Source organism: Leopardus geoffroyi, chromosome A1 (genome assembly GCF_018350155.1).
Source record: "Leopardus geoffroyi isolate Oge1 chromosome A1, O.geoffroyi_Oge1_pat1.0, whole genome shotgun sequence".
Lineage (NCBI taxonomy): Eukaryota > Metazoa > Chordata > Mammalia > Carnivora > Felidae > Leopardus > Leopardus geoffroyi.
The window spans coordinates 147,837,276-148,125,633 of NC_059326.1; the positions used below are offsets into that span (position 1 = coordinate 147,837,276).

The 288,358-nt window shown below is 34.2% G+C and overlaps 2 long non-coding RNA genes and 1 other non-coding gene across 4 annotated transcripts; all 3 read right to left on the reverse strand.

The window, feature by feature from the left end:
* Positions 1-28,587: 28,587 nt before the first annotated feature.
* Positions 28,588-37,381, reverse strand: LOC123603066. The gene is made up of 4 exons (XR_006714729.1): positions 37,245-37,381; positions 31,695-31,743; positions 30,656-30,779; positions 28,588-28,694 (listed from the first exon to the last, which is right to left on the reverse strand). It is a non-coding gene; the product is annotated as an uncharacterized LOC123603066 (long non-coding RNA).
* A 493-nt stretch (positions 37,382-37,874) lies between these two features.
* LOC123607990 lies at positions 37,875-221,921 on the reverse strand. 2 transcript variants are annotated; one of them, XR_006717026.1, is made up of 9 exons: positions 221,819-221,921; positions 188,954-189,190; positions 187,737-187,878; positions 173,262-173,320; positions 134,335-134,428; positions 63,433-63,616; positions 60,438-60,557; positions 41,233-41,307; positions 37,875-38,438 (listed from the first exon to the last, which is right to left on the reverse strand). It is a non-coding gene; the product is annotated as an uncharacterized LOC123607990 (long non-coding RNA). The 2 variants fall into 2 exon arrangements; XR_006717025.1 differs by lacking the exon at positions 134,335-134,428 and having other exon boundaries at positions 37,879-38,438.
* LOC123581907 lies at positions 156,905-157,007 on the reverse strand. The gene has a single exon (XR_006704081.1). It is a non-coding gene; the product is annotated as a U6 spliceosomal RNA (small nuclear RNA).
* Positions 221,922-288,358: the final 66,437 nt, after the last annotated feature.

The following is a 288,358-nucleotide window of genomic DNA, read 5'->3' on the forward strand; positions in this document are numbered from 1 at the left end:
CTTGTAAAGATCCTATGTGATTAGATTGGCGGTTCACAAACTTGGAGTTCTGGGGTGAAATCCAAAACTGGTTCCCATAACAGAGAGCAAGAAGAAACTGAAGAAAGAGTCAGGACAATCCAGACTGGGAGTGGCAGTTTTAATAAGCAAGGGAACTTACATCTGAGGTTTGTCTTGGGCAGTCAAAAGACAAAATAAATCTTTCCACCCATCTGCCAGAAACTTAGAGGTTTATATAGAGGCTTATACTAGGTTCAGCACATATAATGTCCAGATAGATTCAATAACAACTTAACTTTTCCAAAGCTAAATTCTTGAATCATCTCCCAGTGTGGGAATGGTGGGCAGAATGTAAATTCCAAAGACAGAGGAGGGGCCAGAAGCCTCTGATTGCCCAAGCACAGCTCCTGGGTCAATCAGCGGTCATGTCCTCTTGATGACCTTCTCCTACAGTTGAGCCCACCTGGATAACCCATAGCAGCTACGCATCTCAATCTCTCTTTTTTATTTTTAATGTTTATTTATTTATTTTGAGATGGGGGAAGAGAAACAGAGAAAGAGAGAGAATCCCAAGCAGTCTCCTCACTGTCAGTGCAGAACCTGACTCAGGGCTCTAAACCATGAACTGCGAGATCATGACCAGAGCCAGAATCGAGTTGGAAGCTCAACCCACTGAGCCACCCACTCGCCCCACCCCCACCTCCATCCCCATGTCAATTTTAAACACAACGCCTTATGTCAGGGTAGGTAGCATACCCACAGGTTCCAAGGAGTAGGGTATAGACATATGGGAGGTCATCCTGCCACCCACAGTAACATAGGAGGCAAGCTAGGTAATAAGCATTTGTTTTGCTGCCACAGTAGCAGTTATACGAGCATGGCTTTGTAGTCGGTAATCATAAACGGCAGCTCTTTAACCCTGGCATAGAAAGTGTAGTTCTGTTTATAGCTTTGGTAAAAGTGGCTTCCTCTTTCAGTAGTTTCCTGATTATGGCTGAGCTACTTGTCCCTAGAAGTTCAGCCCCAAGTCTGCTCCACTAGGCAATTTATCAGTTGGGTATACAATCTAAAATACTGTGTAATAAATCTATTTCTACAAAAATTAGCAACATTGGATTATATTGTCTGAAACTGAACTGTGGCAAGTTTGACATCTCTATTACTAAGCAGAGAACTTCCTGAGAAACAATGCCCACTGACCTGATGGGTATCTACTTTTGGGAAATCTTTAGGGATTTCAAAAAACAGCATACAAAACCTAAATTCATAATTTTATCCTCATATTTGGACCTCTTTCTTGTTCCCTGATCTGAATTCCCAGTTTAAGCCTTGGGAATCATCCAATAATAAACTACCTTTTTAAATCTCTAATATTCACTTAAGAATAAAATAGTATTACATCTCCTCAAATTCATACCTGCCTATTTTTCCCTACTCTTCATACTTCATCAACTCTTAACAAGTTACTATGAACACCTGTTAACCAATATCTCAATCACTAAAGGCTCTTTTTTCCCCCAGCTTTATTGAGATACAATTGACAAATAACATTGTGTAAGTTTAAGATGTACAGCACAATGATTTGATATACATATATACTGCAGAATGATTACCATAATAAGAATAGTTAGACATCCATTAATCCATAACCTCACACTGTTACTTTGTGTGTGAAGGGGGAAGTGAGGACTTTAAACATCTTTTAAAACATTTTTTTAATTTTCTTTACTTGGACAGAGAGACAGAGACAGAGAGACAGAGAGAGAGAGCATGAGTAGGGTAGGGGCAGATAGAGAGAGAAGAGACAAAATCCCAAGCAAGCTCTGCACTGTCAGCTCAGAGCCCCGATGCGGGGCTCGAAATCCAGGAACCATGACATCATTACCTGAATTGAAAACCAAGAGTCAGACACTTACCTGACTGAGCCATCTAGGCACCTGATTACCACAATAAGGGCAGTTAGACATTCATCAATCTATCGCCTCATATACTTTGTGTGTGTGTGTGTGTGTGTGTGTGTGTGTGTGTGTGTGCCTGTGTGTGTGTGTGTCTATATGTGTATATGTATTGGTGAGAATTTTTAACATCTATTCTCTTAGCAACTTTCAAGTATATAATACAGTACTGCTCAATATAGTTACCATCTGTACATTACACCCCCAGAACTTAACTCATCTTATAATTGGAAGTTTGTACTCTGACCAACTTTACTGATTTCCCTCACTCCTTACCCACCCTCCAAACTACCGATTTACTGTTTCTATGAGTTCAGTTTTAGATTCCACACAGAAAGTGAGATCATACAGTATTTATCTTTCTCTGCTTGATGTATTTCACTTAGCATAATGCCCTCAAGATCTATCCACATTGTTACAAATGGCAGAATTATTTTTTACATGGATGAATAATATTCATATATACGTATATACATATATGCACACACACACATTTTCTTTATTCATTCATCTGTTGATGGACACTTAGTTTTTTCCCATAATTTGGCTATTTTAAATAATGCTGCAATGAGTATGGGGGTGCAGATATCTTTTTGAGATAAAGATTTTGTTTCCTTCAGATACTTAACCAGAAGTACCATATTATAGTATGTAGTTTTATTTTTAACTTCTTGAGGACACTCCATACTGTTTTCCATAGTGACTGTACCAATTTACATTTTCACCAACAGTGCACAAGGGTTTCCTTTTCTCCATATCCTCTCCTACACTTGTTTTCTCTTGTCTTTTTAATAATAGCCATTCTAACAGGTATGAAGTGATATCACATTGTGGTTTTGATTTGCATTCTCCTGATGACTAGTGAAGTTGAGCACCTTTTCATGTAACCTGTTGACCATTTGTATGTCTTGTTTGAAAAAAATGTCTATTCAGGTACTTTGTCCATTTTTAAATCAGATAATTTGTTTCTTTGTGCTATTCATTTGTAGGAGTTCCTTATGTATTTTGGATATTAACCTCTTACCAGATAGATGGTTTGCAAACATTTCCATGGGGATATTTGTTTCATGGCTGTACAGAAGATTTTTTAGTTTAATATAGTCCCAATTGTTGGCTTTTTGCTCTAGTTGCTTGTGATTTTGGTGTCATATCCCAAAAATTACCGCCAAGAGGTAATTGTCAAGGAGCTTTTCCTCTGTATTTTCTTCACTGCCCTCACCAAGGCTCTTTCTGAAATGTATATTGGATCATATGACTACTTTGTTAGAAATCTCAAAGACTCCGTATCTTTTTGTCTACATTAACATATTCACCTGAGCATACTATTTCACTTCTGCTGACTTCCACACTTTCATTTTTCATCACGATTCTAAATGCCACCCATGCTTAAGCACCCTAAAACACCCCTGGCTTCCTGAAATACTATACTCCCTCTTTTAATGAAATGCTATCATTTTTAGACATGCTATTGCCTTTATTTGAACCTCTGTCTACACATACGTGTTCCAGCTACCTAACTCGAACCTCAGCTTCAAATTTTTAGCCTTTGATGAACATCGGAATCTTTGAGTTTTTCGTCTTGTTTTATTTTGTATTGTTTTGTATTGTTTTGTTTTAGAGTAGGGGCTAGCTTGTTTTGTTTTTAGTTATCTTGAGTCAAGGCATAATCCCTGGAATTTTCCACTCAATTGGCTTATGCCCAGGAAATTACTGAACGCCTAAGAAATATTCCCAAAATTGTTCTGATGCTCAGTTATACAGAGAATTAATGTTATGGTGGTTAAACAGATCAGATTTCAGAGCTAGACAGGCTTTAGGTCTAATATAATTTCTGCCATTTCCTAATTGTATGATTGTGGACAAGTCACTTCACTGTCAAAAGTTCAGTTCATATAATAATAATAATAATTAGACTTTCTAAATTGTGAGTTTTTTAAAAAACTTTTTTAGAACAGTTGTAGATTTACAGAAAAATTGAAAATGTAGGATAAAGCATTCCTAAGTACTCTGCACCCAGTTTACCTTATTATTAATGTCTTATATTAGTATGGTACTTTAGTTACAATTAATTATTGCTAACTGATGTAGTATGAATAACTAAAGTTCATAATTTATTCATATTTTCTTAGGTTTTACATATTGTCCTTTCTCTGTACAGGATCCTATCTAAGATACCCCATTACATTTTGTTTTCATGTCTCTCTAGGCTACTTTTAGCTATGACAGTTTCTCAGACTTTTCTTGGTTTTGGTGACCTTGACAATTTTGAGGAGTACTGCTCAGATATTGTGTAGAATGTGCTTCAAATTAGGATTTTTTCTGGTGTTTTTGTCATGCTTAGACTGAGATGATGGTTTTTTGAGAAAAAGAATAGAGATATAAAGTACCATTCTCATCACATCATATCAAGGATACCTGTTAACATGTCATTACTGTTACACTGACTTGATCCCCAGGACAAGGTAGTACTTGTTATATTTCTCCATTGTAAAGTTGGTCATTTTTCCTTGCTTCCATACTGTGCTCTTGGGAAGGAAGTTACTACATGCGGGCTTTACTAAAGGAGTAGGGAGCTATGCCCTCTTTCTTGAGGGCATGGTAGTGATGTATATTATTTGAAATTCTTCTACATAGAGATTTATCTCTTCTCCTTCATTATTTATGTATTCAAATCGCAAATAAATATTGGTATGTACTCATAGATATTTATTTCATATATTAGGCCATAGTTCAATAGTAATTTTGTTATCCAAATTATTCGAGCTTTAGCTCTTGGGAGCTCTGTCATTTGGATCCTATGTCCCTTTGACATACCTCCAACAACATAGTTTTGTTTTGTTTTTTCATTGATTCCTTTCTTTCTGACACTGCAAAACACTCAAAGTTCATCCTTTATATTTTTTGCCCTAGTCCTACAATCAGCCATTTATCCCAAAAAGTTCAGGTTCTTTTTATTGTAGGATGGTAGTAGAAATCAAGTTTGGGGTGCTATGAATGCTAACTGATACTGGGGTGATAATACTTCTAGGTTCTCTCAGCTGTCAGAGCAAGGGAATATATATGTGTGTATAAATATATGTACTTCAAACCATATTTCTGTACATATTTCTATATGTACCTATCTGTATCTATATTATGCTAACCATTAGCTCATACTGATGTCTTCAACTCTAATTTGTTACCTACCATATGGCCATATGAATCATTCTTGACTCCTCCCTTGCTTAATTTGTGGCCATTCCCTCTGACAGTGAGAAATCTGACTCTCACAGTTCTTCATTTACTTACTTCCAGTGTGTGTTTATAGGGATATCAGAATTCTAAGCTTGTACCCTCATGGGAAGTACCTGTTTCAGCTCCAATACAGTGCTCAGGCACAGTTTCTATTTAGTGTTATGTACTCTCTCCATTTCCAAAGTTATGAAACTCAGCATTTTCTTCCCCTACTGTTCAGTGGGTGTTTTACCTTTGCAATATAGTTATATTATTTTGTCACATTCTGCATTCCATCCTTGGATCACCTCAACGATTTTTTTTTTTTTAATTTGGCAAACAGTAAGGTTCATTTCTGTGATAAAAAGTTCTATGTGTAAGGTACCCAATATTACCATACCATACAGAATAGTTTCACCCTCTTAAAAATTTGTCTGCTCTTCATCTGTTTAACCCTTTTCCCCTAAAAAGGCAACAATTGATTTTTTTTTTTACAGTCACTATGGATTTTCATTTTCCAGAATGTAACCGCAATGACACATTATACAGCATTTTAACACTGGCTTCTTTCACTTAGGAATATACACTTAAAATGCTTCCATCATTTTCATGGCTCAATACCTCATTCCTTTTTATCATATAATACAATATAATTGTATGGTGTACCATATTTTTTAAAAATCTATTTGCTTATTGAAGGACATCTTGATTGCTTCCAGCTTTTGGTGAATATGAAGAAAGGTGGTAAAACATTCATGAACAGGTTTCTGTGTGAACATGTTTTCAAATCAATTGGATAAATGCCTAACAGTGTGATTGTTGGAGCATACGGTAAACTCTTTACCTTTGTGAGACACTGCTAATTTGTCTTTTGAAGTGTACCATTTTTATTTACACCAGGAAAGAATGAGGGTTCTTGTCATTCTACATATTCACTAGCAATAGGCATTGTCAGGTTTTTGCATTTTAACCATTCTAATAGATGTAAAGTAAAATACAATTTTTGTTTTAATTTGATGGTCCCTAATAGAAATAATGTTGAGCATCATTTTTCATACACTCACTTGCCAACTACATATCTTCTTTGATGTTTGTTCAGGTTATTTTATTTATTTATTTAAAAAAAATTTTTTTCAGTGTTTATTTATTTTTGGGACAGAGAGAGAGCATGAACGGGGGAGGGGCAGAGAGAGAGGGAGACATAGAATTGGAAACAGGCTCCAGGCTCTGAGCCATCGCCCATAGCCCGACGCGGGGCTCGAACTCACGGACCGCGAGACCGTGACCTGGCTGAAGTTGGACGCTTAACCGACTGCGCCACCCAGGCGCCCCTGTTCAGGTTATTTTTAAATTGGGATATTTTTCTTACTGTCCAGCTGGAAGAGTTCTTTGCAAATATTGGATATAAGTCCTGTACCATATATGTGTTTTGTGACTATTTTCTTCAGTCTCTGGCTGTCATAGACTCTAAGTCTAAAGTTCTCTTTTGGACAGCAAAAGAGTGGATGCAGGATTAAAGCGAGAGATGGCTAATGTCCGGGAAAAAACAAGAGCCCCGAATAAGGTCCTTGCCACGTTTTTATTAGGACCAGAAGGATTACAAACATGGCGACAGACATGTACAAAGGGACAATGAATCTGTGATCATTAACTTGTGGATGTGAGGGAAAGGGAGTCTTGAAGATAGTCACAGTTAGGGGTTGGGGTTAATACAAAACAAAATCTGGGTGCCTGCTGTCAGAAGGAAGGTTGTTTACAGTGGACATGAGGCAGCACCTCTGTTTATCTTAGCTAGCCTAGGGGATGAGACAAATGGGAATAACCTCAGGGTTAACAAGGCACCTTTTCTTTTGTTAACCATCTGACTCTGAGCTGCTTTGCCTTCAGTGCAGTGGTCAATAGTCCAATCCACCAATTTACCTAACCTGACCCTATCCTCCTGTGAAAGCAGCTTTTCTGCTACAGTACTAAACTGGGGGTGCTTCCACCCTGAATATCTAATCTTGTTTATTTCATATACCTATGTATTGGGCACCTTTGTGTCGTTTCTATTTCAGACCTTTGTCTTCCCCTCTCTGTTTTGGGGGCTCTGCACCCCCTCTCTATTTTGAGGTGCCTTGGCACCTTCCTATTCCTGGCACCTTTATGCCTCCCTATTCTTGGGGTGCCAATCTGATTTACTCAAACTCGGGTGTGAGCCTTTTATGACTTTGTATTTCTTTATGCCTTGTTAACCCATTGGTGTAAGCCCCTGGGATTCCTAAGCTTATCCCCTACATCTGGCTAATGTATTAATTCTCTTAACAATGTCTTTCATGGAGCAGAAGTTTTTATTTTAATAAAGTCCAGTTTATCATTTTTTTTCTTTCACAGATTCTACTTTTGGTGTTATATCTAAAAATCCTACATTAAACCCAAGTATCTACTTTTGCTTTATTTTATTGGCATATGGTCATCTGATTTGTCCAAAGCGATTTAAAAAATATATAATTTTCTAATTAATTCATTTTGCTCCTTTGTGATAAATTAGTTTCTTTATTATTAATTACTATATGTTGTTTTCTTTTTCTTTTTCTAGGTTCTCTTTTCTGTTTCATTGACCTATGTGTCTATTATTTTTCCAACACCATGCTGCCAATATTACTGTACCTTTATATTACATCATAAAATCTGGTAGTATTATCCATATGTAGAAAATAGCTACTGGTATTTTGACTGAAGTTGCAATAATTTATATATCAGTCCAGAAAGAATTGACACATTAACAATATTGAGTCTTCTCTCCATTAACATGAATATCTCTCAATTTATTAGATCTTGGATTTCTTTTATCAAAGTTTTATAGCTTACACATACAGACTCTATACGTATTTTGTTAGAAATATAACTAAGTATGTCAACTTCACCGCTATTATAAATGGTGTTAATTTTAAATTTCATATTCCAATTGAACATTGCTAATATATAGAAAACCAACTGACCCTTGTATGTTGATATACCCTGTGACTTTGCCATACTTGCTTATTATTTCCAGGAGCTTTCTGTTGTTGTTGTTGATTCTTTGGGATTTTCTATATAAACAATCATGCCATCCTTAAAAGATAAAACATATAAAATCAATAGAAATAATGAACAGTTGCAATGGTGCAAAGAGACTACACGTATCAGCACTATCAGACACAGATGTTGATATTATTAATATTTACTACATTCAAGAACATAAAAGATATATTAATGATTTAATAAAACTCAAAATATTAAAATAAAAACAATCAGGTGAAAATTATAGGGGTAACGAAAAAGTAGAACCAAACAAATGTATATAAGAGAAGATGAGATAAAGCTGAATTAAAAAAAAAAAAGACTAAACTAGAACATAAGTTAGTAGAAACTATACTGAATGAATATTGAAAGAATAAAAAAATAGAAAGCAGAGAACACATCGTAATATAGACATAGAGGAAACTGCGAGAAAATCCACTATGTGTATAACTGGAAGACCTGAAAAGGAGAAAGAGAGGGAGTGATAAGGCGGCAAGCGTATTAATTGAAGAGATAATGGGTGGAACTATGTCTGCTGGGACTGCCATAACAAAATACCACAGATCAGGTGGATGAAACAACAAAAACTTCACACAGTTGTGTAGAGTAGAAGTCTGTGACCAAGGTTCCAGTAGGTTTGGTTCTTTTGAAGTCTCCTTGGCTTGCAGATTATCATTTTCATGCCATATCCTCACGTGGCCTTTTCGCTGTGCTCATGCATCCCTGGGGTCTCCTCTTATAAATACTCCAGTCTTGTTCTACTTAAGAATTTTGGTGGAACACAATGTAGTCTGTAACTAGAACTTCACAAATTTGTTTAAAACACACAGACACACACATACACACACACATTGATCAACATACCCAAGAGCTATGCATAAGCACCCAATCATATGGTAGTGTTAATTCAAATATTTGATAATTAAATTAAATCTAATTGGAGTGAAGATTCCAGTGAAAATACAAAGACTGTTAGACTGTATGAAAAACTGAAGTCAAACACTGTATTATTTGTAAGAAACAAAATATAAGATTACTGAAAATGGGAGGTTGGAAAATAGAATATGCAGAAATACCAAAGGAAACTGATGAAGTTATATGATTATCAAAATAGAATTCAAAAAGTTAGTAAAAATATATCACAGATGAAAGTGTAACCATTATAGGGATGCCTGGGTGACTCAGTTGGTTGAGTTTCCAACTCTTGATCAGGTCATGATCTCACAGTTTGTGAGCTCACGCCCCACATGAGGCTCTGCGTGTACAGCATGGAGCCTGCTTGGAATTCTATCTGCCTGTCTCTCTGCCCCTACCCCAGTCATTCTCTCTCTCTCTCTTTCTCAAAAAAAATAAAAACTTAAAAAAAAGAAAGTGTAACCCTTTATTTTGATAAATAATGAAACCCAGAAAAACACAACACAATTAAAAACATGTACATTTTAAAATATGGTATCGAAACATATAAAGTGAAATTGGAAGATCTGAAAGGAAAAATAGACAAACTCAGGACTGTACTGGAGAACGTTAGCTATCAATAAAACATGTAGATATGTATTTGAAAACAATGTATAGGGGCGCCTGGGTGGCGCAGTCGGTTAAGCGCCGACTTCAGCCAGGTCACGATCTCGCGGTCCGGGAGTTCGAGCCCCGCGTCGGGCTCTGGGCTGATGGCTCAGAGCCTGGAGCCTGTTTCTGATTCTGTGTCTCCCTCTCTCTCTGCCCCTCCCCCGTTCATGCTCTGTCTCTGTCCCAAAAATAAATATAAATGTTGAAAACAATGTATAAACTTTCCACAGCAGAATTAATTACTTAATCTACATACATCATTGTATGTTAATACATGTATATTTTTAAATAATTTTTTAATGTTTATTTTTCACAGACGGAGAGAGAGAGAGAAAGAGTGAGAGAGAGAGAGAGAGAGAGAGAATGAGTGGGGGAAGGGCAGAGAGAGAGAGGGAGACACAGAATCCTAAGCAGGCTCCAATCTGAGCTGTCAGCACAGAGCTGTCAGCAGGGCTCGAACTCACGGACCATGAGATGATGACCTGAGCCGAAGTCAGACACTTAACTGACTGAGCTACTCAGATGTCCCAATATATGTATATTTTGAAATGTTTATTTATTTTGAGAGAGTAAGGGGTGTGCACTTGGGCATGCAGGAACAGGAGAGGGGCAGAGAGAGAGAGAGAGAATCCCAAGTAGACTCTGTGCTACCAGCATAAAGACCAATGTGGGGCTTGATCTCACAAACCCTGAGATCATGACCTGAGCCGAAATCAAGAGTTGGACGCTTAACCCACTGAGCCACCTAGGTAGCCCCCCACCCCTTTTTTTTAAAGTTTATTTTCTTTTTAATCAGTAATCTCTATACCCAGCGTGGGGCTTGAGCTCACACCCTCGAGATCAAGAGTTGTGTGCTCTTCTGACAGAGTCAGCTAGGCACCCTGTATGCTAATATATATTAATTTGTGTGTATTATAATATACATTAATTTACATATATAGAACTCAAAGCCAAACAGCAAAACGAACATTCTTTTAAAGCACATATGGGCTTTGTACAGAAATGACCATATGCTAGTATATTTCAGCAAAATTTAAAAGGTTGAATTTATATAGAGTATATTTTCTAAATTCATTGCCATTACCTAGAAATAAATTTATCATATGTTTAGGAATAAAGAAATATAATTTAAAATAGCAGGTGAAAAATAAAGTCACAATGGTGATCAGAAAGTATTTTGAGCTGAATGATAAAATGAAAATACTACAAATCAAATCACTGAGATACAAGTGAATCTATCCTTAGAGAAAAATGTGTAGCTCTAGCTGGATTTTGTAGGAAAGGTTTTTAAGAACAGCTAAAAGGTACACAGGTGTTTTATGTTCAAAATCAATTGGCAAACACTTAGACTCATTGCCATAGCCAATGAAAAGGAACGCTGGGGAATGTAATATTTTACGATGCGTCTAGACAACATTTAACAAAAAAATGTATATTACTAGGGGAAAATAGGAAAATATATATGGAATTCAGTTAGCAGCAATTGCCACACGGTAGCGGTTGGTAAGAGAAATGTGAGCCTGACTCCTATGGACTTAATTTTCCCATCACATGTGACCTGCGCAGAATGTACTTGTAGTTTCCACTGTATTTCTTAGCATGATCAACTTTACCTGCAGTAACAATCTCAAAATCTCAATGGTTTATCAGAATAAAGCTTTACTTTATGTCTGCTGCAGAGTCAAATGTGAATTAAAAGGGTGGGAGATGGATGGTTGTTCTGCTCCAGGGGGTCATTCAGAAACCTAGGCATCTTCTCTCTCTTACCCTAGAACCCAGGAGTCCTCTGGCTTCTGAATCTCCTGTATCTCTCTTGTAGACAAAAGGAGAGAGAAGGTTTGGAGGATTATATGAACATCTCCCATAGTAATTTCAAATGTGGTATACGTCACATTTCATTGGCAAGCACTTAATCACATGATTCTACCTACAAAGGGGGCTGGACACTGTAGTCTGCATGCCTAGGATGAACACAGAAACAATTTCCCGACCAGAAGGCCAGTTTTTGCTATGTGCACAGTTCTCTAGTACATAATTCCTTAAACAATGCTAATAGAACTAGAGTAGCAATATAATATTCTTCTCAGAGTATATGTTATAGGTAAAAACATGTTGGAATTAAATTAAATTAATCCCACTTTACACTGAAGTACACCTTACAGTTGTGAATTATGTCTTTCAAAACTACCATTATTTCTGAAATATCCTTATGATTGATGTTGAAGAAAGCATGGTTATTTACCTATTTTTTAAACATTTTTTAAATGTTTATTTATTATTCTGAGAGAGAGACAGAGAGAGAGAGACAGACCATGAGCAGGGGAGGGGCAGACAGAGAGGGAGACACAGATTCTGAAACAGTCTTTAGGCTCGGAGCTGTCAGTGCACAGCTGGACTTGGGGCTCGAACTCATGGACTGCAAGATTATGACCTGAGCTGAAGTCAGATGCTTCACTGACTGAGCCATCCAGTCACCTCTACTTATTTTTATATATCAGATAGGAGAACTTATTTTTAAATATAATGTTAGGAGAACAAAAGCATTTTTTATCAAATGTGGCCAACTTTTTTAAACTTCTATCATGAATAAAATGCTATGAAAATAGGTTTGTTTCATGGTGCTCCTGGTTTTTTTCCTTATTAAAATTTATTACAGAAATAATATATAACCAAGGATGACTTATTCCACTTAAAATATTCAATATGGCCTTAACATTACAAAATGTATGTCCTTATTAAGTATGAGTCCACCAAATGTGATTTCAAAGAGAGCAAACGATTTCATTAAACAAGATACCACTATGGGTCGCCTGGTGGCTCAGTCGGTTGAGTGTCCGACTTCAGCTCAGGTCACGATCTCATGGTCCGTGAGTTCGAGCCCCGCGTCCGGCTCCGGGCTGATGGCTCAGAGCCTGAGCCTGCTTCCGATTCTGTGTCTCCCTCTCTCTCTGCCCCTCCCCCGTTCATGCTCTGTCTCTCTCTGTCTCAAAAATAAATAAAAAATGTTAAAAAAAAACCAAAAAACAAAAACAAGATACCACTGAATGTCTACCATCTAATTCAATACAAATTTGATGACAAGTGTCTCTTTCAAAGTTGTTTTTCCAATATTTTTAATTGTGCATATGTCATAAAAATGAGGTCCCCAAATGATAAAACAAAAACTATTAGAATAAACAAAGTAATACAGATGAATTAAATAAACTATATTGTGATTGCTAAAATATAAGCTAAAATATGGTTATCCTATTTTCTAAGCCTCTGGAAAAAACATTAACATAACAAAACACAAAACAGCTACAATAACGTCCTAGCATTCCTTTCTTATAGGAAAACTTGTTGATTTTCCTGCTGAATTGATATACAGTATTTACTTCTGTTGCTGACTCCAGCACTTTGTTCCATCTCATTAATTCAAGGAGTAAGAAACATCAAGGAACATCAGGAACATCATTAATCCAAAGACCATTTCTGGCCATGCCTAAGTGAAGCTATTAAAGATATTTCAAGATCTGACTAAAATAGTTATTAAAAAGCCTAACCACTATGTCTCAATTTATTTTCCTAGATAATTGTTACATCTTTGTTTTGGGTCATGGATTGATACATGTCTTTGGTTTCATTTGATGCATTATTTTCAGGCCAAGGTGAAAAGAAAATCAAAGTCACAATCAAAACTATAAAAAATCTCAAGCTAAGTGTTAGAATTTTCCCATATCAGTTCCCAATTTAGAATTTTCCCAATACAGTTCTCGTAAAAGGTATGGTTTACTTAGAATCATTAGACACTCTGGTGTATGATCATCTTTCATAGTCCGTATGAAGCAGAAAGTTCAGTTGTTATTCTATGTTTTGTTTAAGAATTGTAATTATATGTCACTACCTGATTAAGAAGTTCAACGGTGCATTACAGGTACATATATGGGCAAGCAGCATGAGCTTTCTGAATTGATTTTTATTTAAATGCATACTACTTTGGGTTTAGTATAATTTTACCACCCATTTATAATTTTACATTTAAAAGTGTGATTATTTCATTAATATCTGTTTCCCCACAAGACTGATAGCCTCATGGTGACAGTGACCTTATCTATTTCTCCACCCTAGCCCAGATAACCTAATCCCTGCTATACAGTTAATAGTTGATGAATGTTTGATTAAAAAAATTAAATTAATCAAATACACTGATAGCAAAATAATAAAATGTATAAATTGTTTTATTCTGGATTTTTTTCTGTCCATATTAATGATTAATTTAATTTTAAATGGTGGCATGGGAAGATACATACCTGCATTGATGCATGTAACACCCATACTCTCTCTCTCTCTCACTCTCTCTCTCTCTCTCTCTCACACACACACACACACACACACACACACACTTTTTTTTTTTTCTAAATTACCAGACATGGAAAGAGTTTAAAGTAACTAAGTCTGACATAATGATTATTTTCCCTCCAGTTATTCAAATACATTGACAACGGATCCAAATGTATTCGTTTTTTAATTTTAGATTTTTAAACAGTCATTTTTCTATTTATTTCTTTTTATATGACTCAAGGGACAAGGATTTCTAGGGAATTGCCCAGAACTACATAAACTATGTCTCTAAACTAGCCAGGATTTTTTAAATTTCTTTTATTTTTGGTTGATACTAGTTAATCATCCCCATTAAAATGGGGTGGATGCTTTTATTCCTAAACTGAGATCCTATACTTTCAGTCTGTTTTATCTTCTCTCTTAGTAATTCTTAGAGCAATTGTAATTATCATCTTGTGTTTTCCCAAACCTTCATCATAAAACTCACTGAAGCTCACTTCCCACTTAGCACTGTATAGACCCAGAATCTGTAATACGGTTCATGGATCCATCCTGCTCTGCATCAAAGCCATCAAAGGCACTTTGAATCTAGAGGCAGCATGCTATAGAAGAAAGAGAAATACCAACTACAGTTGTTACGAAACTTAGAGTTCATTTCCAGTTTTGGCCTTCAGAAGCTGTTTAAGCATGTGTATTCTGCTAACGTTTCTGATCTTGGGATTTCTAATCTGCAAATGGTGATCATTCTATATTAACAAAGTTAATAGCACTTACCTTATTAATAATTATAAGCTACATATATGTAAGTTACTCAGAGAAGTCAGTTTCTGACTACAACATTAGAATGACTAATTATTAGCTGAATTCAACAAAAGTATAATATCATCTGGGAAGGAAGCCATTGAAAAGAAACATTACAAAACAAATTTTACTGGGTCAAAATTTTCTAAGGGATTTCTCTGGTTATAAAAATGTCACCATAGCACAACTTCACATTAGATTTCCTTATTTAACAACAAGGCCGGACTGAGCTTCTGCACTCTTCTGGAAGGCAAGAGACTTCCAGTTATTTCTAGTCATACTCGTACACATTTTCATATTAACCTAAAAATATTTTAATAAAATTACAGAGTGGAAGAAATTATCTAGAACACCTAGTTCTAAACTTTTTTTAAAACAAAACAATTGATATAGAGGGTAATTATGACTTTCTCATGGTTTCTTAATACCAAACAGAGAGAATAAATGTCAAAACTCTTCATTCCTTCCAACATACTGGCTCTGATCTCACTGATTTGCTAAGGTCCAGTTCCTTTCCATTCTCCAATTCCTGTTAAATTAAAACAAATTCTACCACCAAAAGAATCTCCTGCAAAATTACACTGACTGGGTCTTTTCCAAGTTCAGAATCTTCTTGCAATGGAAGTACCTATATTTCTATCTAGTTCTTGTGTTTTATGATTAATCATGACATTTGCATAACCTCTGTATTTGATCTGCACCACTGAGGAAAAGACAGAGAAAGAAAGGATGAGTGGTTAGTGACTGCTAGAGTACTTTGCCCATAGCCTGTGGTATGAAAGGACAGGAGTGTGTTTAAAGTTCTCGGAAATAAAGAGTCAGAAATCCAAAAGTGAGTAGAGACTTCAGAATTTGCCAGCAGATCCCACTAGGTTAGTATTTATAATCCAATCTGCTGGAGTTTATGAAGCAGAAGAGTGAAAAATGTGAGACTCTGCTTGAGGCTGAAAACAAGAGAAGAGTGCCTCATTCTGACTTATGAGACTTATAGGCCAATAAATCTAACATGAGAAATACCATCCTTTAAAAATGAATACATGTTCATCTGTGATTTTGATCTCTAAAAATGATCTTGTTTTGAGAAATAAATTTGAAACGTTGAGCCACTCAGGTTTGCTTACATTCTCTATATTTATTTGATGCTGCGTAGTGTAAAATAATCATCAAACTACTCATCAAATCTAACAGACGTTAAATATTGAAAGACAACTTCACCTGGCATGGACATGTTACTGAAATGATTCTACAATATGGATGCTATATCATGCTTGAGGGGCACTCTTCAGAAACATAGAACTCTTTAGAAACCCTTTTCTTTTTTTTTTCAACGTTTATTTATTTATTTTTGGGACAGAGAGAGACAGAGCATGAACGGGGGAGGGGCAGAGAGAGAGGGAGACACAGAATCGGAAACGGGCTCCAGGCTCTGAGCCATCAGCCCAGAGCCTGACGCGGGGCTCGAACTCACAGACTGCGAGATCGTGACCTGGCTGAAGTCGGACGCTTAACTGACTGCGCCACCCAGGCGCCCCAGAAACCCTTTTCTTTATATAAAGAATGACCAAGCTCAAGTGCAAGATGAGAATGGGATGACACAGAAATTTGTGATTGCTTCTGCATTCCTAGTTTAAAATTTCAATGATACATTCTTCTACTTAATAAATTATATTAAAGGAAAATGAAATATTTAAAACTCATGATTTCCTAAATATTTAGCTACATTTTACTACTGTATACACTCTTGGAGTTATTTACATCTATTGTATCAGTGGGGTGAAAATAGTATGTAAGGGTGGGTTACTGAATATCTCTTCTCAGATATGTTCAGAGATGTTGGAGTCATGAAATTGGTCCTAGCTGGTAGGGTCTACAACACAGAAATTGTCAAATACTATAAATCAGTGATTGGCTTATTGATTGATTATTGTCCCTTTTTTTTAGTAAAAGGTGAAAGATTCATGCGATCTGAAGAGAAACCAGAGTATTATTGTCCCTTTTTTAAAAAATATGATAAGGAAAATACAGTAATGAAGATAAAACTTTAAATGATGCTGTGTCTGCAGTTGTTATGTTGTGAATAGCACAAAACATTTAGAACATTTTCTTTTAGTATTCAAAAACTATCACCTAAGTTACCAAAGAAGTCACTCTTGCCATTGACTAGTGAGAGAAGTTCAAACATAGAATGTATCTTCTTTGTTTCACTTTTGTCTTACTCTGGAACATAAACAAAAATATCAACCAGGATTAATATTGAAATTATACTTGTCAATGATGTAAGTGACTATTCTGTTGTACCAGATAGTAATTAAACATTTATTCATGACTTTGAGACACTACCCTTGATGACAGAATTGTTAAATAGTAGACTTTGGAAGAAATGGCAATTAAATTTAGAGTTATAAGTATGCAGAATTCTTGATAAAGAAATTGTTTTACATGTCCCTCATAGTAGAAAGCTTTTTAATAACTTAATATATGTATGTACACACATGCTTTTTTTCTCTCAAAGACCCAGTTTCAAAATTTTGTCAGCTCAAAGAGAAAGTCTTGATATCATATAGAATGATTTCTTATGAGTTTTGGTTTCTACCTGGAACTACTACAAAGTTTTGAACAGATGACAGGCAAGATCTAATGTTTAAAAGAATCATTCTCTGATATTGTATTGAGAATAGACTGATGGTAATAACCTAGTATCAGTGACCCCTAATTTTTAGATAGGGGCCCATGACTTAGGATAAAATTACGTTTCCTAGACAATGCTTGCGCTAAGCTGGGCCCATGTGATTGAACTCTGGCTAACAGGTTGTGGGTGAAAGTAATGGGCACAGCCTCCGGATTACTTAAAGGAGAAGTATATTATGTTTCTTGTCTACATATGAGGACACTGAGATAGGTCAACTGAAGTATCTTGTCCAATGTCATACAATCAGTAAACAAGAAACCTGCATCTCAAACTCAGTTGGCTTCTTTCTAAAATCTGTTTGAAGCCACTATATTAAAGGGCCTTATAGTATGTGATGTTTTTTCACACCAGTATGTGTCAGATGGTGGTTTAAAATTACTAGAGGATTTATATTTCCAGTATATATGTTAAGCAGTCAATACAATTTTATTGAAGTCAAGATGGGTTGGGTCACCTGGGTGGCTCAGTCAATTAAGTTACCGATTCTTGATTTCTGCTCAGGTCATGATTTCATGTTCATGGGATCAAGTCCCACATTAGGCTCCACGCTGAGTATGAAGCCTGCTTAAGATTCTCTCTCCCTCTCCCTCTGACCCTCTCTTCAGCTCACACTCTATCTCTCTCTCTCAAAATAAATAAACATTTTTAAAAAGTCAAGATGGGTTGGGGAGATGGACAGATGGATGCCTTGGTCTGTGGATCAGAGGCTGCTGCAAGATACGCAGCATTGTCTTGTAACTCACCGCTTGCATATCATTTCAGGTAAAATAAATTTAATCTGTATGATTGTGGTTGTGTATTTGTAGATACACACACATATACACATGTACATATACATGTATATGTGTGTGTACATGTGTATATGTATGTGTATCTATGTATCAGTGATAAACTTAAAAATTTCAAAAATATATGCCTAAATGACGATTTTTACTTTAGCCTACATTTAGTTTATGTAATTTTAATTCAGCATCATAGACACTATTATTCTAAGTCTCAAGAATGTGATCACTCAGAAATCATAAGAGCATAATCTAGTTTGGCTTTATTTCTGAGAAAATAAAAAGGCATGTTTGGAACCATTAAGTGAATTAAAAACTACCAACGTGCACAGTTATTTACCTCCAAAACACAACAAACTAGAAGCAAACATGGATTTTGACTTCTTGAATGATAAATAAGGGTCTCTGAATTCCAACATCTTTGCATTTGCTTTCTGTAGCCTCAGCATAATCACTGCCAACAATTTCAAAATATGAAATATTTCAAAGAACTTTATACAAAGCCTGTAAATAATTTAATTTGCAGATAAGATGAAACCAGGAGAGCAGCAAAAATTGACAACATACCTGAAAGAACACTATATTATTATAAAATGCCAAAGTCTAAACCTAAAAAAAGCATGTTAGGAGAAAGTTTTCAAATTACTGTGGCTATCATACTTTAATTTATTTTAGTGTGGACTTCTCTGTTGTCACAAATGATATGAGTGGGTAGACATTGCTTGACAAGCCTGTCTTAGCATCAGAACGGCTATGAAGAATAGGTCATATCAAAGAGAATGTTATTGAAGACACCCTCTTTTGTAAAACTTCAAATTGGACGGAGAAATTTGAGGGAAGAAGAGTTCAATATTTCTCTGAAGCACTGAAAACTGTTTTTATTGAATCACCGGAAAAGGAGAGCACAGACTCTGTGAAATATAGCCATGGTAAAACGTGTGAATTCCTGTGGAAGGTGGAAAGCAATTTTCACAAGATTGGACTGTGAGGGTGTAAAGTTTAAAGAAGTTGCTTCTACAGCTAGATCCCAGTTCTCCAGTAGAAGAATACCCTCCCCTACACCCATATTGAAATAGTAGCACTGGAACTAGTAAAATTTGATGTGGTAAAGTGTCCCTTTTGAGTTTACAAGGAATAAGTTCTTCAAGAAATAGTAACACTTGAGGATCTTAAAATACCTGTAATATAAGACTCTATTGCAGGATGCTGTGTGGGTTCAAATGCGGAACGCTACCTAAAGATTCAAAAGCCAATTGCCTTAGTAATTGCTGCAGCTGAATCATAAAGTGTACTTTCTTGACATTTCTTACTAAATGGTCTGAATAAATATAAATGACTGTGAGACTCTAAGTTTAGTCCTATACACAAGTGCAGAGGAAATGAAAAAAAAAATCATTTACTAAATTTTGTTGAACTCAGTTCATACTTCCATCTGTGGGTACTGAACTCAAGTAGAAAATGTAGGCCATGCTTTTAAAACAATTACCTTTGTCCAGGGCAGTGTTTTAGATTTCATTTTAGCACTAGGATTTCAGATGAAGTAGCTCAGAGCCCACAGAAGTGAGCATGAGGAAAACATTCAGGGATGCTGTCTTTACAGGTAACTTCAAGTTGAGTGATGTATTTCTTTTTATGACTTTACATGTAACTTGGCTTGTGACTTTCTTTTTAGAAAGTTATCACAGAAATTATAAATGCAAAAACCTTTTTATTCTTCTCTCACAAGAACATAAACTGATGTAAACATGCATGTGTCTGAACACATATACACACATATATAATTTGGGAAGAAGGCCACAAAAGAATAAATTAAAACCAAAATTATTCATTCTAATGAAAGCAAAATAAAACTCAAAGTACCAACTTTAAGCAGTATTGGGTTAATTTCTCTCACAAAAAGAAGACAGATGTAGAAAATTCAGTTTTAATACAGTAGATTCACTTCTTAGGATCTATGTCTTTTCCTTTTCTTATTCTGCTATCTTTGGTACGTGACTTTAATTTTTACAGTGTAAAGCTGGCCATTCTACTTCCAGAGATGTGATCTCCAATCCAGGCAAAAAAAAAAAAAAAAAAAAAGTGGGGAAGGTAAATGGCAGGGGGTGGGAGGTGGTCCCCTGATTCCATCCACTTTTCGAGTGATTTCTGCGAGCCCCACTAAGCAATTTCTGGTTATGCTTTTTCCTTTTAAAACTGGATCCTTGGCTATCCTAGTTACAAAGAGTAGCGAAAGGTTAATGTGTTAGCATTTTACAATGTTATAACGAAGGAGACCCAGGGACACCCAATCTTTGTATAGCCAATCATCATGCCTGCCACAGCAAATCCATAACTCAAATACTTCAACGTTATGGAAGTGTTTCATCACTTATTTCTAGACCAGTGAAACAAACTGTTTAATATTAGTTTTGCCAATATACTATAATTCAGATATTTGATAATAAAATTAAATGAAAGGAAAAAAATAAAGACATTTCTTATATTTAGAGACACTCTCATTCTCAAAGGCATTTGTAACAAGAAGTTAATATACATCATATAAAATGACTGTAATATACTTTTTGAAAGTCCAAAAAACAGTATTTTGGTTGATTATTTCAGTAATTCTGGTTAAATTACCAGAATTTAGGCTAAAGAAGATTCTTAGCTGTTATTACTAAAAAACTTTAAAAAGTTCTCTAATTTCTTTGTTGTGATTGAAACCATTAAATATTTAACAGTGCGGAAAACATTAAATGATGTTCTGTATTTCTGCCAATATAGTTCATGGCTGAAAGTTCCTACTTGTGGAGCTCTCTAAAAACAGGTAATTTCAAAATCCCTCTCCCAATAATTCAGAATAATTACCAGAGCCTTGAATTTTCTCTGAGACACCCTGGATCACAAATATTAACACCCCTGCTAGCATTTACTATGTTTAGTGTTACATTCAAAGTCTACAAACTGAAAAAACAGGCAGCATTTTCTGTTTTCTTCATCTGCCTTTTTTCTTAATAAACTGAACATATTATGTGAAATGTCATGGAAAAAAGTTTAGTGAACATGGCTAACTTTGTAATAAAAAACAACAACAACTTTTGATAACCTCTGTTAGATTTGATGGAAAAATATCCTGTAAACTGCTATGCACAGGGCAGGGGAGAGGTTTGTGTTGCTCCTGGGAAGGCATGGGTAGGTACATGAGAATAAAAATAAAAGACTTTGAGAGAAATTGGATACCTTAGGCCTTGAGGTGGGTGTTGGGTCCTGTCAATTACAACTCAAGTTTAGAAACACTTGAGTGGGATTCTTGTGAAAATTGGACGAGGGAGTTGAATTTTGTACACAATAGTTAAGGGAGAGGAAGAGAAAACTACTAAAGGCAGCAGAATCCAAATGTGCAAGAAACCCTCAGCTTGTATTTGCATAATATAGACTTGAAGAAAATTGAGTTTGAAAGTTGAGACTGTTTTCCTTTAGTAGTAAATAAATTGCATGTTCTTGATCTGGACATAGCACAATTTTAAATAGAAGCAAAGGGTTTTTGTTCAGAGTTCTTTGATTAAATGAAACAAATTAAACAGGTTGACTTGTAGCCCATTATAGAACCTAGATTTCCAAGGGCTTTAGTCTGCTGGAAAGTAAGGAAAGGTAATTCTCTTAATTGAATGTATGTATATATATTCATGGGCTGAATAACGGCCCCTCCAAAAACGCTTATGTCCTAATCCCTGGAACCTGTGAATATGTTACTTTACATAATTTTATTAATGTGATTCAATTAAGGATCTTATGACAATAAGATTATCCTAGATTATCCATCCAGGTGGGGCCAACATAATTATGGGTTCTTAGAAAAGGGGGTTTGGGTGACTCAGTTGGTTCAGGGTCTGACTCTTGATTTTGGCTCAGGTCATCATCTCACCAACATGAGACTGAGCCACAGCATTGGGCTAAGTGGGGAGCGCAGAGCCTGCTTGGTATTTTCTCTCTTTCCCTTTCTCTCTGTCCCTCCTCCACTCATTTTCTCTCTCCCTCTCTCTCACAAAATAAATAAATGAGGTTTAAAAAAACTAAGAGGGAGGTTGGAAAAACAGAGTCAGACAAGAAGATTTGAAGATGGAAGTAGAGGTTGGAGATAAGAGAAGATGCTATACTGTTGGCCTTGAAGATGGAGGAAGGGGCCACAAGCTTAGGAATGTGGGCATTTCCAGAAGCTAGAAAAACAAGGAAATTGATATCCACCTGGAGCTTCCAGAAAGAATACAGTCCTACCAACACCTGGTAGACTTATGACCTCCCGAATGCGAAGATAATAAATTGGTGTTGTTTTAAGACACTAAGTTTGCAGTAATTATTATAGTAGCAGTAGGAAACCAACACACATAATATTTTGAGACTACCATTAATTTCTGTGTTTGGCACGTCTAAGATTGGAAGATTTATTTTCCTTCCAACTCTATGTGAACCTGAATTGCATAGCACTTAAATGAAAGGTTTTCTTACTACTCTAACATATTTCCCTCCTTCAACACATGACCTTATTGTCAAGGTGTGGCCCATCGTTAGCATTTTCTTTCAGGAAAAATTGAATCTTTTCCTAATTCCTATTTTTGTTTTCTCTCATAACTACCACAGGTATTTCATTGTTACTGCTACTGGGCATGGGTCTTTAGAAAGTATTATTCCATTTTTCATGAGCAAGCCAAATACAGGTTTATTGTACTCTAAAGGTCAGTGCACAATTACTGGGGTCACTAATTGACTTTAATTTTTTATGGGATTTTCAGAAACTTGCAGTATATGTTCAGTCTGCATTTGCTATAAAAATGATTTAACAATTGGCAGTATTTCAAAAGTCTTAAAGAAAACACTGCCTGGACAAAAAGCACTGGTGAACTATAAATGTTTCATCAAGGCTAGGTTTCACCTAGGCTATGATGAGGAAATCCTATGTTGTAGAACAACTCTATGATAGGAATCAACTAAAAGCAAAGGAACAGTATATGTGACCGAAACCTACGGGGGAAAAAAAAAGGATGCTTTGATGATTTTACTTCCGTCATTTGTCTATTTTTAAATAAACTGAAAATATAACAGAGGAACTATACCAGTATAATTTAATGTACTACACTGTATTGTTTATTGATGGAATATAGAAGTAGCAAAATTACATTACTTCAAAACTTATTCTATGAAATTAGTTCAATTTCTGCTACTTCTATCCATAATTTGTATTATTTCTGCACAACAGCTTTTGTTTATGATTTATAGACTTCAGGAGGTTTTCTATTTAAAAAAATTTTTTTTAAGACAAGGTATCTACATTGAGTGGCAATCCAGATATTCCTGAAGACCCTTGGAATTACTCCACTACTGTTCTTAACATATTTGCTTCCATGTTACAGTGAACATAAAGAAGCAAATTTATCAAAGAGTAATCTTTTAGCTTCCTTAAAACAATGTCTAAATTGTTCAAATGGCTAAAAAACTTCATAGTTCCTGTATGTCTCTCTACGCACGGTTTTCCTTGGGCATTACATTTGGTGTTTAATTTCATTTGCTATTGCATTAATGAGGTGAAATTAATTTCACTTAGGCAATATTTCCATATTATGCCTGGGTATTTGATCAATAAACCATATATTTATTTCAATGTTATATATTGATTATATATTTTATGTATATGTAAACATAGGAGTCTATGTGTATATACATAATTTTATATAAGTCTATGTGGCATTAACATTTTGTGTTCCAAAATTTCTAAGCCTACAGGTCACATGTTTATATAAGCAAACTCATACATTTACAAATATGCTATTTTCAGTAATGAACTGAAGTCTATTAAAATATATATTGCAATCATTTCTAAACAATAATCTCTAGTTAATAATTTCAATTATAGAGATTAAGTTAGATAATTAGTGTTAATGATATTTTTAGCTACTTATTCAGTAATATAGAGATTATAAAATTCAAATAGTCTATATTTATGGGGGCCAGAACCACCTTAGTACTCCACTACAGGCCCAGTAAACTCTCAGTAGCAAGAATAAACTCTACCTTTTTTGACAGGAAGCAAGCAGAATGCACTTTTCCATTCCTTGGAGAGATAAACTAAATTAGGTACATGCAGTATTATGGTATAAACCAAAGTAAAGTGGGTAATGGAGTTTATATTAGCAACTGCACAAATGAAGTATGTCTACCTGGTCATGAACAAGAAATTGCTCATGAAAATATACAAGAAATGATACTTCTTTGAACTTATGTGTAATTTGAAAATCATTTTATTTATATCACCACATTTAATATTCAACAACAGCCCTGTGAAGTAGATGTTTTTATCCGGCTTCATGGAGAAGTTAAGTGCATTTTTCCAGTTCATTGGGCCATTAATTGGAGACGTATAGACTATTATGCTGGTAGTAAATGCACTGTTCTTTCTGGCCATATGTATGATTTATTGGAAGCTGGATTTTCTTTTACTTGGGACTTTCCTTCATATCAGCCACATACGAACCAGAAATTGACTTTTTCCTTAGGCCTAAAAATAATTATGTAGGCCTATTGAAAAGTTGGGGGTCTAAATGCTGAGACACTATTCTCTTTGCAAAGTTTGTGTAGGATCTCTTTCAAAGGATCTCTACTAGTGAATTCACACCCTCTGTGTGAGTGTATACAACAAAACCAAATGAACCATGACAAAGTACTTCATATTAGAATGGTTTGTTGAGGGCTAACAATAAGATCTCTCCAGATGTGCTTAGCCAAATTGTATACTAACTTAGATCACCATTAAAATGTCATCAGAAAACTCTCTATTCTATGGTGATGTTTTTGCTTGGAGTCATGAAGATAAAAGCCTAAAATGCATTTTTCAGGCAGATATGCAATTAATTATATTAAACAAATCATATGAAATATAGTAATACAATATAGGGACACAGAAAATATTTGTTCTCTCTTCTGTTTCTCTGTGCCCATTGTTTCTCTCTGTATCATTGTTCATTTTGTGTGTCAGCTTGACTGAGCCACAGTCTCCAGATTAAACATTATTTCTGGGAGTGTCTGAGAGTGGCATCATCCAATCTCTTGATGGTCTCAATATAACAAAAAGCAGACAAAAGGAGAACTGTTTTCTTTCTTGCTTATTTGAGTTGGGACATTGGTCTTCTGCTTTTGGACTGGAATTTATACCATCATCTCCCATAATTCTTAGATTTTCAGGCATAAACTGAATTATACCACTAGCTTTTCTGGTCTCCAGCTTGCAGGTGCTAGATCATGGGACTATTCATATCTACTTATCATGTATGTATGTACATATGTATGTATGTATGTATGTATGTATGTGTCTATCTATCTATCTCCTAGTGACTGTTCCTGAGTCTTTTTTTCAAAGTTTTAGCTGAGATAATCAGATTGGCCCAACCTCTTATACACTCTTAGTACATTTTAGTGTGGCCAACCTGTGGGGTTGTGCTGTGGCTCATTGTTCAGCCAATAGTGACAGTGAAAACAGATTCTTTGAGAAGAGGCATCAGAATGACAGGTAAGATACAATTATATAACATACGTAAAAAAGATATTTACTGCCACTAAGCTCTAGAATAGAATATGTCAAAGAGAAACTAAATTTACCAAAGGGAAATCATGTTTATAAATTAATAATATATTCATGAATAATTAATGATCTGAAAAGGATATTACACACTTATTAGAGTTAGTAGGATGAAGGATTCAAAGATCCATTTGACAACATGTTCTACATAGAATACGGTATTCAACTGATAAATACAGTTATTGTGTTTGACCTTAGACAAGAACCTAAGACTGTATATACCCATGTGTTATGAAATTGAAGTACAGTTGAACAGTTTTTTGTCTTCCTCCTGTATTTTGTGGTGGAGCTCTGTAAAGGGCAATTTTCTCAGGAATTGTGTACTTAATATTACACAGATTGTGGAAGAAAAATTGCAAAGCGTGTACAAAAATTGGGCATCATTAGGCCATAGTGTGACTAAAATAAATTTTTAAGTTTGAGAATTATTCTTTTCTACTACTTACATAGGCTCCATATAAATTGTTTCTTTTTCTTCATGATCTTTTTTCTAGGAAAAGTCATATATTATGTCCAAAGCAAACTCTTCCATTAGTGATGATATCTTCCCACACACGATGAACCAAATGCAGATAAGGCAATTCACAAATACTGTTATTCTTAACAATTTAAATGGATTATCACAAATTCGCTTCAATTTTATTTTTATGGTTGTGAAATAAATTATTGGGGTCTACCTAAAATAGATATAACCTTTCTCTCACTGACACTAAAGTGAATCACTTGTAATTATCCTACAATGATTACTTCTATAATGTATTGCAACAATTCCAGAAAAGTGACAAAAAGAACCCACGAATTTAAAACATTCCATAAACTTTTATGCATAAAACATCCACTAATTTTGAAAATTATGTAGAAAAAAGTAAACTGGACAAAACGTATAGGACACAGGCAAGCATATGGTTAAAATAAATCATATATCCAGCCCTATGATTTTTATTATGCAAAAATATATATTTTATAGTACAACAAAATATATAGGCAGTTGGGGCAGGGGGATAATTTCCTTACCAGCATTGTTTTTCTTTTCCCATTCTTCTTTTTCTCTCAAATTTTTATAGCACCAAATAATAACATTAGAAGTTGACATATTAGCCCGTAACCCTAAATTAGCAATCCCTTGATTGCTAATCACAGTTTTTTTTCCTGCATGCACCTAAATTTCATGTAAATTTCATGTAGCTGAAATATTGTATCTCCCATTTTTATTGCATCATAAGCCATGTCATTAGACCAGATGACTGAAAGAATGATAATGCTTTTAGTTTGGAGGCAATGCAATGAATCACCAGGAAACTGGTGGCAGATGTATCTTTCCAAGAAATAACGATGGAGGGCCAAAGAATACAAAAACTTTTGTACCGAAGTGAAGTAAGTTGAGGAAGTTCAAACTGGGGCACTTTAAATGATCTCGGTCATCTTGTTAGACCTGTGCCAAGGGAATTACTCATTTAAGGGAACATCATTCCTTTAAGGTTATTTACTCATATTACGTCCATTGCACACTAATAGGGGATGGAAGAAATAAAACATGTATATGACTCAAGTTTTCTTTCTTCTTTTCTTTTCTTTGCTTTTTTTTAGGAGGTTATATTCTCTTGCTGAGGCAGCAAAATACATACTATACACAGACAAAAATAGCATATCATATTTTTGACAGATGTGTTATCTGGTTACCTGAAATCAAGTTCTGATGCTAAAACTTAGTAAATAAATTATATTAGACAATACATGTTTTTCTGGTGGCCAGTTCTATTATCTGAGCAATGGAATAAGTTTTCTATAACTTAATGCCTTATTTAAATCTGAAGAATTCCATAGGAGTACGTCTAATTATTATTCTCATTCCTACAGATAACAAACCAAGAACCAGAGAGAGGATGAAAAATATGCCAAAAGTTACATGGTTTATAAGCTGGGGTTGGAATAATACCTGTATATTTCTAGGACCCACGCTCTTATCTTCTACATTATGTTCCCTTTGACTTTTCTCTTTGACTACTTCCCTCAGGGTCAGATGCAATAAATGAAATCACTTTATAAATAGTAAATTTTTTTATAATGTTAGTTATTATTATAACTCTCTACATATTCTTAATGGATACTATTTGAAAGGCTTACATGATACTTTTATTAAACTAGCATTTCAAAACTTAAACCGCCATAACATTACTGGAGTCATGGTTTCACTTTTTTGGTCAGGTTTTTAGAAATGTATTATTAGAGATAGCTTCAGTATTATAGGCATGGCTCTATAAAAACCTTAGGTCCTTTTTTTCTCAAACTGTTCCAGATAAATTCTAATATCAAAAATATGAGTATCATGATTTTCTTTCACACATATTGCCAGAATATTTTCCAAAATAGCTGCAAAAATTTACATCACCTCCTATGTTTAAATGTGCTAGCTTCATCACATTCTCATCAACATTACATACTACATAATTTTTAATACATTTTTAAAATAAGATTTATATTCTAAGATTGTTTTGTTTTAATTTCTTTCATTAATTTATTCATATTACATGCATACTTAATTTTATTAATTTATTCATATTACATGCATACTTAATTATATTATATGTTTGTGGTATGTTTTGTCAAGTCATACTCACACAAATATATTTGTTCTTTATTCATTATAAATATTAATTTTCTCATATTTGAGGTTAACATATTGGATGACAGTTGTTTCTTTTATTTCATTCTTTTCCACTCTGCAAAAAAAAAAAAAATTAAAGTTGTTATCTGAAGCTGCCAAAATAGGTGGAAACTAGTCTAAGTACTTTTGGGTCACTGTTTGTATGATTTAGTACATGGACTCATTTTAATCATATATCCCAATATATAATTAGGCAAGAAGCTGTGAGGACTCAATTCACACGTGAGATAATATCCGTACCCAAGCCACAAAGAGTTGAAATGACTGAAATGTCAATTTACCTATGTCTAAATAACTTGTTTTTATGCACAGTGAGATTCCCATTAAATCCTTTTCCTAAAAGAAGTTAGATTTCGGCACAACAATTTCCTGCTGCTTTTTCATATGACTCACTTTCCTCTATCATTATATTTGAAACTGCATCATTACTGTTGCAGAACATGAACTTATGATATGTGATGATGCTTTGAGGTAGAAGCACCGCAAATGAGAGTTGAAAGTCGTAATACTTCCTTATCCTTGTCTTCAGTTTGGGGATTGAATACATTCTTTCTCTTTTCCCCTCTGTTTGTGTGTGGCTATAAAAGACCTTTGTGGTTTTGGCTTGGATCTTTATTTTTTCCCCCAATATAATTGAAAATACTATATTTTCATTTCTATTTCATTTCCAAGGCTTCTCTGTGCTGTAAAAATTCAGGGTTAAGTTTTAGGTTGTATAAAGAACTTTTTCATAGACAACAGAATGAAATAATATAAGTATTTTACATGACAAACAGTCAGCAATTTCTTCATAGCTTTCCTGAGAGGAAGGAGCATTTCCATAAAGGGAGAAATACTAGGGAAAATTTCAATAAAGGCCATATCAGAAAGTAAAATTGATATCTATAATAAATCACCTTCTGTACTCCAGTGCCAAACAATGTCTTGACTAGACCTAGAAGGATTATTACCAGAGTGCTTTGGTGTATAATAATTTTGGTATTTTTTCCTCTATATATAGCTCTAAAATATTACTAGTATTTGAAGTTGCACTCCATATTTTTCCTTCTGTAAAAGATATTGCAGTCTGGGATTTTTAAAAGTCAAATAAGGAAGATTTCATCTTCTTTGAATTTACAAAATTGACCAAAAAATAACAATAAAATTATTAGCTATTTGGCATGAAAACAACTTTCATAGCAAGATTATATTTTTAAACTTCCATGTAACAGGTTAGTAGAAGTACAACTTTCTCATCTTACAGCTATTGGAACAGCTAACATATACTGAGTGGTTTCAAAGAAACATACTTATAATTAGCAATTAATACTACCTGGGTTTTTGTAACCTAATAAGGAGTGAAATCAGTTTTTATAAACTAAAGGAATTAAATTTAGACATATGTGAAGGACATTTAGACTACATTGTTATCAATTATAACATTATAATCTAAATCAATCTGGTAACAGATTATTCTACACTGCTATTACTAATATCATTTATAGGTGTAAAAAAATGAAGCTTAAATAGAATAATTAATTTGGACAAGATCATAGGACTTGTATGTGGCAGGTTAGAATTGAAATTCTGATCTATCTGACTCCAGGACTCAGGCCCTTTTGGCTGCTACTTTTGTACCCAAGACTTCATTTGTCTATGTAAATTCTTTCTATGATCACAAAGGTATTTTGTTCTTCATCTTTAACAATGTGTACCTAATCTTTTAGGTCATAGTACCCTTGTTATTTAACCAATGTAACAATAATAACAATGATATATCCACATAACTATTCATTAGAATCTGTGGTAAATGTTTTAAAGCTATTATTATTATTATTATTATTATTATTATTATTATTTTGGTACTAAAAGCTGCCTTATTGTTTACATTTTAAACAAAAGGTGCCCAAGATTTAGAGAGGTGAAAGTCCCAGAACAATTTTACACAAGAGGAAATGTTAGAGCTGGGATGCAAATTTAGTTCAGGCTCTGCAAAGCCCAAGCAGGCCTTAACTACAGGGATATGGTTTTCCTCACCTTCTTCTCAGTTGCTTAGATGAGTCTCCTTTCTCAGTTTAATGATGTTTGTTACCATTTCTGCAATCACAGTATATCCCGATACATGGCTTAAATTCTGTTTACAAGAGGCTATATTACAGGGCTGTAAAAAGTATGAGTCAGGTCAGAGGCAGGCAGACCTGGGGTCAAATTCCATCTTCCACGTTAGCTAAATATTCACTAAAGGTAGAATAATTGGCTTGCCTAATTTCTTCATTTGTAAAAGGAAATCATAATAGTAATTAAATTCTGGGTTTGATTATTAACTAAGATAATACATACAAAATTCAAGGATAGTGACTGCGGCCTAGTAAGATTTGTATTACGATGCTTTCTTTTCACCCCACATTTACTTCTCACATGTGTCTCTCCCTCTTTTCCAAGGACAGCAACTTCCTTCCTTAATTCAGACAATTGGCCTTGAGACTAATACAATTATAATAACCTAAATATATATTGGGTTGACTACTCGTATGGATATTGGACATATATGCTTCTTTTGGGAGTCAAACTAGTCTCTGTGTGTGTGTGTGTGTTTGCTTGTGTGTATATTCTTGTGCTTTGGGAGAATGTTGGCGCTTATATTAATTTTGTTTGAATATTAATTTAGTTTAACTGTCACAACAACTATCATTTACCAAGTGCTGATAAATTGCTAATCTCTGTGCTGAAAGTCTGTTCTTGGCTATTTGCTATTATTCTACATAAAACTTTGACAGGCAGGTACAATTATTATTCCCACTTTCTAGATGAAGAAATCTAAGCTTAGAAATGTTAAGTAATTCTTCTAAGGTCTCATAGCTCCTAGGTAATAGATCCCAGATTCAAACTGAGACCCTCTAAGACTTTATTTTTACTACTACAAAATACACATGCTCATTTGTACATCATGGTCTATTTAATTTTAGATTCTACACTTAAACTTTTAGCCTTCAAATATTATGGCGGTGTAACTAGTGAGAAAATAGAGTCCTGATTATCCTGAACATTTAGGGTAACACAGACAAGGCCACTTTACCTATGAGAAGCATCAGAAGTCTTTCAGGTATTTATCACCTTTTCCTGATCTAAAAGAGAAGTGGCTAATTAAATTAACCACATTCCTTACCCTTGTCCAGTTTACTTGCTATAATTTAAAACTAGCCCATTTTGATATCAAGACAAGCCACAGTCAAATCCATTTTCAAATAGTATTTTCCCGTTTGGCTAATTTTAACTATCTGATTCAATGAGAAAATTAAATACGAAATGTTTCCTTCTTAGAAGTTGAAAATATAATTAATATAGATATGGGTAAGTAAGAATTATTAAAGACACCTTAATGTATTCTCTTCATCTATCACTTGATATTTGCATGGGTCAGATAAGTGCACTGATGTTGACATTTCCACATTTTTTTCCAATCTTACAAACAGATTTCAGAAATTAAATTCATAATACTTGTATGGGAACTCCAATTGACATTAAAAAATTAATTCTCCAAGATGTTCTCTTTTTTTCAGGAGAGTTAGTAACTATTTTACCTTATTTAAATGAAAGTTACATGTCTGAAAGCATCACCAATATGAAGCAGAGTGAACTCCACTGATATTATAGGTCACCTACACAGACATTCAATTTTATGTGTGAAGGCTAAAGATGAGATAATTCATTCAAAGATGTATATTTGGAAAAGGGCCCAAGTGAGATGTCTACAAATTAAACATTTGGCAAAATTCCTTAGATAAATGGAAAAGGTCATTTTGAAAATTTCGTTTGGTGGATTTTAACAGCTGCACTATAAACTGTAATTGCAATTTAAACAACCTCTGATGCCACTCCAGAACGATCTTAACCTTCTCAACCTGTCACCCCTCAATGCTTGCAAGTAAGACACAAATATAATTTTATGAGCTGCTGGAGAAATTTCCCAATTATTACTTGACTCCACAGTTATTGTTACATGTAACTGACACAAAAGTTAAACATGATCCATGATTCTGTGAAGAAAAAAACATAATACTTGAGCGTGTAATTCCAAATGTATTCATAGAAGAGTCAGAAAATAAACATATTTGATCATTAAAAAAATAATCTTTTCTGACTGATTCTGTATGGGTGGTTTGTTTGTTTATTTATTTTTATATTTACATCCAAATTAGTTAGCATATAGTGAAACAATGATTTCAGGAGTAGATTCCTTAATGCCCCTTACCCATTTAGCCCATCTCCCCCTCCCACAACCCTTCCAACAACCCTCAGTTTGTTCTCCATATTTATGAGTCTCTTCTGTTTTGTCCCCCTCCCTGTTTTTATATTATTTTTGTTTCCCCTCCCTAATGTTCATGTTTTGTCTCTTAAAGTCCCCATTTGAGTGAAGTCATATGATTTTTGTCTTTATCTGACTGACTAATTTCACTTAGCATAATACCCTCTAGTTCCATCCACATAGTTGCAAATGGCAAGATTTCATTCTTTTTGATTGCCGAGTAATACTCCATTGTATATATACACCACATTTTCTTTATCCATTCACCCACCGATGGACACAGAAAACACAAATAATCCATTGAAGAAATGGGAAAAAGACATGAATAGACACTTCTCCGAGGAAGACATCCAGATGGCCAACAGACAGATGAAAAAATGCTCAACATCACTCATCATCCGGGAAATACGAATCAAAACCACAATGAGATACCACCTCACACCTGTCAGAATGGCTAACATTAACAACTCAGGCAACAACAGATGTTGGCAAGCATGCGAAGAAAGAGGATCTCTTGCATTGTTGGTGGCAATGAAAGCTGGTGCAGCCACTCTGGAAAACAGTATGGAGGTTCCTCCAAAAACTAAAAATAGAAGTACCCTATGACCCAGCAATTACACTACTAGGCATTTATCCACGGGATACAGGTATGTTGTTTCAAAGGGAGACACAAACCCCCATGTTTATAGCAGCACTATCAACAATGGTTGTTTTTTTTTTTTTTAATTTTTTAATATTTATTTATTTTTAAGAATGAGAGAGGCAGAGCGTGGGCAGGGGAGGGCAGAGAGAGAGGGAAACACAGAATCCAAAGCAGGTTCCAGGCTATGAGCTGTCAGCATAGAGTCCAACGTGGGGCTCGAACTCCTGGAATGTGAGATCATGACCTGAGCCAAAGTCAGACGCCTAACCAACTGAGCCACCCAGGTACCCCTATGGTTGGTGTTAAATACACTGAAGATGGCAGTGTATATTTTCAGGATTGATTTAGCCTACCTGAAAATATTATATATTTCAACAATTTTATAGCAAGGTTATAACTTTTGGTAAAATAAGGTTTATAATATTATATTCATTTTTCATTGGGAAATTCAGACACATTCTTTTGGAAAGAACTTAGTAAATCACATTCAAAACTGTGAAAGCCATAATAAATAAAAATGATGAAGGGTGATTTTTAAAATATAGCACTAATGACATTTAAAATGTGTCAAAAGAAAATCATAGAAATAACAGAAATCTTTAAACAGCTATTGGATTACTCAGTGGGATAGGAGAGTGTAGAAGTAGTAGGTCCTTATACCCTTATTTCACAATTTGGCTAATTTCAAATTTTTAAGTATCGTAATAATTTATACCATTATGGTCTCTTTTCTCCTATTCATTTCATGAAGTTATTTTCTCTTTCAAAAAACCTTGGTCATCAACAGATACCAGAGTGTGTGCCTACTGAAAAGATTTTTTTCAAAAGAAAAATAGTGTGGCAACACTTTCCACACTGAGTTTTCTGCTAATTTGAGGTATGTTCCATCTGCATTACTCTAGATAATTAGTGTGGAGCCTTGTGCTAAAACTCTTTCAGAAAATAAAAAATACAAATGAATACCAAAGAAATTCAGCCAAAAATTTCTCTGTCATTAAGAAATAAATCATAACAAATCAACCTGTTATAAAACAAGAGTTTTTTGAGTCAGATATTAACACCTAATATAAAGTTGTCTTTTTCAGTGATTTAGATTTTTATTTTTTTTAAAGCATTTTTTTCCCAACGTTTTTATTTATTTTTGGGACAGAGAGAGACAGAGCATGAATGGGGGAGGGGCAGAGAGAGAGGGAGACACAGAATCGGAAGCAGGCTCCAGGCTCTGAGCCATCAGCCCAGAGCCTGACGCGGGGCTCGAACTCACGGATCGCAAGATCGTGACCTGGCTGAAGTCGGACGCTTAACCGACTGCGCCACCCAGGCGCCCCTGTGATTTAGATTTTTAAATGAATACTGCATATAATGAATCGAATGTTCAAAGACATAGTGTTCTCTTCTAATTTGAAATATCTTTTTTTTTTTTTCAACGTTTATTTATTTTTGGGACAGAGAGAGACAGAGCATGAACGGGGGAGGGGCAGAGAGAGAGGGAGACACAGAATCGGAAACAGGCTCCAGGCTCTGAGCCATCAGCCCAGAGCCTGACGCGACGCTCGAACTCACGGACCGTGAGATCGTGACCTGGCTGAAGTCGGACGCTTAACCGACTGCGCCACCCAGGCGCCCCCTAATTTGAAATTTCTAACATAAAAAATTAAACAGTGTCATGTATATTTCCTTACCTTTCATTTATCCTTGCCTTGTAATGTTTTCCTTAGATTAGCATAAACAAATCAATGAAATTTTAGAGAAGACACTGAAAATCTCTACTGCATTATTATACACATTCAACAGTTATTTTTTTATTTCTTTTCAATGTTTATTCATTTTTGAGAGAGAGAGTGTGAGCGGGGGAGAGGCAGAGAGAGAGGGAGACCCAGCATCTGAAGTAGGCTCCAGGCTCTGCACTGTCAGCACAGAGCCGGATGCGGGGCTGGAACTCCAGAACCGTGAGATCATGACCTGAGCCAATGTCAGATGCTTACCTGACTGAGCCACCCAGGTGTCCCTCATTATTTATTAATTTATAAATAAACTTAAAAAAAAAACTAACATTTACTGAACTTTAGTGTTTTTATGTGCTTTCACATAAATTGTTACTTCATTTACATTATAATGGTAGTTTCACTAGTGATTCTTACCTTTAACATATGGGGAAACTAAGGCTCAAAACATTTTAAGGAAATTTTCAATACTCAATATTCAATATTAGTGCAACAAATTTAGAACTCAAATCTTGATCATTGAACCTCATATATTGGTCTGTTTTATCATGCTGCTGAAGGGTGTTAGTATATGTCACTCCAAAATATGCCACTTTGGTATGAAGGTTATTTTGATCTAAAGGCACTTGCAAAACAGCAAGTACAAAACACTGGGCCTCCTCTTTCCTTCCTGAAGGCAGGAGAGGAAACTTCCACATGAAAGATGTCCTCTCTTTAACAGAGAAGAAGAACGTCCTAAGAGATGGGGAGCCCAGGCTGAGAAAATTCTGTACAGATATTGTCAAAAAACGACTTTTATCTTTCTTTAGTGTCGCCATATATTTTGGTTAATTTTCCACAATTGTTTCTCTTTGTTCAGCTTAGTATATAAGCACTTAGGTTTTGCCACTTCTTTGAACTTTCACTTCCTTAATGAAGACTCCCGTGTCATGTAAAATCTATATTAAATAAATTTGTATGATTTTCGTTTGTTAGTCTTTTGTTACAGAGCCCCAGCTGAGACCTAACATGGGTAGAGGAAAGATTTTTTTCTCCCCTATACCACTCAAGACATTTTTAAGAAAACAGTAATTATTTTCCCTGATTAGATCTCTATAGAAAACCAATAAAATTATAAATGGAGTTTAAACTGAACCAGAAATAGTTCTGTATATGGAAGAAGAATTTGGATAATTAAAGTTAATAAATTATGACAGGCAAAAATAAACACAAGCATATGCAATTAAACTAGTGCCACTGAGGACCATATCAGCTATCTAACAGAAATCGCATATGCATGTTATTTATGTAGATGGATAAAATGACAGTACAACATAAGAACTGTGTCACTCTAATCTCAAGTCTCATGAATACAATTATTCCTTAAAGGAAGAAATTATTTTAGTTTACGAAAGGATGAAAAAAATGACCCACAGAAAGATAGAGAAAGAAACCAAATATTCTTCCCAAGTCAAAATTCTCAGCTTGTGTAGGGACTTTAGTTTAATAGCAGTGCCTACTCTCTGGTGCACTCTGAAGGGATGAGCCAAACCCTTAGAGATGTTACATTTTTGACATTTCATTAACCATAGATCTTTCTTTTATTTTCAATAGAGCCAAGTTAAAGTTGCAGATCCCATGGCACAGGTGCCCTAGTCGAGTATCTCCTTTGTCAATAACACAACTTCTAATTAGATGTGGTCTAGCAATTTCGTATGAGATATGGAGATTAAACCATGTATTTTTTAACCAAATTAGGTAAACATCAAAGGTTTTTGAAATTCATTTCAAGACAAGAGATTAGCTTATTCAGCCTCTCCCTGCCTATTACAGCTTCATGGGAGGCTTACCTGGTAGTACCATGGAATGTTCCTATAACTCAAAGTTCTATAAGCTTTTAGATACTCAGTGAGATGTGTTGACTTCATTCAGAGCTCCATAGGGTATACAACTATATATATTTTTAATACTTACCAGTGAGTGTGCAAAACAGGGCCCTTAGACACTAAGAGCCTGCCTTGGCCACTTCCAATTATTTAGGCTCCCTGGTAATTTGAAAGAAAACAAAGTGTAAAACCATAGTCACTAAAAAATGTCAATATTTTACATTTGAGTAGCTCAACCATAAAACACACAAAATACAATGACTTAAATGTAACAACATTACATTTAAGGTTCTTTTTTGAATGTGAAATTTAGGCCAAATGTACTATTTGGTTTCTCCATAAAATTAGCCTTGATGTAACAGTCCTAACCTCGTCAGGGGTGTGGTAAAACCAAAGTTTGAGTTTAAAACCTTTGGAAAAACCAAACCGTAGTTTCTCAAATAAACATTTTTAAATTTTTTTTTCAACGTTTATTTATTTTTTTGGGGACAGAGAGAGACAGAGCATGAATGGGGGAGGGGCAGAGAGAGAGGGAGACACAGAATGGGAAACAGGCTCCAGGCTCTGAGCCATCAGCCCAGAGCCCGATGCGGGGCTCGAACTCACGGACCGCGAGATCGTGACCTGGCTGAAGTCGGACGCTTAACCGACTGAGCCACCCAGGCGCCCCTCAAATAAACATTTTTAAAAGAATACTCAATTAAATATAGGTATTATAGTTAACAGTAGAGTGTGTGTGTGTGGGGTAAATATTGACTCTGTTATTTGTTAGCTGTATAAACTTATGTTTTGTTTCCTCTTTTGTATAACGCGAATAATAATATTACTTATTTTATGGGGTTGTTGTAAGGACTAAATGATTTACTATTTATGAAGTGCTTCAGAGAATTCCTTGGCACATATGCATATATATTTCTTGTTAAATAAATAACAAAAAAAGCATTGTATATTATGTTAGTCAACTTCTGTAACAAACACCCCCCAAATCTCAGTGGTTCAAATTAATAGAATTTTGTTTATAACAGTATCATGTGAGTTTGGAGGCTCCACAGAAAAATCATACTCAAGGGAGTCAAATAGCATAATAGTTCACTTCTGTGGTTCTCTCATCCCGGTGTGCCTCTCAGGTATCCTCTGCATTCAGCTGGTTGACACATACATGAAGAGAGTATATGGAGGCTTACTTAGTGTGTTTTACGAGAGGTATGCAATTTCTACTCAAACTAGACCTCAGTGGCATGGCTCTGTCCAAGTGGAAGAAGGCTGGGAACTGGTAGTCTTTCTGTAAACACAGGACAAGGAAACATGGTTGATTTATGTCTGATGAACCAGGAAGATAAATAATAAATGTCACATAAAGATTTTATCCAAAAGAGTTTGAAAAAACTCAGCCCCATGGTACTCAAAGTTTATAAAGAATCTCAAATGAATTTTTGCCTTCCACATTCTTTTTTATTCCAATAAAGATGCAGGAGTCAGTCTTATAAAGATGGGGAGTAAGATTGGCAATTAGGTATCTTTTAAATCAATTGGAAATTATTGTTAGTTTGACCATGTAAATACAATAGCTCTAGTGTATTTATGAAGTCTGTTTTTCTTTTGGACAGATCTAGTTCCTTTCCCTCCCCCCACCTATTTTTGGTTTGTTTGTTTTTTATGACCCTAAAAACCAATTTCTCTAAATATTTTATCTCTACTTTAGAGATAAAATAGCTCATTTTATCTCTAAATATTTCTGAAAGGCATCCGTTTCCCTCCATCTCTTTGGGATAACTTGAGATCAAATTATCATTTTTTCTTGCCTGGACAATCACATTGACTTCTGAACTGCTCTCACAGTATCTACCTTTGCTTCCTTCCAATTTATTCACTGCAGCCATTTGGTTTTATCTCCTAAATCTTTTTATAACCAGACCATGTATTTAAGTCTGCTCCACAAAATTCTAATGTAACTGACCCACGTTTCCTTTGGTGTCACTCTTTATCTGATCTCTACCACATCAGTCATCCTTCACTTCCAGGACATACTGGAATGCCTGCTGCCCCAGGGCTCCAGCAAATGCTATTCCTTATGTCCACAAGTTTCCTTCTCCATGCATTGGCTACTGAATTCCTAGTTATATATGAAATATCTGAGATAGTTCTTCAAAGAAGCAGTGACCATCTAGACTATATATCTCTTTGTTTACTTTTACACTGCACTCTTAGTTCTCAGTCACAGCACTTTTTTTTTGTAATTGTAACTAAATAATAAATGCTGCCATTAGATATATAATCTCTGTGTCCTTACTAAAATGTTACCCACAGAAGAGTGTGTTGATCAGAACATTATCTCTAGCACCTGGCAGTGGGTATTACAAAGAAACATTTTGCATTATAAAGAATAGGTATGTATGAATAAATGTGGCTCATTTCAATTCCACATCACCAGATAACTTCATTCATTTCCCAATTTACATTTGATGTCTTATAATATACCAAGGATTATGCTACATGTTATAGATTCAAATATATATAGATATATGCTACATGTTATAGATTCAAATTTGAATAATACTCTGGTCTTCACGTTGCTGATAACACAGTGTGGGGACAATAAAGAATGGAAATAATTAAAGGCAATAAGCAATACGTGGGTACAAAGTTCATGAAGAAGCAAATGAATATACATGAATATTTTAATGAGGGGATTTTCAGGAAGAGTAATATTTTGGTAATTTTCATTCTGCTTGTCATTGAAGATCTTGATTATCTATCAATTTGGGGAGGACAGGTGCCTGCACAAAGCCCTGTGAACTAAAATTCCAAAGCCATCATTGATTTATGAAATCAGTCTCCTTCTGAGAAAAAGAGAATTCTATCTCGTTGGAGACATTACTGATTGAAAGGAAGAGAAACAAACTGACTAAAAGAGGCTCATTTTAGAGGTACGAAGAGGTACCGTGGAATCCAGAGCAATAGCTGGAGGTAGCTAATAAATATAATGATGAAAATGTTTTTTGAACCCTTGCTTTATTCATGCATCGAGGTAAGTGCCACACAAATATCTCAAATTAACTAGGTTTCAACAAAAGTGACAATCAAAATTCTGAAGAAAGACTACTCTCAACTGCAATTTTCCCTATTTGTCTTCATGAGCTCCTCTACCTTCTTGTTCTTGTATCTAAATCTTTTAATTGGAAAACACTTGTCCAATGATTTTCTTAATTTTTTGATAATTTACCATGACTGACTCCTCATTGTGAATTTCATAGCTCAACAATCTTACGTTCCCAACTTTATATACTAAACAAGATACAAAAAATCTTTATATTAATATTATATTAAGTCCATTAATTTTATGCATTCATTCTTTTAATTTTCTCTTTTATTTATGCTTTACATAGTATATCCTATGTACTAGGTATTGACTAGAAATATGACAGAGAAAAATACTGTTTAATGTCTGTGACCCAGGTAACTCTCCAGTTGCCAGCACCATTCAATGTAGACCCTAATTGAAAAGAAAAAACAAAAAACAAAAAAACAAAAACATTTCATATACAAAACAAACATTTGAAACAGAAGAACTTACCCAGAGGTAACATAGTCAAGAAGAAAAAGGGAATCACTAAAGTAAATATAATAATGATCTATGGAGTTATTTTGAGGGGATAACACATTCGTTAAAAAATGGGAGACACTCTCCACTTCTGTATTAAAGGAAATCATATAAGCTGGAAATCCTTTGGCTATAAAGCCACAAGAAAATTTCCTGAAAATACTGAAAACACACTCACATAGTACAGCTGACCTGTCAGGGGACTAAGGAAAATCCATCGGTTTTCTGCACGAGACGGAAAACTGAAAATGCAAGGGACGAAGCACAGGCTGAAGCTTTCATGGTGGTGGTGGTGGTGGTGAAGTACAGGTGTATGGGAAGGGAAGGGGTGGTTGCCTATCTCTTTAAATAAAGGGACTTTTTACCTCTAACTTTTTATTTTGATGTAAGTTCAGAATCACAGAAAAGTTGTAAGAGTAGTACACAGAATTCCCATATATTCTTTGAGATTCCAAAAATGTTGAAATCTACTTACATATACTTTTTAATTTCTTCAACCACTGTCTTTCTCTTTGCATCCACTTGAGAGGTATCATGTGAGGATTATTTACTGAAATTAAATGTAAAAGTAATGAACCAATTGTTAAACTAATTTTAAAAAGCTAGGATAATACAACTAAAAAAAGATGGAGAAATTAGCATGTTCCCTAAATTCAGATATGAATATTATGTACATAGAACCCTCAATTACTTTATCTAAAATTCTCTACTGATAAGACATACATTTTGAACGAAGAGATTGTCACTATGGAACTCAGTAGCCAAACCTTTAAATTCCTGGATGTTTGATAATACAAAGAGTTGCTCCATCTCAGAACTGTGAGAAACAATTTCATCATAAATTACAGTTTTATGTATCCGGGTGATTGTTAACCAGCCGTAGTTGTTTTAGTTTGTGCATACCTACACAGCCAATTCTAACATCTTTGGGGTACAATAAGAGTAAAATGCATTCACTAATGTAATAGAAAGGAATATGCTTTCTATTTAATTATTACCTTAGGAAAAATGATTGAGAACACAAGAAATCCCTGCTCACATTTTACACTTGATTTCATTATCATCAATACCTCTAGTAGTCTGAGATCATTTATCGGCTTATAAACATCTCTTGAAACCTATTCTGTGGAAAATATGTTTTCTGAAATTGTTCTCTACCATTAGTGTCTTCTTATACAGAATACATGCTGTCAAAATTCCCTTTAAAAAGTGTCTCTGTAAACACACAGATTAGTTTAACAACTGCAGCTATTTGCTTATCTTTACTCATCTTCTGCATACAAATACACTTCTGTTTTCTATTATTGTTTACTTACAACTGAAACTTAATTATTTTAAAGTCTTATTGATTCACTGGGTACTCACAAACTAAGTTATCTAAAGATTTCTAGATACCATTTTATGCTACTTTATATTCATAATTTGACTTCTGCTTATGTGATGAGTCTAAAAATAATTGAAAATATGTTTCTAATGCTGATATTCTACTTAAAAGAAACCCAAGACAATAAAGTAGTAGTTTAGAAAGATAGTTCTAAGAGCAACATTTCCATGTTTGTTGGAGCTGGCTCTATGCTGGTAATGCTGATAAAAATGTGCAATTAATTATTCAAATGGTTTCCAAACCTGAGTTTAAATTATGCAAGTAGATTTCAATAAAATTTGCATCATTAGAAAAACATTCAAAAATATTCATTCACCTCATTTTACCTAGAAATACACTACCTGAATTTCAACTTGACGCTAAAACTGCAGTTAGGCCTGTAAAGTCTACAAGACACATATCTGCAATTTTTGTGGACTAAATTTTGTCTGAAGAGCAGATAGATACCAATTATTTTTTGGCTACACAAGGCAGAATATCTGCAGATATCCTTCAGTGAGACAGAATATCCTAGCTTGAATGAAACATTTCTAAGCGCTGAATCAGCAGAAATTTACGCCAGTCCATAGCTTAGTGCTGGGGGAACTTCTACCTGCAGCCCAATGACCACATGATGACCCTAATGGACCTTATTGGACTAGGGAAAGCTAAGCCCCAGGGCATCCATTAGTTCAGCTAAAACTTTAATGTGAAGAGAATGGAATTACCTCACACTCCAATTTAAAAATCAAACAAACAAATAAACAAAAAAAACAGCTGTAATCTAAATTTGTGAGAGGAGCTTGAGGAAACTGAGAAGAGAAGACAGTCACTGAAGAAAGGAGAAGTGCTAGAAAAGAGGGGTAGAGATGGATTCCTGAGTCGGATGGGCAAGGACATTCACCTGGTATTCCTGACTTTGTTCCTCTGGAAGAGCAAGCACTGTTATCTTTTGTTTCTTAGATTCTATGAGATCTTGCTGACCTTAAAATAACATTTCTCTGTATTTTTACTCTATTTTTCATCTATTCTGAAACTTGAATGAGTCTGTTTATTAAAACCAAGATAACAGTGGATAGGCTGAGAGATTCAAACCAGAAAACACAGGAGACCTATGGTTAAGTCCATGGACTTACTGAGTACATAACTTTTTTATTAAATAGAGCCTAATTTCCCATCACATATGTCCAAATTATGCTACTCTAAGAAACATTAACATAAAGCAGCTAGAGGGCATCCTATAGGAAAAGTGATTGTAGGAGTGATTTGCAAATGTTATTTATTTATTTATTTATTTATTTATTTATTTATTTAATTTATTTATTCATTCATTCATTTTGGTAGATGTGTACTATCTCAGAAATATTCAGTAAATACTCACTGTTTTCGTTAACATATTGATGATGCTGATAATTACATATTTTCTGCATTTGGTTAATTTATCAGGGCAGGATACTAATGAGGTTATAGTTACAGATCGTATAGTTAGCTCAGTTCCATTTAAGTGACCACAGATTGACTTCTCACCTCAATAAGTCACCACTGTTGTGTATCATTAACTGCAATGAGGACTAAATTAAAGTGTGAGATTGCATCTGCAAAATGATGACTACTTTAGAAAAATAATTCAAACCTTGTGCTTTATTTATTATGGGTCACTAGCTTCATCTTTGCATACGAAAACTAGGATAGTTTATATCTTTCATGATGAGACAGAAAAAAGCAGGCCTTTTTTACATTTTTTTGTCCCTGTGCATTTTCATATAGAAGACTCTTTTTAAAAATATCTTGAAACATAAATTAATCCTTGCTTAAAGTTTGGAAGACTAATTTCTATTTTTTAACAATTACATCAGCCATTTTAATTGTTTTGATTGTCTGATCTAGCGTTTCCATATAATTGCTCTAAGAAGAGACACTAACAATTAAAGTTGCTCATGCAATTAGAATAATTATCTTACTGTTCTAAACTTACAGTAGATCCAGTGGAATTATTAATGGCAGCAGTCAAATATTATGTAAGTAAATTAGACTTTTTTTTACCTCCACTGATTTGATTTGTATTAACTTTTTATATTAAAGAGAAGGGAAGTCTGAGAAAAAAGCAGAAATTACAATGAATTATAGAGTAAGAATTTAGTAAACGAAAAGCTTCCAGAAAACTGTAAGTCCTGTATTCTTCAAAGATAAAAATGTAATGGGTAGCCCAGGTGGCTCAGCTGGTTAAGCATCCAACTCTTGGTTTCGGCTCAGGTCATGATCTCCCAGTTTTGTAGGTTCAAGCCCCCCTGCTGGGCTCTGTAATGACAGTGGGGAGCTGCTTGGGATTCTCTGTCTCCTGAGAGTCCAGAAGGTCTGTTCCTCTCCCACTCGCACTGTCTCTCTCTCAAAATAAATAAATAAACTTAAAAAAAAGATAAAGCTTTAAACAAATACAAATTTAATGAACTTCTAATCTCAGGACAATTTCTGAATTACTCATATAAAAGTTGTAGGTGGTTCACCAGGGCTTTACTTAAAGTTGGTCTTGAAAGACTTCAGATTATAACCCTGGGTCAATTTGAATAATGGTAAATATTTATTTTATGGACCAAATAGTATTCTGTAAGAATTTATAGCAAAGTTTCTCAAACTTTCTCAGTTTATGGGGTGGGGGGGTCTCAGTATTTCTTTTTCACAATACCCCTAGGGAAAAAATAGTTCTATTTATTAAAAAGTTAGGTGCAAACAATTTAATAAGCTTTTACATTCTAATAATATCATCCTTAATAAGCATGCGTATCCGTAATATATTGCATTATTGTCTTTAAGAAGCATTTATATCTTAATTCCATTTGAAAAATAATGCAGATAAAATAGAAAACAAAACAAAACATCGTATTCCTAAATAACCGCTATTACAGATGGGACGTCTGCACCTTTCGAGACACACACACACACACACACACACACACACACACACACACACACAAATGAATAAATGGCAAGTAGGTGAAATTCTTGAGTGCTTACCAGATGCTAATTAAGTGAATTAATTCTCCTTGCTACATCTTGAGTTTAAAAAGGAACCTAAATTGTATTATTGCATTAGTCTCTACTTCTTTAAATGTAAAGAGGAAGTTTACATTGTAAATGTAAAGAGGAATGTGGGCAACACATTAAATCAACTATGCTTACATTACCAAATTCCCATAGCTAAGTGCATGTTTTGACCCAGCACTCATTAAATACCTTATTACTGGATCTGAATGACAAGCTCCAGGGAATCTCAAACTTAATACAATTCTTCCCAATCCCACTCTGTAAACTAATGCAACTTCAATTCTGAGATTCATTTTATGAATGGATTTTGTACCTCAGAGAATATTTCTCTTTCTTTAAACCTACTATGTTGTAAGAAAGATGCATAAGTGTACATACACATAATATAGTTTTATGTTTGATTTGACTATAATAGAATATTATAATCACAATAAGCCATTTTTGTGATCAAATATAAGGTAAATCCCTACAGATTATTACATAAAGATTTTTTTCAGGATCTTATACTGGTACACAAAATGTATATATGTAGATATATTATTTGATATACATTGGATTATCTTATACATGTTGTTCGATTTTTCCCTGGCTGGCACAGGGTTGTCAGATTTAGCACAATTTAGAAAAGTAAATATAGGATTTCCAGTTAAACTTAAATTTCAGAAAAACAAAAATACAGTTTTAGTATTCTTATGTCCCAAATATTAGATGTTGCATAATTATATTAAAATATTATTCCTTGTTTATCTGAAATTCCAACTTAACTGGGTGTCTTCTATTTTATGTGCAACCTTGGTAGGCAGTTTTTTTTAATTTTCTTTTTTTTCTTTCTGTCTGCCTCTAGCTTCCTTGCCCTATCCCTTTATCCATTACTCCACTGTCCTAAACAAGACAACCTATGTCACAATATAAAAAGTAAATCCTTTGACTTATTTAATTAATTAATTAATTAATTTATCTATCTCTGTATCTGTTTTTATAACATCGATAGCCGTTACTGAGTGCTTACTTTATAAGGCACTTTTTAAAAGTTTATTTATTTTGAGACACAGAGAGAGAACATGAGCAGGGGAGGGGCAGAGAGATGGAGAGAGAGTCCCAAGCAGGCTCCACGCTATAGCACAGAGTCCAACGTGAAGCTGGTATCCAAGAACCGTGTGAGAACATGACCTGAGCCGAAATGAAGAGTCAGACACTTAACTGACTGAGCCACCCAGGAGGCCCTAAATGAAAGGCACTTTTAGGTATGTTACTTACGTGTTCAGTTAATTCCCAGAAAAGCAAACCCTGTAAGTACTTCTAGTAGCCTCATTTTACGGATTTAGAAAATGAGGCTACAAAGGTTAAGCAACATGACTGAAGTGGTGCAACTAGGAAATCACATACCAAAACTTGGATTTAGACCCTGGGATAGTGACTTCACATTTTAACCACATATTGTGTTTTATACATACATTTATATACCTGTATTTTACAAATATTAAACCGAGAGGTCACCTAGGAAATGCTGAGATCGGAAACTCTGGCTGCCCAAATCCAAAAAGTTCAGATAATTCAATTTTCATAAGCCCACTCTTGCATTATAGCTAAAATGGTATTGTAAAATATAGCAAATTAGCATTATAATAAAGTTTGTTTCAAAACTTTGTGTGGCATAAATTATGACTATTGAACCATTTGATTTTTTCAAATCTTATTTCTCTTATTATTTTTCTCTCTACATTTTTCTCTTTCATGTACATATGAAAAGGAAGAGATATTACAGATTTTACATATTTGTTTATTATAAAAGTATAGATATAAATGTAGAAAATATCTATTAATATTTTTACCAAGCATGTATGCTTAATCTTAAGATTTTTGGTTTTTGTTTTCTTTTTAGTTTGTACGCCGGTGTAGGTTTTCTAAACAAGAACTATGCACTTACATGTCAAGTCAGTTTGAAACACATAGTAACCATGGTTATCTGAGTCCCAAACTACCACATTCCAATGTTAGTGAGCCAGGCTTGAAAGCAGAGAAGATCTTATAGCTTTTCTTTTATATCTGAACTATAACATGTTTTCAAAACACTGGGGTAATAAATTCTGCACTGTTTAGACAGAAAAAAAAAATGTTTCTAAGTTAATTGCCCTCTACCAAAATTTGAGATAAAAAATTGAAAAAAATTTATCCATCCACTATCTAGTATTTTCAAATTGTGGTTTTCTATACTAACACATTTGTGATTTAATTCTACATTAATAAGAGCACACATGTGAATGCCATGTATACTTTCTTCAAGAACAGGCAAAGCCAATACTTAATAATAGCACTGAATAGGTTACATGAAACCTATACAAAGCTGTGCTGACAAAAATAAAAAAAAATTGATTATTAGAAAAAGTATCAGTATATGTTTTTAAAAAATATTTTAAGTGTCTAGAAATCTTAGAGACAAAGACCTTCAAATCCTGATGAATATGTTGATACAAAGGAGTGATCATTATAATGACACATTTTAGGGAGCATTATGGAGATACTACTGCTAATGAATAATACATAATAAAATGAATTGTAATAACATAAATAATTATACCAATAATATGTATTGAATGATTCTTATGGGTCAAGGATCTTTTAAGGGTGATAGATATATCACGATATTTATTTAACCATCACATGGTCATAGTGGGATGGACAGTGTCTTAGTCTGTTGAGTCTGCTCTAGTCACACACCACAGATTGGGCAGCTTACAAAGAGCAGACATTTATTGCTCACAGTTCTGCCAGCTCCAAGTCTGAAATTAGGGTGCCAGCATGTCAAGTAAGGGCCCTGTTCCAGGTCACAGACTTCTAGTTGGTTCTCACATGATGAAGGGTTTAAGGATCTCTCGAGAGCCTCTTTTATATGAGTACTTACCTATTCAGGAGAGCTCCACTCTCATGCTTTAATCACCTCTCAAAGGCTCTACCTATTAATACCATCACCTTTTATACTTAGGATTTTAACATATGAATATTGAGGGGACACAAACACTCAGACCATAGCAGGTACCATTTTTGTCCATTTTCGAGTAAGTTAAGGCACAGAAGGATTAAACTAGAGGTACAGCATTACCAGATCCTATGTGTTGTTTAAACACCAGTGGGCTTCCTGCAGAGTCTGGCCTCTTAAAAGATATCTGTGAAAGTTTCTCCTGATGTTGAGGAATAAAGATGTAAATTCAAGAAAGAATTTTGCCTTTTAAATAAAAATGTGCACTAATTAAATTTTTATTTAAAATTATTATTAAGCAATACATGTTTGGTATGAAAATTAATCCAGTGATTGATAAATATAGAAGTCCCTCTGTCTATTCTCTGACTCTAATAGTACAAATAGTACAATTAGTACTCAATAGTACTCTCAATAGTACATGAGATCCAATAATCTAAAATATGGGGAGGGGAAACTTACTTTGCCTTATGTTTGACATGATTTTTAAAAGTTTTTATTGTTTTGTATACTTTTTTCAAATAAACTGTGGTGTTCTTGGCGATGTTTTAGTTTTAATTTTGTTATCACCTTATTCTACAACTTTCATATTTTACATATTTACATTACACTGTTCAAAGCAAACCTGTTTATTGTTTATTGTCTCAGCCACTATATAAAAATCTTGAACATCTCTCTGATTTATCAACATAGTTCACAAGGTCAAAACAATCACGGTGCCCAGGAGAATATCAGCTATAGGATTGGTTATCAGCCAATTCAGCGTATATGCTCACCACTGACCTAATCATAAAGGCAAGAAATTGGTATCAATGCCACCGGTAACTAGGGGAAAGGTCAATCCCTCCAAAACTTCCTGGCTTCTTTGAAATGGAGAATGTTTCATGGGAAATGATGTTTACCCCATTCTTTAAATAAATCTACTTATTTCTCACACTGAGAGGGCGGATGAAGTGAGTTTCATTTTCTTTTTCCTTTGTAGGAGACCTATGCAGACACTTGTAAAGGTTATCTTATTTATCCAGAAAAATTTCCTTATATTCACTGGATATGACTAAGTCTCCATTTAAAAAAAATTATATTCAAGGATGTGACCTTTTTTTTAAAAAAATTTTTTTTTCAACGTTTATTTATTTTTGGGACAGAGAGAGACAGAGCATGAACGGGGGAGGGGCAGAGAGAGAGGGAGACACAGAATCAGAAACAGGCTCCAGGCTCTGAGCCATCAGCCCAGAGCCTGACGCGGGGCTCGAACTCACGGACCGCGAGATCGTGACCTGACTGAAGTCGGACGCTTAACCGACTGCGCCACCCAGGCGCCCCAAGGATGTGACCTTTTAATGATAGAATAAGGTCTTTGGACACTTCAGGAAAGCTTTATTGTAAGTTTGAATACTTTTTATTGTTCTGTTTTATTGCTTGTTAAATAGGTAATATGTATGTATAAACACACACATCTCTCTCTCTATATATATCTGTACACATAGAGAGAGATACAATCTTCAAATGGCTGTTTATTCTTCATCCTTTTTCATTGTGTTGGTATAACCTTTCAAAGCTTTGTGGTTATTATGTGTTTTCCAAAGTAATATCAACCCATAAGTTACTTAATTTATTATAATCTAGTATAATATGATAAGTCAAACTCCATAATTCCACAACAGTCATTGTAGAAAGTTAGCATTCATAAACAGTTATACAGTTTATATTTTCATGTAGATGTCCCTATTTTCACATGCACTTAAGATGTGAAACACACATATCAGTGTTCCTATGCATGCCAATTGATTGAACTATGACAATTATAAATGATTCTTCAGTTTTAAAGAGTTTGCTCTTTTTAATATTCTATTATTCTGACAAACGGATGTTTTCTTGTCCAAGTAGTTTTATATTTAGAAAGAAAAGAATCACTTCAAATAAAAGTCTGAGAGATTTATAAACAAGAATTTCAACAATCATCCTGCCGAATTGTCTAGTTAGACACTGATTTATGAGAAAGATGTTCCTCAGATGAATAAAGGGAAAGAAGAACTCAACTAATACGATCCATAAAACTCAGTGTGGAGTCTATTAGGGCTTGAAGACTTTTTACTAGTTTGGAAAATGAAGCAGATGTCTCATTGAACAGGAGACAATAAAGAGAATACTAAAAATATGCAGCAGCACAGCCACATCTGTGTCAATTTTTCTGACCTGGTATTTTTGAGAAAATTAAGTCAACGCTCATTTTCCACTTGTTTTAGCTATGTCCACTGTAATTGTGACACCGAATTCAAATTTGTAATTCATAAACATGGGACTGAGGTGCCAACCTGAAATAGAAGTGATAACTCAGGTTTTATACTTTAATTCATCAGCCAAACATACAAAACAGGCCAATATAGTATGAAGGTGACAATTTTCTTGTTACTAACGATAACATAATCAATCAAGCTACATATTTCTGGAAAGCAATAAAGTAATGTTCTTCCTAAAAGATGGTCTCTAAACTTGAATGGTTCACATTACTTCACTCTAGTTTTCTGGTTGTATTCTATGATTTTAAAAAATTCCTTTGAAATGAGAGCATTCTTAGTTGTCATATAAGGGTACCTGATTCCTTTCAAAATTTCTTGTAAAATATTGTTTTGTGGAATGCAAAACAAAGGAGTGCAAGTTTGTTGCTTTTATATAAACTCAATACCATAATAATAGTCTCCATAGCTTTGTTTATAGACTTCTTTGTTGTGTACAAAGCACATTCCTAAGATATTTAAATAAGCATATGCAAATATATATAATATTTTCTTATTTTAGTTAAAACAATTAGCAGAAAAGACTTTTAAAATATCACTGGGGATTAAAATTATTTAGAATTAGATAATGGTTACATTGTAATTTTTCACTTGGGCACATGATTTTGGAGATAAAGAAAAAAAAAATCAAATTATTAGAAACTAACCTAGAGGAGCTTCTCTTCAACTGCCAGGAGGAAACCAAAAGATAAAATTAAAAATTTATTATATGCATAAATATTCATTGAGATATTTCATTTATGATTTAATTTGATTCATTTACTTGAAATTGAAATAAGCACATATTAAGGAATATATTCCCTAATATGAATCAGATGACTTAAAAAAAGAAGAACTAGAGAAATAAGTATGTATGAGATATAATCAGGTGTACAATTCCTTATTCAAATCCCAGGGGCCAGATGTATTCTAGAATTGGGATTTTGTCTGAATTTTTTAAAGGTAACATTTTGCATGTATCTTGTAATATGTAACATCTAATGGAGTTCGGGATGGCACCACCTAATCAGACATGTTAATACTTCATATATATATATATATATATATATATATATGAATATAAAATATGAGTATTTAAACAAAAACATCAATAAATATTCATATATAAAGTAGGTCTTATTTTGTCACTATATGAAAAAACCTTTTGGTGATTAGAATTCTTTGGATACTGGAATTGCAGATGAGACACTCTGGGTATGTATTACAACACAAATTTCCCTATTTATGGGTTTATTCTGCTTTGTACTCCGAACTATGTGAAATGTTCCTGGGTTCCAGCCATTTGACTACAGTCATGAGCACTTAATAATTTTTGATGATCAAGGTGGTATTTGGGCTATTCCAAGCTCTTAACTATTATTAAAACATGAGGAACTTCATTAAGCGGCTCTGAGAATAGGGAGCCTATTATGAGGTAAAAGAATTATGAGGTAAAAGAAAATATTCCTTACCATGCTAAGGACAACCGAACCCAGACAGAATTAGATCAGATGCATTTACATTTATTTACATTTTTATCATCTCATAATTATTAAATTTCTTACTTAGAGTTCTTTTCTTATACTTTCAATTCTTTTATTGAAGTTGTTGGATTATCTCTCTTATCTTTATGATTACATGTTTCTGTGAACATTATACATTCTTCTCTCAAGTGTTTGTTAATCTTTCATTGAATAAAATGATTTCCATTTTCTTTTCTTTTTCTCCCCATTATATAAACAATCTTATATTATTCTACATATGAGCAAGACTGGTTAGAAAATTACTTATTTTTTTCCCTGAAGAGGTTAAAGAATTGTAGAGGATTGAGCTCTGAGCCAAACTCAGAAATTATGGGCCTTAGAAGTTTCAGTCCTTTTTCAGATTCACAGAGCTCTATGACCATTCAGGCCAGAAAGCTGGGATGTTCCCGCTATATTTGCTTTCAGGCCACAGTATCCTCTAAGCACACACCAAATCTGCACCTTTTTGAATATCCTTAGATCCTGCAGGTACTTGGATGGTTGGTCATCTTCCCGTGTCAAAATAAGTCAATGCCGAGTATCACAAGTATCACAAACTTGTAAATGGTGGAGTGAGAACTTGAAGTCAAGTTCTCTGAGGCCAAGTCTTCAGGTGTCTCTTTTTATAATTCTATAGATATTTCAAAAGGTACCTTTTGATGAGTGGAGTCTTTTATTACCTCAAAATATTTATCCTTTCATGAACTGCAAAATTTGATCTGTTTAATTCTGGCAAATGTCTTCGATATGATTTTGCTCTACTGCTAGATAATAAACAAACAAACAAAGACAAACAAACAAACAAACATTAAAGGGCCAGACTTTAATTATAGACCTAAACCAAACAACTAAGGAAGAATCTCTGTGCCTAGTTCCAGAACTGTGCTAGAAGCTCCACACTTCCTCACACTCATATGTATTCATAAACTGTTTCCAAACATTGGCCTTAAAGGAATATCTTTCAACTTGATAAATTTTAGAATCCTGCTACTAACTGGTACGGAATGGATTGTCAGTTTTGAGATTTCGGTTTCACTTGGAAAAGATGGGTTTATTCTATGTTGCCAAAAAAGAGAAAGTGAATAAAGATATGTAATTTAACTCATTAATAAGGGGAAAGAGAAATGTATGAACCTCAGAAGAAGAGAAAAACATGTTTGAAAATTGTTTGATCACTTAAACTTTTTATTCTTATCAACACTAAAGCATATCCTCCATTAGAAAAACAGTAGGTGTGACTGAATTGCTTTTAAATGACTTTCAATGATTCCTTTTTGTGATGAGACATTAGAATAATTTTACTATAATTTCATAAAATTTTATTTTCATTTGTTTTGTCTCTCTGTCAAACTTGAGATGACGGATGAAAAGAATGTGTAAAATAGAATAATTTTCGCTATTGAAAATTGTCTAGGTTTATGTAGATAGAACTATGATCTCTATTTTTAAAGTTTTAAAATCTTAAAATAAGAAGACTTGAAGTTTGTGATACTTCTATTAGACAATAAGATGGTGAATTCATCAGAAGGTCAAAGATTTTCAACAGATAATAGTTAATGTTCTGGGAAAATGTTACAAGAATAAATTTCCCAAATTATGTTAAACCTCATAATAAATGGAATTAAATTTGGAATAGGGAAAATTACAAAAAAATAATTATTGCTTCAAACCTCAAAAATAGTTTCATAATGTAAGAAGCACTATTAAATAAACTGGCATTTATTTGTATTTATTGTATAAATACATACATAGTTACATGTCAATTCTGCTGGATTGTATTCAGAGAATTTCTCAGAATTCCTTTTATTAAAAAATGTATCTGCAGAAAAAATTAAATCCCTTAGGGATTTCAAAATCACATCTCAGAGAAATACAAAAGAAAGTACAAAGAAAGTACAGACTTGTATCTGAGAATTAATTTTAACCCTCTGCGTCTAGTTTGAAGCTTCTTGTCTTTGTCTAAAATTACAAGCCAGAATTTTGTATCTCCATTGATTAAAAAAAAAGTGTGTACAATGTAAAGAAGTTTTGCATATACTTGTACTGTACATGGGCTGAATTAAAAAAAATAAAGAGTTGAAGCAGAACTTTGTAATTTGTGTAAAGTATGAGTGTAAAGTTTTACCGTAAAATCCTAAAAATATACATTGTTTCAACTAAAACCAAAAAATGCAGTATTAAAAAAAGTGCAATTGCTTTAAAGATTAAAAAAAAAAAAAAGAAAAGCTTAAGTCACCTGAAATCTAGCAAATTATACACTTGATGTAGAATCTATGATTTCCTCTAACTCATATTTGGTAATATTATTATTATTTCAGGATAAGATAGATATCAACTGAAGTGCCCTCTTCAAATTACATTTGAGATCTGCATGCTTCCTTCCCATAAGGGCTACTTCCTTCTTGTTGACTTCTGGCTTCTATAGCTTATGGATCATCTTACCTCCCTTCCCAGTAGTTTGCTCCTGTTTTGGGTCACACTGTCCTAGATGTGATATATGGCCTACTTTATTTGATTTTTATACCATCACTAAAATAACAAGCAAGCAAATAAAAAAAAATAAAACCAGCCTATATAATTGATCTCATTATAAGTCTAGAAAAATCAGTTATGGGTGTTTCCACAAAAACACCAAGCCATACATTTTAAATATTGAAAATTCTTTCAAAGTTCATTAGCCACTATTCACAATTTTTTGATACCACTGTATTTGTTCTTTTTTTTTTTTAAGTTTTATTTTTTTATTTATTTTGAGAGAGAGACAGAGAGAGCAAACAGGGAAGGGGCAGAGAGAGAGGGAGACAGAATCCTAAGCAGGCTCAACACTGTGAGCCCAGAGTCCAACACGGGATGGGGCTCAAACTCAGGAACAGTGAGGCCATGACCAAGCCCAAATCAAGATTGGCTGCCCAACCAACTGAGCCACCTAGGTGCCCCTGTTCCTTTATTTATTTATGTATTTTAAGATTTTATTTTTAAGTAATTTCCAGAGCCAACATGGGCTTGAATTCACAAGCCTAAGATCAAGAGTCACACACCCTACTAACCTAGCCAGCCAGGCATCCCTTGTTTCTTTTATCTATTGTGTTCCTCATTCCCCTTTTTCTCTCTGCTTATCTCCATCACCAGGTTTTATTTTGTTTCAGTGTTTGTTTTAATTTAAAGCTATTGATTATCTATCTGCTTCCAACCTGTCTTCTTAGAGTCTCACATGTACTTTAGAGTATTTCCCTAATATATCCTTGAAAAAACTTCTTTCCAAAATGGAACTATAATGTTAGCGAATGAAATAATCATTTTTATAGTTACTATAATTATATTTTATAATTATTAAAATCATATAATCATTATTAAAGTTTAGTATTTTTTCAACCAACTCTGTTTTCCAATAGTAAAATTTTGTGGACTCTAAAAAAGCTGTCTGTTTGCTCCCCAAATATAACATTGTCATGACAAAGTACATTTATTATGTAGCTGGAACATTGTGTCATTGAAAGATCTTCTCCTCAGGGGTGGCTGGCTGGCTCAGTTGGTATAGCATGTGACCCTTGATTTCAGGGTTGTTTGAGCCCCATGTTTGGTACAGAGATTACTTACAAATAAAATCCTTTAAAAAAAAAAGAAAAACAAGAAAAACAAGAGAGACATTCTCCTCAGTTTTCTTTTTTTTTATTTAAAAAAAAAATTTTTTTTTCAACGTTCATTTATTTTTGGGACAGAGCGAGACAGAGCATGAACGGGGGAGGGGCAGAGAGAGAGAGAGACACAGAATCGGAAGCAGGCTCCAGGCTCTGAGTCATCAGCCCAGAGGCCGACGCGGGGCTCGAACTCACGGACCGCGAGATCGTGACCTGGCTGAAGTCGGACGCTCAACCGACTGCGCCACCCAGGCGCCCCTCCTCAGTTTTCTAAGTATGGTTGATGCAATGTATCAAATAGTGTTTGTTGAACAATGAAGATATTTTTCCCATGTGGCCAAGGGACAATGTAATTAAATAAGAGCTAAATATTTTCTACCCTACAGAGGGGATGCCTGTTATGTGTTATATGTTCTATGTTCTATGTGGCTCTATACTATATATTACTTTATGCTCTACAATATTATCTCTTTCCCCTAGGTGTTTGCTTTCCAGTCATGTGAAGGGCTCTCTAAATGACTGCCTAGCTTTAGATGTCCTAAATTTGGAATAGATGCTGAGGTAAATGGAAGAGGAAGAACTGGTTCACTCTAGAATGTTCCTTTCTGCATCTTTCCCCTCTGACTCATAGTTCTCTCTATCTTGGTGGTGAATTATACTCAGGTACATAGGGGAATGTTACTCATCTTTCCCCATAGGTTGTTGGCTCTTCACACTAAATCTCAACCCTAGTGCAATTCTCTATACAGCTGCGTTCATTGTGCCAGACAAAATTTCTATGCATCAGAGAGAGTTTCCAGTAGACCTACGGTAATTGGGGGATAAATAGCTGTTACTGCCATAATATACAGCGTAAGGGATTATACCTGATGGGAAATCAGGCTAAATCCCTGGGCAATGCATGTGGGCCTTGCTCAACACAGATGTTAGGAAATTAGATTATTGCCCTGACAGCTTTAGCCTCTGAAGCATGAGTTCCTGCGTTCTTTGAAGTTGGTGTTATTAATCTTTCCCATTCTGTCCTCAGTATCTCTGGATAAGCTTTAACTTCCATTTGGGCTTTAATGCCTTTAACTTCTTTAACTTCTCCAGGACCAAGTTTTCAGAATAGTGAAGTCTGTTGTAGCTAAAATAGCATCCATAATACGTGCACCACGGTTACATGTATCACTAAAAGGCAGGGAAGGACAAATCTCTGCCAATTTAACGTGGACCCAATTTTTTATGTCACCTAGAGTTTTTTTTTTATTCTTATTGAAATGTCTCTTATATATCACTTTCATGCATAAGAAAGAAAATGTGAGAAAAATAATTGATTGATTCTAAAACTATGACTTCTTTATATTCAGAGTACAACTTTTTGAATTGGGATCATCAGTGTGCTTACTTTTCCCTCACATAATTATCCTCTGATTATCAGCATTAATGATTTGTCATTTCCTAAAAGAATGCTGCACTATATTCTCCAGGATTATTATCCAAACAGTTGACACCATTCTAAAATTTTTGATAGATGGGGGCAGGTAATAACAACTACCTTCTCCTGGATGACAACAATTGTAAGTTGTCCAAAATTTGGTATGTTAAAATCTCAAAAAAAAATCCATGAAATATTGCAGTTGCATTTTATCTGGAAATTTCAGATTCTCAATCACCATAACTAAATTATGGGCATTTCGGCTTCCAAACATCTAGGACTCATCCCCCATAAACACTCCTGACTCTGCAGTGGCACATTTTCAGTAGTCAAAAAAAAAAAAAAATCCATGTATTATTGAGTTCTTGGTAGCACAAGGATGCATTTTGTGTAGAAAATCTTGCTTCCCTATAACCATGGCGAAAATATGAGTAATTTAAAATTGCTTCCAGTCGTGGATTTTGCCCCAATAAGCTGTCCTCATCCTGGGCTTGGAAAATTTCCAGAAACTGGTGGTATAATTCATTGTATCATGGAAAGTGTGGTGCCAACAGAGTCCTATGCACTCTGGGAAATCTCTAACCCCCACTCCCCCCACCTCCATACACATGTGTTCACAATTATTCCAACATTTTCAATGTTGCATGGAGAGATCTTGTAAGCAGATTATAGGGGTTTATATTTCATTAATGAGCCAAGTGCCTATATTGGTAGTAAACTAAGGTTTACTACCTTAGTTTGTAAGGTATCCTATCACAGAAAAGGGAGTCTGTCAGCATGTCCATAATAACTATTCCTCAAGTCTGTGGACCCATAAGTAAAACACGGTCCTCTATTCTCCTTGATTTCTTCAAAGGAATGTCTGGAAATATGTGTGCATGTACATAGGAAACTTTACCAATATTTGAGAAGACAGAGGGAAAACATGAAAATGTAACAAAAAACTTAAATTGAGTATTCTTCATCCTTATCCTCAACAACATTTTCGTGGAGATCTAAGCCCCCTGACCCTCTCTCATTCTGCTGTTCACAAATTCTTTTCTTATTCCTCCTTTGCTCTCTTTGACACATTTAACATTCTGTTTCACACTCTTCTGCTCTATTTTACACACACACTCTCTCTCTCACTCCTCTGCTTCCTTTTGTACCATAATTACTACTTGTTTCTTGTCTATAGAGGTTTAATGATCTCTTCTCTATTTCTTCAACTCGTATATTAATTCTTCTAAGGGTTCATGGAGGTAAAAAAAAAAAAAACTCAAATAGAAATTAAGCCAGCCATATTTCCCATGGCCTGTATAGTTCTCAAAGACTTCATGGAAGGGTTAGGCTTGAACTGGAAACTGAAGTACAGAGAAAAATGAGAAGAATCAGAAAGAAATTCTTGGCAGGAAGTCATAAGGAATAACAGAAGCATGAGGGAGAATTATGCCTCACTTATTTGGAGAAATTAGCTCCCCATAATTACTTTGAACCAGCCAGTCACTTTAGCATAAGCCCTTCGGCTTCACTCTGGCACTCTTGCTTTGGCATCAGTGGTAAAGTGCATGCTTACTAAAATCAATTCATTGAACAGGCTGCATTAGGGAATGTCTTTTTTAGTTCTAATTTCCTAAGCCCCTCCTCCAGAAGTTCATACTAACAGCTTCTGGGATTGGTGCTGTGAATATATAATAATTTTATTCGTTTTAAAGTTTCCATCTGACTTAGTGATCAGCTAGATTAGTAAATTACTTCATTTACAATGATTTAATTTAGTTACATGATCTAATATTTGAAGCAGTCATTCTGAGGAAGAAAACATGTTTTTCAGGGAGAAACAAGTCATAATGCAAGAGTAAAATTCTGAAAGGGAGAGCCAAGGGATGTACCACTAAGATGGGCACTTTAAGATACCGAGTTTACTATGTAGTAAGAAGGTAAAGGGAATTTATAGCATAGGGGAAAATAAAATTTGGAATGTAAATATTATTCCCAAGGAAAGGACCTGGAAAAGTAGTAAAATAAAATTTCTTATATTTGCTATTTTATTAGCAATGTTAAACAAACATTTTGTGTTCATCTGAATATCATCTGATTGACATTGTTTATTATCAAGGCTAGAGGTTGGGGGTGGTGGTATTTGGATGAAGCTGACTGTTGCTTATGTCGTCCAAAGCCCATGAGTCTTGTGAAGGAACTAAAGCATCTTCTCTGGTAGAATTATGTCATACATGTTTCTGCACAAGATTACTAACTCTCCTTTGTTCACTGTCCAGAGTCCCCTGGGGGAATTACATTCTAATATGTTTCAACCTCAGGATCTCTAAAACTCTATTTGTTTAACTTAGTAATTGTCACTTAGCTGCTGTGTAATAAACATCTTTTGAATATGTGAATGATTGAATATATGATTGAATGTAGAGCAAGCTCATCCTGAAGAAGGAAAGAAAAGTTTTACTCTCCCACTAAGCTCTCCAGAGTTCTTGGAATGGTCAAACCAGATTTCTTATATCATGTGTCCGTATAGCACTTCCATCAAAAATTATATCAACTATCTAAATTTTCCCATAAGTCCTTTAAACCAATGAAAGTCTTTTCCATTATTATAGAACAGCAACCAGAACAATAGTAGTATTGAATACAATTAGTATTTGTATATTTATTGTGTTTCAGAGATTCCCAATAGCCGAAAACTTCTTTCTTCCTCTGGCCAGGCAACCTTTCAGAGAAAATTCTTTCGTAATAAGAGAATGCTTGTAGAAGCTTCTGTGCTGACCTCCTCAATTCCAAAATCTTACATGGCTTGAGGAAGAAATTTTACTTTTAACCTGGTCTTTAGGGGAAACATTCCTGCTGATTCCATGGCCCAAATAACATATGATCTATAGGTTTATGCCATCATGACTAAACAGTGATTTCCTATTTAAATGGTAACTCATTATGCCCTATCATCATGATTCTTCATATAGTGATATTAACTAGGCAAAGCTCAACTGCTCTGAGCAGATTAGCTACTCAAAAAGTCCAGTATTTAATATCACTCTTCCTTAACATTTCCAGTAATTGCCTACAGGTTCTTACACCTGTTCCGAATCAAGCCTGATTATTCTGTGATGGCATGGAGACACAGACACTTCTTTACATATCATAAAACGCTTGCGTTCCTGGATTATACTAAATGTATCTTGTCTATCACATAGTCTGGAATATTTGGGGTTATTTTACATTTTTTAAATTATAAATTGTGTCAAAGGGCTGTTAGACCAAATACCAGTAATCTAGAATGGAAGTCTTTGGAAAGGTCACATTTCCGATTAGTCCCTTCCCACTTGCCAAGTGACAAGATCTTGGCCCTCATCTTTCTATGTCCCTACTGAACCTAGTAGTCCTGCTTTGTCACTTATTTTCCCCTTTTTTGGCCTTGTTATCTGCTATGCTTTGACATGACTACTAATAACTCACCTGCACAACCACAGTGGAGACACTGTCAGTTTTGACACTCCAGGCATCTTGTATTCTTTTTGTGGTTATCTTTTGGAATTCTTCATAAAGTTGATTTCTGAAAGCCCATTCACTTTTCACCTGCATTCAGGACACATATATCACACTGTTTCCCTCACATTTCCATCTGGACATTTAAAAGGCATCTTAGATGTTAATTCAGAATCTTAATTTCCTCCCCCCACCCCCCCGCAACCATCCCGCAGTATTTTCTAAAGCAGCAAATGGCATTCTATTGTTGCAACTGCTTACATCACAAATTTGGAGATACCTGTTTCTCACACACCTCACATCCAGTCAATGAACATATTCTGTCACATCACATTTCACACACACACACACACACACACACACACCCATTTCTCACTCTTTAACAGCTGCCACCATGATCTTAGCTACCATCATTCTGAATTTGGATTACTGCGGTATCTACCTAATTGATCTCCCTGCCTCAGTGCTTGCCCCTTCTACACTCTATTCTCAACATATCATTCTGAGTGATTCCATAAAGTTGTTAAAGCAGATCATTTTATGACTCTTCTCAAAGATCTTCAGTATACTTCTCACATCATGAGCAGTAAAAGGCAGAGTCTCAAAAGAGGATTATATGATCTCAAGTGGTTGAGCCCTTTGACTTCTCACCTCATCGCCACCACTCATATCCTCTCTGAGCTTCAGGGGCATCATCTTTCTTGTTGATCTTTGACTGTGACAAGCAATGCCCCACTTGGGGGGGGGGTGTTACACTTACTGTCTAATCTGACTTAAATATTCTTCTCTCTTTTATCCATATAGCTCCATTCTATATTGTTTTCATAACTGTATTTGTGAAAAAAAACTCTGACCAAATAATGTAAATAGTAATCCCATATTAACTCACTCCTCCTGCATAATTATTACCTTTACTCTGATTTAATTTTCTTCCACATAGATACACAAATACTTAAAATTTATTTCCCTGTTATCTAACTAACCATAGCATATAAGCCTCATGACATCTAGGTTTATTTGTTTTCTACTGATATATCTTTATTACCTAGGAAAATGTTTGGCACAATTGGAGGGTAAACTAAATACTTGCTAAGTACATTGAGAACAACATCTGGGGAATTATAGATTCTTACATAGTGACTAGGACCGAAAGAATAGAAGAATGGGATGGAAATTTTTACCTTTGATTTATCTATCCACATAATAAAAATAAATACATCTTTTTTTAATTCATAAGATGTGTATGTGAGCATGTGAAGGTTTAAATGGTCTCTGTATAAATTCAATAAGCTATTCATTCCATGAACCATTTTACAATGGCAAGAGATCTGTTGGAATTGTCATCAAAGGAACTTGTATAAAGGTCCTATATAAGGATAAACCACATAAAAATGCACTTAATATCCTTTCCAACCTGACAAAGAACTATATTATGAGGGTCAATGCCCATTATATAAAAGCCAAATGATAAATTCTCTTAGACTACCAGGAAATACGTTTCTCCTTATATCTTCCCTAACATAAAGTATATTTTATTTAAACCAGAGAATATTATAAAAATATCCCCTTGTAGTTAACTTAGTTATTAAATTCAGCATCCATTTTACTCTAGATTTCTGGTTTAATTATTATTTCCTATTCCTCAAATGATTTTTTTAATCTTTCATCCCTATTTTATAGGAAATTATTACTTCCTATTCATCAAATTATTTTTTTATCTTCTATCCCTAACAAACATTTCTTTGTTTTGGTGTTGTTTTTCAAACTTCAAATCAGTTGTATGGAATGGGTTTTTATAATAACCCTCTTTTAAAGGATGTGGTCCATCATATTTCTCCCCATAAGAGAAAATTATTGGATTAAATAATACTGATCTCTTCTTCATTAATAAATCATCTGAAGGGCGCCTGGGTGGCGCAGTCGGTTAAGCGTCCGACTTCAGCCAGGTCACAATCTCGCGGTCCGTGAGTTCGAGCCCCGTGTCGGGCTCTGGGCTGATGGCTCAGAGCCTGGAGCCTGTTTCCGATTCTATGTCTCCCTCTCTCTCTGCCCCTCCCCTGTTCATGCTCTGTCTCTCTCTGTCCCAAAAATAAATAAACGTTGAAAAAAAAATAAATAAATCATCTGAAGAGATGGAGTAATAGCTCATCTTAATGGACAGAGTCAAACATCCTCTGGGCTAGTGTTGGGAGTTTGATATTCGTTCCATAAGTTGCCTAAACCTAACTACAGGCCATGGCACAGATTGTCTTCTTCCAACAATGAGGTGAATAGATACTCTCTCTCTGTTCTGGCTCCCCTATTAGGGAATAGCAGTTCTTTAGTGTAGGCATAGTTGACAATTAATCATCAGAGTTTGACTGTGGATCCAAGCCTCATTCTCCAAGCCAGCTTTCAGAGCAAGCCTTATACTTGGACTTACTGAGCCAAAGAAAAGACAAAAAGTGGATGAGAGGAAAAAAAATCAAATAAGTATTTAAAAGGGACAACAACAGGCCAGTACAATGAGTGAAAACACATCTGCAGACACACAGCCCTGTGCAATTTTATATTCCTGGGGACAGATTCTGCAAACGTCTGAAGGGAAGAAAGAGATGGTCCACGTACAAAATGTAAGGAAAAATAATGGCTTTAAAGTTATCAATATAACACTTCTAGCAAACACGGTGAAAAAATACTTTGAAAACATTTTTACAGAAAATGATACCTAACAAATGATTAAAGACAGAATGAAGATATTTTTAGAAATGTAAAATGTCAAAAATTATCTCCCATTATCTTTTCCTGGAAGTTATTTGATATGCTTCAATGAAAACAAGAGAGTAAACCTAGACCATGCCCCCGCCCCCCCCCCCAAAAAAAAATACAAGCCTACATTAAACAGGATTTCACTCCTGGAAAGAAATAAACTGAGGAATATATGCGACACTGGTGAAGGGATAAATGATTGATGACAAATGCATACCAGACTTAGAGCAGGCGTAGTTTGGTCTAGGGAAAGTCAGAAGCCTCTGGGAGTTCTTCAAGAGTTTTCAAGTTCTTCAAGAAAATTAAATCAACAAATTCTTGATGCACTGGAATACTGAGAGGGGACTTAAAGAACTGAATGAAAGTTGGGAGTTGAATTAGTGCTGTTTTCATAGAAAAATCTGCAAAAAGTTAAAAATGAGAGTGAACTTCAGAGGGAGAAGAATATGCAAGAAATGAAAATCAACAATATATATGTACATATTAATTGCATTTATATATATACACAAGGCAGAAAAGTATTTACAGTATTAACATAATATTAACAAATACGGTTGGGAGAACCAAAAGATGATAAGGGAATGGATGGGATGGTAAGGAAGATAGGGAATGGTACTTAATTATTTTTGTAATATGCCCTGTCGAACTTTTAACTCCTTAAATTCTATTCATGTAGGTAAGATACAGATTCCTCCTGTTCACCCGGGATTGCTCATGAGTACATCTGTAGTCTTGGTATAATCATCAATAGCACACCATTCATTCTCAAACGATTCCTAGTCTGGATGATAAATTATAGTGTCACCACGATTTAGAGCAAAAGGGCTTATTTCTTGCTCGTGTTAAATGTAAGGGTTGCACTACTGCTCCTTGTGTTTTCTTTATTCTAAGATCTAGACTGCAGGAACAGCTCCCAATAGGATATGCTGTTCCTATGACAAAGAGGAAAGAACAAGAAGGCAACAAATGAACATATTGGCTCTTAAAGCTTCTGCTAGAGAAAGGCACACTGTCACTTTTGCTCAAGTGGCCAAGGCAAGTCACACGCCCAAGACTGCTATCAGGGGTAGGATGACAAAGAAGGTACTATTTGCCACAGAGTAATAAATCACCAGGTATAATGTCTCTACAAAGAAAGTGGGTATAAGAGTGGGGAGCAACAATAAAATCTGCCACAGTAAATAATGAAAGTAAAACCTGAAAAACATACAATATGAATAATAGCTAAATAACTGCTGTGAGAATTGGATGTGAAATAAAAATAATTTATATTTTGCTTTTTACTTTACTTTAGCCTTTATATATGTAATCACATTTGATACATTAATCACAGAATGTAGATTTGTTAATGTCCATTTTAACAGCTGATGATATTGACATTAAAAGGCTAAATAATCAACTTAATAATTTGATACAAATAACAAAGCGGTCTTGTTACATATTTAGCTGTTTTGATCTTTGCAGATGTCTAGCTTACTGTCATGCTCCATGTATCTATGTAAAACAAAAGAGATGTAGAACCATGAGCTGCTTTAGGACCTTAGCAAATTTGAAGTGGTTTAAAATGAGGTTGTATTTCTTTCCACTGGACATGGGGTTGTACTTCATAAATGCAGTAATAAATATTGACTCTTTGATTTCTTATTTTGTAAAAATTAAATCTGGTCCAACTGCAAAGTTGTGTTGGGTGGTAAATGAATGATTATGGAATATACATATATATATGTACATTCCATTTAACAGGACTATGTGATTTCTGCTAAAATAAAGACTCAAAATATCTGTAAGACTCAATAATAAAAGCATATGAGTATAACTGTTGACTAAAATAAATCTTCTATAGGGATAAAATGTACTGATCATATATAACAAACACATGAAGGAATGCAGAAGGTAATGACACAATCACTTTTATAGATTTTTATTTTCAAAACAAATTTCTACCCCTATTTGTTCACTTGACCATTAATTCATTTAATAGTGTTTTAATAATTACTTGTGCCAGTGAGAAAACTTCCTGTTTTAAGAGCTCAAAATCATGTGGTGGTGGCAGAAATATATACTAGCAATTGTTAAAGAGTGATATACATGCTAATACAAATAAATACAAAAGGCCAAAATAACACTTACGATGCACCTGTGGTTTTATAACATTTGAGTCAAGCAGAGAGTTAAGAGAAGAGTGTGAATCTGTCAGGTTGCTCTAGAGAGAAAGAGGCGGGAAGAGGAGTGGACAGCAGAGGTTAGATAACATTCTTCATAGTAGAAGGAAAACACCAGACACATATATCCTCTTTGCAGTTTCTTTGAGATGAACCTTACCAACTTGAAACTGTGTACCAGTGCATCTTAGATCTCACTGCCTTGCTTCATCCTTCACTTCCAAATGCTAGATGTAGCAGTCTATGCTTAAGGAATCTCTAGAAGTACCAGGGAAAATAGGCATGATAGCTTCAATGCATAACAAAAAGACAACGCTGAAGACTCTGAAAGCCTTGAGCAAGAAATTCAAAACACACAGGAGGAGTAGAAGCAGCAAAAGTAGGGAAGGCCAGAAACTCTGGTGCCAGTAAAGGTGCTGGAAAGGTAGGTAAGGTCAATCACAGTAAGGCTTCTGATGTGAAAGGTAAAGTTTGCATTTAAGATTGGGAAGCTTTTGACAGTGGAGGAGCCCAGAATAACCAAGAAACACATCTACTACATAAGATCAATGCCATTTTTAAAACACCAGGATAAATTGGAATGCTTTGAATTTCCTGCTGTGACTCTAACACTCCCACTGCTCAGCTCTTCCCAAGTGAAGCTTTAATGGCATTACAGAAACTTTTATTTGTCTGGTAGTATCTAAAGAAGACTCTCTGTTTTCAGCAGCCAATTCAAACAACCAAAATAACTTGGTTGTTGCCTGTCTCAGACTTAAATTCATTGATTTATTAGAGATTTTTCTATTTTTGGCAATATTAAATTGTGAAATCATTGACTTTTCTTAATAATTTGTTAATGATATGATGTTATCCAAAACTAAGTGGCATTTTTTATCAGACGAAACTGTGTTCTTACTAAATCTGAACAAACAATAAGCATGTTTGAGTACATATATATATAGAAATAGGAACACACATATATATATTTTATGTCATAGGAACACATATGTATATATTTTATGTCATTTGTGTTAAATTTGTGAAGGTAATTATTTTGTAGCCCAAACCACAACAAAACAAAAACCAAAAAAACAATAAAAAGTATCAGAGAACCTAGCTGAAAAAGATCATTTATATAATTTAAGAAATGCTTTAGTTTGTAATTTTTGCACCTAATGCTTATAAAAAAGAAAATTGTTTGAGTCTTTGATCAAATGTTTCTCTTCCCTGAATTACTGTCTTCGATTTTGATTATTGATATGTACTTCAAACACATTGATTTTCAAAATTCTGAACATTGATTTAATAAAAAAGCAATCAAAGCATAGTTTCATGATGGTTAAATAATTATGTAGTACTTCATGACGTGAGCTAATTATAGATTTGGTTCAAGGTTTCCATTTATTTTATTCAATATAGCATCAGGTCTAAGTAAGAAGTCTGGCATATTTGGAAAGCAAATAATTATTTATTTTCTATACTTTTTGTAAACTAAAATTAAAATTCTAGCATGCTAAAATATGTTTTGTTTCAAGTTTTATTTTATTGTTAATTAATAACTAAAATGCCTTGATTGAATTTTAATATAAATTTTAGTTTTATTTAATAAATAATTATGGAGATTAAATTTTATAAAAAGCAGGTCAGATAACATATGATATGTCAAAGTTAATAAATGAATCTAACACATAGGAGAAGGATATGCCAACAACTGTAATAGTTACATTATCAATATAATTATAGGTCAGAATTCAGTGTAGAATTTCCTACGTAAGTAAGATATTGTTATTATAAAGTATAGATGTTTCTTTCCTTCAAAGGAACTTGATGACTTGAAATATAATTAAGCTGATGGCATACCACTTACTTAATCATTTTACTTCTAGTTTCTTGGATTAGCTTGGTTAAATACCATAAAAGGGTATGGTTAGTGTCAGAAAATGAAATACTTTAATATATGCAGTGAAAAATCAATAACTTTTATAGACAATAAATTTAACATTTAATTACATTAACTCAAGCTATGTATGTGCCTATTTTTTCTTAAACATTTAAAATATAAAATACAAAATTAAAAATTTATCACAGTTTGAGTGTCTGATATAGACATTCATTCTTCAAATGAATATTAATGAGATAATTCAAACCAAAAACATTTCAGCTAAATTACCTGTATGACTTCATTTTGCATTGATGTTATATTCAACATTTGTCTTTTTCATAATTGTCTAAAATTAAAAAAACTACACATTAAAATATGAAATTCAGAGAATTAAGTGAATGGGTAATGAATTTAATCAAGTTTCCCTTAAACTTGACCCCCAGAAGAGTAAAATAATTTTCACATAGATTACACAGGGAATTAATTACCTCAATTGACCGTTTTATCTTGCATCATTAATTGGAGATTAAATTCTCTGTTAAGCATTGTCAGGTTTATTTGTAAACATGAAAAATGTAAAAATGAATTTGAAAGTGAATATTTTTTAATATTTTATTTTGCTTAAAATATGTCCAAAAATGCACACATATTTTATAGTTTAAACAACAAAATATTGCCAGCATCTATGTAAAATGGAAATTCAGAATAGAAGGAAAGAGTCATTTTATAGAGGGTGAGCCTGTGACTGTGTTATTCCCGGAGGGTAGCTCACATTAGTGAAAGCTGGTGTTCAGAAAGTAAGGGAGGAGTGGAGGGGAGAGAAGGCAAAATTCAAGGCAATAAAGTGCGAAGTATTTGGGAGTCAGAAAACCTAGGCTCTGATTGCAGTTTTAGCTATTATGTGTGAACTTTACCAAGTTACTTAGCTTCTCTGTGAATGTTGATTTTCTCACGGGTAAATGCAAAAATGAATGCAATCTGCACATGGCTATTATGTGGACTGAACAACATATTTTCTATAAATAGCCTGATATCACGTCAGGCATATTTCATTAAATATTTTTTTTCTTTTTCTTTCTCTTTTTCTCTTCATTCTTTTTCCTCATTTTTCTTCCTCTTTTCCTTCCCATTTCTCCTCCACCACCTCCTTCGCCATATTTTTCCTCCTCCTCCTCTTCTGCCTTTTTTCCTTTCTCGTCTCCTTCTCCCTTTATTATCATCACTACTGCAAGAATGGGAAAGGGAAAGAAAAGGAGCTGCTGAAGTTTAGAGTCTGATGAAAAGTGAGATATAAGGGAGCCATTTGGCTTGTGCCAGGATAATTTATTGTTTTGAAACCATTTGGGGACATATTAAAAATTGATAAATTACAGTGTTCAATATGTGCTCAAATGCTACCTAAGACAAAACAAGATAATGGTTAATAAGTAAAATGATCAGTATTTCCCAGATGTTAAAAATTTAGCAAGACACTCATAAAGAATGTATAATTTAGGAGGTATCAAAAATATTCAAAAATGTTATTTAAAAAGAATTAATTTTGTTTTTTCTGGGACATTTCATGGCTTAGGTGTGGTAAATAAAGACAATGAATCTGTGTTAACTACATCACTACACACATTTAAGTAGTATTTGTTATTAAATTGCATCTCCCTAGTTTTCTTAGTTTCATATATATGAGATAAATCTAATCAACTTGCTTTTGCTATACCATTGAAATGCTAATCATCTGATTAGTACCTAGACTGTAGGCAGAATATAGAAGAGATCACGTATCTGTGACTTCTGCCAAATCCAGAAAATGTTCACATTACTAAATATTACATATTGGAAAAATATGGTCAAAATACAAATTATAATATTATTCATTTGATTATCATGATTATTATAATTGGCTTAAAATCTGCCTCTTTCTGAAAGCTAACTATTTTGTTATTCTTGAAAACATATTGGCTTTTATAATAAAATTAAGTATGTGTGTGTGCACATATACTCATTGTATAAAATTTAGACTATAACAAAAATCATACAATGTAAAATAAAATTCTGCGTTGTAAACCAGATACAAAGAGTAAATATTTTGTGCACACCTATCCAAAATACACACATATAAATTTATATACAAATATTTAACAAATGGGATCATAGTATCTACACCATTTTGTACTCTAAATTAATCATCACACTGTGTCAAGTGGTTCTCCAATGCTAGTGAATTGACTTACATAATAGGAAAAATGTTCACATAGCATTCCATTCCTGTTTACTTTGGAAAGATGACTCTGTGAGAAGAACGACATTTGATAAGACAGACAGATAAGTTTCCCTAAAACTGGGAGCAGTTTCTTTCCAAAGATGATTCAATTTGTGGGTTAAATCTAATTGTTCCTGAATATCTAATAGTGTATTTTCAAGCAATGTCCATCAATCATTCAGTAGCAACTGAGTACACTATTCCTATACATTTCCTTGTTATAATTGTTAAACAAATGTTTCATATTCTACAGCTGTGGCAGAGTTCTTATTTTATCTGAAAATCTAATTATTTTCATGATTTTATTTTTCTTGCTTAAAAGAAAAGTATTTCTAAAAAAATATTGAGAATGCTTTTTAAATTATTAATATGAAAGTGTACTTTAGGAATACAATCACAGTAATAGATCCAGACAGCATGTCTCTGGGTACTAACATGGTGCTTCGTAGTGCTTTCCTTTTAGGTAAAGAAAATGAAAAATATTGATTCTTCAAAGCCATGTTAGTATAGAAAAGGTCAGAGATTGACCCTTTGTAGTTTGAAGCTTTATTTATTAATTAATTAATTAATTAATTAATTAATTTATTTATTTATTTTGGTCTGCAGATGGCCTATTCCTGTAAACATTTATTTACAGGAAATAATCAATTTATGAATTTTCCACTTCGGTTATGAACTCTTACACAAAATAAACCTGAGGTTCAATAAACTTTACATCATGCTATTAAAAATAATCTCTTTGATCTTAACCATATCTATATCAGCTAAAAGAGTTAAGGTATTAAAATTGACAAAATAAAATTGGGAATGACTAAAACGTTAAGATTTAACAAGAAAGTACTCTCAAATAATACTAACAAATTCAATGGTAATATATTTGTACCAAATTCTTGATTATATTGATATTTCAAAGGGTTGTTTTGGTCAGTTGCAGATAATACAGATTCCCCAACAAAGTTTCATTTCAATTGTTAAAGAATCCTCTTCTTTGACAGATAATGCTTCCTTTAGATTGGCTCACTTCATTTATTAATTTATTTTTTTGGTACTTTTTGAATCTAATGGTACATCTCTAGATCCTTATGCTGAAATTAAGTAACCTGGGAAGAGAAATCATCTTGTCTTATGGTTCTTCTCAAAATGACATACTTGGATTTTCTGCTGGGGTCCACATGTGACCCATGGGAAAATTCACTTATCTTTATCCCACTTCCACTATTCTGCAGACCCCCTTTCTGACCAGATCTCACACCTTGTGCTGCATATCCTTACTCCTCAAAGTGGCACCACTCTCCCAAAGTTTCTATATTTGAAGAGGGGCTATTGCTCATTGGCACTTTTGGCTTCAAAGAACTCAGAAAAAGCAGAGTATCATTATTATTAAAAACCAATTACTTTTTTTTTCTTAAGAAGATGAAGTTAAGTAATGCTGGGGATCAAAACATTTCAGTGGCTGGGTCATGCTGACCAGTACAAAATTATCTCTAAATTGCTTATTCAAATAACTACACCCAAATATATTCAGTTTGGCTCTGAATTTATCAAGGTATGATAGGATTAAAACTATTCTTGGGACATTCCCCACACAATTTAGTCTAATAATTGGTACCTCCACATCCTTCATTTCTTCCCTTCTCTGCCATTTCCTACTGGGCTCAAATCTTACTCAGAATCCATAAAGACTGGAAAATAGAACTTGGAAATAAAATAAAGCAAATAATATATTTAGACTCTTTAATATAAAATATTAGACAATGATAGTTTGGTTCCAGTTCTACCCTACAGAGCCAAAACTTTTTTTTTTTTTTTTTTTTTTAATTTTTTTTTTTCAACGTTTATTTATTTTTGGGACAGAGAGAGACAGAGCATGAACGGGGGAGGGGCAGAGAGAGAGGGAGACACAGAATCGGAAACAGGCTCCAGGCTCTGAGCCATCAGCCCAGAGCCCGACGCGGGGCTCGAACTCCCGGACCGCGAGATCGTGACCTGGCTGAAGTCGGACGCTTAACCGACTGCGCCACCCAGGCGCCCCTCAAAACTTTTTAATATAAGACAGAATCAAAATATTGGGGTTCCAAATCCCACCTGAATTTCTAAGTGATATAGCATTTACTCTTCATGTATTTCAGTTAATACATTATTAATTTATTACTGCATCACAAATTGTCTGTAAATACCACATTAAAAAAAAGGTGAATATGACCTTCCAATTTCCGTGGATCAGGGATTCAGACATAGGTGAACTTGATCTTCTGGTGCAGGATATCCCATGATTCCAAGGTTCTGGCTGGGACTGCAGTCATCTCAAGGCTGACTGGGACAACATCTACTTCCAGGCAAACTCGAGGCCTTAGGTTCTCACTGGCTGTTGGACAGATTCACTTGCCCCATGAATCTCTCCAGAGGACAGCTGATAAGACTAAAAAGATATATAGCAAGAGAATGGATATCTATCACTTCTGTCATACTCTGTACATTAGAAGTTACTAGGTCTAGCTTTCAGACAAGGGAAGAGGACTGCCCAGCTTATGAAATCTAGAAGATGAAGCTGATTTGGGGCCATTTTAGATGCTAATAGGGTTAATCATTTATTGTTCATCAACCTTCTAACAGTAGACATATATTTAATACACCATTGACCATTTTTTTGGAGCACTGAAAACTGCTTTAGTTCTAGGGGATACCATGTTGCATAGTATCTGCCTTAAAATTCTATCTAGAATTCAGATATTAAATGATTCCTCCATGTCCATGAAGTTGAGGGTATGTGAGATGATTGAAGGGAAAGTGAAAGGCTTCCCCACTCAAAAATAGAATTTACAGAAACAGCTTACCATTTGTGATGCAGAAATTTTATTTAAACATTTGATACCCTCAAAAAGATTAAAAGCATTGCTAATCTACTATTTTTCAGTTACCCAATCAAATAATTAAACAAAACAAAAACAAAAATCTACCAATGAAATAGAATTTCTTACAAAATAGTTTCCTATTTCTTCTTTAACAAATAACCACAAAGTTAGTGGCTTAAAAAAACATGGATTTATTATCTTAGTTCTGGATGTCCAGAGTTCAAAATGGGCTAACATCAGGGGACTTTTAAGGCTATATTCCTTTTTGGAGACACTAGACTGGAATCTTATCAGCTTCTAGAAGTTGCCTACATTGTTTGACTTGTGGGTTCATAACATCTTACAAGCCAACAATGACTAGTTGAGTCTTTCTAACACTGTGTCAAAGGGACACTGACTCTCCTGCCTCCCACTTTCACTTATAAGGACCTTGAGATGTTATTAGGCCTACCCACATAACCCAGGATAATCCTCTCATCTCAAGGTTTGATGTTTAGCAAATTTAATCCCATCTTCAAATTTAATCCCCTCTGGTCATCTAACATGACATATTCATTGGTTCTGGGATTCGGATATAAACACCTTTGGGGACCATTGTTCTATGTATGACAATTTGAAATGTAAGATTTACTTGATGTAAGCTTGGACTACATTTATACATCTTTTTTTTTTTTTTTTAAATCTTTTTTTTTCAACGTTTATTTATTTTTGGGACAGAGAGAGACAGAGCATGAACGGGGGAGGGGCAGAGAGAGAGGGAGACACAGAATCGGAAACAGGCTCCAGGCTCTGAGCCGTCAGCCCAGAGCCCGACGCGGGGCTGGAACTCACGGACCGCGAGATCGTGACCTGGCTGAAGTCGGACGCTTAACCGACTGCGCCACCCAGGCGCCCCTATACATCTTTAATATACACAATACATGGTACAATTCTTTTAGCAACTTCAGAGCAGACCTACATTTATTTATTTGTTAAATGAATAAGTCAATACATATCCATCAGCTTGAGTTGTTCTGACTTTGCTCTACACAATGGAGCTAAGTCTCCTAGGCTGAGTATGAGTGGAGAGACACGGACACTTAACGTTTTCTGTTCAGAATCCTTTTGACTTGGACTCTCCTTTGATTGCCACCATTTCCAAATTATGTTTTCTTTGTTCTTTATTCTTAAAGTATAATGGTCACAGATGTTATTTAAGAAGATATAATGAAAATAAGAGCCACAGGAGGAAAAAAAGGAGTAACCCAGATAAGGTGAATCACCACCAGGAAGGAGCATTAGCGTAGTGAATCAAGTACGCCATCTATCTTCTTTATGACCTAATCATCAGTCCCCTTTTCTCTAAGGGTTCGATGACATGACTTCTGTTCTTTATTTTTCCAAGATTCCCTATTATCTGAGTTCTTCTGAGTACTACAGTGGTGCAATTTGATAAAGTCTAATAAATGAACTCCTTATTTTCCTCCGTCCACTTCTAAATCTATGTTATCCATTTTAGTGAGTGGTCTCACACACCATTGCTAACAAATGGAATTCATCTCTGCTCTTTATCCTCCATCCCCTCCCAACCCAATCCTGTTCAGTCCTGTCATTTCCACCCTTTCACCTCCATCTTCACTTCCAGAGCATACTTAGGCCTCGTTGGCTTGTGCAACTTTAATCTCTGTCTCTTCTGCTTCCCATTTGTCTTTTACATATTGTCAGAAATACATTTTCAAATTCATATATGATTGCAATGATCTTCTACATAAGTTTTCTCAAGGACACTCCATTCATTATAAACTCGAGCCTGGCATTTGGGGCTTTTCATAATTTTACTTGGAACTATTTTTTCAGATTTGTTTGCAATTGTTCCTCTAGATATAGCCAGTATTCTAATCCCCCTGATTCATTTGCAGTTTACACAGCACACATCCTTACTTACATGTCTTTATTCAAGGCTTCTATTAAGTATGCCCTTCCTCTCTTCTGCTTCTTAGATTCTTATAATTACCCAGGAAAGCTGTGATTCTCCTCAGCTTCACTTACCAGCTCCCAAACCAACTTAAGTAAAATCAATCCGTCTTGTTATTTCATCCACATCTATTTTTAAATCTCTATTATAACAATGGCCTGTCTCCCTCCCTTCCTTCCTTCCCTCCTTCCTTTCCCAGTTTGGCCAAAAAGTATTTAGGCTGGTATTTAACTATCTTGCATTGCGCACCCTGATTTGAATTCAGATGGGATCCTGAATATGTGCACATATATAGTATGCGTGTAGATATCTAAAATTAAACTCAGCTTGGGAGAAAAGAGCACTGAGTAGTGGAAGAATTCTCATCCAGGGATGTTATGCAAATGTACAGAGCAAGGTCTGGACAACCTTGTCAGTTTTTGAACTTTTCCATCTCCTTATCACTCTCCCCAAAGTAGACCCTCAGGACGTCCCCTCTCTGGGACAGATGCTTCCCTGAGACCCTGGAGACTCGTCTCCTCAGTGTGATGGAGCCACCCAACACAGATTTAATAAATGTGCAAATAATGATATTAAATGAAAAATAATGCACCTCAGCCTCATGTCGTTTATGCTTTTCTCCCAGATGTGCACTGACCCATTACTTACATTAAACTCAGACTATAAATCTTTGCATTTACATATCCTTGGAGTTCTGTGAGTCACACTTCACCTGAATAACTTTAAGAGGCTCCTGAGGGCAAAAGAGATGGAAAATTACATGTTCATCCAGAGACTAGATTACATCAATTATTATTACTGGGCTCTATTATCCTGCTACCCAGTCTCCCCTCTGTGACCATTTTTATTACATAATTTTTTTATTACTATTATTTTTTAATTTGTGAGTACTACGTGTGCACTATGGTGTGCGGTACATGACACAAAGAAGTCATCACTCCTTTTCAGGGTTTTCCAATGAAAGTAATCAAGTTCAATACTTAGGCTTCATTGTTATTTTATACACACATATACAAATACAAACACTGCACACACACACACGTCAGTAAACGAAGTGACTGAAAACCAATGTGCAAATACAAAATGATTAATAGCTACTTGATAAGGACAATTTAAAAGGGAATATATATGTCAGTTCACAATTTTAAATCAGAGCAATGTTTTTTATTTCTATTTTTCAGATAGAATTCTGAATACTTAAATAATTTCATGGCACTTTCTATATATTCCCTTCCACACCATTACCACATATTCTCAAAGTGCCCCAGGTATTAAATAGTGTCCTCTCCTAGCTTAAAACTAGAAAATGTCTCAGGTGTACATATCAAAGTCATTTAGAAGACAGTTGAAAAGGGGAAGTAAACTAGTCTACATGAGTTTCATAGAATCTAGATCTAGGTAGAATCAGAGTTATTAGAGAAAGAGTATTTGTATAATTAGCAGGCCAAGAAAACATGCCATTTGGTGGAGGTTTTACACATTAAGTATGCTGGTACAAGAACTCATGACTGATGAATCTGCCCAATGGCATGCTTTATTTTCAGTAATTAATAAATACAAATGGGCTTTATTACAGCTGGTTTAAATTTTTTTAAACGTTCATATATTTTTGAGAGAGAGACAAAGTGCAAATGGGGGAGGGGCAGAGAGAGAGGGAGACAGAGAATCTGAAGCAGGCTCCAGGCTCTGAGCTGTCAGCACAGAGCCCAATGCAGGGCTTGGGGCTTGAACTCAGAGCCGTGAGATCATGATCTGAGCTGAACCCACTGAGCCACCCAGGGCCCCTAGTGCAGCTAGTTTAAATACAAATCAAATGGAGAGAAGTAACAGGCTATAGTGGCTATAGGAGTGGCTGGAAAAAGAAAGACCATGAATCACCAGATTGGTGATCACCAGAACCAGATCTTTGTTTTTTTATTGTCTCCTAAATTAAAATCCAATCCTGCCTGAAGCTTGGCTTTGTGATTGCTGAGACACTGTGCTCTCTACTGACTTATTTCCCCCAGAAATTGATATCATATGCCTTCAGCACTTCATGTATTCTGAATCTGTCTCTATTTACAACACGAAGAAGCTAAAGGCAGGAAAAGTAAGAGGTGAGAGGTTAAAACGGAAGAAGGAAAAACAAAAAGAGGGCAAAGGATGGAGGGAGGGAGGGAGGGAATGAGTTCGAAGGCTGAGGTATTGGGGGTTTGGGAGGAAATATCAAAGGAATTGAAGACGTAAAGTTATAACTTTGGGGGTACTGATTCATTTTTATTACACAGGTAACTTTCAATATATTTTTAATTAAGTTTTGGAAATAACAAAAAATTACCTACATGGTATGTTTTTTAGGAGTCTATTTTTGGGATAAATTTTAGGTTGCCAAGCAAACTTGTTCAGAAAGCAAAGAGTTTCCATATATCTCCTCCCCACACATGCACAACCTCCTCTGCGGTGGACATCCACACCACAGTAGAACATGTGTTACAATCAATAAGCCTACATAGGCACATTGTTATCTAAATCTTTATACTATTTCCATAGTCTTGCCTTCTCCAGAATGTCATACAGTGAGAATCATACAATACATAGTCTCTTCAAATATGTATTACTGCTTTATGTGAGGAAAATGTATAGAAATTATATGTATCCTTATGAAATATTATTTTAACTCAGCATAATACTCATAAAATTGTATCCATCTTATCCAACCAGTATGTATACCTGCTTCATACATTTTAACTCCTGAGGGAATTGTAAGTATTAACCATAGGTTGATCCATTCACTTCAAGGGATGGTTCACAACTGTCATTATCTATAATTTTTTTTTCTCTTGAATGTTTAATCTACTCATAAAAAAGTTTTCCAATTTCTTTCTGACGGGTGTCAGACTGCTGTCATCCTTATAGGAACCAAGCATTAAGAGGTAAGCACTAGAGTCTTCCCAGTTAGTACACAGAATTTCTCCTCTTGATTTCTCTGTACTCAGCTTTGCCTAGTGTCTTGGAGTGTCTTATCTATAAAGCCACTTATCTTATTTCATTTAAGTATTCATTTAACCAATATTTATTGTGTATCTATTAATTCTATGCTCTGTTTTAGATGCTTAGGATATGGCAGTGAACAATGCACATAAAAATCTCTGCCTTCATGAAATTTCCTTCTAGTGGAGAAGGGATGGATAATAAGCAATAAAAATAATGACTAAGTAAATGATATAGTACCTCATAATGTAATAAATATTATGGCAAAAAGCTAGAGTAGTTTATATAAGAATTTGCATTAATAATTTTATAAAGAAATATAAAGAAATTACAACAAAACATATATGCTAACCATTTATGTTTATGATGATTATTTAGTGAGTATCCATTACATGATATGTGATACATGTAATGAATCTATGACCAACATTGATTAGAACAAATTTAATTAAAATTCAATTTTATAAGTACACATTTCTATTATAAAGTGAACCCATCAAAAAATCACAGAATGAATCTAGTTTCTAAGTAAACTTTTTTTTTTAAACTTTAGTTGTTGTTTTTTTTTTATTTTAGAGAGAGAGAGAGAGAGAGAGTGAAAAAGGGAGAGGGGGCAGAGGGACAAAGAGAGAGAGAGAGAAAGAAATCTCAAGCAGCCTCCACACTGAGCGACATGAGGCTCAATCCCAAGACCCTGGGATCATGACCTGAGCTGAAATCAAGAGTCATATGCTTTACCAACTGAGCCACCCAGATGCCCCTCTAAGCATACTTTTTAAAGAGTAACTTATGGCTTAGCTGAAATAAAAAAAAAAAAACTATATATATATATATATATATATATATATATATATATACACACACACACATATATATATAATGTATATATTACATATACATATATGTATATTTTATATATGTACATATATATATACACATATGGAATGGATAATAAAGTATGGATTTTTTAGTTTTTGACTTAGATTAAATTCAATTAACAAATTAATTAAATATTTTTGTAATGAAGGCATATTAATATCTTATTTGAATGAGCTAAATGTTAGTCACTTCATATTTGATACAACTCAAGTAGCTTCAGATACTTCTTTCTAACAACAACAAAAAATCATTGCAAACAATGTTTTTAGGAAATGAAAACATACAAAGTAGAGAATAATTTCACCTATTTATCAATAAAGGAAAGTTACTTTTATCAATTTTGTTCGATATACTGAGTGAAACTACACCTTACTATGACCACAGCAACACCCCTAGGGGAAGTCATATATCATTGAATATTCATACACATACATAAAATAGATTCAAACAAACTTACACTAATACAATCAGTCTGTTTAAAGCATTTGTTAATAACAACAAACCCGCCTCCCCCAACCCCAAAGCATCTGTTAACCAATAACTTTCTTTGCCAGTTTGTTCCTCACAATATGTAATATGATAGGGTAGCTTTATAAAAAGAGATTGCTGAGTGTAGCTATATGTGATATGACCTCCATTTGATGTAACTGGCAATTTCTTTAATGGAAAGTGCTCAGAATTGCACAGCAATTGATTTTGTTTCCTTCCTGTAGTGAACAATAAGTGTTCCTGCTTTGATTACTGTTGCATCATAAAGACATATTCAAAACTCCTGAGAAAACAAAGCCAATAACTAGAATCACAATTTATCTTTTACAATAGTTGTATACTACACCTGAGAAAAATTAACATAATTAAAACAAGATTTAAATTTTACTTTGAAAATAGGCCCAAGATTACCTTTTTTATTCAAGAATATCAAGTGAATTCTCCATAACAACTTATTTTTTTTCTTTCAATTCAATGCTTTATAAAATGGCAGCAGAATTCTAGAAGACATATATTACATTCAAAATAAATATTTAAAAAGTTGTAAATGCATATTTTATATGCCTTAATGACTACATGAAGACATTTCTTTTGTAGTATTTGGCATTCAAATCATATAGCTATGTTCCATATATTATTTAAGCATTCTAAAATTAGTTAATTTCTGTTCTAAGATATTTTGTTCTATGTAAGTGCAGAGAGTATTTCAAAGCTCAGGATATGTTGCTAAAATTCATTTTTATAAGGCAGAATTAACTAACTCACTGATATGATAATTATATACAGATATGCCTGCAAATTATTAATAGAATTCACGACTGCACCCAATTTTTATTTTATTATTATTATTTTTAAAAAATATTTATTTATTTATTTTTGAGAGGGAGATAGAGAGACAGAAAGCGGGGGAGGAGCACAGAGAGAGAGAGAATCCCAAGCAGGCTATGCACTGTCGGCACAGAGCCAAACTCATGAACCCTGAGATCATGACTGGAGCTGAAACCAAGAGTCAGATGCTTTTTTTAAACATATATATACATATGCATATGCATATGCACACATATATGTATATATTTTTAAGTTTATTTCTTTATTTTGAGAGACAGCGTGAGCACACAGGCTATATCAGGCTATGCTCTGACAGTGCAGAGCCCAATATGGGGCTCAAACTCACTAATGGTGACATCATGACCTGAGTCAAAACTGAGTTCAACGCTTAACCGACTGAGCCACCCAGGTGCACTGGCACATAATTTTTAGATAATGGCTTTGTGTTATTTATATAGAGTGCTCTCTGAAATATAAAAAACATTTTATAAAAAATCATAAATGATACATTTCAGGTAAACAAAAATAGATTATTTTGTAGGTAATTTGGGTTAAAACTTTTGAAAGACAGTATCTAAAATATATTTTTAAGATTTCATTTTATTTATTTTTATTTTTATTATTTTTAATTTTACTTTTTTTAATTTACATCCAAATTAGTTAGCATATAGTCCAACAATGATTTCAGGAGTAGATTCCTCAATGCCTCTTACCCATAATGCCTCTTAATACCCCCTCCCACAACCCCTCCAAGTAACCCTCTGTCCTCCATATTTAAGAGTCTAAGTAATCTCTACACCCAGCATGCGGCCTGAACTTACAACTCTGAGATCAAGAGTCTCATGCTCCACCAACTTGAGCCAGCCAAGCACCTCTAAACACAGTTTTGCTTCAAATAAATATATACCCTCGTGAAGCTATAAGGAAAATGTAGAGATTTTAAATCTAATTGGAATGAACACATTAATCAAGGAAGTATTAATCTGTGGTTATGAGAGAATAAAAGTAAACTTTCCAGATGTGATAACCTTAATGGAATTATTAGAGATAATGCTATTATCACATCAATATACATAACTTTTTTAACATGTAAAAATGTTTTTTCTGTTACAAAGTTTTCTTATTCTCTTACATTTTTAATACATAAATATTAAAGTGTCAGCTTTAATTTCTCTTTGTGCTTTTGTTTTAAACGCAGTTATATTGAACCAACACTAAGCACACACAAAAAAGCATTTATTTGCCATGAAATATTGCTTCTGGAAGATTTCCATTGCAATTTCACTTGGATTTGCTTTTGAATGATGATAACAATAACAATACACACTAACATACATATCCCTCTGCCTCCAGTTTAAGTATTAATATGTAATAGTTTATTTAATCATCATGACTACCTTGTTAAGTGGATATTATTACACAAGTGGAAACTAAGCTATAATTATGTTATATAACTTTCCAATGTTTCATACATAATAAATGAAGTCAGGAAATGAACTCCAGTCTATTGGGTTATATCAACCATTTTCTTTAAAATATTGAATTTACCTATCTTTATATAAGCATGTAAAAATAATTCCAAACCAATCACTGAATACCTACAATTCATTCATTTTATACAGAGTCTACATATCTGGGAAAATGTTATGTTGATAGTTAACATTAGAACTTGAATTAGAATCCAAATTGGCTGTAGCACATTTAAAAATGCTTATTAAATAACTCAAAACTCAAATTGCATTTGTTTTTACTAATAGAAACTTGTTTGAATATTTTGGTAGAATTGATTGGCCAGGAAGAAAAAAAACAGATCATAAAAAGACAAACTATTCTAAATATGTTGATCGTTTTTGATGAGCAAGTATTCATTAGTCAAAACATGTTTTATTCACGTAAAAACTACCTAACATTGGAGGACATAAATCACTGAGTTTTAAAAAGTTGCCTATGATTTTTCTGTAGGTTTAATGACAAATCATGACACTTTTCATGGCATTACTTTAATCATTACGTGTGCCAGATTCATAATTGTGTATTATATATACCAGTGAATCAAATAAAATATTTAATCCTTAGTTTATTTCATTCATTAATTTATTCATTCATTCATAGGACAAATAACTTTAAGCATGTACTCCTTCCTATGATTCTTCTATCTGCTGAGGATATATTATGAAAAAGATAGACTGGTTCCTTACCCTTTATAGAACTTACATTTTAGTAAGTGAGACTGGCAATAAATAGGTAAAGCATTAAGTGAAAGAAATAAATATGATACTGCTTTAGAAATCAATGGGTAATCTGTAAAGGCCTTTCAGAGAAAGTGACATTTTGAAGGGAAGTCAAGGTAAGAAAGAATCTACCCACAAAGAGTGGTGGGAAATCTAATTCAGGGCTCCCAGATGGGAAGAGCTCGGTATGTTCTACAACTCACAGAGGACTAGTGTGATGCTGTACGCGAAGAAAGAGGAAACGTGGCATGAGATGTGCTGGAGAGAAAGACAGGAGCCTGTCATGATAAGACTTACAGGCCACAGATAAATAGCATGAACATAAGACATTAACAGTTAGTCGGGGAGTTATATATTCTGATTTATATCTGATAAACTCTGGGTCCTATGTGAGAATGGATCGGAGAGTAATGGGGTAGAAGTGGGGAGGGGATGGTGACCACTTCACAGTCTATTTTCATAATTTGTTTCACAAAATGATATCTGGACAATGGTGGAGGTAAGGGAATTATGAAAAAGTGGATGCATTGGAGGAAGAATTCACCTAGCTTTCTGGTGCAAGCTTTTGATCCAATGATGAAAACAAAACAAAATAAAACAAAACAAAACAAAAAAACAAAGCAAAACAACAACAACAAAAAACTGTGCTCTAGTGAAGATCAAGGGAAATTTTGCCTGCCTCAGCTCCCCATAACATATGCTGGCTTCGTATTCTGTTCAACTGCTTAGATTAAGTGAGTGCATTTGCCTGGTAGCTGTTGAAACTAGGTGCAATAGTCTGAGAAGCAGGTGAGGAGGTGGGGGGCTTGCCCTGTTTGGCAGAGGGCCCTGTTTTTTGCCAATGCTCCTGCTGTCTGCCTCTGAGGCCTAGATACTCCTGCCAGGACTCTAGAGTCTTCAAATGAGTACAATTCCTAATAGACAGTAAAATTAAATGATTGCTATGGCTGCTGAATAAAAAAGAGAAAAAAAGAGAGAACAAGTTCAAGAAATATTTATTTCCTTTAAGGTTAATTGTATCATACCCTTTGTAGATTTTCTCCCATCCCTCTAACTGCTATTTTCCAATTTCCTTTGAAGGGTTTTCATCTCCATTCTACCTCTAAATATTAAGATTCCAGTTACCCAACACTCTTGCCCTAGGCCTTTTCACTCATTTCCAAGGCTTCAAATATTTATAAATGGTAAGTGTAATATATCTAATTCGGAGTCATCTGAGTTCCAAATCAGTTTATCCTGTCTCTAAACACCCCCTTCTTAGAAACATCTAATAATATAATATTATATTATATTATATTATATTATATTATATTATATTATATAGTATATTCAAAAATAAATTCTTGCTTTTCCCCACACTGGAGTGAATTCTTCTCTCATTAATGATACTTCCAATCATCTAAGTTTCTATTCTATTCTGATATATTAATTGAAATCTGAGGACTTCCCTCTTTACTACTCAAATATAAAGAATTCATAACTAATCTTTGTCAATTCACTAACCTTAATGTGGTCTTTAAATGTGGTCCTGGCCCCTGCCCACCTCTGTGGTTTTATCTTGTCCACCTGTCTCCCTCACTCGAATATTTCCAGCCGTCTGGTCTGCTTTCTGACCTCCAATGCTTCAAGCACTTTCATGACACAGGGCTCTTCTAAATGCTGTAGTCTCTGCTTGGGGTGTTCACCCCCTCTGCCTTCTTGCTTCAACTCTGATAAAGGTTACATCCTGCTCAATGTCCATATTGAACTATAAATATCACTTTCTCAAAAAGGTCTTATGCAACATCTTCCCAGTCTACATTACGTTCATCTACATTTTCCCAAAGCCTTCCCCATTTTTTCTATATTTACTTCATCATAGTTTGTCATGACACTTCTGTAATTATACCTTTTTTACAATAACCTGAGACACTAAATCATATGCTCCATGGCAGTATTTATCTTGTACATTTTGCTAACTACTAAAGTTGCTAAGCCCTAAAGTTGCTAAGGATTTGGACTTCCCATGTAAGTGCAACAAGAATTCTTCTCTTGTTTTGTTTGCAGTATGGAGAAAATCTTATTTTAAAGAATAATTTTTAGGGGCGCCTGAGTGGCTCAGTCGGTTGAGCGACCGACTTTGGCTCAGGTTGTGATCTCACGGTTTGTGAGTTTGAGCCCCGTGTTGGACTCTGTGCTGACAGCTCAGAGCCTAGAGCCTGCTTTGGATTCTATCTCCCTCTCTCTCTCTGCCCCTCCGCAACTTGTGCTCTCTCTCTCTATGTCTCATAAATAAACATTAAAAAATTTTTGTAAAAAAAAGAATAATTTTTAATAAACAATATGAGATAAATTACATTTCAAAATTAACGATCTTTTCACTTAATAAAGAAAAGTAAAAATTAAAGCAGTTTCAAAACATGAACAGACTGTTACAAAGTACAGCAATATAGTATTATAATACATGCAATTAATGTAGCTTTTGAAATTTTAGTCATTTTTTTAAAGATTTCACATGGCAGGGGAGTTATTAAAAAATGAATAAGAGGATCTGCAGCCAGTGCATTTTCTCACTTCTTATTCTTTTCAAAATATTCCATGCAAATATGTGGATTTTTCCCACTGGTATGCCATTGAGAAAATAATTATTCACTAGTGTTATGCCATTTTTTGTGGTATAGTTTATTAGTTTGCTTAGAAGTCACTGGAATTCAGAATTCACTGAAAAAAATTCAACAGCGCAGAAATTATTAAACTTTTGAAAGCTACCATTGTAGCAGGTTGGGCTAATGTTAGGCAATTATTAAATAAACTATTCAATAGGTTACTTAAATAAAACATTTTAAAGTAAAAGAAAATGACAATAAAAGGAATAAGCAAGAAATATTGAGACCATATACTGAAATATTATTTTCAGTAATTCTAATTTTTCCCAAAAGTATACTTTTGTATTTAAATCTACATTATTTAACCATATTCCACAATATTTTAGGATTTTTATCATATTAAATAATTATCACTGATTTGTTATTACCAGCTAATAAAGATTCTAATAATAACAACAACAACTAATGGCATTTAGGAGGGTATATATTATCTTGTTTTAGGGAACAGTTTGTTTGTTGGTTGTTTTATTTATTTTGTTCTTAAGTGACTGAAATGGATACTTGTATGCAAGTTTAGAGTTATACATTTATAAACTTGTATATATACAAGTATAAACTTGTATATATACAATGTAAAACTTGATAGATGAGAAAAAATGATGAGAAAATACGGTATTCGGAGCAACATTTTCTCATCAACTTAACCTTTATATTTTTCTTTTCTTATTAATGATATATAAAACTCTTTGCAATCTGAATTTTTTTCTAATAATATGAAAATGTGGTTTGGAGAATGAACAATACACCCATGATTATATGATTGCGACTATGTAATTCTTTGTAATTTCCTGTATATAATTTACTTCTTTCTTTATAGAATTTATTTCTAGCCGGTTCAGTTTCACTAAAAGAGTATCTGAAAAAAGTTAAAAGATTCTTTACTCTTTCCAATGTATCAGGAATATCAGCCTTGATAAATACCATGATGAAAGTTTCAGGACTTAGCTAACAGCCCTACTATTGTCTTCCCCTCCTCTCCTCCTGTGTTTCTGCAAATTAAAATCCAGTTGCTCTGTCTGCAAAGCAGTTTTCCAGATGTCTCCAAGTCTAAGTGAAAAAACGACAGATGAAACATAAAAATGGAAAAGGCTTAAAAAAAATGAAAGCCAGAAAAATGAACCAGGTTGGGCTCAATGTAGTGTGTACAGTCTTGCCTTAATTTTCTTACCAACACCTGTTAGGATCAATATAAATGATAAAACTCACATCATTAGTCCTAAAATGAAATTCTATTAAAGAAAATATCAAACAGTGTAGCTTTTTAAATGCTCAATCATTCAATTTCACCAGTGCCAAGTCATTAAAAAATAATTTTATAGGTCTGTGCAATCTGAGCCATGGATGTTTGTTTTTCCTAAGATGTTAAATGTACAATTTTAAATAGTGGGAAAGATGAACAAGAAATACTTCCTGCAGATAAGAAAATAAATGATTACAACTACTGTCACATTAAAAGTGATCAAGGTTTTCTTAGAAAGGGCCAAAGAAGACAGAGAAATCCTAGACAATTTTCCAACTCTTCCGTAGCCAGGGATAAGTATTATAGAAAAAACAGATGAGGAGAATGTTGCTGCCTAGTTAACAAAACATACCATCAACATCTAAACAAATCTTTCTTTTCTTTCTTGCAGGATTACTGATTTTATAATTAGAAATAAAACCACTGCCAGATCTCACCTATGTAAATACATTTCATATGTTATTTTTGTTTTCTAATAAACTGCTTGTTTATTTTTCCTGAAGCAAATTCCTTGAAACAACTTACCCATTAATTTTTTTATAGTATTTTCTATTAGCTAATACTTTGAATTCTTCATGCTTACCCCTTGTTCTTCTGTTCTCTCTGACTGAAATGTTCTTTCCCTGTCCCTACATGCTGTCTCTTTCTTGACAGATAGGACTTCCTGGCCACCTTATTTACATTACACTTCATTTATACCTTCCCCATAACTCCTTATTATATTATCTTAGGTTGTTTTGTTTAAAACAAATATTCATTTATAATTAATTTTGCTATTTATATTTGTTATTTTATTTTCTATCTTCTCTCTCATGAGAATCTATTGGCCCAAAGAGCAAGAACTTGTGTGACTCATTTACTACCATCTAGTGATTTGGATACTTTCACACATAGGCACTTCATACATATTTATTTAATTGCAGCATTTATTTTGGTAAAGAAAAAGAATAGTGGAGGCAATATATCTTTATTTTATATATACTTTCCAACTACATTCTCTTACTTTAAGAATAATAAAAGATTTTTCTATTAACTTTAAAGCTTATATGTACATATTATTTTATTAACTTTACTAATATTGATGTTAATGTTTGTCTTGCTTCTCCAACAACATTTTAATCCATGTATTTGTCTTCTATTTTTTAATTAATTTTAATCGTTTATCTATTTTTGAGAGACTGAGAGACACAGAGTACAAGCAAGGGAGGGGCAGAAAGAAGGAGACAAAATCTGAAGCAGGTTCCAGGCTCTTAGCTGTCAGCACAGAGCCCGACACAGGGCTCAAATCCACGAACTGCAAGATCCTGACCTGAGCGAAGTCGGACACTTAATGGACTGAGCCCACCAGGCGGCCCTGTCTTCTACTTTTCAAATCTTTCCCAGGACCACTAGAGCTGTTAGTATAAAGACAGTGTTAACCGTGTTAGTTGAAACTGAAAGAAAACAAAAAGAATAAAGAAAGCATTGAAGAAAGGAAGGGAGAATAGAAAGAAGGAAGAATGGAAGGAATGTGGCATGTGTTGAACAATAACTTTTCATATGGTCGACACATTACAAAGATTTCTTTCAAGAAAACGTGACAAATAACCCACTTATTTGAGAGGTATTTTTTTTTTAACTTTCTGCTCTTTAAGTTTCTTCTCTATTTTTTTTTTAAATTTAAATTAACGTACAATAAAATTAACTTTTTTCTTTTGATGCACAGGTCTGAGCTTCAGCTCGTCTCTAAATTTGTGTAAGCACCCCAGATGCTTACAGGTTTCAGAGTGGTTCTGTCACCCCTAAACAAAACAAAACAAGCCAAAAAACAAAACCTGCCCCCTACCACCACTAATCCCTGGAAATCACTGATCTGTTCTCTTTCCTTACAATTTTGCTTTTTCCAGGATGTAATGCCAATAGATTAATATAGCATGGAATGATTTGAGACTTGATTCTATCACTTAGCATACTTTCTAAAAAAAAGTTTTTTTATTTTTTATTTTTATTTTTTTAAATTTTGACAGAGAGAGTGTGAGTGGGGGCAGTACAGAGAGGGAGAGGGACTCCCAAGGAGGCTCCATGCTCAGGGCAGAGCCCAATGCAAGCTGGTTCCAATATCAAGGCCTGAGGCAAAATCAAGAGTTAGATGCTGAACTGAGCCACCCAGATACCCCAACACTCACTATAATTTTGAGGTTAATCCACGTAGTGTTTACATACAGTTTGTTCCCTTTTATTAATGTGTACCATTTTATTATATGAGTATGTAAGAGTATAAGTCCCATTTAAGGACATATTGACTGATTTCACTCTTTGGTTATTATGAATACAGCTACATGAACATTGGTAGACAGGTTTTTTTTATAGTAAATATGATTTATTGTCAAATTGTTGTTAAATACAACAGTCAGGGCTCATCCCAACAGGTGCCCTCCTCAAGGCCTCACTTTCCCCTCGCCCCCACCCCCATCCACCCTCAGGTTGTTCTCAGTATTTAAAAGTCTCTTATGGTTTGCCTCCCTCCCTCTCTGTTAACTTTTTTCCCCCTTCCCCTCCCCCACGGGTCTTCTGTTAAGTTTCTCAGGATCCACATCCTTATGCATAAGTAGACAAGGTTTTACGTGTGCATATGTTTTTATTTCCTTAAGGTAAAAAAAAAGAAACTAGAAATTGCTTGAAAACTAGAATTATTAAGTTGTATGGCAACTATACGCCCAGTTTTATAAGAAATTGCCTAGGTGCTAAGTTTGTTTCATTTGTATTACCAACAGTAATGCATGTTGCTGATCTCTGCATCCCGTTAGTAATGCTAATCCTGTGTGTGTGTGTGTGTGTGTGTGTGTGTGTGTTGCCAATCTAAGTGCTGTGCTGTGGTATCTCACTGATGTCATCATTTGTCATTTCCCCACTCACTACTTATGTTGAACGTACTGTTGTGTGCTTATTTGCCATCTTGTATATCTGCTTTGTTGCAGTACCTTTACACATATTTTGCTCATTGAAATAGAGTTTCAATTGATTATGTCTGAGTTTCAAATATTGATGTTTATTATTGGTGAGTTTTGAGAATTGTTTACATATTCTAGACAGAATTATCTTGTTTGATATCTGACTTGCAAATATTTCCTCTTAGTTTGTGGTCTGCCTTGACATTCTCTTAAGCAGGTCTTTGGCATAGCAAACATTTTTAATTTTGATGAAGTCCTAATTACCATTTTATTCATTTATAGATCATGCATTTCGTATCATATCTAAAATCTCTTTGCCTAACCCAGGGTTAGGCAACTATTTTCATATTTTTCTCACTAAACATTTATAGTTTTACATTTTATAATTCAATATATGGTCATTTTTGAGGAGGATGTGAGGTATAGGTCAAGATTCACTTTAAAAGAAAAATATAAACCTCTAAGTGTGTCCATTTGCTTAAAAACACTTTCATGTTTTCATTGATTGCCTTTACACATTTGTTAAAAAATCATATTTGTTTAAGTCTCTTTCCAGAATCTGTTTTAGATCTATGTCTGTCCTTATGCCAATACCACATTTTCGTTACTACAATAGTTTTATTGTTAATCTTAGAATCAGGAGTGTGACTCTTACATTTTTTTCTTTTCCAAAACTGATTTAGCTACTTTATGACTTTTCCCTTTTTATATACATTTTAGAATGTCTCTAAAAACCTTGCTGGGATGTTTTTGACGAATTGCATTTAGTGCATATATCAATTTGGGGGAAATTAACATCTTAAGAATGTTGAGACTTCTAATTCATGATATATGAATTTCCAATTATTACTTTCCAATTATTTAGGTCTTTCTTTCTTTCTTTTTCAGGATTTTGTACTTATCGGTATATAAATCATGCATATATTTGTTAGATTCATATCTATAAACTTCATTTTGTTGGAGCAAGTGAAAATATTTTAGAGAAGTATTACTAATCATTGATTAGTAGCATATAGAAATATGATTGTAATTGGTAGTTACTCCTTACTAAATTCACTCATTAGTTTTAAGGACTAAAAACATGCTTTAGGAGTTCTTTGGTAGATTTCTTGAAATTTCAATTTAAACAATTGTATCTGCAAAGAGAAACATTTTTACTTCTTCCTTTTCAAACTGACCAGGACTTTAAGAACTGTATTGAATAATAATGATCAAGGCGGGTCCCATCGTGTAATGGTTAGCATTCTGGATTCTGAATAATAATGATGAGAGTGTAAATAAATCCTTGCCTTGTTTGTGGTCCGAGCAGAAAAACATTTAGACCTTCACCCTAGGATGCTGTCTGTAGGTTTTTGCTAATGCCCTTCATCAGGTTCAGAAATTTATTTCTCTTCCCAGTTTGCCAAATGTCTTATCTTAGATGTTGAATTTTGATAAATACTTCCGCATCAGAATGTTTTTAAAAATTATTATTTGGTCTATTAAAAGTGGATTGTTACATTTATTGATTTTTGAAATTGGAAACTGCCTTAATTTTGAGATAACCCCTATTTGGTGGCAATTTATTTCATGTATTGCTGGATTGAATTTGTTAATATGTTGTTAAGGATTTAGTTCGTATGTTCATAAAGAATATTAGTTTTCTTTCCTTTAATGACTTTAGATGACTTTGATATCAGGGTAATGCTGCCCTTATTAAAAATTTAGGGAATAATTTCTTATTTATTTTCTGAAAGTGATTACATGGAATTGCTATTGATTAAAAAAAATACATATTTGAGGGGCACCTGGGTGGCTCAGTCAGTTGAGTGTCTGACTCCTGATTTGGGAGCAGGTCATGATCTCAGGGTCATGAGATCGAGCCCTATGCTGGGCTCTGCACTGAGTGTAGAGCCTGCTTAGGATTCTTTCTCCCCTCTGCCCCTCACCTGCTCACTCACACACACTCTGTTTCTTTAAATACACACACACACACACACACACACACACACACACACACCCGAGCTGGGCATCAGATTGCTTTTTCAGAAGGTATTTTATTATGAAATAAATTTATTTATAGATATGGTGCCATTCAGGTTATCTGGTTCTTCTTGAGTGAGTTTTCATAGTTACTGGCTTTCAAGAAATTCATGGTCCATTACATTGAAGTTGTTGAGTTTATGCACATGGGTTCCTCATAGTATTCTACTACTTTATATTCCTCCATGTAATATCCCTTTTCATATCTGTGGGATCTCTACAGATGCTTTTCTTTCACTTCTGTAATTATTAGTTTATGTCTTTTGTTTCTTGTTACAATTGTTTTTCAACTTGGCTAGAGTTTATCAATTTCATTAATCTTTTCAATGAACCAGTTTAGAGGTTTATTGATTTTTTCCATTGTTTGTAATTTTCCATTTCGCTGATTTCTGCTATTTATTATTTCTTTTTTTCCTGTTTGCTTTGAGTTTGTTTCGCTCTTCTCATTCTAGTGTCTGAAGGTAGAGCTTGTATTATTGATAGGAGACTTTATATTCTCATATAAGCATGTAACACTATGAAACTCCCCTCAAGATCTTTTTAGCTGTGTCTCATACATTTTGAAATATGTATTATTTTGTTCTCTTTGAACTATTTCTAACTTTCCTTAAGATTTTCCTTTTATCAATGTATTATTTATATGTCTTGTTGATTTTTCAACTAATTGTGAGATTTTCCATACATTTTTCTGATACTTTCCATATATTTTTCTGGCATTCAGTTCTGGCTTAATATCATTATAGTCAGGGAACATAATTTGTTAAGGTTTGTTTCATGAGTATCATGCATTTAAAAATACTATGTATTCTATTTGATATGATAGAGTTATATAAATACCAATGAGTTCAAATCAGTAGATCATATTTTTCCCATCATCTATACCTTTACTGATTGTCTACCTACTTTTCTAATCTATTGCTTTGAATACAGTGTTGAAGTTTACTGTTAGAACTGTGGATTTGCTCTTTTCTCCTTTAGTTTTATTAGTTTTGTACTGCATGTATCTTATGGCTGCATAGTTAGGTTTATATATAATAAATTTATTATGTCTTCTTAGTGAAATAACCTTTGTATTATTATGAATGCTCAGGAAAGTCTAATATTATGAAGTCTACATTGCTTGATATAAATATAGCCTCTACCGCTTTCTTTTCCTTAATGTTTGCATGGTATTATTTTTCTATCCTCTCCATTTAAACTATTATATTCCATTATATTTAACATGGGATTCTTATATAAGGCTGAGAGTTGGCTTTCTTTTATTTGTTGAATCAACAATCCCCATCTTTTGTTTTGTATAAATCATTTACATATAAGTATTAATATGTCTGGATTTAGATCTGCCCATGCATTCATTACTTCTTTTCTGTTTGTCCTCTTTCTTTATTGCTCTCTTTCCCCATTACAGCTTTAATTTTGATTATTTAAATATTTTTTAGTATTTTATTTTATCCATTGAGTTTGTAACCATATCTATGAACAGTTTTTGTTTTTTTTTATTGTTTGCTTTATAAATTATAATACACATTCTAAATTCTTCACAATGTCAAGGATGAAGAAGTCCCAGATTTTACCTCATTACAGAGCAAGCAGCATGAACTTCATGTTCCCATCTGTTCCCCTTTCCTCTCAAATCCTGTAAAGGCTACATGAAGAGTCCAGAGCATGCACTTTGGCTTTGCACTACTGCTGAAGAACTGAGTGGCTGGAAATTCACATTTTTATAATAGCTGCAAGTATATTTCCCTGGATGGAGATATTATTTTATCATACCAGAATAAGTCAACCTGTATTCTGTTCTGGATAGATACACTATGTCTGTCTTCAAAGTCTATTCGGTATACAAGCAATCTTGAAGAGGTATTCTGAAACAATATCTCTGCTCATGAAACAGAAAAACAAAAAAGACCCACAGATAATGGTTTCCAATGATAGTTATCCCTCATTTCAATTTTGTCTCAGCTTCTATCAGGTTTTCTCATTATACATCCCTCTGTTGGTCACTCTGATTAATGTGAACTACAGAGGTTAATTTAATTGGCCTTATACAGTATTTAATTAAGACTACTATCAAGGGATTCTAAGAAGCAGGTTAAGACCAGTCTTCAGGACTGACCTCAGTCATGGTTCTCAGAGTCTTAGAACCAACCAGGTAAACAAATTCCATAAACCATTACAATTTCCTTAGGTTTCTGTATTGACCTCTGGACTTGGCCTGATGCATCAATCTAGGTACAGTAGAATGTATTAGCTATTGCACAGGCTGTTTGGGCCCATAAAAAGGAAAATAAGGTACATTGTAACATTCATAACAAAACTGACCAGAGAGTTAAGGGTGACATGAATGACTTTCACTGCTGAGGTAATGCCATTGTTAAATACAGCTAAAGTCAAAGGACATATTTCATGCCATCTTATCAGCTTGAATATTCCTCTTGTAGGGAAAGCTTCCCACAGGATGGATGTATATGATTCAGCTATCCATCTGGGAACTTTCTTAAGCATCACTTCAGAGTCCTCTCTTAGTCTTTCCTTAAGAATCAGAAGAGCTATGAAAACCCCTAATGTGTATGTCATCTTGTTTTAGAGAGGGAGACAAATTTATGCCTGGATCCCAGAGTGTAATCTTGAAGGAAGACATAATGATATCACACCCAAGGAAGAAATTGTGATAGCTATTGGTTTGTTTTACAAGTGTCGGGACCTATATCATTAGGGGCCATAGGTTTAAAGTTATCCTTATTGGCCCTTCTGACTGGTGAATAAGCCTTAGCATGCCAGCAGGTCTGGTACTATGCTGAGGCAAGTAGGGTAACTAGGGTGCAAACCTTAAGGAGTTCTTTATTTTCAGGTTCATGCAGATTCTAGTGCTAGCTCTGGTAATGGGTCTTAATTAAGTGCAAATAATTGAGTCTAGTCTTTTTTTTTTTTTGTTTCTTTTTCTTTTGAGGGTTTACTTGAAAAGAAGTCAGTCCAATCCATCTTGTTTAGGTACCCCAGGAGCTATGTGGCATTTGCTCACTCCAAGGAATGACAGAGTGACCACTACGAGAATGGGGGTGAGGGTAACATCTGGAAGAGAGGAAGGCATTTTGAGTGAGAGGTAGAGGATGTGAGGTATCCCCTGTTGCTTCTGATAGAATTCTTAGAAATATTAAAGTGTTCTCAGAGTCATCAGGCAGAGAATAGCATATCTAGAAGTCATTTAAATTTAAAATGCTTATAATAATTTGGAAGAATCACACCAGAGAGCTTAGTTATGTGAGAAAGTTTTTAGGGTCTTTTGAGTCTGGAATGGATGATACGAGGGAGAAAAACACATAGACAATGCACCACTGTTTTGTTTGTACTTTGTGTTCTGGTTTCCTTTCCCAATTTATCTTCTGCCTTTAATTTATCAGTACCCTCACACAGTTGCTCCATATTTTCTATTTTGGTTTTCATAGTCAGGGTTGCTATAACTAAAAAAATCAAAATACAGGGTGCCAAGTTAAATTTTAATTTCAAAGAAATAGCTATTTTGCTATTACAAGTTTATCCAAAATACTGTATGGAGCACCCTTTTACTAAAAAAAAATGTTGTCTGAAATTAAAACTTAACTAGATGCTCTATATTTTGTGTGTAGAATCTATGAGACAGGCAGAGCAAACTGTAATTATTATCATCTTAGCCAGAATCAGAACCAAACATGTATACTGAAGCACTACTTTTATAACAGAAATGTACATACTCAAATTCTTAAATAGCAGCATTTAGATAAATGATATTTGGTACATTCGTTTGATAGGGTAATGCAAAGTATTTTTTAAAAAGTAACAGAAGAACATTTAATCACATGCTAAAATGTTCATAGTTTATTACTACATAAAGAAATGTTTTACCCCAGCTAACTAGCTACACAGATAGAAACACTGATAGATAGATAGATAGATAGATAGATAGATTTTCCTTTCCTTTATTAGGTGCCTTCTAAGATACACAATTTAAATAAGATCCTGAATCTTATGTCCACATTTCAATTTAAAAAAACCAAAACTCATCATACTTAGAACCAAGAAAATTTCAACCTAGATGAGAAAGGATAATCAATAGATGCCAGCATCAAAATGGCAGATTGGAATTACCGACAATAATTTTAAGGTGTAAATCATAAAAATGCTTCAAAAAACATTCATGAATGCAGTGGAAAAAAATTAAAAAACATAAATTCTCAGCAGTCTCAGCAAAGAAAAAAATGTTACAAAGTAGAGCCTAACAGAAACTAAGAAATGAATAATACAATAGAAAAACCAATGAATGGGTTCAACAGTAGAATAGCAAGAACATAAAAAGAATCAGTGAACTTTAAAATTGAACAATGGGCATTACACAGTGTGAACAATGACAAGAAAATGAAATGAAAAAAAAAATTAATAGAGTCTCCAGGACATGTGGGCATATAACAAAAGTCTGGCAATCATGCCATTGGAGTTCCTCCTTTTATAAGAGAGAGAAAGAGAACATGGTTGAAAAATCATTTGTGGAAATAATGACAGAAAAAGTATCAAATCTTGCAGATAAACTAAAATTACAAATTTAAGCAGATAAGTACATCCCAAACATAATAATCACACCCAAGGAAATTCACACCAAGATAGTCAAATTTATGAAAACTAAAGACAAAGGAAAAAAAAATCTTGAAAATATCCAGAGATATACATTCCTTATAGGAGAAAAAACTTGAAACAATGGCGGATTTCTCAGCAGAAGGAATGTGTCCTAAGAAGTGACACAATATTTTTGAAGTGATAAAAGTAAAGAACTATGAACCTGGAATTCTATATCCTACAAAGATGAAGAAGAAGAAATCAAAACATTCAAAGATGTAGGAAAACTAAGAGAATTTCTCACAAATGCCTCTATCCTGAAATAATGGCTCAACAAAGTCCTCTAAACAGATAGCAGAAGGGAAATATGAACATCAGAAGAAAATAACTAAATTATTATTACTAATAATATTCTTTATTATCACAAAATTGTTATTATTACTAAAATATAAAATTATTACTAAATATAACAGACTTTTCCTTGTCTGTAGTTTTTAAAATTATGTTTGAAAATTGAAGCAAAAATTATAATCCCATCTTGTTTCTCAATGTATGTACATACAATATTTCAGACAATTATATTAATAGCGGGAGAAGGTAAATAGATGTAAAGAGAGGTAATGCTTCAACACCTCAATTTATCTGGTAGAATGCTGACATCAGTATACTTTCATAATTTACATATATAATGTTAATCCTGACTAGCCACCTGAAAAGCTATACAAAAAGATATTCAAAATATCACATATAAATGAAAATGGAATTCTAAAAAAATAAAATAAAAAAGTTTAAGTAACCCACATTAATGAAGAAAAAAGAAAGCAGTAGAATTTTTAAAAAGAAATATAATAACAAAAAAAGGCAAATGTAAGCCTTATATGTAACAGTTACATTACATATAAAGAATCTAAATATATAAATTACAAGTCAGTGGTTGGCAGAGTGGATAAAAAAAATCATAACTAAACTGTATGCTGTCTAAAAGGCTCAGTTGAAATATAATGAGATTTGTAGGCTGAAAGAAAATGATGAAAAAGATACAATATGCAAACATCAATCAAAAGAAGCAAGAGTGGCTACATTAACATCATGCAAAATAAACTTCATACAAAAGACAAATATCATGGAGGGAGGACTATTACGTAATTATTAAAGGGTTAATCCACCAAGAAGTTATGGCAATCTTTTTTTTTTAATTTTTATGTTTATTTATTTTTGAGAGAGAGAGACAGAGACACAGACAGAGTGTGAGTTGGGAAGGGCAGACAGAGAGGGAGACACAGAATATGAGGCAGGCTCCAGGCTCAGAGATGTCAGCACAGAGCCTGATAGGGGGCTTGAATTCACGAACCACAACATCGTGACCTGAGCCCAGGTTGGATGTTTAACCAACTGAGCCACCCAGGCGCCCCTGGCAATCTTAAATGTATATATACAAAATAATAATAATAATAATAATAATAATAATAATAATAATAAAATTTAAAAAAAGAATTATAAAAATGTGAAGCAAAAATAATAAAATTTGGGTTTTTTCAAGTTTTTATTTAAATTTCTGTTAGTTTCAAATAGAGTGTAATAGTAGTTTCAGGTGTAGAATCTAGTGATTCATCACTTACATACAACAACCATTGAAAAGTGATAAAATTTAAATGAGAATTAGATAAATCCACAATTAAAGCAGAAGTTTTCAACATCCCTCTCTATACATGTGATAAAAAATGACAGAGAACTATATATACACTCATATTGTCCCAATGTCAACCTCTTGGTTTGATATTGTATTCTAGCTATGTTAAGATGTAACCACTGGGAGGAAACTGAGTGAAAGACTTCTCTGTACTATCTTTGCAACTTCCTGTGAATCTATAATTACTTTCAATTGTCATTATTCCTAATAGTTATGTTCTATAAAGTCACCCTGAGCTCTAAATTAGCAAATACTGAACCACTGTCTTTGGGGGAAAATACAGCGTTAGGCTCCTGTGAGCTTCTGATCACAGTATTTCAAAAGTGGTGAATACATAACCTTGTTTTATGCATGTTCCTGTTTTAATACATATTATTTAATATGTATTTCTTTATGTAAATAACTTATATATTTTGTTTAATTTGTATTCTGTTATAGAAATAATTAATTGTATCAAGTAGTTCTTCATAATAAAATACTAGCTGAGAAGGGTTTAATGACTTCCTGACCCAGGGTAAGTGGCCATAAATTTCTTTGACTTTCAGCTTCAGAGCAATGCTGTCTGTCCCACTTTCTAATCAGTTATCATTTTATAAATTCACATCTTCATCATGCACTATAGATGTTACATGTAACTACAGATGTTACTTCTCCAAGCAGCGTGACATACAGATTAGCAAAATTCTCACTTTATCTCCTTCTCTCTCTGTTTTTTCTGAATGTACCACATTGTTGATTACCACTGAACTCATGGCCACCAGCACTGTAACTCATGACTGAACCAAGCTAATCTAACACAACATATTTTCTTTCTAAGGTACATTATGACATTCATGTGCTTGGGAACACTAGACAGTACTTCACATTACAGTTGGCAGGAAGGGGGCAGCTTAAACAACAAAAACACTAGCAAAAAATACAAAAATGCAAAAATAAAACAAAACAGAACATGGCACTAACTAGACCATGAATATGACACTTGAGTTTGAAAGCTCAAACAAGAAGGCAGAGTATTGACTTGTTCAACCTCAGCTGGGAACACGTGCATTTGAGGACTCAAAAGGCTTTGTTACTCTGGGTATGTCCACAAATGATCAAGAAAGAACTGTGAGTATTGATTTTGGGGCTATAAATAATGTTAAAAAGAGAAAAAAAGTGATTACCAGGGCTGAGGGTGAGGGGAAATGGGGAGACGCTGGTTAAGGGGTACCAGGTTTCAGGTAGGCAAGAATAAGCCCTATAGATCTAATGTATAGCATAGTGACTATAGGTAACACAATTGTAAGGTATACACAAATTCCCTAAGATGGTAAATTTTCAGTGATCTCACAACTCAGACATACACAAAAAGTAATGATGTGAGGGGATGAAAATGTTCATAACATTGATTGCGGTGATTATTTCACAGTGTATACATTTATCAAATCATCAGGTTGTACACCTGAAATATACACAATAAAAATCCAGGAGCAGGTGAATTTACAAGTACAGAATTCACAAAGAGGAATGACTATTTCAAATTATAGAGCTAAAAAGTTAGAAATTAAAAATAAGTGACTGGAGGTTGCTGTGCATGAACATCTTATTACCATTTAATACACAAAATAGCTAGCGGCCTCTTCTGGAATTGTGCAAAACATAATTCAGCACAATTATACACAGCAACCATGGGCATTACATATTCCAGGAGGTACATGGCACATAGTTTGACCATGTATGTAACCGTTAAATTGAAAGCATTAGAGACAGACATCCTACTGTGGGAACTGCAGAGCAACAAAGGTAAAGCAACAAGTCATTGCACATCATTAAAAAATTCAGATATATTATTTTGGAATGTGGTTAGGAAACACAAAGCTAAACTGAAACACATTCAAAGAAAATCCTAGCCAATTTATGTGGTGCGGTGCTAATGGGAAAATAGCTTTTAATTTTAATTTTAAATTTAATTTTAATTTTAAAAATATTTTGCTAAATAGCCTTTTCAGCATTTAAGTGTTTAATGTTATTAAAACATGATTAGTACTGGCAGAGTAGATATTAATGTACTGCAGCAACTGTGGGTTAGCCTTAGAACCTAAAAGGTAAGCAACATATGTACAGATTCTACAGAGTAAATAAATTAAGCAATTAAATGTTTTTCTAACATCCTTGTCACTTTCAAATAGATATTCGTTCCCAGAAAAATAAAATTTGAATAAGAGAAATGATATTTAGTTAGTGCAAATGTTTATGTAGGAAATGAAAGATGAGGAAAAAGAAAAAGTAATCCGCCCTTTGTTTGGTTTAGAAAACAAATTATATGAAATAACAAAAATATCTTCAGCAAAGATCACTGAAGCTTTTAATCAGTTATTGATGTCAGCGTGGCTATAGTGAGATGGGAAAGAAATCTAAGATAGTCATTAAAATAAAGCTCTTATTAGTTGCAAATGTCTTTATCCACTTATTCTGTCACACACAGGCAAATAAAGGAGATTATGATTTGTCCTTTCAGAATAGGTTTTAAGTGCTTGGTAACATTTAACTGACACACTCTTCTGTAACAAATTTAATTAACTACAAGCCCTGGGTTTATTACTGATAATTATCCTACCATTGCTTGCAAAATATACCTGTGGCTAATTCCATTATAGTTATAAGGCAACAGGCCTCTTACAGATCAATATTCCGTTTGTATGCCTGATTTCTGCTGCTGGGTAGGTGTGATTAATTAAGCTTAGTGTCACATAATTTTATTTAATGGATTTAAAACAGGATAACTTCAGGTCACAGAGAATAGACAGTGATTTCACAGTTCAAAGGTTAGCATTAATGCACTACGGTTAATATATTAAAATTAGTCAGTAATAGTAAGTAGTCATCCCTTGTTAGGCAACTCTTCCACTCTTAACCATGTGAAAAGAAAAAAAATGTTCTCAATATATACTTTATTTCAATTGCTAGACCAGCAATTTCACAATGGAGACAATTTATTTGTGCCTGTACCTATCTGAACTATTGGAAGAACTTGAACTTTTTCAATTATATTGTTTTGTTCTCCTTAGTTAAAAACAATATAGGGGCACCTGGGTGGCTCAGTCTGTTGAGCGGCTGGCTTCGGCTCAGGTCATGATCCCGTGGTTTGTGAGTTCAAGCCCCGCATCTGGTTCTGTGCTGACAGCTCAGAGCCTGGGGCCTGCTTCGGATTCTGTGTGTGTCTCTCTCTCCCTCTCCCCCATTCACACTCTGTCTCTCTCTCTCAAAAATAAACATAAAAATTAAAACAAAAACAAAAACAAAAACAATATAGATGTGCATTGTATTCATATACCATGAATTTCTTAAAAAACACATACTTATAATTTGAAATAATCAGGGTGAAGTCCAGACTGATTAATGATATCTAAATTAAAATATTTATAAAGGGATGTAGTTTCATTACTGTTCTGTACTTCAAACGATGTTAATCATTAGATCCACTGACACCAGAGTAAATGAAAATACGTTTGAACTGTATGTAATGTTGCTAAGCCACTATAAGCTTTTAAAATATTTTGTTCTTCAAAAAAGTGAGCTTAGGGGGCGCCTGGGTGGCGCAGTCGGTTAAGCGTCCGACTTCAGCCAGGTCACGATCTTGCGGTCCGTGAGTTCGAGCCCCGCGTCAGGCTCTGGGCTGATGGCTCAGAGCCTGGAGCCTGTTTCCGATTCTGTGTCTCCCTCTCTCTCTGTCCCTCCCCGCTTCATGCTCTGTCTCTCTCTGTCCCAAAAATAAATAAACGTTGAAAAAAAAAAGTGAGCTTAGTAATTTTTCATAGAATTTCATGAAAAGCATTAAATGACATAGAGTACTTCCTTCCTCAAACAGGAATCACAGCAATCGCAACTAAAACACTCAAATAATGTATATTGTATTTCAAGCACTTTAAGAGCTTTACATATATGCCCTTATTTAATTCTCACAGCAGTCTTACAAGATAGACACTAAAATTATATTCATTTTACAACTGAAGAAGGTGAGGCACAGAAAGATTGAATAACTTTTCCAAGGTCACAGAGCTAGCTAGTTGTGAGTTCAAGATGAAAATCCATACCACCTCGCTTTAGAGCTCATGTTTCATATCTACACTTTCTCTTCCGAACATTTAGTTACATTGCTAGTAAATTTTAGATGCTGGGCAATTGTAATCCTGTTTTTATACTTTTTCCCTGAATTCACTTTCGTATTTAATGCTCCCATAAATAATAGCATGAAGATAGGTAATTTTTAAACTTCTCAGGAGAAGGGGTCTCCTGTCAATGTGAGGGGACCCACACACTATTTGGCAAGACAAATATGTGAAAATGTAGTATAAATGTACACATTTATGTACATATTCACAAAATTTACTCTATAGGCTGCTTGCAGCTCACCTCATAAAGCCCAGTTTAAAAATTCTTCCCCAGGGGCGCCTGGGTGGCGCAGTCGGTTAAGCATCCGACTTCAGCCAGGTCATGATCTCGCGGTCCGTGAGTTCGAGCCCCGCGTCAGGCTCTGGGCTGATGGCTCAGAGCCTGGAGCCTGTTTCCGATTCTGTGTCTCCCTCTCTCTCTGTCCCTCCCCGCTTCATGCTCTGTCTCTCTCTGTCCCAAAAATAAATAAACGTTGAAAAAAAAAAAATTCTTCCCCAAACCTACTCTACCAATCCTGTCTTTGTTTAAAATTTTGATACCTTGTCAAGGATGGGTGTTTTTTGCATTAAATTTGATTTTTCAAAATGCATTAACACATTTATATTGATTATGTAGGGTGTTTGTTTTGTTTTGTATTGGTGTTCTCATGCCTAGGACTTGGAACAAGTTAGTGAGACACAGGTGTCCCATCCTTATAGGCCAAACTTTGAAACATGAGTAGCTTTTATTGTGTTCAATAAAGGCAATGAAAGCTGACTTGTTAGGTCCCCTGGCTCTCTGTGTATTTTCTAATCATGTGAATGCAAACAGATGAAGTTTATGGCCAATTCATGCTCAACATAATATACTACTAGTATATTTAGTTATTCCTAAACTTATCTTTAAATAATAAAATAATATTAAATAAGAAATTACTTCTTTCATAAATTATATTTTTATAATAAAATTTACATATTTAAGATGGAAAGTGAGATTATGTCATTATTCTGATGTATTTTCAGTTTCTGAAAAGAAATTCCTATGTAACATAATAGATTTGGGATTACTTATATGTTTCAGAACATCATATGTTTAATGCTTATTAATGATTACCTATGATTAACATTTATGAATGACTCTTCATCATTTCCACTTTTGCCATTAAATTTAAAATATTCAGTAACAAATCATTGGCACTGTCGCTGAGTCTTAAACCCAGAGGCTCTTGTCCATATGAAATCTTGAAGTCCAGATACTGGTACAAGTTTTCTACTCCATAATCTACATACCAGATCTTATAATAGATTATTAATTTATCAGTCTTTAATATATGAGTATGAATTATTTCATAAATATTCTCACAGCAATTTGAAAGAAGAAAACAAGGTGAAATTAGAAGTGGTGGGGCAAACTAAAAATTATTAGCTAATGAAGAGCCACCTCATCTTGGAGAGATATTACAAAAGGAAGGTCTAGACAGACAAGGAGATACCTTCAGGGGTTTGAAACCTGAGGAGTAAACACCTGGAAAAGAGCCTGGGATAAACAAGGAGGATGTGCTGTAATTGTTTCTAAATACTTAGGTTCAATGAACTGTCATTAGTGTATGTATTCAATTCATAATATAATACTTATCTTTATAAAACAAGATTGCCATGGAATATTTTGATAGTCAAATAAAGAAAAGAGATAGCATTGGATATTTATGACTTCAGATTGTAAACTCAAGAGTAACATTCACTGAGCATGAGAGGGCAGGAAAAACTTACGAGTAATCAGAGATTTCATTTAACTTGTAGAAACCACCAAAATATTAAATACCTGAAAACTACTATAACTTGGAAATGGATTATAAATCTCAGAGGCTTTGGCTTTGTTATAATAGGTATATAATTCATATTCTTGGTTTATGGGGAATACTGATTTTTGTATATTCACTCATTTTCCTATACTTCTTAGGAATCCAAGTCTATTTAGAATATATCCATGATAGGACAAGAACATGAGAGTGAGTGAGAAGAAGAGAGAGGGAGGCAGGGAGCAGAGAGCACAACCACCGGAATTTCTGCACTTTTACATGTGATTTTCTGAAGAAATGTAACTGGCTTGTTATTTATGCATTTATTCATTCATCAGATATTTATTGATTGATTTTTGAATATTCAAAAATTTCCCTGCATAGAACCCTCGTTTGGATTTGAACTCACATTACTGTTTTTTCTGCTGAAACCGGTAATTAAACTTTATTAGAAAGTTGCTGATCACTTCATATATAGAACCAAAGTAAAATTATTTTACAATGGTGAAAAACATATAGAAAAGAATATTCTCTGTGGCAGTGGTATAACTATGGTTTGCTTTGGTGAGAAAATTTGAGAGGGAATGATGGGTGCCAATTCTGGGGAGAAGGTCAAGGAACCAACATGAGCTTCACAAGGTGTTTTCCCCTTGCCACAAGACAGGTGATGTCCCAAACAGGACTCCTCCTCCAGTCTAAGTGTCAAAGTAAAGACAGGGAGTCATGTGGCAGGGCCACAGATGACATATAATGAGGATATAACTTGAGGGAGAAATAAACCTTGGTTGTTGTCAACCATTGAGATATGGGAGAAGTTTGGTTGTGGTGCTATATAATTTAGCCAAAATTAACGTACTCGTTCTTCAAAATGTTAAAAAGTTGAACTTCATTTTATTTATTTTTTTTTAATTATATGAAATTTATTGTCAAATTGGTTTCCATACAACACCCAGTGCTCATCCCAAAAGGTGCCCTCCTCAATACCCATCACCCACCCTCTCCTCCCTCCCACCCCCATCATGACCTGAGCTGAAGTTGAATGCTTAACCAACTAAGCCACCCAGGTACCCCAATAAATAAACATTTAAAATGAAGTTCAACAAGCATAAGAGACTGTTGAACTTCATTTTAAATGTTTATTTATTGGGGTACCTGGGTGGCTTAGTTGGTTAAGCATTCAACTTCAGCTCAGGTCATGATCTCATAGTTAATGGGTTCGTGCCCCACATCGGGCTCTGTGCTGACAGCTCAGAGCCTGGAGCCTGCTTCAGATTCTGTGTCTCCCTCTCTCTGCCCCTCCTCCGTTCACGCTCTCTGTCTCTCTTTCTCCCTCTCTCTCTCTCAAAAATAAACATTTAAAACAGTTTTAAATGTTTATTTATTTATTTATTTTGAGAGAGAGAGAAAGAAAGTGCAAGCAGGAAAGGGGCAGAGAGAGAAAGAGAGAGAATCCCAAGCAAGTTCCATGCTAACAACACAGAGCCCTACGCGGGGATCAAAACCATGAACTGTAAGAAAATGACCTCTGCCGTAACCAAGAATTGGATGCTTAACCCACTGAGCCACGCAGGTACCCTGAACTTCATTTTAGAGTATAAAAGTATGACTATTCCAGGTGATGGACAACTATTCTCTGAGAAGCTTTCGTGATCCTGATCTAAACGTACTTTCTGACTGGTTGAAAAACGAATGCCACAACACTTATTCTCCACGAAATTGCTTTGACATTGTTGGTCATCTCAAACAGTCCAAACTTGATAGCCATTACAAATATTACAAGATGTTCTTTTCATCTTGAGAAGTAAATCTGAACAGAGTGAAAAATCATTGAAGGAGGAAAACAAAGTGGAATAGGAAAATGTAAAAAAGAACCAATAAGAAAATATATCAAACACTGCTTCTCACATGCTGATGATAGCTTACTCTGACAAAAAATTTAGATAAGTTTTTATGCATCCCTTGTTCCTAGAGTCTTACGTAAACTTCATTTGCATTAATTTTTTCTGACAAAATTACAAATATGGTTGAAAAACCCAACAAATATATATGTAAATGACAGATAAAAAGCTGAAATTTAACACAGTAGTCACTTAACAGGACTACCATATGTCTGAACATCCATTATGTAGAAAAAACAGTGCGTGAGATTTTGCCTGAGAGACAAATAGATCACATCATATCCTAAAAAACAACATTTAAATGAATTGGAATTATTTTGAATGTTCCAAAAGCAATAAACTTTTCAGAGAGGTGGGAACTTAGTTTGGAATCTACCACAGCTTATGAATGATGATAGACACACTATATAGAGGATATACATTTTGCAGAACCCCAATATTCTGATGATCTTGCTTTGCTAAACTCAGATAACTTCTGAGAGAACAGTATACCGGGAGCTATTATGAACAGTTATCATAAATGTAAAATGATAAGTATTAAAGAAAAGATACTTATTCATATATCAATGAAAAAATTACTAAAAAATAATCTGGAGAAGTAAAAAGGAATTTTTTAAGTATAAAGTAGTATTTTAAAAATTCTTACAAGGCTTTCTGCACATTTCATCAAAAGTGCATACCCACTGGATTAAAAAGAAAAAAATCTACCCTGTATAAAATTATGAGTGAGGCACTTGCTTTTACTTGATGCAATGGATATACAAGGTGCAAAACTGCTGTTTTCTATCGCTCAACTTTGAAACTAATAAGGACAGGAAAAAACATATTATTCTTATTGTTATATAAATTGAGAAAGAAAGCTAAATTATATACATTTTGACATTTTTATGTTTTCCTAACCTTAATATTTGTGCTGATATTTAAAAGTCTATAAACCTATTTTTGCAAAATATAAAGCTATTTAGGGGTTTGCAGAGAATGTTAAGGATATACCATAGATCAGACAGCAAGATTTCACTTAAAATTTTTTGAAGCTGTAATACCAATGAACTTGAAGCTGTGACTCAAAGGTACTAGGTGGTAAGTGGCCTCTAAACTAAATTTAAAAGCATAACAAATGGGTTTTGACAGAGCTGATTTAGGATATTTCCACATGGTAAATCTCCACTTTTCAATCTAACTAAAAATGTGACCCAACAGATGTTGAGGCTCCTGTTGTTGTTGAATGTGGTATCACCAGCCACATCTTTAAACTTTTAACAGCATTTCAAGTCACTGCACAGGATATAGGGCCTAATAAACTGACCGTAGTTAGGTACTAAAAAAGAGAAAAGTACAGATAAAAAATTGAAGAGGCTGTAAATTATAAGCCATTCTATTATCAGATACCCTTAGAGCTAACTTTGACACTGATGGAAAATGAAGTTTAAAGAATGACAGAAGTGTCATATTGTTGTTATGAAAATGCATGCATTTCTTTATTAAACATACCAGATGTCTAACCCTTTCTGCCACATGTCAGAACACAATAAAGGAAGATCATAGCTGTCATCTATGTAGTCCCTAATTTATTCTTTTCTTCCAGATGTATCTTTTTGATCATATAATTTATTGAAGCACTGGATAAATCACAAAATATACATTAAAAACAAAAATATCTATTAAAATATATATTTGCCATATAAAAATAGTATAAAATTTAAAATACATAGCTATTATACATTTTACCCTCGCACATTTTGACCCATAAATTATTATAATATTTATAGCATATAAGTCTATACTAATTTAATATCATTTAAAATATATGTGAATAATGAGTAATTTATACCTAAGGAAATTATCTACACCACTCCTTTAAGAACCAAATATATTGCCTTGTAAACTCTTTTTGTTTTTAAACTCCCAAAGTATAATGTTATTTTTAAAAATATTTTTGTAAGTATTTTTTTGTGCACCACAAGCCAAACTACCTGAAGATGAAAAGTACACTTTTGACCAAAATATCCCTTCCATTTTGTAAACACTCAAGGGGTGATAGAGAATAAAGGGTAATGGGTGCATTTTTATTTACTGTTTTTAAGAGATGGATAGCATCTCCAAGGTAAAATCTGCCAGATTAGAGGTGATCTAATACATCTAATTATCTTGTAGCCTTGCCTCACCAGACTTTGTTGTTGTGTGTCCTATGGAGAGAGAAAAGGCACAACCATGAAGGATAATTCAGCTAGTGGTAGACTGTCTTCATTACAAGTACAGTAAAACCTGGGATTGCAAGTTAACTTGTTCTGTGAGTGTTCCACAAGGTGAGCAAACATTTCTAGTAAATTATAACTTGATGAATGAGTGATGTCTTCCAATATGAGTAGTATGTCACATGATCACAACTGAGCTAATGGTTCTTGAAATTTGCTGTGATACACAAGTGCTTTGGACTACAGTCATGTTTTCAGAATGCAAACCAAGGTTTTACTGTATATAAAATGAAAATACACATAATCCCTGAATTATCCCTTATTACCTATTCTGAGACACAGCCACAGCAACAACTGCAATTACTGAGAAAGATTAACTATATTTTCCTGCTCATTTGAGTGGACTCCCAATTCTGTCCTGTGCACAGGCTGTCATGTAAAAACCCCAGCAGATTCTGTGTCTAAGTGAAATGTTCTATTCACTATAATGATAGAGATGGACCACTTCTTCCTCCCTGATGGTTTGAAACTGTAGGAGCTACTAAATTATTATTTTTTTAATGGTCTTATTTATCTCCAGTATGGGACAAAATAAAGCCTAATACAAACCAATCATTGATAGCCTGTAAGTCGAAAAAAAAAAAAGATGATTTATAAGCTTCAATTTGCAAAATATGACAGTAATCATTACTTTAGGTTAAGCTCAACTATAAAGGATTGTATAGGAAATGGGGGGGTGCCTGAAAAAGAAAATTTATGAGTAAGTGTTGAAATCTGAATTAAATGTAGACATTTAACTCCCCAGGCTTGTCACCCACAGATTTCATCAAAAATATTGTATTGAATGTTCTTCAGAAAGAATGAAACTTGGTCTGAGATTTATAAAGCAATGAAGAGCAGAAAGGCATTGGTGAGTACGTGAGTATACCTAAACAAATACTGACTAAATAAAACAAAAGAGATAATGCCATGTAGGATTAAATACAATGTAAAACTCACATATGTAATGACTAGTATATAAATCAAATGGGATAGCCCCCCCCCATCCCATTTGATTTATATACTAGTCATTACATATGTGAGTTTTACATTGTATTGAAATTCAGCCTTGCATTTCAAGACGGAGGATTAAAGAATAAGTGACTTTAGATTTTAAACATAATAAGAGGGGACAGGACTAAATGATAAACTGACATTTGAAGTTTGAACATTTAAAATTTTCTATGGTAATCAATAAATGAAGCTCCCAATGTAACTGAAGAAAACTATAGAATATTAAAATTCCTCAATGTACAATGAGGCAGGAGTAGAGAAAATAAATGCATAGAAAGGCAGAGTACATGGGAAGCACATAAAAGTGATGGCATAAATCCAAACATTATAAAAATAAAAATGCTTTTCTCACAAAAAAAATTGAAAGAATAAAAAGTAAAAATCCAGTGTTGTATTATTTACCAAAATCATATTAAAATGAGAATAAAAAAATTAAAAGTAAAATGATAGAGTGGATACCTGCATGGCTCAGTCAGTTGAGTGGCAGAATTTTGATTTTAGTTCAAATCATGATCCCAGGGTCCTGGGATTGAACCCTGTGTTGGGCTCCACACTGAGGGTGAAGCCTGCTTGAGATTCTCTCTCTCTCCCTCTCTCCCTCTGCCCCTCTCTTCCACTGGCTCTCTCTCCTTCTCAAATTAAAATAATAATAATAATAATAATAATAATAATAATAATAATAATAATAAAGTTAAGAAATGAAATAAAATAGAAAAAGTTATGCCAAACAAAAGCTTACCAAAAGAAATAATGATAAAATGTTCTTTACATATTTCACTAGAAATAAGGAGGATGTGCTTGAACCTAGCTTGTTTTCCCTTGGATCCACTCGTCAGTCTCCCTGGCCGTATCCATTGATACAGGGTTCTGGCCCTTGCAGGCTCTGTGTCACCTGATCAGGAGTGGCAGTGGCAGGAGACTGACGTGGGCAGGAAGGGAAGAGTAGAGTGTTGAAACTGTCTCTCTGTGCATTAGGCTGTGTCTACCCCAGGGGCCCCATTTTCCCTGTAGTTGAAGCACTGTATGGACAGATCCAACCTGGCTCCTGGGGCTCAGGTAATTCCAGCTCCTGCCTTCTTGCCTCCAGTCTAAGTATGGTAGAGGCTTCCTTCTTGTTGTTAATTCCTAGGCTGTCTTAACACTTCCTGTTGGCCTCTCAACTCTCCCGTGAAAGTTCATTCTTGGTTTTCAATTCGCTCTCTTTGAACCACTTTGTGTGGTTTCTGTTTTCCTGACTGGACTTTGACTTCATAGTAGAGATCATCATATGATGTTGCGATTTTTTTTTCATCAGAAATGTGTAATGATTTCAATTTGGTACCACAACTTCAAGAGATACAACACAGACAAAAAATGACAGAATTACAAATAGAATTAGGTAACAACCATCACACCAGGAGATTTTTTCTTAATGTTCATTTATTTTTGAGAGAGACAGAGAGACAGAGTGCAAGCAGAGGAGCAACAGAGAGAGTGTGAGACACAGAATGTGAAGCAGGTTCCAGGTTTCAAGCTGTCAGCCTAGAGTCAGTGTAGGGTTCGAACTCACAAACTATGAGATCATGACCTGAGCCGAAGCTGGATGCTAACCGACTGAGCCACCCAGGTGTCCCGACACTAGGAGATTTAACACACCCCAATCAAAATTTCTCCTCATCTACACCATTCTCCTAAACTTATTAGCTATGAATTCCTACCTCTAGGCAAACTGTATATAAGGCATCAAATGAAAAACAACTCTTGGGTGCACAATTTTCATTTGTGCTACCCATCCTCATTCTCTGTGAGCACATCTGGAATACCCACTATGTACTAGTACTGCACACATGGGGGGGGGGGGCATGAGGATGTCTAATTCTGTGGGAATTCAATCAACTCACATCATTATGAAACAGAAAAAGTATGATGATAGGACATGTATAAAAGTGCCATAGGAGAGAAATTGCTTATGAAGGAAATTAAAACTAGGCCTTGAAGACAAAAAGAATTTGTGAGGAGAAAATGTCAAAAGTATATTAACGTTTTTCTTGATATATCCAATTTTGCTCATACATTTAGCATGCCAGCTACAATTTCTGGCACCGAGCATAAATAGTGTAAAAATAGAACAGCTACCCTATGGAGCTCATAGTCCACTGGTAAACCTGAGAAGACTCAGGGCAGACCTGCTGTCCAGGCAGCAGGAGGGAAAGCCAAGGAGAGCTTCCTAAAGGAGGGGAAGGAAATATAAGGATTTTGAAAAACAAAGAAGGTTGTATATCAGGAGAATGAGAACACTGGCCTTGGGGAACAAGGATGGGAATGACACTGTTTCAGGAGGTGAGAAAATACTCCTGTAAAGGAAAACATCTTTTACTCTCCCTTAAAAAAAAGTCCCCTCTGTAGTCCACCGCTCTTGCAAACTGAATCCCTTTTAACAAAAGATTTCCTAGCATGACGTTTCTGTAACTGCAACTCCCAAGTCAGCCTATTTTAAACATGGGGGTGTTCTCAAGAGAGGTGAGACAAAGATTATATTTTGTATTTGAACTCTGTCTGGAGAACTGTCATTCAGGAAGACATCTTTCCACTTTAACAAGTCTTTTTGGATTTTGGTTTGCTTAGTATCCCTTAAAGTAAAAAGGAAAGAAAGTAAATTTCCTAAAGCCCAGAAATATCAGTTGTTAGTTTAAGGCAACTTTGTTTACTAATAGCTCTAGAAGAAACTGTGAAGCAAGGAAAAATATAAAAACTTTATCTCTTTTAGGTAGAATGTTTTCCCTATTTTATTTTTCTTTCCCTAATTTTCCCTCAGATTGTCAAGTGTTTCTTCAGCTCCCATACAGTATGTGAGTTGCTGTTTGGAAAATGATACAGATTATGTACTAAACTCAAAATTAACAAACTGAATACTAAAGCCTTTCGAGTATTAACATAAGGAAAGACGTTTTGTAAAATTTCAGGCAGCATTTTTGGTTGGTCTGGTGTTCTATGTATATCATAACAGAGAAGTGGGAGGGGATAAAGCCCTGTCATGGGGTAAATTATGTTCCTTTTCCCAACAATAATTTTACCCCTTCCCTGAAATCTTATCAAGGAAAGGACCTCCTTCCAATAAAAGAGCCAAAAAAACCCTCTTGTCACAATTTTGTTCTCATTTACTGTTTCCTTTTGCATTGAATTTTGATGCTATTCTAAATCCCTAAATATCCTAAAATCAAAATATTGAATCCTGAATACCCTATAATCTTCATAGAAGTAGGCTACAAATTCTAAGAGATCCAGAGAAGCACTATTCAAAATTGGAATAGAGGACCTCACAATTTCTGAAAAATATAAAGTTTTAGAAATCAAGTGCACCCATTAGTACCACTGGCAATCAATGGCCCAATTCGCTAACACAGTTATATACAACTGAGATGGATATTTGATTTTTGAGAAGTTATTGTTTTGGATTTTGCTTATTCTGTTCCACCTTAAAACGCATCTGTATATTGCTGAATTAATCCCTTCTACAATTAATTTAACATTTAAAAGAACAAAGACAGTAAGAAGTTTTAGCTATATTTTCATACATGTTCCTAGAGTTATCCTTGTATTAAAAATTCCACAGATGTCAGATTACTCAAAAAAAAAATCCAACATTACCAAAGCAGTAGCATTTATTATTTAAACTAATACCTTTCAACATGCCCTCAAACTCCCAGACCTGCAAATATTACTCCCTAGAGAGAACTTATCAATCATACCTTTTATGAAAAGCTGTATCACTGTGCTATATTGCATTTCCTTTATACTTCACAAGAAATAGTTTTACTCAAATAGTAAGCTTAAAAATTATTTTGTAGTTTTCCCCAGAATCTTGACATTTCAAGTTTTTGAGGCTCCTGTGTTTTTTAATCTGACCTTTTCTACCTAAATATCATATTTTTGCATTGCATTTTGATAACTCAATAACATTTTTAAATGAACATTGTGTGCTTTCGACTTGAAAGTATACAGAACAACATGGAAGAGTAAGTTCCATTTTTTAATTTAAATTATTTTCATGGCTTTGAGCAAACTTTAACCTTTAAAACAGCCCGGGTACAATTCTGATTAACATCTCCAGTATTTAGCCTGGTGATTTAGCAGTGATGAACTCTTTCCCCTACGGCAGTGGTAAACAAACTTTTTCTTATCTGAACCAATTGAGAAAAAAAAAATATTTCCATGCCACACATCCTTTCATTCAACATGGAAACATTATTATTGATCTCCATGATGCAGGAATGGAGAAACTGTCTAAGTGAATGCATACAAGAATATCAACAAGACAATCAACCTTTTATTAGACAGTAAAATATTAATATACATGACTATTTGTGAATTTTCAGCATGAGTGCTTATCCCCAATACTTATATAGTACTTTAGAGTTCCAAGAGAATATTCATATACCTTATATTACCAGAAAAAAGTATGAGTTAGGCGTTAATACATTATTTTGAATTAATAAATTCAGAGCCATGAAGTATGTTGCCTATTCTCACAGGAAAAATTAACTCTGATTATAGTCTTGGAGTCACGTCTTTATATTCCATGATTTATTAATTCTGATGTACCCTAGATACTCTACCACTAAAGAATAAGCCTTTTTATCATAAACAAAGAAGGCATTTTTAAGAACGTCTATGTTGTGTGCCTACAGAAACCTAGGGTTTTATTGGGTTCTAGTCCCTAAGTATATCTGGACCACAGGCTTCCAGTCACTAGCAAAAGGGTTCTGGTTTGTGATCCAGCTCCTGAAGATCACCTAGTTACTTGTTCTCTCAGCCTGCCACCAGTCTGCCCATAATTCTCCACTCCAAACTCAAGAGCAGATTTTTCCCTTAATACTACAAAACTCTGCTTAGTCCAAGCTGTAACTCTCAACTAAACTTTAGTGAAAGCTTGGAGATAGCAGGACGAAATTACAACTCAGAAAAGAAAATGTTAGCACCAGACAAGGGCCATAAATTCTCCTGGATACCACAAAGGATGAGACTTTACAGGGTAAGTCTTTCTGGCTCTCTCTTGCCTTATTGTCCATTCTCCTGCTGTCAGATGGCAGGGGCCAGTTTATCTCCCTCAATGGTGACATGTTGAACCTGACTTCTACCTTAGCCTTCTCTAGATTGCTGCACTGACAGAGGGAGAGGTTAGTTTCTATTTCCCTGCTCTTGTCTATGTCCATTCAAAATCTTAATAAACTTTAGAAATGCAAAAAATCAAGAACTAAGACAAACTTTCAAATCAATGTGCAGAATAGTTTGGCTTGATATACTCCATAACAACTTGTAATTTGTTTTTTTTTTCTTTTGCAAAAAAAAAAAGCTGAATTAATATCTTCTATTAATTCAAAAAAACAGTTTTTGCTTAAAATAAAGATTAGAAACTACTACTTACAACCTTACAACAATCCCCCCCGCCTTTGTGGTAAAGACTGACAGCTTATCACCAAATTCATTCCCTTCGTTTTGGCCATACTTCCCGGCCTCCTTTGCACTTATGTGTGCCATATTAGCCAAAAGACTGTAAGAGTAAAACAAAGCACTTTTCGGCCATACCCATAAAAATCTTTTGTGCATCATCATTCATGCTTTTCCCTTTTGCAGTTTCAGGCAGAGGAGTATGGCAACCTTGGAAGCTACATATCGAAGGTGGCAAAGCCACAGACAGCAGCCAGCTCTCTCTTATTATGTATTGAATTGGCAAAGCCACAGACAACATCCAGGTCTGTCAGTCATCACTTGAAGGAGATCTCCTATCAGGGCAAGGGCACTGGACTATTCGGTAAAAATAGTTTTCTTGTTTTAAGATATAAAGTTTTTAAAAATAACATCATATTTCCTTACCTAATGCATCTCTCTTCTACCCTATTAAGTTTGAAAAAAAATGGTTGTTTTTCAAAATATATTTTATAGCTTTATGTTCTGGATTCTTTGGCAGAGAAGCAAGAGCAACGATGAAAGCAATAATGGCTCCAGTCCTTCCTGAATCTTCCTTTACTGGTTGTTGGAGGTTCTCTCTTTGCTGGGCTTTAGGAGAGCTGGATGTGAGGCAACCCCAAACTGTATCAGTGCTGCCAGTTTACCTACTCTGTGCCTACAACACCTGGCTTAGTGTAAACACTTACTACTCACAGGAAACCATGACAGATTATGGATTTTAGTTTCCACACTTTTGGCCTTTGTCTTAACATCCCCACTGGACATTCTCCCCTGTAATCTCCAGTTTCTTCCTCAAATTCTGCCTCTTTCTCATGAGTTTGCTTCAGAAGAGGTTTCCTTTCAGTTTTATTGCTTCTTAGTTGCTAAAAATCTGCGTTTGACAGTAGATCTTAGGATTCTATTCAAAAGCAACATGTACCCCCCCCCAAAAAAAACTCCAACCCTACTTCACTGTGATACCCTTTAAAAGGAAGAAAATCAATGCACCTTGCCCTAAATTGCATTACCTGAAATTGTATAATAAGGAACATATAAAACCCCATCCCTCCATTTCTGATAAAAGATGAGGATGCCCTGGTTAAGGAACAAAGATAAAGAAAAGGCACATTGGCAGGGGGTTTGGGATCACACCTTAAATGGGCAAAGTGCCCAAAACTACTAAGGCTGGAGACCTGAGAGATGCATACCACTCTGTGAACAACAACAACTGACACCGTTGATCTGGTTACTCTCTCAAGCTCTCAGGCTTTTCCTTATTAACCCCAAACCCTCTCAAAAGAAGTTCTTACCTGGTTGCTTTATTTGTTGACTACTTACCTACTTCTTAACTACTTAATTAACTTATGAAAATTATGTGAAGAGTCACAAATTCTGTGGAACACTGCAGTGGTTAAGAAATGGGCTTTGCAGTCCTAAAGATGTGTATTTGAATCCAGATCCTCCTATTTAACCAAGGACTAAAAATGTTGCTTGATCTCACTAAGTTGTTGTTTTTCACCACCAAAACGTATATGAGAGTATTCAACTCATATGGTTATTATGATCGTTAAATGAGGTGAATGAAGGTGAAGTACTTGCTAAAATTATTGATGTGGGTAAATAATAAATGGTATTGTTAATCACTGAATCTAATCTCTCTCATCAGTCTTTTTCCTCTTGACCTATCAGAAACATTCAACAATAGTGAATTCCATGAGAATGTCCCCTTCTTTGGGCATCATTAGTATATACCTCCTCCTGAATGGGAAACACTCTTTATTGTGACATTCAGTATATCCTGTCAGCCATACTTAGCTGTAGTTTTTCAATATTATTTCAAAAAAAAAACACTCTTCATGAACTTTCACTCCACTCCAATGAAATTTGGATTAATCCTCCAGATATATATCTCAAATTCTGGATTTTTCCAACTCTTCATTCTAGTTCTTCTGTTTGCAATTACTTGCTAAGCCACCATTGCTGCATTTTCCATAATCTGAGGGGAATTCCTATACATTTTAGAAGCCTAGAGTTTCATAGAAAATATTATGATTTATTTATCATGGTCTAAAGTGATTGGATCATTACACAAATTGCTCCTTTTCTTTTTTTCTTAACTTCACAGAAACTGCCATAACTTGTTGTCCATTAACATTTTTATTTGAGGATTATAAATATGCTTGGACTAGAACAACTGGATTTGTATTTTGTCTAAGCAACAAATATAAGAATCCTGATATGGATTGTTGTTTTTCAAGAGGTGAGACAAATTAATCCAGCAAGTGACATTTTCTATGACATGTTTTATGCCTAGCTTGTCACTGGTAATTGAAACAGAAGGTAGAGTGGTTTTAAACCTTCCTGATAGGATATCACTTTACTGTGGTTTTTCAACTTTCGCTTCTCTTCCTGTTTCCAAACAGTTCATGGCTCAGATAAGAAACCAAAGTTTATTTGAAAAAATAGTGTGGATTAGTTAAGGTAGCAGGAGTGACAGAACAAAGATAGAACCCACGATAGTGGAACCTGCAATTTCTAGGGGCACTTTTAATCTTCTCCTCTTAACTTAAGAACTTTGTGCACATTTCCTAAAGACAAGGACAAGTTGTTCTATGTCTCTTGTTATGTGCATTCAGGTTTTATAAAGATTGCTATGAAATTATCAACTACATGTTAATAAACCTTTTCAAAATACAACTTGCCAAGATATTTATGATCTCAAAAACTCAACAAATACAAACATTTACTAGAATATTTAATATAAATGTATAACCAGTATCTCTATTTCTGAGACTATTTCAGGTTAAATATTATTTATTTCCATGAAAACATCATATTAGTAGGTTTTTCATTTTTACTCTTTCCACATATTTATCTAAAAGAGCATAGTGTGTGTGTGTGTGTGTGTGTGTGTGTGTGTGCGCGCGCGCGCGATGGAATGAGAATAAATTCTCATGAGGCTTATGTAAATTCAGGTCTTCTGACAAACAGACTTCAATATGGAAACAAAAGAAAACACTAAAAGATGTATTAGGGAAAATGCCTATGTGATCAAATTAAAAGGGCAAGAGGGAGGTGGTGCCGGGAAAGCTATCCCACTGCAAGTAGCACTGACCTGGTGAAAGAGAGGGAAGGAAGGAAATGTGTTTGTGGCGGGCAGGGGAATCTTAGGTAGATGAAGCCCAGCACTGTTGGCTTCAGTCAGTTATGTTCTTTGATGTCAAAGTTCTGAGGGAACATTGTTATGGTAGGCACAGAACTCAAATTTAAAACCCTCTATTACAGAAGAAAAATAAGAAAGTATGCATAAACTTGTTCTTAAGTGATCAGGTTATGTGGTAGTATTCTTTCATTATTTTGACATTGTTATTTATGATGTTTGTGCTTTCACTGTTGTTTATTAGAACATCCATTAGTTTTTCCACTGGAAAAAACAGCAAAGTACTTAACATGAATGGATCCTTTATGTCTATCTTTGAGGGCAACCAAGGAAAGGTTTGGGCAACCATCATTACAAACCACAGTAACTTCTGGAAGAAGAAGAAATTCAAAGGATAGATTGAAAGGTGTCTCCTTTAGAGAAGTAAAGTCACAAAGTTGAGCCCTTAAATTCTGCTACAAAGAAAGAAGGATAGGAACATATATAGTAAAACCTTGGTTTGTGAGCATAATTCTTTCCAGAAATGTGCTTGTAATCCAAACGCTTGTATATTAAAGTGAATTTCAAGAACCATTAGCTCAATTGTGATCATGTGATTTTTGGCATCACATACTACTCATATGGCAAGACATCACTCATTTATCAAGTTAAAATTTATTAGAAATGTTTGCTTGTATTTGGAACACTCACAGAACGAGTTCCTCACAATCCAAGATTTTACTGAATATATGTTCATCTATATATATGTACATACATACAGTACAAAAGTCTAATAAATATGTAGCTCTGATAATTCCTAAGAAAAAAGTCAAGTATTTCAATTATTTACCATGTCAGATTCTTTACAACTTTAACAAAATGTCAGTTGTTCACTCTTAGAGGTCTTCTGATTCACTAGACAAAGTTTGGATCTGCTTACTTTTAAAAACAGAAAGCTGCAATTTTTGTATTTGTAATTTTAAACTAAATCTTAGCAGTTAATGACAAGTGAATACATTGAAAGGATTTTTCTACATATTTTCTCTGTTAGTTTACATGAAGAATTTCCAAGAGGAGCTAAGAACTATACAGTTAGTAATATGTGGCCAATGAGAAAATGATCATAATGATATATGATTATATTTTTGCCAAATGTAGTCATCAGTTATGTCAGTAACTAAGATAAGCTGTTGTTCCTACCAGAGGAGATGAAAGGCACTTGGAAATGCCTCACTCTCTTCTGGGTTCTTCATATCACAATGAAGACACCCATAGATACTTGGCACAGTTAGCATTAAAGCTGTTTTCCCCATATTTGCTATTTATGATTGACCAATATCTCAATCACCAAAAATATTATGTATTGATGTTGATTGGCTGTTTGTATGGCGATCCTTACCTCCTAGCATTGCCCCTGGCACCAGCTGTGTGCAGTGCTCTGAGCCACTGGTGTCACATTTTAAATGCTGCTTTATCAACTAGTATGAACTATCATTGGGGACCATGGAATGAGAAACTATGAGAAACATAAGAAAAACTAAAAATCAACAAAATGAGATTGTACTATCTTGAAAATCATGGATATTTTATTCCTGATGATTTTTCTTCATAATAGTTCCCCCTATTTTTAAAAAAAAAAAATTATGTTTTTTTTTTTTTTGAGAGAGACAGAGATACACAGTGTGGGAAGGGGAGGGGCGCAGAGAGAGAGGGAGCCACAGAATCTGAAGTGGGCTCCAGGCTCTGAGCTGTCAGCACAAAGCCCAACACGGGGCTCGAACTCACGGACTGTGAGATCACGACCTGAGCTCAAGTTAGGCACTTAACTGACTGAGCCACTCAGGCGCCCCAGTTCTTCCTTACTTTTTAAGTGGAATTTGTTATAATGATGGGAAGACAACAGACTAGGAGGCAAGAAGTGGGAGGAACTTGATTTTGCACTGTAGGTTTAACTTTGGGCATGATATTATTGCATTGACTTCTGTATTCATTACATTTCACCAATGGCCCCAAGATAATCCAGTACTGGGGAACAGGTTGGAAGCAACTTCTACTTTGATATACATGCATATAAATCAAGGGTGTAGCTATTGGTAATGAATAAAGTGGACACTTTATTATTTAAATTTGGGACAGGGATAAAAGAGAAAGGTAGTGATATAATCATGATCTACTACACAGATCTCCTTTCCTCTCTTTGTTAACAAAGCAGGACAATCTTAAGGGGAATTAGTTGGACATGAAGTGGAAACATTTTAGGTTTCATTTTTATTTTTAAGTTTATTTATTTATTTATTTATTTTGAGAGAGAGAGAGAGAGAGAGAGAGAGAGAGAACAGGAGCATCAGAAAGATAATGAGAGAGACAGAATCCCAAGCAGCCTCACACTGTCAGCACAGAGGCTGATGTGGGTCTCAACTCACCAACCATGAGATTGTGACCTAAACCAAAATCATGAGACAGTTGCTTAACCACTGAGCCACCCAGGTGTGTCTCAAGTAGAAACATTTTAAATGTTCCACTTCAAGCGAAAGTTCAATAAATTACATTTTCTATACATAGTTAACAATGATAACTGAAATTTACTAAGACTTAGGTAGGTATCAGCATATCCCAATCACTTAACATGGATTATCTGGTTCAGAAAATACTCTATTAAAATACTCTATTATTTTGTTCATTTCAGGAGTGAGGAGTCTGAGATATGAAGTATGTCCAATGCCTGCCTAAGATCCTGCTAGCAGAAGCAAAACAATCTACCTAGAGCCTTTATGCTCAAACACTTGCTTTATTGTCTTTGCTGCTACTGAGAGAAAGACCCCTACAGAGAAGGTATCTCATGGATAAACTTAGGCTATCAGTGTCTGCACAACTGACTTTTAAGATTTTTTTTTTAGAGGAGGGGCGCCTGGGTGGCCCAGTGAGTTAAGTGTCTGACTTTGGCTCAGGTCGTGGTTCGTGAGTTCAAGCCCTGTCTCGGGCTCTGTGCTGACAGCTCAGATCCTGGAGCCTGTTTCAGATTCTGTGTCTCCTCTCTCTTGCCTTCCCTGATCACACTCTGTCTCTTTCTGTCTCTCAAAGATAAATAATAAAAACACTAAAAAAGATTTTTTAAAGAATTTTTAGAGGAGATTCCTGAATTTGTTAAGAAACAATAAAAGTTGGATTTAAAGCTTTTAAGATTCTAACTTTTATAAATTTACTCCATTCAGTAACATACTGATATTGTGGACCAAAAAAACCAAAACAACAATAACAACAAAAAACCCACGAGTTTGGTTTAAAGTAAAAGTACAAAGTACACACTTGTTTTATCAATGCCATTAACAAGTTTTAGTCAGATTTTTTGGAACATGTAAAAGTCTTTGGCTACATAGCTATTCAATGGCCCAAATCCAGCAAACTGACAACACCAAAACCTGGCCAGGATGCGGAGCAACAAGAGCTCTCATTCATTGCTGGTGGGAATGCAAAATAGCATGACACTTTAGAGAACAGTTTGGTGGCTTCTTACTAAACGAAACATGCTCTTACCAAATGATCCAGCAATTACACCCCTTGGAACTTACCCAAAGTAGTTGGAAACTTATATCCACACAAAAGCCTGCATGTGGATGTTTACAGCATCTTTATTCATGATTGCCAAAACCTGGAAGCAACCAAGATGTCCTTCAATATGTGAAAGGATAAATAAACTGCGGTGCATCAGAAAATGAATTTTTACTTAGCACTAAGAAGAAATGAGCTATCAAGCCATGCAAAGACGTGGAGGAAACTTAAATGTACATAACTAAATGAAAAGCCAACCTAAAAAGGCTACAAACTATATGATTCCAATTATATGACATTCTCAAAAAGGCAAAACTATGGAAGCAGTAATAAGATCACTGGTTTCTAGGGACTGAGGTAGGGAGGATGAATTGGTAGAGCATGGAGGATTTTCAGGGCAGTGAAAATACACTGTATGACACTTTAGTGAGGGACACAAGTCATTGTACATTTGTGTGTACCTACAGCATGCACAATACCAGGTGCGAACCCTAATGTAAACTTTGGACTTGGGATTATGATGGGTCAGTGTCCGTTTATCAATTGTAACAAAGGTATCACTCTCATAGGGGATGCTGATGATGAGGAAAGATATGCATGTGTAGGGGCAGGAGGAATATGAGAAACCTCTGTACCTTCCTTTCAGTTGTACTATACATCTAAAACTGTTGTTAAAAAAAACTTCAAAAAGCAGTTGGAAACACTTGCTTTCATGTACTACAGAGGAAGAGCAATTTCTCTTGTCCCCCTTCTGTTTTGCAGAATCTCGATTTGTTGCTCAGCTTTTTCCTAATTACTACAATTCCTCGCCCTGTCAGAATCAGTTTCTCACTCTACACCCATCACATATACACTAGTCTCATTCTTCCTTCCTACCCTGCTATAATGCCAGTTAATTAGAATGTGTATCTGATGTGCTAAAAGAAGAGCAGAGAGAGAGAAGAGAGACAGGAGGAGGAAAAAAGAAAAAAGAAAGAAATATATCACTATTCTGGTATACTGCAGCTACCTGCTACCAGTTCAGAGCTTTGAGATAAAATGAATATGCAAAGGACTTGACTTGTATTCCTCCATCTCTTATTGTCAATAAATCTCTTCATTCATTTTCTCTAACTGCAGTCCTTGATAACCTCGAGCAGCAACACTGAGGATAGTAACAGAAGAGATAAGAGGGAAGACCTCTTCCAACCACTGCTCCTTAATTTCCCTAGATCCCCATTATGTTCCTTACCATTCCTTTTAATATTTTTTTTCTTTTAGATTCTTAATGTGTTAAATAGAAACTTATAAAGTTGTCAGATATCCTAACAATCATATATTTAAATAACTAAATATATTTATAATTATATATATGTATACATATGCACATATATACATATGTATATATGTATATATGTGCATATATATACATATGTATATATATGTATGTATGTGCATATATATACATATGTATATATGTGTATATATGCATATATACATACGTATATTATATGTACATATATGCATATATACACATACATATATGTTTATATTTGTATATATATGTATATTTGTATATATATGTATATATATAATTATGAGCAGCATATTAAATACAACCAGTTTCTGAGTTAAGAAGAGATTGCAGCTAAATTATACACACACACACACACACACACACACACACACACACACACACACATTCACACTATTTTTCTGGTATGGCTGTATCTTATTTATGTGGTGTAATCTAGTCCAGTATCTTGCATCTAAGGTCCTTTGAACCTGATATCATGGTAGAAAAATGGAGGATGAATTTGAAGATAAACAAAAAAAATCACTGGTATTATATCTATATTACTTAAAACAGCTCATCTACAACTGATAAGAAATCACAATTTGAAAGTTGCTTGTGTTTATATCTCTCCTTGTCTTTCACTTGTCCTTCAAAAAAAAGTGTAGGAAAGTTAAGGGGAAAGTTACAGAATATACTATATAAGGATTATGCAGTGAGATTTCATAAGTAGAAATTCTTACTGAACATGAGAAACAATATCCACGAGGAATAACCCATCTCCCACTAGAAGACATTCCCCCCACTCCCCACAAAAAACTACAAGACGGGTCCTGCTCTCACTTTAAGAAAGAACCTAGTCATTTGGTTAGGAAATTTCCACACATTTGGCAAGAAATAGGAATAAGATACAAACGAAGGTTTGTTCTCAAGTAAATTACTAGTGAATGGTGGATTATTTTGCTGAGTGAAAATTTTCTCTGTAAGACTTGATTCTCAGAGAAATAACCCAGGTTAGGTTAAAGATACCAAAGTAGAAGTGTTTTAAAGGATTATATACTGTTTGAGGTGGGAAGAAATATAGCCATCAATTTATACTTGACAGGTAAGAAAACTGACCTCCAAATACATTAATTAATTTATCCATGTACTAATTTCTAATTATTACAAATCTGAACGCCTAAAAGATAATGCATCTGACTTTATAAAAATTAAAAGCTCTGCAGCACATAAATAAAAAATCATAATGAAAGTTAAAAGATAAATGACAACTAAGACAAATATTAGCAACTTAAAAAAAAGGAATGCTTTCCTTTTACAGAAATAAGTGGTTCAAATTAATTACAGAAAGATGAACAAGCCTATGGAAATGAAGCAGAGAACATGGACATATAGCTACCATGAAAACGCCCAATTAACTTATGAAAAACTATTCACTTACTAAAAACAAGTACCTCTGCTAATCTACAAAATGGAAAATGCTTAAATGTTGGATAGCACCATAGTTAAGTGATTGTGAGGAAGCACAATGAGTGGTGTACTCCAGACAGGTTTCCCAGCTCAGGAGAGCTGATTTGTTCATTTCTGCACAACTCTAATTTCAGTAACATTGTTCAGGTAGTTAGTATGAAACTGGTGTTGGCTGGAGAATTTTTGTCGCGGAGTTTGTCAATCACTATCAATAAAGACAGTTTTGTGGTTTCGGTTTTTTTGCTTGTTTTTGTTTTTGTTTTTTTAAGCCAGAGACCCACTCGTTAAGCATTCATCAGCATACCACTATGTATACTCACAATTTAATATGAGAATTTAACTCTCTGAGGAACTTGCGGTTGCAGCTACAGCAGAGTTCTAGATGACCCGCTCCTGTTCCTGACTCAGCTCCATTCCCTTTCTGCGAAGAACAAGTTAATCAGGAAACCACCACTCAGCCACAGCTTTTCAAGACTCCGGGAAGCCACCCGTGGAACCATAGGTGGCGATTCATCAAATGAGAATTAATCTACCTAGCAGCAACATAAAGCCTTTAGAAAGAGTATGTGCTGACTTGATCAGAGGCACAAAGGAAAAACATCTCAAAGTGAAAGGACAGGCTGATGCCCATGGTGACTCTGAGAATCACTACAAGAAAACCCTGTGGTGATGGTTCTAAGACCTGGGATCTTTCTCAAATGAGGATCCATATGCAACGCATTGATTCGCACAGTCCTTTTGAGACCTTAAGCAGATTGTTTCCATCAGTACTGAGCCAGGAGTCAACACTGAAGTCACCAATACAGATGTTTAAATCAACCTTTTTAATAAATCGATTATCGGTTGTAAATAAATAAATGAGAATTTAGTTGATACAACTTTCCTACCAGAATGCTATATATAAATATATAACCAAAATTTTAATGTGTGTATATATATATATAGACTCAGCAATTTCACTTTTGTATTTAGACAAGTGTGTAAATGACTATGAAAAAAAGATGGGCATGGTGTCACTTTTTTAAAAAAGGAAAAACAAATGGAAACACTCTAAATATCCAGTGATAAAAACTGACACAAAAAAAACTACGGACATCTAGACAAAGGGAAAATTTTGCATTCATTTGAAAACAAAAAGAAGTCCCACATATAATGATATGTAAATATCATATACCAAACATTATTTGAAATGAGAAAAGAAGGCAGGTCACCAAATAGTAGACATAGTATGATATCTTTGTGTTAATAAAATTGTATAGCCAAAAACAAACAAAGAAACAAATAAATAAATAAATAACATCTGAAAGGTTAAAAAAATGTTAACACTATTTGCCTTTAGAGAGTGGTACAGTATCATACAACAGGAGAAAATATATACATATATAGATACACCTACAGACACACACATATTTTCTGTTCTTCTAATACACAGAATCTTATATGCACACACATATATGATACATACAATTTTATACACATATATTATATATACAATATTCCTTATGAATTATCCTGATTTAAATGTTTAGTTTCATCAATCATCATTTTTAAAGGGGAAATATTGCTTTGAATAAGATTAATAATTAAGTAAAATGATGACCTAGACTTTGAGTAAAGTATTATTTTTGTGTCTGTTCGCTTTAGTCTAATTGCTTAGTAGTGCTAGAGTGTTGAGGCCATCCTGACAAAAGAGTTTTCTCTGAAAGCAGAGACACTATTACTCTCAATCAATCTGAGAAAAGAAATATAAAACACTTAGAAATCTCAGAAGGCTAGCCTTATGTGGGATGTGGAGAGGTTTATTTTCTTCTTTAAAAGAGACTTCATGATGGAGTGGATGTGTGGTTTATTGAACTTGTCATGAGTACACGGGTGAAATTAAGCTTGTATATGTATGTTTTGATAGGGGCAGTACAAGTAATTACAGTATTTTGGAAAATTAGTTGGCAATATTCACTAAGTGCAAAAATAGTTTTAGTACTCATTGACCCAGGACTTCTATTTCTAGTATGTTCATTCTAATAAATAATCTGAAACAAGGAACAAGCTAATGGCACCAAGATGTCCAATCGTAGCATTATCTATTTTAATGAAAAGTTGAACAGAGTTTAACTGTCCAGCAATGAAGAAATTCTAAACAAAATGAAGCATTTACATTCAATGGAAAAAATGCAGTAATTAGAACTCCTTAGTACAAGACAATAGTAACATGCTTCTCGATAATTTTTATATGTTTCAGTACATCTTCTAACTCATGAAAGTGAACAAATCTGACCCTTATGCAGTGTTTCCTACTCCAGAAGATAGCACCATAATCCACAAACATACACAAATTTGGTGTCATTCTTTCACCTCTCCCTGTAAGCCACTCCTATATTCAATGCACTGCTGCACTGGTTAGTGTTATCTACTAAATATTTCTCAAACCCACATCCTTTTTTTCCCCTGTATTTACTACTAACATACTCACAAACATCACTTCTCATTTGGACTACTGTGACAGCATCCAAAACTGGTCTTTTAACATCGTAGCTCCTATAATTCTGATCTTCATATGCAGCCGAAAGATCTTTTCAAAACAAAAATCTGACAAAATTTTGCTGCCTTCTCTTTGTTCTTTGGATTTAAACAAAGAAACAAATAACTATACATATCACAATCATCATATTCTCTGCCACTAGGAGTTTTCCTGAGTTTATTTGTTTTAATTTTGTTATAGATGTAGAATTTAGTGATTCCATACTTAAATACAATCATCACCACTGCTCATCACAAGTCCCTACTTTTTGACCATCAGCTATTTAACCCATTCCCCTGCCACCTCCCTTCTGGAAACCATCAGTTTGTTCTCTACAGTTAAGACTGTTTCTTGGTTTTCCTCTCTTCTCTCCCCCCCATGTTCATCTCTTTTGTTTCCTAAATTCCACATGAGTGAAATCATATGGTATTTCTCTTTCTCTGACTTATTTTGCTTAGCATAATACTTTCTAGCTCTATCCATGTCAATGCACAGGCAAGACTTCATTCTATATCTAGTCTATATCATCTGTATCTAATCTGTATTTATCTATATGTATATCTATAGATAGACAGATGGATATAGATCGATAGATACATGGATAAAGAAGAAGTGATATATATTTATACACATACCCACACACCACCTCTTCTTTATCCATTCATCAGTCAGTGGACATTTGAGCTCCTTCCACAACTTGGCTATTGTTGATAATGCTGCTATAAATCAGGGTGCATGTATCCCTTCGATTTAGAATTTGTGGATTCTCTGGGTAAATACCTAGTAGTGCAATTGCTGAATCATAGGGTAGTTATTTTTAACTTTTTGAGCAACCTCCATACTGTTTTCCAGATTACTGCATCAGTTTGTTTTCCCACCAATAGTGCAAAAGGGCTCCCCTTTCTCACATCATCTTCAACATCTGTTTTTTACTATGTTGTTAATTTTAGCCATTCTGACTGGTGTGAGGTAATACGTCACTGTAGTTTTGATTTGCATTTCCCTGATGATGAGTGACACTGAGCATCTTTTCATGTATCCATTGGTCATCTGTATGTTTTCCTTGAAAAAATGTCTATACATATATCTTCTGCCCATTTATTTACTGGACTATTTGTTTTTTGGTTATTGCGTTTGAGAAGTTCTCTATAAACTTTGGATACCAACACTTTCTCAGATATGTCTATGGAAATATCTTCTCCTGTTCCATAGGTTGCCTTTTAGTTTTCTTAATTGTTTGCTTCATGTCTAGAAATTTTTTCTTTTGATGAAGTCCCAATAGTTTATTTTGCTTTTGTTTCCCTTGCCTCAGGAGACATACCTGTAAGAAGTTGCTATGACTGATGTCAACGAGGTTACTGCCTGTATTCTCTTCTAGAATTTTGATGGTTTCCTATCTCACATTTAGGGATTTCATCCATTTTGAGTTTATTTTTATGTATGGTGTAAGGAACTGGTCCAGCTTCTTTCTTTTGCATGTCACTCCAGTTTTCCCACTACCATTTGTTGAAGAGACTGTCTTTTTTTTCCATTGGATATTATTTCCTGTTTTGTTGAAGATTAATTGATCATATAGTTGCAGGTTTATTTCTGGGTTTTCTATTCTGTTCCATTCATCTGTGTGTCTATTTTTGTGCCAGTACTACACTGCCTTGATCACTACATATTCATAATAGAACTTGAAGTCTGGAATTATGGTGCCCCTAGTTTGCTTTTCTTTTACAAGATGGCTTTGTCTACTAGGGGTTTTCTGTAGTTTCATACGAATTTAGGATTGTTTTTCTAGGTCTGAAAAATGCTGATGGTATTTTTATAGAGATTGCATTAAATATATAGATTACTTAGGGTAATATAGGCATTTTAACAGTATGTGTTCTCCAAATGCATGAGCATGGAATGTCTTTCCATTTATTTGTGTCCTCTTGAATTTCTTTTATCAGCAATCTATAGTTTTCAGAGTATAGATCTTCTACCTCTTAGTTTATTCCTAGATATCTTATGATTTCTTGTGCAATTGCAAATGGGATTGATTCCTTGATTTATCTTTCTGTTGCTTCATTATAGGTGTATAGAAATGCGACAGATTTCTGTATCCTGATTTTGTATCCTGAGACATTACTGAATTCATGTATCAGTTCTAGCAATTTTTTTTTTTTTTTGGTGGAGTCTTCCAGGTTTTCTACATAGAGTAATGTCATCTGCAAGTAGTGAAAGTTTCACTTCTTCCTTGCCAATCTGTATGCCTTTTATTTCTTTGTGTTGACTGATTGCTGAGTCTAGGTCTTTGAGTATTGTGTTGAATAAAAGTGGTGAGACTGTACAGCCTTGTTGTTTTCCTGACCACAGAGGAAAATTTCTCAGTTTTGTTCCTATTGGTAATGATATTAAGTGTGGATTTTTCATATACGGTTTTTATGATGTTGGAGGTATGTTCCCTCTATCCCTACTTCGTTGACAGTTTTTATCATGAATGGATGTTGTATTTTGTCAATTTTTTTTGCATTTATGGAGAGGATAATATTGTTCTCTTCTTTTATTAATGTGCTAGATCATGTTGATTGATTTATGAATATTGAACCACCCTTGCAGCACAAGAATAAATCCTAGTTGCTTGTGATGAATGATGTTTTTAATGTAGTTTTAGATTCAATTTGGTAGTATTTTGTTGAGAATTTCTGCATCCAAGTTCATCAGGGATATTGGCCTATAGTTCCTTTTAGTGAAGTCCTTTTCTGCTTCTTGGTATCAGGGTAATGCTGGCCTCATAGAATGAATTTGGCACTTTTCTTCCATTTCCATTTTTTGGAATAGTTTGAGAAGAATAGGTATTAACTTTTCATTAAATGTTTGGTAGAATTCTCCTGTGAAGCCATCTGACCCTGTACCTTTGTTTGTTGGGTGATTTTTGATTATTGGTTCAATTTCTTTGATGGTTTTAGGTCTGTTTAAGTTTTCTATTTCTACCTATTTCACTTTTAGTAGTTTATATATATATAGTTTCTGGTAATTTATCCATTTTTTTCCAGGTTGCCCAATTTGTTGGCACATAGTTTTTCATAGTTTTCTCTTATAATTGTTTGTACTACTGTGGTGTTTGTTGTTATTTATCCTCTCTTATTTGTGATTTTATTTTTTTTTCCTTTTTCATTTCTGTTTGATAGATCTGGCTAGAGGTTTATCAATTTTAATATTATTTTCAAAGAACCACCTCATGGTTTCTTTGATCTGTTCTACTGTTTTTGTTGTTGTTGTTGCTTGTTTCTACATCATTTATTTCGCTCTAATCTTTATTATTTCCTTCCTTCTTCTGTCTTTAGGCCTTGTTTGTTGTTCTTTTCCTAGCTCATTTAGGTGTAAGGTTAGGTTATTTGAACTTTTTCTTGCTTCTTGTGGCAGATCTGTATTGCTATATACTTCTCTCTTAGGCACACTTTTGCTGCATCTGAAAGGTTTTGGATTATCATTGTCTCATTTTCATTTGTTTCCATGTATTTTCTAAAAGTTTTTTTCTTTTATTTCCTGGTTGACCCATTCCTCATTCAGTAGCATGTTATTTAAACTCCATGTATTTGTGATCTTTCAAAATTTTTCTTGTGGTTGTTCATAGAATTGTGGTCAGAAAATATGCATGGTATGATCTCAGTCATTTGTACTTGTTGAGGTCTGATTTGTGTTCTACTATGTGATCTATTCTGGAGAATGTCCCAGAATAGTGTTTCAATACACACTTGAAAAGAATGTGTATTCTGCTATTTTCGGATGGAATGTTCTGAATATATCAGTTCAGTCCATCTGGTCTAGTGTGTCATTCAAAGCCATTGTTTCCTTGTTGATCTTCTATTTAGATTATTTGTCCATTGATGTATTTGTTTTGTTACAGTCTCCTACTATTACTATATTATTAACATTAAGTATTTTAATATTTGTTATTGTTTTATATATTTGGGTGCCTCCATGTTGGATGCATAAATATTTATAATTGCTGGATCTTTTTGTTAGATTGTCTCCTTTATGATGATATAGTGACCTTATTCATTTCCTGTTACAGTCTTTGGTTTAAAAACTAGTTTGTCTGATATAAATATTGCTATTCTGGCTTTCTTTTGATGTCCATTCCCATGGCAAATCTTCCTCTATTCCCTCACTTTCGATCTGTGCAGTGAGAGTCCATAAGAGGTGTGTGTTTGGGGATAGTTGAAAATAGAAGAGACACAATATGTTCATTAGTGCTGTTAAATTCTTAACTGAGACACTTATTTCAGTAGTAATATCAGATGTGTGATATATGACCAAAAAAGACCCCAAATAGCCAAAGTTATGTTGAAAAAGAAAACCAAAGTGGGAGGCATCACAGTCCCGGACTTTAGCCTCTACTACAAGGCTGTAATCATCAAAACAGTATGGTACTGGCACAAGAACAGATACATAGACCAATGTAATAGAATAGAGAACCCAGAATTGGACCCACAAATGTAGGGCTAACTAGTCTGTGACAAACCAGGAAAGAGCATCCAAAGGAAAAAAGACAGTCTCTTCAATAAATAGTGCTGGGAGAACTGGACTACATGCAGAAGAATGAACCTAGATCACTTTCTTACACCATGCACAAAAATAAACTCAAAATAGATGGAAGAACTAAATGTGAGACAGGAAACCATCAAAATCCTACAGGATAAAGCAGGCAACAACCTCTTTGACCTCAGCCACAGCAACTTCTTACTTAACACATTTCCAGAGGCAAGGAAAATAAAAGCAAAACTGAAATATTGGGACCTCTCCAGACAAAAAGCTTCTGGACTGCAAAGGAAACAATCAACAAAACTAAAAGGCAACCAGTGGAATGGAAGAAGATACTTGCAAATGACATATCAGAAAAAGGGTTAGTATCCCAAATCTATACAGAACTTACCAAACTCAGCAACCAAAAAACAATCCAGTGAAGAAATGGGCAGAAGACACGAATAGACACTTTTCTAAAGAAGACATCCAGATGGCAAACAGACACTTGAAAAGATGGTCAACATCACTCATCAAAATGGAAATACAAATCAAAACCACAGAGATACCACCTCAAACCAGTCAAAGTGGCTAAAATTAGCAACTCAGGCAACAACAGATTTTGGTAAGAATGTGGAGAGATGAGAACACTCTTGCACTGTTGGTGGGAATGCAAACTGGTGCAGCCACTCTGGAAAAGTGTGGCGGTTCCTCAAAAAATTAAAAATAAAACTACCCTAAGACCCAGCAATAGTACTACTAGGAATTTACCGAAAGAATACAGGAGTGCTGATTCATAGGGGCACATGTACCCCAATGTTTATAGCAGCACTTTCAACAATAGCCAAATTATGGAAAGAGCTGAATTGTCCATCAACTGATGAATGGACAAAGATGTGGTTTATATACACAATGGAATATTACTTGGCAATGAGAAAGAATGAAATCCTGCCATTTGCAACAACGTGGATGGAACTGGAGGGTATTATGCTGAGTGAAATAAGTCAGTCAGAGAAGGACAGATATTTTATGTTTTCACGTGTGTGGAACTTGAGAAACTTAACAGAAGACCATGGGGGAAGGGAAAGGGAAAAATAGTTTCAAACAGAGAGGGAGATAAACCCTAAGAGACTCTTAAAGATAGAGAACTGAGAGTTGATAGAGGGTTGGGGAGGGGGGGAAATGGGTGATGGGCACTGAGAAGGGCACTTGTTGGGATGAGCAGTGGGTGTTGTATGTAAGTGATGAATCATGGGACTCTAGACCCGAAATCAAGAGCACACTGTATATACACTGTATGTTAGCTAACTTGACAACAAATTATATATATAAGCAAATAAAAATAAAATAAAATAAATAACTATAAATAGATAAATTTTAAGAGAGTGAAATTGAGTGTGTGGGTGTGTGTATATGTCTATTTAAAATACCTATATGTGTTCACATTAAATGTTAGAACATTTTCATTTCATTCTTTATAGAAACATAAATTGTTCTAAAAATTACAAAGTATTCACAACATATTCCCAAATTTCCAATTTATTTAAAAGAAATTTATATTCATGATTAAGCATGAAACTATGTTTATGAAAAAATCACCCTATTTGAAATAGTTTCCCTGGTATATAGTCTAGAGGGTTTTATTCCCTTTTTAATACTATTTCCTATTACTGCAAGATTTTATCGTGCAAATTTATCACTTTTTTCATTTTTAATTAATGATATTTTATTGTTGCTTCTGGAAACATTGTAGGCAAGGAGAGGATTTAATAATTAAAAAATGAACAAATATTACTAGGAAAAATGTGCCAGTAAGAGTAGGATTTTCAGTTTCAGTGTGCAGAATGAGAGCTGTCTGAATCACATTGTATTCAGGGAGATATGCTGAGAAAGGATTCCCCAAGCAATATTAATGTTTTACTCAGCCTTTGGGTCATTTTTCAGCAAAAAAGGATAATCATCAAAGGTGAATGCTGTGGTATTCATGGTAAACACAAAGAGAGTGTTAGCATGTGTCAAAGCAACAAGAGACTGATGAAGTTAAACAGGTAGAGGCTCTTGCTACAGAGGAGAGAGGACAGAGGACAGCTACCTTTTAAACTCAATTCTCCTGAAACAAAGAGCTAGAGAGTTTTTAAGAACTGAAAAGAGGGTGAGAAAGAGGGGGAACATAGGCCATTTGTATTTACTAATTTGCCTACACAAAGGAAAAGTAAACTTTCATATCTGTATGAAAGGAGATCATTTTAAAATTTAGGGCAAGGCACCCCCTGATGCCAGGCTCCTACTCTCCCTCAGAGACCCAGGGCCTGTCTTCCTTAATGATTACATTTCAAGGGAATGGCCTCTGATCCTTAAGACAATCCTGGATAGTAAATCTGGCAAAAGGCTTTAAAATTATTTTTTATATCTGAAAAGGGCAGAGGAAGAATTCACAATGACAAGTTTTCTAAAGTAAATGATCTAAAGAAAGGGAGGTTAGGGCTTAGATAAAATCTGGAAGAAGTCTGTCTAAAGTTTAGTCAACCTGAAAGAAATATTAGCACCATCTTGGTCACAAGACCTTTTTCTTAATACCTTGTTTTACAATGGTCATATAAGTTATTTATTGTTTTAAGATTCATGTTTACAAGGGAAGCAAAGTTTCAGAGAGCTTGGCATTAGCCCATGATTATACAGCTAGTTCAACTGCAAATTCAAGATGTTCTTACTTTACATGAGTGTTTTCACCTCTAACTTGTGTCAAATTCTTGACTGAGTGAGATATCACTTTATCTCTTTGGAAGAACATGCTTTTTATTCTTAATTTTACCTGTTTCAAAATTGTGTTCACCTTCCAGGGGAAAGAAGTGTGGAACTGACTGCTGTATTTATTTTTATCTCTATTAAACACAGCTGTCTGGAACCAGCATAGCACAATATAAAGTGTCCTAACTAAATGGCACAGCATTTACACTTGAGTATTTTGAGCCCAGAAGATATTATAACTGATCTTCCCTTTTGCCCCCAAATCAGGGATAGGCTGTCTTTTCTTAAGAACTTCCTTTAGAGCCTGACACCAAAATGAATCGGGAAAAGGGTCTTAAGAGTTCTTGACAGCTCTCTGTCAAGTACTCAGACCAACAGTGCATAGCTCTGTGGATCTGACAGGATGAGAGGACAAGCTGCTTGCTATGTTAAAGCAAGCATAAAAATAATGAGCAAAGAAAGTTCATAGACACCATTATGATAGTTGGAGCTAAATAATATATGACATTAATGGCTTGAACTTAACACAGCTTCTTATTAAAATCTCTTCTTTCCTTGAGGGATCAGGAAACACGATAAATTACAAGTCTTTGGTACATGAAGCATTGTAGACAGACGGGTTACTTTTACTTATAACTTGTAGATGAATAAAATTCTATCAAAAATCTAATGAGCTTTACCCGTCCAGATAGTTGGAAACTGAGTAATTTTTAACTTAGTTTTATAACTTTGCAATTTAAGAACACTCTGTTTCTGAATGTGTAACTTTTTGTGAAATATAGCTTTGAATAATTATCTTCCTTCAGAAGCGTATCACGTGATTTCACAGATAAGCAACAATTGGGATGTGAAGCAGGTCATTATAAACTAAACATTTTTAACTCTTCAGACCCAGGAAGCATCCCAGCACAGTCTACCTAATGAATAGGGTAACAATATCTAAACAAGGATTTATATTATGACAACATTTTACACTTAAACTTCTTATGTATTCAAAGTAATTAACAAAATGTCTGGTTAACAAATGGAAATTCAAAAATGTATTACTAATGAATAAAAGGAGGAAATAAAAAAGAAATTTCATGTCTTCAACAAATATTTGTTGAATACCCGCTGTATATATTATATTCTAAGCACTTTGCCTCCTTAGGAAATAAAACTGGCAAAGAGTCAATGCTATATTATATATTTGGACATAGATATCAAAACTGTCAACAAAACGATGTTTCTGAGGTCTTAGAATGAATTGCATGGTTTTGTGGAAATTTTATTTTGTTACCTGTGGGAATGGACATCATTAGTTTACTGAGCTACTAGAATATGTAGTATTTATAAAAAGTATGACTTTTACATGAAAATGAAAGAGAATGATGAAGGAATTCCTGTTAAGTAAATATGGCTACAAAATTGAAAGACATTAAATACATTAATAAGCTTCCCAGTTGCTAGTGGAATTAAAGCAACAGAACTCTAACAATAGCTTAGGTAGGGTTTGGAATACAAATTAAAAGTATTTTATAAGTCTTTTTTCATTTTTTTTTTTTAATTTTTTTTTTCAACGTTTATTTATTTTTGGGACAGAGAGAGACAGAGCATGAACGGGGGAGGGGCAGAGAGAGAGGGAGACACAGAATCGGAAACAGGCTCCAGGCTCTGAGCCATCAGCCCAGAGCCCGACGCGGGGCTCGAACTCACGGACCGCGAGATCGTGACCTGGCTGAAGTCGGACGCTTAACCGACTGCGCCACCCAGGCGCCCCAAGTCTTTTTTCATTTTATAAAACTTTTAATCAAAGAAAAAAATTGAACATAGAAACTTTTTCTTACTTTCTTCAGATCATTATCTACTTCTGCTTAGTTTGATGGTTATATGCAGATTTATTTGAATGTTCTTTTTTAGTTCTAACTAGATGGCCCATTCCTATGTAAGCATAAAGGTAATTAGAGTAAAACTCATTAAAAAAGGTCTGTAGTAAATGAAAAACTGTATGTAAAATAATTCATAATTTACAAAAATATAAAAACAATTATGTACTAATATCAAAATAAGGTATTGCTGGGTCACGTGGGTGGCTCAGTTAGTTGAGCAACTGATGCTTCATTTCAGATCAGGCCGTGACACAATGGTCATGGGATGGAGCCCCACATCAGGCTCCATGCTGAGCATGAAACCTGCTTAAGACTCTTTCTCTGTCTCCCTCTGTCCCTCTCTCCCACTTGTGACCTCTAAGAAATACAAATAAAAAAATAGAAAAAAAAAGTATTGTTTATCCAAGCTCTTTAGTTTACATCTCAATAAAACATTAATATACAAATATTATAAATATAAAAACAATTGAGTCACTGAATTCAAACTCAGCTTAGAATTTTTCAATCCAAAGACTACATAAGTATGAACCTGATGGTAAATTTTCATGTAAAATTCTAAATAAATCCTACAGAATAATCTCTGAGTACAACTTTGACAGAAAATAAAATAAAACTGGTTTAGCACAAGGTTTTAGATGTGTGATCCAAAGAGTGCTTTTACATTATTTTATTTCCCCTTTATCCCATATAACCCCTAAGATTATCACTTTATCATACTTCAATTACTCTTGAAACTTTCTTAAAATCATGAGTTTTCTAGTCAGACAAATCTAGGCTCGTATCACAACTATAGCTCTTACTGGTTGGGTAAACAAGGCCAAACAATTTACATTTGCTACTTAGAATATTTCTCGTTATAAAGTACAGATTACATAGAAGTTAGAGATTTTCATTGGAATTATACAGATAAGGTCCTTAATATAGTTTCTGGCAGTTAAAAATGAGTCAAGGAAAGGTAACTATTATTAAAATTATTTCTATGATTCTTGTCAGTATTATCAGACACTTTCCCATATCTTTATCAGAATCAATCAGCACCTGAATATTCAAGTAAAATTGATCTTTTTCTGTCAGGAAAAAAATGTTTCTCACTGGAGGTTCTCAATAGATTACTATTAAATGTTATTCAGCAGACAAAACGTTAAAGAAAGCTCAAATATTTTAATTCTGCTAATGAAAGCAGTTTTTTTAAGGGAGGGTGGTGAAATATGCATAAGCAAAAGTAAACAAAAGACATATGATAGGAAAATCTCAGAGGAATGAAAAGGCAGAGCCACTAAAAAAGTAGTGATGGCTGCCTGAAACCATAGAATACCTAGATATGATGTCCTTTTTTAAAAGAATATTTCCCTAGATATCTCTTGTTGTGATGTTATTGGGCCAGCCTAGTTACTAGTCCTCTCAAACTATATTTTTAAATGTCTACTTTACACACAATGTGGTAAAGGAAAGATTTACTTAAAAAAAATAAGAGTCAAATAAACTGTGAGGTCCTAAGGAGATTCTTAAGTAAATTTTATCATCTTAAAAATGTAGAGTAGATAGCTTTCTCCATGGATTTTTTTTTTTTTACCTAATATGTTACTCTTTCTTTCCAGAGTGTATCTTACATATTTCAATTTGTTCTTTAATTGATTACTTGAAATATGAGGTTTTTTTTATTGTGCAGAAATCATCACTTGAAATCCTATTTATGTACCAAAAATAATATCAGCTGCTACTTACAATACATACTATTACACTGTAAAGTGAGTCACAGAAAGCATCTATTTTTATTTCTAAGAACTCAATAAAATAGATATTTTTACTTCCACCTAACAAAGGATCTGAGACTTAGATAGGTTAAATTCCTGTCCAATATCCCACAGGTATTGTGGTAGACTACAAATCACAGAATTTAATTAGAAGAGTATTTGTTTTCTATATAGGCTTCATTAATGTTTGTTTAAAAATGAATTAAAAGAATGAGTGCCAATCTCATGTTTTACTGTGATACTTGATTCTGTAATATAGTTTGATTATTGATTCTTTCTGCCAAAGATGTGAAACTGGAAACTGCCTCATGTCTCCGCCCATAATTTCACTCTGATGTCACAACTGCACATATATGAGTTGCATATATATGAGTAGGTTCTGTGAAATTTTCCTAGAAGTCATGAAGTTTATTCCAATACATTTACAATTCAGTATGTTAGTCTTGAAAACTTTATGGACATGAGGCCTTGCTAAATTTATATAACTACAATACAGTAAAATTAAAATAGTCATATGTTAAAAAAGTCATTGTCTACAGGAGTGTGAATCTAATACAGTAAGAAATGACTAACAGGTGTTCTCAATTTTATATTAATTGTTAGACTTCAGAATCTTAGGAATGAACGGGATCTTAGAGGACAGATATTTCAGTATCTAATATAATGTAACAATTTTTCTAAAATACTCCTGACAGGTGTCCAGTTAAACTTTGATTGAATACTTCCAAGGACAAGGAACATGCCACTTTGTAAGGCATCCTATTCCATTTAAAACGATATTAGCTACTGTCCTTAGTTTTTCATAAGCCTCAGTTCATTCTAGATTTTATGGCCATAATTATAAGTACTATAAATTACTTCTGCAGATTCAAGTATAATAGCCTACTCTACTGATTTAACCCCATCCTTACTGATTTTAAGTTTAATTTAGGTAATGCCTAATAGAGAACTCTAAATTTTGACCTAATATACCTGCCCCACGTCTGTCTAAAATATGCAAGTATGACCTAGTGGCTTACAGTACTTGAATGAGATTTGTACAGTCAATATCTAAGGAATATAAACCACAGAAATAAAAAATACCTATTTTTTACTGTGGTTGCAAATAATGAAGTGGTCTGAATATCTATCAACAGGTAATGATTGACTGAATTATACTGCACCCATAATATGCAATAATGGAATAAAGATATGAGTTTCTTCTATCTATTTATAGCAAATACAAGATACAGCTCCTTAAGGTTATGCAAGTTGTAGAATGTTGTGTACATTATGACAACTTTTTTTTTTACTTTTTATTGTAGTGAAATATACATAAGATAAAATGTATTATTTTAACCACTAATAAGTACAATTCAGGGGCATTAAATACACTTGTAATGTTGTGTAACCATCACTGCATTGTTAAGGAAAATAGAAAAAAAGTTACAGATGTTTTCTTGCATTTGAAAAGTTAATCTTAAACAGGATGATGTAGTTTAACATTTTCCTAGAATACAGGATATAAAAGAGAAAATATAGGAAAAATTGAAATGAAAATTGATGTAGAAATTCTTATTCACATAGGAAAAATACATAGAAATGTCTCTTTGTTGAAGATAGAGCCAAGTTCACATGCACACACACACACACACACACACACACACACACACCCAAGTTCACATGCACACACACACACACACACACACACACACACACAAGCCTGGAATGATGAACAAAATGAATGAAGAGTGATATCTAAAATAATTATGGTGACATTTCAGAACTCTAAAAGGGTAAACATAGCATCCCTAGAATATAAGCTTCACAATGGCTAATATTTTCTTTTTATTGTTCAATTTTCTTTCTCTAGTTTATTTTTTTAATGTCTGTTTATTTATTTTGACAGAGAGAGGATAATGAGCAGGAGAGGGGCAGAGAGAGAAGAAGACAAAGAATCCCAAACAGGCTCCATGTTGTCAGCACAGAGCCTGATTTAAGGCTTGAACTGACAAACAGTGAGATGGTGACCTGAGCTGAAATCAAGAGTTACATGCTTAACCAACTGAGCCACTCAGGCGCCCTTCTTCCTCCAGTTTAAAGAAGAGTACCTATTTTATCTGCAAGTGCTTATTAATAACATTTGTTTAATAAATGAAGGAATGAAAATGAGTGCCAATCTCACACAGTTATATTTTGATTTTTGATACTTTCATTATTGTTTCTGCCAAAGACATGGTGTTGGAGGGTGAGTGACATAACTGAAACTGTTAACAATAAAAGAAAAAGAATATATAGATTGAACATTTCTGGAACTTTTCTGCATGCATAAGTAAATACTCAAAATATTATTTTTAAATTAAGTATTACTATGATAGGGCAGAGTGATAAGACCGGGTGAGGCAACAAAAGTCATTTAGAGTCAAATCTTTTTTTAATACTCAGATCCCCTCAAATCCATGTTAAATACACTCTAAGTTGTAAAGGGACAATTTTGAAATGCTAGTGAAAGTATCTGTAACTGAATTCTAGTATTGATTTTACACCTCCCTAATGATTTCACACAAACTTTATAACCATGTTGTCTTTCTGCATGAAGATGTTCTCTAGCTGTTAAAATATTTTCATTAGTCGATGGAACAGGTCAAACATCAGGGGTCTTAGGGTCCTAGGAGCAAACCTAAGGCAGTAAAGGACCCAGATTGGTATGTAAATATTACACCCCTTGGTGGGAAAATTCAGAAGTTTATTGTACAGTTACTCACAGTGGGGTTGAATCCCAATTGACCACGTGGTTATCCCAGTCACAAATGGATGTTTTTTTGGTTTTTCTCCCTTCCATACCAATTTCCTTCTCTATTACCAGAGTTTCTGAAGTCATTTTCCAGATAAACTATTTGGACACAAATGCTTTCTCAGCGGCATCCTCTGGTGGAATCCAAACTAAAATAAATTTAATATTATACAAAGAGAGAAAATCTTTTCACGAAATAAAATTGTAGATTTCTCTGAAAAAAAATTTGTCAAGAAAGTACAAAACAGGGGCGCCTAGGTGGCTCAGTCAGTTAAGCATCTGACTTGATTTCGACTCAGGTAATGATCTCACGGTTCGTGAGTTCAAGCTCCATGTTGGACTCCACACTGACAGTGTGGACCCTGCTTAGGATTGTCTCCTTCTCTCTCTGTCCCTGCCCTGCTCTAAATAAATAAATAAATAAATAAATAAATAAATAAATAACTTAAAGAAAAGAAAGTACAAGACGAAACACCTAAAAGGGAATTATGAGGAGGTGGGTTTCAGCTTTGATATGTAAGAGCTTTGAAGTCATCACTCCTGCGCTTACAACAAGTAAAAAAGCTGAACAAAAAGAATGTCAACACCTTTCTTGTATATATCTGATAAATGTATATAGCAAACTGCTATCCCCTAATTTAGAGAGACAAACTTCAGAGAATCACAAATGAAATCAACTTTAATGGAACAGAAATTTTGGAGCCATAAATTGGTAGGAAAACTTAAATGTTAATTTTGACAACCTGCCAGTGGTTGAATGTGAACTAGTATGAGAGTGAAAAACTTCTGGGAGTTCAGTCTTAGGGGGGCCCCCACTTTCATGGGTTTCACTTCTAGAAACACTATCATGTTCTCATGTTGAAGATCAGAGAAAAGTTCCCTTATAGATCCGGCAAGGGGAATGTAAAATCACCCCTTTAAAATTACAGCCAAGTTATTCTCCATTGAAAAGACTTACTCTCCAGGGAAAAAAGAATACAGTTTTATTACACCTAAGAATAAGATTTTTATAAGTCCAGTCACTCTGGCCTTCCTGTCTCACCTAAGGGGAGGAAAAAACCCAAGAAAGACTTGTGAAAGTCATGCCCAGAGACAGAGGCACACCAAGAGACTGACATTTTGTCATGTGATTATATGCTCATCCTCTTGTACACTTTATTACCACATCAACATGTTTCCAGTAAAATAACAAAAGATCACAGCTGAAAGAGCCATAAGGCACACAGACTATTTAAGGGGAAGTGGTTAGTGAAATCTAAACACAATCGGTGGATCAGAATAAGGACCCTATGTGAAGTTTCCGATCCCTACGGCCTCAGACAACATTAAACACTATCCAATTCCTATGAAAACTAACATAAACTCTTTTACTAAAGGTTGATTTATCAGTTTCTGTTACCTGACAAATCATGTTTGGCTTTCAACAAACAGATTAGAAGATGTGTCATAAACCGAGAAAAATTATAGTCTAAAGAGATGACGCAAGCATTAGAATCATAATGGTATGGAATTATCACTCAGGGAATTTTAAATAATTATAACTAATATGTTAGGGGCTGTAGTGGAAAAGAAGAGACACTAGAATAGATAGGCAAAATAAACAGAGAAATAGACAATCTAAGAAAAAATAAAACGGAAATGGTACAAATAAAAAACACTATTATAAAAATGAAGAATGCCTTTGATGGGCTTATCAGTAAACTGAAAATGACTTAGACACAAGTAAGTGATCATGAGGGCACCTGGGTGGCTCAGTTAGACTCAGGTCATGATCTCACGGGTCTGAGTTCAAGCCCTGCATTGGGCTCTGTGCTGACAGTTGCTGGGGGTTCTGTGTCCCTCTCTCTCTCTGCCCCTCACCAGTTGGTTCTCTCTCTCTCTGTCTCTCTCTCTCACACACAAAAATAAGTAATAAACATTAAAAACAGTTAGTGATCAGGGAAATATGTCTGTGAAAACTTCAAAAACTGAAATGCAAGAAAAAGAAAGAAAGAAAGAAAGAAAGAAAGAAAGAAAGAAAGAAAGAAAGAAAGAAAAAGGTAAGAGAAGCCAGACCAAATTCTAAGAACTGTGGGACGATATGGGATGTAACATAAATGGTGACTGGGATGTCAGAAGACGACAGAGAGAATGGAGCAGCAGAAATATTCTAAGTAATAATAGTTAAAGATTTTCCACAATTAATAACAGGTTCCATACCACTGATCCATGAAGCTACGAAAACAATAGGAGAAACAGAAAAAAACCAAAGACATCTAAGTAGATCATAATCTAATGCAGAAATCAAATACAAAGTAAAAATCTTGAAAGAATTTAGAGGTCAGGGATCTTACTACAGAGTATAACAACTGCATTATTATATAACAAGTATAACAATTATATTGGACATCTTGTCACTTACTACGCAAGCAAAGGAAAGTAGAACATGTTGAAAGAGTAAAATTCTACCACCCTAAAATATGACATCGAGCACAATTATTCTTCAAAAACAAAGGACAAAGAAAGAATTTCTTAAAAAAAACTGAAGAAATTCATTGCTAGAAAGTTTGCCTTGCAAGAATTGTTAAAGAAAGTTTTCAGTAAAACAAAAAATGATATAGATTAGAAACTCAAATCTACATATTTAAAGGAAGAGCATCAAGAAAAGAATAAATGAAAGTAAATAAAATATTTTTTGTGTTCTTAACTGTTCTAAAATTCACTGTTTTAGAAGTAATTATAGCAACAATATATTGGATTGGTGAAATGGATGACAGCAGCCTTACCAGAAATGAGAGGAAAAAAACTTGGGATACTTTTATAAGGTACATGTGAATACTTTAGTATTTGAAAGTGACTTTAAATTAATCATAAATGTATACTACAAACTATAGGGCACTCTTTCTTTTTTTAAGAGCATAATCAATATGGAAACAGATGACAGAAAATGAAATTCTATAAAACCTTCAATTAAAATCAGAAAAGGCAGGTAAATAGAGAAAGAAAAAGAAAGATAACAAGTGCAATAAACAAATTACAAATAGATACAATCCAACAATATCAATAATCATTTTAAATAGTAATGATTTAAATATATTAATAAAAATGGTAAAAAAGAGTATCATGGACAACTATATGCCTACGAATTTGACAACTTATATAAAATGGACCATTTTATTGAAAGGTACAAACTACCAAAAATTGCGCAATAAGTAAATAAATCAATAAATTGAATTGGGTTGAAGAAACTGAAAGTATAATTAACCTTCCAAAAAAAAAAAAAAAAGTAATGCATTACAGTTCTACTGGAGAAGTCTACTATTTAAAAAGAAATGGTACCCTTCTACACAACTATTTCTAGAAAGCAGAAGGAGAAGAAATGCTTCCTAACTCATTCTCTGAGGTCTGAATCACCCTGAGCAAAACCATATAAAAACCATTACAAAAACAAACAAACAAGCAAACAAACAAAAACTATAGATCAACATCTATCAAAAGCATAGATGCAAAATGTTCAACAAGACTTCAGCAAATTGAATCTGACAATATATAAACAGAATATAACCAAGTAGGAATTATTCCAAATAATGTTGGTTGCAAGGTTGGTTGTATATTTAAAATCCAATTAATGTAAACCACCACATCAATACAATAAAGAAGAGAAAACACATGATTATATCAAAACACATGATCTACAAAGATAAGAAACAAGATAAGGATCACCCTCCCCATACTCCAATTGCACATCACAACAGAAGTCCCAGGCAGTGCACTAAGAAGGAAGGTATATGATTGGAAAGAAAAAGGTAAAACTATCTTTGTTCAAAGATAATAAAACTATCTACATAGAAAATCCCAAAGAACCTAGAAAATTTTTCTGCAACTAATTAATAAATATACCAAGGCCACAAAATGCAAGTTTAATATCCATAAATTGACGCTTTCCCATATGTGAGTAATCAGCAATTTCAATCTGAATTTAAAAAATGCAATTTACACTACCAAAAAAAGTGAAATTCTTAAATATACATGTAGTGAAATATGTACAACATCGATATGCAGAAAACAGCAAAATCATGATTACTAGAATAAAAGCTGATTCAAATAAATGGAGAGATGTTTAGTTTTCAGGGACTGGAAAATTCAATATTGTAAAGATATTAATTCTTTCTAAATTAATCTATAGACTCATTTAAATTATGATCATAACCTTAAGAAGTTATTTTTTTAGATACCAACAAATTCTGAACTTTGTATGAAAAGACCAAAGACTGAAAATAAACAATACATTACAGATGAAGAAGAACAAAGTTAGGGAACTCACATTACCCAAATTCAGTATTTACATTACAAAGCTATAACAGTCAAGACGGCATGATACTGATGAAAGAATAGACACACAAATAAATGAAACAGAATAGAGAGTTAAAAAAATAGACCCATATGAATACAGTAAACTTTTTTTTTGACAAAGAAACAAAGGCAAATCAAGGGACAAAGAATAATATTTCAACAAATAGTGCTGGAACAATTGGACATCTACATGAAACAAGAAAAAAAGAATCTAGATACAGACCTACACAAAAATTAACTAAAAGTGGATCATATATCCAAATGAAAAACATAAAACAATAACATTTACAGAAGATAGCAGGAGAAAATCTACATGACCTGGTTTTGGTGAAAAGTTTTAAGATGGAAAACCAAAAACATGATTGCTGAAAGAAAACATTGATAATTTAGATATTATTGAAAATTAAAATCTCTGCTCTGCAAAAGACACTGTTAAGAGCATGAAAAGCAGGGTGCCTGAGTGGCTCAGTCCCTTAAGTGACTGACTCTTGATTTCAGCTCAGGTCATGGTCTCAAGGTTCACGGGAATAGAGCCCTGTGTTGGGCTCTGTGCTAACAGCATGGAGCCTGCTTGGAATTTTTTATCTCCCTCTCTCTGTGTCCGTCCCCTGCTCACATACGCATGTGTACTCTCTCTCTCTCTCTCTCTCTCTCTCTCTCTCTCTCTCTCTCAAAATAAATAAATAAACATTTTTAAAAAAGGCATTAAAAGATAAGCCACAGACTCGGAGAAAACATACCTGATAAGGGTCTTGCATTCAAAATGTACAAAACCTCTTAAGCTCAAGTATAGGTACACAACTCCATTCTAAAGTAGGCAAAAGAGCTGAATGGATACCTTGACAAATAGGATATACAGATGACAAATACACATATGAAAAATGTTCAATATCATTTGTGATTAGGGAATTGCAAATTAATACAACAATGAGGAATCACTACACACCTGTTAGAATGGCTAAAATCCAAAAATCTGACAATACAAATTTCTGGTGAGGATGTGAAGCAACAGGAACTCTTATGTGTTGCTAGTGGTAATTCAAAATGTACCAGGTGAAGGAACATTATTCAGTGATAAAATGAAATGTTATCTATCCACAAGTAGACATGCACAAATCCTAAATATATATTGCTAAGCAAAAGAAGCTACTCCAAAGAGCCCACAAAATGTATGATTTCAGTTATATAACACTCTTTAATATACAAAACTATATTATAAAATTATACAAAGGTCAGTGATTGCCAGCGGTTCAGGGGAGGACTGGTGAGTTGAATTGGTAAAGCACAAGTAATTTTGTAGTGTTGTAAACTATTTTTGACACTTTAATAATGGATAATTGTCACTAGGTATTATTCAAAACGCATACATAGAACTTTACATCACAAACAGTGAACCCTATTGCCCATTTTGCCTTCCTTCCAAAGTGTAAGGGATGGAAAGGCAGAACAGAGCACCCTCATCTTGTAGAAATGTGACTAACACTACTGCCATCGGATGATTAAGGTTCTCATTAACAGTGATAAGTCTTGAAGTAACACGGATCCTTGATACAATACAATGAGAATGCAACTTTATCTCTATGGTTTTTCTTGCAAAAACTCAACCTCAGTTTCATCATGAGAAAAATGCACAAAGCACAAAGGGGCATTCCACAAAGTACCTTGACTCCTCAAATTTGTCACAGTCATCAAAAATGAAGAAACTCTGAGAAACTATCACACCCAAGATGGGTTAAAGGAGGCACAACAACTAACTGAAACCTGCTATCTTAGATGAAATCTTAAAACAAATAAATGTCCTGGGATGCCTGGGTAGCTCGGTCAGTTAAGCGTCTAATTCTTGGTTATGGTTCAAGTCATGATCTCACTGTTCAAGCCCTGTGTGGGGCTCTGTGCTGACAGTGCAGAGCCTGCTTGAAATTCTCTCTCTCTCCTTGTCTCTCTGCCTCTCTCTCTCTCAAAATAAATAAATAAACAAACTTAAAAAAAATAAGAAACAGCAACAACAACAAAAACAAAATGATGTTAGGTCAAAACTAAGGAAATCTGAATGGAATATGGACTCTAATTAATAATTGTACATCACTATGGGTTCATTAATTTTAACAAGTGCACTATACTAATATGCTAATAGTAGGAGAAATAAGTTGAGGGTATATGGTAACTCTCTATTATCTACTCAATTTATTGTAAGCCTAAAATAGTTAAACGGTAATATCTTTTTTTTAAAAGGCAATTATTGGAGAGAGTTGTGGAAATCATATATAAAATCTAGTAAATAAAATTATTCATTCTAATAGTTGGACAATAAAAATATGTTGATATTGTAGACATACACATATGTCTACACATATTGTAGACATACACATACACATTCCTCTAATATAAAGAGGAAAAAATTACTATCATTGCAGTAGATGTTAAAAAAGCATTGATCAAATTTAAAATATTACTTACCAGAATTTAGATGATCCAGTAATAGGATTAATCTCTCTTAACAAGTTTTAAAAATAATAAAGCAAATGAGCAACCTGTGCAACACTAAATGAGTTTCATTATAGTGAAGACTAAGGAAGTATAATATCATTGTAATGATCAAAATGTGTGGTTGAAGTATTAGCTAATACACTCAGACACATATATTAAAAGTTAGAGAATAAATTTCAGTTGTTTCACAGAAAAGTGTTGTTTAAATATACTAAAATCAAATGAAAATCATTAGTACTAATATGAGAATAATATGGCTACATGGATTTCCTAGGGCTGCTATTACAAAATCTCACAAACTAGGTGGCATAAAACAAGGCAGATGTAATGTAAGTTTCTGGAGGCTGAAGTTCAAAACAAAGGGTTGGTTAGGGTTATGCTTCCTTTGAAACCTCTACGGGGGGATCCTTCCTTGCCTTCTGCAGCTCTGATAGCCTCAGGTGTCCCTGACTTTTGGTCAATTCCAATCTCTATCTCTTCTTATAAAGGCACCCGTTTTTGGATTAGGGTCTCTCAACTAACATGGACTCATCTTAACTTCACTGTATCTGCAAAGATCTTATTTCCAAATAAGGTCGCATTCACAGGTTCTGGGAGTTAGTACTTCAATGTATCTTTTTTGAGGATACAGTTTAAACTTTAACACTGGTATACAAGATAAAAACACAGGTTTCTTATGCACCAATACAAACAATTGAAAGCATACCTGCGTGTGAATATAAGTGTCTGTGTGTATCTACGTATTTATATATTTGTATGTATCTCTCATATTAACTTCCAAATAAGTAAAACATTAGAATATATATATATGTATATATATATATATATATATATACACATATATATACACACACACACACATATATATATATATATATATATATATATATATATATATATATAACAAATACATATATAGGTATCACAGATAACGTACAACATATACTTATATGGTACATACTTTTTTTAAGTTCATTTATTTTGAGAGAGAGAGAGAGAGAGAGAGAGAGAGAGAGAGAGAGAACACCAGCAGAGGAAGGTCAGAGAGAGAGGGTGAGAGAATCCCGAGCAGGCTCCACACAGTCAACACAGATCCTGACACTAGGCTCAAACCCATGAACCATGAAATCATGAAATGAGCCAAGATAAAGAGTTGAACACACTTAACCAACTGAGCCACCCAGGCATCTCTGGTATGTAATTTTATTACAAAAATATATCATAGTGTCTCCATCACATTGTAGCTCCATGACCTTAGATGGTTTCAAAAATTGCTCAGTTTTCTGTTTGCACAGCAGTAAAATGAGATAGTAGTAATACAGGCACCAAGGAGCGATAGTGATCATTAAATGTGTTGCATTTAGGAATGGGGACTAGCATAAAGTCAATTCATGATAATAGTATCTAGTAATTAAATTGTAAGAAACGTAAGCCCTATGTGAAGGATCATATAAAACTTTACCATGAAGCATTAAGAATAATTTCTTAAATAAATATCCTATCTTGGAAAACATTGTAAAGATAAACATTTCCCTCAATAAAAGTACAGATTAATGCAAACTCAATTAAAACCCAATTTCAATTTATGGAAAAACCTTATAATGATAACCATCTGTCATTTGATGCAAACTGTGTAACAACTCTGAAGAAATTTTTGAAAAATAAAGGTAGTGAGAGAAGTATTATAAGCTGTAAAAACCTGATTTTAAAAACACTGTATTAATCAAACATAATGATAATGGTGTATGAATTAGACTTTTGTATTTAAGTCTCATTTGGATCAGAGGATGAAGAATTATTAATTTAATATTGCTTCTGAGAATATAAATTATATATTAAGTATACTTTGAATTTATATTCAATATGAAAACAATTTTCAGATGAATATGACAGCTAACTGTATGAAAAAAAACTAACAAATCAAAGGCAAATATTTATTAAATTCTCATGGTGGAGAAAAAAATGGTGTATTAGTTTAAAAATATTTACCCAGCAATTCCAACCTCTGTAAATTTAAAAAAGGGAAAAGTACATTTGAAAAAAATATTTATTGAATATTAAGAGAAAATAACTGGAAGTAAAATAAATACCTATTAACAAAGAAAAGTTTAAATGAACATAGTACATGAATACAATTGAATTATATTGAGTATTATGTAACCATTAAAATATATTTTGTGAAATAATGAGTGAATAAAACCATCTTCCTATATAATTGTAAATGAATTAATGAGTATTAAACTAACGTATTCAGTGTCCTCTTCGGTTTTGCAAGTAAATAAATGTGTTCGATAGAAATATATGAACAAATGTAATTATTTTTAATGTATTATATAATAAACTTCTATTATTTATATAATCCTAACAAAAAATAAGGGCTCGTTTTTGAAATTTAACATAAGCAATAAAACTTTGATTTATCAGTTCAAGATCTTTCAACGATACACTCACAATTCATATTTATCTCTACCTAATGCATTAGAATGGTTCTTTCTAGGAGCACTCTGCAGAAAATCTGCCCCATTTTTTTAAAAGGGTAAGATTTTTCCTCCACTAAATCACAGGCTTATTATCTGACCAAATATGTTGTTTGAAATTATATAAATTTAAACATTTCTTTATAAAGGTCCAAAATTCTGTAGCAATATCTGACAAGTGTAGACAGAGCCCCTTCAACGTATACCCAATATTTTACACTGTATTACACTAAAGAGCAATTTGTTTCTGTCTCTCAGGGTTGAATCATCCAAATAGAAGTCAGTTCTAAGTCAAATCCCATGAAGTCAATATCAATCACCAACTACTGATGTTCACCCAAATCCTACACACTGGCATTTACTCTTAATAATGAACAGTCACTGATGAAAAATAAATATGGAAAAGTTTTCAGAATTTAACAAACTTTAAAAAAATCAAAGGTTTGACAGGTAACCCATTTCCTTAATAAATTAGTGGTTTACTGTGGGAGAAAAAAATCCAAGAACACAAGTTACATAAAATGTGATATACTTTGGGTATTAAATTAAGGAGGCATTACTAGCTGAGAAGGTATCAAAACATAAATTAATAAAATAGTATGTACGTAAGAAAAATTAATAATATGCCTAACTTAAATTATTTTTAAAGATAATGTACTCTCAGATCAGGAAAAATACAGTATGACAATACTGACACATGAAACATAATTACATTAAAAATACATGTTTTGTTGGGGCGCCTGGGTGGCGCAGTCGGTTGAGCGCCCGACTTCAGCCAGGTCACGATCTCGCGGTCCGTGAGTTCGAGCCCGGCGTCGGGCTCTGGGCTGATGGCTCAGAGCCTGGAGCCTGTTTCCAATTCTGTGTCTCCCTCTCTCTCTGCCTCTCCCCCATTCATGCTCTGTCTCTCTCTGTCCCAAAAATAAATAATCGTTGAAAAAAAAATTAAAAAAAAAATACATGTTTTGCTTAAGCAGTTCTTGAATCAAACCTGTAAAACGAGTCTTCGAATATTTGCTATTACCAAAATGGAAAAATTTATGGAGTATATATCAGAAGAGAAGCGAAGGTATTAATTTTTAGGTATAATTGAAAAGACTATTTATTGAACTAAATTTTCAGAGAGAAATGAAAGGGGTGAGAGGAAAAGTTTGCTATTACTTGCTGGTGACCTTAGGCAAATACGTTTTCAATGTCTCAGTTTCTTCATCTAAAATAACATTTCTAAGCCTTGGGATTTTGGATCAGACAGGTTTTTTTATTTTATTTTATTTATTTATTTTTTTAATTTTAAGGGGTGTTCTATGCATTGTATGATGTTCACCAGCATCCTTGGTCTATACCCACTGGATGCCAGGATACCATTCTGTATACATCCTATTATGTGGATTTTCTATCACTATTATACAGTAATTTTCATAAACATAAAGGTCTTATTCCAAGGTATTTTCAGAGAATTAGAAAAATTAATGTGGAAAAAATAGATATACAATCAAAGTACACAATATATACACTTAGGAATACATTATCTTCATTATATTTCACTTCATATAAAATCGTAACTTGGAAAGGAGGCAAGTTTCTTAGTCTTGCGATATATATCAAATGCGTTTCTTTTCAACATTTGATATTGAAAATGATCAAAAATTTTCCTGCATTTAAAATTATCTATTAAATACAAATTGGTAGACTTATTTATTTTTCAAAGACTAAAAAATAATTACATGGGGGCTTCAGTTATTCCTTATTTGGGTGGTTTAGTTTTCTTTCTAGTATTTTGTGCTTTTACTACTATACATATAAGAATATTGTGTAATTTTTTTCAGTTGCTAACATTTATTCATTTTGTTTAATGGTTTTCCATATTTGCTTTCTAAGTGACATTTGCTAAAATGCTGTTATTCTCCATATCTCTCTGCAGAGCACATTTATCCTCAATTATTTTATAATTCTTTCCTGCAATTATATGGGATTCTCTTTGTTATTAGAGATTACTTTTTGCAGTAGAAGGACATTCTTCTCGCTTTTAATTATGTTGTCTCTTAGAGGCACTTCCCCCCTCCCTAAAACAGTTGGAAAACTTGTTCTCAATGTACCATATGGTTGTCACCAAATTTTTTTTTATTTCTTCACATTTGATTAATATTCCTGCAGTGTTATGATTAGTAAACACATTACCTTCTGTCATGTTGTAAGTTTAAATTATTGACCTCTAAGCAAACATTTATGAAATTCCTTTTATCTTTTTTCTCAATATAAAATAAACGGCTCTCCTGAGGAAATACATATTTTCCCTTGTATGTTTCCAAAAATAAAGCATTTATTTTGGAGGTGTTTTAATTTCAACATATAGCATTAACATTACTAATCTATATTAATAAAGAATTCCAGATCCAAAATAAGACAGCCCCTTCTTTCAGTAAATCTTTGGTATTCTTGAGTTTAATTGTGGTTGTATCTTATTGGTATATAGGAGTCTGATTTTCCATGTCTGAGTTAACAGTTCCTGTGACGAGGCGGACATAACGACCCTGGTTAAGCAGGGTTGAGATGTGGGTGCATCTCTTATGTGGACAAGATAGGAAAAAATACAGACGACCCATATGTCCTACATATGTAATATCATATCATATTATATAATTTTATAGATGTTGTTATATATGTTGATTATATATATATATATCAATCACATTCTGTAATTATGTTATTTTATTTAAAATCATAACTATCCTGAGTGAATTTATTACTAAAGAGTACCAACTCTATCTCTCTCTCCCAGCCCCTGCCTTTTCTTTTACATGCACTCACACACGCACACACCGCTGATCATTTTGAGGTTCCCCCCTTTTTTTCGTAATATAGGAATTCATTGTCTGATCTTTTTACAAGTATGACTTATGTTGTAATCAGAAAATGTTACCTTACATAAATGTGTGAAACATTCTGTTGCAGATAACAGAAGTTATCAACCCAAACTGGTTTAAGCTCACCTGGCAATTTTTTGCTTTAGACAACAGAAAATCCACATACACAATGTGGCTTCAGAAATGGCCAGATTTAGCTTCATAAATGATGGGTCTGAACCCTGCTTCTGTGTCTTGTACAGATTTGGGTTATGTCTCCATCTCAGAGTTAACAATTCCTGTGACAAGGCAGGCATAATGATCCTGATTAAGAGGGTTGAGGTGTAGGTGCATCTCTTATGTGGATGAGATAGGAAAAATTGCAGACGACCCAAGAACATGGAGATTAGGTAGATATAGATATAGATAGATGTAGATACAGATATTTCTCAAAAAGAAAAAGAATGTTGAATAGATGGAAATAGGAGATGTCTCTTCCATGTGTGGTTAAGTTTTGGTCTGAAACAAATGCATGAACTATTAATTTCCTGAGGGCAGTGTCCACTGAATAAATTGTTGAAAAGGTAAATGAATCTTTGTTAATAAAATAAATATATCCAGATGTGTTTGTCACATTAACATGCCTCCCTCATCCTCTATATGATAGGAATTCTAGCAGAGGACAATGTTGGCAAGTATCTTCTCAGATACCTTAAGGATACTCATAGGAACTTTCTATTCACTATAAGAATTGACCAAACTATCCTCATTCTGTCAGACATAGTCACGCAAACATGGTACTCAAAGGAACTGACAATAAGTAGGAGAACTTTATCATACTAATGATATCTTACCACTCCTTGGAAACCAGAAAGCTCAATGTACTATGCTGTTTTGTGTTAATCATGTATAAGTTTGACATTTTGCAGGCAAAACCATGGATCTTTCTTGCAAAGTGTTCAGAAAAAGATCAAGGTAGATTTAACAAAGGATTTAATGCCTAACGCTATTTACATATTTGTTGAATAAATGAATAAATGAAGGAATATAAAATAAATTTCAATGAGCTATAATTGAGTTAGAGTGAAAGTCTTGGTTTCTTAAAAAATTAAGCAGAAATCTCTTTGGTTATGATACTTCGTGAAGCTGAAATAAACATATTAATCACTTTCTAAACTAAAATGTATTAAATACTTCCTGTTTAGTAATCAGGGATTAAATAATAAAATTGAATCTTCCTGATATTTGTAGAACTTTTCTGTGCTCATTAACATAAATCCTAGAATCTGTGATTACCGTCCACAATTTACATGTAAATGTGGAAAGTGTTGGATGTTGTGCAGCTCACTCAGTTCCACATACTGTGGAGATCACCCTCCCTTAAATAAACACCTGGCTTTATCACTTTTAAAAATTCCTGTAAGTTAAATAATTTTAAGCCATTCATTTATTTTACCTGAATCTCTTTACATCAGATGCTTGGTGGGACTTTTAGTGTAAAATGTAGTGTGAACTCAAGAAAGTATTTAGAGTCCCTAAAAGAGCATACAGAATAGAACTCTGAATAACACAGGAGAAGAATGAGCCATCGTATAACTATAATTATAACATAATAAACAGGATAGCACTCAATAAAATATTACAGTAATTAACTGAATCCTATATTTGTGTATACAAATGGAATCTGCACATGTTAGAAAAGCAAAGTAATTAGTATCTTCTACTTGAAACTGATTAATTCTCTTTTGAAACTGAGAGAGTTCAGAAGAGACTAAGTGTTCAATCCATTTTAAGATAAACTCCAGAATGTTTTTTTAGATTTTGGAAAGATATGTATTGCAGAGGAACTTCAAATAAATGTGACAAAGAAGGGCCAGTATTAAAAGTAGATATGAAAAAGAAGATCAGAAAGAAAAATCTCACTTCAGAAATGTAACAATTAGATTTTAAAACAGGAATAAAGTACTGCACTGTGAATGTGTGGAAGAAAAATCAACAATCCAGAAAAAGCACAGGATTAAATGGGAGGGGTAAAAAAGACTTGTCCTCCATTAACAACATCATTTAACATTGCAAACATACATGAAATTTCAGTTAAAAATGTTAGAATTAATTTTGCAAGACAGCCAATGCTTGGGAAGGCTGGACTAACCTAAGGCATTTTAATCTATAAGTGAGGCTTTGTCCAAGATCCTGCTGGATACAGCGCTCCTGAGAAGCTAAAGACTTGACAACACTCATTAATGTTCACACAAAGATGCTGTCTAAAAAATGTAATCCATGTTGGATATGTGTTTCCAGATTAGATACGAAAGATGAATAAAAATATTCCCATAAATATTCTTTGATGTCTTAAAATTCCTTTGGTCAAAGATTTTCCTAACTTTTTGATGCTAGGTAATGTTTGCTTTTGTTGTTGTTATTTTGTTTTCTTTTGTTTTCAATTGCTAGCATTTATTTTTAAATTAATTACTAAAAGCCCTTAAACATGTCCTGAGGTTTAGACATCTCTTTAATTTTGATTTTTATTCTCATTATTGCTATTAAATGCCAGAATTATATTTGCCTCATCTCTGTAATTATTGCTTTATCTCCCTAAGAAGCTTTTAAAACTTAGAGCCTTGAACCTGTTTTTTATTACAATTTAAGAGAACAACAGCTGAGGGTTTTTGTTTTGTTTTGTTATTTTTTTTGGCATATTTTCCAGGTTTTAAGGGCAGAGAAAATCCCTCAGAATTTAATCACATGCAGATATTTAGAAGGAGGCATGGGAGGTAATAAATTTTATATTTAACGTAATTAATTGCTTGGCTAATCCTTGGAAGTTTGAATAAAATATCTCCATAATTTAACATTAATTTCCATTTGGATAATGCAATGAATAATGTATTATGCTTTGTTAACTAGATATCTTTTAATAGGAATAAGAATGAGCAAGAACTAGACAAAAAGTTTTATCCATAGAATTGATTATAGAAAAATAAAAATAACTATTACATAGAAAATGGTATAAATAATTCAGTTAATATCATTAATAGTCATATCTAAGAAATATCAGGGGTTTTTAAATTGTTTTTTCTGAGCTTAAATATTAACATCACATCAAATTTTATTCCTTTTTATGTCCTTTTTTAAATGCTTCAGTGTACTGCAAAAAATAAGGTAGTATCTTCTTTTACAAAGCATAATACCTGAGACATTGTGGGAAACGTGGCTATAAATTCTGTATTAAACCAAATAAATTATAGTATTAGATATTCTCTCCTCTTGTAGTCAAAAACTTAGCTAGTAATTTTCAGGGTGCCTTATTAACTTTTAAGGGCTGAGTGGAGAGTTCTAAGATTGCTATTTGATTGGTATAGATAAGGACTGTTATTGGCAGTATTTACAATATTACAGGTTTTCCCCTTTGCAAATATGAAAGCAATCATCTATAAAGGTTACTTAGGTAAAAAAAGAGTTCACGAAAGCAGTAGGGAACATATCTTACTATTTCTCATTTATACTGTGTTTTTCTACACTTACAGTATGATACATGCAATTTAAAACTTTTACTATCTTTGTTGGCTTTAGTTAGGCACTTTATGGGTACATGAAATAGTAACATGATTCCAAATGGCCAACTGTACAAACACTGTCATTCTAGTATTAGATGTGCCATTCTCACCCATCCTGTCATGGAAAGAAAAATATCTCCTTAGATTCTGGTTTATCCTTAATGTGTTTCTTCCTATACAAATAAATGGTACATATTTTTTAAATTATTTTTTATTCAAAAAAAATTTAACGTTTATATTTTATTATTGAGAGACAGAGCTTGAGCAAGGGACAGGCAGAGAAAGAGGGAAACACAGAATCCGAAGTAGGCTCCACGCTCTGAGCTGTCAGCATAGAGCCCGACGCGGGCTCGAACCCACAAACTGTGAGATCGCAGTCTGAGATGACTTCAGATGCTTAACCGACTAAGCCACCCAGGCGCCCCTTTAAATATTTTTTTAATGTTTATCCATCCTTGAGAGAGAGAGAGACAGAGTGCCAGTAGGGTAGGGGCAAAAAGAGAGGGAAACACAGAATCCGAAACAGCCTCCAGGCTCTGAGCTGTCAGCACAGAACCTGACAGGGGGCTCGAACTCATAAATGGCGAGATCATGACCTGAGCAGGAGTCAGAAGCTTAACCGATTGAGCCACCCAGGCACCCGTGTTATATATATATGTATATATTTTAGTTCTCATTTTCTATAAAGAGTGCTATACTGAAGATAGTCTTTCTGCCTCACCTTTTTTGCAAAAGGTGACTAACACATCCCTTGGGATTTCCTCCATTTTATAAATATCCATATGTTTTCAAGTTTTTCAGGTATTTTTTCTACTTCTTTTTATATTAACACAGTAAACTTAAGATATTTTGTGTACAATTCTTTAATTTTGATGTATATATATATATATATATACATATATATATATATATATATATATATATATATATATAGACTTTTATAAACACCACTGTAATAAACACCAGCCCCGAATCTATTGGGTATTACCCCTTTGCAGTCACATCCTCTCCTCTCTCACCCTGGCAACCACTCATCTGTTCTCCCTGACTATAGTTTTGTGATTGTGAGAATGTCGTGTCAATGAAGCATATAGTTTTTAACAATTTGAAACTAGCATCTCTCACTCAGTGTAATCAAAACTATCAAAACTATTTATGCATAGCAAGTTTATTCACTGTTATTTCTGATTAATATTCTGGTGGGTGGATGTGCCAGGGGACACTAACCCATTCACCCACTGAAGAACATCTGTGTTATTTCCAGGTTTTGGAGACTATGAAAGAGCAGCTATAAACATTGGTGTACAAGTGATTGTGTACAAGTGAATATAGGTTTTCATTATTCTAGAACAAATATATGAGTAGAATTTCTGAGAAATACAATTAGTTTAACTATATAAAAAAACTGCCACAACTGTCTAAAGTAACTACACCATTTTGCTTACCTACCATCACTTTACGCCAAGTTCCATTTAGTCTGCATCCTCACCCACACTTGGTGTTACTAGCCATTTTTCATTTTAACTATTCTATTAGGTGTGGAATAGTATCTCATTATGGTTTTAATTTGTGTTTCCCTAATAGCTCAGAATATTGACCTTGGTTCATATGCCTAATTGCTTTCCATATGTCCTATCTGATGAAGTTTCTCAAGTCTCTGATTTTTTTTAATTGGGTCATTTGTTTCTTACTATTGAATTTTGAGACTTCTTTATAATATTCTGGATAAAAGTCCTTTTTCAGATATGTTATCTGCAAATATTTCCTTCTAATTTGTAGCTTATTTGTTTCTTTTTTCATTCTGTTAGTATCATTTCATCCTCTTAGTATCATTACTTTTCTACGGCATTTTAGGCATGCAGTTTATGTCTATTAAGTATAATTTGTCCATCTTTTTTTATGCATCTACATTTTTACTTGTGGTTAGAAAGCATTTCTGCACGGTCAAAGAGGAATTCACCTACGTTTTCTTCGAAAACTTATTTGGTTTTATATTTTTATATTTAGAGCTCTGAACTCTAAATATTTAGCCTTGTGCAATGGTGTGAGATTTGGATTTGATTTTATCCTTGTCAAATGACCAGCCAATTACCCAAATAATATTATTTAAAAAGCCTCTTGTTTCCCAAAAGATTTGAGATGCTACCCTCATCTCATATTAAACTGTCATATATTTTTAGTGTAATTCTGAACGTTTGTTTCTCTGGTTAGCATGACTCTTCATGCATCAGAACCATGTGTTTTAATCATGTAATGTCTATGTTATAATCCAGTGTGGGTTTATTCTCTTTCAAAGATTTTCTTTTTTTTTATGGAACACCTCACAAATTTGTGTGTCATCTTTGCACAGGAGTCATGCTAATCTCTATATTATTCCAATCTAGTATATGTACTGCTGAAATGAGCACTCTAATAGTGTCCTTAATCAGTATACCTAATGCTAGTAACACAATCAATTAATATATGCTAATTTTTTCTTGCCCTATTTCCTTTCCTTATTTGTAGCACTATATTGTAAGATACACGTGACATACATCATATAAAGCATTTTATTCCAACACCATTCATACATTCCTTTTAGTCTTTAATCTAGAATTAAGTATACAAAATGTCTAATGTTAGTCTTTTTGTTGTTATTGCCCCTATTCTCTCTTGATTGGATGAAGTTCATCTTCTAATAGATTCCTCAGGAAGGGCTAATGAGTACACAATTCCTTGATCTCTTGCATATTTAATCTTTTCATGTAACCTTGATAGAAACAGTTTTGCTGTTTATGAAATTCTTTGCCCACAATTATATTTGAGTTTCCTGAAAATGTTGGTCACTCTCTCAAATTTTTCTTGTTTTCCATAAGTACATATGATGGAGCATGGCCAGTAGCTTGGTGGAATGTGCTATTTATTTTTTCATAGAGCAAAGGTAAATTGAGGATGGCCTCTTATATTTATCCTAATAGCATGAATGGATATTTATAGTTTTATTTGTTCTTATTTTTATTTTATTTTTCTGTTTTAGAGGCGTGAAGAGGACATGTTGCAAGATTTATATTTATACAACCACCATTATTATTATAATAATTCAGAAAATATGTAAATGAAATTATTTTGCTACCAAATATGGAGACAAACATAAAATTCCTAGGTCATTGTCAAATCAGTAGCTTATTTTGTGTTGTAACTTGCTGGAGATAGTGACACCACTAGCTGTTTTTGCTTATATAGCAATAAGGGCAATGCACTCCCATGTAGTTGGGCTTAATGAATGCTTATCGGCTGAATAAATACTATATGTTGCTGAAAAATTAGTCAAAGGCATAATCCTACAGTTTATTCATGTTAAAATCATCCCAAACACCAGAAACGATGCTCAGAAAATGTTATTTTTCTTGGCTATTTAATCTTAAATGTATGCCAATAAACCTACTAGTCACTGAGAAAAGGGAATCATGGAAGTTCAATAGCTGATTTGTGTTCTTTGTTCCTTACATCCATATGGATCTTTTTTACAACAATGCACAAACCTTCATTATCCACTTAATTGCTTTGAGGCAGCCTCCCTCAAGGTGGACTATTCCAAATCTCAAATGTCCTCAAGGAATGAAAGGACCACTCAGCCTTTAAAGTAGAGCAATAACAAATTTATATCATTTTGCCCTTTCAAAGCCTTGCTAATCATTAAAGAATGAGGCTAGGATAAGCAGCATCAACATCACTTAAGAATTTATCAAAATTACAAAATTTCATGTGTCTTCTCAGACTTAACTAAATTAGAACCTGCATTTCACTAATACCCCAAGTAATTCAGATGATTATTAAAGTTTGAGAAGCACTACTTTATATGGATTGGAAAAAGATTTTAATAAAAAAAATACTAACAAAAGATAAGGAAGAAAAGGAAGAAATCAAGGTTGTCTACAACAGAGTTGAATTTAGCCATAGTATATTTAAGCAACATCAAGAAAAAAGATGAAAAGGCTAAGACACCAGCTACAGATTCAAAAGTCAAAGCAGCTACAGATTCAAAAGTCAAAGCAGCTGAGAAAGGGACAAGTTCTTCCACATCTACATATCTTTTCCTAGATCTATAATCATACATTTTCTTGAGATGCTTAGGAATCTATAGAAAACATACGTTTTTCATTCTGGACCTAAAAATAGCAAACCATATGAACTTGAAAAAATTAGTTTGTCTCTCAGCATCAATTTTCTTATGTGTGAAATAAAATGGTTGGCTAACAATTATAGTTGGACAATAATGTGAATACTGTCCTTTACAACAAAGAAAAATACTGTCAACTGAGACCATATTAGAAATTATGTTCTTCCTTTCTTCCTTCATTCCTTCTTTCCCTGTGTAGGAAAAAAGTCTCAAGGGCAGGGAACATTCTATTTATTTTTTAATCTTCAGAATCAAGCATAATAATGTCTCATGGTGAGTTCCCAGATGATGTTAGTGGATCAAACTGACAGAATACAATCACCAATGTTGGAGAATTCAGGTATTTCTTGCTTAGTAGATATCTGGTGGCCTCTCTTAGTGATAACTTTTTGCCAAGTGTTAATTCAGTTTGGAATGTAGTAAAGTTTATAACAAGGTAAGATGTAAAAGACAGATATTGTTCTGGGTTAAGACTATTAATGTACAACTCATTCCATTAATGTTTGTGTTCTTTTGAGAATATTTTATTTGTGCAAGTGTACAAATGTCTACAATGAAAATATTTACAAAAGATATGAATTTGCTGTTATGTTACTGCCTATATTTAGACATAAATGCAAACACGATTTTATCGCTAATTAATTGGCTAACACTTGACAATAATAAAAATAAACATTAGTAAATGAAATCATTAAATAAATAAAGATATAAATATTTCAGATGCTCATTATTGACCTCTCTACAAATATTTGTTAGTATAGATTATTTTTTCCAAATGTTTATTTATTTTTGAGAGAGACAGCATGCAAGCAGGAGAGGGGCAGAGAGAAGGGGACAGAGGATCCAAAGTCGGCTCTGCACTGACAGCAGTGAGCCTGATATGGGGCATGAACTCATGAACCGTGAGATCATGACCTGAGCTGAAGTCTGATGCTCAACCAACTGAGCCACCCAGGTGCCCCAATTACAGATTATTTCTAACACCTGGACTAGCTGAATGTATAATATGTATCTTTGGACCTGTAGTCATACTGGAAGTTTTGTACTGATACACATGAAAGCACCAAACTATTCTAACTTATATGTGCATGCATCTGTATTGACATTTCAGGATTATCTGTAAAATGCGTAATTTTATTCCAATATTGATACAGATACTAACACATAAAGATTTAATACAATCAGCTGTAAGGTAATCAAATGAAATAACCTAGAATCACTAATTATCCTTTTGTGGTAGTTGGCTTGATCTCCATCTACTTCTTAATATCCTGAAAATGGGTAAAAATATGGAAGCACCTTCATTTAATCTTAAAAAATATCACATTTCATTTTCAACATAAAAATAAGGCACTCAGAGTAAAGGGTAAATTCGTTAGTTTTATTACTGGGAAAAAAAGAGGAAAGTACTAAAATAAACTTTTTCTCCAACTTTGCAATTCATACCAATGTGTCTAGTAGTATCATTGAATTCTGATGGCCTCAAACAGACATAACCATAAATGCTAATTAGGAAAAAAGAAGAAAGTTAGGATGCTTCATTAATAATTAGAATGTGCTCTTACTATATAACCAGAATCAGAGTTCAAAAATAATTCATATTTTAATTAACTTCTTAAATATTTGCATGCAAGTCCAGTACAACTTGATCTTCAAAGACATACTGCATCAGTATTCTCTAAATATTACTGTGGAGAGTTTTAATAAGTTTATGGTTATTATAAGGCTGGAAGTTATAGTTAATTACTTTTTCTCTCTTGCAACCTATTAATAGTCTTCATGAAAATAAATTAGTCCTTTCCATATGCATGCATTATCACCAAGCCCAGCGATTTACTGATTACAACTATAGAATGGAAAGGATAAGAACTGAAGCTCACATTTAGAGAAACAAACCTTGCTCCTACTCCACTTCCCACCTCTTAGGACTGAATCTTCTACTAGGTTAAACAATTAAAACTTTTAGGAGATTTTTTGTTTTGTTTTATTCTCATTTGAATGATCACAAATGGGGATACTAACAGTACCAGATTTAAATGTTACATTTCAGCAATATTTATTTTAATTTTCTGCTATATTTTTGTAAACCATTTATAATTTCACCAAAATTCAAAATGCATTTCTCCTTGCTCTTAGATTTCACCATAACCACAACGCTATTTGTTTCTTTTGACCGTTTAATCATTTCACTTTCTCTTGCCTAACTTAATGTGCGTGTGTGAACATGTTTACATGTTGGTGCTTAAACAACAAAATAATCAAAAGATCAAGATCAGGATTCAGTTTCTCAAACTATTGCTCATCTTAACTTAAAAAGTTATGGACAAGCTTCCCATCCCCCAATGTGTTGAAGAGATGTGAAGAAAAACATTTGCAAAGGCAATTAAGAGTCTAGATGTAATTAGAACAACACAATCATTCTCATGAAAGATATGAAAAGAAGCAGATAAAAGAAAATGGATCATTTTTTGTTGTTCTTTTCAAAAAAATATGTCTCAACAAAGCAAACAAAAACATTGATTTGAAAAGATATATGCACCCTTATGTTTTATTGCAGAATTATTTATAATAGACAAGATATGGAAGCAACCCAAGTGTCCATCAATAGATGAATGGATAAATAAAATGTGGAATATTACTCAACCATTAAAAAAGAATGAGATCTTGCCATTTGCAACAACATGGATAGACCTAGAGGGTATCATGCTAAGTGAAATCAGTAAGAAAAAGACAAATATCATAGGATTAAATTTATATGTAGAATATAAAAAACAAAACAAACAATTAAACAAAGAATGGTCTCTTAAATATGAAGAGTAAATTGGTGGCTACCAGGGAAGTGGTGGGTAGAGGGATGGGCAAAATAGATAAAGGGGATTAAGAGGTAAAAAGTCTTCCAGTTATATAATAAATATATCACAAAGATGAAAAGGAAAGCACAGGGAATATAATCAATAATATTGCAATAATACTGTATGGTGACAGATGGTGACTACTTTTACTCTGGTGAGCATTGTGTAATATGTAGAATTGTCGAATTATATGTTGTAAACCTGAAGCTAGTATCATATTGTATGCTATTTATACTGAAAAAAGAATACAATCCAGGCCGTGGTGGTATAATGTAGCTCAAATTTTTATTCATTTTCTTATGTGTGGCCTGAACCAAGTTTCAGGAAAATTTGTAAGCTCTGCTTCAATGAATGGAATTCACGGAATAAACTTGAAGTTAAATCTACATCTTTGCTGAAGGAAAGTTATGTACTAAAAGACCAAGAAGCTAAATCTTACAACAAGGAGACTGTCCTTTTTAAGGGTGGTAATACAGGCCTGATTTTGTATGGCATATAGCCTTCATTAAGTAAATCCACCCTGGATCAGCTAATTCATAGAGAAAATGTATTAGAGATATAGTACCTATAATAGACAAGTAGATCCTCGTGGCTGATAAAAAAAATATGATTTATTTTATATAGTTACCTTTTCACTTTAGCCGATTCATCTATTATGTTTCAAATTTATAAAGTGCAGCAACATTCATTTACACCCATGTGCACGCACACACACACACACACACACACACACACACACACCACACGTTAGGCCGCATATGGGCTCTTTCCAGGCATTACCTAATCCTTTAGGGACCTTGGAAACATTGGGTTCAAGAGATTCTGTAATTCTTTTCTAGGTTTTCTCATTTATTTAAATAAAGCCTCAGTGATGAACATATTTATATGCAGAAGTTCCCCCTTGTCTTTCTAGGTTAATTCTGGAAATATAAATTTCAATGTTATTGGCATATATATGGCAACTGAAGTCAGCAAGTTTATGTTATTCTTATTTTCATGTTTATGGCATTGGTTTATGTGTTCCTTAAATTCACAGATAAACTCCACTTAGCCACAAAACATAATACTCCCATTGGATATTCCATTAGCAGCAGCCCATTTTATCCAAGTTAATTTTTACCCTGGGATTAAACATTAAATTCATAGCATAGAGCAAGGCCTTCTAAGCTTGGGGTGACACTTGACTGTGGCATTTCGGGAGTGTTTTGTATGAAAACAATACATGGAACAATTAAAGGTATAAATATGCTGTCTTTATCAAGCCATGGATGCTGACTGAGGAATGAAGTGAAGGGAAATCTATTCTTTCTCTTTATGGTGACTATAAATTTGTAAATTTGGAGTGGATAAAATACCCTCAAAATTTTACATATATGCAATATAAATATTAGGATTCATGGATTTTTCTTCAATGAAGCACATAAACAAAGTTAACAGATGGGGTGACAGCTTGGACTTTGATATTTACAACATCTACAACTGACAAGGGATTAGCATCAGGAATTTAGGAGGAACTTTTGCAAAACAACTAGAGACAGGAAAAACAATAGGAAATTGAGCAAAGAATATGAATACGCCAAGAAGTTAAAGTAGAAAATTCAGATTAAATTAAAACTAAACTAATATATTCACACCAATGGAAATTCAGATTAATACAATAATGAGGCAACATTTTAAGATGATCTGCTTAGCAAAAACTAAAAGATAATACCAATGTAAGAGATCTGGGAAAATTCAGTGACTCATGGCAGAACTGTAAACTGGCTATATTCTAAAAAGAAAAACACTGTGGAACTTCATGAAATTAAGTAGCATATATTAACATTCCAGAAATTCAGTACTGGGCATTTTTCACCAGAGAATCTCCCATTGACGTATAAAGGAACATGAATATGCCCATTTTCATGGTGGGAGAACTTACATGTAGGAAAATCTAGATATCTATTTTTAGGGGGAAAAATAAGTAGGATTCTTTGGATATATGCCTCAAAAGAGGCATACAGGGACACCTGGGTGGCTCAGTCAGTTAAGCATCGGACAATGAATATTGGCTCAGGTGATGATCCTACGGTTCATGAGTTTGAGCCCCACAACCAGCTCGGCACTGATAGCACAGAGCCTGCTTGGGATTCTCTTTGTCTCTCTCCCTCTCTCTCTCTCTCTCTCTCTCTCTCTGGCCCTCCGCCACTCACTCTCTCTCTCTCTCTGAAAATAAATAAATAAGCTTAAAAAAAAGCAGCATACTAGAAACAGAAACTAGAACATATCTTAAACTTCTGATGTTAATTCTATTCTTTAACATTATAGTAGAAACCCTATTTTTTTTTGTTTTTTTCTTGTTTTTTGATTTATTCATCTTCACCCTAATAATGCTAAATTGCTTTGTTATATTTGACTGTCGTTTTCATAACGTTGTTTTATACTGTCTTTGTATTTGTCTTTATTTTTATGTTCCCTCTCTTAAAATATGGCTAATTTTAATACATTTCTCATGTTTTTAATGGTCAAGATAATTAATGTTAAATGTAGATTTATTAATGTAATTTAATTTATATTTCCTTTTTACCTTCTTTCTTTTTTTACATTTTAAAAACATTTTTTCTATGCTTCTATTTGTTCTTTTCTGCATATTTTGAATTGATTATTATTCATCTTTTTCCTCTACTAGGTTATAAGTTATATGCCCTATTTCTATCAAATGTGTTGTTGAAATTTTAAAATGTGTATTCATTCAACTGGGTTCACAGATGATTACTAACATTCCTCTCCTCCTGAAAAATAGAATAATCTTAAATGGTCCTGTGAACTAACTATGCTTCTTCTTATCCTGTGTTGAGTTACTCTCATTTGCTTTTTTACTTCCTCAGAGAGAATTATCATAGTGTTTTACAGCTGTGGATATTTAATCCATGTTTACAGTTTTTTCTATGTAGATATATATATATACATATATATATATACATATATACACACACACACACACACATATATATACATATACATATACATATACATATATATGTATATACATATATATACATATATATACACACACATATACATATATGTATATATATTCTACATATATACATGCATATATGTATATGCATGTATATATTAGTTTTTAGGCTGCATTCTACTCTTGAACACAAATAATACTTTCTTGTCTAAAAAAGGGTAAATCTGCAGTAAGTTCTGTAGGTATTTTGAAGCTATTACTCCATTCTGTTGTCTTTATATACTTACTGTTAAAACATGTCTTGTTTTAACAAGTGAATCCCCCATATGTAATATCTTCTTTCTCTTTGATTATTTTTAAGATATTATTTAGTAAGTTTTTGGCACACTTAATTATCTGCACATTATATGTAGTTTGTTATGGACTAATTATATTTATCTTTGTTGGAATAAGCAGTAACATCAGTATCTGAAAATTCATAGAGAATAAAATCAATATGGTCATCTTAAAACATTCAGAAGAAGCATATTAAATAAAAATGCAACAACTACTTATGATTTTAAAAACAAAAGTAATAACCCTAGGAAGAGAGAAAAACAACCTCAATCTGATAAACAGCATTTTGGAAAAATATATAAAAAGAAACACAAAACTACAGCTAACATCATTGTTAATGGTGAAAGACTGCATGTTTTTCCTCTAATAATGAGAAAAAGACAAAGATAGGCACTAAAAACGACTTTTTAACATTGTTCTACAGATTACAATAAGTCCAAAGGACAAGGGAATGGAATAAATAAATCAAAGCACGCACTTTGGATATACAAAAATTGTACATTTACAAATAGAAATTTTATTTACAAAAGGAAAAATGGAATCAAAAGTATGAATGAAGGGAAAATAAGATAATATAAAAAATAGAGAGAGACCTTACATTGACCAAGGATTGTAGAGAAGTTAACTCCATATAAGCTAGCTATCAAGCATATGAAAATGTACTCATATCATTAGTCATGAAGGGAATGCAGATTAAAATTACATTTTGAGGGGCGCCTGGGTGACTCAGTCGGTTGAGCGTCCAACTTCGGCTGAGGTCATGAACTCACAGCTCGTGAGTTCGAGCCCCACGTCGGGCTCTGTGCTGACAACTCAGAGGCTGGATCCTGTTTCGGATTCTGTGTCTCCCTCTCTCTCTGCCCCTTACCCACTCACATTCTGTCTATGTCTCTCTCAAAAAATAAACATTAAAAACAATTTTTAATTACATTTTGAAACAGTTACAAACACACTATAATTAATAAATAGTTAAAATGATACTATCAAATGCTGACACATATGAAGTCACTGGAACTTACAGACTCTTGGTGTGGATGTACAATTTTACAAGCCTATGAAAGCAATTTATTAGTTTCTTATAAATTGACACACACAACACAGCAATTCCTTCCAAGAGAAACAAAAACATAAAATGTTCTTTATCCTCAACAGCCCGAAACTAAAACATCTCAAATTCACATGAACAATGTAATTACACATGAATATGTAAACAAATGTGTGTGTGTGTGTGCGCGCGTGTGTGTACGCGTGTGTGTGTGCGTGTGTGCGTGTGTGTGTGTGTGTGTGTGTGTGTGTGTGCCGGCATGTGAATAGTCTTGATGCTCCCAACTACCTGGCTACAGCCAGGTCAATGATCCTATTCAATCATAAGTTCTTTCCTTGGCAATTTAAACCCAGGTGCAGAGGCCCTTCATAAGCGAGGCAGTGAGAATTTTGGGGCACACATCCAGTTTAAACATAGCAATAAGAAAAACCAGATTTTTAAATATTTTTTTTTTAATTTTGTTTTTTAACGTTTATTTTTGAGACAGAGAGAGACAGAGCATGAACGGGGGAGGGGCAGAGAGAGGGAGACACAGAATCTGAAACAGGCTCCAGGCTCTGAGCTGTCAGCAAAGAGCCCGAGGCAGGGCTCGAACTCACGGACTGAGAGATCGTGACCTGAGCCGAAGTCGGCCGCTTAACCGACTGAGCCACCCAGGTGCCCCAGGAAAACCTGATTTTTAATAAACATGGACTATAAAAGCAAGTATCTACTAGCTCTGCTGAATGAAAAAAATAATAAGTAGGGGTGCCTGGGTGGCTCAGTCGGTTAAGCGTCCGACTTCAGCTCAGATCACGATCTCGCGGTCCGTGAGTTCGAGCCCCGCGCCGGGCTCTGGGCTGATGGCTCAGAGCCTGAAGCCTGTTTCCAATTCTGTATCTCCCTCTCTCTCTGCCCCTCCCCGTTCATGCTCTGTCTCTCTCTGTCTCAAAAATAAACAAAAAACGTTAAAAAAAATTAAAAAAATAATTTGGATTTTAATAGAGATACAGTAGTAAATTATTCATAGAAAATAAATATCAATAGATTATTAAAATACACTGATTACAAAAAAGCTTTTTCATGAAAAGCTCTCTTATGAATAATTTTATTATAGAAACAGTAATTATTTACATAGATTTTTAAATTAATGTGAAGTTAATTTATGTGATTATGAATCATAGTTAATGTAACTATGGCAGTAATTTAGGCTATAGTTCCTGAATCTTTAGGTTTAGCAAATTGACTGAGCTAAACATTGGAGACTCATAACCACACTGGAGCAGGATTCTCCCACATAATGGAAGATAAAATAGAAAATAAAAACAAATATATGACATTTAAAGAAATCCTCAATAACACAGAGCCAAACACTCTGCAAGATTCAGTGACTATTTTCATATCCAGTTAAGCAACTGACGAGACACAGATAATTGTTCACACAGACACCCAAATATTTTTGAAATTGACGAGAAAAATAAAAAGTAACTCAATTACTAAAATGAAACTACTGAGGTAAGATGAATGTATCATGTGTTACATGAATATGAGCACTAGAAAGAAGGCTAAAACATGGATCTTTTTAAATATATAAAATGTATACAATCTAAATAGGAGTGGGATTCAAAATGAGTTGGCAATAAAAAGAAGACATGAGGGGCAAGGGATTCGACAGCCAGAACTTGAAGGTTTTCCAGACTTATATAGGACAATTTTGAAACCCTAGCTATTATACCTGTGGAACCACCTAACTATAAAATACTCTAAATAAATGTAGTCAAAAGAGTAAGAGATTGAAGTGATCCAATCAATCCTCAGATGATTATCAGAAGACCAACAATCATCAGATCCACAAGGAGGTCAAAGTGGGAAGGGGGACTTCATTTCACTGAAGGCATATTACTCAGAGATAGCTACATACAGTAAAAGGAAAATGTGAACGGGGAATAGTGGCAAGAGATTTAGGAAAACTCAGCTGTTCCCCTTTTACTAGCACCTGCATGGTAAGGGTTATGTGACATTATCTTAGATAAGGAGTAAGGGCTTCAAGACCCAGCACGGAAAATGGAATAATACCTGCTCATCACCTCTATCACTTTACTTGGCCCCTAAATGAGCTTTACTACAACAGTGAATAATGAACATCGAGGTATTAGATTTTTCTTCCCCTTGTTGAACCCAAGTATTTTATAAATGTTCCATTATCCAGCATGAAGGATTACAGATGAAAATACAAAAGAAAAAAGTCTAAAGATACAAACATGCATGGCTCCTGGGTGGCTCAGTCAGTGGAGTGTCTGACTGATTTCCACTCAGGTCATGATCTCACAGTACATGAGATCAAGCCCCAAGTCAGGCTCCACACTGACAGCCCAGAGCATGCTTCAGACTCACTCTCTCTGTCTCTCTGTCTCTCTGTCTCTCCCCCTCCTTCAAAATAAGTAAATAAACAAACAAAAAAAAGAAGGTAAACATGCATTGTGGGAAAACAACGACTCTTTAAATACAGTGCCATGCGACCTATGACTTACAACTTAGGATATTTCACATCCCCATCCTACCCCATCCACTGTAGTCCTTTCCTTTACTGCTACTTACATGGGTCCTTGTTTCTCTCTTTCCCACCCCATTTTCAGAATTTCCTACCTCTACCTTCTCTGTCTGATAGAATTCTCAGGATTAGAACTCTTCCATTCCAAACTATCTTGAAATGTAATGAATTCACTACATTTGTATTTGTATGGGATCTATGGTCATTAAGCCACAATTTGGGCTGCCACATCTGTGTCTATTTTGCTCCAAATACCTAATAATTGCTCTTTCCTTAAGATAGGTCTACATTAAAATAGGTCTTTCCCATAATTTTACAAGCTTTTAAATTATAAAATATTTTAAAGATAATATTGATCATCTCAGTTATTATATACTCTTTTTTTTCTTAATACCTTTTTTTTTTAAGTAGACTCTAAGCCCAGCACAGAGCCCAGTATGGGGCTCAAACTCACAACACTGAGGTAAATACCTGAGCTGAGATCAAGAGTCAAATGCTTAACCAATGGAGACAGCCAGGTGCCCCTTAAAACTTTTTTTTTTTAATTGAGGTATAACTGACATATATTATATTCAGTTGTACATTCTAATGATTCCATATTTGTATGCACTATGAAACGATCACCACTAAGTAAGTCTGTCATCATCTAACAGCATAAAAGTTACAATCTTTTTCTCATGAGGAGAACTTTTGAGATTCATTCTTAGTGACTTTCAAATACACAATAAAATATTATTGACACTAGTATTCATGTTGTTTATTACATCCTCATGACTATTTACTTTAAAACTGGAAGTTTGAACCTCTTCACCTCATTCACTCCCCAAAACTGCCAAGACCAATATCAAGGAGCTAATTGCTTATGTTTTCTTCTATAAGTTTTATGGTTTCAGGTCTTAGGTTGAAGTCTTTAATTCATTTTGAGTTAATTTTTTAATATGATGCAAGACACTGTTTTAGTTTCATTCTTTTGCATAGGGCTGTCCAAATTTTTCCAGCACCCTTTATTAGAGAATGTCCTTTCCTTATTTTATATTCTTGACTCCTTTATCACAAATAACTGACCATATATACATAAGCTTATTTCTGGGCTCTCTGTTCTTTTCCATTATTTGTGTGTCTATTTTTATGCCAATACCATACTGTCTTGATTATTATAGCTTTGTAATTTGATACATCCAGTTTCATTCTTCTTCTACAAGATTTCTTTGGCTATTCAGTGTCTTTTGTGTTTCCGTATAAATTTTAGGGTTATTTGTTCTATTTCCATATAAAATCCATTGGAATTTGAGAGGGATTGCATTGATTCTGTGTTTCTTTGGGTACAATGGGCATTTTAACAATATTAATTCTTCCAGTACATGAGCAAGGATGGTTCAACATCCACGAATCAACCAATGTGTCTCAAATCTTTCATTACTTAAGCAGCTCAATTTATTCTTAATTAACTGGAAGCCAGATGCTCAGTCAACAGTTTTCAAAGTATGCAAATATATATATTCCTGTGGAACTGCAAATCATAAACACGGCTCACCTCAAAACCAGGCAGTCCTTGGGGCGCCTGGGTAGCTCGGTCGGTTAGGGGGCCGACTTCGGCTCAGGTCATGATCTCGCGGTCCGTGAGTTCGAGCCCCGCGTCGGGCCCTGTGCTGGCAGCTCAGTGCCTGGAGCTTGTTTCCGCTTCTGTGTCTCCCTCTCTCTGACCCTCCCCCGTTCATGCTCTGTCTCTCTCTGTCTCAAAAATAAATAAACATTAAAAAAAAAAAAAAAAAAAAAAACACCAGGCAGTCCTAGAGAAGTCCCCTATGTGACAGTTGCAAAAATTGGAGCTCTATATGAGTGTGTAACTTCCTTCCTGGTCAGTACTAGTGAGCTGTAATGAGGCCAAGGGAAAGCCCAAAGATGGCACCCCCAACCTACATTCTCTGAGAGCACCTCAGAAGTCTCTAGATGTGTGGCAAACTTAAAGCATATCTTTCAGACTAAAGCTCCAGGACAAAAAAACAGGCATTTTTCACAGGAAGACTGTGGTATATTTCAGTCTGCTGTCTGTGCAGTGCCCTGTGGGGTGTATACTGACAAGGACTGCCTCTGGTTGTTTCACCTCCTTGGGTCCCAGACATATAAGCCCTGCCCCTTGCAACAAGAGGTGATAAGGGGCATCCCTTGTGTAGACTGCATATGCCCACTAGCTTTAGTGAGGCAGAGGGAGAATAGCTTTAGTGAGGCAGTAGGAGGATCCTGTGGCTGCACGCACTTGCTGCGAAGGTAGAGGCAGAGTACAAAGATAGCACCTGCCAGTACCTCCATCCAGGCAAGAGTCCCAACAGGCCCCTGCTCCTCTGGGAGAAGCTTTAAGATTGGCAAACGATCTCTTTCAAATGCTGCTTTTGTGCTAGGTCCGAAGTAAATCCGAGTACAAATACTTTAAGAGCAGAAACTCAGTTCCCAAAGGCCCTGTGAGTGAGATCATTGGTTTTCAAAGCCAGACAGTTTGGGGGCTTGACTTTCTGGAAGAGTCCCAAGGCTGGGATGCCTGATGTGGGGCATAAACCCCTGGATCCTTAGGAAGAAGCTCCATATTTGTGAGACCCTCCTGATTATGGCTTGCTGCACCTGGGGTGAGGTTTTCTGTGAGACTATGCCTCTGCCTCTCCTAACCATCTTGATGTGACTCATCCTTTGTTGAGGAAAGGCTGTTCAAATAGTTTTGAGATCTTTTCCAGAGATAACTGCTCCATATGTACCTAAAGATTTGGTATATCTGTAGGAGGAAGCGGGTTCAGGATTTTCCTATACCGCCATCTTTTTTTAAAAAAATTTTAATGTTTTTATTTATTTTTGAGACAGAGAGAGACAGAGCATGAGCAGGAGAGGGGCAGACAGAGAGGGAGACAGAATCTGAAGTAGGCTCCAGGCTCTGAGCTGTCAGCACAGAGCCCGACGTGGGGCTTGAACTCACAGACTGAGATCATGACCTGAGCTGAAGTCGGATGCTTAACTGACTGAGCCACTCAGGCACCCGGTATGCCCCCATCTTTTAACTGCCTCCATATCCCTTCTGTGATGGCAATAGTGCAGAAAGCTGACAGTCTTTCCCAGTCTAATTGGACAGAATTCCATAAACAGAACTCAGCTAAAAATAACCCATCATGAAATACTTTATACTGATACTTATTCAGTGCTGAGAACTCTAGTCACATATTGGAAATACATTGGTAACAAGGTATACACAATCCTTCTATTTAGGGAGTTAAATATTCTAAAAGGCATATAGGCATTACATAAAAAATACCCCAAAATATTTAAGTAACAATTTTAGTAGGGGATACAGAGAAATACAGGATACTGAAAAACTATAGATGATAAAGATATTTTCCAGGGAGACAGCATTGGTCAATCTAATTTTTAATCCTACAACCCATATTCTAGTCACATTTCAATTACTTACAAGAGGTGAATTATGGCTAGTCAGTAGTATCAGAACATTTTATACTTTATACACTTTAACTGTATTTATGTAACACAGAATGAATTGGAAGAAGCAAGTATGTGGTAAACTTTATCTGTATCCTGTCCAACTGGGTAATTTAGCTCCATAACAAGTGTATTGAAACTACTGGGCAATTAGCAAATATTTCCTTTATTTCATGTAAACCTAGGAAAAATAGCAGGATAATTACTAAAATCCTTCTTTTAAGAGAAATAGTAATTCCCTACTTGGGAACCAATAGTATAATATATGTTAAATGAATATAATTTAAATAAAAAAATTGAAACCAACAAAAATAAAATAAAAATGCAGATAAAAAAAATCCATACTTAGTATATCATATTTTTTTCAGATTTCTGTATGACTTAGAAGTATTTCATAAACACATCAATTTATTCCCTTTTTAAAGCTGAAGAATCACAAGCAGAAATTTTCAGTGTACCTCATGTTACCATCTGCATTTTTAAGTGAAAATTTGAAACAATTTTAATATTGTATACCATGGCCCTGATTTATCCTTATTATTTATCTTATAATGTAAAACACACTAGTAAATACAAATTCTTGGTGACAAATATTTCTCTTTCTCTAAGTAAAATTTAGGATGGATTAACTAAATGATTTTCCTAAACATTCTATTACTTCCTCTATTAATGTTTTTTTATGTGTAGAAAGTGCTTTTAATTATGGTTTATATACAGCAAGAGTACAAAGTAGACCCATAATGAGGAAATGACAACCTTGCCAACAGAGCCTAAAATCTCGTAACACTAAGTTCCAAACTCCATTCTTTTTTTTAAATTATTTTTAATGTTTATTTATTTTTTAGAGAGAAACAGAGCACGAGTGGGGGAGGGGCAGAGAGAGAGGAAGGCACAGAATCTGAAGCAGGCCCCAGGCTTTGAGCTGTTAGCACAGAGCCTGATGTGGGGCTCAAACTCACAAACCATGAGATCATGACCTGAGCTGAAGTCAGACACTTAACCAACTGAGAAACCCAGGCACCCCCAAACCCCATTCTTTACAGATCTCCTATTTTAAAGAAATGACAAAACACTATTCTTTCACGTTTTTTCTTTAAAAAGATATGTGATTTAAATTTATTGTTTAAGGAGATATATATATGTATATATATATATGTGTATATATATATGCTAATTGTATAATATATATATATATATATATGTGCTAATTATACCAACAGCACAAACACACAATACATTTATAGACTCCATATGTATAGAAACCTGGATTTGTAAATAATAAATGTATTTGATAGAGAACTTACAGAATAGGCAGAATTTATTCTGTAGGTGTCTTTGTTTCTTCTTGTTGTTTTCAGTTGACCTATGAATACATAAGGAAATAATTCAGACCAAGCAAATAAAAGGGTACAATAGCTTTGACACATATAGAGAGCCTCATTATAAATATATACGGTGATATTATCTCTGCTTGTACATTAGCCCAAATAAACTTTGGTATCCCTTTGGAAATAAGTAACACAAACTTTCTACAAATACATTTTCAAAAACAAGACACATGAGAAATTACAGTAGCTATAATGTAAAGCAGTTTACTTGAAACATAACTGTATATGTAACTCTAATGTATTTATAAATTTCAAATATTATATACATTATTTTACTAGTCTTTACAGAGACATTAATAAGAAGGAAGAGATTTGTTCTTATCTATATAGCTAGTAAAGCAGTTGCTTCCTGAATAAAGATTTGTTCTTTTCCATTACCACATTTTATAGAACAGTTTGAAAATACTCATGGTACCATGCCAAGTATGTAAAAATCTCTATAGAAGTAAATCACCCCATTAATTTATGTCATTAATGAAAGTAAATTATAAATAATGGCATATAGACATTTTATTTCTCTAATTCAGTGAGGTTTACTGAATACATACACACATCATCAACCTAATTTTTAAAAAAAATTTTTTATGTTTGTTTATTTTTGAGAGAGAGACAGACTGCAAACAGGAGAGGAGCAGAAAGAGAGGGAGACACAGAATCCGAAGCAGGCTCCAGGCTCTGAGCTATCAGCACAGAATCTGATGTGGGGCTTGAACTCATGAACTGTGAGATCACAACCTGAGCTGAAATTGGATGTTTAACCCACTGAGCCACCCAGGTACCCCATCAACAACCTAATTAAGATGAAGAACACTTCCATCGCTCCAGAGAATTCCTTCATGTGACCAATACCCCTTGGAAGTTGATGTTACTATTTCAGTCACCAGAAATCAGTTTTAAAATTTGTCACAAAATTTAATATAAATGAAACAATACATTGTATATTAATATGCATCTGATTTCTCTTAATAAACTAAGGTTTTTGAGACTAATCATTGTTTTTGCATATTTTGGTATGTATCTTTTAAACTGTTGAGTAGGATTCCACCATATAAATCTAGAAAAAATTTATCTCCCCATTCGTTAGTTGATGAATATTTGGGTTGTTTCCACTTGTAGGTTATTAAAACCAACCTATAATGCATATTCGTTTAACGTTTTATTACTTCTATTTAATTTGTCTTTAATTTTTTACTATATTATGTTTTTTAAGTTAGAAATTTAGAAAATGGATTTTTTAATGTTTTTAATTTATTTCTTCTTTTAAGTTTATTTATTTTGACAGAAAGATAGTGATTGTATGAGCAGGGCAAAGGCACAAAGGGTGAGGAGAGAGAGAGAATCTCAAGAATCCTGATAGCACAGAGCCTGACAGGAGGCTGGATCTCACGAACCATGAGATCATGAACTGGGCCAAAATCAGGAGCCAGAAGTTTCACCAACTTAGGCACCCAGTCGCTCCCAATTTTTTTTTTTTAATAGAAGCACTTATACTAAGAAAATTCCTTTTAACACTGTTTTCACTACATCCCACAAAAAGTAATAAACTGTATTATTATTCAGTTGAAAATAATGTCCCTTGTGGTATATATTTTAACCTAAGGGATATTTATATGTATGTGGCTTAAGTTTTCAAATACATGAATATCTTACTTTTTGTTAATAATTACTAATTTTGTTCTGTTTGGTCACTGAATATGTACTCCGTAGGATAGCAATTTTTTTGAAACTTTTGAGACTAACTTTATGGCCTACCTTATGGTTATTTTGTTGAAAATTCTATGTTTACCTTAAAAATACGTATTTTATTGTTGTTGGATGATGTGTTCCAAAAATGTCAATTAGGGCACTTGTAATGAGCACAGGGTGTTGTTGTAAAGTGTTGAATCACTATATTGTACATTTGAAACTAATATTACATTGTATGTTAACTAACCGGAATTTAAATAAAATCTTTTTTTTTAAGGATATTTGTTTCTGGTGTTGTTGAAATCATCTAGTTCCTTACCAATTGTTCTGAATGTTCTATATGGCTACTTATGATATGCATGTTTTACCTATTAAAAATAACTTCCATATTTTGGAACTAGGATTGTACATATATCTCTTTTTCTCTTTTATGTTTTTGCTGTATCATTTTCCTAACTTTGATTTTGAGTACCACCTGCTTCATTTCTGATATTTGTTATTTTTGTTCTTTTCCTGAGAAGCATGTCTAGATGTTGGTAGTAATCTTCTGAAGGATACAACTATTCTATTCACTAATTTTCCTTATTTTCTCATTTTTACAGATTTTGCTTTTTTTTTAATTTTTTCTACTTTAAGTTTCATTTTTTAATTTAACTTTATTAAAAAGTATTTTAGAGCAATTTGGGGTTCAGAGCAAAATTGAGAGAAAAGTACAGAAATTTTCCATGTATATAAGCATAGTCTCCCCAAGTACCAAATCCCCCACCAGAGTGGCACATCTCTTGCAAGTGATGAACTGACAATTGACACATCAAAATAAAATTGACACATCAAAATGTGACAATTGACACATCCATACTTTATATAAGACTTTATTCTTGGTGTTGTACATTCTATGGGTTTGGACAAACGTGTATCATGTAGCCAACAAATGGTATCATAAGGAATAGTTTCACTGCCCTAAAAATCCTCTATGTTTCAATACTCATCCCTTTATTTCCCCCTTAACACTTGGAAACCACTGATCTTCTTACTCTCTCCATATTTTGCCTTTTCCAGAATGTCACTGAATCACATCATACAATCTGTAGTCTTTTCAAGATTGGCTTCTTCCACTAAGTAATATGCATTTAAGTTTATTCCATGTCTTTGCATGGCTTGATAACACATTTTTTTACTGCTGAATAATATTCTATTGTTTGAATGAACCAGAGTCTAGTAATCCATTCACTCACCATAGAACATCTTGGTTGCTTACAAGTTTTTGCAATTATTATGTAAAAAAATATGTTTATTTATTTTTGAGAGAGATAGAATGCGAGTGGGTTAGGGGCAGAGAGAGAGGGAGACACAGAATCTGAAGCAGGCTCCAGGCTCCAAGCTGTCAGCACAGAGCATGACGCGGGGCTTGAACTCACAAGCTGTTGAGATCATGACCTGAGTTGAAGTCGGACGCTTGACCGACTGAGCCACCCAGGTGCCCTGAGTTTTTGCAATTATGAATAAAGATGATACAAATATTTCTGTGCAGTTTTCTGTGTGAACATAGTTTTCAACTCTCTTGGGTAAATACTAAGAAACACAACTGCTGGTTTATGTTGTAAGAGTATATTTAGTTTTTTTTTTTGTTTTTTTTTTTTTTTTTTTTTTTTTTAATTTTTTTTTTTCAACGTTTGTTTATTTTTGGGACAGAGAGACAGAGCATGAATGGGGGAGGGGCAGAGAGAGGGAGACACAGAATCCGAAACAGGCTCCAGGCTCTGAGCCATCAGCCCAGAGCCCGACGCGGGGCCCGAACTCACGGACCGCGAGATCGTGACCCGGCTGAAGTCGGACGCTTAACCGACTGCGCCACCCAGGCGCCCCGAGTATATTTAGTTTTGTAAGGAACCACCAAACTGTCTTCAAATTAGCTATACCATTCTGTATTCCCAATAGCAATAAATGAGAATTGCTGTTGCTCAATATCATGGCCAGCACTTAATGTTGTCAGTTTTCTGTATTTTTGTCATTCTAACACGTATGCAGTGGTACTTGATTATTGTTTGAATTTGTATTTCCCTGAAGACATATGATCTGGAACATCTTTTCATGTGTTTATTTGACATGTGTATGTCTTACCTGGTGAGGTGTCTCTATAGGTTTTGGACCATTTTTTAATCAGGCTGTTTGTTTCCTTACTGTTGAATTTTGAGACTTCTTTGTATATTTTGAATAACAACCTGTATCAGATATATATTTTGCAAATGTTTTCTTTCAGTCTGTAGCTTGCCTTTATTCTCTTGATAATATCTTTTGCAGAGCAGAATTTTTAATTTTAATGAAGTCTAGCTTATTTCTTTATTTCATGGGTTGTGGCTTTGGCATCCTAATGTCATTATCTAACCCAATATCATCTAGATTTTTTTCTATATAATTTCTATGAGTTTTATAGTTTTTTGTTCCACATTTAGGTCTATGATGCATTTTTTAAACATTTTATTTTTAAGGAATCTCTGCATCCAATATGGGGCTCAAAACTACAACCCCATGATTAACAGTTGCATGCTCCACTGACCAAGCCAGCCAGGCATCCAGGTCTACAATCTATGTTGAGTTAATTTTTTATAAAGTGTGTAAGGCCCGTGTCTAAATTTTTTAAGCATATTCATGTTCAGTTGTTCTATCACTATTTGCTGAAAAGACTATCTGCTCCATTGTACTGCCTTTGCAACTTTTTCAAAGATTAGTAGACTATATTTCTCCTTCAATATTGTGTTGGCTATTCTGAGTCTTTGCCTCTCCACATCAACTTTAGAATCAGTTGCTCAATGTCTACAAAACAATTTTCTGGGATTCTAACTGGGATTGCATTGAATCTATACATCAATTTTTAATGCACTTATTGATATGATATGATTTTTCTTTGTTTAGTCCATTCATATGATGGATTACATTAATTTTCACATGTTGAATAAGCTTTGTATAACTAGAATAAATCCTTCTTAGTCAGGTGTATAATTTTCTCATAAATTATTGGATTCAATTTGGAAATAGTTGGTTCAGGATTTTTTTCACCTATGCTCATGAGACATTGATCTAGTTTTATAATGTTTTGTCTGATTTTGGTGTTAGGCTAATGCTGGCCTTGTAACTTGGCTTAGGGAGTATTCCTTTGATATATATCCTTTGAAAAAGATTGCAGAGAATGGGTATAAATTCTTCCTTAAACAGTTGATAGAATTCACCAGTGACCCTATCTGGGCCTGGTGCTTTCTGATTTTGAAGGGCATTAGTTATTAACTATACTTATTTAATAGACATAATATAGTTAGATCATCCATTTCTTCTTGTGTGAGTTTAGCAGAATGTGTATTTCAGAGAATTAGTCCATTTCAACTAGGTTATCAAATAGCAGGAATAGAGTTGTTCATAGTATTCCTTTATTATGCTTTTCCCATCCATGAGTTCTATAGTGAACTTTTATTTCTGTTATTAGTGATTTGTATTCTCTCTTAGCCTGGCCAGAAGAATATCAATTTTATATTTTTCAAACAGCCAACTTTTGGTTTTGTTGATTTTCTCTGTTGAGTTTCAGGTTTCTATTTTATTGATTTCTGCTTTTATTCTTATTATTTCTTTTCTTCTTTGAATATAATTCACTCTCCTTTTTCTAGTGTCCTAAGGTAAAATCTCAGATAATTTTAGAGATTTTAGATCCTTCTCTTCTTTAAATTTGCATACAATGCTATAAATTTCCCTCTACGCACTACTTTCACTGCATCCCACACATTTTGGCAAGTTGTGCTTTCACTTTCAGTAGTTCAGTGTGTGTGTGTGTGTGTGTGTGTGTGTGTGTGTGTAGAGAGAGAGAGAGAAAGAGAGAAATTACAGATTACTTTTTTAATTTTTTCAGAATTTTTAAAAATTTAAATCCAAGTTAGTTAACATATAGTATAATAATGATTTCAGGAATAGAATCCAGTGATTCATCACTTACATATAATAGTACTCATCCCAACAAGTGCCCTCCTTAATGCCCATCACCCATTTAGCCCATCCCCCACCCAACATCCTACCAACAACCCTGTTTGTTCTCCGTATTTTAGAGTCTCTTATGGTTTGTCTCCCTCTCTGTTTGATCTTATTTTTGCTTCCCTTCCCCTACGTTCACCTGTTTTTGTTTCTTAAATTCCACATATGAGTGAAGTCATATATTTGTCTTTCTCCGACTGATTTATTTTGCTTAGCATAATACACTCGAGTTCCATCCACATTGTTACAAATGGCAACATATATATAGGTATAGATAGACAGATACACACATATCACATCTTCTTTATCCATTCATCAGTCGAAGGACATTTGGGCTCTTTCCATATTTTGGCTTTTGTAGATAGTGTTGCTGTAAACATTGGGGTTCATGTGCCCCTTTGAATCAGCATTTTTATATCTTTTGTATAAATACTTAGTAGTGCAATTACTGGGTTGCAGGGTAGTTCTATTTTTAACTTTTGAGGAACCTCCATACTGTTTGCCGGAAGGGCTACACCAGCTTGCATTCCCACCAACAATGCAAAAGAGATCCTCTTTCTCTGCATCTCGCCAAAATTTGTTGTTGCCTGAGTTGTTAATGTTAGCCATTCTGACAGGTGTGAGGTGGTATTTGTGTGGTTTTAATATGTATTTCCCTGATGATAAGTGATGTTGAACATTTTTTCATGTGTCTGTTAGCCATCTGGATAAATTCTATGGAAAAGTGTCTATTCATGTCATCTGCCCATTTCTTCACTGGATTATTTGTGTTTTGGGTTTTGAGTTTGATAAGTTCTTATAGATTCTGGATATTAACCCTTTATCAGATATGCCATTTGCAAATATCTTCTCCCATTTCATCAGTTGTCTTTCAGTTTTTCTGGTTGTTTCCTTCTCTGTGCAGAAGCTTTTTATTTTGATGAGGTCCCTGTAGTTCGTTTTTGTTTTTGTTTCCCTTGCCTCCAGAGACATGTCAAGTAAAACGTTGCTGCAGCCAAGGTCAAAGAGGTTGTTCTCTGTTTTCTCCTCTAGGATTTTGATGGCTTCCTGTATTATGTTTAGGTGTCTCATCCATTTTGAGTTTATTTTTGTGTATGGTGTAAGAAAGTGGTCCAGTTTCATTCTTCTGCATGTTGCTGTCCAGGTTTCCCAACACAATTTACTAGAGACTGTATTTTTTCCACTGGATATTCTTTCCTGCTTTGTTAAAGATTAGTTGGCCATATGTTTGGGTGATCCATTTTTGGATTCTCTATTGTGTTCCATTGATCTATGTGTCTGTTTTTGTGCCAGTACCATACTGTCTTGATGATTATCACTTTGCAATCATACTTGAAGTCTGGAATTGTGATGCCTCCAGATTTGGTTTTCTTTTTCAACATTACTTTGCTCTTTGAGGTCTTTTTTGGTTCCATACAAATTTTAGAACTGTTCCTTCTGGCTCTGAAGAATGTTGGTGTTATTTTGATAGGGATTGCACTGAATAAGTAGATTGCTTTGGGTAGTATTGACATTTTAACAATATTTGTTCTTCCATCCATGAACATGGACAGTATATTTTTCAATGTCTCATGAGATTTCTTCTTTTATGTTTACATAATTTAGAAGTTTGTCATCTAATCTCAATATAATTTGGGATGTTTCAAGTTATCTTTCTATCATTGATTACTAGTTTAATTATATTGTGATCTGAGAGCAGACATTGTATGATTTATATTCTTTTATATTTTTTAATGTATGTTTATGGGCCAGAAAGTCTATCTTGGTCTATGTTTTTGTGAGCTCTTCTTTATTTATTTTATTTTATTTTATTTTATATTTATATTTATTTTTATTCACTCTTCTTTATTATTATGTAATACCCCTCTGTAACTCTGATAATTTTCTGTTTTGAAATTTGCTCTATTGAAATTCATATAGTTGCCCCTTTTATTAGTGTTAGCATGTTTCTCCATTCATTTATTTTATTATTTGTTATTTATTTTTATTTTTTTAATTTATTTATTTTGAAAGAGAGAAGGCATGAGCAGGGGAGGGGCAGAGAGAGTGGGAGACAAAGAGAGAGAGAGAATCCCAAGCAGGCTCCATGCTGTTTGCACAGAGTCGGATGTGGGACTCTGAGCTGAAATTGAGAGTCAGACGTTTAACCGAATGAGCCGCCTGGGTACTCCTCAATTCATTTACTTTAAATCTATGCGTATATAGGGGCGCCTGGGTGGCACAGTCGGTTAAGCGTCCGACTTCAGCCAGGTCACGATCTCGCGGTCCGTGAGTTCGAGCCCCGCGTCAGGCTCTGGGCTGATGGCTCGGAGCCTGGAGCCTGTTTCCGATTCTGTGTCTCCCTCTCTCTCTCTGTCCCTCCCCCGTTCATGCTCTGTCTCTCTCCCAAAAATAAATAAACGTTGAAAAAAAAATTAAATCTATGCGTATATTTATACTTAAAGGGAGTTCTTATAGATAAGATAGAGTTGGGTGTTATTTGATTCATTCTGATCATCTCTGTCTTTTTACATGGTGTATTTAGATCTCTGAAGTTCAAAATTATTATTGTATATTTGGAGTAATATTTATCTACTGTCTTCTATTTGTTGCTCTTGTTCTTTGTTCCAAATTTTGTTTCACACAATTTTTCTGCATTTTTTTGGTTTTCACTGAATATTTTATATCATTCTATTTTCTCTTCCCTCTTAATATATCGGTTATACATTTTTTTTTTTTTTAGTGGTTGCTCTAGAGTTTGCTATATGCATTTACAATGAATCCGAGCCATCTTTCAGAAAACAGTACACCACTTCATGTGCAGTCTGAGTACCTTATAATAACCAAATAATTCTAATTCTTCCCTCCTATCTCTTTTTTTTTCTGGTATTTATTTCACTTACATATAATCATTTGTACACATATATACATAAGTATACATAATCAAATATACTGATGCTATTTTAACTTGAACAAATTCTTACCTATTAGGTCAATTAAATTTTATTTTCACTTATTCCTTAGCAGTGCTCTTTCTTTATATCAATTCACATCTGATTTATATTAATTTGCTTCTAAAAGTTTCTTTTAATATTTCTTGCAAACCGAGTCTACTGGCAATAAATTCCTTAAATTTTTGTCTGAGAAAATCTTTCCATCCCTTCACTTTTGAAGCATAATTTCAGAGTAGTCACTCTTGCAGGTGACTATTTTTTCCCCCTCTCATCTGCTTTATCTATCAGAGCTATTAGCATAACAATCATAGCTGTTTTAAAATCCCAGTCTGACAACTCCAACATCCCTTCCATGTCTACATTTCTTTTTTTTTTTTTTAATATGAAATTTATTGTCAAATTGGTTTCCATACAACACCCAGGGTTCATCCCAAAAGGTGCCCTCCTCAATACCCATCTGTCTCTTTAAACTATTTTACTTTTGTTTGTTTGTTTTGCCTGTTAGTATGTCTTGTAAATGCCTTGGTATCCAGACATGATGTACTGGTTAAAAGAAACTACTATAAATAGGCCTTTAGTAATGTGGTGGAGGGTGTGGGGTAGACAGATGTTATAATCCTATAATTTTGGTTTCAGTCTTTTCATTAGTCTATGCCTCTGGACTGTGAGTTTTACAACTACTTCTGAGTTCCTCCACCCCCACTCCTCCTTTGGTGGTACTGGATACTAGAGTGGTCTGGAGTTGGATGTTTCTTTTCTTCCAAAGAATTAGGCTCTGAAAAAACCCAAGGAGATTAGTAGCTGGCTGATTAGTTTCTCCTGAGGAATTTTTTATTAAGAAGAGCAGGGTGCTCTGGCATATTTCAAAATCACTCCTGTTTCCTTCCACCTGATGTAAACAGGAGGCTTTTTTTCTCCAACATAGGGATAACTTGTGTTATTATACTTCACATTATTGTGTTTCACAGAGAGTGCATTTTTCTTCCAAATTGAAGATTAGTCATAACCCTGTGTCAAGTCCATCAGTGCCATTTTTCCAAAATATTTGCTTATTTTATGTCTCTGTATCACAATTTGGTAATTCTCACAATATTTCAAGGTTTTTATTATTATATTGGTTATGGTGATCTGCAATCAGTGATTACAATTTTCCAAAAGCTCAGATAATAGCATTTTTAACAATAAAATATTTTTAAATTAAGGTAAGTACATTTTTTTAGATACAAAATTATTGCACACTTAATAGACTAGAGTACAATGTAAACATGCATTTTATATGAACTGGGAAACCAAAAAGTTAATCTGACTTGTTACTTGTGATATGCACTCCATTAGAGTGGTCTTAAGCCAAACTTGCAGTATCTCTGAGGAATACCAGGATTTAAAGTGAGAAAATGGCTGAACTCTTGGAGGTAAAATTCACAAAGCACAGGGCCCCTCTATGACTGGAGTTTTTAACTCTCAGAGCTGTTCACACTGAGCCTCCAGAGATTTGTCAATTATAGTTCAGGTTTCCCACCGTCACGGGGTGTCTTGGTTCCTGCAGATGTTTCTCCACCAGGATGTTGTGATCCTCTGTATCCATTTGTCTGTTTCTCCATAAAGGGGAGCAGTGGCTTCCCTGTGACTTCATTTCTCTTAAGAACCTAAGATTTGTTCACTTTTCAATTTGTTTAGCATTCTACTCGTAAGAAGAGAGGGGCAGCTACATGCTGAACTGGAAAACCTGTCCCTTATTTAGTTTCTTGAAGTGGAGACTAAAGGACAAACCATTTATTTGAATTATTTCTTTCTTTCTACTATATGTCCTTCGTGCTATATATTTAAATATAAGTACTGGTTTAGCTGGATTCCAAAATTTTCAAAATATTTTGTTTTTACTTTCTTTCAGTTTATTTCTCCTAATTTTTCTGTTGATTTCTTCTTTGACACATGGATTATTTGGAGTGTTTCTATTTTTCAAATAATTTGGCATTTTCCAGATATTTTTGTTATTGATTTCCAATTTACACTGCAGTCAGGTTACATTATGTACAAATGGCTTGAATCCTCTTGAATTACTTTATACCCCAGATTGTTGTTCTCCTTTGCAAAATGTTCTATGTGCTTTGTGAAAGATATATGCTCTGTTGTTATTGAGTATAGTGTTCCTTAAGTATCAGTTAAGTCAAAGTATTTGTTTTATTCAAGTCTTCCATAACCTTACTGATATTCTGTCAATTCTTTCAATCATTTATTGAGAAACATGTTGAAATCCCTGGCTGTGATTTACTTTGTCTATTTCTCTTTATAGGCTTTTCAGATATTGCTATATATATATTAGTATATTGTAAATGTTTTATTATATGCAAAAATGTTTACTATTTTTCTGTTATCCTGATGAATTGACACACTTATCATTAAAAATCATTGTGATAATGTTCTTTATTATGAAAATTATTTTGCCTGATATTCATATACCCACTACCAGTCACTTGTCATTAGCATGGTATACTTCTTTGCTTTTATTCTTATTTTGCTTGTATATTTATATTTAAAGTGTTTTTCACTGATGAATGGCTAGATGTGAGGCTGCTTTGTTAATATCTACAGTTTGAATTAATCCTTCTCTAAATATTTTGTAAGTATATTCAGTTTCAAACCTGCCACCAAAACTAGTTAATAGCATTCATTGTGCATAAAGTTTTTCCTAAGTGAATAATATTGCACATCTGCAAAAAAAAAAAATAAATAAATAAATTGTTTTTAATGTAGGCTGCATATGATAGGCATTGCTTTTATATACAATCTGATAATCACTGCTTTCAATTTGCAATGTGAGATGATTTACACTTATGTGATTACTTATATTCTTGGGTTTAAATTTATACTACCCCTATTATTACAATACATTATTTCACATGTGTGAAAGAATTCTACATTTGTATTTTTTAAATTCTTTTTTAATGTTTATTTATTTTATTTAATTTTTTTAATTTTTTATTTTTTTTACGTTTATTTATTTTTGAGACAGAGAGAGACAGAGCATGAATGGGGGAGGGTCAGAGAGAGAGGGAGACACAGAATCTGAAACAGGCTCCAGGCTCTGAGCGGTCAGCACAGAGCCCGACACGGGACTTGAACTCACAGACCGCGAGATCATGACCTGAGCTGAAGTCGGACGCTTAACCGACTGAGCCACCCAGGCGCCCTTAATGTTTATTTTTGAGAGAGAGAGAGACAGAGCATGAGCAGAGGGAGGGACAAAGAGACAGATACAGAATCCGTAGCATGGTCCAGGCTCTGAACTGTCAGCACAGAGCCTGGTGCGGGGCTTGAACTCACAAGCCATGAGATCAATACCTGTGCTGAAGTCAAAATCTTAACTGACTGAGCCACCCAGGCATCCCCCAAACTCTACCTTTGTAATTAAGGTTCAATTAACCAGCTGACTTTGAATTAATCAAAGCAAACTCCTCCTGGGTAGGCCTGACCTAATCAAATGGATTCTTTTAAAAGGCAGTCTAGAGATCAGAGAAAAACTCTCCTGCTAGCTTTGAAAAAGCAAGTTTGCCATGAGTTCCATAGTTGCAAAGAAATTTATTCTTATAACCACCACATGATCTTGAAAGAGGACCTTGGACCTCAGATGAGAATGTAGTCCTGATTAACACCTTGAATGCAGCCTGTGGAACCCTGTACAGAGAACTCATAAAAAACAAGCCTGGACTGGTAACCCAGGGAAATTTGGTAACAGAGTGAGATAATAGGTATACATTGTTTAAAGACACTAGGTTTGTGGTAATTTATGTGGCAAGTGAAACTAATACATGATTATAAAACTGTTCTGGCACTTACAGGTTAATTTAGGGTTTATAGTGTACATTGTTCACTTATCACAATTTACTAATAAATATAAATTCAAGTTTTATTTATCAAAAAATAATATATCAAGAAAGAACATTATAACAGTATATTTTGGATTTCTTCCTTTCTGACCTGTGTGCTATTGCTGTCACACATTTTCCTTCTACATGATTCCCCCATGGTACAGTTTCATTATTTCCACTTTAGACAGTTAATTATCATTTTAAAGGATTTAAGTGATAATTTTAAAAATATTTATTTTATTTTTTTTAATGTTTATTTATTTTTGAGAGAGAAAGAGAGTGCAAGCCAGGGAGGGTCAGAGAGAGAGAGAGAGACACAGAATCTGAAGCAGGGCTCCAGGCTCAGTGTCTGTATAGAGCCCGATGCGGGGCTCAAACACACGAACCATGACATAATGACCTGAGCTGAAGTCGGAGGCTTAACTGAGTGGGCCACCCAGGTGCCCCAGTAATTTTAAAAATCTTTGCATTTATCCATAAAGTTACTGTTTCTGGTGTTCGTCATTCCTTTATTTTGAACCAGATATCCATCTGGTACCATGTTCCTTCTACTTAAATAACTTCTTTTAGCATTCCTTGTAGTGCAGTTCTGCTGGGATGATATATTCTTTTAGCTCTGTGTCTGAAAAAGATCTTTGTTTCACTTTCATATTTGAAATACATTTTTTTCCTGATAAAGAATTCTAAGCAGACAGATTTCTTTCTTTTTTTTCCTTTTACTACTTTAAAATTATTTTCCACTATGTTTTTGCTTGTATTGTTTCTAATGAGTGATCTGCTTTCAGTCTTATCTGGTTTCTTTTTCTGTATATAACATGTCTTTTTCCTCTGGATGCGTTTACAATTTCCTACATTTTACTGTTGTTGAGCAATTTTATTGTGATGTGCCTTGGTGTGGTTTTCTTTATGTTTCCTGTGCTTGGGCTTGATTAGCTTCTTGATGAGTGATTTAGAAGTACTGTGACACATTCTAACTATGCATTATAAATTCACACTGTGAATCAATGTGTTCATGCACTAATATAATATCAAGTTTAAAAGCAAAACCATCCAGAATGTCTCAGAGATTATAATGATATAATATTGAATTTGATGGATATTGAATTTCATGTGATTTGAATGACTCAGTGTTTATTATTTTTAAAGAACTGCTTAAATTCACAATTATAAAAGGAAAATGTGGATTATATACATAAATGTTGAGATTGAAAATAGTATTATAGGTTATTGAACATTTTATTTAATTATCACTGTGTGCCTTGTGGCATTACCAGTAAAGCAAAGTCTCTTTAAATTATCTAGTCATGTACATTCACTGAGAATTTGGGGGAAGGGCCCTTTTGGGTAGTACTCTATTAATATGTTGTGATGGTCTTTTTTTAAAAAGTTTTTTAATGTTTATTTATTTTGGAGAGACAGAGAAAGAGAGACACAGAACATAAGCAAGGGGGTGGGGGTGGGGAGCAGAGATAGGGAGACACAGAATCTGAAGCAGGCTCCAGGCTCTGAGCTGTCAGCACAGAGCCCTATGCAGGGCTCAAACCCACAAACCGCGAGACCATGACCTGAGCTGAAGTTGGAGGCTTGAATGACTGAGCCACCCAGGCGTCCCTAATATGTTGATAGTCTTAATGAACCTCAAAGACAACATCTATTATTACTATTTAAATCCTAGTATACACTTTCTGTTTTATGGCAACATAATGAAATCATACAATAAAATGCTTCAAGAAACTTTCAAAACTGGTAGCACTTTATGGTCTGGCAGAGGCTAACCCAACACTCTTAAATAGCATGCTCCTGGCAGCTGCCCTGTGAGTACAGCAGGGGAGATATTGGCATTCCAGTCCTGTCTACCAGTTTCATAATACCACCTGCCCTGAACATACCTGCTGAGAATGCTGGGGTCATGGAAGAATCCAAAGGTCAGGCTTCTGGTTTTGGTGTAGCTTTAGAGGAGATAGAAAAAGCTTGGAGGGAAATTTGCTCTGTATTTTTTCTCAGCAAAAGGAAAGTATATCCTCTAAAACCCTGTGTAAGAAGTGAAAAAATAAAAAGAGGACATTTATTCTGCAGCTAAAGTAGGACAAAAACACAACTTAGAGTCATGAGTAAAAAGTCAGTAAACATATTGTAGTTCTTTTCCAAAGAGCTCAGTTGAGATAACGGTTCTTTAGGAAGGTGTAAGGAATAATAGTACTTATGATTTGTAAAAGCTGTCATTTGAGGTGGTCAGAATGCAAGACTATAATGCTGAATTGAAGTATAAGACAAACAACAAGCTTCTGAAATCATAAATCTGGCATGCAATTTTGAGAAGTGAGGTACATTTGTTTTGAGTGGGCTATTGGTGAGCCTAGGCCAAAAGTCTTTGGAATTGAAAGCAAGGCTCATATGACTTGTTATAAATTTTATATGTTTCAGACCTAGTGAGGTTCAAAAGTGAGGAATTTGTTTGCATTCTGATGCAATACCAATTGTATTAACAGATGTTTAAGGATGAATGTTCTAAACCAAAGGCATTTGTTTGATATTTTCAGCATCATTTTTTCTACCCACATATGTCAAAACAATTCTGAACAGCATGCTTTCCAAACTGCTAGTAATTTCTTTAGAGAAATAACTTCAGAAGCAAAAGTAATTAACTAAGCAAATAAAGTTTGTATAAAATTAGAACCTATTCAAGTAGAACAAAATTTTTTTTGTTAAGAGCTAATAAAGAGGGATCACAGTAAATTAGATTAAATTTCTTTTTCACAAATATTAATATTCTTTGTACTATTATGGGCTACGTATTCTGATTCAGGCACTAATAGTTGTCATAGTCCAACTGTTTCTGTGGTAGAGAAGGAAATGTTCACCTTTTATATTACCTTTTTGAATAATTTTTAAATTTACATTTTTTAGTAAAGAAATAAGCTTGGAGGTCAGCAAACTATACTTATAGAATCAATGTTGGCTTATTACTTGATGTTCTCCAAGGCATGTGCTTTTCTTCTATTTACCCACAGCATAAACTAAAAACTGTCAGTGTGCAGGACCCAGAGAAGAGCAGCATCATTCTGTGGACAACAACCATCATATATACCTTGCAGCAGAAACTTACTGTATGGGTCATTCTCTCCACACACATATCAGTATACCCAGGTCAGGTTAAGCTGTTGAGTCATTTTGATATCTTAGAGCACTTTTCCTTGTGTGGAATCCTCTTCTTTGTAGACAGGCCTAATTATAGTCAATGACGATTATCCAATAAACAAGTCTTCTAGAACATGTAGATACCTGTTTCCTACCCAATTCCTCCTTAAGAATCCCGGTACCTCTGGGAATCCTGAGAGAAAGACTGGAAAAGAAACAGACTCTTGGCAAAAGAAGTGGACTGGAATTAGTTTTTGAATTCTCTAAACAATGAGTTTGCACAGCAATGGAACTTTAAACTGGTACCTCCACTAACCATAATTCTATAGAGTTGATTGCTTTGAAAGATCTGTAACATACCACACTGTAAAAGTACAAATAATTAACAAGATGAGTTATAGAATTTATTGTTTTATCTCAAGTCTAATTGGTTATTAAAATCACAGGAATATTTTTTAGTGTTAATCAGTGTATACATGCAACTTCATGTCTCTATGGTAACTTGGTCATCATTTCCCTCAGTATTTAATTTTTATTGTATTAAATATATTAAATATTAAATACATATAAAGTATTACTTTTACCTTAAATTCCAAGTTGCAGATTACGTTCTTATTGTATACCAATGCAATGAAATGAGGAGCTATTTCTACTGCTAAAAAGCATGTATTGATTAAAGAGTTATAGTTATAATCATATTAAATCCCCAAACTGTGGCAGATGCTGGTTAAAAAAAAATGCAGAGGCACCGGGGTGGCACAGTTGGTTAACTGTCCTACTTCGGCTCAGGTCCTGATCTTGGATCCATGGGTTCAAGCCCCACATTGGGCTCTGTGCAGACAGCTTAGAGTCTGGAGCCTGCTTCAGATTCTGTGTCTCCCTGTCTCTCTACCCTCCCCTGCTTGCACTCTGTCTCTCTCTCTGTCTCTCAAAAAATAAAATAAAAAGTTAAACAAAAGTTTTTTTAAATACAGAAGTCTCGCATATTCTCACAAAAGATAGGATAATCTCATTTTTCCCCATACAAAACCATTTTTGTAAATAAACAAGTCTTCTGTAATATGAAGCAATTGCTTTTTGCAAAAACTGATACTTCAGTATAAAAAATTAATTCAGTTCATAGAAGATGGTTAGAGCTTGACAAGTTTTATTCCAAAAATAAATAAAGGTCTGTCACTGTACATTTCTCAGACTCTAGCAATCTTTCACACAAGGTATTATCTGTAATTTCATTGAAAATAAACATGACTACTTTCTACCATGCATAAAGATATATAGTTATATGTCATTCTGGGCCAAATGAATTATTCTGTGTTACTGACTGGTTTAAATTAGGTAATTTGTGAGAAATAAGGAAATCCTACAATAACAAAGCACATGGATTGCTTCAAAATTGAAATGCTGCTATAAGGAAGCTCACACAGCAAGATGCCTTTCTTTGCACAGTAAGAGACCCACCTTTTGAGAAATACAGTCTGCACAGGTTTATAACATCATGATCTTAAAAAAAAAACCACACTTTTCAGAAAGCTGTTCAGTATCTATAGATTCTATGAAGCAGAAGTCATGCTGATGTCTGACAGGTGTGAAAAAAAATTAGGGTTCAGCAGGGTTTTTACATGACCAAAATTTGTGCTGAATCCTCGCAGCAAATTTGTTGTGTGTTTTTAGTCTTCAGTGGAGAACAAAATCAGTTGTATGCTAAAACAGCCCCTCCTTTCCCCACCATACTCTAGAATCCATCTCCCATATGCTGGGGAAAGGGACATCTTTCTTTTCCATCACTTTAGCAGAATGATGAATTCCCCAATCCAGTGGAATTTACTCTTCAGTTTAACTGTTTAAAAAAAAAAACATATTTGTTGTGTTATGTAGGCCCAGGGCCTCAGAAAAACAAACAGGCAAAAGCACAACAACCCCAAACCTTCCCTGATCTAGGAGTTACGAAACCTGCCCCTGTCATACAGCACCGATCTATCCATTTATCTCTAGGGTCCTCAGTTTACCCGCTTACATAATTACATAGTTGAACAGGGTAACATACTAGCTCCCTAAAAGATTTATCTGATTCTAAAACATAAGTTTTTAATCTGATCATTCAGTATTGTCTCTCTGGTTTCCTACAAACTTAAAAGAGTCAGTAACTGACAGAGCTTGATTTACTGTGAAATAGATTCTTAAGAGACAATAGCAATTTAATAATCACAAACTACTTACTACATCCTCTATTAATATTCCATTGTTATGTGAAGTAATTGCATTTTATTTTTTCCATTCTAGAAGTGTTAAGAAAATACCTCCATTGAACAAAAATACCTCCCAGTGACAATTTACTTTTTGTTATTATCTGCTCCTTGTTTTCTTTTCTAAATTTTTTTACTAATTTTCAGTAAATTAGATGAAATGGTGAAATAGATTGAACCTGTATTGCGATAGTAGTTGTTTCCTTTTTATTCCCATCAAGGTATCTTTCTGTTTTTCTGGTTCATGTAAGCTCACAGCTGCTTCAGACACTACCTAAGAAGAATGCCACTTCCTTATCCACAACATGAAGTTAGAGTCACACATCCCACACTCTTCTTTTCACATGGCTGTCCAAGGAACTACTATTGTTAATACAACCATGCTTTGGAACATTACTTTTCTCACCATCACTACTATTTAGTAAAGTTTAATTTGTATTTGGCTAAGTTGGAAAAAAGTTTAAATCTGAATAAAGCATGGCATTCAGTAAACAGACGCTTCAAGTGGTAACACAATGGACAGTAAGATGGAACACGGCAAACTAGATGTTTAGCATCAGCAATACAGAAAAAACAAACGCTAAAATGCTATTTATTTTTTTGATAGAGAGAAAGAGAGAGAGAGCAAGAGAGAGAGAGAGAGAGAGAGAGAGAGAGAGAGAGAGAGAGAGAGAGAATTCCAAGCAGGCTCCTCATTGTCAGTACAGAGCCAGGCAGGGCTTGATCTCAGGAACTGTGGGATCATGACCTGAGCCAAAAAAGTCAGACACTCAACCGACTGAGCCACCCAGGTGGCCCTAGAATGTTATTTTAAAATTCAACAATTGGGTATTACTCTGTAAATACTGGATACAAAACAATACCCAGGAAAGGCAGGGTAATTTAGTATGCAATAATTAAATTGGTATGTAGCAGAGGATAGAGTTATCCTTGAAACAATAAAAAAAAAGTGTATTGCAAGTGTTGCTTTTTTCCAATAACAGACATAGCTTTCAATAAATGTATACACTAATATTTTTCAATGTAGGAAGTTCACAGTGTAGAGAAAAGCTGAAGAACTGGAATTAAATAGGTAATATATTTAAGGAAATGGAAAGGTCATTTTCTCAAAGACATAAAGTAAAACTATACAGATATCTAGATCTAGGAGGTTATGTACTGAGAAAATTTCCACATACACATACACTGCCTGCCCTCTCACATACACATAAGCACACACAAATGTACAAATGTCAGTCTGTAGATAGAGTTAATAAAAGTAGAGAAACAGCTTAACTCAGAGTTTGAGTGGTAATAAGATTAACTTCCAAAGCATATTTTTTAGCTTTAAATGCTCGCCAATTTTTAAAATTTTGTTCATTTTTGTAAAGGAAATGTTAGAAAAGGTTTGAACTTACATTGCCTTTTGTGGTAAAATGTGACACACGTTAACAATGTTCACAAAACTACTCTGCACCTTAATAAAAGTATTTTATACATAAACTGTTTTAGTGTTTTGAGCCCTGAGAATGCAATTCTCTTCATTCTGGTAATTACTCCCTGGCCACTCACAGATGACAATTTCACTGTGCCTGATCTGATTCTTAACAAAGAAGATCAAATTAGAAATAGTCCTAACATTGATAAGAAATTCTACTCCTTTCTTATACAAGTTACATTTGTCAAAGTGAATTGAACTAAATAAAAATGTATGCCAGATTCATTTTGGAATTTTAAAATATATACTTATTATTTATATTGCTCTCTATTAATTTAGCCATATTATAAATTGAGCAGTTTATGGATTAACGTCTCGTGCTCATTGAGAATATTAGCAAGAAAAAGATCCACTACTCCTTTAGTATCACAGTTTAATTGCTAATATAAACCAGGATTTATCCTTATTCACATCATCTTCTTGCTTTACTTGATTCCTATGATTGCTGCTTATATCCTGTCAACTTAATTATAATTTCATGCCAACTTCTTTCTGCAATTCTTGCAAGGATTATAAGTTATGTGTTTATTTTTTCCATCCAGATGACCCCTGCTACTGTAGCTAGACATATCTAACATTGAACTTCTCACTTCTTTCTTCGACTCATGTATGTACATTTCCTTGAATTTCTCTCATTTCACTTGTACTGTCACTGTCCCCTTGTTTTTCCATATCTGTTTGTGGGGATGGCTCTTTCAGTAAACCTTAAACTTCTAAAAGGAAGCCTATCTTATTCATCTCTATATAACTCATTCTATTGCATAGTACAGTAAAGAACACTGAATCTGGGACCAGACTGTCAAAGGTGAAATCTCAGCTATTTATTTTACTAGTGATGTGATATTGGGCAAATTGATTAGCCATTTTTTTGTTGTTGTTGTTTTTAGTATTGCAAAATAGAAACTACAATAGTTCCACCTCATAGGGCACTATTCAGCATGAATTGAGATAACAGATGGGAAATAAACAGAAAGCACTTAATAACTGTTAATTACATGGGGCGCCTGGGTGGCTCAGTCGTTGAGCGTCCGACTTTGGCTCAGGTCACGATCTCGCGGTCTGTGAGTTCGAGCCCCACATCAGGCTCTGTGCTGACAACTCAGAGCCTGGAGCCTGCTTCAGATTCTGTGTCTCCCTGTCTCTCTGCCCCTCCCCTGCTCAGTCTCTGCCTCTCTCTCTGTCAAAAATAAATAAACATTAAAAATTAAAAAAATAACTGTTAATTACAAATTATTATTGAATTTAGTATTATTTCATTTCCACGCCTGCCACAGTGACTAAACTATACGTACTGAATGACTAAATCAATTAACGCAGGCAGCCAAGAACTAAATTGCAATAATCCTAAAATGTCCTTGACATATTACTGCAAACATCTGTGTTTCAAAGGAAAAAAAAACATGTTACTTCAGATGTAAAATTATGAAATTAACAATTGTTTACAAATGATTTATAGTAAAGATGTTCTCTGGTACAAGAAAACTACAGGCCAAATCCTAAAGGTATTGGCCATATATTTAGAGGTTACTGATACTATAATCTTCACAATATCCTCTAGAATAGGAATTAAGAAAAAAATTTAGCTTGGCATACAATTTTCCTAAACATATTTGTTTACATCAAAGAAGAGTTTCTCAAGGTATATTCTTCAAAACATTGGTAGGAGCCGATAGCTAGCACTTGGAGAATAGAGCTCTCTGGCCAATAGTTTTGTGATATCATGTGTTAAAGAGCTAAGCAGATGTTTTCACTGCAGTAATTCTCGTAACTTTTAATTTCATCATGTAACTTCCATTATGATACCTAGAAAAGGAAGTCTATGGAACAGACTTTTCCCTAAATTTATTAAACTTCAGTGTGAGAGAATCATTTAGGACTCAGGGCTCTGTCAAGCAAGCAACTAGGAAAAAACTAATTTAAATTTTTATTTATTTCCTTATTGTTTCACTTGGATTCTACCTGCATAGTGGATTCAGTTCTTTACATAAAGGGGAACAGAATGCATAGGAACATAATTTTCCTAATAACACTGGACTCTTTGTCCCCTATTTATTTTGTTAATATTCTTTCTTGGATTTTGTAGGGCCAGTCAGTGGCACACTGGAACTTTAGGAAGGAATAAGGAAGAGGAAAGTTATAGAAGTAATGGGAAATTTCCTGAGGACTTCTCAGTCTCTTTCCTTTCTTAGCATATTAGATGATACTGTATCTAGTGGGATTGCCAAAATATTTTTTTCTGTGGTCAGTTGGGAGAAGGGTACTTTAGAGAATGTGGAGGATAATAAAAAAGTTTATTTTACTTAATAACTAAGACAATGTCATTTATATGTCTTCTTTTGTTCAAGGGAAAGTAGGACTCAAAACTTAAATGCATGTTTATTCAAGTATATCTCATAGAAATTCACGAATTAAACTCATCTGCCTTATGTAATTAAAAGTCTTAGGGGTACTTATAATATAATTGAATTATAAGGTGCCCTGCGAGCTTTTGAGGGAGAAAACCATAAAACTTAAATGGCTCTCTGGCTGACTGCAGAATGAATGAGGCCTCTATAATTCATTAACGGATGATCCCAAGATCCTTAAAACTTGAATAAACAGTGAGACCTCTTAAGAATCTTTGTCGTTCTAAAATCTAAGTAAAACATGTTTAATTTCCTCCTTTTCTTTATTTAAAACACAAACAACACTTAAGCCTTCCAAATGATCCACATTATTTGTAGCTTATTTTTTTAATTCTTTTCCCACTCCAGTTCAAATTAGCTTATTTCCTTTTTTTTTTATTTTTTGGGTTTTTTTTTTCACATTTGAGTATTTCCCCAACAAATAACATTGAAGAGGAAAAACATAAAACAGTGCTTATTATGCCACAGGTATGTGTGCACCACATGAATGTTTGTGTTTAATATAAATTTTTCTAAAAGTATATTACTAAGCCAAAAGAGGAGAGAAGGAGAGAGGAAAAGAGGGAGGGAGGGAGACAAAACAAACATGTAAAACACACAGAACATGGAGCTGAACTCTTGCCATTGTGAACCTTATTCATTCCTCCTCCTTGCATGCATTTGTTCATTTTGAGAAAAGCAGAAGCTGACAGAAGATTCCCTATGATTCTTACTCAGTGTCCAGTGCCCATGCTCAGAGAGGAGAAGGGAAATGCCACAGCTGTTTACTCGCTTTGTGCACTCCCTCTCTTTATGACCAGAACCATCCAATTACCATAATACTTCACCGTAACATGGTATAGTCACTGTAAATACTGGAGACTTAAATATAGCAGTGAAGAAGAAAGACTGATTTCAGAAGATTAAAGAAATGTAAGAAAAAACAGCAGATTCGTGAGGAAGTACTCTGAAAATTACTTTAGTTCTCTCAGATTATTAGGTCAAAACCAAATCACTCTTACTATTATATTTCAATTTATATTCTCATCTTTCCTATTTCTCATATCTGAAGTGCAACAACCAAATCACCACAGCAGTCCATCAAATTTCCATATAATAGTATGTGTTCCATTTTCTTTCTTGGAGAATCTTGTTAACATTGCTTTCACACAGCCACTGATGCTAAGAGTGAAGTTTACACAAAGGCAGGTTTACTCAACAATTCTATATGCCAATGACAATACCAACTTGCTGTAGAAGTTGGCACTTCCACTTAGATGTGGCACAAGTTTATTTCAATTTTAATTGTTTTATTACTTTATTACTTTATTTATTAATTTATGTGTCAGTCCTTGCAGTCCTATTTATTCCAGAGCATCATAGATCTATCTGTACTATATACATAACCACTATTATGTAACAGAGAAATGATAATTACTGACCCTCTTAACAATATTTTAAGTGTATAATACAGTATAACATTGTTAACATTGTAACTACTGGTATAATTTTGTACAACACATCTCTAGAACTTCTTCATCAAAAACCAAGATAACCTTTTAGGTATTCAGACATATATTAGAAGCGTTATCTTCATTTCTACAACAGATGATTTTTTTCTCTGTGTGACTTTCACTTACAAACAGTACCCGGTGGGTTAAGAAGCATCCATCTAATTCTTAAAAATTATATTTCTATAGTTTACTCTTCATATTAAAGTCTCAAATTACCATGTTTTATTTTTATTAATGTTTATTTAATTATTTTGACAGTGAGGATGAGAGAGAGAGCATCAGGGAGGGATAAGCTGAGAGAGGGAGAGAAAATTGCAAGCAGGCTGTCTGACACAGGGCTTAAATTCGCAAAACATGAGATCATGACCTGAACTGAATGAGCCACCTAGGCACCCCTCAAATTACCATGTTTTAAAGTGTTAAGCTGCATGCTATTGAATGCTGCATGCTTCCTTAACAAAACTAATGAAACTAGTATGGATCAGATATATTGTATCTCAAGCACTGAAGCCAGGAAGTTTTCCATATGACAAAGTTGACACTTTTAACACTTTCTGTAAAATTATAGGTCTCACTGAAAACAGTGGCTCAAGCTTTTCTTTCACAATCATGCTCAACTGCTAATATGAAATGCATGAGAAAATTCTAGTACTAGAGCACTGGGAAGAAAATGAACTTCAAACAATTCCTCCTCATCAGATCTATGTGGTAATCTGAAAGAAATCAATATAGCAAAATAAGCATTTATTTTACTCTTTCTTTATTTCTTTCTTCCTCTCTTCTTTTCTTGTAATAAAAGAAATATCTCCAAGAAGGCAAAACGAGGCCAACTCTATTTGTTTCTGAGCACTTAAATACCCCATCTCCCAGACCAAAAAAAAAAAAAAAAAAAAAAGAAAAAAGAAAAAAGAAAAAAAAAACATATCAAAACAAAAATGCAGTCCTTGCTGTTAGAGATGTTCTTATTTATAGGCATTAGCACTTAACCTGCAAAACTTTCAAGAGAATTATCCATGGCAATTTTCTATGTTCTTAGGATGATAGACATCATGAAATATCTCATTTAAACTTTTTAGTATAACAAGAGATCATCATCAATCAAGTGAAACAGGGACATAACTTGTCAGTATTAACATACTCAGTTTTTAGATAACATACAGTATACTTACACAAAACAAATACAAAAACTGAGACAAATAAGCGAGAAATATATTTACATTGCTTTTCAAAGGTAGATTAATTTTTCAACTAAAATCTTACATGTCAACTTTGTTCCTGGTTCTTTGATAATTATTAAGAGAAATTAAGGTACAAACTATGTATATGTGGACGCAATTTTATAGAAAAATTTGAAGTTTAAACATAGTTTACAATAAAGTCCCTCTTGTTATTACTTCAAAAGTCGACATATACTATTTAATAATTAAACACACTTATGACATAAATATTCCAAAAAATAATCATATGATAAAACATTTAGCCCAGATGCACTCAAACTGATTAGAAAAAAATTGTTCTAGCTAATAGCAGTGCAGTAGTTTGTGGAAATAGAGATTTTTTAAAATTTTGTTTTGTTTTCTTACATAATATGCACCACCCAAAGTCCATATGCCCCCAAATGGAAAAGATAAATCTTTTACTATAGCAGAGGCATAATATTTATTTTTTTAGGGGCGCCTGGGTGGCGCAGTCGGTTAAGCGTCCGACTTCAGCCAGGTCACGATCTCGCGGTCCGTGAGTTCGAGCCCCGCGTCAGGCTCTGGGCTGATGGCTCAGAGCCTGGAGCCTGTTTCCGATTCTGTGTCTCCCTCTCTCTCTGCCCCTCCCCCGTTCATACTCTGTCTCTCTCTGTCCCAAAAATAAATAAACGTTGAAAAAAAAATTAAAAAAAAAAATAAAAAAAAAATATTTATTTTTTTAGTTTCACATTTTTATTTAAATTCTAGTTAGTTAACATACAGTGTAATATTAATTTGAGGAGTAGAATTTAGTTACTCATCACTTACGTACAACACCCAGTGCTCTTCAAGAGGCACAATATTTCTGTCTCACTTCAAAATTTTAAAAAACACAACATAAAATAGAACAAAACAGAACACCAGGTGTACCATGAACTGTTTTAATCTTGTGATATCCAGTCATTCCCTTCACAACACAGATATGCAAAGAAACACAAACACAAATGTCCATATACATTCAAATTAAAAAATTTCCCATATCATGATAATTCCATTAGTCAACAGTCATTTTTCTTTTCCTCAGGTAAAATAGTTCCAAATTTTTAATTGTAATATTTACTAAATTGATTAGAGCTTTGACATTAGATTAGCAGTAGTGACTAAAATAGATAAACATTATTAATTTGTGGGGCTTTTTAAATGTTGACTCTCAACATTTGTATTTTTAGTATCTGGTCCAAATGGCTACTAATTACCAATTTTTATGAGAAGTTAAGGGAAAATTTAACTTCCATTAATGATAGAGTGAAGACTTTGTGTAAGGACATCCTATTCTAAAATAATGAGATGAGCCAGAATCATATTTCAATAAATTTTATAATCAGGCATTCAAAGAAATATTTTAGAAGGATTTTTAGTATGAGAGAATGACTCATTTTAAAAAATGGAAACAGGGGTGCCTGGGTGGCGCAGTTGGTTAAGCGTCCGACTTCAGCCAGGTCACGATCTCGCAGTCCGTGAGTTCGAGCCCCGCGTCAGGCTCTGGGCTGATGGCTCAGAGCCTGGAGCCTGTTTCCAATTCTATGTCTCCCTCTTTCTCTGCCCCTCCCCCGTTCATGCTCTGTCTCTCTCTGTCCCAAAAATAAATAAACGTTGAAAAAAAAATTAAAAAAAAAATGGAAACATACTAATTCATCACTTACTAATATTTAAAGATATGAGTGTCAAGAGTAAATATTAACTCAAGAACAAAGACTTTTTATAGAGTCTAAAATGATTATCATTGAGGCTCCTAGGTGGCTCAGTTGGTTAAATGTCCAACTTTGCTCAGGTCATGACCTCATGGTTCATGGGTTCCAGCCCTGCCTTGGGCTCTGTGCAGACAGCTCAGAGCCTGGAGACTGCTTTGGATACTGTGTCTCCGTCTCTTTCTCTCTCTGTCCCTCCCCTGCTTGTGCTCTATTTCTCTCAAAAATAAATAAACATTAAAAGAATAATAAAAAAATAAAAATATTACCATCTATTTCTTGCAAAATTAATAGAAAAAGGCCTAAGGGTATTCATTTCTAGTTTTGCATATTATTATATCATATTCTGCATTCAGCTTACATCTTAGGAGGTATGATAGGAAAGCTTATCCGGACACCTGTTAAAATAAACGTTTCATTGATTTTAGAGTATTGTTATTGGTATACATAATTGTTCAAGAAGAAAGTCAATGTTATGTGAAACTGTCACTATACATTTATAGAAAACTGTAACTATATGATAGCAGTTTCATCAATAAACACAGTAAGTGAAGTAGCCACACACCATTATACTGCGGAGCTAAGGAAATCTGCAAAAAAAACAAAAAACAAAAAGACCAAAAAAAAAAAAAAAAAAAAAAGAAAGAAAGAAAAAAAAGAAATTTACAAATTTACAAAGTGTTCAAATATTAGGAAACTGAAGTTGGGATTCATGGTGGCATGCCCCAAGTCTGGAAAAGTTGAGATTTTCTATAACTCAAAATAGAACTTCCGTCCTGGAATAACAAAATGAGCATGTGGACAAGCACACACACACACACACACACACACTTATACACACACCATATATATATATATATATATATATATATATATATATATATATATAATGTTTTTATATATAAAATTGTGTGTGTGTATATATATATATATATATATATATATATATATAATATTTACCTAAAATTACTAGAAAATAAGTTGGAACTAAGTGTATCCCAAACTGACATTGTCCTGCTGGCCATGATTTAAACTTTTCTGCTTGTTGGCATTGTGTGTGTGGGGGGGGTGGGGAGGATGGGGGGCATTCTTTTCTGTTTATTCATCCCCATGCTTTTATTTTTAATCTATTTATTTCAATTCAAGTTAGCTAAAATATAGTGTAGTAATCACCCCTGCTATTTTCCAAGGCCCAGGACATTTGAAAGCACTAGCAATGTACAAGATGCAGGCAAACCATGGAAGATAGCAAACTCCAGATTTTCTTTGGGCCTTATTATTTAGCTTTTAAAACAAATTATTCTTAGGGAGGGTATCTTTTCTGCTTTTCTTCAGTCTCTGTATATGTTCAGGAAGACAATACTGTTAATCTTCTCAGGTTGAAGCATTCAAACAAAATCGGTATATATCTGCCAAGGGGAGTCTCCGTGAAGTTAGCTATTTAACTAAATGACCTTTAAAATTTCTCCCCCAAACAAGTGCCATTTATTTCATGAGAGGTTAACAGAAACAAATCAAAGTTCTTTATAACAATTCATTTTACTCAGTAGTCAAAAAATATTTAAGGTCCCACTACTGACCGGAAATTGCATGATATCAGAATATTACGGAAATAAAATAGATTTGGATGCTATCATCACTGATTTTTTATTCTAGTCAGGGAAAAAAATGACAAAATAAAATTAAGTGTTTGTAATTATGGTACTTGTAATAATGAGGTGAAATTAAGAGATGGAGTTGAGAAAGCAATAGATTCGTATAAAACACTCATTTGTATAGGCTGTTTATTAGAGAAAATATCTCAGAAAAGGAAATATTAAAGCATATACCTAATGGATCAGAGGTTCATTAGAGTGGAACCAGAACACTCCAGGTAGAAGGAAAAGCATACATGTTGGCACTATGCCTGGAAAGAATTTGAAGTGGTTAATGAACTTAATCATCAGTTGGCCTAGAACACAATTTTTGAGAAGGACAGTCATAAACAATTAAAATTGAAAATTAGGTAAGGACCAAATTATGACATGTCTTGGTGAGTCATTAAAAGGATGCCTGATTTTTTTTTTTAATTGCAATGAAAATTGAAAAAAGCACTGAGGTACCACAACACAATTATCAGAATGGCCAAAAACTAGAGCACTGACATTAAATGTGGACAAGGACGTTGAGCAACGGGACCTTTGTTCATTGCTGGTGGCAATGCACAACAATGCAGCCACTTTGGAGTTTTCTTACAAAACTAAACACACTCTTACCATAAGATCCAGATATCATCCTTTTGGTATTTACCCAAAGGAAGGAAAAACTTATGTCTGCACAAAAGCCTGCACACAGATGTTTGGAGGGGTTTTACTCATTACAGCCAAAACGTGGAAACAAGCAAGGTATTCAGTAGGTGATAAATAGTCTGTGGTACATCTAGACAATGAAATGTTCAGTGCTAAAAGTAAATTGGCTATCTAGCCATGAAAAGACATGAACCTTAAGTGCGTATTATTAAGTGAAAGAAGTCATTGTGAAAAATCTACATGCTGTATTATTCCAACTATATGACATTCTGGAAAAGGCAAAACTATGGAAACAATAAGATGATTGGTGACTGTGGGAGTTTGGTTTAAGACGGAGGGAAAGGGGGAGGGAGAAGCACAGAAGATTCTTAAGACGGGGAAAATACACTGTGTGGTACTATACTGAAAGCTACATGTCCAAACCCACAGAGTGTACACCATCAAATGTAAATGCTAATTTAAACTACAGACTTTGGGTAATTGTGATATGTCAATGTATGTTCATCAATTTTAACAACTGTACCATGCTAGTGGCGGATGTTAATGCAGGGGGTCCAGAGTACATAATGGAAATTTCAGTACTTTCTTATCAATTTTGCTGTGAACCTAAAACTGCTCTAAAAATATAAAGTCTTTAATAAAAAAAAAAAAAACTGCAGTGAAGAGCTGTTAAATGGATTTTAATGGAGATATCAACATGATCTAATGTACATTTTAATGGCACTTTTGTTGCTCTGTGGAGTGTGCAATTGAGGGGACAAGCAGTAGACACAGAAAAGCTGTTAGAGCAGTCAACATGAGAAATTTTTATCTTCTCTGTCAAGGTGGTATAGAAAATTAAAATACACTGACGTATATATTATATGTATTTTGTAGATAGGTGGACTAGGTGTGGGGATAGAAAAAGAAAACAGATTTAACATGTATTAGCAGTTTCTACCATTAAAATAAAACAGTTTCTATCATTAATAATTGAATGGATTATGGTAACATTACATTCATGGCTGGGGTGAACATACATCTTTTTTTTCTGGAACGATCCTAATTTACACTTTTATGCTCTAGAGTGTTCCACTTACAGAAAATGATACAGTTGGCATGGTTTTAAAAAGAGTGGAGGTGGTAGTTAGTTTTGTATATGGTTGAGATATATAAATACATTCAAGTGGAGTTTTATAAGTCACAATTTTTATACATTTTCAAGTGGAGAGTCAGATGTTAGATGAATGTACGAACTGAATACTTTGATCAAATTTAGGGATTGAAATACGCCCTTTGAAAATGCTTGAGATGTGCCCATTACCTTTGTGTAAAAGAAATATGATACTTAAGCCTATCTGATTTTATGAATCTCTTGGGAAGTGCCAACTTTTTAATGTGTATTTTATATTCTCCCACTTCCTTAATGTTTGAAAACTCCTTCCTGCTAACATAAAAATCATGCAAACGACTTTTATTTTCTTCCTTTCCTATGCTGATAAGGCAGATGAGAAAAAAAAAAACCATGAAATTCTGTAATTTTGGCTTCATTCATAGCCATCCTGCAACTTCCGCTGTACCTCAAAACTGTTTGAATTTGATTAATTTTAGGTAACATTTTATTCAAAATTTTCAAACTTAAGTAAAGTACAAATGCTAAAATAAATTTCAAACTTGAAAGAATCCTAAGTAACTCCAGGACTCCACTGTTACCAGTTTGATAAATATTTCTCTGAGAAATTGAAGTATGTCCTCTATGAAACAATCTCACTTGGTAGGAGAAACAGAGATCACAGTTCAGGGATGCTAAGCAGGTGAAATTTGAAGATTAAGATACTGGAGAGGAGAGAACTATACAGAGAAAAAGTTTAAGAAATCTGCATGTAGTACTGTGTTTCTCTGGCCAAATTATAAGCTGGAGAGGCCTGGAAAAAACACGGACTGGAGACCATGTCTTGAATTACAACAACTCTAGCCCTCCTGAAAGGGCTAGTATGGATCTTATCCAAGTAGGCCCCAAATACACCTTGGCAGAGAAATCTCATCCAATTGTAAATATATTTCCTGCAAGAATAAAAATCTACAATCTTTAAATAAAATAAAATCTACAATCTCAACAAAGTAGCGATCCAAGAGATCAGAAGTTTTTAATTACAAATTTATAACGCATGTGAAGAAACAGAAAAGTTAAATCCATAGTGAGGCAAAACCCCATCAATTGGACAAAACCTAGACATAGGTCACATATGAGAATTAGCATTCAAGCAACAAATATTAAAATAATGTGTGAACAAATGGGCAACACCAGAGAAGAAACTATCAAAGGAATCAAATGAAAATTCTAGAACTGAAAAATAAAATATCTAAAATTTCATTAGAGGAGCTTAGCAGTAAAATGGATACTGAAGAATAAAAGATCAATGAATTTAAAGATACAGCCATTGAAATTATGCAATGTGATGAAAGAGTGGAAAAAGAAGGAATGAAAAAGAGAATAACTCTTCAGTGACCTGTAGGACAACATTAAGTACCCTAATGCATGTATCTGGAAGATACAGGAGAATAATTGTGGAGGAGAAAAAAAAAGTATTTGAAGAAATAATAGTTGAAAATTTTATAGAATGAACTGTATGGAACTTATTCTATATTTTAAAATATAAATACCAACTTTATGTCTTAAATATAAAATATAAAGTAAATGTGAAGGCTTGACTATATTAAAATCAGACAGAGTAGATATTTATAAATTTTTTTAATGTATATTTATTTTTGAGAGAGAGACAGAGCATGAGTGGGGGAGGAATTGAGAGAGGGAGACACAGAATCCAAAGCAGGCTGGATGTTAACAGCACAGAGCCTGATGTGGGGCTTGAACAAGCGAACCATAAGATCATGACCTGAGCCAAAGTCAGATGCTTAACTGATTGAGCCACCCAGGCGCCCCAAGATAGATATTTACAAAATAAACATTTATACAAATGTGATGAGCAAAATTGAAAAATATGGAAAAAATATATAACATACAAACAGTAAGAAAAAAGAAAACTTATTTGCCTCTGTTAATATCAGGCAAAGTATACTTCAGAAAAAATAATACATGAGATAAAAATTAGATTATCCAATGATAAAAGTACTTTTCACTAGAAGGACATCAGAGTCCTAAATATGTACTAAATTAATTAAATCCTTAAAATAAAGAAGTCAGATAAAGTTGGAGTTCCAATAATTGCTCTAGGTGCTAAAAAAACATAGACAAAAATCACTAGAGTCAAAAAATTGCATAAGTAAACCAATTTAACCTTATTTACATTTTAGAGCAATATACCAAAAGACAAAACAAAATCAGTACAACAAATATTCTTTGTAAGTGCATACAGAACATTAACGGCGACAGACCATTTGTTTGGCCATATAAAAAATTTTCATAAATTTAACAGACGCAAATCTTAAAAAAAATAGTTCTCTAATGATTTCAATTAGAAATCAATCACAAATACATCTTTAAAATCCCCAAATAACAGCAAATTAAATAACATATATCTCTACATAACTCATGCATTAAAGAAGAAATTTAAGAGAGAAATATAAAACACCTGAATTTAAAAAGTATAATGTAACATGTTAAATTATGAATTGCAAATAATGTAGTAGTTGAAAAAATATATTAGAATAAAGAAAGATTTAAAATCAATGATGCAAACTCTACCTTAGACAATTTGACAATAAAGGGCGGCATACATTAAACACAAACTAATTAAAGGAAGTAAATAATAAAGTGACAAGTGTGTAAATTAAGAAAATAGAAAATGAACAAACAGAAGAAAAAGAAAGTTCTTTATACAAGATTAAAGCAACTTAAGAACCTCTAATAGAAATAATAAGATAAAAAGAGAAAAAAATTACCAATAATGGGAATGAAACAGAGAATGCCCCTTCAGGTCATTACAAACGTAACAAGTGATTATAATGAACACATTTATTTAAAAACAGGGCATCCTGGATAAAATGGAAAATGTCCCCAAAATATTGCAACACTGACACAAGAAATGGAATATGTGAAATATTTATCTGTAAAGCAATATTGAAAAAAGAAGGATAATGTTAGAAGAATTAGACTACCTGATTTCAGTTTACTCTAAGCTATGGAAACTAACAGACTGTTAAAAGCATAAGCATAAGCAAACAGACACAGGGAACAGAAAAGAAAGGCTAGAAATAGACTCATACAGTCAAGAGATTTTAACAAAGGTAATGAAAAAAAAATCAATGTTGTAAAGAAGTTTTTTCAACAAATGGTGCTAGAACAACTCTATGTGGAAAATAATAAACTGATGTTACTTTCTAATATATATAAAATAATTTCAGATTGATCCCAACATAAAGTGAAAGAGCTTGTAGAAAGAAACAAAATATCTTCATAATTGGAGATGGCAATGTTCTTTAAAGGGAAAACAGATAGCAAATCTACAAAAGAAAAATTCTAAACTGTATTTCAACAACTACAAACACTTCTCTAATCTAAAGAACTTTTAAGAAAATTAACAAATAAACTATATAGAGAAAATATTCACAACACATATATTTGACAAAAAGAAGCCATGTATGTAGTATATATATAGAACTCCTACAAGTCGATAGTACACATGAGAAAATACTCAAATAAAAGTAGTTAAATGAGTTTAAGAAACACTTTACTCAAGATAACATAGAAATTGATACAAGTCAATGCACATGTTAAAAATCATTCAATATTATCATTCATCAAGAAAATGCTATTTGAATTACAATAAGATATCATTACAGGTCTGCCAGAATGGACAATTAAAGAAGACCAGTATCACCAGATGTAGGCAAGTATGGATAATAACCAACGGAAGTACAAAATGGTACAAAAACTGTGACAACTACCCTAGCAGTCGAAAAATGTTACATATTTACCTACGTTGTGACTCAGTAATTCTGCTCCTAGTTTATTAATCTGGGCTAATAAAAATGTATGTATACAAATGAATTTGTATATGAAGGTTTATTAAAGCTAGTATTCATAATAGCCAAAGCTAGAAACAAACCAAATGTCCTTTGACAAGAGACGCATATTACATAAAAGAAAAATAAATATTATACAATACCAATAGAAGAGAATGAACTAACTACAAAGTACACCCAACAATATGACAAACTTCAAAAGTAGTTTGGAAGAAGCCAGTCTCAAAAGAGTACGCATTTATGAGTTTATTATTATACTTACATGAATTTCTAGAACAACAGGCAAACTAATCACACGCGTTTGAAATCAGAAGAGTAGTTTCCTCTGGGGAGTGACCAGGATTGACTGGGAAGAGCATGAGAAACTGGAAAGACAGAAACTTTGTATATTCATAGTGTGATAGCATCAGTATACACATGCATGTATTTTCCAAAACTTGTGAAGCTGGACACATAACATCCGTGCATTTTAATCCTTGTAAATTAAAACTTCTTATGGGGGGATTTACTTAGCTCTCCAGTATACTTTATAAGCACTTTTTTCTTCTCTTTTCCTATATAATTGGTGTCTACCTATTTTTCTTTTGTGAACTCTTCATAGACAGATACTATATTAGTACCTAACACATCGATAGCTGCTACACACTTGTTGAAAGAACCATTAAATTTTAATCAGGGAATTCAGAAAGCAATACCTCACACTGAGAGATGATTCCAATAGGGGAAATGTCAGGCAGCTAAAAAGAGAGATGGGGTCAGTGGGAAGGGAATAGTGGTTTGCTGGAACCAGCTGGTACTGGCCCAACTGAGGCTATTATGAATACCCCATCCCAAGTGTTCACTGAAAATGGCAAATGCTACCAATCAGAGCTGCTCCTTACCACCTATGGCCCTCTTTGGAGTGCCTTTACCAGCACTGCACTGGAACTAAAACTCTCTTGCTTTATCTCATATCAAAACAGTTAGCCATCTCTCAGCTTCCAAACATTTAGGAGAATAACAAGAATAGTTCATCTCTCCGGAAAATGGAAAGTCATATCATGTAGATGACTAATAGGTATATGTTTCCAATGATAATTTTGATCATTTCTATTAAGAAATAGCATCATATAACTAAATAAAGGAAAATGAGAATACTAAGATTTTTAAAATAATTCACCAAGTAGGAAATAAGGAATGTGAGATAGATTCTTTAGGCTATTACAGTTACTGAAAAACAAAAACCAAAACCAAAACAAAACACAGCAATCCTATGTTAACAACAAGAAAACAACAACAAAAAATGAAATAGCTTGAAGGGTAGAGCACTGATATAAGCATCATGGAGAAGAGCCTGAATCTAAACAAAACAAAAATAAAAACATAGAACAACCCTCCCCCCAAAAAACTTTAATAAAACTTCATATGGAAGTTAATCAGGCTTATCTATCCTGGGGCAGGCACTACTTGAAAGGATTATTGTTTAGTACAGAGAAAAGGGCATAGACAAAATGGTAAATCTTTGACAAGCTTTCAGAAAGTCGAACGAAGTAGGCTTTTAAAACTCAGAATCATATTTTCTTTAAATCTTGTTGGACTCATCTTTCTGTGGCCTGAAGCAAGTCAATAATAATTTTTAAAAAAGGATACTGTAATGTTACTAAATAATATAAAAATGCAATTCAAGTAGAAATATCACATTGGAAGTGATTCAGCATTTGGGGAAAAATTTATGGCACCATAAGCAAGCATGATTTATTGCCCTTTAATAGAATATAAGATCCTCAAAACATGCCAGTTTTTATCCTTAAGAATTGACAAGACTATTCTTTAAAATAACTATTTAGGAAAATTCCAATTTAGTGTAAATGTCCACTTTTTATAATTATATAAAAATACTAGAAATATATTTTGAACTTTAAAAGTCTAAGATAACTTTATAGGGGAAAAAATACAAATTAAGCCTATTCTGACATGTTGGCATATTTCTAAACTATCCATTCTTTTCCCAAAGAATTTGGTTTAAAAAAAAAGCAAATATCCCCATAAATAGAAAATAAACACATATTTGGCAATATGATACAGCATTTTTGTGTTAGCCACTCCTTTAGCACAGAAGTTTGAGAAAATCAGTACTTATTCTGAGAAGTTTTTAAAATCAATGCATGCAGTGTATTGTTGAAAAGTTTCTTTTGGAATTGTATTAAGTATTTTTCACTGAAAATTAATATCTCTTTAGAAGATAATTTAAACACGGTTATAAGGTAACTGTTTTCTTAACTAAAACATTCATTCAGAGCATAAAGTGATCTGTTCCACCTCATTATTATACAAGGAACTTACTTATAGGGTTTTCTGATGTACAGAAAGGGTAATAACCACCCTTTATAATCACTGTGGTTTAAATCTGTGATTTCTATTTCTCAGACCAAGGAATGATTGAAATTACTAAAATTTACCCAAGAGATCTGAAAAAAAATAAGTCTGGGAGAGGGACCCTAGAATATTTAGGAATATCAGATTTTACTGAGGACTAATTTCAGAATTTTTATAAGACAAAGTCTTCATTTTCTCTTTTATCAGAAAACTTAGGATATATTCCTTTTAATCAAGACTCATCTTTGACGAATTTAAATTATTTGGGGCAGCAGACACCAAGTGAAATTCATGTAACTTACTATCCAACTAGAACTCGATGCAAAGGTAGGGATATCAGTTTTCCCTGCCATCAAAAAATCAGGTCTCCATCAGTTTCTTCCTGTTCCCAAATACCCGGCCTATTTTAGGACGTAAAATATTTCACTTGGGATTATTATATCATCTCCAGAATGTTAAAGATAAATATTTCATTTATTAATGTATTTACATACCAGGGCGTATTGAGCGATGTTGATATAGTCAGCATTGTGTAGATACAAAGGAAATGTAAGACACATAATCTTCCTTCGAGGACCTTAAAGTCAGTACAATTAAATAATAATTCTAGTATTCAACATCCTGTCCTCTCAATTAATTAGCTGAGCCAAAACAGTCAGCTTATATACTCAAATGAAAAACCTGGAAGGCATAATGCTTAAAATCAGAGTAGCACAAGGGTTATATGCATCTACAAGTAAGTATACTCTTGTCTCTATCTTTTTTTTAACGTTTATTTATTTTTGAGACAGAGACAGACAGAGCATGAACAGGGGAGGGGCAGAGAGAGAGGGAGACACAGAATTGGAAGCAGGCTCCAGGCTCTGAGCCATCAGCCCAGAGCCTGACGCGGGGCTCGCACTCACAGACCGCGAGATCATGACCTGAGCTGAAGTCCGATGCTTAACCCACTGAGCCACCCAGGCGCCCCTACTCTTGTCTCTATCTTAAACAACTTATTCTAAAGTTCAGGTTTTGTAGGACAGAGATGACAAATATAAAGTAGATAACTGCTGGAGTTTCATTCTTTAAAATTCAGATAAAATTATCTTGGGCTCTCATTCTAATATTCACTAGAGTTACTAGGGTGTGAGATGAAGGAACTGATCACATAGTCACCTTCAATTCCAGGTATATGGGTATGCTTCATTTCCAGTTAAGTTTACATATTGTATATTCTTGTTACATCCTCTTCTTTCTGCTCCATGTTGATCACATTTGGACAGCAACCCATTTCTATTTATGTTACCTACTGAAATTACTTCGGATAAAACAAAAGAAACAATGTTGTGCACACTCTGCAATAAAAGGATAATTCATGGTAGCTCATCTTAAGGATGCAAAGAGACCAGACTCCCGTTATACTTCCCAATGAACTAAGTCACCGGGAGAGAAAAAAAGAGGTCATGAAAATAGGTACATGGAGTATGGCTGAGGTTAAGTGTACACAGATTTCTATATATTTATAAAGACCTGCCTGACATTTTCAACAGTTATATAATAAGTCATATTGGTTGAACATTCAGGCAGAAAGCAATGAGAAAACTATTGTTGGAAACTAGAAAGATGGTAATCCATGCTATATATTGTTCATTCACTGCAAAATATTTAATGTAATTTAATTTATTTGAACTGTGATATTTTGGAAGGCAGATAATGAGAGTGACTATATGTTATAATTTGCTAAAATGGTATGTAGTTACAATGGTTGGGGAAAAAAATTAGGCAGGCCATTATTTAAACAGCAATTCTTGAGCACATACTTTGAACCATGACTTTCATTCTACTTCATATCAGAGATTATATATATTAAAAAAGGAAAAAATCTATATACTGTGACTTAAAAAGTTTATAACCTAGTTGGGGATAATAATTATAATAAAGAAAACAGTGAGATAAAAGTTATAGGGTGGTCTGCACAGAGCAAAATGGATGTAAATATATAGCCTTATCAGTCCCAAGGTAATACCACAAGTGATTTTACAAGTCTCATTAGAACTACTCACTGATATTTCAGTTCTTTTGCGGGGGTGGGGAGTGGGGTGGGGGGAGGAGGGGTTGGCGCACATGACAGGACTGCATTTCTCTAACCTCTTGAAGTTAAGTGTCGCCATGTCAATTATATAATGCATCAGCAATTCAGGCTTTAAGTTCACTAATTTTCCCTGAGTTCACACCTTGTTAAAGAGAACAAAATGCTCTGGCATATTTCAAAATCGTTCTTTTACCCTTCCCCCTGCTGAAAGCAGGAGGGGACTTTTTTCAGATATCTACTATGGGAAGCTGGTTGAGTTCCCGGAGGCAAACCTCTAATATTATGAGACCTCTCCTATGACTGGGTATCCCTGGAGATTTTAAACCTCAGACTTGGCCACACGGATTCTCCATCAATTTGTCAATCACATTTCAGGTTTTCCTACCCTGGCACTATTTCTTGTGGTGGTTTCTGTTCTATGTATCTGCTCTAGTGAGCCAGGACTCCTTGAATTTGCTTCTCTGTCTCTCTAATCCCCAAGATTAGAGAAGGGCAGCAGTTTTCCCCTCCCTTTTTTATGTATCCAAAAAGAGCTGTTGATTTTTCAGTCCATTCAACATTGTTATTTTTTAATGTTTTATTTATTTTTTTTTGAGAGAGAGAGAGAGAGAGAGAGAGAGTGTGAGTGGGTGAGGGGCAGACAGAGAGATGGAGAAAGAACCTGAAGCAGGCTCCAGGCCCTGAGGTCTGAGCTGTCAGCACAGAGCCCAACATGGGGCCTGAACTCATGAGCCATGAGATTATGACCTGAGACAAAGTGAGATGCTTAACCAACTGAACCACCCAGGCTTAGCTTTGTACTCTTTGTTAGGACAGAGTGATGACTTCCAAGTTCCTTACTTACATGCAGAACTGGAACAAGGAAATATCATGTGTAGCCATGTGAAGTGTTTTGCCAATGAAATGTGAAAAAAATATAGTTATAAAATTTCCTGGTTACACCTTTTTACAGTAAGTGTGTAATTTATCATGCTTCATTCTGCCCAAGTGACCATGAACATCCATATTCTGATAGGGCATCCAACACCTGGTTCCTTGAGTCTGTTTACTAGGACTGCCATAAATAATAACAGAGATTGGATTGGCTTAACAGAAATTAATTTCTCTCACACTTTTGAAGGCTGGAACTTTAAGATCAAGGTGTCTACAGGTTTGAGTTCTCCTGAGGCCTCTCTTCTTGCCTTGCAGATGGCCATGTTCTGGCTACCTCTTCAAATGGTCATCTGTGAACTCATATTGCTCATGTCCCTTCTTAAAAAAACACCAGTTCTATTGGATTAAGACCCACCTATATGAACTCATTTAACCTTAATTTCCTCTTTGAAGGCCCTATCCTCAAATACATTTATATTCTGAGTTATATGAGGGCTTAGAACTTCAACATATTAATTTTGGGAGGCATAATTCAGTCCATAACAGGCTCCAAAGTGGGCAGGGATACGCTGCCAACCCACAGTGTGATAAGAAGCATATTAGACAAATATAATTACATTGCATTAAACTACAATACATTTTAGCATTTATTTTTAAACCACAACAGAAACTAGCCCATGTTGTCATATAGAATGTAATGTACAGAATTTACATGCTGCTATAACAAAAATTTAAAATATGAAATATTGGATTAGCAATTGTTTCACAGACAGTTAAAAAATGGTATTTGAAACCAAGGAAGATGTTGATACTGGCTATATAATAGAAACATATTTTGCAAAACTCATCTGCCATGATTTGTACAGCAGATAATTAGAGTGAATTTGTTTGTTTAGTATAGTCCCAGTTTGTATCTACTGCCCAGCATTACTATTAATAGTCGACCCTTCCTCTCAAATGCCCTATATATAATTACAGATGATTTACTTCATAACTGTTCATCTCTATTGGAAGAAGGTAAAAAATGGATATTGGTTGTTAGTTATAATACGAATTATAATAAACAGATTGATTTAGAAAGGAATCATCTACTTTATAGCAGAAAAGAAAGGAATTCAGCTGATTTCCAGAAATTCACAGCCTTGAAATATTAGAAAATTCAGTTATTTTAAACGGATTTAGGAAGAGAAAAATTTGAAAAAAAATTGAACCATGAAAGCCCAATACAAGAGTAAAATTAAGAGTAAAACCATTCATTCATTCTTAAAAAATGAGTGAGTAATACTCTTGAGAGTAAAGGCCCAACTATGGGTGAGATATTAAGTAAAATCTTTTAAATGTTTATGTCAAACAAGAGGAAAAAAATACAACTAAATTTTATAATAATAAAGGTCTTATAGGCTCAAGTTAGCAATCTGATTTCAGAGAAGGAATGACACAAGGTCAGTAAAACAGAAATTACAGAAAATGCAAAAACAAAAAGTCACAGGGTCAAGAAAACACAAATTATCAAAAATTCAAAAACAAGACTCAAAAATATGAAAGTGTGTATGCTCATGGAAATGATTTAAGTTAAACAGATGGAAAACCTACCAAGTATATGAGAGATGTGTGCCACTAAAGAAATCACAAGTAGGGAATAAAAAGCAAAACCGCCTAAGACCTAAAATGACCCTTACCCTTAAACAATTTTTGGCATAATAAACCAAAAATGGTATATGCTCCAACACTCCCTTCATATGTGTTGAAGGAAGATTTAGAAAAGGAAGAATTCTACTGGGTATAGAGCCTAAAGCCAAATCTGAAACTCGCGAGGAAACTATAGGGCGCCTTTACCTTTGAGCTTGATGCCATAACTGAATAAGACTTTATTAGTCTGATATTCTTTGGGAGAGGGTCAGAATATTTCTCACAAGGGAAAATATATATTGAATATATGATATATAGCCAGCCCAACATTAGGGGTCATTCTAATTATCTTCCAAACATGAGATAACATTGTATTCTGTGTATAGAATTTTGACACGACTATATTGGAAGTCACAAACCATTTTATACATCCATATACATTAAGATTTGTGTGCTAGTGAAATTATCTGTTAAAAATAATTTCCTTGAACTGTCATTGCTAGGTCTGTGGGGAGTGCACATTATCAAGGCATTAAGCATATACTGTCAAATTACTCTCCATAAAGAGCATATTAACATAATACTATATACAATGCGTGACAGTTGCTGTAAACTGCATTATCTCGAACACTGCACTTTTTGTGTGATTGTATATGTATACATAGCAATAGGTAACACCATGACCTATTATTTTTCCTAAATATTCATTTTGTTTTTTTCTGAAGTAAATATTTTTATATATTTTGGACCAATTGTATTTATTCTCCTCTGTGAATTGCTACTCCTTCCCTTTGTGTATTTTTTCTGTTGTAACAGTATGGTTAAGAACACAGACTTTTACTATGACAAGAGGCAAATGTTTCATTCCCACCTTTGTAATGTAACAGATTGTGTGGCCTCGGGTATTTTACTTAAAATTTCTGTAAACCTCAGATCATAGTCACTCAGAGACCCAAGATGACAGATGTTCAATCTCAATCTATAATTCAGAGTCACCAAAGAAGGGAAAGGGAAAATGGTGAATTGTATACTGGCTCTTAAAGCTTCCACCTGGAAGTATTATTCATCACTTTCATTCGAATTATGTAGGTCAAACCTAGTCAGGTGGCCACACTTTCTTTCAAAGGGGAACAGGGATATATAATCGTATCATGTGTCAGGATTTTTTCTGAACAGCCCCATAACGACCACAATCTGCCTTTGTAATGTTCATTCATGCTATCAGGTTCAAAATCCAAGGTTTCTGGGTGATGTGCTATAGATGTTCTCTCTCTCTCTCACACACTCTCTTCTCCTTCTCTCAATGAACTTTAGTTCAGCATATCAGGTTTTAATGATACACACATATTATCTTTAAAGATTTTATATAACTAAAAGGTGCCACAAAATGAGTTGGATCTTTCCTCTGAAATACATTTAGTCCATTCAGAGTTTTTGATAATTGGTGTGAAGGCCTTGGTCTAATCCTTTTGTAAGACTTATTCTCAAACAGATTTTATAGCTCAGATTTTATATTGTGGTTGACAAGCAATTACCTCTTCCATTTGGGCAATGGACTTTTCTTTCATACCTACATGAGGTCTTAATTATAAGGGAATCTGATTACAGGGTTTATGGGAACTCCTGTGCTATCTTTGTGATTTTCTGAAAATTGAAATGTGTTTAAAATAAAAATGATATTTGAAAAAGTATACATATTTGGACTATATAGAAATTACATTCTAGAATTCAGAAGTAGGAAATGAAACCTTGTTTTTCTGTTACTGAATTAAACTTGTTTATAAGATCTTATTTCTGTTGATGTGAGGGCAAAATATTAGCCTTTTAAAGTAAGTTAGAGTATTCTTAATTATAATTTAATTTCTTTCAGGTAACTTGAATCAATTCAAGCATCTACCCCTCTCCTCGTTTTTTTATTGTCTTCAGATAGCTCTGGACACCTGGAAACTTACTTGCCATAATGACAGTGAGGTTTGAATTCTGATTAATGTAAGGATGTCTAGGATCTCATGGACTTTCACCAAGACACCCAGTTCTGGGTTTGTTAAATTTTCTTGTTCCCTTTGTCACTGGGATATGTGTGACCTAAACTCCTTTCTAAATTTTTAGCTATATACCTTGTATTCAAGTCAGTTTTATCTTATATGCAGTCAAATTTCTTACATTTTTATATTTGTATCCTTTCCTTTTTTTAGTGTTTATTTATTTTGAGAGAGAATGCACATTTGAGTGGAGGAAAGGGAATAGAGACAGAAGAGAGTGAATCCCAAGCAGGCTCCCCGCTATCAGTGCAGAGCCCAAAGGGGGGCCTGATCTCATGAACCTTGAGATCATGACCTGAGCTGAAATCAAGAGGATGCTTAACTGACTGAGTCACCCAAGCACACCTGTATCCTTTTATTTTCAACTCGGCTTTTATAATTAAAGTGCCTCTCCACATCCTCTCCAGCACTTGCTTTTTTTGTCTTTTTGATAACAGCCATTTTAATAGGCATGATGTGCTATCTCATTGTGGTTTGATTTGCATTTTTCTGATAATTAGTGATGTTGAACGTCTCTTAATGTGCCTGTTGCCATCTGTATGTCATTTTCTTGTAAAAATTCTATGCAGATTCTTTGCCCACTTTTTTCATTGGATTTTTTTTTGCATTTGAGTTGCTTCTTTATATGCTTCAGATATTAACCCCTTGTTGGATATATGATTTATGAATACTTTCTCCCATTCAGGAGGTTGCCTTTTCATTTTGTTTTTAATTTCCTATGCCGTGCAGAAGCTTTTTAGTTTGATGTAATCTCATTTGTTTATTTTTGTTTTTGGAAACACAACCAAATATTCAACATCAAGATCCATGTCAAGGAGCATACTGCCTACGTTCTCTTCTACAAGTTTTATGATTTCAGGTCTTAAATTCAAGTCTTTAATTCCTTTTGTGTTAATTTTTGTGTATGGTGTAAGACAGTGTGATTCATTTTTTTTTCATGTGTCTCTCCAATTTTCCCAGCACCATTTATTGAAGAGACTGTACCTTCCTCATTGTATATTCTTGGCTCCTCTGTCATAAATTAATTGACCATACATGTGTGAGTTGATTTCTAAGTCTCTATTCTGTTCCATTGATCTATGTGTCTGTTTTTATGCCAGTACCATGTTGATTTGATTAGTAAATGTTTAAATTATAACTTTGTAGTACAATTTAAAATCAGAAAGCATGATAACTCCAACTTTGTTATGTCTCATGATTGCCCTGGCTCTTCAGGAGATTTTGTGGTTCCATATAAATTAAAATATTATTTGTTCTACTTCTGTGAAAAATGCCACTGGGATCTTGATAAGGATTGCACTGAAACTATTAAATAGAATGGCTATTATCCAAAAGACAAAAATTTGCTGGATAGGATGTGAAGAAAAAGGAACCCCTGTGCACTAAGGGTGGGAATATAAATTGGTGTGGCCATTATGGAAAGCAGTATGGAGTTTCTTCAAAAATATTAAAAATACAAAAATAGAATTACCATGTAATCCAGCTACTCCATTTCTGAATGTTTATCAAAATAAAGAAAAAATATTATTTTGAAAAGATATATGCACCCTTATGTTCACTGTGGAATTATTTATAACAGCCAAAATATGAAAACAATGTAGGTGCCTACTGATGGATGAATGGATAAAGAAAATGTACACACACACACACACACACACACACACAGGAACACTATTCATCCATACAAAAGGAAAACCTTGTCATTCCTCAGAGCATGGATGGACCTGGGTATTAAGCTAAGTCAGACATAGAAAGACAATATAGTTTCATTCATATGTGGGTCTACAAAAACAAAAGCAAAAGAACAAACAAAACAAAACCAACCTCAGAGATACAGAAAACAGATTAGTGGTTATCCAAAGGCAAGAGAGTTGGAGGGTGGTGAAAAGTGTTAAGCGGGTCAAGAGCTACAAACTTCCAGTTATAAATAAGTCATGCGATGAAATGGGTAACAACAACGAATAATATGGTAATGGATGGTAACTAGACTTATTGTGGTGATCACTTTGTAGTGTACACACAGATAAAATTTATATGTTGTATAACTGAAACTCATACAATGTTATATACCAATTTTACCTTAGCAATATTTAAAAAATGTGCTTGTCTTATAAATATTATATAATCAAATTTGCTTTTTTATCTAGTTTGGCAACCACTGCCTCATAATCAAACAGCTTAATCCATTACATGTAATGCAGTTATTCAGCCAGATGGGTTTCTTTTACCAATTCTAAGGCAGTATGTGCTGAAGAATAATTCTCTCAACTAGAATAATTCTCTCAGTTTAAAAACATTTAAAAATGTTTTTGCCTTATTTTCAAAGGAGAGTTTTGTGAGATATCAAATCCTAGCCAGACTTTTGGGTTTCTTCATTGCCTCAATAGTTTCTTTAATTAAAAATTTTTACCATTCTTTATTGTTTCTCTCACATAATATCTTTCTTTTACTTGGCCCTTAACATTCTTAACATTTACTGTTAGTTTTCAATAGTTTGCCTACAAAATTTCTAAATATTGCTTCCTTAGTATTTAGCCTGATTGAGGCTGAATCCATGAAACCTTCCTGAATCCATGAGTTAATATTTTAGCCAAAATTGACAAATGTTCAACCAGCAGTACGTTAAACATCTTTTTATATTCTTTCTTTTCTTTCTCTATGAGCTTGAATGACACAATTAGAATGCTTGATACTGTCCTACATTTCATTGAGGTTATGATCTTTTATTCGCATTCTGTTTTTTCTTTATATTTTAGTTTACATCATTTCTGTTCTTTTTAAAGTTCACTTTTCCTTGTGCATTGCACCTTTGGTTCTAAGTGCCATGTAATAAATGCTTTATTTCAGAAACCACATTTTTATTTCTAGAATTTCTTTTTGTTAGAGCTTTTTTACATTTTCCCTGATATTTGCCATATCTTTAACTGTAGCATATAATTATCCCATAAAATCTTCAGCAAATTCATCAATTTTTGTACAGACATTGCATTAATTCCAACATCTGGGTTATCTATGGTTCTACCTCTATGAATAGTTCTATCTCTTTATTATTAATTACATTTTCCATTTCATTTCCATTTCTATTGCTTTCTTTATTGTATACTGGCCATTGTTGCTCAAAGAATGTTGAAAATTTTCCAGCCAGGCAGTCATCTAATGAATGGATCACTTTAGTTCACTAAATGCTTGTTTTTATTCTTTGTTAGGGAAAATGTTTTGATATTATCCTTAGAACTGGTGTTCAGATCTCATTTCTGAAATATGGTTAATATTTCTAAGGCCTATCAGACATTTTAATAGAAAATCCAATGTATCCAACGTAAGAGAACTTGAATACTAAACTTGTATCTAATATAGTATTCAGTAGCTGAAATTTTCCATTTATTTACTTACTTATTTGTTTGTTTCTTTGTTTTGCCTTACAAGTGTTTTCTCTTAGGTTTCTTGGAGTCACAAACCTCACAGGAACATGTCAGTAGTCAACCAAGTATAGATGAGAGTTTGTATTCAGATGGGGGCTTCCCTCTTAGGAACAATGGATCCCTAAACTCTGACCCCATAAGGCTGGAATTTACTACTTGAGTTATGTTCCCATCGTGTTTCACTGTCTTGGGTCTGCCATCAATGGAAAAAAAAGTCAATCAAATATAGATCTCATGACATTTTTCCCTTCTTTCAAAGGCTGTATCTTAAGTTTCTTCCTGCTTTTCATCAACCTGTACTGCCTTCAGGTAGCATTTTTTCAAAAAAGAGTAAAAGTTTATCATTCTCATAAAAATATTTAGGATAAGTTACTCTACCAATACCAGAAGTAATTTTTTTTTAAAAATATAGTATAAATGTTAATATCAAAAGAGTAAGACAAAATAATAAATTCCCATGTATCCATTATCAAGTTTTAGTAAACAGCAATCTTTTGGACAATCGTGTTCACCTATTCCCCTACCTATCATACACATAATTTTATTTTTATCTTTTTCTAGACCTTATTTAACAGAAAATCTCAGAAATAATGTCATTTAACCTGAAAATATTTAACATATATTTATGAATAACAGATGCTTTTTCTTTAAGGTAGACATATGATAAAAATATATTTGTTTCATTAATGTTTATTTATTTTTAAGAGAGAGAGAGAGAGAGAGAGCGCGTGAGTGGGGGAGGGAGAGAGAGAGAGAGAGAGGGAGACACAGAATCCAAAACAGGCTCCAGGTTCTGAGCTGTCAGCACAGAGCCCAACATGGGGCTCGAACTCACAAACCGTGAGATCATGACCTGAGCCAAAGTCAGATTCTTAACTGACTGAGCCACCCAGTCACCCCACCGTATAATAATAATAATAATAATAATAATAATAATAATATCTAAAAGTTATTTTAATATCATAAAACATTCAGTTCACATTGAAATTTGCTGAAATGTCTCACTAATTTTTGTAGCTTCTTTATTTGAATCAGAATCTAACAAGATCAAATTTGCATTAATTCGATTGATATGTCATTCAAGTCATTTTTAATCTATCCATTATTAACCTTTTCCCTTTTATATATATAATACTTAAGGTGGTTATTGAATAAACCATGTAAATTGTGCTGTGGCTTTTAGTTTTCAAAATAACTATCAACTATCAGAGACGACCTGAACATCAAAATGCTCTTCATTTGTAAAAGCCAGGCTTCTAAAACACAGCAATAATTTGTAATTTTTATCCTTGGCTTTTTAAATCAGAACTAGATCTGGAAAACATAAAATATGAAGTTTTTATGCTGAACAATAATGTAGAAGAGAGTAACTGTTGACTGACATTAAGATTTTGGTTGATAAACTGGAACACAGGAAAGAGAAAACCCTAATATAAGTATTATATATTTTAAGAGAATGAAGAATTTATCTGAATATTATATCTAGAATTTTAACCAGGAAAGCCATAAACTTATTTGGTATTTCATAAAAATATGGTGCATAGGTCATGAGTTTGAAGAAAATGTTTGAATTAACGAACAGAAGAAAAGCTCTATAGAGACCGTCATTGTATTAGAGAAGATTTTCCAAAAATTTCCCTGACTCTCCCAGCACCCATTTACTCAAAATGACTAAAAGCATGATGTTGGATACAAAAAGCAAGGGATTAAGATAAGAAATAAGCAAGGTATTCAGACGTCATGAAGAGGGGCCATGACAGGTGTTCGCTGATATCTGTCACAAAAGCCGATAAACTCAACTCAAAATATTATTTGAACAAGATATGCTGCAGGGATGCTCAGGAGGACAGAGGATGATACTGGATAAGATTCTATTTCCCCAAAGGCAGTGACTAACACTGCCATTCTGGCACTTTAAAGTATATGAATATAATAGGAAATGGGTGCAATCCTAAAAACAATGATTGGTAATCCTAAAACAAAGAAAAATTAACTGGCTTTCCCAGAACTCCTAAATCATTGGAAACAGTATCTCAAAAGCCAAGTGAATTTCAGTTACAGAGAAATAAAATGAGTTACCTCACAGTACATGTAACTTTGTAATTGACAAAATAATAAAGCCCCAAACATACGATTAATATTATCAGAAAAATAAGTCTTGATTTGATATGTCTAAAACTAACCACATTTAATGCCTAGAAAGTTTAATGTTAAAATAATTAGTTGGCATTGGGGCACCTGGGTGGCTCAGTCGGTTGAGTGTCTGACTTCAGCTCAGGTCATAATATCACGGCTTGTGAGTTCAAACCCCATGTCAGGCTCTGTGCTGTGACAGCTCAGAGCCTGGAGCCTGCTTCTGATTCTGTGTCTCCTTCTCTCTCTGCCCCTGCCCCACTTGTGCTCTGTCTCTCTCTGTCCCTCAAAAATAAATAAATGTAAAAAAATAAAATAAAATAAAATAAAATAAACAGTTGGCATCTAAGCTTTCTAAATTCATATATGCATTTTCCACATGAGACTGAGATGAAAAATCTTTAATGCAAATAAATGAAATATCTAATATAATTCAGGTTGAGAAATCGAAAGCTTGGAAGCAACTATACTATTTTCCAGAAAAAAAGGAAACAATTTCTGCACTTACCCATAAACCTCTAGGGTTCAAATAAGAAGACATCTTCAGGAAATGTAAAATATCTAAACAAATTTTCCGTTTTTCTTCTACACTCTTCCAATCAACCTGCTAACAAATAAATGATATAGCAGCTGAAAATAAGTTATAAACACACTGACCTCTTTTAAATGCATCCATATAATAGTTATTATTAATGACTATACATGATTAGCATGGCCACAGGTGACAAATCTCATGCTCTTTAACAATTCATTGCAAGCTTTGCATTTGTTTCTTCTGAATTATGCCAATATTCATTACATTGTCATTTGTTGAAATTCTGGAGTGTTGTTTCTCTCTCTCTCTCTCTCTCTCTCTCTCTCGTCCAGTTGATCACCTCTAGATGTGCGTAGTCAAGGGAATAAAAATTCTAAGAGAGACACTTAAAATGTGGCTTCTAGGTCAATGCTCTGACTAAAACTGTCTTCCTTGATTATAATCTAAGAACCAGATACAGAATATATTTCCAGCTTCAGGCTCCATAGCTTTATCGTAGGGGATTCTGAGTCTGGTTTTTATCATCAATGAAGATCGCTTCTGAGAAAATGGGGAAAACTTTCACATTAGTTTTCTGTTTCTTCTTTAAAAAGTTTCTTTAACTTCTTCAAGTAAGTTTAGTGAGTCCTGCAGAAGAGAAAAGCATTCTTTATGCTAACGATGTCTCTCTCGATTCTGATAAATGTAGACATATTTAAATTTAAGATTGATACGTAATTCTGTGTTGGACTGGATATCCACTGTTAGATAAACAGTTCTGCTGACTATGTGTAATTTAACTCCAGTACAAAATCTGTGGAATACCAAAATAATGCAATTTTTTAAATTATAATTGGAATGTGTAAAATTATGTTCTCAATTCTCAGAACAATGATTGTCATATGAACAGATTTATGCAGTGCCATTTTCTGTTTCATTACAGTCTTTGTCATAAGAAGGATGTGGTAGAATTTTAATGTCTCATACATTCAGTCAATTACAGGATTCTACTATACAGCTTTGACCTTTTCAATGTTCTGTGATTTGATTGGCTGCTCAATGCATTTTCCCCTTGCTTGCTGTTCCACTAACCTGTAGGGAAGATATAGAATGGGCAGCCAATTAAAGTGCAGAATATTGAAAAGGTCAAAACAGTACAATATGTTATCCGTACTCAGAATACATCAGAAACTAACCATATGTTGTAGTTGTTCTACAAGGAGAAGGAGAAGTGGGGTTGTAAGGGGAGAAAAAAGAGCAAAAAACAATTACTCTACATTTCAGTCGACAAATTACAAAAGCCTTATTTTTTTCTGAATATCTGCTATTTTCAAAATTAAAAAGTGGAAGTCCATTTCAAAAGTGAATAGAAAGTATAGTTTTTAACAGTTAATCAATTTCTTTGGAAAATGTTGAAGTATTTGTGCCTATACACCTGAAAAGACACAAAGAAAACATCCCTTCCTAGCACTCTTGATCTTTTTTTTTTTTTAATACTATGTAACTTTTAATTTGTTCTGGTATTTCATTGGTTTAAATTATCATGGTTATATAATCCTTATTAAATAAAGAATAAGTAATATTATAGGACCGGCCACATATTTTAAAAATTTAGTCACCTTCCTTTTTCAGACCTTTTCCACTGACAGAATATTAAATTCTAACCTTTAAAAGGATATGTAATTACCTATTATTGTGATGAAAACTCTGACTGTTGGTTTGTTATATCATGACAGCATTGTATTCCATGTCCATTTTTGTTACGCAGCTCATGATTTCAATTATATTCATTCAGTGTCCCCAAGAAATAAACTGATTTCAAGTTGCTAATTATGACCTGGACTTATATATCTCACAACAAAAACAACAACTAGTACCAGCCAAAGAATCTACTTCCCCCTCCAGATTTTATTGTGCCTGTTTACCATCTTTATTCCAATTTTGTCTCTTTTTAGTCAATTTGTTTAGACTGTTTAAGCAAACACTACTCACTAGAATTTCATATTACACAGAGATGCAATTATTTCGCAGTACTTTAGAGGTTAACCTAATAACACCTGGTTTGACCACAATTTGACAGGAATGGCTTTATGCAGATATAAACTGAATATCTGTTGCAGCCAGATAAGTATTCAGAGAGAAACATTAATCTCATAAACTTTTAGTTTCTTTTATCCTTTTTTGTGGTTATCTTTTAAATTGTTTAGAACTTAAATGTTTACAATATATAGATACATCCTTCTCTCTATTTAATGAGTCTTTTCCTTAGTCCTACTTTCTATGCTTTTCTTATTTTTTACTTATCTATCACACAATGAAGGGTATAATCATTCCAATACCACATTTTCACCATGTCTGAAAACTGCATTTAAGGACAAATAGTTCATTGCCAACTTTCAGAGACAATAAAAGTCAGGTACTATATTCAGAGCAATGTGGGAGAATCAAATTATTTTATTTTTTATTTTTTAAATTTTTTAATGTTTATTTATTTTTGAGAGGGAGTGACAGAGCATGAGCGAGGGAGGGGCAGAGAAAGAGGGAGACACAGAATCCAAAGCATGTTCCAGGCTCTCAGAATCCAACATGGGGTTCGAACTCACAAACTGCAAGATCATGACCTGAGTGGAAGTCAGACGCTTAATGGAATGAGCCACCCAGGTGCCCCACAAATTGGTAACTTTTAAACAGCAGCGTTTGGATTAAATTTCTCTGCATGCATTTATATTTCTAAGGAGTATGGCTAAGGATTCAGAGGGAGGATAGAATACTAAGCAATAAATAAATGTATGTTCTTCTGCCACCTACATTGGCAAGATATTATCAGATGTGAAATACTGTGTTTCAAGAGAGAACATTGGAAAATGGAGTTAAGAGGGAAAACATCAGTGGAAGAACATTATGAATTGAATACTGGAGCAATGACAGATGTAATGAAAGAGGAAAAAAATGGGTTATGTACAGAAACTAAAACATGCAAAGGTGAGATACAGCAAGGCCAATGATTAAAGCAACAGTAAGGGTAGTAGGGAATAATTGTGGGAATAGCAAAGACTAAGCAATTCAAGAGTGCTAGATTCATGTGCCAGAAGAGAAAGCCTGGCATCCATTATATAATTAAGAAGGATCAGAGCACGATATAATTACCAGTGTGAGGTTAGTTTGGTCATATATGTATGAAGTAAACAGTATTTTACCTAGCCTGACAAAGGTAAGATTGAACAGGCATTCACAAAGTGGATATTGAGGCTTGAAAGAATACACAATTTGAATTAGATTAAAACTGGAATCATAAAAATGGATGACTAAGAAAATATGGCAGTAATGACATAAACTGGAATGGAAGCGTAAAGGTAAAAGGACTTCATTCAAAACTGATGTGTTAACAATTCTTGACACTCTAGTATTGAGAACTGTTTGGCAAAACCTGCTTCATCATTCATTCATTCATTCATTCATTCATTCAGAAATTAAGTGGTTGAAGCCCTTATAGGTGCTAAACAATGCTACACAGTTCACTGGCCAATGGAGAGATCAGGGAAAACATTAGGGAAAGGGCATTATGAACTCTATCTCTAGTTTCCTGAGAGTTCTCTAGTTCTCCAGTTCTCATGGAGTTTACCTTCTAGTGGGGGAAAATGACATCAAACAGCCACTGGGGGAAATACATATATAATGCCAACAAAAGGCACTATTAAGAAGAAAAATGAGAGCAAGGGATAGACTGGGGGTGGGTGGGGAGGAACATTATTTTAGATTAAGTGATCAAAAAAAAAGTTCTCCAAAGCACTGCTATTCTAACAGACATAAGAAATACATAGCATATCAGTAACATGAAGATCAGGAGTAAGACTCCAGGCAAAGAGAAAAGCAAACAGAATGGCCTTGAACCAGAATGAGTTTGGTGTGATAAAGAAACAGCCAGAGTTTATAAGATGAGCATTAAGAAGGATGAATATTGGATACTATGGAAAAATAAAATGAAATTATTTGTTTTGTTTTTTTTTTTAATTTTTTTTAACGTTTTTTATTTACTTTTGAGAGACAGAGAGACAGAGCATGAACAGGGAAGGGGCAGAGAGAGAGGGAGACACAGAATTGGAAGCAGGCTCCAGGCTCTGAGCCATCAGCCCAGAGCCGGACACGGGGCTCGAACTGACGGACTGCGAGATCGTGACCTGAGCTGAAGTCAGATGCCCAACCGACTGAGCCACCCAGGCGCCCCAGAAATTATTTGATTTGTGATAAAATAATTTATACTAAATTTTACATACCAAAATGCAAGTGTTAAATCATTCCTAACATATTTTTGTAGCATTATAAATTCTATAAACATTGCCTTACCAACATTTTCCCTAAGGGGAATATATTTTTTGGTTCTTCCTAAAGTATTTAGGTGCTTAATATTCTTTTTAGTTTGTTGAAACTAGAAATAAATGTTTGTCAGTGATCTGGGAAAGTCTAATTATGGAGCTTCTACAGTCCTGATGGAACAGGAAAGCTACTGTTATTTCCTCTGAAATTTTAGAGAGCTTGTTACCACTTAACAGCATTCACCACAAAGGTGGTATGGTGTGGTAGTAAAAAATTATTTGGGATTCAGAATTAAAGAACTTGGTTTCAAATGTTGGAAATCTTATTAGTTGCATGACCTTACTTAAAATACTAAATAATTTGCAGCCTCAGTTTTTGAAACTGACTTAAGGAACTATTGTCAAATTTGTCCCTTACAGACTGGTACAGAGAGGGAGGGGCCGGCATGGTAGAGAAGTAGGGGGATCCATACTTCCCATTCTCTCAACAAATAAGTGCAGAAGCCAAAGGACTTTGAACACCAGAGCCTGGGAGGAAAAGAGAATGAATCTACTAGGAAGAAAAGGGGACAGCTGGAAAAAAGATAGGTGGACAACTGAACTAGGGGAGATAAAGAAAGGCCTTGTGGGCACTGAAGGGAGGCACCCCTTTCTGCGGAGAGACAAAGGTAAGAGAAAGAGCATCTAGGGAAGTGCAGGACCATTTATGGACAGGAGAAAGACCTTGGACTGAGAAGGAGAGGGATCCAATCTCTAACTGTGGAGCATTCTTTGGCCTGAGGCCGGTTCCCTGTTTGTGCATGTGGGGAGGAGGGGAGCCAAGGGCCTTGGAGCCAGGGGCCTGGGTGTGGTGGTAGGTCAAGGGCTCAGTTTGCAGTTGGAGAAAGTGGTTTCCTCCCTGGAGGGCTGCTTGATAGTATAAAACCTGCCTGTTTCTGCCACCACCGGGCTCAATGGCTGGGCCTAGGTCTCAGTCTGCAAAAGGAGAAAGTGGCCCCCTCCCTGGAGTGCTGTGGGAAAAGACAAGGCCTGCCTGTGACCGCCACCCCAGGGGCTAGGGGGAGGGCGGTGGCTCTCAGTCCCCAGTAGGAGAAGGTCATCCTCCCTGAAGTGCTTTCTTAGTGGAAATGTAGAAATGTTCTAGAATTAAAAGTTGAAAATACTAAATGTGTCTGTGAGAAGTGAAACACTTAAAATAGAAATTAATTGAGGGGCACCTTGTCGGCTCAGTCAGTGAAGCGTCTGACTCTGGTTCAGCTCATGACCTTGTGGTTTGTGAGTTTGAGCCCCACGTCAGGCTCTGCACTGACAGCTCAGAGCTTGGAGCCTGCGTTGAATTCTGGGTCTCTCTTTCTCTCTGTCCCTCCCTTGCTCACACTCTGTTTCTCTCTTTCTGTCTCTCAAAAATAAATATTTAAAAATAAAATAAAATAAAATAAATATTTAAAAGGAAAAGGAAGAGAGTATTTTTTAAAAAAATAATAAAAATTCACAGAAATAAAGAAAATCATTGGTTGGTAGAGTCTACCAACTCTCTCTAGTAAAAAAAAAAAGACATTCAATACATCTTTCTCAAAGTTCAAAGTACCGAAAAAAAAAACCCATACATTACAAAAATTTCCAATGATTAGGAGAAAGTCAGCCAACAAAGAAATGAGTATTAGAAGAGAAATATTAAGAATATCAGAACACATAAAGGCAAAGAAGCATTGCCTTCCAATAAAAAAAATAGAATTCTCTACCCACAATAAAATGTGAGAGATATGGAAATATTTTCAGAAACTTGGTATGTGATAGTATATGGAAGTATTAATTTATGCACTTGTCTTTTCTACACTTCCTAGGAAGTAATCTTTCCACTAGTAAACCAGAGGCACTCACAATGCCACAGGAAAATTTATAACTGCATTACAGAGAAGCAAAAATGTGCAAATATGATATATATAAATGTTTTTATATGTTTTTATAAATGTTTTCTCAAGGTCTAAATTAACATCGTTTTTGTTACTAGAGATTTGAGTATATATTCATACTCTTGAATTCATCTGAATCCCCTATTTTTATATTCAGAAGAATTTTTACAAATAAAAATTAAGAAGATTTGTACAAATGCTAGTTTATTCTAGGTATTAATCCCTTTCTGTTATTGAACATAAAAATCCCCCTAATTGAAAAATATATACCTGTATATCTTCTTCTAATAATTTAACAGTATTGTTATAACCTTTAGATCTTTAACCACATGGACTTTACCTTTGTATATTGCATTGTAAAGGTATCAAACTATAATTTTTAATATATATTGAGCCAATTTTCCATTAACATCACATAATATTTTATGTGGTGTCACATTTATTATAGTGTTCCTATATGAAACTTTGGTTTGTTTCTATTTTTTTTATGACCATGCTTTTGAAATATGCTTAAATATTTGGTAAATTAAGTCTTTCTGTAGGAAAGATAGTCTTTGCAGTTATTATAAAATTTCATTACCAATTCATCTATTTTCAAAGTTAATTTTAGAATCTATTTGTCAAACTCCTCAAAGAATATGAGTATAAATTTGTTGAATTCCATTGATTTATGGTTTAATGTGAAAAATCATAATGTTACATTATTTCGGTTGATACATGTCACATATTTTATTAGTTTGTGTGTTACTTTTAAATGTTTAATGTGTGGTACAAATTTGATGTCTTATTTTGGGTAATATTCACTAGTTTATATATACATTAAATAAAGTAGGATATGATTTTATAGTCTTTGTAAATATACATTTTTTCTATTGATACCTAAACACATGAATGTAACTGGTAATTTCTGTCAAGATCCTAGAGCACAGAATATGCAGGTAATTAGAATAATGTGCTTCACATTATATAGACCCATAGAGCAATCTGCTGACAGAATTAATAAGGAAAGGCAGGTAGCTTCAAGAATTTAAAAATTTATTAAATGGCTAATAACAGTTATTTTGTCAAACCTTTCCAAACATATCCTAATTATCAGTGAAAAATATGTTGTATAAAATGCAAACATTTTCTTTCTTACAGTGTAATTTTTGCAATAAATAATACCTAGTTTCCACAAATCTATGTTAATGCTGACTTTGCTGACATGGATTAAGCCATTTATTTTGCCTTTTCTGGAATAGTTTTATCACTGAGTTTATTTTTTATAAGTTAATTTACTTATTTTGAGAGAGAGAGAGAGAGGAGAGGAGAGGAGACGAGACGAGACGAGATGAGACGAGACGAGACAGTGAGAGAGAAAAAGAATCCCAAGTAGGCTCTGCACTGAAAGTGTAGACCTAGGGCTCAAACTCAAGAACCGTGAGGTCATGGCTTGAGCCAAAATCAAGAGTCAACCAACTAAGCCATTCAATCTCAGTGATTTACTTTTTTTTTTTTTTTTTTTTTAACAACTTAATAGAATGTCTCACTGGAATAAAATGTCATGATTACCTCAAAGATAATCATTGACCAAAAAAAAAAAAAAAAAAAAAAAAAAAAAAAGAGAGAGAGAGAGAGAGACAGAGAGAGAGAGACAAAAGCATCTAGATGTTGCCTTGCACATTTTTAATAGCTATCATCCAGAAAGTTTAAAACAACTGCTTTTTCTGTTATGGCATTAACTTCTACAGGAACAATGTTATTATTCATTATATTGAGCTAAATGAACTATGACTGCACGTTAATACAATTTAATTGAAAAATATTCAGAAGAGGAATCTAACACATGTTTTGAACTCCCTCTGAGGTTGACTCTCACTATAATAGACAAGTTGGAGTTATGGAGCATGGGATTGGTATGTTTCCATCTTATGGAATGCAGTTAGCTACATGAAATGGCTACAATTGTGTCTGTTTTTTAGCTATCAATTTGTTTGATCATGTATATTCTTCTATATTGGTTCTTTAGGGTCCTTTCCTTCCTTCCTTCCTTCCTTCCTTCCTTCCTTCCTTCCTTCCTTCCTCCTCTCTTTTTTTTTTTTTTTTTTCAGTGACAATATATTTGTTCCATCATGTATTCTTTACCTTCACTCATGTTCAATGTAGGCAACAAAATGCAAACCATCCATTTGCTTTTATATGATGCTTGGCTGTCTTTGTACCTATCCAATACTTATTTATCTCCACAGCTAAACTATAGTTTGAAGGAAAGTTGTGTATTTTCTATAATATATTAAGGAGACTAAAGGTGGGCTAAAATAGCCTTTGTGAAGGAACTTAGCTTTGTTTTCTTTTCTGAGGCTTTATTGAATGTTGTGTTCAAAGGTGGGTGGGCATTGAACCACATTCTGATGAAGTGATTCACCTTCGATGAAGCTCATCCCCTGATTCTATATGAGGCATTGTAATTTTTTTTTTTAAAAATCAGAGTGAGCTATCGCTATTTGTCCACTGTTCCTGTCTCACATATCTTTACCTCAAAGTTATATGGCTTCCCTCAAGTGGAAAAAAAAGAAAAAGAAACAAACAACCAAAACAAAACAAAAAAAACCCAAAACCCTTAGCCTTCTACTCTCCATATTTGGAGTTATTACTGAACATTTTCAAAATATTGTCCACTCACATTGCATTTAGTTGTCATGGTCTCCTTAGTCTCCTCCAACTATAACAGTTTCTCAGTCATTCCTTGTCTTTCATGACCGAAGAGTAGTGAACAGTTATTTTGCGAAATTTTTCTATGTAGGTTTGTTTGGTGTTTCACATTATTAGCATGATGTTATGTATTTTGGGGAAAATATCACAGAGGTGATATGCCCTCACTGTATAATATCAGGAGGCACATAGTACCAACATGATTTATTATTGGTAATATTAATCTTGGTCACTTGACTAAACTGGTGTTTATCAGGTTTCTCTATGGCAAAATTTCTACTTTTTCCTTTTGTAATTATTAAATATTTTGGGATACTTTGAAACTATGTAATAGTTTGATACTGCTTAAACTTGCATCCACTAATTTTAACATCTATTGGTGGACATTATCTGTGGCAATAATTACGCTTGTGTTTTAATAATGATTTTGTAATTCTCTATTGATTTTATATTATAATTGGAATGCTTCTATAAGGAAATGTTCTTTTCTTTAATTTATTATTTGTTTATAGCAGTATGGACACATGAATATTTCTTATGTTTTTTGAGTTATAGTCCAATACTAATACTTGTGTGTGTGTGTGTGTGTGTGTGTGTGTGTGTGTGTGGCCAGTGGCCAATGGGCAGTCTTTCAGGTTGTCTATGGTGCCCTAGAGATAAAGATCCATCCTATTTTCCATGCTTTTTTTCATCTTTTCAGTATTCAAAAATTCTGGAATAATTCTTTACCACTTTCAGCTTTTAAATGGTCAAATCCATCTTCCCGACAAAGAATCTGGTATAGATCCATGAAAATGGGGATGGAAGAAAGGAACACTGGGGAAGGGGCTGCCATTTCAAAAGATACCGTACCCATACAACCACAGAAAGAGAAATCACACTTGCCATATTAATTATAGTTATTCTAAATTCCCTGACAGTATTCTCCCTCAGTCTAGTTTTGATGGTTGCCTAATCTCTTGTGAATGTATTCTTTGTTGCTGTTTTATATGCCCTGAAATGTATTTGCTGAAATCCAATCATTTTGTATAGAATAGTAGAAATTGATAGTTTGTTTTTTTGGTTTTAATTTAGTTTTTGTTTTTTTATTCTGGGAAATGGAAATGCTTTCCTAGGCATTTAGTGGATGGAGATGTTTAAGTGAATCTACTTAGGATTTGGTCTGGGTTTATATTTGCTGTTGTCATTGTTACAGGAATCTTTTGTTTTAGGGTATGATTCGGTTTATCAGAGCAATGAGTGTTTGCTTCTGATCTTTATATTGTATTTGTATCTGACTTGATTTTGTATTGTATTATCTCTTTGATTGCTCTTGTTCTTTTCAGAGTTTTCTACTGTTACTTGTTATAAAAAGCACATTATCTTGGTGATCGGTGGTAGAGGGGAGGGGGCTTTTTCTGTTGCTCTGATTAATCCTGAATCTTAGGTATGCATGGGTCTCAGGTCTTAGGAGTATGGCCTTTTTGCTTCTCCTATCCCTTTCCCAACTATAATTGGGGGCCAAATACATTATCTTACACTTCCCTAGGAGTAAGGTTTACTTTTTACCTCCCTTTTCTTTACTCACATGCAATGAATTTTTACAAACAATCCAAGGAGAGCATTGCTCATTGCCCTTTTGTCCACAGTTTAAGACTCTTGTTTGGGAGTAAACAAAGATTAGGTAGAACTTCTTGCACGTTCTATAAGACTTCTATTCCTGCCCATTAGATGCTTATTTTTTAACATTTTTTATGTTTTTATTGATTTTTTTAATATATTAAATTTATTGTCAAATTGGTTTCCATACAACATTCAGTGCTCATCCCAACAGGTGCCCTCCTTAATGCCCATCACCCACCCTCCCCTCCTTCTCACCCCCCATCAGCCCTCAGTTTCTTCTCAGTTTTTAAGAGTCTCTTATGCTTTGGCTCTCTCCCACTCTAACCTCTCTTTTTTTCCCTGCCCCTCCCTCATGGGTTCCTGTTAAGTTTCTCAGGAAAAGCATGCATGGTATGATTTCAATTCTTGTATACTTATGAAGGGCTGTTTTGGGACCCAGAATGTGATCTATCTTGGAGAATGTTCCATGTGCACTTGAGAAGAAAGTATATTCTATTGCTTTGGGATGCAGAGTTCTAAATATATCTGTCAAGTCCTTCTGATCCAATGTATCATTCAGGGCTCTTGTTTCTTTATTGACCGTGTGTCTAGATGATCTATTCATTTCTGTAAGTGGGGTGTTAAACTCCCCTGCAATTACCACATTCTTATCAATAAGGTTGCTTATGTTTGTGAGTAATTGTTTTATATATTTGGGGGCTCCCATATTTGGCACATAGACATTTATAATTGTTAGCTCTTCCTGATGGATAGACCCTGTAGTTATTATATAATGCCCTTCTTCATCTCTTGTTACAGCCTTTAATTTAAAGTTTAGTTTGTCTGATATAAGTATGGCTACTCCAGCTCTATTCTGGCTTACAGTAGCATGACAAATAGTTCTCCATCCCCTCACTTTCAATCTGAAGGTGTCCTCAGGTCTAAAATGAATCTCTTGTAGACAGCAAATAGATGGGTCTTGTTTTTTTATCCATTCTGATACCCTATGTCTTTTGGTTGGCACATTTAGTCCATTTACATTCAGTGTTATTATAGAAAGATATGGGTTTAGAGTCATTGTGACGTCCGTAGGTTTCATGCTTGTAGCAATGTCTCTGGTACTTTGTCTCACAGGATCCCCCTTAGGATCTCTTGTAGGGCTGGTTTAGTGGTGACAAATTCCTTCAGTTTTTGTTTGTTTGGGAAGACCTTTATCTCTCCTTCTGTTCTAAATGACAGACTTGCTGGATAAAGGATTCTCAGCTGCATATTTTTTCTGTTCATCACATTGAAGATCTCCTGCCATTCCTTTCTGGCCTGCCACGTTTCAGTAGAGAGACCGGTCACGAGTCTTATAGGTCTCCCTTTATATGTTAGAGCACGTTTATCCCTCGCTGCTCTCAGAATTTTCTCTTTATCCTTGTATTTTGACAGTTTCACTATGATATGTCATGCAGAAGATCGATTCAAGTTACGTCTGAAGGGAGTTCTCTGTGCCTCTTGGATTTCAATGCCTTTTTCCTTCCCCAGATCAGGGAAGTTCTCAGATATTATTTCTTCAAGTACACCTTCAGCACCTTTCCCTCTCTCTTCCTCCTTTGGAATACCAATTATGCGTAGATTATTTCTCTTTAGTGCATCACTTAGTTCTCTAATTTTCTCCTCATACTCCTGGATTTTTTTATCTTTTTCTCAGCTTCCTCTTTTTCCATAATTTTATCTTCAAGTTCACCTATTCTCTCCTCTGCCTCTTCAATCCGAGCTGTGGTTGTCTCCATTTTATTTTGCAGCTCGTTTGTAGCATTTTTTAGCTCCTCCTGGCTGTTCCTTAGTCCCTTGATCTTTGTAGCAATAGATTCTCTGCTGTCCTGTATACTGTTTCCAAGCCCAGTGATTAATTTTATGACTATTATTCTAAATTCCCTTTCTGGTATATTGTTTAAATCATTTTTGATCAGTTCATTAGCTGTCGTTATTTCCTGGAGAGTCTTTCGAGGGGAATTCTTCCATTTGGTCATTTTGGATAGTCCCTGGAGTGGTATGGAACCGTGGGCACTTCCCCTGTGTTCTCTTGAATAACTTGCATTGGTGGGCGGGGCCGCAGTCAGACTTGATGTCTGCCCCCAGCCCACCGCTGGGGCCACAGTCAGACTGGTGTGTGCCTTCTCTTTCCCTCTCCTAGGGGCGGGATTCACTGTGGGGTGGCGTGGCCCTTCTGGGCTACTTGCACACTGCAAGGCTTGTGGTGCTGGGGATCTGGCGTATTAGCTGGGGTGGATAGGCAAGGTGCACAGGGGCGGGAGGGGCAGGCTCAGCTCACTTTTCCCTTGGTGATCCGCTTCAGGAGGGGCCCTGCGGCACCTGGAGTGAGTCAGACCTGCCGCCGGAGGGATGGATCCACAGAAGCACAGCCTTGGGTGTTTGCACGGTGCAAGCAAGTTCCCTGACAGGAATTGGTTCCCTTTGGGGTTTTGGCTGGGGGATGGGCGAGGGAGATGGCACTGGCAAGCACCTTTGTTTCCCGCCATGCTGAGCTGAGCTCTATCGTCCAGAGCTCAACAACTCTCCCTCCTGTTGTCCTCCAGCCCTCCTGCTCTCCAAGCAGAGCTGTTAGCTTATAACCTTCCAGATGTTAAGTACCACTCGCTGTCCCAACACACTCTGTCTGGTCCCTCCACTTTTGCCAGCCAGAATCGGGGGCTCTGCTTTGCCGGCGGACCACCCCTCCGCCCCGGCTCCCTCTCGCCAGTCTGTGTAGCTCGCACCGCCTCTCCTACCCTCTTCCATGGGCCTCTCCTCTAAGCTTGGCTCCAGAGAATCCATTCTGCTAGTCTTCTGGTGGTTTTCTGGGTTATTTAGGCAGGTGTGGGTGGAATATAAGTGATCAGCAGGACGCGTGAGCCCAGCGTCCTCCTACGCCGCCACCTTCCTGAAAAAATTTTAACATTTTTTAAATGTTTATTTTATTTTTGAGAGAGAAGGAGAGACAAAGCACGAGTGGGGGAGGGGCAGAGAGAGAAAGACAGAAACAGAATCTGCAACAGGCTCCAGGCTCTGAGCTGTAAGCACAGAGCCTGACTCATGCAGGGCTCACACTCAAGAAGCTTGAGGTCATGAACTAAGCCAAAGTCCACTCTTAACCAATTGAGCCACTCACATGCCCCAGGAAATGCTTATTTCTTAAGGTTCTTTTAGATCTTCTCTGTGAGTGGTTAGTGGAGTCTGTGGAGAAAGAACCTCCAAGATAATACAGGCTCCCACAGTTTATTAGACTCATAAAGATTTCATAATGCCCTACTAATGCATACTTGGTCTTGGATCATTCATCAATTATTGTAGCTCAAATTTCCATACTGCTATGTAGTTGGGTCTACCCTTAAACAAGCACTTCTCACATCTCTCTCTGACAGTACCATCTCTCAATACATTTTTGGTCAGTTCATTGCTGTGCAACTTCAGTGATCCAGTGGGATTTTAAAAAAGTAATTTTGCATTATGAAGGTGAGGCAAGGGTGCTACCCATGTTGATATCCCAAGGTGGCAGCTGGAAATGCTGTGCTGGAATTTTGTGGTACTAGGAACTATTAGGCTTGGTTGCCATCCCGGGTTCCCCATTAATCTGGTTGGCTAAAGCTAATTAATACTCATGGTTATTGAAACAACACATGAAATATTTGAATTTTATGGTGGAAACTAAGACAGTAAAAAAGAAAAGCTCAAAATATGATCTATATTGTTATTGAAGACTAAAATTCAGGAAATAAAACGTATATTGCTTTTTGCAACACTGCTTGGTGCTTTTTCAAATGTAATGGGTGTGTATACAATTAAATGCTAATTTTTAATAAAGATCTATTATGCTCTTTAACCATGCTGAATAATGGTGACCCCTCCCCCATACACACACATACAAAGATATATAATATCCTACTAAGAACTGGCTCTTACAATTCAACATTGAAGAACGTTAGTTAACATATTTAAACTGCCACTTAATTCATATACTGCTACATTCACTCACGTCAAATATACTTCAGGAACTCTGGGATACTGTTTTAACAGCTCTACGAAGTTTCCAGAATTTGCTGCTGTGGCAGAGTGATGTCACACAAACTAATATCTTGTAAAGGGAAAATGACTGTAAAGTGACAGTACAATGCATGCAGAATTAGAAATGGAATGGATTATATATTCAGAAAGCCTAGTTTTAGGATCTGCCAAAACATTTTTCTTCTCCCAGAAAGTAAGAGGATTGTATTTACATAACTTACATTTTTAAAAGAAATTTAACACTTGATTTTTTTTTCTTGTTTGTTGTTGATCATGAAGAGCTCCCTCTTAAGAATGTCACTCAAAAAAAAAATATTCTGCATACAAATACTACTGGGACATCATTGATATTGTACTTGGTTTCTTTCACATTAGGTATTTGATTTTCTATAAGATAGCATTTCTTCAATTTTTTAAAACATAAAATTGCTTTTGCATTATTGAAAATTCTAATTTGAAAATGTGAAAACAGCATCAGAGATTAAAGGATAATGGATATGAATGTTTGCTTTTCTAATATGTTAGAAAGATATAACACACTATGGTGACCATGAAAATTCCTGGATTCAGAGAAAGTAGTTTACATTTAAAAGATGAATAACTTAATATTTATTTTACATTAAAATAAAATTGTACTTTATCATCTCCATTATTGAGTGTATCTACAGTAGTTTATCCATCAATACAAAATCTATATATCATTAAATCTATATCTAGATATGTATTTTCCTTTTTCTATTTCCATGATTTTAATATCAAGTTCTCAAATTAAAAATTATTTTCCCTGACTTTAGACATGAGTAATTTTTTCTTGGTTCTGTTTTCTATTCATGGGGACCACATATAACTATTTGTTTTTTGTGTCTCAACTGGTGAATTTTGCTTATTGATTTGTTGACATACCTATAAAAGTTTTTTCATTTACAAAACATTTAATTCTCAAAAAGAAGTGCCTGCAAAGTAAAAACGTTATAAATACAAATAGCATAGAAAAGCCAAAAACATCCAATTTTGTCTTGAGAAAACAAAATTTTCTGCTCTAAAGTTGCCAACTAAATAATATTTGGTTTAGAAAATATTGAAATGTTTTTATTCCCTGAGCACATCCTAAAATAGTTTTGAGTAGTAGTCTCCATTAGGTTAAAAAAGGGGGGGGGAGATCTAAGAAAATAATGAATAGTTTCTGAAAGGTTGATTTTATATATTCGGGGTAGATTTTTTTTCTACTCTTATATGACTGTCAAACTTAACAAAAAATAAAAAATAAAAAAATAAAAAACTAAGCTAGGTGTCCAGGTTGTCTCAAGAAGATGAAGCTGAAGGGGCGCCTGGGTGGCGCAGTCGGTTAAGCGTCCGACTTCAGCCAGGTCACGATCTCGCGGTCCGTGAGTTCGAGCCCCGCATCAGGCTCTGGGCTGATGGCTCAGAGCCTGGAGCCTGTTTCCGATTCTGTGTCTCCCTCTCTCTCTGCCCCTCCCCCGTTCATGCTCTGTCTCTCTCTGTCCCAAAAATAAATAAACGCTGAAAAAAAAAAATTAAAAAAAAAAAAAGAAGATGAAGCTGAAGTATGGTAGATACAGCATGAAAAAAATAACCTGCCATATCCTGTAAAACATTGTTGAAGGCACCACTCTGACCTTTTTCTAAAGTATGTGCTGCCATTGTACTTCTAACATCGTGGCTTGCATCATGACTGAGGATTTGTGAAGTAGATATAATTATATATAATTAAAATAAAGGCTTGTTGGGAGAATTAATGATATTATTACCTTTATTTACCCAATGTTCTATAAAAAGTAAAATACTCACCATTTGGATACTCTACATACTTCTTCATATCTACACATATTTAATATTCTCAAGCATCTCTTAGTTTCCCATGTGTCTCACATTTTCATTCATCTTTTGATTTTCTTTCTTCAAAATTCTAGTATAATTTTTCAGGTTTTCCCTACTGAACTAATGTTATTCTCTCTAATATCAATATGCTGTTCAGTGCTTCTGTTACAATCTCGCATTTGGTAATCATCTTATTACAGAATGGTATGTGGTAAACTCACTTTACCTCTTGTTCTTTTTGTTTTAACTTCACAGATATTATGCTCTCATCATCTTTTTTACAGTATAAACCAAATAGCGATCTTCCTTCAGTTAAATCATATCTTCATCATGTCTATCCAAGAGTGATCTCATCTTCAGTAACATGGTCCTTATACTCAGGAAGAGAAGCCCCTATCTTGGGCCCCTAACTTTGGAAGTCCCCACTTACATGTTCCAGGTATCTGGGAACCCAGCATTCCCTGCCGAAATAGGGACTTGCCTGGGTGGACAGACATGCCTATAGCAGGAGCAGGATAGAGTCGGGAGTGAGAAAAGAAGAGATACAGGCACTCCCTAATGAATGTTCTGGAACTTACAATGGTACAAGAATTTCTAATTATAATTTAGATTTAGAGATCTTTGTAGAATTATACTTTTTCAAAATAGGAGAGAAAATACATTAAAATTTTATTAGTTTGGCTTATGACTTTTAAATACTTAGACTTATGGCTTATGGACTTCAATTTGTACCCTTATTCTAGGCCCATCATAAAATTCAGATATGTAGATATCCCAGATAATCTACGCATCTGCAGAGGAAAAAAAAAAAAAGACTACTCATTTGGATGTTCCTTGAAGGAGGTACACAGAGGCTGGAATTATCTCTCATGCAACACACCTCATAGTACAAGGGCTTCCTAAATGATGTGTAGGTAAATATAAATACACTCTTCAGGAGTGGTAAGCTAGTCTCTTGGAAGAACGTATAGAACTTCTGCTGACCTGCACTCTTAAGTGACTCTCTGAAAGATTTATTTGTGTTTATGTTTTCTGTAACATTACTTTGGGATTCAAATTCCTTCTTCAATCAGAATCCTTTCACATGTAAGACAGACTATTTTAGATTTAAGTCATCCCTAATTTTTAGTCTTGCTGTAACTTGATCTTACTATTTCTACCCTTAACCTGCGATGATGGGCAAAAGCTTAGCAGTTGTTGAATATATGTCTCGTTTTGAGAAAAGACACCACTCTGATTAAAATTTGGGACAGGCAAGAAATGCCAAAGAAAGAGGAAATAGTATCATGAAGCTCTTTTAGTTCTAAAACTGTGTTTAAAAAATTGTTGTTCTTTGCAGTACAAGACTAAGACAGACAAGGGATATTTACAACCAAGTAAGCTAAGTAAGGATCCCTGCTAACTAAGGAGTGTGTCTGAGAAAATGGCCTTCAATAAGATTAAATATAGTGACTAAGCTCTTTTCTTTATCCTAAGTTGGAGATTCTCATCCTATGCTTCCTCATTTCCAATACAAAGAAGAAAAGAATTCTGAAATGTCAAGTTGTTTCACCACAGCAACTCCTACATTTCATAGAATATAACTGATAAACTGAGTTGGTTGTTAATAACTAAATTTGTGAGTATTATCTCTATATACTCACTAATGTCTCTGGTGGGGGGTGCAAACAGAGTGCAAACAGTTGAGCTTTCTCTATCTTAGAAGCTGATTACAATAAGCTAATATTAAAAATGCCTGGAATGCCTATGTGGCTCAAATGGTTGAGCATCCAACTCTTGGTTTTGGCTCCAGTCACAATCTCACAGTTCTTCGTGAGTTCAAGTCCTATGTCAGGCTGTGTACTGACAGCACAGAGCCTGCTTGTGATTCTCTGTTTCTCTCTCTCTCTCTGCCCATCCCCAACTTGCTCTCTATCATTCTCTCTCAAAATAAATAAATATTTTTAAATGCATATAACAATTTTCTATACACACACACCACATATATACATACAAATTTTGTTCCTTCTACACCACATTCCTAGAAGGAAGGACAGAATATAAATAAAGAAAAAAAAACACAAAATTATATGTCAATAAGTTACCCTGCCCACAATTTAATGCATATTTTAGTCATGGAGAATACCTAAGTAATCATCAAATCATAATATCATATGCAGCAGGGCACATATGAACTTCAGCTCACTCATTGTATTAGTCATGTATATATAAAACCCGAATGAGCCAGGAACATACCAGAAAACTGAATTTAAAAAAAAGTCTGTAGTATCTGGAGAAAGGACACACTACAATTAAAAAGAACATGGGTCACGTGACTGGGTCTAAAAAGAATGATTTAGCATGGCATGGAATGAGTAATTATGAGCAAAATATTGAACCTATAACTCAGATTATCCTCTCCTCCTATGGACAGGGAACTTTGCTCAATACCTCTTTTCAGAAATGTACTATCTTGAAAAGCATTGAAACACAAAGAGACAAACAGAAAAGATGTTTTATGTATATTTGTACATATTACTTATTATTTCTTTTGACCATACTGTTTTTTAATGCTGTTTTATGTTTGGGAAAGTTCAAATTGATGAGTCTTGGTGAGGGAGAAATAAACATTTCCACACCCAGAAGTTAAAAGAAATTCTGTGAAATCACTTTCCGAACTTCCCTTTGGACCAAAGGCACAGACACATGACCTCAGCTCAGTTAATTACAGCCAATTAACTACTGACATGGTAGGAGAGATGGAGTTATCTACCTCTTGCTCTCTCTCTGTAGCCACAATAGCTGCAAAGTTTGGTTGCTTTTATATAAGTGGAGGCAATGGAAACCTCTAGCATCTAGCTCTATTAAGCAGAAGATGCAATATTTTTTCCCAAAGATCAATTTTTAATGTTGCTTTGGAAGTTTTTTGGAAATGTAGTCTTGAGCCTTGTTCTCCAAGCCTCAAAAAATCTGAGTTGCCCTCATATCCTTGTAAATTCTTTATCTGCTAAATCACCCTGTTAGGGCCTCAGTTATTACAAATATGAATCCTAACTGCAACAAAGCTATAAAACAAAGGTGAAATTTAAGGCTTGTTCTTTCTTCATCAAACAGGAATAAGTGTGCCTGGTGTTAGCATACTACAATTTATTCTGAATCAATGAAAGCTAGAGACAGCTAGTGGTATTAATGTCCACATTGGTTCTAGAAGCAGTGGCCACAAACTCTGATAATCTGGCACAGCAATGCCTGCAGTTTCAGCTGGTACATTTTGGTAGGAGTGACAGTTTCAGTGAGTGACTTTTGATCTAAGTGGTTTAGTTGAAATCTGGCACAAACTGATACCAAAAGTGACAAACAAAACCGGTGGCTTTGAAAGCAAAGAGACATACAGGCACTAGCAGCACTGACAGTAACTTTCTGTGACTATCAAAACACTCAGAGGTAAGCAGAAAAGGAAATTGCCACATCAATGGTAGTTAAGAGAACCTGCTTACTCATTAGACAGTTCCTGTACTTATTAGACAGTTCCTGGTAAATCCCTGAAATATTTGAGGATGAAGGATAGTGCGGCTTTAAAGATAGAAGTTCCAGTGAATTCTCTGGAGGGGACTGGAACTACAAAAATACTCTTTATTACTAAAAACAATCTGCATATTTTTATTGATTATAAAATCTCTGCATTTAGAGGCAGAGAGAGAGAGAGAGAAAGAGACAGAGAGACCTGAGAATATATTTGGTTGGAAAATAAAAGTCATTAAACTTTTATGGGTGTCTTCCCACAACCACAACAACAACAACAACAACAACAACAACAACAAAATGGCTTCTGACCAAACTTTCATAGCGCTAAAGTGCTAAAGGGACATTCATTTCCTTTATAATTATTTATTAACAGACTTTTGCATGCTTTGTGCTGTGGTACATGTATGGAAATACATGAAGAATGGTATGCAGAAATGTGGTAAATGATAAGAGATGGCAGTAGAAAAGAGGAAGTGAGTATTACAGAAGACATTCAGAAAGGTAATCATATAAAAGAGTACATGATGCAAAATGAAAATAACTGGGTGGATGAGAAAGAGTCTTAAAACCAAAGAAAAGAATAAAAACTTTCAAAAGGCTTTAATGGTTGTGTTGTCCAAGGATCTTTGAATGTTTAAAACTTCTTATTTGTATGAACTACAGAATATATTAATCTGAGGAATTTGTATAAATGTCAAATGCAGATTTTCTATTGTTGTATTTTGTAAACTGATTTTCCTCAGACTTGCTTCTCATATGAATATTTTTCTGGTCTCCACTTGTTGTTTATTGGATCGAATAATTGGCATTTTGATGACAAGTGCAAGTGCTACTTTCTGACTGAGCTGTTCCTACGGCATTCAAGTGCTGAATATGTTTGGAAGCCTTTCCCATTTCACATTCTAATTCAAATCACAAATCAAAGTTCTGAATATAAAGGATTATGAATAGAACAGCTCTGTATAGATACATCACAAACTAAATTAACCCATAGACTAGAATGGAAAGCTAAGGACATCTTTCAATTAGAACCAATTGGCTGTTGAAATAAAATTCTGGCAGCTAAAGAATACAAAGCAGATTGCAGAAAATAAGCCCCTTGAGGGCTTTATTTGACATAAACACGAGTTTGTCATGTCATTCTTAGTATGTAACTATGGTGATTTCAATTACTTTTTAGCACTTTAAAGTGCTTGCCTTTTTCCAAAAATTTTCTATTTAAAAACTGTTATCTTCTTGAGACTTAATTTGTTATAATCTATTTTAGTTTTCTATAAGTTTAGGACAATGTTTTATTTTATGGAATATGCCTAAAAGTGTATTCTGAAATGAAAGTTATCTCTTTTAGTGTGTACTATATAACTTTGAAAATTTAGAATTTTGCTTTGTAAAAATTTGCTTAACATACACAGTGAATTTAGTTTTAGTAATTTTTTTGAAACCTCAACTTATCAAAATTTCTCTCAAATTATACCCATAGGCTAGTGATGCACTGTACTTGTAATTGTTGAGTTCCTGCGTACCTTTATCAGGGTATTGGGGAGGAGTAATGAAAGATAATACATTTATTAGTAAAACAATGTCTCATTTTTAGTGCATTGAGTTGTTCTGTTGGAATAAAGAAATGTTTCCAATCACATAAATCCTTTATAAAGCTAGAAAAGTTTTCATATAAACAATATAGAAAATAGGCATCTTATGTATACTCTTAGTTTTTCATAGAAAAAAGAATTATTTTACCAAGCAGTATGTCTTTTCTCTCATCTCCATTTTTCCCTGATTATTTTACTTCTGATTCTCAGATTAGGAAGAGAGAAAGATAAAACTCTAATATAAACATTCTAAGCACAGATTCTGAAGGTGTACATGGTGCAACAAAACACTAAGTGAACCGAAATACTTGGAGCAACAGAATAAGTATTTACCCTAATGTTTATTGGTACCCTATAGAACTTATAAGATTTCTAGAAAAGATGCAGCATTTTTAAAATCTTTCCTACAAATATTTTCCAAATGGTATTACAGTTTGAAATGTAAAACATTCAGGCCTGATTTTTTTTTTTCATTTTGTTAGCATTATACAATATCAGATGAAACTGGAGGAGTTTTAATATATTACCTTGAAAAATTAAAACATCAACATGAATTGCATAAATATACATAAATTTAAATTGACATGAAAGATATCTGATCTGAAGGTGTTTTTTTCCTTAATTTCCTTAAAATGATTATATTAAACTAAAGCCTATCAATAAAATTATCTTTGGTTTACAAAATGTAAGGTGCTAATATAAAAAATTCAAACTAGAAAATAAAGGAACATTTTAAAAATCAATGTCTACTAGCTGTAACTATTTTACTTACATATGTATCATTGGTATGATGAAAAATGGCAATAAGTATAAATTGGGACTACAAAGGACAATAGCTAAAAATAAGGCATGCATAATTTACATTCTCTCATCTACTTCTAATGAGAATACTTTTATCTGATACTGATATATTCATCAGAATTTTGCAATAAAATGCAAATTCAGGGAATAATAATTACCTTGGAACTATAACTACAAATTGAACAAAAAAGAAAAATATTTTCTTTTTTAGTCTGCAAAGCATGACAGCTTTACACTTTAAATATATTTATTAATATATTAAGGCTAATTTAATTTTCAAATCAGATACCTGCCAATTCCAATGCCATCTGATTGATGCTAATTTTGGTTAAATACTTCAAGAAAACTACTAGCTTTTTTATCTTTATGTTCATTCATTCATGTGGTCATTCATTCACAAAGGGGTTGCTGAAGACTTGCTACAAAGTCTAGTAGAATCTCTCTTGGAGTCTGTGTTTACTCCTATGACTCTAAGATAATGAGGTGTGCGCTAGGAATAGCAAAGGAGAAAGGTAAAAGGAGTCTGGCTCTTTATGGTGTGGAGATCTACACACTCAGTGGAATCACCAATCTCCAGACATTTATTTTCCCCTGTGAGAGGAAAAAAAATTAACTTTGATTTCATTTAAGCTACTATTACTCTGCAGATTAATTGTGGCAAATAACACATTTTCTGATTTGTTGACTACTGTAAAACAAAACAAAAAAAAGGAAAGAGTGTTAACTGGATAAAGAAAGAAATCACTCGGGGCGCCTGGGTGGCGCAGTCGGTTGAGCGTCCGACTTCAGCCAGGTCACGATCTCACGGTCCGTGAGTTCGAGCCCCGCGTCAGGCTCTGGGCTGATGGCTCAGAGCCTGGAGCCTGTTTCTGATTCTGTGTCTCCCTCTCTCTCTGCCCCTCCCCCGTTCATGCTCTGTCTCTCTCTGTCCCAAAAATAAATAAAAACGTTGAAAAAAAAAAATTAAAAAAAAAAAAGAAAGAAATCACAGAGTCTATGGAGTAATGAAATGAATCAAAGAAAGTAAAATTTAAGGGGAACAACTAAGAAAATAAAGACTTAGACTTTTTTGCTATCTTTCTCCCACCTTCTTGGCAAGTTAGGAGATACAAGGGAAATAAGTTTTAGAGTGACGATGTTTTGAAACAGAATGAATTAAATATCAGAATATTTGTTCTACTTAGAGGATATAGCAGAGAGGAACCCAGATCTGCTGATTTTCATTGCTGGATAAGGGCAGGCTCCATCATCAGAGAAGAGTAAAGCTTTAATCAAAGGCTGGGGGAAGAAGATATATTCTGCCAACAATCAGTGATCTTCAAAGAGGACCTTGAATGACAAATGAGAATCTTAGTTCTAGTTACATACACTTCGATCAGTCTGCTAAAGACCCTAAGACAAGGACCCAACTAAATACACATGTCTTTTGGATAATGTGGTGATAGATGTCTTTAAAGAGCGTTCTTTATATTACCTGGAAATTCTTGGTCGTCATGAAAAATATATATTCCCAGCACTGAGAAGTGTGATTAGCCCTTGGTATACACTAGAACAACTTTTGCTTAAAAAGGAGAAAAATCCATATCATATATAACTTTCATTCCTCCAAATGCCCTATTTCTGAAAATGAGGTCATATTAAAAGTCAAATTATATAGCAGTAATCTGAACATATGCATCATGTATTCTCTTTTTTTCTAAATATGAAGCTTATTTCATACTATAGGACTGGTTCAATAGCTATTTCAAAACATATACCAAATATTATCAGTTAATGTTCTCTAGTTCTCAGGAGGTTTCTACTGTTCTAAGTGTTATAGGAGGAAAAAAAAAAGATTAAGAGAAGGAAATTCTCTACTCTACAAAGCTGAATATTTTCAAACATAACTTTTAAAATCCCCTGATTTTCTCCATTGTACTACCTTCTGGCAATCTGCTCTGAACAGTACCTTTGGAAAGTACTTCGTGCATCACCCTTTGGAGCCCTAGCAGCCTTCTCTTTGTGTTCTTCAGTGTCAGACCTAATTTGAGGTGTTCTTTTAGTTGGAGGGGCCAAATACATCATTCCTACTACCAAGTTGTGGGGACAAGACAAGGGATCCATGCGGTGATACCATTTGGTCACTCTTTATTAAAAATTTAGTACACTTACAAGGAAAGGGAGGAAAACAAGGCAAAGAAGCAACATGTTTTTCCTCTTTAAAATATCCTAACTTATGTTAACTGGAAAAAATATTTTAACTTCTCTGACTTGGAAATTATAATGGTGTGAATGAAGTCTTTGACCTCCTTCTATTTCATACTTGTACTACACTGCCCAGTTTTACTTTGAATTTATACTGAACACCAAGATACTGAGTCAACACCTACATACCTTTTCCTCAACCCTCATTAATTCTCTGCTTGCAACAGATGTTCCTCTCAAATATAGAAATGACCACCAATTCACAGATGAGGGAATTAGAATATGAATAAATCAATTTGCAAAGTATTTAGGAGTCAGCATTTCTGTCAATTTTCTTGAAGGCTTATTGCAATTCAAAACACACAATTTGGTTATATTGAAAATGCTGCCAATTTGATAAACAACAATAAAAGCATTAACAATTTTGTTGTTTACATTTGGTAGATCTAAATCTAAGTTAAATTTTAGTAAGACGGGGAACAAAATGATATTTTAACATTTTGAAGTCTATCATGATGATATAACATTTATCATCATTTTCATGTTCCTCAAATACAGAAACTGAAACTAAATATTACCAGGAAAATGTTAACAAGATAAAATAGCTAACACTTGTAAAGCATCAGTTCTTACATGTGACTTCATTAGCTTTCCTTACAACTTCCATAGCAACTATGGTAAAGTGTACAAACATAACTAGCCATCTGGAGGCTTAACAATAATCTTTAAACTTGCTGAATACATTCAAGTCCTTTGCCTTCACTACAGGCCTTTATTTATTTACATAATGTACTGTTTTAGGTAAGTTGCTCAAGTTATTATATTGACAAATCCATAACATTTAGAGCAACAGCATTCAGTTATTCAAATTCTACTTATGAGGTTTGTCTTAAGTAAGCTTTCTAAGTCAGGAGAGAAGAGGCACTTTGGCTTAAATTCATTTGAAACTTAAACAGCATTTACTGGTTAGACTGGCATGACGTGTTAATCTGTTTTTGAGCTAGTTTTATGGAAGCCTTGTCACTTAGCTCTGTGAGAATGGGAAGAGTGAACAGTATTAGGGTTGCTATCTTCTCTAGGGCTTATCCCTCTGTTTGGGAATATAAAATGAGTAAAGTATCAATTCCTTTCCCTGTGTGAAAGCAACACAGAAAACTCATTTAGCTGTATTGGTTCAGGCCCACCTCTAACGTGCGCATATACACACCCACCACCACCACCATCACTATGTGCAATGACTCAACTTCAGAGGAATGAAAACAGATGCCTATTTCAATGACAAGAGACAGAGATGGGGAATTTCTCATCATCTGCAGCATTTTTTTTCAACTTGAAGAACTGGATAAAAAAATCTTCAAATATGAACTTTGAAGGTCTCATAGTGAGAACACAGCAATGCAGTTCTTAACTCTTTGTTATTTATGGTCAAATATAAAATTTAAAACATGTGATTTGGCAATAATATTTACTGACATTTCTAGGTAATAAACAAAATATTTCCTTTTCTGCTATAAGCCTTTGAAAAAATATTACAAACAGCAGGTACTCATTTACAGATTTGACAGGAAAATTTCTGGCTAACCTTGGTATCTTTGAAAAGGAGCTAAATTGTTTCAAGGCTACATATGGAAATGTCTAGCAATATTTTCTGTTACATCTTACAGTAAAGAAAGCTAATAAATTCAGTGCATTTATTTCTTTACAGATGTGATCTGGAGACATTGCATGCAGAAGGAAAGTAATGGGAATGGGGGCTTTGTGGTGATTGCTGCCAGCAGGTGGAAAGAGATCACAGTTAAGTGCATTTTTCTTTCTCTGTGTCCACTTTCTTGGGCCCAGTCATGTCAACCTGCAATTCTGTGCCCCAATGACCATTGCACTCATATATTTTTAAATAGAGAAAATAGAAGACAGAATACTGTGTCTTTTCCTTAACTAGAAAAATATGAGTCTTCTCTTTTCCCAAGAGGGGACAGAGTTTGGCTGATTCATTTAAGGATAAATATTTTAATTGGCATTTATATATTCAATTACACCTATGAAATAGATAATAGTTATTATTGAACAGATCTTTGTGGAATTAAAATATGTAAAATATTTTGGTGACTCTTAGTATAGTATCACCCATAAAATTCTATTCATGATGTAACAAAATTTCATGAATGTAGCTATTCATCCTAATAAATTATGAAGTAAATCATAAAGCATGTTGTAAGAAGGTTTGATGGAAGATCATGATAAGCTATTATGCATACATTTAGGAAGTGAATGTAAGCTATTACCAAATACCTTGAATAGCAAGCAATTTAGTGTATTTAATTTATCTTAAGGGGAAATAGTCTCCATACCTTAAAGAAAGAATATTTGTACACCAACTGAATATTAATATTGCATTTGAACCAAGGAGTAGGGACACACTACATACTAGAAGTCATTTAACCTACCTCCCTTTATCAAAGCACAAAGCAATCAAAGATCATTTTCTTTTACGTCCTTTACTATCTTGAAGAGAAAAGGTCATGTACCTTCTCTCAAAAGCATAGAGCTACCATTGCAATATTTTCAAAGATTATATCTTATGCAGTCATGAATTATTAGAGCTGAAAGAGACCGTAAATATTTATTATTTTTTTTAATTTTAGAGATGACCACTTAAATCAAAAAGATTTACCCAAAGACATGCAAACCATTATTGTGAAGTAAATACTAGGACCGATAAATTCTTCTGGTCAGTCCTACAATATTTTTACAACATTCTACTTTTCCTCTGGCATATTTTTTTCAAGATAAGGGTAATCATTTGTATTAGTCTAGTTTGACTAAACTATGCTGCAGTAAAAGACAACCCTCAAAGACAAACCTAGTGATTTAATATAGCCAATTTATTCTCAGGCAACAATCCTGATACGTTTAGGTAACTTGCTTGGGCAGCTGCCCTCCAGCTTCTATCACACCTCCTTTGGTCTTCTGGGCTCTACCATCTCCCTGTGAGTCTCCATCACCATGACTGCGGGAGAAGGAGCATAAAGAGTTCACACCTGCCCTTCTATGCTTTGCTTTTGGTGTTAGCATCATTTTTGATTATAGTCCAAAAGACAGAATTAATCTTATTACCACATCTAACAACAAGGGTACTGGGGAAATTGTCATTCCTGTAACCAAGAAGGAGAAAAAAAGTAGACTCTGGTTAAATACTAGTAATGTCTTACTAATAATATCTTCCTCACCATCTTATTTCATAAGCCATCATACCTATTTGAAGTTGGATATCCTCTGCTACTTTTTAGATGTGTAATTTGTATAATTTATGCTTCATATAGCTTTCTTCCCTACTATATATTAACTGGACCACTGGTCTTATATTAATCAGTTTGGTAGCTCTGGAACCATATGCTGATTTTCACATGGTAAATATCCACTAATGCTTTTTTAAATGAATAAATAAATAAGTAAGTGAATGGTAGCTGGTCACTCAGCACTAGTTTCTTATGAGTAATTTTATCGTACTGTTACTGCTCTGGCAACTTATATACATCTTACTTTGGCTTCAAATCAAATCTTCTCAGTACAGCCATATCTTAACTGGCCAATAGTATTGTCACCTCCATCTAATGGAATTTTAGAATTCTGTGAGAAGTAATTACTTACCATTTTCCATGTATCATATGACAGTATGTAGCATTGGAAAAACAGAAATAAGCAGACAGCATAGAGTCTAATATCAAAGGACTGGAGATAGCAGCTAGATTCAAATCCTAGCTACTGTCAACCTTTGTGACCTTGGCAAATTATTTAAACTCTCTGTGCTTCAATTACATCATCTGTGATACAAGAATAAAAATAATGCAACTATTTAATAGACTTTAAAAACATTAAATGTGATACTCCGTAAAACACTTTTAAAAAGCTTAAACCAGGTATGGAATAAATTATATCATACTTAGGGGCGCCTGGGTGGCGCAGTCGGTTAAGCGTCCGACTTCAGCCAGGTCACGATCTCGCGGTCCGTGAGTTCGAGCCCCACGTCGGGCTCTGGGCTGATGGCTCAGAGCCTGGAGCCTGTTTCCGATTCTGTGTCTCCCTCTCTCTCTGCCCCTCCCCCGGTCATGCTCTGTCTCTCTCTGTCCCAAGAATAAATAAACGTTGAAAAAAAAATTAAAAAAAAAATTATATCATACTTAGATATTATATATTTTACATATAGGTTTTCTCTCCAAAGCTACATAGTCCACCCTCAAGGTCGGGGACTACACTGAAGGAAACTCAAGTACCAAGGTCAATGAATTCCCCTTAGAGACTTTCAAAAATATTTAATCAAAAGGATATTTCCAGAATATTGAAATCTTCCCAGGCAGACTAGGCATACCTTGAAATCAATGTAATTGAGCTAATTAGTTATAGGGGTAGCATAAAAGATATTTTAAAGGACTACGGTTTACCAAAACAAAGAATGGCAAGTGATTTACTTTAACTTCTTAGCATACAGAATCAGACTTTTATTGAATTATGATTTTCATCTATTATTTTATGTAATAAATTACTTTTATATTCTCCCTTTATAATCTATTTATGCAGAGAACACACTATACAAGTAATACATAGACATATAGTAGGTAAAAATATGGGAGAATTTTTAATACTTTTAAAGGTTAGCCTTATATATCTCAGGTAATTTCAGCTCAGAATTGAAATAAATTCTATTAATTATTATTATTATCTTAATTTAAGTCCAAGTTAGTTAACATATAGTGTAATAATGATTTCAGGAATAGTATTTAGTGATTCATCACTTGCATATAATACCCAGCAAATGTCCTCCTTAATGCCCCTTACCCATTTACCCCCCCCACTCCCCCCAGCACCCGCCAGCAACTCTGTTTGTTCTCTGTATTTAAGAGTCTCTTATGGTTTGTCTCCCTCTCTGTTTTTATATTATTTTTGCTTCCCTTATGTTCATCTGTTTTGTTTCTTAAATTCCACATGACTGAAATCATGTATTTGTCTTTCTCTGACGTATTTTGCTTAGCATAATATACTCTAGTTGCATCCACGTTGTTGCAAATGGCAAGATTTCATTCTTCTTGATCGCCAAATAATATTCCATTATGTAATATATATATCTACATGCATATACACGTATATATGCATGTAGATATATATATTATAATGGAATATATATATATATTATATATATGTATATATGCGTATATATATGCATGTAGATATATCTATAGATTATCTATCTATATATCTATATCTATATCTATCTATATCTATATCTATATATATATATCTTATTCTTTAAAATGACAATAAAATAACCTCTACACTCTAACCAGGAAGTAGAGCAACTGCATCATTTAATCCACACCTGGAGACATAGGTATTATTAATCAACACAAATATTTATGGATGAAGTAAATTAGGGTCAGAAATATTAAGTAACTTGCAACAAACACCTAGGTAGCAAACGGCAGAGTTAGAAATTAATATCATATCTACATTTGTGTACTTATTTTCAGTTAAGCTGCCAGGTACAAATAGGTTAATCATAAATATTGCCTCATGGTACACTAGTGATTGGTCTGTATAAAATGCTCTTTTTATTTATTTTATATAAGTAAAAATTTGTATATAATCAATTTATATGTATTATAACATAAGAACACAGAAACCCAACAAAAACAGAATCTAAGACTGCAAAAATTTCTCTGCGTCATCTATCCCCATCTTGTACCCTCCTCTTTCTGCCCTTGAAGTAACCAACAGTCTGAACTCAATGATCATTATTACCCTACCTTCTTTTATATTCATTTATCTCCTAAAGAGTATATATAATAATGATTCTTTTACTTTGTAAGATGTGTGTCATGTTGCATGTAATATTTCAGATTTAGATTTTTCACTTATTGCCCATATTTAGTCGTACCATAGACTGTTACTGGATATTATATTCATTTTGAGTACTGATTATATTCTAAACAATGAATGTAACCCATAACTTCAAATTTCTACAAGTACATTTCTTTAAAAATCTGTAGCATGTTACCTAGAAAATATGCTAATAAGGGTGAAATATTTTAAAAATTTCAATAAGGCAAACAATGTAAAAGAAAAAATGCAGGGTTATCAGGCATTTACTGTTATTCATTGGTAATTAATTATGTTTTTTACTTAAATAAGCTTATGACCTGATTACATTTGTAGATGAGTCCATTTATCTATGTGTAAACTATAGGGATGGACCAAGTGCAGAAATCAATCAGCATAATTACAAAACTTTTATCTGTGGTAAACTTTACTAAAATATTTCATTATATTTTATCATCAGATTTAAATGCTGTCTGTGCAAAGTATAGCAGACAAAATTTCAGAAGATTAGAAACTGCATGAGGGAACAGGTAGTTCCAGTTTAACTCAGGGGTAGCCTCCCCTGTAAGATCACTGTTGGAGCAGGTAATAGTGTAGTCTTGGGTTTATTTGTAGGATAGATCACATGCTGCTAGGGATTACTTAGGAAGATCTCTGACAGCCCCAAATTCCCATACTATTTTCTTATTCTGTGAAATGGAAAAATAATACCTTTACTGTGAGGAATCAATAAGAAAATACCCATAAATTTCCTGAGTGTCTCATTACACAATTTATAAGAACTGTGAATACTATGAAACCTCTGATACATATTTTCTATTGAAGGACTATAAATTTCCTAGATTAAGAAGAAGTATTGGCACTTTCAAAAATTAACTTTTAAGAATCATTGTTAGAAAAGGAAGTAACCAATTGTACCAGACTGATTCTCAGCAATCAGGATTCCAGCATAAAGAATGGATTCCAGAGTTTCAGGTTTTCACAGTATGACTTGAAGCACTCAGGATACTGCTTACAAATGGCCAGGTTCCACAGCAGCCACCCATTTATTAGCAAAAAAATTCTCCTTGGAGATTAACTGTAAGTCTCATATAGCTTCCATTCCACTTGGAACGCAGAGAAGCAATTAAGGACCATATGACTTATCCTTTCCTCCATCAGTCCTCTCCCCAAATCCAGCCCTTCCCACTGTAGGTAATTCACAATAGGCCTAAAAAAGGAAAAACTCTTACACACTGCATTTTGTATCTCATCTTGAAAAGAACTTTATTTTGTATTCATTGTGCATCTAAAGAAGAGAGAGCACATGTAAAATAAGGGAAGACAAGGTATCCCTATGTTAGTTAGTGACAGAGTGATTGGTAGGATCATTGAGGTGCAGTGTGAGGAACCTAGGTTTGCCTGCCTAAAACTACCATGAAATGAATTAAAATGGAGGTCCCCAGAGGGCAAAATAAAGTATGACAATAAAACTACTAGGTTTTATGTTCTTTTAAATTAACAGGAGAATTAAATGAAGCAAATTTAAAATGGCTTTAAAAGACTTTCAATACCATAAAGGCAAGAAGTTAGGACTTTGACTATGCTTTACTCTCCACCTTCTGTTAATGTGTGGCAGTACAAATTCCCCTTCACAGAGTACCTGTAAATCTCTGGTTAATAGGCAGTAGGATTTACTAAAAACAACTCTGAGAGGAAATTGCCTTAAGTTAGAACATTTTCTTAAAATACATCCAACTTTTTATTTTACAGAAAAATTGGGATTGTAAACTGACCTTTCACTCTTATTTTGACAAAATGTAAATTAATTCACTTGCAGTTGCATTCTTGGACATTATTCAGGCCCTCAAGTCTCTACATTTTCATGCTTTCTTGCCCTCTACTCACCTCTGCAGTCCAGAATTTATTCACCTTCTTTTTAGGGTATGAATCTGTCCTATAATGAAGGGCAACCTTTTTAGAGCATGTTTACATACCTGTGCCTAGCATACTAGAGGCACTACAGTAGCAGGAGACTCCCCTATTTATAAAGCTATGATGAGCCTAAATGTTTCTTCTTCATTCATGTGGCTGGCCCTCCAAGGGAGCGTAGCCCCAAAACGCATTATTTCTATCCTACTACACCCACCCCTCCATGCGCCGTAAATTGAGAAGCTTTTATGGTATTATAACATTATAACATTGTCTAACTCCACTCGAAACCTGAAACTTCACATTGGTTTTTGTTACCAGAATAAACAAACAAACAAGCCAACCTGGATCTATAATCCAAACAAAGCTTGGTGCAATAAAGTCCTAGAACAGAAAAATCTATTTATTCTTCCCATGATTTTTAGAAGGTTTAACTGAGGCAAGACATGTAAATTTCTTAGATACATGCATGCCTGCAACTGTAAGTGCTCACTGGGCTATTTTATATTAAAAATTATTATAAATTTTAAGAATAAATAGGAAACAAGGGTTGAGGGTTGAAAAAGTCTATGTGATCATGCTTTGTGCGATTTTCTTTCATACAATTGTTTCAATTTACAAATGACATAAAGTCTACATCTCCATTAGGAAAATAACCCTTAGACATAAATTAAAATTAGTACTTCAAAATGTAGAAATTAAATGACCACAATAACATTCTTAAGGCCATGATCCTAAATTTCAACTCATTAACAATAAATCACAAGTATATTTGGTATAGAAGGAAAGCATCTAAAGATTCCACTTAAATTAAGCTCACTTAGGCACAATTATCACTAGTATACAATCTGAATCACTTGGGATAAAGCCTTAGCAATTGGCTTACCCACAGGCAAAATAGCAAGTGAAATCTAAAAATCAAAATTTAGATGACTAGTTTTGTACTTTACACTTAAATACAAGCAGAATAAATTGTTTTCCAAAAGTCCATAGTATAGAGAAGAAATGAATACACATGTGTAAAGATTTTATCTAGAAACTTGGAATGAATTTAAGAGCTTAAAAACGTCAATTTTTCATCTATCTAATATGGGAACTATAATGCTAATTAATATATGAGAGTAAAGTTCTTTTTCTTTTTAAAAATATAATTTCTTTTGAACACAACAATCATATACATTTTTTAAAAGATGACATTATACCTAAAAAGAAGATTTTTATAAAACTTTGTTTCTTGGAAGATCAAATGATAAAATTTTAAAGGCAAAGATAATTCATAAAAAAGTCAATCAAACCTTCTCCCCAGTGCTGAAACCTGCATCAGAGCTGATCATCTCACACTCACTGAAATATTTCCTCCAGGGGTTAAAAAAAAAAAAAACAAGCAGCAAAACAAAACGAAAAAAAACCCACCTGTGCTTTTATCAGTAGCATATTCTAATTGTTCAATCTCTCTTACTGACCAAAAAAAAAAAAAAAAAAAAAAAAAAAAAAAAAAAAAAAAAAATCTGCTTTCTTGATATAGAACGTGTAAGTTTTAATAACTTTAGTCACTTCATGTATTTGTGTTACTTAGTCTACCTCAAGAAAGCAGATTACTTCTCTAGCCTATGAAGCCTATTCCAACTATGGACTAACCAGTGGAGGGAAAACCAGGGCTGTTATCTTCCTTGATTTGAGAATGTTTGCTTGTACTAAAAGAGTGTTAAATTTTATTACTTAGGTCTTACTGGAAATCATAGTACGTTAGCATATATTACACTTGTAGTCCACCAAAACTTAGGACTTTTTTTCATATTATGTAGGTACCTATAAGTCAAGACTACACTAGGACTATGTAATAGATTTTGTATCCTGAAGTGGTATATTTCACTTTCCTTCTTTTTAATTGATAATGTTTTAGTGATTTCAAATCACCTAACTCATACAGGAAATTAATTTTTTCAACTCTCAATTGCTCTTTTATTTTTACTACTGTTCCAGCCAAAATTATATTTATAAGGACAGTTGATATGTTTATTAAGGTCTTTCATAGAAATAGGATATATTAAAAACTTTTGCAAAGCTTCCTATTTTTGACTATGTAGTGTAATACCATTATAAACATTTGTACTTATCATTCAATGTAAATGTGCAAGGATTTCTCTAGGGTATATAAGTAAGTCCTATATAATACAAAACTTTTCTAGATAAACCCAAACTGTTTTTCAAATATACTCCCAACAGCATTGTAGAAAGCATTTTATTGGTTTATATCTTTGTCAACATTAGGTGTGGTCAAAATTTTAAATCTTTGCCAATCTGGTTGATATGTAATTACAACCTACTTTGGTTTTATATTGCATTTACTTAATTTTTTATAGTGTTGGCTCCTTTGCATTGGTTTATTGGCCCTTTGGAAATCATAGAGGGAAAAGAGGAAGCATACTGGTGTCAGGCAAAGTAGATTCCAGTAATGAGAAACCATTTGCTAACTAATGATTGTAAAAGATTTCCTTTCAAGATTATACAAGTTTTTTATTCATTTTCAGTTTGATTAATACATCTTTTTTCTTATTAAAATTTTGTCCATCTATCAATCCATTGATCTATATTGAATGATCTAGAACACTAGTCCTTTCTGATTATGTGTATTGGTTATATATGTTGGTTATCTATGCCTTATTTTTACTCTGTCTTTTGATAAAGGGAGATTTATAATTTTATTATGGACAAAGTTAACAAGTTATCCTTTATAGTTAGGAGTTGTTTTTGAAAAGTGTAATTTAACCAATGCCATTCATTATTAGTATCAGGGACTTGAACTAAAAGCCCTATGTATGTAAAAAGGTATTCTCATAGTGTTAGAGTAGGCAGTTAAATAGTAATGAGCAGTGATGGAACCGAAATATACCTATTACTTATCAAAGGAGAGTGAGGCAAACTGGTGAGGTTGGGAAATCTCTGGGGCCAACAGATGACTAAGGTCATGTGTATCCTCAAATGATCCTTCCCCCATTATCATATCATTTACATTGCAGTTTTGGAGGATCTCTGCCTCTAAAATCAACATGACAGTTCTGATTAATCCAAATAAGGAAAGGGGTTGTACCTGAATTCCTGGAAAAGGCATGCCATTACCAAAAAATATCTCACCTACTCAATGAATACTTCTCTCCTAATTATTCAAAATACAATAAAAGCTTGGAAACAAGGAATTTCAGGCAATTGTTCCCTCAAGTCTGTCTGGTCTTCTTCTAAGAATGTACATTCACATAAATAAACTTTCTGCTTGTACCACTCATCTGCTATGTCTAGTCTGTCCTTGAATTCATTCTTGTGAGGTACCAAGGGACTTCTGCAGACTCTTTTAGATGGGTCAGGTCAAGTCCTCAGGGCCCAGGTATCCCCAGTAAACCAGGCAACAACAGGTAACTGTTTCTTTGGCTTTCTCCTACTTCATCATTTCTCTTATTCAAATATACTGAACCTTTGTTTTTAGTTAGTAACTTTCGGGGAGTTCTCAACAACAAAAAAGTTTGGCTCTCTTTATCTTAATAATAGATATACAGCTGCCCACAGTGCTACCCAGCTGGACTAAAATTTTCAGCCTCCGCTGCAGTTATATATGACTATATTTTTATGTGGAACGTAAGCAGAAGCAATGTCTACAAACTTCAGGTCTAGTACTTACTTTTAGAGTCTGTCTGCATCATCTTCAACCCCTTTCTTCCTTTTAGGATAGGCAGAACAATCCTAGGGTACCAGGGTTACAAATTACTAACAAGCAGAGATATACTACTGAATTTTCTGGTCTCTTTCAAACTACTAAACATGAGATAACTGAAATTATATGGTTTAAAGGTATATATTTGAGTCTCACTGTCAGAGAAATATAGTATTTAAACTAGTACTTGAATGTTTATAATAAAACTGGTAATTTTACTTTTTTAGCAGGAGGATCTATCCATGTAACCAACATGCACGTTCACCGTATTTAACTTCAGTTAACAGAAAACCAAGGTGTTTTTCAGGAAAAAAATTCAAAAGAAAGTATGGATCTCATGTTAACTGGTTAGACAACCAGTTAATTCATATTAGCCAACTTTAACATGAAATGGTGCAACTATCACCTGATATCTTTCAGAGAATTATTCACAAGGAAAAAAGAATAAACTTCTTTGCAACAGCAGGTATTTTTTTTCCCCCTCCAACTTTTAAGTGGTATTTGAAATGATGGGAAATTTAAAACTGTGCTATGGACTCTATCAAATAAGAAGTTGATGACTAGAAAATATGGTTGTTAAATGTCACATTACTGTCTTCTGACAATCTTCTGCCTTTTGGAGCAAGTTTTATAGCCTTGCTTCACTTGTAAAACAATAGAATGATTATAAATGTGTTAATCTAACATAAAGGATTTTAGGTTACTTTACAAAAATCTGAATAAAGCTTCAAGAACTTCAGTGGCAAAATGCAATGAAAAGTTATAAAACACTGGTGTTACTCTAAAAAGTTTGACATTAAATGTTTTATTGAAATTTTGCTGATAATCCTTTATGAATTCATATTAAATGAGGAAGCTCTTTTATGCAAGAAAATAACCTACAGCTGTCTTCATATCCTTCCATGAAGCTGTCATTGAAAGGTTACTGATATCTTTCTATTTTACTTCAATGCATGACCAGTGACTACTGAGCTTTTAGTAACATTAAATTAAAAACCTCATAAAAGTTTTAGTCTTTAGAATGCTGATATCTCTCAGTTAATATATGAGAATATCCAGGAGGATATGCATGTAAAAGGAGTTAACATAAACTAAAAAGCCTGCTTGAGTAACTAATTTGTCCTTAAGAGACAGTATATTGTTAGTGTCCAAAATCTTCAATATTTTTGAATATTTGAAGTTAGAAATAAGGTAGATAATCAAAAAATAAGCTATTTGGAAGTGTCAATTTTCTGGAAGAAAATACAGGTACATTCGGGGAAAAAAACTTATTAATACTTTCAAGTGGTCTATTTTAAACAAAGAAATTATTTATATTGTATTCAGACTTTATAAGGCTATTTCCATTAATTTTATTTAATATTCTCCTATTATACCTTAATATTTTACAGGTTATTAAAGAAGCTTTTAACTGAAAACTACAGTTTTATTCAATTACATTTTAAAACATACTATTATGAGTATAATGAACCCACAGATTCAACAATTATCAGCTCATGGCCAAACTTCTTTTACCTATAACCACATAGCTTTCTCCTCCTCTCGTGGACATATACACTGGATTATTCTGAAGCAAATTCCATACATTATATAAGTTTATTCATAATATGTCAATATAAATAAACCTCTAAAACATAAGAACTCATTTATTAATGTATACCATAGTATAATTATCATACATACAAAGCTGAAAACTTCTTAATGTATACTATAGTACAATTACTGTACAAAATTAAAAATTTCTTAGCTTTTAATGAAAACAATTCTTATTTGAATCAGAGTCAAAATAAGGAATAAACATTGAATTTAAGTATGTGTCTTGTTACTTATTTTATATTTGGCCCTATCCCCAAGCTTTTACAATCAAACAAAGGGTCTTGAAACCTCTCAGAATTCCACAAGACTTGGGCTGATGTGAAGGAGTTTTAAAATAAAATTTTTAAATAAATTTTATTATAATATAAAATTAATTCAGAAAAGCATTCACATCTGAAGAGCATAGGTTGCTTACTTTTTTTTTTTTTGCAAATTGAACACACCTATGAAACCACTATTTTTTTTTTTAATTTTTTTGTCAACGTTTATTTATTTTTGGGACAGAGAGAGACAGAGCATGAATGGGGGAGGGTCAGAGAGAGAGGGAGACACAGAATCAGAAACAGGCTCCAGGTTCTGAGCCATCAGCCCAGAGCCCGACGCGGGGCTGGAACTCAAGGACCGCGAGATCATGACCTGGCTGAAGTCGGACGCTTAACCGACTGCGCCACCCAGGCGCCCCTGAAACCACTATTTTGATCAAGAAACACATTTCCCCATCCCTAGAAGCCCCCTTACAGCTCTCTTAGTGACAGCTCTTCTCATCTCCAAAGGTAACCACCTTCCTGACCTCTAATGCCATGGATGTGCACCCCCTGTATTTTAATTTTAAATTTATCTTCATGGCATCACACAGTAGATACTTTTCTGTATCTGTTTATTTCACCCCAAACCAGGTTCATGTGATTTATACATTTTGTTGTGCACAGGTCTTGTTTAGTCTCATTTTGAAATAGTATTCCACTGAAAAACACATATTATAATTTGTCCATTTATCTATTAGTCTAATATTGATAGGCCTTTTGCTGTTTCCAAGACTTCACTATTATAAATATTCCCACTAAGAAAATACATTAATATATCTTTTGTTTCAGGGGTGCCTGGGTGACTCATTCGGTTAAGTGTCTGACTTCAGCTCAGGTCATGATCTCTTGGTTCATGAATTTGCATTGGGCTCTGTACTGACAGCTCAGAGCCTGGAGCCTGCTGGAGATCTGTGTTTCCTTCTCTCTGCCCCTCCATTGCTCATGCTCTTTCTCTCCCTCTCAAAAATAAATAAACATTGAAAAAATTAAAACATATCTTTTATTTCAAACATTTCCATATTTATGTTGGCTATATTCCTAGGAGTGAAAGGGCTAGGTCATAGAGTGTTTGAGTTTTCAGCTTTAGTGGTGATCTCCAAACATTTTTCAAAGTAGTTACACCAATTTTTATTCCCACCAACAGTTTATTGAGCAGTCCAATTAATTCTCATTCTTGCCTAAAAATCATATTATCAGATTATTAGCCTTTTTACTTTGACCCAGGACTGAATGTTTCTACTACTCTCACATTTAGGTTTATTTAAAATTTTTCTACGGCTCTTTAGATTAAGAAATTTATCATCGGTTTATTGGCCATTTGGGAATCAACCTGCATCTTGATACTGCTTAGGGTTCATTTTAACAAGAACATCTCATTGGTACAGTCATGTATTTCCACAAGGTGGCACATAACATCTACATATCTTCCTTTTTATATATTGATGGACTTGATAAGCATTGCCTAAAATCATTATTCTATTAGATGTTGGCAAAATATGATGTTCAGAATCATTTATCCTTCACTTTTATTTGGAACACTTCTTTAGAGAAACTTAAACTTTCCTTCATCAATTATTTGATTTTCATGAGATGTTGTTCAAGTAGGAACTGGAGGTTAAAAAAAAGAGTATCATTATTATTTGCTACTTTTCAGAATAGTAAGATATTAAATTCTCAAGTTCTTGCCAACTTAGGAGACCTGCATTCCACTTTATTTTTCTCTAGGCCTACAAGACTGAAAATATCACCATTTCCCATCTTCCCTAGCATCTTACAAAGAGGAACAATTAATGAATTCTGACATATTTGATATACTTCAAATCACTGAAATTATTACTTTTATTGATGTTTAGGTCAGTCTGACATGACCTTAGTAGTTTTTGTAATCTCGACTGTTCTCTGCATGACAAGGTATTACAGGCTCACCCTATAAAACTCTTGTTCCAATTTTGGGATAAATAACATCCCCCCTCAAAGAGCCCTGTTTCCTTTTAGTTATAGATTACACCTGATGCTAAAAGTGCTCATCGTAAAGGCTTTAGTCATTGTTTCTAGGTCTGTTTGTTGAGTAGAAATGAGAATTATTAGTCATTTTTTTTTTTTTTTTGGTAAGAGAAAATACATTATGGGCTCATCGTGACATTTCCAAAACAAATTTACATTTCAGTTATTTCATTTACATTCAGGGTTTTTTTGTTATGTTGACAATTTTGGGTATTGTCAACACTAACATAATTGCATTATCCTAATATAAAATCACTTGCAATACTTTGTGTGTGTGTGTGTGTGTGTGTGTGTGTAAGGTTAAGTTAAAATTTCATGGGCATATAGAAAAATGGACTCCAAAGATGTCTGTGCTCTGTTCTATAAAAACTTGTCTGCGACCATGTTACCTTCCATGACAAAAGAGATGCTGCAGAAAACAATATTCTGGATCATTCAGATGGACCATATAGTGCCTTAACAGTAGAACATTTTTAGTTGGGTCAGATTGATGAGATAGAAGACAGAGAAATGACACATGACAAGGACTTGATCTGCTACTGTTATCTTTGAAGAGAGAAGAAGGAGGACATGAGTCAGGGCATGCAGAAGTCTGTAGAATATATGAACAAACCTAAGTTTACAGTCATCAAAAAAACAAGGACTTCAATCACGCAACCAGCAGAAACTAAATTTTGCCATAAAGCTCGATGAGCAAGAAAATAGATTCTCCCCTTGGGCAACTTGGTTTTAGTCCAGTGACACACATACTGGACTTCTAACCTACAGAACTGTTAAGATAATAAATCTGAATTGTTTTAAGCCACTAATTTAATCGTCATTTATTATGGTGGCAATAAAAAACTACTATAGTTAACTTCAATTTTTTCTTTCTGCTTTTGGGATTTTTTTTCCATTTTGGTTTTATGTACTTTGTTTTATGTAAAATGTTCAGAAGGTTACAACATAAAACAACATATTCATAGCGAAGTTTGGTTTCTCTGTCCCTTCCACCCTTCCTTTTCTTTTTTACATCCTTAAAAATTTACATTTTAGCTTTCCAGAGTTATATTCACTCAAGTAAGAATACATGAACATTAATATTCCTATCCTTAAATTTTCATTTTTTATTTTATTAAAATAACATACTCTAAAATTGGCAATTTTGGTGTACAGTTTTATGAATTTTAATACATGAATACATTCATTTAACCACTTTCACAATTAAGATACACATTGGTTCATGGTATCACTCGCAAAACTTTGTGCTAGTCACAACAACATCCTCTCTCCATCCATAACCCTAGTAACTGCTGATTTGTCCTCCTTCACTATATTTTTGTCTTTCAGAAAATGGAATAGCTACTTTCACCTAGTATGTAGTCAAACATCCAACTATTCTTACGACCAAAATTCATATTCATGGGGGTTCATCTGAGAGAAATAAAATCATATCTCTAAAAGCTATGTAGAAAATTACTCATATTAGCCAACAATCGAAAACAACTCCAATAGTAGGCAAAAGAATAAAAAATCAAATTGTGTTATATTCATAGAATTGAATACCATAGTTCAATAAAAGGAATGGACTACTCATGTAACAATAATGTAAATATGTCAACATGTTAAATGAAAAAAGCCAGGAAAAAACATACTGATAGATTTCTATATATTGCTAGCATACACACACACAAGCAAAATTATTCTATGGATGCAGAAATAAGCCCAGTAAGAATAGTGATTGCACTTTGGATGGAGGACTGAACTGGAAAGGAACATAAGGAAGTTGCTTGAATTGATGAAAACATTCTATACTTTGACTGAGATGTCTTTAGAAAGTTGAAAAAGTTTCTCAAAATTGACCCAAATGTGCATATAACTTTTTTGGAATTCGCTATATGTAAATTACCACCTTTGTATCAAATAAAGAACTTCAAAAGAAGAAAAAACAGAACATGTCTGAGAAATTTCCAAAAATGATGATAGATATGAAGGCACAGACAGAGAAAAATCCTAAATGCAGAGAACAAAAGGGATATTACTTTCAAAGGAAGAACATCAAGACTGATAACTGACTTTTTAACAGAAATGATGAAAACCAAAAGTCAAGCATGCTGGCATGCTTAGAAACTAGAAGCAAATAGCCACAATTCTAAAACATTAAATATTTTTAAAATCTGAATGAAATTAAAATTAAAAAATCAAATAAAAACTAGAGATATGTTGTCAATAGAACTACAGATAAAGGAAAAATATTCATGAATAAACCCATGAGAATCCAGGCAGAAATAAAGAGCCAAGTGAAAACATAAACACATTTTGACTATGGTCTTTTTTTTTTTTTTTTTAATTTAAATACATGGCAACAATAACCTGTGTTGGGGCTAAGTATTTTCTTTTCTAGTGTTATGAAATAGAGAGCACTGATACAAAGCCAAATAAATCTGAATAGTCTTATGTATCTTAACTAAATTCAGTTACTAGCATCCCCAAAAGCAGGATTAATTGGCTTCAAAGAGTATTTTTCCAAATATTTAAGAGAGGAGGGAAAAAAAACAAACCAGAAACAAAAAAGACAAACAATAAGCTCACACAAATTCGCCAGAGAATTTTTTTTGAAGGCAAAACTTGAGTAGCACTTCACAAATGTGGCTATCCAAATGTCTCAGAGGGCCATGGACGGGGTATCTGACTTTATTAGACATAAAGGAAATTCTAATTGAAATCAAAATATTATACTACTACTGATCCATGAAATGCATAATATGAAAAAGATAATACCAAATTCTGGTAAGGATATGGAGCATCTGGAACTCATACACTCTTCATACGTAAAATGGAGCAAACTCTTTGGAAAACTATCTTGCTAGTTTATGTTACTGCTAAATATATAGATGCCTCATAACCTAGCCGTTACACTCCTAGTTATATATCCAATGGAAATGTACACTAATGCCCACCAAAAGAAATGTATATGTTTTTATTTTTTTATTTTTTTTTTTTATTTTTTTTAAATTTTTTTTTTCAACGTTTATTTATTTTTGGGACAGAGAGAGACAGCGCATGAACGGGGGAGGGGCAGAGAGAGAGGGAGACACAGAACCGGAAACAGGCTCCAGGCTCTGAGCCATCAGCCCAGAGCCCGACGCGGGGCTCGAACTCACGGAGCGTGAGATCGCGACCTGGCCGAAGTCGGACGCCCAACCGACTGCGCCACCCAGGCGCCCCTGTATATGTTTTTAATAGATAAAAAAGGGAACAATCAAATTACCCAACATCAACATATTTATCAATCATAGAATTGGCAATTTGTCATACAGTAATTGTGGTACATTCTATCAAAAAAGTACTATTCATCAATAAGACTAAATCAATTTTCCCCACACATAAAACCTTGGATGACTCTCACAAACAAAATATGAAGCAAACAAAGCTACTCACAAAAGACAAGAATCCATGTGTATCAACTTGCAAATAGGCAAGACCCTCTTATTAGAAACCAGGTGAGTGATTATTCTTAGATGAACAGTGAACAAGAGGAGTCATGATGGAAATTTCTGAGATTCTGTTTTTACTTATTCTGTTCTTTGTCTTTAGTTAAGTACTGATTATGCAATGCTTTCCCTTTATGAAAATTCAGGAAAAAATACATAAAGATTTTCTATATGTAGGTTATGCTATTAAAATGTTTACCTTCAAAAAATTTTTACTGTTTATTTTTGAGTGACCGAAAGAGAGAGACAGAGCACAAGCAGAGAGAGAGGGAGACACAGAATCTGAAGCAGGTTCCAGGCTCCGAGCTGTCAGCACAGAGCCTGATTCGGGGCTTGAACTCAAAAGCTGTGAGATCATGACCTGAGCCAAAGTCAGATGCTTAACCGACTGAGCCACCCAGGTGCCCCTAAAATATTTACCTTAAAAGAAATAAATTTTATTTATACCTATCAAGTTCTCTCAAAAATATTAGCTTTTCTGTCTCTGTATAAATATATTGTTTCATCAGACAACTCCAAAATGGTTATAGGACGTTGTATTCTTGATACTTTAAAATTATTTTTAAATGTTTATATATTCTTTTAGTTTTTAATAAAAAACTTATATCAAAGTTTACAGTAACTATAAAGTTATACTAACCATCATACTGGATTCTATTCATTGTGCTTTCACATATCCTCACATACTCACACACCATATACACATGAGCACACTCCCAATGTGTGGGAGATATGCTACATATCAAACAATATCAATAATCCAAAAAACTATATTTCAATAAAACAAATTTGTTACTTATTTTTAATTCCTTGTAAAGTTATTTCTGATCACTCAGTACATAATTCTTACAGCTTTTATAGTAAAAGAATATAAATCCTGATAACTTTCTTCTCTGGTTATAAAGTAGTGAACATTAAAATTTGCATAAAACAGGCTATAATAATGTTTTATTATTTTGAATATATTTCTGAGGTTGAAGAAATTGGAAAATCAAGGTCAATGTAGTTATCTGACTTCATATCTGAAGACATAAAATTTTTTTAAGTGAAAATTATTTTAAAGATTTATATTTTCAACACTATAGCTTAATCATTAAACACCGCTGAATCAAATAAAAATATTCTCCAAATATCAAAGTTATCTCTTAAATCAATCTAATATGTATATATACACGTGCATGAATGTGTATACATGCATATGTAAGTGAAAAGAGATTGTGTGTGTGTGTGTTTATAAAATCACAATTGGGCTAAATAAATTCTATTCTTCAATCACCAGTTATAAAAGCTTAAAAAAATTCTGCTTGTTTTTAAACTTGACACACATGGAATGATACATACTCCCTTCTCTGTTATTGAATGTTTGTTTAGTATTTTGCTTGTGAGAATCATTGATATTTTTGTTTGTAGCATTATTTATTTTTTTCATCTTGAAGTATAGCATTCCTTATATAAATACACTACAACTTATGTATCAATTCTCAAGTATGATGCTTCCATTTTGCAGTTTTTTCCTGGCTCTTCATTATTGCTTTATATTCTTTAGTTTTCACATTAAGCTATTATAAACTGGTAACACTGATGAAGTATTTCTTCCATAAAACTATAACCACATATTCCCAGACATGGTAAGTATATGACTGTGTGAACATTAGTACTCATCATCACTGTATCAATTACATATTAAAAGAAAGTATCAAGAATTAAAATACTTAGTCACACAGTTCAAAGGCATATAAAATAATAAAGGTTTGTTAAACTTATTAACAGAAACCCAGTTCTTTTATACAAAAGAGATTTGGAGAAACGAAAAAAACACACTTTACACAAAAATATTTGGTAAGTAACAAACACTAAATAAGTACCGGAAAAATATAGGATTTTCAGAAATTTGATGACTATTACTTTTTTTACAATAACAAAGAATCGTTATCTTTTAAAAACTGTTAACTAGGCTAAAGGACACATTCTCTGAATCCTCCACAAAACAAAGGCAACATTTTACTCACAGTATTAATTAGCTTCAGTACCATTCTTTTTTTCTTTTTTTATGCTCTCTCTGTTACATTGTGCCCCAAAGTGCAAACATTAAGGCTTTGTTTTCCTTTCTGGATATAGTAAAGGCATGTGCTCTGTACAATGTAGATATGCCATAAACTTTCAAATAGGTGTTTATTTATTTTTTAATGGAGGATCCACAAACTAAGATCTATAGAAAGATACTAAGTAATCACTGTGCACCTTGATAAAAATCAACAAAACAATGTTTGTAACAACCTGATATATACTGGAGCAGACGTGGTAAATGTAAATAAAATGTGAGCAAATCAATAGATGTCACTTTCAATGAAAAAGATCTCAAGTGTTGTTCACAGTTCTTGGGGTCTTAATTGTATATGACACTAAAAGTATGCAGTATTGTGCTTCTTATTTTGTCACCTAATCTAAATTTCATGTACATTCACGAGTGTTTCATATACATTCATGAGTGTTTACAAACTACCTACATTGCTACCCGTATTCTTTATTCCCTAGGTACAACAGAATAAATGTTCCTGAGTCAATCAAAAGTCAAACCTATAACTCACAGTTGGAATATTACTCCATTTTGACTTTTTAGACTTAGATATAACAGTCACTTATCTTTTCCCCTTTCTATCACCAGTATCTCCCTCTCTCCTAGACTGTACTCATCAGGAATATAAACATACTATAGAAACACCCACAATTCAAGATCCAGTGCTCCAATAGGCTATCGATCTGTTTTGAGATTTACATATATATAGAAAGAGAGGGGGATGAAGAGAGAGATTTAATATCCATGAGAAAATTTTGAACAAGTTCTACAACTGATGTTTGTACTTTCTCAGTGTCTGTTCACTCTAGAATCTAAATTAATCTCAATCCCATTCTCAACTTCTTCATCAAAACACTGCTACATCATGGTCTTTGACAACCTCTTTGTAGCCATAGCCACTATCCACCTCTTTTCCTTCATATTATTTGAGGTTTTAGTAGCTGTTATTCCAACATCCCTTAAAATATATCCTCTCTTAATTCTGAGAAACAGCCCTTTCCTTATCTGCTTCCTACTTCTACTCCTAATTTTCATTTTCATATCTTCATTCTCACTATTCCATTCTTCTGCAATGTCAAATTTTCTGTTAATGTCATCTATGGCATTTATCATATCAGATACTACACTTTCCTGAGAATTTGATATATATATTTTAAATATATTCCATATCCCTGCTTATAATAATTTCCTCTGTTTGCACATGTGTAATAGTTATAACTGCTTTAATGTCCTAGTCAACTAATTCTATTGTTTGTGTTATTTGAATCAATTTTAATTGACTCTTCATTATAAGCTGCTTCCTGTCTCCATGGCAATTGATGTTTTTTTTTTTTTAATTTGATGTCAAACATTGTAAATTATACGTTTTAATGTGCTAGATAGTTTTCATTACTATGCATATCTCCTCAGCTTAGTTTGGGAAGTATTTAAGTTACTTTTAAACAGTTGGATTATTGGGTTCTTTCAAGCTCTGTTAGACAGGGCCAGAATAACATTCAATCTAGGGATAGTTTTGTCTCACTACTAAGTTAAAACCTTATGCTGCATGTCTAGTGAATTCCAGAATTTTCTACTTTCGCTTGTATGATGATAATTTATTTCAAGCCTGGTGTAAAATACCTTTGCTGTCACTTGTAATCCTTCCAGGTAGTTCCTTCTCTAGCCTCAAATAGTTTTCCTTAAATAGATGTACTGGTATACCTATAAGAATACTCAGCAGCCTCTCTGCAGATCTCTGGAAATACTTTCCATGCAGCTCTCTCCTTCCTGATACTCTACCTTAAGAACTCTAGTTTTAGTCTCCCCAGATCCTCAGCTCTGTCTGTTCAACTCAAGGTATCTGCCAGGCTCTTTCAGGTTTCCCAATACTTAATACATCCTGGAAACTCTCTTCTGGTAGGAAGCTGTGACCATAGTAGGGTTTATGTATTTTGTTCCCTAATTCTTACAGACCATTTACCTTTATTTATTAATCTTTAAATGATTTCTTTCATTTATTTTTCAGACAGAGAGAGACAGAGCATGAGTGGGAGAGGGGCAGAGAGAGAGGGAGACACAGAATCCTTTGCAGGCTCCAAGCCCTGAGCTGTCAGCACAGAGCCCAAGATGTGGGACTCAAACCCATAAACCATTAGATCATGACTCAAGCCAAAGTTGGACACTTAACGACTGAGTCACGCAGGCACCCCGCATTTAGATTTATTGTATGGTGTCCACTTGCATATTTTTTCAAGTTCCTTGTCTGTTTTTTGTTTTTTGGTTTGTTTTTGTTTCTGTTTTGCATTTTCATTTTTTTAAGTTTCTTGTTGTCTTATATCAAAGGAGATATCTAGTCCCTATTCCTCATTTTTGCCAAGAACAAAAGTCCCAGTCTGAGTTTACCCTAATGCTGAGTCAGATAAATCTGGGAGAAAAGTCTGGCTTTGCAAGGGACCAAAGGATCTGAGAAGAGCTCATCTAGGCTCCAAGGCTGTGCTAGTAACAAAAGGACAAGGAAAATCAATTTGACCCAGAAGAGACTGCCTAAGCTTTTAAATTGGTAAAGCACAAATTAGTTGGGTACTTATAAAATTTGTCCCAGCCAGTGGTTAGAACATACACTGAGTATAACATCTTATTAAAGTTTTATTTCAGAGGAAGCATGTAAATCTAATAGAAAAAGGAAACATCACACTTTTCCTTCCCCAACAGGAAAATTAGAGTAGAAAATGGAGAGGTGCCTTGAAAAGGGGCTGCAAGAAGTTCCATATGTGAACTTCTAGGTCAAAACTGCTGTAAAGTTATCCATTCAATTACAAACAATATACTATGCTTTAAAGAAAAGAGAGGAAAACACCCTTTCTTCTCATCTGGGTTAATCCAGTGTGACCATAAGTCAACTAATATTTGAGAGATGACAAAATAAATAGATGGTATCAACAATGTGACATTTCACATAGTATATTATAGTAGCCATTGACTCAAAAGGACAATGAAAACATCACTGTTAAGGATTTTCTCCTCCAGATTTTGAGGCTCAGTAGATGAGGTTCATGACCTCATCACCAGGTTAGGCATGTTGGGTTATGGGAGGAAACCTTTTGTTGCTTTGAGGGCAGGAAGCCTTTGAGGTTCTGCAAACCTCCTGTAGGAGCAAAGACTCAATGTACATTTGCTTTATCTTTGCTCCACTTAGAACTTGAATTTTCTGGGACTAATTCATAAGTATTACAAGCTGTATCTATGGTTAGTACTTTCTTTTTTAATAAATGCTCATAAATCATATATTTGTAACAAGAGATTAATCACCACTCTTCTCTTATTCTAACATGTTAGGATGCATTTACATTGCATTGCTTTTTCCCCTATCCATTCAATTCATTTAACCATTCATTCACTCATTCACCTACCCAATAATTTACCAAACATTAATACTGACTACCCACTCTCTTTTTTCCTATGACCTTATTATTGAAACTGAAATTTAACAAAATAATTGAAAATTCACCTTTGTTTAACTACATTCTTTTATTTAAACAATCAGATTAGCTTTTTTTTTTTTTTTTTTTTTTTTTTTGTAGAAATGTTTCCTAAAACACAGCTTAGTTCATTATAAGTATATACAAAAGATGTTTGAATACAGGTTAAACTTTGGTTTTGGGGGATCAGTGTCCAAACTTTCTGAGATTTTAACCTAAGAGGGAAAGTAATAGTCTTTAACCTTGTACTTCTATCCATCAAGAGTAATTCATAGTCAGGTCTGAGGTTTTCAGGTAGCAGGATTTATCAAAGTTGGATGTACTGTCCAAACAAATCTTTAAAAGCAGCTATTCTTTATTGACTATTAACTATGTCAGGTATTGGCACAGTTTTTTTTTAATCTTTAAAATGGCTTCTTAAGCTAAGTACTATTCTTAACCATCATTTTGTAAATTAGAAGACCAAGACTCAAAAGAGTTAAGAAGCTTTCCTGTATACCCATAGGACGTGTTAGAGTTGAACCCAGGGCATTTCACACAAGAGCCTGTACTCTTAACCAATTTGCTGTATTATCTCCTTAAGTCATTTATGGTGCCCCAAATCCTGCTCTTCCTATCTTTGATGGTGCTCTAGTTCTTGATTCTCTTGACGTATGAACTTGCTTCTTATTTCTTAAATCTCTTGTTTTGTGCTCATATTAATGTTATAATTTCTTTCACATCTTCAATTACTGATGACCTACTGCTTTTGCCTTTCAGGATTATCAAACAAACCAAATCAATTGGAATTCAGGCAGTTCAGGGCTTCTCTTCTAAACTCAGATGGCAACTCAGCAGAATTCTTTATAAAAACAGATTCTCAAAGGAGTAAATTAAACAAGTTTTCATATTTAGGCCAGAAAAGAAAGGCTGGCCTCTCATGGACTACAGCTTAATTAATATCACAGATCTGTTTCCACTAACAGTCAGGTAGGCCTTGAACAACTAGTAATTTTTAGTTAAGATGTTTGCTTACTTCTTTAAAGTCTTCATAAAATACTCCACAGCCTTCTTTTTCCTCCTCTTTAGCAGTTTACAAACTTGTCTGCATGAACTGTGGCAGAAGTCTAAATGCTGTTCTTTACATTCTCTCATGAGGTCAAGAAACCTCTCTTTATACCTACTCTCAGAACAACCTTAGTTATTAATAATTCCCTCAACTAACCATAAAGTCAACACTACTATTAACCCCAGGTTATATAACTATTGTGCTTGGATGTTCATCTGGAAAATATTTTCATTTTTAGCTTAATGAAATAGATTATTTATCTCCACGCTAGAGTCTCCTTTACCAAGTTCCTCTGGTAGGTCTTTTCATCTCTGTTTCCTTAAATCTTTTCTACATGAAATACTTAGCAATATAATAGTCATCATATTCTAAATATTTAAGAAAAAACAAGCAAATTACAAAACCCAAAACAAAAAGAATAAAAAAGTTTGTCTTGATTATGCCTATTTCCCCTTTTCCAGGGACAAATTTATTAACTGCATTTTTGAGTAGTTATTTTTTTTATCATAAATATGATATCTACACAGTTTGAAAAGCAACAAAAAACAGAAATATGAAAAACACAACTCAGTCATATCACCCTCACACAAGTACAATTAATATTTCAGCAGTTTCCAAGTTTTCTTAGCAGAGCTTATTTTTAACTCAGTTTTAATCTTGTAATTCTTTGATTACAAATATTCTTAAATACATTTTAATCATGAAGTTTTAAATTACTTATCTATCATCGTATCACATATGTGTGAATGTTTAAACGTTCCAGGATTTCAAATAACTTTGAGACAATTTTTCACATTTGAAATTTTTTCCTTAGTCTAGAACTCAGAAGTGAAATTTTCAGAGCAAAGTAAATGTGTCTGAGATGGTATTTAGGGAATTTTATGGTTCTATTAGGAAAGATACCTTACATTACAAGTAGATCTGATATTCATGAGAAACAGAGGTCCCATAGAAGAAGATGTCATGAAAGTCTTATAATTTCATGTAATTTACATGTGCCTTCTGATTCTGTTCTTTCCTGTACCTTAATATGAATTTCTACTGTGGAATGGTTAGCTATTGCGCCTGCCTGAACTTATGACTCAACAGATTTCATAATACAAGTTCATGATAGACAGTTATGTATTCTTTGTTGAGGCACTAAGCAACATGTTATATTTTTTCATACAGAAAAATAATATTTGGCAGCATGACGGCCCTACTCCAAAACCTTAGGAAACTGGGCTGAGAATTTCCTCCTGGTTATCAGAGACCCCATACCACATTCTTATTTGCCACTTTTACTTTAGTCTCATCAGATGTGCTGGATCGTATGGCTGAGATGTCCAGAAGCTTGTACCATAAACCCGGAATTATTCCAAATCCTCTTATAATCTTAGTTCAAATCAATACTTGCAGCCTATGGAATCCTCTAATGGATCAGAGTAGTATTCGAAGTGTGGGATATGCTGCCTCCCAGCTTTAAAAATCGCACAATATGCTCTCTTTCTAGTGGTAGGTGGTGAAAATGTAGACATCCACAAAGCTCTTTGCCTCATCCCAGTCCTTAGTGTTCCATTTTTTAAATATCACAATCCTAAGTCTAATATAAGTTACATGCCAAAGCTGTAATTCCAGCACTTTTCATGTCTTCCTGCCTTGACAATTAGACTCTGGCCCTGATTTTCCCTGCTGGTCTCCTTAAATGCCTCCATGGAGACCCTGTGGGTTTTACAGCATGCCTTGAGTTGATAATTGGTTGATCAGAACTTATCATTTTCTTTTCCAAAACTTATTACGCAATTAACAAAAGTATTCTAATTAAACAATTCTTACTATTAGTATTTCTTCACATTGCTCAAGTGCTATAACAACCTCATAACCTACACTTCATTTTCTATCTATATATTACCTCAAACCACCAGATGAGATTCTTTGTAATTGTGATGGTACCATTTACTAAAGATTGTCTTTATTATAGGTAGCAATGGGGTCAGGATTTTCATCTAGTAGACAAATGACCCAGTCCCACAATTCCACTGTGACTATGTGCTTTCTAGGCCTACTCCTAGGTACTGACTTTCTCACTCTGGGTTTCCCTGAAAGTTGAGCCTGAAATTGCCACATATTGAAAATACTTTATTTGGAAGTTACCCCATATGCTCAAGTGAGGCATAAAGGCAATAATACAGAGAAGGAAGGAAAGCCAATAAAGGAGTACATTATTAAATTGGCCATTGCTATCTATTACTGGGGCTCAATCCCCTGGGATCTTGTTTAACACTCTTATGCAATGGCTATCAGAACTATCTACCAGAGGAACAAAAGAAATGTTCACCCTTTTACTCCAATCCCACTTTTGTCAAGAGTAGTCTTTTCAGGGCACCTGGGAGGCTCAGCAAGCTAAGCTTTGGACTTTGGAGTTCAGGTCATGATCTCATGGCTCATGAGTTCAAGCTCCACCATCAGGCTCTGTGCTAAAAGCTCAGAGCCTGGAGCCTTCTTCAGATTCTGTCTCCATCTCTCTTTGCCCCTCCCCCACTCACATACTATCTCTTTCTCCCTCTCTCAAATATAAATAAACATTAAAAAAAATTGTAAAAAGTAGTCTTTTCACAGGTAGCATTAATTCTCTAACTGGACTGCTCATGCTTGAGGAAGAAATGGTTCCTCAGACACCCCATACTAAGATCTCAAAAAGGATCAAAGGCAGTCAACAAGAACTGTGAATATCAGATTGCACCTGTGTGAATCCAGTCATAGTGAACAGAGAACTGTCTGGGATATGGGGTAACAAACTAAAGATTTGAAATGGCATGTGAGAAATATCAGGTGTAGGTCATTTTGTTCTCTTTTATCTCTCCTCCCTTTCCCTTATGGAAGACAAAAAAAGAAATATTCATAGCAACTTTTTTACTTTCCTTCTTTCAAATTTTGTTTTCCTTTTTATTTCATGTGGTGTTAACATTCATTGTATTTCTTTATTCTCATTTAAGAAAAACAGCAACTCTTACATGAACTCTGTTGAATCAAAGGGTGCCAGGATTCAGAGATTCAAGGTAGCATATGGGGAAATCAAATTACATACATAAGATATATTTTATATAGAATTTTATAGAAATATATGAATATATTTATTTTTTAATGTTTTTGTTTATTTTTGAGACAGAGAAACAGAGAGCATGAGCAGGGGAGGGGCAGAGAGAGAGGGAGACACAGAATCTGAAGCAGGCTCCAGGCTCTGAGCTGTCAGCACAGAGCCCGATGCAGGTCTCAAACTCACAGACTGCGAGATCATGACCTGAGCTGAAGTCAGATGCTTAACTGACTGAGCCACCCAGGTGCCCTTGAATATATTTATATGTACATATATATTCAAACCTCTACAGATTTTTCTAGACTGGCATTTATTACCTTCCTTGTACATGTAGTATATTCACATTTATTTCAGTCAATTTTGACCTAACTTGCATTCAGACTGAGCTGTTATTATCCTTTGCCTTCCTTTCTTGGATTGCTGCAAGGATTCAATAATTCTTATTTCTACTTGCCCGCCATCACTCCATTGGTCATATCTATGTAATCATATTATACATTACCCCTTGATAAGCAATACTCACTGTCTTCACCACAGCCCCACCCTCAATTTGTGAAATGGTTTTAATACTTTTTATAAACAAGACTGCGGTTATTCAAAAAAGGTAAATAACATGAATAAAAAACTGTAAATTAACTATGTAGCCAAGATGAAAGAGATAATTTGTATTAGTACTCAAAGAAGGTAAATATTTTTTCTTGTATGAAAATTATTATATACTAATCTATAGCCAAGGTAAAAGAAAAAAATAATTGCACAAAGAAAGAAAAAAATGAATTTAGTACCTCTGTGGTTTACTTTCTTGCTTGTGTATGAGGAAATGAAAAATGATAACTTCATTAGATGATCTGAGTCCATTTCACCTCTAATATTCTGTATTTCTAAGTAACCCCTGACCTTGTTATTATAAGTACTCTGTTCTCTCTGACAATGACACTGATTAATAAACTGACCACTCCTTGCTGAGCTATGAGGGTGTATTCAAAGCTCTTTTGAATGAAAACATTAGAAATTTATTCTAATTAGCTTAACGAAAGAGTGGATGAAGAGGAGAAAATGTATTGTCAGTATCTTATCCACAGGAAATCCAATAGCAGAAAGCAGTTATATCTCACTAGTGACAGGAATGAGGAGCTCTTAAATGAGAAAATGAGATTACCCTCTTTTAATTCTGAGCTACATGGTCTCCTTGGTCTGTATTTCTCCACATATGTGCTTCATTCTTTTCCTTGGGTACACAGATCGGCTTAGCATGCTCACAGCCAAATAAGTTATCTCAGCCAAGTTTTGTCACACTTACCAGTTTAAGTGCATTTACAGAGACTGAGTGAAATTGCTCTGTCCCAATTCCAAACTCAAGAAAAGAGTTTAGGATTGGTCTGATTTCAACTAGGCATCTGGAGAAATCAACTGAGACAGGGGGCAAGTCTCATTGTAAAAAATAACTGCCAGAGTGCAAATCTGTTCATAGAGCAGAGAGTTTTGTTAAAAGTCTGAAGTGTGGATTGAGAACACACCCTAAACTGATTCTAGTACACATGGAAATGATAAGATTATTTCAAAAGGTGCAGAAAATGGATTGCTAAAATTGATAATCTTCCAACCAGCAAATATAAAATTCACAATGATAAAGAAAACTCAATGTGACGTATGATACTGGATTTCTATGAAAACAATAATCAATCAATTTCCATGACATATTCTCTATTTGAACAATGAATTTTGTGTCCATATTTGTTCCATTCATCTACAGAAGAAATCCCTCCTATAAAAATTTATTCCAAGTAGTCATAGACGTGTGCAATACAAACTTGTAAAGCCTCAGTATCTCTGACTAATTAAATGTCTCTCTGATATAGCCAGTGGCAGGGGCTCTCATGATGCTGTTAACGACCTGTGAAATCTAAGCAGCTCACAAGTTCTAAGAGCACAAATTAGGAGCATGGAATAAAGACTCAGCTATTCTTTTTAACATTTAGGGTTTACTATAACCAAATTGAAATATAATAGTTATGAGCCAAATTCCTATACGAAAAACTCAAACTTAGTGTGAAATGAAATTTAACAAAGTAGATGTAATATGAATGTACTAAAACAAGTGGGGAGAATAGAAATGCTAATAGGCACTTAAGTGCATGCTCTTTAAAACATGAAAAGGTAGAAAAAGTAAGGAATTCCTCAGAAAAAGTTAAAGTTATGTATCCAACTATTACTGAATTTCATACATATCAAGAATTTGGATAGTTATATGAGATTCTATTAGCATATAAATATCATATATATATATGTATGTATGTATATATATATATACATATATATATATATATATATATATACATACACACATAGATTAAATTCAAGCAATTCTCTCCTTTCCTTTAGTAACCTGCTAATTACAGCTACTGATTCTTTCTCCTCAGTAAATAGAAGTCTCAACTGATATATCTATATCTATCAACTATATATTAGTAGCAAAGGGGAATGTGTGTGTGTGTATATATATATATATATATATATATATATATATATATATATGACATTTTTTGAAGATGACAGGGAAAACAAATACTTTAATAAAGAGGCTGGGCTAAATTCCCATTTTTGTCTACTGTATATAAAACATTTGGAAACTTTAGTTAATGAGTTAGGAATAAAGAGCACACTACGGTTATAAAAATATATAAAGTATATGATAACCCCATGAGAAAGTAAAAGCTACTTGTGAAACATAGTATGATAAAATAAATTCTGCTTCACATATTCAAATCTCTCACTGCTATAGCATTCATCGGTATTCAAATCATGGACACACATGCAGTCTGAATTCTCTGAAACAGCATAATAGAGGAAGTATATGTAGACCAAGAAAATGAGGTCAAAAGGGCTGAGTTGTCACTGGTTAAGGCTGGGGTCAGAATTTATAATCTCATGATTATCTTCTACATAAAACTGAAAACAATTTCCATTTGGATTTATAATATCTCTATTGCCCATTTTCTGAGATCTGACAATCCTATGAGAAGACACATAAAAAATTGAAAATGATAATCATTTTATGATGGCAGGCCACATCAGTGTTATTACATTCTTTATCATTACTACTTTAAGTGGCAAAGAAAATTAGTGTTTGTTTTATGAGAATGATCTCATTCTTCTTGAACTCAACAGCTTAATGTGAAGTGTGGTGTTAGAAAAATTTTCATTTTACTTCTAGTATTGTTCAGAAATAGAGAAGCTCCTGAAAACTGAATCAATGTTGTTTGAGTGCAAATAATTTATATGTATTAATAAATTGAGTTTTGATGCTTACGTTACCGGCATTTTAAGAGATTATCTAACATTCACGCACATACACACACAGACAGGCAAAAGAGAGCGACACAGTAGCATCAAAGTCCACCTTCTCCTATATCCTACTTCCTGTTGCAAGATAGGACATTTTCATGGACTCTTCTTCTCCCTGGATATGGACGTGTTGAGTGTAACTGACACATCTTGTCTTTGCTATGTTCCTTTCAAATGGAATGGAATGTAAAATTAGACTCTTCCTATCTCCAAGAATGTCAATTAAAAGCTCAAATTCAGAGATGACTAATGGTATATGTCCCCACTTTCTAAAAGGAAACTTAGTCACATACTCAAAGGTCTCACTAAAAGGTAGCTAACTGGTCCAGTGGTCATCAGCCTCAAGAGCCTATATGAGAGAAGACTGGTTATTCAACAGGGGAGGAGCTTCTTTAAAAAGAATTTCGAAACCCATAACCAGTCTAATGTTTTTTTACTATCTCTCTTAATTATGAAGATAGAAGAAGACTGCATCTCCTATAATTCAAGCCAACTAAAAGGGTAGTCAAAAGAAGTGGTAATAGAGATTTTGATGGTTTATAAGAGGAGAAATATCTCACTGTCTACCTGAATGCTCAATGAATGACAGAGATGTATAGGCCACACAGGTATTGGAATAGAGGACTCAGAGATATTCTTGGGAGAATTAACAAGAACCCTCTGATATTTGAGGGAGAATCATAGAGATTGGCACCTGGCTGATAAAGTCTAAAGGCAGAGGCTGACTTGAATATCCCTAAGTGGAAAGGAAATTAGAAAAAAGACCATTTGCATTCTGAGGTAGTAGGCAAAGGGTTGAATTTCCATACTCCAGCTCCATGAAAGGCAACTGAATTTGGGTTGCTCAACAAAACTATCTTCTGGATAAGGTGATATTAGCAGGAGGAGGGAGATCACCACTGTATCAAAACTAAAGGAATATGACAAAGGTCAGTTGGAGAATACAATGGCTGTGTTAGAAAGTGGTTAAAAAGTCCAGAGGAATCTCCATTAATTGTCTTTGAAAGAATCATCTATAACTCCTTAAAAGAGCCAGCATTTGAAAAAAAAAAAAAGTATATGACTCAACCAAGAGAGAAATACAAATTTAAAAAGGCTAAATTAATGGATCCTTATCCTGATGCTGAAATTTCTCCACACTGCTCAATCTTGGAGGAGCTAAAATCAGTAGATGAGGGTAAGGTCCTGGAGCTTGTAAGACCTGAGTGAAATAGATCATGTGTTCACTTTCCTACTGCTCTCAGCAAGAAAGCAATGAGGTATGAGAGCATTGGCCGGGGTTCATGGAGGTGGGGTTGTGGAGAAAGAGGGAGGCTAACATTTTGCATTTAATGAGAGTTTCAATTTTAACATGAGATTTAGGTGGTACATTTTAATATGTGAAAATAAGACTGCTTTTAAAACTGCTTCAATCAATGGCTTCTGTACTCTCAAGGTCCAACCATCAGAGGTCCAACAATTTTTGGCTCAGCTGTATTTTCTTCTTTAGGAAGATGAAGTTTAGTAATAGTACTGTGGTCATTAGCACTGTTCACAAATTATTTTAGCTATCTAACTTCTCCACAATGCACTTTGGCCAAAAACTGTATTACTGTAGCACAGTGACAGAAGGCCTGGTGGACTTACTATCATTAATCATAGTTATTCTCCACTTCTTTAGTAATCATAGATGAATATGTTGAGAAGAGGTCCAGGAATGTCTGGGTCTCCAAGTCACTTGCCATGAATAGATTTAATAGTAAAACACATACCATTAGTATCTCCTAAAACCAACTTGGCTCATTTTGTCCTCTCAGATGTCAACATTAACTTTAATTTTCTTGAATTAATCTTTTTTATTGTTTTAAAAATTAATTGAAATATACTCTACCTCTTTTCTCTCATTTGTTATGTGACAAATTTCTGTTCCCTATATAATGAATCCTTCATCAACGATGACTCTGAAGCCATATATTCCATAATTAAAATTAACAAATAAAATTTCAGTACGGACATTTTTCTCATAAAGAACCCTTTTGCACTCAAAATTGTTTTCATTCCTTATTTAAATAAAGTATTTCATAAATATAAAAATTTTTAAATAATATTTAATGAATAGAGTAGAAAAGAAGATATTACAATGGGTATGATATACAGGCTTCTAAAAAAAAGGCTGGAGTATAACAACTTTTATACATATTTTTTTCTAATATATTTGGATGTATATTCACATCTATATGCAGTTATATCATATATATGCACTGGTGGAAAAATATAATTAAAAACAAAATCTTCTACCAACTCAGAAAACTTCTCCACAAAGGCATAAAAGAAACCAATTTTGTTACTGAATTAGAATTAAACCAGAATGTGATGCGCATCACAGGCAATCTGCTAAGAGATTGCCAAGACAGAGACAAATCTGACACTTTTATCCATGTAACCAGATAGAACTCATTGCATATATGTTCTCAAGATAATAAGAGAACTTGACAACACTGTCACACAGAGCTCATACTAAATTCACTGAGGTAGTCACCTATGTTTAATTCGCTTGCCTAAAAAAAGTAAAAATAAACTTCTCACATATTTATGACAGGAGGCAGTCTTAGAGCCAGGTGGCTTGCTGAAGTTAGGCTTCCATCCTCCCATGGAAACTGGTAATAGGGGGTGCTGTCTCTGAAATGAAATGAAATGAAATGAAATGATTACATTTCAATGAGATGGCTCCCAGGCTCTTGAGAAAGGCATTCCTGAGTTGCAACACAGACACAATAAGTCTTATTTAGCTTTTAAAAGAAACTACATACATTTCCAGGACACAGGAAAAGAAGTTACAAGTTATCTTAAGTAAGTACTCTAAGAAAAGGGAGAAAGAGGGGCGCCTGGGTGGCGCAGTCGGTTGAGTGTCCGACTTCAGCCAGGTCACGATCTCGCGGTCCATGAGTTCGAGCCCCGCGTCGGGCTCTGGGCTGATGGCTCAGAGCCTGGAGCCTGTTTCCGATTCTGTGTCTCCCTCTCTCTGCCCCTCCCCCGTTCGTGCTCTGTCTCTCTCTGTCCCAAAAATAAATAAATGTTGAAAAAAAAAATTAAAAAAAAAAAAAAAGAAAAGGGAGAAAGAAAAGGGAGACATCTCTTCCCTTATTTCCAGCAAGGAGATCAAGCTTCTTATTTTTAGTTTATATTTGCCCTTAGAGTCTATCTGTAAGAACTTTCCTAGCCATTGCATTACAAGTAACAGCAGTTCACCTTTTTTTTTTTTTAATTTTAAGAAAAATAAAGAGTAATTTTATTCTTAAAATATTTTAAGGTTCCAGGCAAAATTAACTTTAATAAATTTATTTCACGGTAATCATTGAAATAGACTTTGCTTTCCCAAATTGTTGTTATGGTCTATTGTCAACAATGCTCATTAATATATAATTTAAAAATACCTCTCAGGGCACCTGGGTGGCTCAGTCAGTTAGGCATCCAACTCTTGATTTCAGCTCAGGTCATGATCTCACATTTCACGAGATGGAGCTCCACGTAGGGGCTCCGTACTGACAGTGCAGAGCCTGCTTGGAACTCTCTCTCCCCCTCTCTCTCTGCCCATCCCCTGCGCTTGTTCTCACTCTCTCAAAATAAATAATCTTAAAAAAAATACCTCTCTAAGCCGAGTATCAGAGTTTCTTATGGCGCAGGATGGCATTTTTATTTTTAGTTAAAATTTTTAAATATAAAAAAGGGAAATTTTATGTTGATGTTAATGTGTAAAATTTATGCAAAAATAATAAATGCAAAAATAATAAGTGCTAAAAAGTAATAAGTGATTTTTTTACAAAATTAACAGTGATGAAACCAGTACTTGGTAGGATAGAATATTACCAGAAGCTCCCCTCGTACCTGTTATTACTCACTATGCTTCATCAAAAGTAACTACTATCCTGAGCTCAGTAACCATAGGTTTCTTGTGCCAATTAATTTTTTGAGATGTATATAAATAGGATATAGGGAACTCACTCTCTTATATCTACTTCTTACACTTATAATCATGTTTGGGATTCTATCTATGCTGTGATGTGCAGAATGCAATGTTCATTGTCAGTGTTGAAAGGTAATTCACTGAATGAATCTTTCTGTTATCCTAACATTGATAGATATTTTGGTTATATTAACTTTAGGACTATAATGAATAATGCTACTACCAACATTTCTATATACGCATTTCTGTTAGGTATAAGCTGTAAGTTGAATTGCTAGGTAATAGGATATCAGCTCACTCACCTTTGGTTGATGGTGACAACTATTTTCTAATGTAATTATACCAATCTAACTTTCCTAAAACAGTGTATAAAAGAATCAGTTTCTCTATATCTTAGGCAATAATTTTGTTTGTTTGTTTTTCATTTTAGCTATTGTCTTACTCCATTTGGGCTACTAGAACAAAATACCACAGACTAGGTAACCTAAAAACAACAAAATGTTGCTGCTCACAATTCTAGAGACTGGGCAGACTGAGATCAGGCACCAAGATGATATGGTGAGGGCCCTTTTCCTACTTCACTGACAGCACTCTTCTCATAGTGTCTCTACCTAGTAGAACTGGCTAGAGAGCTTCATGGGGTATCTTTTATAAGTGTATAAATCCCATTTAATGAGATCTCCGTTCCCAAGATCATGTCACCTCCCAAAGTCCCTACCTATTAAGATCACGTTTGAAGGCTAGGATTTCATCATATGAATTTGGGGTAGGTTATGGGAAGGACAACATTCACAAAAAGCAGCCACTTTTTGCGTGGACAATGGTATTTCATCATAATTTTAACTTGCACTTCTCTAACAAAGGCACAAAAAGATAGAAGTAGAGATATAGATATCCTTTCGTGTATGTGTGCATGTGTATGTGTGTGTGTGTGTGTGTGAAGGATTTATTAATTTTTTTGTCTATTTTTTTCTTCTAGACTTAAATTAAGAATGCAAGTTCCTTTTCAGGGGGTACATATATTGCAATCATCTTCTCTAACTCAGAGACTTGCTTTTCACTCATAGCAGTGTCGTTTGATAAACCAAGTTATTAATATAGTACAATCTGCCAACTTTCTATATTTTCTGTCTTTAAAAGAAATTTTTTTACTATCCTAATTCATAAGGATATTCTCTCACATTTTACTCTAGAAGCTTTATTAGCTTCATGCTTCACATTTTGATGTGAAATTATTCTGGAATTTTTTTATTCTTTCAAATTTCCATATGGATATCTGACTGTGATTTATTGGAAGGATTATTCTCCCCAAGTGCACAGGAATACCTTTGTCATAAGTCAAGATATTATATGTGTATGGGTCTTTCTTTTATAACTAGTCTGTTTCCTTGGTATACTTACTCACTATTACATCTTTACATACTGTTAGTTACTGTAGCTTTATAAAGTATTTATCAGGAGCCATCTAGCTTTATTCCTCCTTTGGGTCCAACGGTTTCTGCTGAGAGATCTGCTGTCCATGTTATTGTTGCTCCTTTGAAAGTTGTCTTTTTTGTCTGACTGATTGTGATATTTTTCCTTTTTATTTGTTTTTTATCACTTTTCCACAATATGTGTAGATGTGCTTTTCCATGCATTTATCCTGATATGGTTCCTTAATGCTTTCTGAATATATAAACTGATGTGCTTTTGTCATTAAAAAGGAAATTCTGAGCCATTAAGTCTTTGATGTTGTTTTTGCCCTCATTTCCTTTTCATCTCTTCCCTTCTGCATTTGCCCTGCTTTTATCTAGGCAATTCAGCCTGAATATTTTCTAATAATCTATCTTCTAGTCCATAAATCCTCTCTTCTTGTCTGTCCAATTTAGTTAATACCATACATTGATTTCCTAATTTCAGTTATTGTATTGGTTAGAAAGAGAATTTCCCATTGATTGTTTTCATAATTTACTGTCCTCTGGCAAAATTATTCTTGCCTTCTGTTTTCTTAGACATGTTAATCACAGTTAACTTAGAGTTTATATTTGAGGACACTAATAACCTGATCATCCCTATGTCTATTATCTGATTTTCTCCTCTTGGCTATATTTTCTTAATATTCCAGTAGATTTCTAATTGAATAAAGGACACTGTTAATGAAATATACAAAGACTATATATTATCTTTCTCCAAAGAGGGACTATCCCATCTTAATTCAATCATACCGAGCTGGGTTGCAATTTTTTATAAAATACTTGCGTAGGTGTGGTTTCTTGCCCTTACTGCACAATAACTCTCTAGGAGCCCTAAATGATGCTCTGAGGTGTTTACTACTGTCTAACAGCCTTAGCAGGTCTTGAAATTCAAAATTTGTCTATTTAGGGCCACTTGGGTGGCTCAGTCAGTTCAGCATCTGACTTTGGCTCAGGTCATGATCTTGCAGTTCTTGAGTTCAACCCCAGCGTCAGGCTCTGTGCTGACAGCTCAGAGCCCGGTTCCTGCTTCAGATTCTGTGTTTCCATTTCTCTCTGCCCTCCCCATGCTCGCTCTCTCTCTCTCTCTTAAAAATAAATATTTTTTTTAAAAAAATGTCTATTTAATACTGTCAGACCCTAGAAAACCACAGATGAATCCAGAGTATTTGCATTTTTCATAAAGCACATGATACTGAAAGTGGTCACAGTTTTGACTTCCTGCAGGACTTCTCCCATATGACATTAAAATTTCAAAATAGAAAACTCCTTCTGACACTGTTCTACTTTGTGAAAAAAAAATCCAGTATTTCAAAGCAAGAGGTAAAATATCATCCTGGTTAAAAGTACTGTTTGTAAATCAGGGAAACAGGGTGTGAATCCAAGTTCCATGACGAAATAAATCAATGACTACTGGTAAGTAACATGTCTGTGACACTCAGGTGTTTTGCTGTTGTTGTTGTTGTTGTTGTTGTTAATAAATCACAAATAAAAATAGCAGTCATACATAAGTTATTTATAAAGTTAAATGTTGTTTAATTTTAAATTATTTTTTAGTGGGGCGCCTGGGTGGCGCAGTCGGTTAAGCGTCCAACTTCAGCCAGGTCACGATCTCGCGGTCCGTGAGTTCGAGCCCCGCGTCAGGCTCTGGGCTGATGGCTCAGAGCCTGGAGCCTGTTTCCAATTCTGTGTCTCCCTCTCTCTCTGCCCCTCCCCCGTTGATGCTCTGTCTCTCTCTGTCCCAAAAATAAATAAACGTTGAAAAAAATTTAAAAAAAATTATTTTTTAGTTAATATACTATGATTCACATACTTTTTTATGTGTGGGAATACAGTGAACAAAATAGTCAATAAACCCTGCCTTCAATGGAGTATACGTTCTAATGTGGGAAAGAGCCAATAAATACCAATAGGCAAATAAATATGGTATGTCAGATAGTTGTAGGTGTTATGGAAGAAAATAGGTGACCATTATTCTGGAAGTCAGTCATCCTGCTCCCAGGCACTCCTTAAAATTGCCTAACTGGCTGATGAACAAATTGACCATGGCAGCAGTAGATGTTATAGTGGGAAGAGAATATAGGATTTCCACTCACCAGAAGAGAGCTGGTTACAGCCACTGGTAAATACCAATGTGCCCACAGCAGAACCCAACACTTAGCCCCTATTATGGCACCATCCCCTAGGATTAGCAGTCAGGTCAACTGGTGGAAGAAGCAACAATCTGTTCTCACTAGAGCAGACATTTACTCTAGACCTAGATTTTTCTTCACTGTCTGCAATGCTTCCACCAAAGTCACTATCCATGGACTTACAGAATACCAAACTAACCAGGTTGATGTTATATACAACATCATTTCTGATCAACCAATGAAGTTTGCAAATGAGCCCAGTTCCATAAATTCAATGAATGTATATTTTCCTTATCATCTAGAAACACCTGGCTTGATAAAACAGAATAATTTCCTTATGAACTCTTACTTATGGTTATATCTCAGTTGTACAACCTTGCAGATGTGGGACATTTATCTCCAGGATGTGATACTTACTCTAAATCAGTAACACATATATGTTTCTCCCATAGCCAAGATTTATGGATCTGTGAATCAAAGGGTAAAAATGAAAAGTACCTCCTTTCACTATTACCACAAGTGATCCATTAGGGAAGGAAAAAAAAGGAAAGAAAATGAAATGAAATGAAACGAAACGAAACAAAACATAAGGAAAGGAAAGGAAAGGAAAGGAAAGGAAAGGAAAGGAAAGGAAAGGAAGGAAAGGATAAAGGAAAAGAAAAGGGCAGGGGAGGAGAAGAGATGGAGGGGAGGTAAGATTTCCTATTCCCTATAACTTTAGGTTCTAATGGTGGAGAAGTCTTAAATCTGAAAGTAGGAATGATTATATGAATGACAAAATAATGATTCTACTGAACTAGAATTTGAGATGGCAACCTAACCACTTTTAGCTCCTCGTGTCAATGAATCAGATAAAGCAAGGGGTTACAGTTCTGATTGAGTAAATGACTCTGACAATCAAGGAAATAGTGGGTTGCTACTACACAATGAGGACTCATAATAGTATATCTAGAAGATAGGTGATTCCCCAGGAGGCCTCTCAATACCCTCAACTACTATGATTAAAGCCAGTGGAAAAGTTGTATCATGTTAGGTAGAAGCATCACTTGATTGTTTTTATTGGAAATTAGTGTATTTAAAGAGATATATATGGGTACTAAGTGACAAAAGGTAGACAAAAGGTACTAAGTGACAAAGGGTAGATATGTATGAGTACTAATTAACAAAAAGTTAATTGAGCAAAGCTGATTACTTTTCTTGGAATATCCTTACTGTAGGCTTTTGGTAAGAGTAGGCCATAAGACACATTGTTGCAAAGATTTGGAGGGAAGAAATAAAGCAGCAGGTTTATTGATCTTTATGTACAGAAGGTATACCAAGGTAATGGGGCACTTTTGAGCTCACACGTGTTGCTGCTTTCTGCTGGCTAAACCTGTATGGTGGGGAAATGGGCAAGCAGCAGCAGCAGGCCAGCAAATGATTTACATCCCCCTAGATCTTCCTTCAGCTTCTATGAATCCTGGGCCAGATGTGTTTTTAGCTCCATAAAGAAGGGCAACAGTTTCTCACATAGGACAACAATCTCATCATAGTCAGAAGCAATGAAAACTGAAATGGGTTCCAGTTAACATATAAGGGTTCCAGTTTTTACACGAGTCTCAGTTTCTCTTTGTTCTCTTTTTTATCCATCTTTCCTTCTTTGTCCATCTTTCCTTCCTAACTGCCTGCTCTGCAGACTTCAACTTCCAGCCTCAAATACGAAAACCAAAGTCTGAAAGAGCCCGCAATGGTTCTTCTGTTTGTCATATTGAACTCTAACTGATAAAAGTATAAAGGGATGTTTTCATTGAGGAGAACACAGTTGAATAAACACTGAAGAGGAGAGGGAATGAATTGATTTTTGAGTCTCAGGAGTTCAGCAGGATAAACTGAAGTTAAAAAATAGGTATTAAAGTTAAAACAAATATAATTATTCATAGTGGAATTATTAAAACAAGAATTTACTATTCATGAAAAAAATTCATTATTCATTGATTCTGTATTTGTGAATTTGCCTACTCACTAAAATTTATTTATAATTCCCAAATCAGTACTGCCAGTGTTTTCATGGTCATTCACACACATGTGCACAGTGGCACAAATTTTGAGTTTTTTCACCACTGAAATTACTGGTTTGTTTTATGAGGACATTGTCAAATGAACCCATGTAATGGAAATGGTCTCCAAACCCCTGGCATAAGACCATGCAATCCATTATGTAAGATATATTAAATAAGGTGTCTTTAAACAGAAATGCATATAAAATAAAGCTAGTTGATGAAAATGTGACAAGTCTCTCAGGAACCTAACCCTATATTTTCCCTAGGAGCAAGAATTCCCTATTCACTAACTGTGTGTTTGTGGCAACTCTGTAGAATATTAACTATCCTGAATAATGAAAGTGAATAACAATAAATGAAACACACACACACACGCACACACACACAATGTGTGTGTGTGCGTGTGTGTGTCTGATATTATTACTCTTAGCTGAGACAGAAAATGATATTATATAACAAATATAAAAAACAGCTATTTTAAGTTGGTAGAGATTTTAAATGAAGCTCTACCAAAATGTGGCACTGTTTATATGAAGTGGTATAACAGCTTTCTGAGAATCTCGGCATTTATATAAATGTTGGATTCTTATTTTATTCAGATGATTTAAACAAATACTTTAACAAATTACTT